At 41.5% G+C, this 288,358-nt stretch overlaps 4 protein-coding genes across 5 annotated transcripts; 2 read left to right on the top strand and 2 right to left on the bottom strand.

Moving 5' to 3' along the window:
- Positions 1-69,801: 69,801 nt before the first annotated feature.
- Positions 69,802-143,981, bottom strand: gpat3 (glycerol-3-phosphate acyltransferase 3). Its single transcript, XM_051929848.1, is given in 13 exon segments — positions 69,802-70,181; positions 73,991-74,070; positions 76,669-76,797; positions 80,228-80,313; positions 87,574-87,629; positions 91,980-92,095; positions 100,003-100,096; positions 104,916-105,006; positions 106,072-106,151; positions 112,033-112,327; positions 122,715-122,781; positions 122,881-123,077; positions 143,845-143,981. Coding segments are annotated over 12 exon segments (1,335 nt in total). The 5' UTR covers positions 123,025-123,077; positions 143,845-143,981; the 3' UTR covers positions 69,802-70,084.
- Positions 143,122-177,636, top strand: abraxas1 (abraxas 1, BRCA1 A complex subunit). Of its 2 annotated transcripts, none has more exons than XM_051929812.1 (9): positions 143,122-143,348; positions 154,149-154,239; positions 157,604-157,640; positions 163,254-163,320; positions 165,351-165,544; positions 170,062-170,181; positions 170,786-170,870; positions 171,138-171,252; positions 177,033-177,636. In XM_051929812.1, the coding sequence occupies exons 1-9, from the start codon at positions 143,307-143,309 to the stop codon at positions 177,437-177,439; spliced, it is 1,158 nt and encodes a 385-aa protein (XP_051785772.1). In that variant the 5' UTR covers positions 143,122-143,306; the 3' UTR covers positions 177,440-177,636. The 2 variants fall into 2 exon arrangements, with proteins under 2 accessions (XP_051785772.1, XP_028660867.1); XM_028805034.2 differs by lacking the exon at positions 143,122-143,348 and adding an exon at positions 148,312-148,474.
- An 8,912-nt stretch (positions 177,637-186,548) lies between these two features.
- On the bottom strand, positions 186,549-216,484 carry mrps18c (mitochondrial ribosomal protein S18C). Its single transcript, XM_028805037.2, has 6 exons — positions 216,333-216,484; positions 209,388-209,446; positions 201,134-201,217; positions 196,478-196,535; positions 195,105-195,164; positions 186,549-186,706 (listed from the first exon to the last, which is right to left on the bottom strand). The coding sequence occupies exons 1-6, from the start codon at positions 216,400-216,402 to the stop codon at positions 186,630-186,632; spliced, it is 408 nt and encodes a 135-aa protein (XP_028660870.1). The 5' UTR covers positions 216,403-216,484; the 3' UTR covers positions 186,549-186,629.
- A 3,053-nt stretch (positions 216,485-219,537) lies between these two features.
- Positions 219,538-278,277, top strand: helq (helicase, POLQ like). Its single transcript, XM_028805035.2, has 18 exons — positions 219,538-219,984; positions 222,473-223,196; positions 232,958-233,136; positions 233,459-233,659; positions 236,327-236,399; positions 237,069-237,166; positions 238,014-238,112; positions 241,937-242,082; positions 245,972-246,211; positions 250,138-250,279; positions 255,256-255,360; positions 257,418-257,628; positions 258,533-258,690; positions 265,926-266,024; positions 270,035-270,208; positions 273,830-273,943; positions 275,078-275,212; positions 278,027-278,277. The coding sequence occupies exons 1-18, from the start codon at positions 219,826-219,828 to the stop codon at positions 278,135-278,137; spliced, it is 3,168 nt and encodes a 1,055-aa protein (XP_028660868.2). The 5' UTR covers positions 219,538-219,825; the 3' UTR covers positions 278,138-278,277.
- The last annotated feature ends 10,081 nt before the right edge of the window (positions 278,278-288,358 follow it).

Below are 288,358 nucleotides of genomic sequence, written 5' to 3'. Positions count from 1 at the left end.
CCAGGACATAAAATGAGGAGAGCGCAGAGGTGCAAGGTTTACCCCTTTAGCATCACAGCTCTAGGGACCCCCGCTACAATACACGCTCTGTGAAGGTCCCGGTCGGCTCCACGCTCCCCTGAACTGCCAAATGTCATGAACCAAGGTGAGCCGGGCAAATGAGGACACACACTTGCGGCAAAGGGAAGGTGCAAAGGTGGCAAGTGCTTTTATTAAAATCCCAAAAGGTAAACAGTGTAAAGAGCGGCAACAGTGCCCGGCGCAAGTTCAATCAACGTCTCCAATGAATAAATAATTGTGGTGGTTAAAATCAACTCCATGAATACTTCGTTGAAATCAGGGCTAAATACTCATGAGCCCCGATGCTTCCTTTAAAACACGACGTCTCCTCTGCTCACCCCACATGGAATCCTGCAGCCAGAGCAGACGTCCTTTCCTCAGTGCCCATTGTGCCCATACGTTAAGACGGCCCTGGGGGTATAAGAGATGAGTGTGTGTGTGTGTGTGGCTCTCTGTAGTGCCCCACGGATGCCAACACATTGGCAATGGAGACCCGAGCCATCCCTTTAGTACCTGGCTCGGGTCCCCATTGCCAGTTCATTGGCATCTGTGGGGCGCCGCAGTGAGCCACACCCACACCTCTTATACACCCAGGGCTGTCTTAATGTACGGGCACAATAAGCACTGGACAGTGGCCCCAGGAGCACAGGGGGACCACAATATTTCTGATGATAGATAGATAGATACTTTATTAATCCCAAGGGGAAATTCACAAATTCACAATCACAAATACTATGTATTTGCTATCAAAACAGTGGCCCCAGTGTACTGCTTTGCCCCGGGGGGGCCTGTGATGCTGCTAAGATGGCCCTGACTGAGACATCACATAACGGGTCTCTCCTACTTGCCAGTCTAAATCAATAGAAGTGTCCCTTCAGTCCCTGGCTCCTCTCCTTGAGGCTCACGTCTGACCACCTGCCTCCATTTCTCTAGCATGGGCTCACTTTAATTTCCATCATCTCCCTCTTCTATTTCTCCATTCCCTTCTTTTTCTTTCTCTGTCATTTCTCGTTCCCCTCTGCCATCCAGGCTCCTGCTATTTTGGCTTAATTGGGCGCAGATGTGACCCGTCGCCCACTCAGAGGTGAGAAACCTAGCAAGAGCGAAGGGACAGGGAGCCCTACAAGAAGCCTAAGAGAGAGAATGGAGACTGGTGGCCAAACAGAAGGGGACAGAAAGTACTGTACCACAGAAGGGAAAACTAAACCCAAGGGGGAGGGAGGGAATCGAAAAAAAGTAAAACTTAACACCCAACCAGCCAGAAATACCCAGTATGAGAAACACAGCACTACTCAACAGGCAGCAGACAAAACCTCCTAAGGACTCTCGACGGGCCTACCCCTACCAAAAACCCTAAACTTAACCGAGGGGACATCCCTAGCCTAAGGCTAACCCTAACCCTAACCCTAAACCTAAGGGCCTTATCCTAAAACAAAGAGCCAGGAGCCCCCGGACAGCAAGAAACCCACTGATTGGAAGGTCATGGAAGCCTTATCCTGAAGACCAGAGCCGGTAATGTGCTAGGTGTATATATTATCACACACGTGTTTGGGGGGCGGTCAATGGGGTTCACTAAATTTGTTGATACCCCAGACCAGGGCTTAGCAGTGTCCACTAATGCTTTTTCTCCTTCCTCTACTGATCCACAGAAGGAAAATCAGCTTAAATTCACTTCTGGTTTCTCCACAGACTCCACTTCCAGGCCCCGCTCATCAGACCTCCCATCCGCTCCCAATCCTGTGCTGCCCCACAGATCCGCCTCATCCTCCCTGCCTGCTGTAAAGCTCCACTCCCTGTTTGCTACCTCAGTCCCATGTTGGACTCAGTCTGGAGAGATTACTCACTTCTGGGTGCAAAATCTGTTTACAGCTTTCGCAATTTCTTCTCCATGTATATGGGGTGGATCCCCAAACTTTTTTTTGTCTCTGTGTTTTGGGTTTCCGCATCGGAGGGAAATGTAGGAAAATGAAGTACAGTAAAACCCAGATTACAGTCGACCCTCGATATACGACCGGCCTGACATGCGAAGAACTTGATTTACTAGCAAAATTTTTGTTTTGATTTACGACCAACATCTTGCGTTAAGACCTGAATGCGGTCACGTGTATCTGCTTGCGCGATTGTAAACAAACAACCGACAGCGTTAGTAAGCATCAGTCGGAGCCCAGATACATGTGTTTGTGGACGTAATTTCGGTCAGTGCAGTGATTTATCTATATATATCATTCACTAAGACCATGGCAAGCAAGACACATAATTGCTAAGGAAGGAAGAGAAGGTAACGAAGGTAAAGAAAGTGATCACAATCGAAACGAAGAAGGAAATTGTGTGGAAATATGAGAGTGCTGTTCGTGTGAACGATCTCGCCAGTGTGTACAGCATGTCGAAATCCACCATCGCGACAATTTTACAAAGAAAAGATTTGTATAAGGAAACTCCTTCTAAACAACCACCTTCCGTTTCATTCTCCTCCTCCTCCCTTCCTGCAGCCCTAAGATGTCAAATTAAATGGTGAGTACAGTATGAAATTGTTGTTTCTGGTAGGCTAGGCACTTTTTATAACTTTTTGGTTAGTACATTAGAAAAATTATTGGTGTTTTGGTAAATTATGCACATTATACAACCCTTTTTTATTATGAAAAGGTTAAGTAAGTGTTGCAGTGGGAGGTTCGGAACGCATTATGAGTATTTCCATTATTTCTTATGGGAAAAATAGTCTTGACTTACAACCAACTTGAGAGAACCAGCCCTCGCGAACGAATTAAGTTCGTAAGTCAAGGGTCCACTGTATATTATCCATCAAGGGTCGGGACAAGGCCGTGACGGATAAGAGAAAAGACGGATAACAGAACAGTTACTTTAGAAATAATATAGCACAGATTAATTTAGCATGTAGTGGGGGCACATTGGGGGTTTTTGTTTCTGTGTAAGTGTGTCCTGTTGAGTGATTGTTAAATGTGAATGACCACACTGGGTGTACCAATTCCTGTTTTTAAATTGGGGTCAGTGTCTAAAAAATGGGTTTGCTCTGATGTGGAGGGGCTTGTGGGATTGGTAGTATATGGTTTGTATGCACTGTACTGATAAAACCAGAAAAGAAGGATGTGGCGGGGCTTTACGATTGGACTATTTTCTAATCAACATCATCTGCAGCAGCTTCTAAACCTTTCAGTTACACCTTACACTCCAAATTGTAACCAGATCTTCAAATGAGTGTCTGCTTAGAATTCCAAGAGCTAAACTTAAAAGAAGTGGTGAGGCGGCCTTCTGCTGTTAGGCACCTCAAATCTGGAATAGCTGACTGATAGAAATTCACCAGTGGAGCACTTTAAAAAAACTGATAAAAACACATTACTTTAACATGGCTTTCTCGTAACTTCATCTTAATTTAATCCTTTTTTTTTTTTTTTTTTGTATAGCCCAAAATCACACAAGAAGTGTCACAATGATCTTTACCAGGCCCTGCCTATTGACAGCCCCCAGCCTTGACTCTCTAAGAAGACAAGGAAAAACTCCCAAAAAACCCTTGTAGAGAAAAAATGGAAGAAACCTTGGGAAAGGCAGTTCAAAGAGAGACCCCTTTCCAGGTAGGTTGGGCGTGCAGTGGGTGTCAAAAAGAAAAAGGGGGTCAATACAATACAATACACAGAACAGAACAAATCCTCAATAAACTATAAAAATAAAAATATTACAAGTATGGAGCAGAATTCAACAGTAGATGATATCACATAATAGGATTTGGATTTGTTCAGAGTCCTGGAGACCTCAGCCATCAAGCTGCCTCCCCCTATTGGCCATTCAATGGCTGAGTCAGCCAATCCGATGAAAGGACCCCTCTATCCCACGATTCCTGTGGTCCTCTGTCAAAGATGAGTTTACCTTAGGCAGGCAAAACAACTTGGCAGGTGGGCCGTGGCACCAAGTGCCACATTTGAGTACCGAGAAGAGAAACAGAATAGGTGAGGGTTAGTAACAAATTCTAACAATCAGGTTACTTTTGTTTTAGTGCTAATGACTAACAACAGAGATGCAGTCTATACAGTTCATCAGCAGCTCTAGTCAGGGTGTGCTAAACTGAAGTCGTGAGTCTTCAGCCTGAGACCGAAGGGGCATCTCTTATAGTAGCAGGCAGACCATTCCACAGTTTAGGGGCCCTGTAACTAAAAGCTCGACCTCCCACTGTTATTTTATTAATCCTTGGAATCATAACCAGACAGGCATCTTGAGATCTTAATGTGCGCTCTGGTTTGTAAGTCATGATAAGTTCAGACAAGTAAAGACGGACCTTGGCCATTTAAGGCTTTATATGTTAAAAGGAGGATTTTGACATCTGCCCTAAACTTAACCGGGAGCCAGTGTAAGGATTTAAGAACTGGAGTTATGTGTTTGTATTTTCTTGTTCTTGTAATAATTCTTGCAGCAGCATTTTCGATTAACTGGAGGCTGTATAAAGAACAGTTTGAACATCCAGTGAACACCGCATTGCAGTTGTCAATCCTACTAGAAATAAATGCATGAATTAATTTCTCAGAATCCTGTTTATATAGAAAGCGCCTTAATTTCACAACATTTTTAAGATGGAAGAAACCTGATTTGGACAACATTCTAATATGTGTTTTAAATGACATGCTAGAGTCAAAGATAACTCCGAGATTGTGGGCTGACTCTGTAAAATGAATGGAGATTCCAACTGAGTTAAATGATGACAGAATATTGTTGTGATCAGCGTCATTCCCTCCAACAATTAACGTCTCTGTTTTATCGGTGTTTAAAGACTAGTAGTTCTCATCCATCCACTCCTTTAATTCATTGACACAACTAATTAAAGACAACATTGGAGAAACTTCATTTGATTTAAAAGAAAGGTATAACTGGGTGTCATCTGCGTATGAGTGACAATGAACGTGATGTTTCCTAATGAGAGATCCCAGTGGAAGCATGTAAAGTGAAAACAGTAAAGATCCCAATACTGAGCCCTGCGGGACACCATATTGAACTTCTGTGTATAATGATGGAGTCCTGTCAGCACATTTCTGTACATATTGGAATCGATTTGATAAATAAGAAATAAACCAAGCGAGCACGGGGCCTGTAAGCCCAACCTCATTTTCTAGCCTGTGCAGTAAAATAGAATGGTCAATGGTGTCAAATGCTGCACTTAAGTCTAACAACATAATTACAGATGAGTTTCCTTCATCAGAGGATATCAGAATGTCATTTACAACCCGTGTTAGTGCCGTTTCTGTACTGTGACCAGTGCGGAAACCAGACTGGAATTTCTCAAATAAATTGTAATGCATAAGGTGTGACTGAAGCTGACTAGCGACTACTTTTTCTAGTATTTTAGAGAGAAAGGGTCAATTTGAAATAGGCCTATTATTATTTAGTATGTGTGGGTTTAGGTCTGACTTTTTAAGTAATGGTTTAATGACTGACACTTTTAGTGCATCAGATACTGTGCCATGCAATAATGAACTATTGATAATGTTTAGAATAGGCGCTGCAAGAACATCCATTGCACTTTTTACTAGTTTTGTTGGGTTTCATTTTAGAAATTAAAGTTAAGACTTCCTGCTCAGTTACAGGATTAAAATTATTAAAGTGCTGAATGCAATGTGAGTCAGGGTCTGCTAAACTAGTATGCAGTTTGTACTGTGATGCAGAGATCTGGGATCTTATATTTTTAATTTTCTCATTAAAGAGAATTTGGTATTTTGCACTGTAGATCTGAATCCCCATTTGTTAATTTAGCCACTGTTCTAAACAGTACCCGAGGATTTTTATTATTGCTATCTATTATTGTAGATTTTATTTTATTGTATTGTAATCATTCCCTACAAATACATCAATTTGTACAAAAATAGGATTGAAAACAAATCAGTCATTTTCCAACCCACTATATCCTAGCTACAGGGTCACGGGGGTCTGCTGGAGTCGATCCCAGCCAGCACAGGGAACAAGGCAGGAACAAATCCCCGGGCTGGGCGCCAGCCCACCGCAAGGCACACACACCCACCAAGCATAATTTAGGATTGCCAATGCACCTAACCTGCATGTCTTTGGACTGTGGGAGGAAACCCGCGCTGACACAGGGAGAACATGCAAACTCCACGCAGGGAGGACCAGGGAAGCGAATCTGGGTCTCCTAACTGCGAGGCAGCAGCACTATCAACTGCGCCACCTTGCTGCCTGCAACAAACAGTGCCCCGTCTCGTACCCCGTTATCTGGGTTACGATGCCCACCTCCAGAACAATAAAAAAAAGCTTTCCCTACTAGAAAGTTTATCTCCTGCCACTTAAGTTCATTTTCCTTTATACCGCAAACACTCCTGCTTATTGTCTCCTGATTCTCTACTCAAAACTTCCTTCCGCCGCACCTTCCCTTTTTCTCCTGTCGCTCATCTCCTAACAAACGTGTCCACCCCTCAGAGAACAGAAGCCCTTCACTCAGTGCCATCACTTACAGCATTCATTCCACCCTTTTCGTTCCTGCACAACACCATCTCAAGCTGCTGCATGTCACAATACATTAACAGAATATAACAGCATTGAAAAAGAAAATTACAATACATTGTAAGCCACTAGAGGTCGCTGTTGCCCCCTTCAACTCAACAGACAGATACTGTACACTGAACACAGGGTCCACAGACCACCAAGAAGGTGCAGTATGTAATTATTCTTCCTGTTATAGTAGTAGTGCCCTGAAGCACCTCCACCCCCATACACAGGCAATACAATAATACTAATAAATACACAAATCTCTCCTCCACACCTCCCAGCAAGCTCTGTCCGGCTCACTTGCTGGGTCTCCAACAGTCCTTTATATAGTATCTCACCCGGAACTGCTTCGGTTCTTCTGTCCATGTGACTTATTCCACACCTCCGGGTCAGCTGGAGAAGTTGAGTCTTCTGTCAGCCCAGAAGTACTTCGGAACTTCTGTCCCCGTGACTCGATAGTACTTCTGGGCTATGGAAAAGATACGAGTCCCCACGTCCCCCTGCAGCATCTCCTGGCGGCACCCACGGTATCCAGAAGGGCTGAACTCCAAAAGTTTCATGGTGCCCTGTGCCCTCTATGCTGCAAGGAAATCGCTATGTGGCTGTTTTGGGGGAGGCAGTGTCCCACCGTAGCTGTCTTCCCCCATCCTTCTCCTCTTTGGGCCTCCCAGTTGGGTTGAGCAGCTGGCTGGACACCACAACAGAAGTAACAGTAACATTAAAGCAGAAAAACATTGCCATCAGTGGTTTCAATTTTTGGCCGTTATGCAAACGTTTAAAAATGTCAACCACATGCTTATGTTCGTCAGCCATAATAATGTATAGTAGATTAATGATAACAGAAGAGGGTACAGTGCATCCAGAAAGTATTCATAGCACATCACTTTTTCCACATTTTGTTATGTTACAGCCTTATTCCAATATGGATTAAATTCATTTTTTTCCTCAGAATTCTGCACATAACACCCCATAATGACAACGTGAAAAAAGTTTACTTGAGGTTTTTGCAAATTTATTAAAAATAAAAAAACTGAGAAATCCCATGTCCATAAGTATTCACAGCCTTTGCCCGATACTTTGTCGATGCACCTTTGGCAGCAATTCCAGCCTCAAGTCTTTTTGAATATGATGCCACAAGCTTGGCACACCTATCCTTGGCCAGTTTGGCCCATTCCTCTTTGCAGCACCTCTCAAGCTCCATCAGGTTGGATGGGAAGTGTCGGTGCACAGCCATTTTAAGATCTCTCCAGAGATGTTCAATCGGATTCAAGTCTGGGCTCTGGCTGGGCCACTCAAGGACATTCACAGAGTTGTCCTGAAGCCACTCCTTTGATATCTTGGCTGTGTGCTTAGGGTCGTTGTCCTGCTGAAAGATGAACCGTCGCCCCAGTCTGAGGTCAAGAGCGCTCTGGAGCAGGTTTTCATCCAGGGTGTCTCTGTACATTGCTGCAGTCATCTTTCCCTTTCTCCTGACTAGTCTCCCAGTCCCTGCCGCTGACAAAACATCCCCACAGCATGATGCTACCACCACCATGCTTCACTGTAGGGATGGTATTGGCCTGGTGATGAGCGGTGCCTGGCATTCACACCAAAGAGTTCAACCTTTGTCTCATCAGAACAGAGAATTTTCTTTCTCATGGTCTGAGAGTCTATCTAGTGCCTTTTGGCAAACTCCAGGCGGGCTGCCATGTGCCTTTTACTAAGGAGTGGCTTCCGTCTGGCCACTCTACCATACAGGCCTGATTGGTGGATTGCTGCAGAGACAGTTGTCCTTCTGGAAGGTTCTCCTCTCTCCACAGAGGACCTCTGGAGCTCTGACAGAGTGACCATTGGGTTCTTGGTCACCTCCATGTCTAAGGCCCTTCTCCCCCAATCGCTCAGTTTAGATGGCTGGCCAGCTCTAGAAAAAGTCCTGGTGGTTTCAAACTTCTTCCACTTACGGATGATGGAGGCCACTGTGCTCACTGGGACCTTCAAAGCAGCAGAAATTTTTCTGTAACCTTCCCCAGATTTGTGCCTTGAGACAATCCTGTCTCGGAGGTCTACAGACAATTCCTTTGACTTCATGCTTGGTTTGTGCTCTGACATGAACTGTCAACTGTGGGACCTTCTATAGACAGGTGTGTGCCTTTCCAAATCAGGTCCAACCAACTGAATTTACCACAGGTGGACTCCAATGAAGCTGCAGAAACATCTCAAGGATGATCAGGGGAAACAGGATGCACATGAGCTCAATTTGGAGCTTCATGGCAAAGGCTGTGAATACTTATGTACATGTGCTTTCTCAATGTTTTTATTTTTAATAAATTTGCAAAAATCTCAAGTAAACTTTTTTCACGTTGTCATTATGGGGTGTTGTGTGTAGAATTCTGAGGAAAAAAATGAATTTAATCCATTTTGGAATAAGGCTGTAACATAACAAAATGTGGAAAAAGTGATGCGCTAGGAATACTTTCCGGATGCACTGTATATAACTGACACTGTGATTTCAAAATGCGGCCTGACACACAGTGCTGGGGAAGAACACTACGCACTACCACAAGGGGGAGCTGTTCCAATGTGCAGAGCTCGCAGCGTACCGTGCCGCAGTATGGTGTGCGCAATTTTGGCTCTGATGGTTAACAGAGACTGACGGTGAATCGAGTGACGGTAATCAAAGTTTTACTGTACCTTGTTGTACTTAATGGAAGCTCAACATAAAGATGCACAAAAATGTTCAACTGTAGAGCTATCTGTATGTTGAAACTTAAAGTTATTTTTTGCAGACATTCTTACCACTAAAACAAAAATCACCACTGCAGTATGGACAATGGAAGTGACTGAGCTGGCCTTGATTAATGTCAGCACTACCCTGTGCATACAGACCATGGCACGTGAGTGTGCAATCAGTCAAGCGCCACAATCAACCCTGGAGCAGTAGAGCCGTCTTAACAGCTTCATAGGCCCCCTGGGCAAAGTAGTGGGCTGGGGTCCCTGTTTTGATAGCAAAATAGAAACATAACATAGGCATCAGAAACATCGTGGGTCCCCTATGCTCTTAGGTCCCCCTGGCCATTGCCTGTACATTAAGACGGCCCTGCAGAGCGGGCACAACTGCTCCCCATTCTGAGCATGTACACTCACGGGATGTGATTATTTAAAATCTTTATGACATCACGGACCACTTCTCCCACTCTCCTTATGGGTAAGGTGGGCTTCCACCATGGATCACAGACATACACTGGACTCAAAGTGTTCTGACCCCCTTCACTTTCTGCACACTGTAGATTTAATTTTAAATGGTGTGGACACTAGAGGCGCTGTTGCCCCACTAAACCCACCAGACAGACGTCCAGGACATACGTTTAGAAGCACCAAGAATAATTTCTTTCATGTTTTCTTCAAATAAAGTGCACAAAGCACCACACACTCCACAATTCACCAATAATAATACAATAATCAATACAATAAACAATCCTCCACTCCCAGCTGCTTAGTCACCCAACCTCCCAACTCCATCTCTCCTTGCTGGGTTTTGACCAGTCCCTTAAATACATCATCCATCAAGTACAGCGGGCTTCCGTCCTTGTGCCTCCGAAGTACTTCCGGGTCGTAACAGCAATAGGAGTCCCCAGGGTTCCTTGTGAGCTCCCCCTGGTGGCACCCACGGCACACAACAGGGCAGAGGAAATGAACTCTATGTTCCATGATGCCCTGAGAGAATCCGGGGAACCATTTCCGTCCAGGGGAGCTGCCACCTAGCGTCCCGGGGGATGCAGTGCCCTGAAAAGCCTCCTCTTCCTATTTTTTTCTGTTCAGGGACGTCCCGGCCAGACTGAAACGCCGGCCGTCCATCACAATGGGTACATTTGGCATTTTTGCCCATCAGTCTCCACTCAATAAACCCTTCACGACAATGTGGACGCATGCTTATCTTATGCAAAATACGATAAAGAAGAAACTTGCTGGAAGGGAACCAGTTCTAAATCAAAACTATGAAATTATAATAAAGAAACAAGAATATTCAATTTGATGGGGAATACAGCGCATGCTGGCATATTGTAGACCACCCACCTGAGATCTCGTGTCGGTTGTCAAGCATTAAGAACAAACATTGTGAAAATCAACTTAAACACTACAATGGAGTTGTAGTTGTGTTGAATTTGACCGTTTATCATACATCAGGGTCTGCATTGTTTAAATAATCCCACCCACAAGTCTGGTTACCCTCTAGACAATTCTATAATTTGCATACATAAATGTTAGAGCCAACCCTGGTTGGCATCACTATCAGTTTGACCAAACTACCCCTCTTTCCAATCTTGAAATGGGAAATTAAAGTCACTAAAGATGAACTCCGGGTCAGACCTTCTCCGTATTTTTACAGCACTTTGACCCTCAAGAGGCAATTCTCATATTTTGGTGTTGAGTAATTCACGTCCAGGGTCCTGGCACACCTGCTCAGGAGAGGTGAGTTTGGAAAATGGATGGATGGATGGGTGGATATGTTTTGATCCTGTCCTTATGTTGTTGTCCTGTATGACAATATGTTGATAGATCTTCATTTTGCGTGATGTCTTTGTAGGACATTATTGATATAACTTTTTATTATCACTGCTTTTGATAGCCTGACACATTTTCAAATGTATGATCTCTCTCACTTTATCACATAATGGATTTTTCATGGCTTGTTTATGTGATTCCAATGATGTTTTTTTCTGCCATGTCCACTGCCTGCACGTTCACTCCACATCACACGATTCACTTGGGGTGATCAGAAGCAACATCATCTGCACTCACTTTCTCCAACTACATGAGCTAACCTGACTCTTTCCAGAATCCCGGATTACATTCTCATGTTCATCACGCTTCTTATGTTCTCAGCCTTCCCAAAATCACCGGCGGCAGCGTACTGAGGCCAATCAGTTTCAGGTAGGGTCTCAAAAGTGGCGCTCTTTAAGTGACTGAGCATCCCTCTCTGTTTCATTCAAACACTCAGCCTTCTTGTGTGATTTTGGGCTATACAAAAATAAATTGTATTGTATTATATTGTACAGTATGGCTTCTCAGGACTGGCTCCGCCCCTTCTGACAGTATCTATCTGTCTGTCTCTCTCTCAGGTCTGCCAGAATTTTCATGCCAAGAACTGCTGAGTTTCGCATCATCCATGGATAACATCAACTTTGAGAATGAGGTGGCATTCCCATATTCGAATGAGCAGCTGCAGTGTCAGCCGCAGGGGAGCCTATAAAAAGGAGCAAGCAGACACAGTCACACAATCTCCATTGAAGTGGGCCTGAAGTGAATGGTCATTCTAAGGATAGCAAACTACCGAACGTGGTGATGAAGTGACCAAAAATCCATTGGGTCAGCGGTGGCACCTGTACAGGTGCTGGTCATAAAATTAGAATATCATGACAAAGTTGATTTATTTCAGTAATTCCATTCAAAAAGTGAAACTTGTATATTAGATTCATTCATTACACACAGACTGATGTATTTCAAATGTTTATTTCTTTTAATGTTGATGATTATAACTGACAACTAATGAAAGTCCCAAATTCAGTATCTCGGAAAATTAGAATATCAATTAAGACCAATGCAAAAAAAGGATTTTTAGAAATGTTGGCCAACTGAAAGGTATGAACATGAGAAGTATGAGCATGTACAGCACTCAGTATTTAGTTGGGGCTCCTTTGGCCTGGATTACTGCAGCAATGCGGCGTGGCATGGAGTCGATCAGTCTGTGGCACTGCTCAGGTGTTATGAGAGCCCATGTTGCTCTGATAGTGGCCTTCAGCTCTTCTGAATTGTTGGGTCTGGCGTATTGCATCTTCCTCTTCACAATACCCCATAGATTTTCTATGGGGTTAAGGTCAGGTGAGTTTGCTGGCCAATCAAGAACAGGGATACCATGGTCCTTAAACCAGGTACTGGTAGCTTTGGCACTGTGTGCATGTGCCAGGTCCTGTTGGAAAATGAAATCTGCATCTCCATAAAGTTCGTCAGCAGCAGGAAGCATGAAGTGCTCTAAAATTTCCCGGTAGACGGCTGCGTTGACCTTGGACCTCAGAAAACACAATGGACCAACACCAGCAGATGACATGGCACCCCAAACCATCACTGACTGTGGAAACTTTACACTGGACCTCACGCAACGTGGATTCTGTGCCTCTCCTCTCTTCCTCCAGACTCTGGGACCTTGATTTCCAAAGGAAATGCAAAATTTACTTTCATCAGAGAACATAACTTTGGACCACTCAGCAGCAGTCCAAAGGCGAGACGCTTCTGACGCTGTCTCTTGTTCAAGAGTGGCTTGACACAAGGAATGCGACAGCTGAAACCCATGTCTTACATACGTCTGTGTGTGGTGGTTCTTGAAGCACTGACTCCAGCTGCAGTCCACTCTTTGTGAATCTCCCCCACATTTTTGAATGGGTTTTGTTTCACAATCCTCTCCAGGGTGTGGTTATCCCTATTGCTTGTCCACTTTTTTCTACCACATCTTGTCCTTCCCTTCGCCTCTCTATTAATGTGCTTGGACACAGAGCTCTGTGAACAGCCAGCCTCTTTAGCAGTGACCTTTTGTGTCTTGCCCTCCTTGTGCGAGGTGTCAATGGTCGTCTTTTGGACAACTGTCAAGTCAGCAGTCTTCCCCATGATTGTGTAGCCTACAGAACTCGACTGAGAGACCATTTAAAGGCTTTTGAGTTAATTAGCTGATTAGAGTGTGGCACCAGGTGTCTTCAATATGGAACCTTTTCACAATATTCTAATTTTCCGAGATACTGAATTTGGGACTTTCATTAGTTGTCAGTTATAATCATCAACATTAAAAGAAATAAACATTTGAAATACATCAGTCTGTGTGTAATGAATGAATCTAATATACAAGTTTCACTTTTTGAATGGAATTACTGAAATAAATCAACTTTGTCATGATATTCTAATTTTATGACCAGCACCTGCATATGCATAAGGACATGTACAATATCTCTATATATTCAGATCCCTACTACTAAGTTGTGACAGCGATTCCAGCCCGAGGTCTTCTTGGGTTTGACGCGACAAGCTTCACACACCTGGATTTGGGGATTTTCTGCCATAGTCCTCTGCAGACCCTCTCAAGCTCTGTTAGGTTGGATGGAGACCATCAGTGGACAGCTACTTCCAGGTTTCTCCAGAGATGTTCAGATGGTTTCAGATCTAGGTTCTGATTGGCCAACTGAAGGAAATTCCCATATTTGTCCCTAAGCCACTCCTACTTATTTAGTTTTGGGTTTAGTTTTATTCTTCTGCTTTGAAGATGAACCTTCATCCTAGTCGGAGATCCAGAGTTCTTGGGATCAGGTTTTAATTAAGGATATCTCTGGACTTTCTGGTGTTTTGCTTTCCTTCAACCTTGTCTAGTCACCCAGTCCCTGGTGCTGAAGAGCAACCATCATGCCACCATTGTGTTTCACCATTGGAATGGTATTGTGTAGGTGACATGACATTAATCTCAATTTCATCAGGCCAGAAAATGTGTTTTGCACAAGCTGAGAGTCCTTCATGTGCCATCTTGCAAACTTCAATCAGACATTCATATGTCATCTGGCCACTCTGTTATAAAGCAAATATTTTTTGCAATTTTTTAAACATAAAAAACTGATACAAATGTTCAGATTCCTAGCTCAGTACTTAGTTGAAGCCCCTTTGGCAGCAATGACAGCCACAAGTCTTCTTGGATCAGATGCAACAAGCTTCCCACTCCTGGATTTGGGGGTTTCCTGCCATTCTTCTCAGCAGGTCCTCTCAAACTCTGTCAGGTTGGTTGGAGACCATCGGTGGACGGCTACTTTGGGGCCTCTCCAGAGATTTCTGATTGGGTTCAAGTCTGGGCAACTCCTGGACTTGACAGAGTTGTCCCAAAGCCAATCCTGTGTCGTCTTTGCATAGACCTGTTGTAAGGTAAGGATCACAGCCAGTCTGAGGTCCAGAGTGCTCTGGCGCAGGTTTTCATTAAGGATGTCTCTGGACTTTGCACCATTCAGCTTTCCCCGTACTGAGGTGTAGCTTCTGTCTGGCCAGTCTATGGAGTGTTGCAGTGGTGGTTGTCCTTCTGGAAGTTTCTCCCACCTCCATAAAGAGCTGAACCAGAGCGACAATTGGATTCCAGATCACCTCTCTTATCAAGGCCCTTCTCCCCTGATTGCATAGTTTGGCAAAGGCAAACAAGCTCTAGGAAGTGTCATGGTTGTTCCAAACTTCTTCTTCTAATTTATCAATTATGAAGGCCACTGTGCTCTTGGGACTCTTCAATGCTGTGGAAAAGTTTTTTGGTGCCTTCTCAAGGTCTGTGCCTTGACACAATCCTGTCTCGGAGCTCTGCAGGCCAATTCCTTCAACATCATGGATTGGTTTTTGCTTAACTGTGAGACCTTCTATAGACAGATGGGTGCCTTTCCTAATTATGTCGGCTCAGTTGTATTGTCCACAGGTGGACCCTAATTAAGGTGTAGAAACATCTCAATGGTGATCAATAGAATGGGATGATCCTGAGCCAAATTTCAAGTCTTTTCCTAATCAGGTCCAATTAGTTGAAATGACCACAGGTGGACCCTAATTAAGGTGTAGAAACATCTCAATGGTGATCAATAGAATGGGATGATCCTGAGCCAAATTTCAAGTCCTTTCTTAATCAGGTCCAATAAGTTGGATTGACCATAGAAGGACACCAAACAAGGTGTAGAAACATCTCAACAATGGTAAAGAGAATGGGATGCAACTGAGCCAGATTTCAAGTCCTATTCTAATCAGGTTCAATTAGTTGAACTGACCACAGATTGATACCAAGTAAGGTGTAGAAACATATCAATGATGACTAATTAAATGTGATGATCCTGAGCCAAATTTCAAGTCCTTTCTAATCAGGTCCAATTAGTTGAACTCATCACAGATTGATACCAAGTAAGGTGTAGAAACATATCAATGATGACTAATTAAAATGGGATGACCCTGAGCCAAATATCAAGTACTTTCTTAATCAAGTCCAATTAATTGAATTGATCATAAGTGGACTTCAAAAGAAGGTGCAGAAACATCTCAATGATGATTAATAGAAAGGGATGCATCTGAGCCAATGTTCAAATCCTATTCCAATCAGGCCCACTTAGTCGAACTGGTCAAAGGTGGACTCCAGCCAAGGTGTAGAAACATCTCAATGATGATCAACAAAACTGGATACATCTGAGCCAAATTTCAAGTCCTTTCTTAATCAGTTCCAATAAGTTGGATTGTCCACAGGTGGACACCAAACAAGGTGTAGAAACATCTCTGTGATGACCAATAGAATGAGATGCCCCTGAGCCAGATTTCAAGTATCAGAGCAAAGGGTACGAATATCCATGAAAATGGGATATTTCATTTTTTAATTTTTCATAAGTCACTCAGTCAGTCATTTCCCAACCCGCCATATCCAAACACAGGGTCATGGGGATATGCTGGAGCCAATCCCAGCCAGCACCGGGCGCAAGGCAGGAACAAATCCTGGGCAGGGTGCCAGCCCACCACAGAATTTTTCATAAGTTTTCACAAGTTCTTAAAATCTAAGCATGGCTTTATCATTGTTGAGTATTGAATGTTGCTGGATGAGGGGAAGAAAAGAATAATTTTAATGATTTTAGCACAAGGTGGTATCATAACAAGACTTGGAAGGTGAAGAGTCAGAATACTTTCTGAAGGCGCTCATACAGAGCCACTGATAGGTTATTTACTGATCAAATTATGGCTAATTCACCTTGTGGTAAAAAATAAACAGCAGACAGAAAAAAAGGTTTGGGGATGGCCACCCTGTATACTGAAAATTCAGCAAAAGAAAAGAAATGTGTCTTTACAGAAGTGGAGAAGTGAACTGACTAACAGGTTGAGTCTGGGCTTTAAATAAGAGGTGGACTCAGGGTGGCCAGAATAGGAAGATGGATTCTGGGTACCAGAAATGATGTCATCAGGGGTTTTCTGCAAGTGACATCAGCAGTGGGTGGACCTGTGGTGATGTCATTGGGAGGCATGGTCTTCAGCTGACGTGCAGAGGAACAAGAGGAGAGAGGATCAGGTGAGAATGCCAATCCCCGGTCTGACACTATATCAGCCTGTAAACCTGGGGTCCCAAACTCTGGTCCTGGAGGACCACAATGGCTGCAGGTTTTCATTCTAACCCTTTTCTTAATTAATGACCTATTTTTTCTGCTAATTAACGTCTTTTGAATTAATTTTAATTGACTTGCTCTTGAAGACTCAGACCCTTCAATTGTTTCTTTTTCCTTAATTAGCAGCCAAACAATAATGAGATACAAAATGAGCCAAAACAGGACCAGTAAACTGTGGCCATCATTAAATATCTGAAAATAAAGAAAGATGAAAAATGCGGCGTGGCATGGAGTCGATCAGTCTGTGGCACTGCTCAGGTGTTATGAGAGCCCATGTTGCTCTGATAGTGGCCTTCAGCTCTTCTGAATTGTTGGGTCTGGCGTATTGCATCTTCCTCTTCACAATACCCCATAGATTTTCTATGGGGTTAAGGTCAGGTGAGTTTGCTGGCCAATCAAGAACAGGGATACCATGGTCCTTAAACCAGGTACTGGTAGCTTTGGCACTGTGTGCATGTGCCAGGTCCTGTTGGAAAATGAAATCTGCATCTCCATAAAGTTCGTCAGCAGCAGGAAGCATGAAGTGCTCTAAAATTTCCCGGTAGACGGCTGCGTTGACCTTGGACCTCAGAAAACACAATGGACCAACACCAGCAGATGACATGGCACCCCAAACCATCACTGACTGTGGAAACTTTACACTGGACCTCACGCAACGTGGATTCTGTGCCTCTCCTCTCTTCCTCCAGACTCTGGGACCTTGATTTCCAAAGGAAATGCAAAATTTACTTTCATCAGAGAACATAACTTTGGACCACTCAGCAGCAGTCCAAAGGCGAGACGCTTCTGACGCTGTCTCTTGTTCAAGAGTGGCTTGACACAAGGAATGCGACAGCTGAAACCCATGTCTTGCATACGTCTGTGTGTGGTGGTTCTTGAAGCACTGACTCCAGCTGCAGTCCACTCTTTGTGAATCTCCCCCACATTTTTGAATGGGTTTTGTTTCACAATCCTCTCCAGGGTGCGGTTATCCCTATTGCTTGTCCACTTTTTTCTACCACATCTTGTCCTTCCCTTCGCCTCTCTATTAATGTGCTTGGACACAGAGCTCTGTGAACAGCCAGCCTCTTTAGCAATGACCTTTTGTGTCTTGCCCTCCTTGTGCGAGGTGTCAATGGTCGTCTTTTGGACAACTGTCAAGTCAGCAGTCTTCCCCATGATTGTGTAGCCTACAGAACTAGACTGAGAGACCATTTAAAGGCTTTTGAGTTAATTAGCTGATTAGAGTGTGGCACCAGGTGTCTTCTATATTGAACCTTTTCACAATATTCTAATTTTCCGAGATACTGAATTTGGGACTTTCATTAGTTGTCAGTTATAATCATCAAAATGAAAAGAAATAAACATTTGATTAAACTTCAGTCTGTGTGTAATGAATGAATCTAATATACAAGTTTCACTTTTTGAATGGAATTACTGAAATAAATCAACTTTGTCATGATATTCTAATTTTATGACCAGCACCTGCATATGCATAAGGACATGTACAATATCTCTATATATTCAGATCCCTACTACTAAGTTGTGACAGAGATTCCAGCCCGAGGTCTTTTTGGGTTTGACGCGACAAGCTTCACACACCTGGATTTGGGGATTTTCTGCCATAGTCCTCTGCAGACCCTCTCAAGCTCTGTTAGGTTGGATGGAGACCATCAGTGGACAGCTACTTCCAGGTTTCTCCAGAGATGTTCAGATGGTTTCAGATCTAGGTTCTGATTGGCCAACTGAAGGAAATTCCCATATTTGTCCCTAAGCCACTCCTACTTATTTAGTTTTGGGTTTAGTTTTATTCTTCTGCTTTGAAGATGAACCTTCATCCTAGTCGGAGATCCAGAGTTCTTGGGATCAGGTTTTAATTAAGGATATCTCTGGACTTTCTGGTGTTTTGCTTTCCTTCAACCTTGTCTAGTCACCCAGTCCCTGGTGCTGAAGAGCAACCATCATGCCACCATTGTGTTTCACCATTGGAATGGTATTGTGTAGGTGACATGACATTAATCTCAATTTCATCAGGCCAGAAAATGTGTTTTGCACAAGCTGAGAGTCCTTCATGTGCCATCTTGCAAACTTCAATCAGACATTCATATGTCATCTGGCCACTCTGTTATAAAGCAAATATTTTTTGCAATTTTTTAAACATAAAAAACTGATACAAATGTTCAGATTCCTAGCTCAGTACTTAGTTGAAGCCCCTTTGGCAGCAATGACAGCCACAAGTCTTCTTGGATCAGATGCAACAAGCTTCCCACTCCTGGATTTGGGGGTTTCCTGCCATTCTTCTCAGCAGGTCCTCTCAAACTCTGTCAGGTTGGTTGGAGACCATCGGTGGACGGCTACTTTGGGGCCTCTCCAGAGATTTCTGATTGGGTTCAAGTCTGGGCAACTCCTGGACTTGACAGAGTTGTCCCAAAGCCAATCCTGTGTCGTCTTTGCATAGACCTGTTGTAAGGTAAGGATCACAGCCAGTCTGAGGTCCAGAGTGCTCTGGCGCAGGTTTTCATTAAGGATGTCTCTGGACTTTGCACCATTCAGCTTTCCCCGTACTGAGGTGTAGCTTCTGTCTGGCCAGTCTATGGAGTGTTGCAGTGGTGGTTGTCCTTCTGGAAGTTTCTCCCACCTCCATAAAGAGCTGAACCAGAGCGACAATTGGATTCCAGATCACCTCTCTTATCAAGGCCCTTCTCCCCTGATTGCTTAGTTTGGCAAAGGCAAACAAGCTCTAGGAAGTGTCATGGTTGTTCCAAACTTCTTCTTCTAATTTATCAATTATGAAGGCCACTGTGCTCTTGGGACTCTTCAATGCTGTGGAAAAGTTTTTTGGTGCCTTCTCAAGGTCTGTGCCTTGACACAATCCTGTCTCGGAGCTCTGCAGGCCAATTCCTTCAACATCATGGATTGGTTTTTGCTTAACTGTGAGACCTTCTATAGACAGATGGGTGCCTTTCCTAATTATGTCGGCTCAGTTGTATTGTCCACAGGTGGACCCTAATTAAGGTGTAGAAACATCTCAATGGTGATCAATAGAATGGGATGATCCTGAGCCAAATTTCAAGTCTTTTCCTAATCAGGTCCAATTAGTTGAAATGACCACAGGTGGACCCTAATTAAGGTGTAGAAACATCTCAATGGTGATCAATAGAATGGGATGATCCTGAGCCAAATTTCAAGTCCTTTCTTAATCAGGTCCAATAAGTTGGATTGACCATAGAAGGACACCAAACAAGGTGTAGAAACATCTCAACAATGGTAAAGAGAATGGGATGCAACTGAGCCAGATTTCAAGTCCTATTCTAATCAGGTTCAATTAGTTGAACTGACCACAGATTGATACCAAGTAAGGTGTAGAAACATATCAATGATGACTAATTAAATGTGATGATCCTGAGCCAAATTTCAAGTCCTTTCTAATCAGGTCCAATTAGTTGAACTCATCACAGATTGATACCAAGTAAGGTGTAGAAACATATCAATGATGACTAATTAAAATGGGATGACCCTGAGCCAAATATCAAGTACTTTCTTAATCAAGTCCAATTAATTGAATTGATCATAAGTGGACTTCAAAAGAAGGTGCAGAAACATCTCAATGATGATTAATAGAAAGGGATGCATCTGAGCCAATGTTCAAATCCTATTCCAATCAGGCCCACTTAGTCGAACTGGTCAAAGGTGGACTCCAGCCAAGGTGTAGAAACATCTCAATGATGATCAACAAAACTGGATACATCTGAGCCAAATTTCAAGTCCTTTCTTAATCAGTTCCAATAAGTTGGATTGTCCACAGGTGGACACCAAACAAGGTGTAGAAACATCTCTGTGATGACCAATAGAATGAGATGCCCCTGAGCCAGATTTCAAGTATCAGAGCAAAGGGTACGAATATCCATGAAAATGGGATATTTCATTTTTTAATTTTTCATAAGTCACTCAGTCAGTCATTTCCCAACCCGCCATATCCAAACACAGGGTCATGGGGATATGCTGGAGCCAATCCCAGCCAGCACCGGGCGCAAGGCAGGAACAAATCCTGGGCAGGGTGCCAGCCCACCACAGAATTTTTCATAAGTTTTCACAAGTTCTTAAAATCCAAGCATGGCTTTATCATTGTTGAGTATTGAATGTTGCTGGATGAGGGGAAGAAAAGAATAATTTTAATGATTTTAGCACAAGGTGGTATCATAACAAGACTTGGAAGGTGAAGAGTCAGAATACTTTCTGAAGGCGCTCATACAGAGCCACTGATAGGTTATTTACTGATCAAATTATGGCTAATTCACCTTGTGGTAAAAAATAAACAGCAGACAGAAAAAAAGGTTTGGGGATGGCCACCCTGTATACTGAAAATTCAGCAAAAGAAAAGAAATGTGTCTTTACAGAAGTGGAGAAGTGAACTGACTAACAGGTTGAGTCTGGGCTTTAAATAAGAGGTGGACTCAGGGTGGCCAGAATAGGAAGATGGATTCTGGGTACCAGAAATGATGTCATCAGGGGTTTTCTGCAAGTGACATCAGCAGTGGGTGGACCTGTGGTGATGTCATTGGGAGGCATGGTCTTCAGCTGACGTGCAGAGGAACAAGAGGAGAGAGGATCAGGTGAGAATGCCAATCCCCGGTCTGACACTATATCAGCCTGTAAACCTGGGGTCCCAAACTCCGGTCCTGGAGGACCACAATGGCTGCAGGTTTTCATTCTAACCCTTTTCTTAATTAATGACCTATTTTTTCTGCTAATTAACATCTTTTGAATTAATTTTAATTGACTTGCTCTTGAAGACTCAGACCCTTCAATTGTTTCTTTTTCCTTAATTAGCAGCCAAACAATAATGAGATACAAAATGAGCCAAAACAGGACCAGTAAACTGTGGCCATCATTAAATATCTGAAAATAAAGAAAGATGAGGGTCTCGGGAATGCTGATCTGTTCAGGTCCCCAAGGCATTTTAGCGACACTCTTAGAAAAGAGGAAATTAACAATTTTGGAAATGTCTGCTATTGCACAATGAAAGCAGCATCAAGCCGTGGAATTAAAGAACGGGTTTAAATTGACAACAAGAATCAGAGCCTAACTGAGCAACTGGTTGGAGTGAAATTGGTTGAAGTGTGAAGCCCTGACTTACTTGGTCTTCTGTTGGCTCCCAAACTTCACATTTCATTTCTGTTTGAGTGCCATTTAAGGAAAGAAATGAAGCAATTCAGAAGAACAAATCTTAAAAAAGTCAATTAAAATGAATTCAAAAGAGTGCAGAGGAACATGAGGAGAGAGGATCAGGTTAATTAGCAGGATCAGAAGTTAATTAGAGATAGATAGATAGATCTGCGGTGGGTTCCTGCCTTGTGCCCTGTGTTGGCTGGGATTGGCTCCAGCAGACCCCCGTGACCCTGTGATCGGATTCAGCGGGTTGGAAAATAGATAGATAGATAGATGTGAAAGGCACTATGATAGATAGATAGATAGATAGATAGATAGATAGATAGATAGATAGATAGATAGATAGATAGATAGATAGATAGATAGATAGATAGATAGATGTGAAAGGCACTATGATAGATAGATAGATAGATAGATAGATAGATAGATAGATAGATAGATAGATAGATAGATAGATAGATAGATAGATAGATAGTGCCTTTCACATCTATCTATCTATCTATCTATCTATCTATCTATCTATCTATCTATCTATCTATCTATCTATCTATCATAGTGCCTTTCACATCTATCTATCTATCTATGATAGATAGATAGATAGATAGATAGATAGATAGATAGATAGATAGATAGATAGATAGATAGATAGATAGATAGATAGATGTGAAAGGCACTATCTATCTATCTATCTATCTATCTATCTATCTATCATATAGTGCCTTTCACATCTATCTATCTATCTATCTATCTATCTATCTATCTATCTATCTATCTATCTATCTATCTATCATAGTGCCTTTCACATCTATCTATCTATCTATCTATCTATCTATCTATCTATCTATCTATCTATCTATCTATCTATCATAGTGCCTTTCACATCTATCTATCTATCTATGATAGATAGATAGATAGATAGATAGATAGATAGATAGATAGATAGATAGATAGATAGATAGATAGATAGATAGATAGATAGATGTGAAAGGCACTATGATAGATAGATAGATAGATAGATAGATAGATAGATAGATAGATAGATAGATAGATAGATAGATAGATAGATAGATAGATAGATAGATAGATGTGAAAGGCACTATGATAGATAGATAGATAGATAGATAGATAGATAGATAGATAGATAGATAGATAGATAGATAGATAGATAGATAGATAGATAGATGTTAAAGGCACTATGATAGATAGATAGATAGATAGATAGATAGATAGATAGATAGATAGATAGATAGATAGATAGATAGATAGATAGATAGATAGATAGATAGATAGATAGATAGATAGATACTTTACTAATCCCCAAGGGGAAATTCACAATTAGCAACATTAACAGGTCACTAATTAAGCAGATGGTTAGAATGAAAACCTGCAGCCACTGTGGCCCTCCAGGACCAGAGCTGGGGACCCCTGCTGTAAACTGTCCCCCATACGCACGTGTGTGACAGCATTAATGGTGGCACGGGCCCTGGCGCTGCATACGTTACATTGCTGACCAAACAGAACCCGAGTCCTACAGAAATCCATTATTCGAAAACAATCAAATTGTTGAATATAGTGCCTTTCACAGAGCTATATAATAAAAATAACAAAAAAAGAAATCACAAGAAGTGAAAAGTGTTTATGAAGTTTTCTTTTCATGGGAGACATTTTGCCATCCAAATATAAATGACTTTATTAATATTAAAATTTAGAAAGACATATTTAATTATGCTCGAGGTTCCATATCAGTTATTACGCACTGGCCTGAAACTGTAAATGCATCAGAATTGGAGTTTTTTAAAAACGGGGGGCGTGTGGAGGAAATATTCATGCGAAAGCTTTCATGCTTGGCTTCACAAGAAGAGAGATTTGGTTATGCGGATTGAGAAAGTAATTGCCTATTTTAATTTCGTATAGTTTTCTCGCCGCGCTGCACAAAGCGCCTCTTAATGGCGTGCACTTAGGACCGATTCAAATTGCAATCTATTGATTCATTTTTAATTCAGGCTGTTTCTGTTTCGGTTTCCTGTACAGCGGCACTTGTGGTTAATAGATAGAACTGCTAAGCGTGAATAACACGAGGAGACAACAGACATTTACGTCATGCGGGTGACAACGTTGGGCCCGCAGATGGATCTCGAGCTGAAGGAATTCACAGCGTTGGAACAGAAACGTCCAGGTGTCACCTTGAAAGTGTCAGATACTGATTCGGGTAAGAGACTTGCTTCATGGCTGGGCTCTCCAGTTCTCATCACAATCCCAAAATTGTAGTCATTTTCTAAACCCACTTTGTTCTGAACAGGGTCTGTGGGAGCCAATCTCAGCTAGCACAGGGCAGAAGGCAGGGGACAAACCCTGGAGCAGGGCGCCAGTCCAATGAAGGGCACACACACAGCAAGTACACCTGGCCCGACCAGCAGGTATTCCCTATAGCAGGGCGCCAGTCCATCACAAGGATACACCCTAGGACCAATTTAGGATTTCCAGTTCACCTAAACCTGCATGTCTTTTCGCCACAGGGAGAACATGCAGACTCCATACCGGAAGGACCCAGGATACAATCCGTGGTTCCACTGGGCCACCATGGAAGAAAATGATCCAGTAAAATGCAGAAATGTGCTGTGATGTACAGAACAACTGAGATGTTTAGTTTTCTTGTCTCCAGTCTAATGGAAAGACAGCGTAAGATTCCTCTTGTAGCCATGAGTTCCCCGAGGATGCTGGGTAACAGCTTCCCTCTGGTGGACACCCGCAGGGTTGCATGGGAATTGTAGTTCCAGCAGGAAGTCAAGTTGAGGTCTTTGGGTGCTCAGGAGAAGGTTCAGCAGTCATAGGGAGGTCCTGTCTCACCGGGCATGCCAGAAGTACCCTGGGGTCTGGCTGTAATAGCAGCCCCCACCCCACCTCAGCCAGGTCAGTCGAAGCTGAGTGTTGATGGAGGATGACACTCACACAAGAGATTTGGTTTGGCTGTAAGAAGGATTATTAGGGATGCTTTACCCCATGGCTTTTAAAGGCTCTTGGACTAGAATGGGTATCAGGGTTTTTAGGGTGTGAGACGCCCCCTACAGCTCCCAATGTTTAAGAGGTACTGGCCTGACCAGCAGGTATCCCCTATAGCAGGGTGCCAGTCCATCACAGGGACACACCCTAGGAACAATTTAGGATTTCCAGTTCACCTAACCTGCATGTCTTTGGACTGCGTGACACGGGGAGAACATGCAGACTCCACACAGGGAGGACCCAGGATATGAACCGTGGTCTCCTTACTGGGAGGTAGCAGCACATCCACTGGGCCACCATGGAAGAAAATGATCAGGCAAAATGTAGAAACGTGCTGTGGTGTATAGATGGTCCCTCTATTGACACTGCATGTCAGGACAAAACCCAAGCCATGATGTCCAGGGAACTCTTTGTAGACCACCATGATCAAATTGTGGTGAGGCACTCATCACTGATTTTATTACTACATGTATTACAAAATACTTTTCAATTGATGGTGCACTGCAAACATTAACACTGATATCAATGTTGTTTACTTACATGTTGTTCCATCGTAGATGGGAATGAAAGAGATAGTTCATCTTAATAAAAGCATATGTATCTGTGTATTTGTGTGTTTATCCAGTTGCTCTGTCTGTCATCCCAACAGATAGTGCATCTAAAAAATTTGTAGAAATAAAACATATTGCATTTGTCATTCCAACAGATGGCGCAGCACAGAAACTAAAGCTGCTTTGATAATTCCCATACCTAGTGGAGTATAACAGAGATTTATGCTTTGCATTTGTCTTTCCAACAGATAGTGCATCTAAAAAAATTGTAGAAAAAAAACATATTGCATTTGTCATTCCAACAGATGGTGCAGCACAGAAACTAAAGCTGCTTTGATAATTCCCATACCAGTGGTGTATAACAGAGATTTATGCTTTGCACTTGTCTTTTCAACAGATGGTGCATCTAAAAAACATTTGTAGTAATAAAACGCATTGCATTTCACATTCCAACAGATGGCACATCACAAACTTCACACTGCTTTTATGAATTCTAAGTCTTCATTAATCACTTAGATTTGAAACATGTAGCACTGCTAGTAATTTATATGTTTGTATATTTCTATTCAAAGGTTTAAACAGCCATGGCCAAATTACATGTTTTGTTAACATTTTCACTGATTTTATTACTACATGTATTACAAAATACTTTTCAATTGATGGTGCACTGCAAACATTAACACTGATATCAATGTTGATTACTTACATGTTGTCCCATCGTAGATGGGAATGAAAGAGATAGTTCATCTTAATAAAAGCATATGTATCTGTGTATTTGTGTGGTCATCCAGTTGCTCTGTCTGTCATCCCAACAGATAGTGCATCTAAAAAAATTGTAGAAATAAAACATATTGCATTTGTCATTCCAACAGATGGCGCAGCACAGAAACTAAAGCTGCTTTGATAATTCCCATACCTAGTGGCGTATAATAGAGATGTATGCTTTGCATTTGTCTTTTCAACAGATGGTGCATCTAAAAACATTTGTAGTAATAAAACACATTGCATTTCTCATTCCAACAGATGGCGCATCACAAACTTCACACTGCTTTTATGAATTCTGAGTCTTCATTAATCACTTAGATTTCAAACATGTAGCACTGCTAGTAATTTATATGTTTGTATATTTCTATTCAAAGGTTTAGGCAGCCATGGCCAAATGACATGTTTTGTTAACATTTTCACTGATTTTATTACTATATGTATTACAAAATACTTTTCAATTGATGGTGCACTGCAAACATTAACACTTATATCAATGTTGATTACTTACATGTTGTCCCGTCTTAGATGGGAATGAAAGAGATAGTTCACCTTAATAAAAGCATATGTGTCTGTGTATTTATGTATTTGTGTGGTCATCCAGTTGCTCTGTCTGTCATCCCAACAGATAGTGCATCTAAAAAAATTGTAGAAATAAAACATATTGCATTTGTCATTCCAACAGATGGCGCAGCACAGAAACTAAAGCTGCTTTGATAATTCCCATACCTAGTGGCGTATAATAGAGATGTATGCTTTGCATTTGTCTTTTCAACAGATGGTGCATCTAAAAACATTTGTAGTAATAAAACACATTGCATTTCTCATTCCAACAGATGGCGCATCACAAACTTCACACTGCTTTTATGAATTCTGAGTCTTCATTAATCACTTAGATTTCAAACATGTAGCACTGCTAGTAATTTATATGTTTGTATATTTCTATTCAAAGGTTTAGACAGCCATAGCCAAATTACATGTTTTGCTAACATTTCAAGTAAAAAATGTAATTACAACGGCAATTGTATGAAAATGTTAAATGTAGTTCTGATTTATGTGATGAGCTAAAATTGTAAAAAAATAAAGGGAGTAAATGTGGCATTTGTACAAGCCGCTGTCCCTGTCTGCACTTGTTCAGCCAAATGAACTGCCCGCAGGTGGACTCCAAATATCTCAGCGATGTTCCATAAAATGGGATGCACCTGAGGGTCTGAGTGCTCCTGTCAAGGTGAGATTTCAGTTTTTAATTTGTAATAAAATTTCAAATATTTCTAAAATGCTGCTTTAACTTTGTCATTCCGGAGTACTGAACGTTGCTTAACTTATTTTTAAACGATTTTAGCGCAAGGCTGCATCGTAGCAAAATGTGAACAAAATGAAGGCGCGTACTGGATGAATACAGCCATCCCCTATTGTTCTTTTTTTCACGGCAGTTGTAGTTTTTCATAAAATAACGAAAACATGGAGAGGCAGCACCTTCTTCCCTCTCCTGTTTAAAACAAACCCATAGAAAAGGCATTAGAGGCGCGCGTTGCGGCAGGAGTTCCATCAGACTGAACTGGCCGCCTGCGCAGATTACGGTCCAGAAGCCGAGTTGTGTTTAAACCTCGACTTGTATTGTTCAACGTGACGTGCTCAATTTATCATTAGTTATGAAGTGAAAACGGATGAATACACATTCAATTTAGTTCAGCTGCTTTCTTCATTCATCACCCCCCTTCATCATCCATCATTTCCCCCTTTTGAGTTCAACCAAAACACACTTTTATAAGTTTAATCTAATTAATCATAATTGTAAGGTAATTTTATTTTAATGGAGTGTAAATGGTAGGACGCTCTGGGGGTGCAGGGGAGGGGCGCTTTATAAACTTCCCGTGCCGCTTTTAATAAAGAATTGGACTTGAAGATCGCGTCTCGGGCTTTTATCTGACAGAACCTTATTTGAAAACGGCGTTGTTTGAAGGCAGGTGCGGGTAACCGGAGCCGCCCATGCGTACTTTCCATCTTTATCTAACAACTCTGTTGATAAATTGAAAAAGTTGTACCAATAAATAGAAGACGGGGCAGAAAAACAAAAGCAATTACTGGGAAAGGTGAAATGGTCGCGCGGAGCGGGCGGAACGATTTTTAAAGAGCGCGTAATGGGAGAGGACTGGAGGGAGGCGAAGGCTGTCATCGGACTGGAAAGCATTAAAAAAAAAAAAAGTAGCGGAGCACAACATCGTCGGGCAGCTTCGATCGTCCAGTTCAGGGGCGCAGGGGTCCGGAGCTTCTTTCGGCAGCAGCTCGTTAAAGCCCTTCAGTTAATTCACAATGTATACGTTTAAGGGCTCAAAGAGACATCAAACTTTTAGACTTAATTTAGTTAGCCTTTAGTAAATATGATGTAAAGATCGAAAAGACAATCAAAACACAATTGGAAATATAAGAAACTAACACTGAGGTCTTATTCGGGACGAGCTACTGCCCTGCGATGGCCTGACATGGATCCAGCAGGCAGACCTCCGCACAGTAATATCCAGACTGCACAGCCCGAGTGCCACACATCACCGCAGGTCAACGCCAGCAATAATAGGACGGAAGTTAAGCTTACGGGTTAGTATGGTTAGCGCTTAGTTAATGTTAGGGGTTAATTTTGATAAGGTTACGGTTTGGTGTGGTCAGCGTGTCAATCAATTTGGTTTATTACGACCTATGAACGTTTACTACCAAACTGCTGGTCTAGACATGCAGTGATGTCACTTCCGCCCTGACCTGCAGTGACGTATGGTGCTGTCTCCGCCATAGACATATGTAGATAGACGCCGCATTCACTGTGTTGCCCAGTCGACACGATACGTCAGCGCCTCCGCCATTTTGCGAGTGGCAAAAGTGCCATTTAAACTAAAACAGGTAAACGTGGAAACCGGGTTTTCTGATGAAAAAACAATAACGTGTAACAATTCCTCTTGCTGTACGAACTTCCTCTTGCTGTACGAACAGCGGAGACCCTCACTGTCTTCAAACGTCGTCTGAAGACACACTTCTTTAAACAGCACTTGGGGGACTAAAGTCCCCATACTTTATTTCTACCCTTTTCTCAAAAAAAAAAAAAATTTTTACTAACAACTTACTATTTTCTTCTAGCATGGTTTTGTGTACAACTTGGTCAGCGGTAACTTGTTTAATGACAGTAGATTTAATCCTAGCCTTAAAGACTGAAGAACAGTCGTAGACTACTAAGCACTGTTGTAAGTCGCTCTGGATAAGAGCGTCTGCTAAATGTTGTAAATGTAAATGTAAATAATGTTTAAAACAGTATCACTTACATACAACAGATTTTGGCGAATCGTTTAAATGCAATTATTTATATCAATTTATACACTAATAATGGCAATAATGTAATAAATAATAATTATTATTATTAAATAATTCCTCCCACATAAGTAACATTTCTTGGACTGCCTTCTTCCATCTCCGAAACATTTCTAGATTTTGTCCTGTTCTTATGCAACGCAGTACTGAAGTATCGGTTAATGCCCTCGTCACCTCACGTATAGATTACTGTAACGCTGTTCTATCTGGCATCCCACAAAAACGTATCCATCGCTTACAACTTCTTCAAAATTCTGCTGCCAGGATAATAACCTGCTGTTCTAAATCCACTGAACATATTACACCAATTCTCTCTCAACTTCACTGGCTCCCTGTTAACTACCGATTACAATACTAAATACCGCTCTTAACATTTAAAGCTCTCCACAGCCTCACTGATCTCCTACAGACTTACACTCCTCTCATTCACTCAGATCCTCATCTGCAGCTCGACTTTCTGTACCGCACATCAAATTCTGTTCTACGGGAGCTCCAGCGTCTCTCATGGTGCTCCTCAACTCTGGAATTCACTTCCCTCTTATATATGTCAGCTCGATTTGATAACACATTTTAAAACTACCCTCAAAACTTATCTTTTCAAACTGGCATACCAATTGTGAATTTTGCACTGTTACTGCCAGTTATCTTTGTTTGTTTGCTAATTATTGCTTTTTGATTTATCATTTTAATTTTACTAATGTTGTTTAATTTTATTGTAAGGTGACCTTGAGTGCTAAGAAAGGCACCTATTAAAAAAAATGTATTATTATTATTATTATTATTACTAGCCAACCCACGGCGTAGTATACACCGCATAATTATTTATTGATGGGTGAACACTTCCTGAACGACACAGTTGTCCAGATGGGGTGGGTTTGAGGATACGACTTTGAGTGAATGAAAAGATGGAACTCTGAAGAGAGCAACATACAAATGTCTGTGACTGAACACTGGTTTTGGCAGTCATATCTTTTTGAATGTTTGGCCCTGTGCCTTCTTAATTGTCATTGCGAAGGCCAATCTAACAGGAAATTGTCTGCGTTTAAAAGTAAAAGACAAATTTGAATCTGATGGGGTCAGGGATATCCAGGGAATAAGGACAGTTTTTGAGGTAGGAGCTGCGATTGTACACTGCGGTGAATGCTGGTAACAGTCAGTCTAGTGCCATCACAGAGACTTCTTGCTGGCATGAGGTTTCTGAGAAGCATGATGACTGAACCAATTTTAATTTTGAGTTTATGCGGAGGTATGCCAGTGGGAGTAAGACTGCTAAGAAATTCTTTGGGGAATGAAGCTTGATCTGCGGGATCGTCTGTGACGATGGAGTCAACGCTGGTGAAAGTTACTTTATCGGTAGGGATAAGTTTCAGTACTTGTTCATTACGGTGTAGCGAGTCTTCGTTGGTGACGCTTAATATAGCTCACGTACTGAGTTGTTCCGGAGTCACAGTTGAGAAGTCGATGCCGCCATATAGTTGTTGAACGGGATCAGAAATAAAAGGAAAACAATGTGAAGGTAATGGACGCGGGAGGAGGGTTAGAGTTGGCGGGCGGGGCTCTGTCGTGCGTGCGTCTTGCTTGCCATGGACTTAGTGAATTATATATATATATAGATGGTCAAGTTTTCATCTGAATAATTAACAAATGTCTGAAAGTCAAAATAGTAAGACTGCAACTACCAGTCTGGTCTTTCTTTTAACAGTGAAATGATACATTCAGTGACAAAAATAAGCAATGTTATTGTATACAAATTGGCTTAATAATTTCTGAAAACATTTCACTCATTCCTCTCTCAATCCCTGTCTCTCACACACAATGTGTTTACTTAAATATATGCAGGATATGATCTAAAATCCATGACACAGAACTGTCTTATAGCTTTTTCCGTGTGTTGCCACTCTGTAATTTGAGAGTATTCAGTCTGGCAATATGGTGGAGCTTTAGTTTGTGGAAGACAGACACGACTAAAGACATGAGCATGAAATAATGGTTGTCAATTTCAGACTGTGTTTCCTTGATGTGCTCCATCATCTGAACCAATCTCAGTCCAAACAAACTGATTGATCACAGATCCACTGACAGCTTGTCCTAATGTCGACTGTCGGATAACACGCTCAGCTACTTTGTCCACCTTGACTGGACCCTCAGAAGGAATCATCAAATCTCCTTTGTTTTATAATGTGAGCGAGTGGTAGCTTTGATCATATGATGCCGGTACAGCATCTGTTACCAAACTAGCACGGCACACATCACAGGACAGCTTTCTCAAAATCCCGTCTAAAGGCTTACCTCCCACTGCTTCCTGAGGTGGATTTCTTTGGGAAATTTTCAAAGTTTGAGAAATGTTAACAGCTAACAACAATCTACATAGTAGTGACTAAATACGTTTAGCCAAAATGTTGTTTGGAGGCTCACTTGAGAACCTAAATGCATAGCTTTGCTAGCTTAGCCTGTCGTAGCTAAAATTAAGATTATAAAATGGGATTTTCTAATGACCAAATATAACCAAAACAATTGTTCAGCTTTACCTATGAAATGTAATCCCTGTGATCTGGTTTGGAGCATACAGCGGTTTGTACAATCCCAGGCAGCACATGCGTGAGGCATCTTTATCCATTACTTCACTCCACAGCGGTGCCACTCGCAATATGGCGGCGACGTTGACATACGATGCTGCTGGTCATGAGGTGTCTAGTAATTCTATGTCTATGGTCTACAAAGCTCCGCGATTCAGTAGCTCCACTGGTCAGCCAATAGAACTGCAGGTTTTTGTCACATGGTTTACTTGACCTACATTAGATAACTTCTCCTCAAATCCTAATCTTAACTTTAAAAAAAATTATAATGATTTATTTATAATTATTAAAAATAAAATAAATAATTAACTGTAAAAATAATAGTAAAGTTTAAAACATATAAGACAAATAATGCAGAATCCTGCAAAATCTGGGGTATTTAACTAATTTGCATAAACAATTTAACATAATTTAACATGTCAGTAGCTCTTTTAGATTTATTTTTATTTTTTTAAATGTTTTTTACATAAAATTCCATTTCTATTTTAAACAGGCTAATCTTTGGTGTAGATTTCATCCATTTCTTTTTATAGATGTGGTACTTCATCATTATCAATAATATTTATTTATTATAAATATGAATCTCTTGTCAACATCTGAGCATATAAAATAAAATAAAACATCAAAACCATTGAAAGATATCTGAAGATTCAAAGAAATTTGTGCAAAATATTTTAGGTCCTTCCAGAACATTTTGGATTGAATACATTGATAAAGCAAATGCATTATAATTTCTGTATCCATATTACAAAATATACAATTCTCATCTAGGTTGCTGTCTTAATCTGGAGAGTATTTGATTTAAAGGGTCAATGGTATGAATAATTTTGTATGACCCTTCCTTAATTTTATTGGTCAGAAAATACATTGTGGCGTACAGCCGGGGGCCCTTACCTGGGTGGGACGCCTCGACTGTGGAAGGACCAGGTGAGTTGACATATTCAGGGCATTACCTCCCCCAGAATGCTAGAGGGTAGCCCCCCTGAATTGCAGTGGTGCTGTGGACTCCCACTGGGCTCCTGAGGTGTTGGATTTCGGAGCAGCCCTGCTGGATTCGGTGGGCGCCGCCAGGAGGCATTGCAGGAACATCTGAGCCCTGTGTGACAGCACTTCTACCACACCCGGAAGTGCTTCTAGAAGAAGACAGAAATTTTAGTCCATCCATCCATCCATCCATCCATCCTCTTCCGCTTATCCGAGGTCGGGTCACAGGGGCAGCAGCTTGAGCAGAGATGCCCAGACTTCCCTCTCCCTGGCCACTTCTACTAGCTCTTCTGGGGGGAATCCCGAGGCGTTCCCAGGCCAGCCGGGAGACATAGTCCCTCCAGCGTGTCCTGGGTCTTCCCCGGGGCCTCCTTCCGGTTAGACGTGCCCAGAACACCTCACCAAGGAGGCGTCCAGGAGGCATCCTGATCAAATGCCTGAGCCACCTCATCTGACTCCTCTCGAGTTGTGTTGTGTTGTGTGTTGATGTGCGGTTCAGAAAACCTCCTATGATGATTAAGAAATTTGTATGCCGTTTTCCCTCGCCCGGATGCGGGTCACCAAGGCCCCCATCTGGAGCCAGGCCTGGAGGTGGGGCACGATGGCAAGCGCCTGGTGGCCGGGCCTGCACCCATGGGGCTCGGCCAGGCACAGCCCGAAGAGGCAACGTGGGTCCCACTTCCCATGGGCTCACCACCTGTTGGAGGGGCCAAGGAGGTTGGGTGCAGTGTGAGTCAGGTGGTGGACAATGGCGGGGACCTTGGTGGTCCGATCCTCGGCTACAGAAGCTGGCTCTTGGGATTGTGAGAAATCTTAGTGATTGGCAAAAATGGATATAAAAGCGGGTATTAGAAATAAACTTGATGTATTAGGATTAAAAGTCAAGATGGAGGTAAAGAATTTAGAGGTAACTATTGACTCTAACCTGAATTTTAAATCACATATTAATCAGATTACTAGGACAGCATTTTTTCACTGAAGAAATATAGCAAAAGTTAGACCTCTTATAACATTGCAAGATGCTAAGAAATGAGTTCACGCTTTTGTTTTTAGATTACTATAATGCACTCCTCTCAGGACCACCCAAAAAAAAGACATCAATCGATTACAACGAGTGCAGAATGGAGCTACTAGAATCTTAAGTAGGAAAAGAAAATCCGAGCACATCACACCAGTCTGAGCGTCGTTACACTGGTTACCTGTGCCATTTAGAACTGGCTTTAAAATACTGCTGACGGTTTACAAAGCCTTAAATAATCTGCTCCATCCTATATTTCAGAATGTCTTACACTTTACACTCCAAATCATAACCTTAGATCTTCAAATGAGGGTCTGCTTAGAATTCCAAGAGCGAAACTTAAAAGAAGTGGTGAGGCGGGCGGCCTTCTGCTGTTAGGCACCTCAAATCTGGAATAGCTGACCGATAGACATTCACTAGTGGGGGACTTTAAAAAAACTGCTAAAAACGCGTTATTGTAACATGGCTTTCTCAGAGCTCTATTTTAGTGTAACCCTGATATTCTGGATATGTATTTAATTATCATTATTATCATATCTCCACAATCCGTACAAACCCGATTTTCTCTGCTGTACATTTTCTGGTTTTCTGAGGTGGGGCGATCTGTGCCCCCCACCACCTGATCAAAGCACCGTGCATTTCCTATTGTCACGCTTGGGTCACAAAATTACACAGAAACACAGGAGATTGTAGAGACAGGAACTTTGTTCAAACACTTGAAATGAATATACGTCTCTTTTAAAAGTGAAAACATGCTCCTTGTGAAGACAGAGGTGACAGTTCTGTCTCTCAATTAAAAGAATGCAAAAACATCTTCCTCATCATACAGTCATATGAAAAAGTTTGGGACGCCCTCTCAGCCTGCATAATAATTGACTCTCCTTTCAACCAAACAGATAACAGTGGTATGTCTTTCATTTCCGAGGAACATCTGAGTACTGCGGTGTTTTTATAGTGACGCAGTATTTAGTTGTATGAAATTAAATCAAATGTGAAAAACTGGCTGTGCACAAATGTGGGTCCCCTTGTCATTGTGCTGATTTGAATGCCTGTCACTGCTCAATGCTGATTACTTGGTGTGATGAGCTCGTTAAGCCTTCATGGACAGGTGTGTCCATCATGAGATATAAAGGTATTTAAGGTGGTCAATTACAAGTTGGGCTTCCTTCACTTTGACTGACTCTCCTCTGAAGAGTGACAGCATGGGATCCTCAAAGCAACTCTCCAAAGATCTGAAAACAAAGATTGTTGAGTCTCCTGGTTTAGGGGAAGGCTACAAAAAGCCATCTCAGAGGTTTAAACTGTCAGTTTCTGTAACTGTAAGGAATGGAATCAGGAAATGGAAGGCCACAGGCACAGTTGCTGTTAAACCCAGCAGGTCTGGAAGGCCAAGAAAAATACAGGAGTGGCATATGAGCAGGATTGTGAGAATGATGACAGACAACCTACAGATCACCTCCAAAGACCTGCAAGAACATCTGGCTGCAGATGGTGTATCTGTACATCGTTCTACAATTCAGCGCAATTTGCACAAAGAACATCTGTATGGCAGGGTGATGAGAAAGAAGCCCTTTCTGCACTCACGCCACAAACAGAGTCGCTTGTTGTATGCCAATGCTCATTTAGACAAGCCAGATTCATGTTGGAACAAAGTGCTTTGGACTGATGAGACAAAAATGGAGTTATTTGGTCAGAACAAAAAGCGCTTTGCATGGCGGAAGAATAACACTGCATTTTGAGACAAACACCTGCTACCTACTGTCAAATTTGGTGGAGGTTCCATCATGCTGTGGGTCTGTGTGGCTAGTTCAGGGACTGGGGTCCTTGTTAAAGTCGAGTGTCAGATGAATTCAACCCAGTATCAACAAATTCTTCAGGATAATGTTCAAGCATCAGTCACACAGCTGAAATTACACAAGGGTTGGATATTCCAACAAGACAATGACCCAAAACACAGTTGGAAATCTACAAAGGCATTCATGCAGAGGGAGAAGTACAATGTTCTGGAATGGCCGTCACAGTCCTCTGACTTGAATATCATCGAAAATCTATGGGATGATTTGAAGCAGGCTGTCCATCAAATTGAACTGAACTGGAGAGATTTTGTAATGAAGAATGGTCAACAATACCTCCATCCAGAATCCAGACACTCATCAAAAACTATTGGAGGACAGCATCTAGAGGTGTTAGATTTACAAAAGGAGGCTCAACTAAGTATTGATGTCATATCTCTGTTGCGGTGCCCACATTTATGCACTTGTCTAATTTTGTTATGATGCATATTGCATATTTTCTGTTAATCCAGTAAACTTAATGTCACTGCTGAAATCCTACTGTTTCCATAAGGCATGTCAGATATTAAAAGGAAGTTGCTACTTTGAAAGCTCAGCCAATGAGAAACAAAAATCCAAAGAATTAAGAGGGGTCCCAAACTTTCTCATATGACTGTATGTCTCTTTCAAAAGTGAAAATGTGCTCCTTGTGAAGACAGAGGTGACAGTTCCATCTCTCAATTAAAATAATGCAAAAACCTCTTCCTCATCTTAAGGTTGCATGTCAGGAGCGGGACCCCCAACAGGAGCAGTGAATATCAGGAGGTGCTGTTCAGGCTTTTAAGTATGCGAAGCGCCGGGCGAGAAGCACATCACGCGACAGAGCAGCAACAGCACCAGTCCAGCAAGAAAGGGAGCAAAAAGGAGGTAGACTGTATTTATTCCCATTGTATCAGCGTTTTTGAGGAGCATCCGTGTCTTCTAGTGGTGCGTTCAGCCCCCCTGTTCACACTATATTGATGGATTGAAGGTCAGAGGTCCACATGACCAGCATCATGAAGTTCTTCCATGTGAATTGTGAATACCATGATGACTGATTGAGGTCATTTATGTCAAGTAGAATGCCTAGAGGTGGCTGGGTGGTCTCATGGCCTCGGAACCCCTGCAGATTTTGTTTTTTTTCTCTCCAGCCATCTGGAGTTTTTATTTGCTTTTTCTGTCCTCCCTGGCCATCGGACCTTACTTTAATTTCATGTTAATTAGTACTGCCTAATTTTATTTTTATATTTTGTCTTTATTTTCTTTCTTCATCCTGTAAAGCACTTTGAGCTCCATCATTTGTATGAAAATGTGCTCTAGAAATAAATGGAGTTGTTGTTGTTGTTGTCATCGGACACATGGAGCACTTCCAGATGCCATAAAAAAAGGAGCCAGCCGCCACTACTCCAGTAGCCAGAGTCGGGAAGAGGTGCACAAAGCTTGCTGGAGGAGGAATGGAGGTCGAAGATAGAGAAAGAGAGAGGAAGAGGAAGAAAGAAGAAGAGAAAATGTATTTTGTGATAGGTACTGTGCTGTACAGGTGGAAAACGGGGGAATGCGTTTCCCACAAAGTAAAAAATAAAAGTGTGTGCGCTGTCCGTGTCGGGTTTGGGTGGCAGGAGCGCCCTCTGCTGATCCACAACATCATCCAAAGATTTTGCCAGTTAATATTTACAAATTCAGAGTTCCAATACATTTTTGCAGGTGTAAGGAATATCAATTATTGAATGTACATTTCTTATGTAATTATTGCTACATTTCCTATCCTGAATATTAACACCCCCTAATAATATACAGTATCTCACAAAAGTGAGTACACCCCTCACATTCCTGTAAATATTTTATTATATCTTTTCATGGGACAACACTGAAGACATGACACTTTGGTACAATGTAAAGTAGTCCGTGTACAGCTTGTGTAAATTTGCTGTCCCCTCAAAATAACTCAACACACGGCCATTGATGTCTAAACCGCTGGCAACAAAAGTGAGTACACCCCTAAGTGAAACATGCCCAAATTGTGCCCAATTAGCCATTTTTTCCTCCCCGGTGTCATGTGACTCGTTCGTGTTACAAGGTCTCAGGTGTGTTAAATTTGGTGTTCTCGCTCTCACACTCTCTCATACTGGTCACTGGAAGTTCAACATGGCACCTCATGGCAAAGAACTCTCTGAGGATCTGAAAACAAGAATTGTTGCTCTACGTAAAGATGGCCTCGGCTATAAGAAGATTGCCAGTACCCTGAAACTGAGCTGCAGCATGGTGGTCAAGACCATACAGCGGTTCCACTCAGAGCAGGCCTCGCCATGGTCGACCAAACAAGTTGAGTGCCCGTGCTCAGCGTCATATCCAGAGGTTGTCTTTTGAAAACAGACATATGAGTGCTGCCAACATTGCTGCAGAGGTCAGCCTGTCAGTGCTCAGACCATATGCCCGCCTCACACTGCATCAAATTGGTCTGCATGGCCGTCGTCCCAGAAGGAAGTCTCTTCTAAAGATGATGCACAAGAAAACCAGCAAACAGTTTGCTGAAGACAAGCAGACTAAGGACATGGATTACTGGAACCGTCCTGTGGTCTGATGAGACCAAGATAAACTTCTTTGGTTCAGATGGTGTCAAGCGTGTGTGGTGGCAACCAGGTGAGGAGTACAAAGACAAGTGTGTCTTGCCTACAGTCAAGCATGGTGGTAGGAATGTCATGGTTTGGGGCTGCATGAGTGCTGCTGGCACTGGGGAGCTACAGTTCATTGAGGGAACCATGAATGTCAATATGTACTGTGAGATACTGGAAGCAGAGCAGGATCACCTCCCTTCGGAAACTGAACATGATAACGACCCCAAACACACCTCCAAGATGACCACCGCCTTGCTAAAGAAACTGAGGGTAAAGGTGCTGGACTGACCAAGCATGTCTCCAGACCTAAACCCTATTGAGCATCTGTGGGGAAGGTGGAGAAGCGCAAGATCTCTAACATCCACCAGCTCTGTGATGTCGTCATGAAGGAGTGGAAGAGGATTCCAGTGGCAACCTGTGAAGCTCGTGTGAACTCCATGCCCAAGAGAGTTAAGGCTGTGCTGGAAAATAATGGTGGCCACACAAAATATCAACACTTTGGGCACAATTTGGACATTTTTCACTTAGGGGTGTACTCACTTTTTTGAGATACTGTATCAGATGTCGAATGACCGGTTGACTGCTTGTCTATTCCTCAGCAAGGTCAGAATCCCTTTGAAGATGGAGTCACTCACAGCTGTGTCTTCTCCAGGTGTAACCCTAACCCTAATCTTATAGTAACCAGGTGTCGTCACTGACGTGCAATAAAAACGGACAATGGAGTGGAGCTCTGGGGGTCCTCAGCTCGAGTTTGTTACATGGACTGCTTTATGAGTGACCATCCCGGTGACTCTGTTTGAGCTGCTGCCCTATGGCAGACATTTCAGGACAATAAAAACCGGGACAAATGGCTTACTCGAAGGCCACGACTGCGCTCAATGCTGCTCATACTGTGAAACCCTCGATTATGCAATGAATACCAGCAGAAGGTGAAAAAATGATCTCATATGTATGTGTGGCATCGAAGTGTGTTTTACTTTTTCACCTTTGGAATCCCTTTTATAAATTGTTATTTATCTGCTTTTAGAACTTTTCATATTTATATATACTGCTCAAAAAAATTAAAGAATTACTTTTGAATCCGAGTATAGTATCAAGTTAATGGAACTTGTGGGCTATTGATCTGGTCAGTTAACTCTTTCAGGGCTGATGTTGACTTTTGTCAAATGGAGGAGTTGACGATGGTAATCAACTGTAAACTGTGACAAAACCAACCATTATGTTTTAGTTGGACTCTTGTTTCTAGAAGGAAAGTTAGCTTCATTGGTTTTGACCCGAGATTTCCGGCGCTCCCGGAAAATACGGGAATGCGATTCCTACACTTCACAACCCGACAGGGGAGTGGACGATGTTTGAAGGTTACCATAGCATTACCATATTCGGTCCTTATCCCCTCTTGCTCCTATGCCCCCTTAAATAATTGTCAAAAACTAAAACGCAACAGGAAGTGGGACTGATAAATATATTAACATTTGCTGTTTACATTTACTTGCCCGGTGCCTGAGTGCTCATTAGTGAACCCTTTCCCCAGACGCCCTCCCTAGCACCCAAATCCTAACCCCCGGTTTGACACAGACAATAAAAAAAAAAATGTAAAAAATAAAAACAAGACTCACCGGAGTACCGCGAGTAGCAAGGTACAAACAAAAGCAAAAATGGCTCTGACATCTGGCGAGAGATAAAAGCGGACGTGTAAAGCAACGACATTTTGCCTGTTCTCTCTGAATTGGACTATGACTCGTCAGACTCCGATTTTGATACAAGCAATCAGAAACGAATATGCAGTTCCAGCTTCAGCTGACTGGTCCCCAGCTAATCAAGGTGCTGAACGGGTTCAAGTAGCTGACACGCCTATGGCACTGCTCGCCTGGGAGGACTGCCACTTAACAATGATAAGAGGAAGAAACCAGACTACAATAAACTGTGAACCCTACTGCTGCCCCAGCAAACGCGAAGACAGCCTGGCAGCATGCCTGACGCACATTCTTAGCAAACTGGCAGCCACAGCATGCAGCAACAGACGTTTTATGTTGGTTTCTATGTTAAACTATTGCTTTTCAGAAAACAGGTTTTTGTAAAAAATATTTAGCCCTCAAAGAGTTAAGTAGCAGAGGAGCTTGTTCATCAGTTTCAGCTGCTTTGGTGCACTGGGGGGGGGGGGCAACACTGAGATGACCCCCAAAACAGCAATGAATGGTTTAACAGGTGGAGGCCACTGACATTTTTCCCCCCTTATCTGTTTTGTCACTCGTTTCACATTTGGCTACGGTCAGTGTCACTACTGGTAGCATGAGGCCATACCTGGACCACACAGAGCTGGCACAGGTAGTCCAACTTCTCCAGGATGGCACATCAATACGTGACATTGCCAGAAGGTTTGCTGTGTCTCCCAGCACAGTCTCAAGGGCATGGAGGAGACTGTAGGAGACAGACAGGCAGTTCCTGTAGGAGAGCTGGACAGGGCCCCTCATAGGAGGTCCTTAACCCATCAGCAGGACCCACCGGTATCTGCTCCTTTGGGTGAGGAGCAACAGGAAGAGCACTGCCAGAGCCTACAAAATGACCTCCAAACAACAGGCAATTGGTGTGATTGTCTCTGACCAAACAATCAGAAACAGACCTCATGAGGGTGGCCTAAGACCTGACGTCCTCTAGTGGGCACCATGGAGCTCAATTGGCATTTGCCATAGAATACCAGAATTGGCAGGTCCACCACTGGCGGGCACCCTGTGCTTTACACAGATGAGAGCAGGTTCACCCTGAGCACATGTGACAGACGTGAAAGGATGTGGAGAAACCGTGGAGAACGTTATGCTGCCTTTAACATTGTTCAGCAGGACCGGTTTGGTGGCGGGAATCAGTGATGGTCTGGGGAGGCATATGCATGAATGGACACACAGACCTCTACAGGCTAGACAACGGCACCTTGACTGTCATTAGGTATCGGGATGAAATCCTTGGACCCATTGTCAGACCCTATGCTGGTGCAGTGGCTCCTGGTGCCCAACAATGCCCGGCCACATGTGGCGAAAGGATAAAGGAATTGATACCATATTTTTGGTTTTGCTATCAGGGGTGAGAATGTAGTTGTGATCTCTTTGCCAAAAAAGTTGGCAAGGTATCTCTGGCCAAGTGGAAGGTTGGTACGCTCTGACATCAGACGATGGCACTGTATCTGATCGTGTTCAGCTCTGATAGGAGAGCATCCCCCACGTGGGGAGAAAAGCACATGGCAGTGATATCTCTGGCAATCAGCAGCTACCCTCTGAAACACAAGTAGCTCTGATCTCTCTCTCTCAAAAACGTCAACAGGTTACTCCTTAACAATCTCTAGATGATAATGTCTACTGAACAAACAGGTATGGCTAGCTAAGTGGAGGCGAGGTGCGCTCCAACACGTGGCGCGAGGTACAGCGACTCAGATGGAGGCTGGCGTGTGAATGAGGATGGCCCCGCCCCACTTGGCTCCCTACTCCTGAGGCCCCACCCCCCTCCACAGCCTCTCTCTCGGATTCGCACAAACAAATCGGCTATAACACTTAGCACAATGAGCGAAGTCGCAAAATCAACCGGAATGTTCAAGCAAATTATAGAAAAAAAAAACGATCTAAATCTGTGAAGTAGTTCAGACAGACAGACGTTAGGTTTTATGTATATATATATATCTATATACAGTAGATAAAAAGATTGCTCAGGACTCCTAGTACTTGGAAAGGAAGGAACATTTCTAAGAATATTGTGGGCCCGGCGCCTTTTTTTCAAGTGCTATTGATTTTTCAAGAGCATTTCTGATTAAAAGTCATAAGCCTGGGGGTCTCAGAGTGTGTATTTTAGACTTACTTGTTTCTGAGAGGAGACAAGATAGTGAGATTATAAGAATGTTTCAACTACGAGAACTCTCAGTCGATAAGATACATGACAAATGAAAGTGAGAAAAAAAAAACGGTATATATAAACAGCAGAGTGCCAAAATGACAGAAATAATCGCACATTAAGGCCACCAAAGGAGTATCAATGTGTTATTTGGGTGTCGATGTGCAGTAACATCATTTTATTATGATATACTGGCCTTACCTAAATATTCAAGTTAATGGCCGTGTTATTCTTTTCTACTTCTTCCAGTACTTTTTCTGTTAAACTTACCTCGAGCAGCGGCTCCTCGATGAAACGTTTAGATGACGGACACGTGAATCAGCGGTCTTCTTGATTTTTACCCTAAAGCCGGGTGTGGGAACAACAGGTCAGGAGGCAGCAGGGAAATTCTGGGGTGCCAGCCAGGTCTTCCTTTTTATTGTCCGAAAAGACAAAAATAACACCCATAGGCGTGTGCCCCTTCAATAAGGATTTCATAAATAAATAAGGCATACAGTCGCCCCGACTGGTGGGCTGCTCTGGTCAGTAATGACACCTCCATCCGGGATGCCCGGGATTTTATTTGTGGCTGGACCAGAAGGGATGGGGTTAAATGCCTTCACCATGGGTGGCTTCTCAGCACTGAGGCGAAACGTGAAGGAGATGGTGGTGTTAGTGGTGGCACCCCCTCTCATCTAGGTGGAATACCACATTGAAAGAGCCTGTGAGGAGGTCCTCCAACTCACATGTGTGACAACCAACCACGTGGGGGTCCCGTCTCTTGGAGATCCAACCCACAAAATACATTGAACATGACAGAACCTAATCATTTTAAAACTGTTTTGGCCTGCAGGGGGCGCTTGGCTCCCCAAACCCGACAACGGACAGACGCAGGACACAAGTTCCGTTATTTTGGCTGTGGGAAACGCTTCCCTCATTTCCCACTTTCTCAGCACAGTTACAGCACAATGTCTTTTCTTCTTCTTCTTCTTTTTCTCTCACTCTCTCTTCTGCCTCTATCAAGCTTTGTCCTCCACCTCCTGACTCTCACTCCCTGAATGAGTGCGGTGGCTCCTTTTATAGACCACATGGGAGTGCTCCAGGTGTCCTGTAGTCTCCTTCCACCAGCTCTCTTGGGTGTGGCAGAAGTGCTGCGATTAGGGGCTCTGCAATTCCCACAGCACCCCCTGGTGGCACCCACAGGACCAAACAGGGCTTTACCAAACTCTCACTCCCATGAAGCCCTGTGGGAGTTCATGGTGCTGCAGCAACCCACGGTGGGGGCTGCCCTCTACCGTAATGGCATAATGCCCTGAGCACACTCTTTCCCCCCACCCGGGTTCCTCAATTAAAGAGGCAACCCAGCTGGGTAAAGGGCCCAGGGCGCCCACCAGCCACACTAGGTATTGTGTTTGCTCAGGTTGTCTTTTGTATTTGGAGAACAGAAACAATTAAGGGGTATCAATAGAGGAAATTAGGATGGGGGGCAAATACGTTTTCACAATGCCAAGATTGTATCTGTATGTCGTTTATATTTAAGGCTGACATTAAAATGCGTCTCCAGGGTTCACACGTCGCACCGCAGCTGCTATCCAGTCGACAGAATGGAAACCAAAGGAGAAAGCACAAGAAAGCGGCCACACTCTCATAAAGGGCTTTGGGGTCTTAACATGAAGACCCCGATGTAACAGTCTTGTGAAGCAGACGGCAGTTCAGTCGTGAGAGGAGAGCCTGACTGAGATCCAGAGAACCTGTGAGTAGATGGGGAGAAACCAACAGAAGGAAGGACCACCGCAGCTCTCCACCAATCTGGGCTTCATGACAGAGGGGCCAGATGGAGACACCTTGCCTCAGAAACAAGTGACAAATGGGGTCTGCAAAAATGATTTGAATAGGAGAAGGAAAAAAGAAAGAGAACCAAGATTCATGTCTGGAGGAAACTAGGCACTGCTCATCCCCTGTGCAATACCACTTGAAGCCTGGTGATGGCAGCATCGGGACGTGGGATTGGGTTTCAGTGCCAAGGACTGCAAGACTACGTCGTGGTTAAAAGTTTTGAGAATGACACAGATATGAATTTTCACCAGGTTTGCTGCCTCAGTTTTTATGATGGCCATTTGCATCTCCTCCAGAATGTTCTGACGAGGATCAGATGAATTGCAATTTATTGAAAAGTCCCTCTCTGCCATGAAAATGAACTTCATCCCAAAAAACCACTGCATGCCAGCCCTGCCACCAAATGACCTGCTGATGTCACTTCAGTGATCACACAGGTGACAGTGAGTGACGAGGACAAGGCTGGAGGTCACTCTGTCCTGCTGATTGAGTTACAACAGAGAGGTGAAGAAGGCTTTAGGGTACCCAAAAAAGTCCAGCAAGCGCCAGGAGCATCTCCTAAAGGTGATTCAGCTGTGGGCACCACCAGGACAGAGCTTGCACAAGAATGGCAGCAGTCAGGTGTGACTTTTCGAGGATGGCCTGGTGGGTGACAAGAAGGGCAGCAAAGAAGCCAAGAAAAACATCAGGGTCAGTCTGATATTCTGGGATTGGACTGCTGGGGGGAAAGTCATCTTCTCTGATGACCAGAAAAAAGAAAAGGTAAGCAACACTACCATCAGTCCTGAGTCACGCCAACAGTAAAGCATCCTGAGACCCTTCATGTCATGTGGGGTTGCTTCTCAGCCAAGGCAGTGGGCTCACTCACAATTTGGCCTAAGAACACAGCCAGGAATAAAGAATGGGACCATAACATCCTGCGAGAGCAACTTCTTCCAACCATCCAAGAACAGTTTGGTGACCAACATGATGGAGCACCGGGCCATAAGGCAAAAGTGACAACAAAGTGGCTCTGGGAACAAAACATCGAAATTTTGGGTTCCATGGCCAGGAAACTCCCCAGACCTTTAATCTCATTGAGAACTTGTGGTCAATCCTCAAACACAAACCCACCAATTCTGACAAATTCCAAGCATTGATGATACAAGAATGGGCTGCCATCAGTCAGGATTGGGCCCAGAAGTTGATTGCCAGCCTGCCAGAGTGAATTGCAGAGGTCTTGAAAAAGAAAGAAGGGCCAACACTGCAAATATGGACTCTGAGCATAAACTTCATGTCATTGTCAATAAAAGTCTTTGAAACTTCTGAACTGTTTGTAATTCTACTTCAGTACACCACAGAAACATCTGACAGAAAGATCTAAAAACACTGAAGCAGCAGACTTTGTGAAAACCAACATTTGGGTCATTCTCCAAAATTTTGGCCACCACTGTAATAATAAAGGGTTAGGAGATAACAGAGTAAAGTCCAGAGATTTCCTTCATGAAGATCTGCGCTTTGGACCTCCAACTGGGTAGAAGGTTAACCTTCCAGTAGGACACAAAGCTAAGACAACACAGGAACAGCTTAGGGACAACTCTGGGAATGTCCTTCAGTTGGCCAACAAGAACTTCAATTTGAACCCAAACTGAACATCTCTGCCTGGAGAGACCTGAGGGTAGCCATCCATCAATGGTCTCCAACCAGCCTGATGGAGCTTGAGAGGATCTGCAAGGAAGAACGCAATCCAAGGATGGAAAGCTTGTCAGCTCAGACCCAAGAAGACTCTGGATTGTCTGTCCTGGCTGGCAAAGGGGGGGCTTCAGTGAAGGTCTGAGTAAAGGGTCAGTTTTTTTAAATTTTTAATACATTTTCAAAATTTAGAGTGGCGGATGACACGAGAAGAATGTCAATATGTCCCCAAATCTGTGTGTGTGAAAGCTTATTGAGATCAGACCCAAGAAGACTCCTGGCTGGAATGGCTGCCAAACGGGGTTTTGATGAAGTTCTGACTAACGAGCCTGAGTGTTTTTGTTGAAGGGATATTTCAGTCCTGTGGTGGGCTGGCGCCCTGCCTGTGGTTTGTTTCCTGCCTTGCGCCCTGTGTTGGCTGGGATTGGCTCCAGCAGACCCCCCCGTGACCCTGTAGTTGGGTTGGATAATGGATGGATGGATGGATGGATATTTCAGTCTTTTCTTTTTATTTATTTACTAGGGGGCTCTGCCTCCTCCTCACTTCGCTCGCCAACCCCCGTGTGGGCGCTATGTGCCAGCCACTTCACGGTTCTGCCACTCGCGTATGGGGAAGCGGATGTACAATTTAAGCAGATTGTTATTTTCATGGGAATTATTACATATGCATAATAGAACTATTTTACATTACAGCGAGTAATTAACCGTAGTAAAAAATAGTAAAACATAATAAATTGAAAGAAAATGATGTTTCATGTTGCGTTGGAGGTATATTCGTTGTGTTATACGTTTTTGTTCTGTTTGGCTTTGAAATGAACACACAAATACTTTTTAAAACTTACCCTTTTACTGTAAAACATCAGTAAAAACAATATTTGGAATGAACTTTTTGTCAATATCACACTGAATTTTGATTCCGTGTTTGGAGTTACATCGTGACAACGCAACGTATATAATTGCCCGTAAGTGAATTTCGTTTCTTTGTCTCTAATAAATAAACCAACTTTTTCAAATTTCTAGAAAGTTGATTCAGTTCTTTTCCAGGGAGATACGTTACATCACTCATCCAAGTGAGTTCCTCAGTCTCAGTTGACTGCAGGTTTCTCAGTACCTTTGCATAATGGCCGAAACTAACACCATTGACTAACAATGGGCCGTGTGATCAACGATATGCAGATTGTCCACTGATCAATGGCCATGAGTTCCATTAACAGAGAGTTGGGGCATGGCTGCAATCCCAGCATTGTAAGATGGTGACCCTTAGGCCCCTTCCTCGGTTCACGTAAATGGCCTCCTTGAATCCTCGCTCAAATCAGCGTTCCTCCCTGTCCAGGATGTGTACATCTTCATCACTGAAAGAGTGACCACAGTCCTGTAGGTGTAAATAGACTGCGGAGTCCTGGCCTGACGAAGTAGCTCTTTTGTGTTGTTGGGTTTCCCCGATGTGTAACTCACGGCAATCCTCTTGGCACTTAACTGCGTAAACTATATTACTCTGTCTGTGCCGGGGCACCCGATCCTTGGGGTGGACCGATTTTTGCCGTAGCGTGTTTTGGGGTTTGAAAGTCACTGAGACCTGGGGCCTCATGCATAGCGCCGTGCGTAGAACTCACACTATAACATGGCATAAGCACAAAAGTGGGAATGTGCGTACGCACAGAAAAATCCAGATGCAGGAATCTGTACATACGCAAACTTCCACGTTCTTCTGCTACATAAATCCCGATCAGCGTGAAAAGTAACGCACGTGCACGCGCCTTCTGTCCCGCCCCAACTCCTCCCAGAATTACGCCTCTTTGAATATGCAAATCAATATAAATAGCCTTCTGTGAAAAGACAATGGGAAAAACATGGGGGGAAAATATAAGAATTTCAGCGAATACCAAGTGGAGGCAAAGGAAAAACGTACTATTTGTTGGTTTAAACAGTAATATAATCAACAAAAGGAAGTTGATCGAGTGACAGAGTGTCGGAGAAACTTGAAAGCTCAAGTTCACAATATTATTATTATTAGGGTACAGACAAAAAAAATAGGCACACAGTGGGAAAAAAGCACGAAATGTCAACTTTAATCTCGAAATTTCCACTTTAATCACGTAGTTTATTTTGCTATTAAAGTAGAACATCATAAACTTCATCTTAAAATCGTTTATTTTACTAGTTTCTCAAGTAGCACGTTAAATGCTTTGTTCTGTGTTTGATCTTCTATGTGCTCTATGTGTGTGAATCACTACGTGCTTCTGTTCTTTCTCTTTCTCCGACAGGACACAGAATCCATTACATTCGTGATATTACAGCTCTCTGAATAATTAAAATACTGAGATGTATACGTGATATCTTTTTCATGATGATAGGACTTAAAGCATGTTATTAAACATGGGAACACGGTGGCGCAGTGCTTGTTCATATCTCACGCAAGAGGCTTGCTGCGCCATGCGCGACCTTCGATGAAATAATTTATCACAGCAGTACTGTCTCTTTCAAACGTACTAACCTCCACTTCCTGTCCTTACTTTTCTTTCTCCAAATACCCAATCGCCACACAATCAGCTCTGTAATAGACGTGACGCCATCTGTAAGCTTAGAACGCCGATTCTTCAAAACTTTTAAGGAACATTGAAATATCTTCGTAGTACATGTTTAATTATTCTATCCGTCTATCTTTCCAGTGTCGCGTCAGCACCAGCAAGAATACAGCGCAAGGCAGGAACAATCCCTGAACTAGCTAGCGCTGCGGCACAGTGTCCTCACATGTATAATTATTAACAATAAAGATTATTTAAATGAAGTTAAAGTTTTAGCTGTATAATATAATCAACATATTTTGCTGCATTTCATCTTAAAAATGATATCATCATCATATGTAAATACACGCTTTATAAAGTGGCACAGGTTGTGCAATATTATAACTGTAGTGCAAGTTTACAGTGAGGTAATTGTACTTATAAGTACAAACAGTTCTACAAGGAGCACTTGATGGATTGATTGAGTGCGTTTAGAGTTCTTGGGATGAAACTTTTTCCAAACCACGAAGTCCGTACTGGGAAGTCTGTAAAGCGTTTTGCTGTGGCTCAGGCAGCGTCTGCTTCATTCTGTGTACCAATAATTCTCTTTCCGATCAGCTGCTGCTGTGATTCCCCACTCAGTAACAGTGATATAAATACTCCGAGTGGTGCAGTGAGAGTAATGTGGAAAAAGATGATCTGCTGTGGCAACCCTTAACAGGATCAGCTGAAAGAAGAAGAAGATGCAGTGAGCGTAACAACGCTAAAGCAGTTCTGGTATTTGGAATACTATGGCTATTCCCTGGACCATAATATTGCTGCAGGTTAATTACAATCAGATGCATTACACTAATAAACAATATGCAGTTAGTTTCAGTGTATTTATAAAGCCGCGTCAGGAATGTGGAGCTAAGAAAGGAAGGGTGACCACACAGGAACAGTAGCACTGCTTTGACCTTGGGTGCCACCAGTCTGCAAAACCGAGCAGAGAAATTGCGTACGCCAAGGTATGAGTTACCGTGGAAATGTGCGTGGCTTTACGCCAAGTTTAGGTTTTATACATCGTGATTTGAGCGTTGAAATGTTCGTACGCAACATTTCTGTGCGTACGCACCGTTTATACATGAGGCCCCTGCTGGTGTTTTGAAAAAATGCATCTCAGCTGTTCCGATACTCCAGACACATAAGGGATCACCAAAGGTTTTTGTCCTTCCTTTCTCCTGCATGTCATTGATAACACGGCCCACTGTTAGTCAGTGGTGCTAGTTTCGGCCATTATGCAAAGGTGCTGTTTATAAGGTTGGAGAAACCTGCAGTCAACTGAGACTGCAGAAGTCACTTGGACGAGTGATGTAACGTATCTCTCTGGAAAAGAACTATGTCCTGATGAACTGAATCAACTTTCTAAAAACTAGAATTTCCTTACCTGGATTATTGAGCACGCATCGAGATAACTTTTTCGAATATTTGCCCCTGTGATTTGTTACTTGTCTTTGCTAAAACTATTCTAACGGGAAACTAAACGTTTGAATACGAATGGCATATCAAGATCTCCTTTGGTGTCTAATGTTATCCCCTGATGATGTACTACATTACCTTTCTTGTCTCCTCTTAATAATTCTACATGTCAGAATCGTTCAACCAATTTTCAATACAACTAATCTCGTCCAATTGCACAGCCCATCACTTAGACATAAATTACGCAATCACATTACGATACATCCTTCTTTTAACAGTAATTCATGTAGTGGAAGACTAGATGGTGTTAACGGTTGTAAAAGGGTGTCCCAAAATTCATGCAAGAAGTAATTTTGATAGAGAACACAGGTTTTTAATTAAAAATTCTAAATTTTTAATTGATTCATAAAGTATACAGTATAGGGTTATGTATGGAATAGCATATCGGGTAAATGGCCTCCACGGCTTTGCTGGCACATACGCACTCTTTTGTTGAAATTTTCCATGACCGTTTTGCATAAATGTGGCTGAATTTCATTGATGCAGCGCTCAATCTCCTCCTTCAAGGCGTGGGTGGTCGTGGGCTTGATGGCATAAACCTTAGACTTCAAAAAACCCCAAAGTAAAAAGTCCAACGGTGTTAAATCGTATGATCTGGGCGGCCAATTCTGATCACCAAAACAGGAGATTTCACGACCAGGAAATGCCTCGTGCAGTAATTGAATTGTTTCTCGGGCTGTATGGCATGTGGCACCTTCTTGTTGAAACCACATGTCGTCCACATCCATATCTTGCAATTTAGGCACAAAAAGCTGGATTATCATGTCGTGATAGCGAGCAGCATTAACTGTTAATGCCGGATCAGCCGCATTTTCGAAGAAGAATGGTCCGATGATGCCTCCAGCCCAGAATCCGCACCACAACAGTGACACGTTGTGGATGCATTTGTTTCTCAACAATGCGTTGTTCTTTCGTGTAGCGCTCCATTTTTAATAACCCTGAACTGTGAGCTGTCACGCTGTCTTTTTTTTTCGTTGGCAACACTTTACCGCACAAATGGCGCCAAATTCAAATCTTGCGTGAATTTTGGGACACCCCCTTACCTGGATTATTGAGCATGCATCGAGACAACTTTTTCGAATGTTTGCCCCTGTGATTTGTTAATTGTCTTTGCTAAAACTATTCTAACGGGAAACTGTAAACGTTTGAATACGAATGGCATATCAAGATCTCCTTTGGTGTCTAATGTTATCCCCTGATGATGGACTACATTACCTTTCTTGTCTCCTCTTAAAATTTTACGTGTCAGAATTGTTCGACCAATTTTCAATACAACTAATCTCGTCCAATTGCATAGCCCATCACTCAGACATAAATTATGCAATTACATTACGACACATCCTTCTTTTAACAGTAATTCATGTGGTGGAAGACCAGACGGTGTTAACGGTTGTAGATATTCTACGTGATATTATAAGGTGATGTTTTCATCTTGCTCACCATCACCACCAACTGTTCCAGCATAGTCTATCGATACGCATTTAACCAATTTGTAGTGTAACCGATCGACAATTTTCACGTTAATTCATTTGACTTCATCATTTCTCGGTGCTAGGATTGCCCCGTGTACTCATTTCTTCTGTTGATAACCCTTTGGGATGAAATTCCTCAATAAGATTTGGACCTAATACGTCTTCTTTAATTGGGAACTTAAAATGAGGAAAATGTATAAGAGCTGAAAGCGCAGGAACGGAGTCTGACAACAGCATTCACACCAATGGGAGGCGAGAGGAGCGCGGGCGTGGGCCGTGAACCGGAAATGGTGGAGAGGAGGGCGGGGCTTAAATAAATCTCATGGTCCAAGTCTCGTCTCAGGATTTTCTTTTATGATAGAGAGATGTATAAATATTTCAAAATTCTGTTCTCGCTTTGTTATTATGGGGTGTTGAGTGTTGCTTGGTGAGGAAAAGAAATAATGAATTGAAATGATTTTAGCATAAGGCTGTATTATAAGAACACATGAAAAGGTGAAGGGTCTGAATACTTAGGGTCAGCTTTTTTATTTTTAATAAATTTGCAAAAATCTGGGGTCTTCGTGACACAGTGGCCAGATGACACGAGAAGAATGTCACAATGTCCCCAAATCTGTATTGTGTGAAGCTTGTCATGTCAGACCTAAGAAGACTCTGGACTGTCTGTCCTGGCTGGCAAAGGGGGGGCTTCAGTGAAGTTCTGAGTAAAGGGTCTGAATACTTGGGGTCAGTTGTTTATTTTTAATAAATCTGGACATCATGATACAGTGGGCAGATGACACCAGTTGAATGTCACGATGTCCCCAAATCTGTGTGTGTGAAGCTTGTCCCAAGAAGACTCCAGACTGTCATGTCTGCCAAAGGGGGCTTCAATGAAGGTCTGACTAAAGTGAGTGTTTTGTGGGGGATATTTCAGTCTTTTATTTTTAGTAAATGTGTAAATATGTCAAAATTCTGATTTCGCTTTGTCATTATGGGGTGTTGAGTGTTGCTTGATGAGCAAAACAAATAATGAATTTCAATGATTTTAGCACACGGCTGTAATATAAGAACACACAAAAAGGTGAAGGGTCTAAATACTTTTGGAAGATACTATAATTACTTTGTATATTTTATTACTATTAATATTTGTATTAGTAAAAAAAAAATACTTAAAAGGTGTGCCATACAACAGCAGGAGAGGATTCTTTAACGGTTAGCATTAGGGTAATTTCTTTTCATCTTCCTATAATTTATTTATACCATTCTATAAAGTCACTTCATAAGATGGTGGGCTAACGAAGTCCAGACCCTCCCTTGGCAATCCCAAATATTCCAACATGTCCAAATATTTTCCGGTTGTGGGATCCAACGGAATGCTTTGAGCATCCCTGGCGTCTTGTCTTGTCGTCTTTTCATGATTCGTGATTATAAAGACTCCTATGCAAATATAATCAAGCCAATACACTTACAGGTCTGATGATAACTAAATAAGAACATAATTATTTCTAAAACTGAATAGTCCTGAATCTCGCCACAAATCAATCAGCTCTCTACCCTAAGAAGTTCTGACTCTATCTTTGCTCAATCAAAAAAAATCAATGAAGACCAATTAAAGCCCATTTCATTAGTGTATGCAAATTGGGACGCTTAGAAAATGAGCTCCCTGTCCGCTAACCAGCAAATAAGGAGAAAGAGAGAAAAAGAAAAAGGAGCGGAGGAGGATTTGAAAAGTGCGTGCAAACGCTGACCTCTAGTGGCGAACTGTGGGAGAGCACATTCAAGGAGATCTGCTAAATGCACAGGTCGACTGTCATTCCGATTTACTTCTACAAAGTAAAATGGAATTGTCGCCACTCTTAAGAGCCACGAACAGCAACAGTGCTCTTTACCTACTCTGTAGTGACCGGACAGCGGAGTCAGAGGGCCGAGCGACCGGACAGCCTCCCTCAAAACGGGCGCTACGCTACTCGGCGGTGGTCCGGTCGGACGGCTCGCTTGCTCTCCAGCCAGGACTTTAAACTTCTTAAAAAAATATGAAGGAGAACGGCGAACGAGACAAAAAAGATACGGAAAGCATCTTGTTCTTTTCTTCCTTTCGAAGTGGATGAAAGGATGGATGATATTTTTTTAATTTAATGATTAGTTTTATATGCCCCTTCATTAGTCTGTCTGCTCTTTCTGTACTCGATGCCTAAGTAGCAGGCTAAAGGCTAACTGGACCAGCACAGGACGGGGTGCCACTCTGTGGCCGGGAAAAATGACACACACGCTCTCTCAGTTTCTTTAGAGCCGTTCATATCCATTCGTCGATTTATTAAATAGCGTCTTTTATCTGTCTTTCTATAGTCAAATGTATTCATAAAAGTATATTTAAGAACAACAGAAGTTGTACCAAAGTGCTGTACAAGAGACCATATAAGACTACCGTAAAGCAAACAATTATGTAAAGTAGTTTGTTAAAGAATATTTAATTTCTATCCTCCCCATTCTGACGACTTTACTACCCACAATGAAAGACAGAAGATAAAAAGTGAGTTTTCAATGGAGTCTTAAAAATCTTAACAGAAGGAGATGATCTGATGTGGAACGGCCTATAGGAGCAACAACTGAAATTATTATCATTATATTATTAAATTGTGACCTATTTATTATATAGTGCCTTTCACATATCTATCTATCTATCTATATAGTGCCTTTCATATCTATCTATCTATCTATCTATCTATTATTTAGTGCCTTTCATATTTATCTATCTATCTATTATATAGTGCCTTTCTCATCTATCTATCTATATAGTGCCTTTCATATCTATCTGTCTATTATATAGTGCCTTTCTCATCTATCTATTATATAGTGCCTTTCACATATCTATCTATCCATCCATCCATCCATTTTCCAACCCGCTGAATCCAAACACAGGGTCACGGGGGTCTGCTGGAGCCAATCCCAGCCAACACAGGGCACAAGGCAGGAACCAATCCCGGGCAGGGTACCAACCCACCGCAGGACACACACAAACACACAGAAACACACCAAGCACACACTAGGGCCAATTTAGAATCGCCAATCCACCTAACCAGCATGTCTTTGGACTGTGGGAGGAAACCGGAGCGCCCGGAGGAAACCCACGCAGACACGGGGAGAACATGCAAACTCCACACAGGGAGGACCCGGGAAGCGAACCCAGGTCCCTAGGTCTCCCAACTACGAGGCAGCAGTGCTACCCACTGCACCACCGTGCCGCCCCATATCTATCTATCTATCTATTATATAGTGCCTTTCTCATCTATCTATCTATCTATCTATATGGTGCCTTTCACATCTATCTATCTACCTATCTATCTGTTATATAGTGCCTTTCATATCCATCTATCTATCTATTATATAGTGCCTTTCTCATCTATCTATCTATCTATCTATCTATCTATCTATCTATATAGTGCCTTTCACATCTATCTATCTGTTATATAGTGCCTTTCATATCCATCTATCTATCTATTATATAGTGCCTTTCATATCTATCTATCTATTATATAGTGCCTTTCACATATCTATCTATCTATCTATCTATATAGTGCCTTTCATATCTATCTATTATATAGTGCCTTTCACATCTATCTATCTATTATATATATTATAGATTATAGATATATATTATATATATATATATATTTTTTTTTTTTTTCAGAATTTACTGTCTTAATCTTCTTTGTTTATTTATCTGGTTTGTACAATGCTATATACTGTATATTCTGCCGTTCTTTATTTATTCTGTAAGTGCCTTGAGCATGGGAAAGGCGCTATATAAATAAAATGTATTATTATTATTATTATTATTATATAGTGCCTTTCACATATCTATCTATCTATCTATCTATCTATATAGTGCCTTTCATATCTATCTATCTATTATATAGTGCCTTTCACATATCTATCTATCTATCTATCTATCTGTCATGCAGAGTAAATATTTTCAAATGGATTTTTCATTTCATGTATATTTCATGTATATTTCGGTAGATTCAGAATGTTTTCAGAGCCCTTCACTTTCTGCACACTTTACTGTGTTGTAGATTTCATTTTAAATGGATACATTTGCCATTTTTGCTTATCAATCTGCACCAAATTAGCCATCATGACAAAGTGAAAACATATTTTTGAAATGGTTTACAAATTTATTAAAAATCAAAAACTAAAACTTCTCACTCATGGAAGTATTCAGACCCTTCATTTAGTAGTTTGTGGAAGCCCCTTTGGCGTGAATTCCAGCTGTGAGTCTTCTTGGTGAGTCTTTACAAGCTTTGCACTCCTGCATTTGGTCCGTTTTTACTTTTTTCCCTCATTCTTCCTGGCGTTATGTTCTCCAGTTCTGTTCGACTGAATGGGAAGTGTTTGTAACCTGCCATTTTCAGGTCTCTCCACGGACGTGTTATGGGATTCAGGTCTGGGTTTTCTATGAGCCACTTAAGGGAGGTGGCACTCACCCTGGTGCAAATTATCTTTAAGGACCTCTCCGTATTTAGCTGTATTTATCCTTCCCCCAATTGTGACCAGTCCCCTTGTCCCTGAACCCCCATAGCCTGATGCTGCCACCGCCATTCTTCACCGTAGTGGTGGTATTAGGCCAATGATGAGCAGGGCCTGGTCTTCACCAGAGACACAGTGCTTGGAGTTCTGCCCTCATAGAACATCATAGGGCATGTCGTGCATGCCAGTCATAGGGCAATAGGGCAAATTCTTGGTCTGTTTATCATGGGATAGAACCCCAGTATATCATTGGGCAGAAGTCTAAAGAGGATGCCACTGCATCACAGGACACTGTTTCCAATAGCTTGTCAGTTTACCACAGGAAAGAACAACTGGTAGAATGCCAGTGCATTAAAGAGCAGAGCATAGGTTAGGATGCCATTCACAGTTAGAATGTCAGTCCAATATGGGGAATCAAATGGCAAAGCCTTGGCTACTATACCAGTCCATCACAGTGCAGAACCCTACATAGAATGCCCATCCATCAAGGGGCTGAACCCTAATTTATTATGCCAGTGCAACCCTGGTGGGATGCCAGGCCATCACAGGGCAGAACCCTAATTATGATACCAGTGCATCAAATGGTTGTACCCTAATTTGGTATTCCAGTTCATCAGAGGGCACACTGAGTGTCCAACATTGGGCCAGTTCATGTCACTGGGATGAAAGGGTCAACTGAAGTCGGTGGAGATAACCAAGGCCAGCATCTGAATCTGATGTCCCGGTGACCTGAGGCAGCAGCGCCAACCACTGTGCCATCGGAGGTACAGACAGACACATCGCTGGTCCTGCGTTTCTCCCCGTGGCACCCTGTGAGTGTGGCACCAAACCGGACAATTTTCCTCATGTGTTATTTTTTTATTATTTGTCCATTTTATAACTGCCTTGAACCCAAGTGGCTTTTGTTGATCCCAAGCACCCCTTGAGACCCCCCTGAGTTATCACTGGCAGCCCGTCTGCTCATGTTTGCTAAATTCTTGACTAAACAGAAGCACTTCATCCACAGGGATTCAAAAGCTAAACGAGTTTGAGAGAATTCCTGATAAACCAGAAAGCCACAAGAGAACTTCAAACGTGCAACACAGAAAGTGCCATTTAATGTGTAGAAGAAACTCATACGAAAACAAATTATACACACAGAGACAAAAATAAGAAATATTAAATACATTTCTGGGCTTTTGATTTATTTTATACCAGGTCATGGCGGTGTAGCAGTTAGCACTGCAGCCTCACACACCCTGAGCGTAAATCTCAGGCCAAAGTGTTTTGTGCCGAAGCTCGCTGTGAATGGCGCTATATGAAGATAATTTTGATTAATGAAGTGTCCACATCTTTTATGGATGGATGAATGTGGACGGAGTGTTTAGTTCTCCTGTGCTGTGGATCCTGGGTTGGAATTTTAGATCTGTTTGGACTTCTCCCCGTGTCTGTGCGATTCTTCCTCACATATCCCAAAGAAGTGAATGTGGGCTTCCCTGGCTAAAATCTGCGTCAGTCCTGCCGGGTTGCGTGAATGAGTGGACCCTGGTAAGGTCTGGTGTCCCGTCCAGGGTGGGTTCTTGTCTTGATCTGATGCGAAACCCACACACGCACGCACGCGCACACACACGCACGCGTGCACACACAACACTCCACAGCACAGGGACGTGCGGCCACTAGTGGCGTAGGAGTTCGTGCCGCTCGGTGCTTCAATTTGCTGCCCTCCAACATATCAGAATATGTTAAAAAAATTAAAAGGATGTATAGAGAAAAATTAAGATACATTTTAAATAGATTTATTTATATAGAGAGAAACAGCAATAATTTTTCACATATCATTATTTATAAGCATCAGCTAGACAATAATATAGTACAGACGCATTGATAAGCCGTGTTCTGATTATTAGTTTAATATAATTACGCTGCGCAAACCAGAACCGGTGTGGAGTACAAGTGATAAGTGGGGATGAGCAAGAACGCATTCGGATTGATAACGAAACGAAATCAACAATTGTAAGTTAGTTGTTTATCTTCCTAGAAATTCTTATCGGTGTAATGTTTATCTTTATTTTTATTATTGCCTCATAAATGTCAACTGCTGTGTCTGCTGCCGTCACAGGACAGTCTGAAAATGATTTTTGAAGCATTTGTAGATAAATATCCGAGAATTTTACTTTTTTTCATTCATGAGTGATTATTTTTTCGAACCTGCTGCTTACACACGAATTGTGCTGAGCTTTTTGGGCGGAAAGCCCCCTCCACCCGCCCCAAGCTACGCCACTACCAAAGGGGGCACGTTTTTGAGGTCCGCGTGTCCCGTTTTAGCAGATATGCAGTGGCGTAACCTTGGGGGGCAAGGGGGGACATCTGTCCCCGGGCGCAGCATCCAGGGGGCGCCAAATTAATGTTACGAAATTTTAGAATGCACTAAAAAGTAAATAAAAAACATACCCAACAGACAATAATTTAACCCCTACACTATTTTGTTTTAAATACATTTTTAAAAAAATTTCTTTCCCTTCCCCATTGCATTTTGGCAAACAGGACGGGGCGCGAAATCTTCAGTTGTTCCCCGGGCGCTGAAAACCCTAGCTCCACCTCTGCGGATATGTCAAGTTATATTCTCCAGTTTATATATATGTGTGTGTGAAATTATTGCTGTTTATCAATATCCAGGGCCGGATTTTCCTATAGGCTAACTAGGCTTCAGCCTAGGGCCTCAAGATCAAGAGGGGCCTACATTCAAATTGTTAGCAAAATTTTATTATCTCTCATGTAATTTACAAACTTAAAAATGGAAGGTGAAAGGGCCTCATAAGTGGAATAGCCTAGGGCCTCTTTTCATATAAATCCGGCCCTGTCTATATCTATATCTATTGCTGTTTATCTATATGCAAAATGTATCTTAATTTTTCCCCATACGTCCTTTTAAGGGGCGGCACGCTGGCGCAGTGGGTAGAGCTGCTGCCTGGCAGTTGGTAGACCTGGGGACCCGGGTTCGCTTCCCGGGTCCTCCCTGCGTGGAGTTTGCATGTTGTCTGCGTGGGTTTCCTCCCACAGTCCAAAGACATGCAGGTTAGGTGGACTGGCGATTCTAAATTGGCCCTAGTGTATGTTTGTGTGTATCCTGCGGTGGGTTGGCACCCTGCCCGGGATTGGTTCCTGCCTTGTGCCCTGTGCTGGCTGGGATTGGCTCCAGCAGACCCCCGTGACCCTGTGTTCGGATTCAGTGGGTTGGAAAATGGATGGATGGAAGTCATTTTAATTCTCTATTTAAATAGGTTAACATATTCAGATATGTTGGAGGGCGGCAAATTGAAGCCCCGCCGTCTGCTCCGAGCGGCACAAACCTCGAGCCACGCCACTGCACTTCATCATGAAAAGTAAAAAAATAAATAAATAAATAAATAATGATAACATAAAATAAAGGTGTCCACAGGTCTGTGCTATAAATTTGTTTTCTGTATGATTCTAATAATCATGATAATTTTTAAAAATAAAATCGCTGAATTTTGGCGCTTCCTGTTCAAATACAAGAGAGAAACACGAGGTGCTGCAGCGACGAGCCTCACCTCACCTCGGACTGCGCTCTCCTCACACACTGACGGGGTTAATGCCTGTGATTGGCACGTGCCTGTCTCTGTCTCTCTGTATGTCGCCAATCTAATGTTTGCAGACACGTTTATTATACACTCTGACTTTCCACAATCTGGCTAACGTCTTTAATGAATATGTGTGACATATTTAGTCTTCCTGATCGGACATTAAACCGCAGCGAAAATGCAAACGGTGAGTGAGGCCGACAGTACCGTGCCGCCCTGAAGGGGGCGCATGTGAGCCCAACAGGCGCTCAATGCTGCTGCTCTTCCGAGGAGGGTCTAGTCACTCTCGCTGCAGCTTGCAATACCTATGACATAGACCAGGTAATGCCCACAACGCCAGCCACAAAACACCCTTCGACTCAGATAAACCTCTTACAACCCTAAACTTCACCATAGTGTAATGGGGCCCTAATGTTAATCATAGTCTAACGTGATGGGCGTTACTTGACTGAAGTTGAGGGCATTTAACTATGCTAAAATATCAATCTAATCCTGCCAACTATGCTAAAATTTCTATCTGATCCTGCCAACTACACTAAAATATTTGTCTATCTATCTAATCCTGCCAACTACACTAAAATATTTATCTATCTATCTAATCCTGCCAACTACACTAAAATATCTATCTATCTAATCCTGCCAACTACACTAAAATATCTATCTATCTATCTATCTATCTATCTATCTATCTATCTATCTAATTCTGCCAACTATGCTAAAATATCTATCTAATCCTGCCAACTACACTAAAATATCTATCTATCTATCTATCTATCTATCTATCTATCTATCTATCTATCTAATTCTGCCAACTATGCTAAAATATCTATCTATCTAATCCTGCCAACTACACTAAAATATCTATCTATCTAATCCTGCCAACTACACTAAAATATCTATCTATCTATCTATCTATCTATCTATCTATCTATCTATCTATCTATCTATCTATCTATCTAATTCTGCCAACTATGCTAAAATATCTATCTATCTATCTAAATCAGACAAGAAGTAGTCAGTACCTCACCAGAAATGAACTTCTCCACACGTCACTTCTTGAGGAGTTTTAGATAATCCTAAATTTCCCATAAGACCCCCCCGAGTTATCATAGGAAGCCCATCTTCACAAATCCACTTACCTGCACCTCATCATGGACAATGGAGAACCCTTGGAAACTCTCTGCCTGGGAGATCCTGCCAAGTCCTCCGAGACAACTAGGAGAGATTAAGGAGAGTGGCTGTCGCTGGGCTGGAGACATTTTTGTTGGGACAAAGTATTCTGAATGCCCCTTTGGACCACTTTTGGTAGGTGCTAACCACCACATACAGGGAACACCGCACAAGACTTGCCATCTCTGGAGACGCCCTGACCCCGTTGTCTAGCCGTCCCGATGTGGCCCTTGTGAAAGTCGCTCAGACCCTCACGCTCGTCCATGTCTCCTGCTTCCGAAACGTCACTTTCAGGAACTGACTGCTCACTTGCTGCCTAACATTTCAGGTGCCATTAGAATGAGATCATCCATGGTACTCTCTTCATCTGGCAGCGGTTTGAATGTTGTGGCTGATCGGTGGATAATTTGATATTCTTTATATGATATACGGTATAACCACCTTCACAAAAGGATAAGTGTCTCTGTGACCATCCAGTGGCTAAGTCTCTGTCATTCCAACAGACGGTGCATCACAAACAAATGTGCGCACACACACAAATATACAAAAAGCAAAATCACAACAGTGCAGCACAAGTCCTGTATCTGTCTCGGTGGTCTCTGCGCTCCTGAGAGACCAAATCAAATGAAATCAGGATCAGCATTATTATTACAATCAGCAGTCTTTAGTCATTTTTTGTAACTTTTCCTGGCTGAATTATCAAGACGTATTAGGGCTGTCAGAACAAACATTGCTGTTTGAATGGAATTTGAATCTCTACAAGAACATTCTAACTGAAGTTTGAATATAAAAGAATGGGCCTTTATTGTACCTCACACTAATGTCCAGGCACGCTAGTAATGCAACAATACTTGTGCAGTTTGTACATCACTTCCATGATCACCAGTTTTATTATTTTTAATTCTTTGTATCGACATTGTTAGTTTATGGTCATTGTTAGTATTATTAGTCTGTATTGTCATTGAAAGTTTATTGTCTTTCATTCATTTTCATTCCTAATCATTCAATACACATTCAAAGACTTGACAAACCCTAACATGGCCAGATGTAGGACAGGTGACCAAATCCACTTTGTAATTTATTCATACGTTCAACCTACTGATACCAACACAAGTGTATATAAAAAACTGCCATAACCTGCACTGGGCATCTTGTGATATGTGAGCAGTTCATTCATTCATTTTCAGATCTACTCTAGTCCACCAATACATGTTAAGAGTTGTCAAACCCTAATATGACCATTTAGGCTCTGTCATTGGATCTACTTTTTAAATTCATTCATTCATTCAGCCTACTTATTCCTACACAAATGTAAAGAGCTGTCAAAACCTAAAATGGGCATCTGTGATATCTGAGCAGTTCATTCATTCATTCATTTTTCAGACCTAGTCCTCCACTTCACATTAAGAGAGTTGTCATATACTGTACTAACAGGGCCATCTTTAGGATATGTCACCAGGTCTACTTTGTAAATTCATTCATTTATTCACAAATGTAAAGAACTGTCAAAACCTGCAATGGGCATCTGTGAAATGTGAGCAGTTTATTCATTCATTAATTTCCAGACCTAATCTGTCAATACACATTAAAAGAGTTGCCACACTCTAAAATGACTATTTAGGATATGTTATTGGATCTACTTTGTGATTTATTCATTCATTCAACCTACTTATTACAACACAAATATAAAGAGCTGTCAAAACCTGCAGTGGGCACCTTGTGATATCTGAGCAGTTCATTCATTCATTCATTCATTCATTTTTCAGACCTACTCCTCCAATACATATTAAGAGAGCTGTCATACACTAACAGGACCATCTTTAGGATATGTCACCAAGTCTACTTTGTAAATTCATTCATTCATTCACAAATATAAAGAGCTGTCAAAACCTGCAGTGGGCACCTTGTGATATGTGAGCACTTCATTCATTCATTCATTCATTATTCAGTTCTATTCACTCAATACAATTCAAAGCGTTGTCATACCCTAACATGGCCATACGTAGGGCAGGTGACCAAATCCACTTTGTAATTTCTTCATATGTTCAACCTACTGATACAAACACAAGTGTACATAAAGAACTGCCATAACCTGTACTGGGCATCTTGTGATATGTGAGTAGTTCATTCATTCATTTTTTGACCTAATCTGTCAATACACATTAAAAGAGTTGCCCCCCTCTAAAATGACTATTTAGGATATGTTATTGGATCTACTTTGTGATTTATTCATTCATTCATTCAACCTACTTATTACAACACAAATATAAAGAGCTGTCAAAACCTGCAGTGGGCACCTTGTGATATGTGAGCAGTTCATTCATTCATTCATTCATTCATTCATTCATTCATTTTTCAGACCTACTCCTCCAATACACATTAAGAGAGTTGTCATACACTAACAGGACCATCTTTAAGATATGTCACCAAGTCTACTTTGTAAATTCATTCATTCATTCATAAATGTAAAGAGCTGTCAAAACCTGCAATGAGCACCTTGTGATATGTGAGCACTTCATTCATTCATTCATTCATTATTCAGTTCTATTCACTCAATACAATTCAAAGCGTTGTCATACCCTAACATGGCCATACGTAGGGCAGGTGACCAAATCCACTTTGTATTTATTTGTTCAACCTACTGATACCAACACAAGTGTACATAAAGAACTGTCATACCCTGAAATGGGCATCTTGTGATATGTGAGCAGTTCATTCATTCATTTTCAGACCTAAACTGTCAATACACATTAAAAGAGTTGCCACACTCTAAAATGACCATTTAGGATATGTTATTGGATCTACATTGTGATTTATTCATTCATTCAACCTACTTATTACAACACAAATATAAAGAGCTGTCAAAACCTGCAATGGGCATCTTGTGATATGTGAACACTTCATTCATTCATTCATTTTTCAGACCTACTCCTCCAATACACATTAAGAGAGTTGTCATATCCTAACAGGACCATCTTTAGGATATGTCACCAAGTCTACTTTGTAAATTCATTCATTCATTCACAAATGTAAAGAGCTGCCATAACCTGCAATGGGCATCATGTGCTAGGTGAGCAGTTCATTCATTCATTCATTCATTTTTCTTTCCTACCCACTCAATACAAATTCACAGAGTTGTCATAACCTAGCATGGCCATCTTTCCCTTTTTGAAATACTTCACTTTGTAAGTCCATTCAGTACGCCATAACACCCAGCTTGGCTGGCTCACATGATGTTAGCCCTCCAAATGAAGACCGAGGGGCCTCTCCTCGCGCCTGACCTCGGCCGCCCACCCGGACAGCGGCCGTTTTCAACGTGGCCGCGCTTGGCCTTCTTCTCAGGAGTCGAGGAGCCGGCTGAGCGCCCAGATTTAATAACAATTCCACAACTTAAATTGCTTGAACAGAAATGTTTGTTCTCTGCTAACAGGATTGTGAATTATTAATCGGACGGGGAGCTGATTTTCTAACCCGATTGTTGAGGCTGGATTCTTCTGCTGTCATGCTCCAGTACACTATTTACTGTGATGTATGTGTCTGCACATCTTTATGTCCAATTTAATGCGATTCAGATAGATTTCAAAGAGACATCATAAAAAGCCATGGCTGTGACCCCTCCAAGCCTGAATACAGACTCCAGCAATTGTTCCTCGTCTCAATTTTTTTTATTAGATTTTCTGTATTTTTGTATTTACCCCATAAGATCTATACAAATGAAATCCAGGTACACTCAGTAAATATGAATAAAATGCTAAATTGAATCATTTGCCCAGAGAATCTAGTCCAAGTAAGGACATCATTTTAAATCACTGTTATCTCAAAACAGAGTGCCGGTCTATCACAGTCCTAAATGAATATCCCCGGCTCGTGGGCTTGGCATTAGCTACGGTTCAATATTTCTTTAATATATTTTTTTTAATCCACTTCTGATTCAAATGGCCCTCTAATAGAAATGTATGAGAATCCTATTGTGGCAATGCCCAAGCAGCAATGTGAAGAATGTAATTGTATCTCGATATTTCAGGCTAAAGCGCCTCTTACAAGCCACTTGAGGTCAAGTAGTTGGAGTTTTAAATAAAGTTTTAAAGAGAAATCACAAAGGACATAATAGGAACTCCTCGGGCGTCTTTATTCTCTTAATCACTGCTATTTGTACTTAAGATACAGTCAGTCAGTCATCGTCCAACCTGCTATATCCTAACACAGGGTCACGGGGGTCTGCTGGAGCCAATCCCAGCCAGCACAGGCAAGAACAAACCTCGGGCAGGGTGCCAGCCCACCACAGGGCACACACACACACCCAGCACACACTTGGGACAATGTAGGACCGCCAATGCACCTAACCTGCATGTCTTTGGACTGTGGGAGGAAACCCACGCAGACACGGTGAGAACATGCAAACTCCACGCAGGGAGGACCCAGGAAGTGAACCTTAGTGCGAGGCAGCAGAGCTACCCACTGCGCCACCCTATGATAAAGTGCAATATGAAATAAAACAAAAAATACAAAAGAATAGCTTGTACCAGTGGTGGGCAAAGAGGCTGAAACACTGGGATACATCAACCCTTCCGTTAATAAACCATCTCAATTCTGTCACAGCCCGTGGGGTCAGGGGCTATCCTGGCAGCATCGGGGGCAAGTTGGGGTCTAATTCTGGTCAGGTCAGGTTAGGTTGGGGAGCCTGTACTGGTACAGCGCCCACCATGTGACGAAACAGCTTGGGATCCTGGTTGGCAACAACCCAAACCCCCCCCCCAATTTGACTTCTGAAGGGTGACACTGGACTGCATGTCTATCATGGGTTGCCAACCAGGATCCCGAGCAGTTTCGTCACATGGTGGGTGCAGCAATGCACTGTACCACTGCAGGCTCCCCCAACCTGACCAGAATTAGACCCTCTACCTGTCACTGCCAGGTGTTATGTGGGTGTCCCCTTGGCCTGATCCAGCCACTCAGGTCCTCAACAATGAGGGTCCTGTGAGCCGGATCACCTTCGAGTAATCACGCCACATGCACGTGCAACTGATGCTCCCCCACAATGCAGGTCATGTGCCTCATTATATACAATAATAAAAATAATAATAAAATAGTAATAATAGAGGTTGGGGTGGGGAGCAGGTAAAATCTTTTAAGTGCTTAGAGCAGGGGGTCCTCAATCACAGTCCTGGAGGACTGCAGTGGCTACAGGTTTTCATTCCAGCCAGTTTCCCCAATTAGAAGAAGATAAAATAATAATAATAATAATTCATTACATTTATATAGCGCTTTTCTCAGTACTAATAAAAGCCATTTTTGATTTGAATAAAAGTTCATAAAGCAATGAGCCACGAGGACCTGAAGGACTAAAAGGCTGGGGAGGCGTCACCAAGAGAAAAATGACTCGGATCCACAGACCCCCTTCACAAAGTCATACTTTAAAAGCACTTTGACGAGTCTAATTCTACGCAGTCACCATCCTTACAATAAAAGAAAAAAGAAAAAACTTACCAGTTAGGATGCACACGTGGAGGGGATGCGTGTTGCTGGGCTTTGGGTGGAACTGGTGGTACGCGTTTTCATTCGAAGGGCCCTCATGTGGGGTGGAAACGCATGCCGGCTACCCACCATACCTCACCCCAGTGTTCCGTGGTGTCTAGTTGTTGCGAAACTGCATAGTAAGTATCTGGCATCCACGGGACTGACTAGATGGTGGGGGGGGGGGGGGGGGGGGGGGGGCCGCAGCAATGTTTGGGCGCATGCAATGCAACTGCCAGAGATGTCATGTAGAATACAATACAATATAATACAATTTATTTTTGTTTAGCCCAAAATCACGTAAGAAGTGACACAATGGGATTTAACAGGTCCTGCCTTTTGACAGCCCCCCAGCCTTGACCCTCTAAGAGGACAAGGAAAATTTACCAAAAATAAAAAAAAAAAAAAAAAACCTACTATAAGAGATGCCCCTTCACTCTCAGGCTGGAGACTCACTACTTCAGTTTAGCACACCCTGACTAGAGCTGCTGATTAACTGTACAGACTGCATCTCTGTTGTTAGTCATTAGCACTAAAACATAACATGATTTGTTACTAACCCTCACCTATTCTGTTTCTCTTCTTGGTACTCAAATGTGCCACTTGGTGCCACAGCCCACCTGCCAAGTTGTTTTGCCTGACTAAGCAAAAGTCATCTCTGATGGAGGATCGCAGGAATCGTCAGGTAGAGGGGTCCTTTCATCGGATTGGCTGGCCCAGCGCTGTTTCAGCTGTGGAATGACCAATAGGGGGAGGCAGCTTGATGGCCGAGGTCTCCAGGACGCTAAACAAATCCAAATCCTATTATGGGGTATCATCTACTGTTGAATTCTGCTCTGTACTTGTAATATTTCTATTATATTGAGGATGACTTGTGTTCTGCTCTGTGTATTGTATTGTATTGTATTGACCCCCTGACACCCACTGCACGCCCAACCTACCTGGAAAGGGGTCTCTCTCTGAACTGCCTTTCCCAGGTTTCTTCCATTTTTTTTTGTAAGTTTTTCCTTGTCTTCTTAGAGCAGCGTTTCTCAACCTAAGTATTTGCGACCCGAGTTTTCATAAAAGTTTTAATCGCGCCCCCCCCCCTAACGTTTTTTTTGAAACCCTAATAAAATTTATTCCTATATTTTTTGCTGCCGATACACTGCTACGAGTTTAAAATTTCCCTACGAATAGCGAAATTACACCACATAAGGCAACATTCGTGCCCCCTTTTTTTGTTACTTTGGGGGGCGCCCCACAGATTGAGAACCGCTGTCTTAGAGAGTCAAGGCTGGGGGGCTGTCAAGAGGCAGGGCCTGTTAAAGCCCATTGTGTCACTTCTTGTGTGATTTTGGGCTATACAAAAAATAAGTTGTATTGTATTGTATCGTATTGTAGTAGGGAAAAAAGTGGAAGAAACTTTGGGAAAGGCAGTTCAGAGAGAGACCCCTTTCCAGGTAGGTTGAGTGTTCAGTGGGTGTCAGGGGGTCAATACAATACAATACACAGAGCAGAACACAAGTCATCCTCAATACAATATAACAGTTGTACGTGGCTTTTTCTGGGGTTAGATCTTTCGACTCATTATCTGTCGTCTCCACCAAAACACCTATTCACAACTGCGTCTTTCAAGAAGTATTTATTTCTTCTTGATTTCTGAATTCCTTTCTCACAATTTTCCATTCCTATTCTTTTTTTTTTTTTTTTAATATTTTTATTTTATTAATTTTCATTGTAATCATTCCATACAAACAGATCAATTTATAACCCAACAAATTTGAAGACAAATCAAACCCCACCCCTGAGAAGGAGAGCTTAGCTAAAGGAAAATTGCTTTAAGCTTTTTAATAAGGCAACATTAGACAAAAGAAGGGGAGAAGTAAATATCTATATAAATAAGAGATGGAGAAGGGAGTTAAATGCAATAATAGTTAATTCTCTTATTCTAAAATAATATTGATTAAATCCATTCCTATTCTTACACCGCTGTATGCTACGGCAGGCGTCGACTAGTATATGCTAATATCCTCCCAGTCAAAAAAGAAGTTAAATAGATGCAAGTATAGATATAAATGACCGTTCTATTTCCAACCGTGTGACACAAATGGTGACTGCTGAACCAGCCTGTAGGTGAACTAACCCATTACACTGCCGGTCAAAATCCGTGTCACGTATTGCATGTCCAACGGGGAAAAATATAAAGTGGACTCGCGAAGTCCAATGTTTTCCTAATGCGTTCATGCACAACACTGGCAGTGACATTCATGTAGACAGAGCGGATGTGTGGCGCTCCCGATATCGTCACGAAGGGATGAAGTCTTTAGAGCAGTTGTGTCGAACTCCGGTCCTGGAGGGACTAACCATTCTAACCATTGCCTTAATCAGTGATCAGTTTTTGCTGCTAATTAACTTGTTTTGCCTTTGTTTTAATTGGCGTGACTCAGACCCCTTAGTTGTTTCTTTGTCCTTTATTAGCAGCCAAACAATAATGAGACACAAAACAAGAAGCCACACAACCAGCTAACCTGTGCCCATCACACAATATCTGAAAATAAAGAAAGGTGAAGGTCTCAGTAAAACAGAAAATCAACAGATTTGGAAATGTCTGCTGTGGCAGAACAAGAGCAGAACAAGCCATGGAATTAAATGACAGGTTCAATTAACAGCAAGAATCAGCATCTCATTAAGAAATTGGTTGGAGTTTGAATCCCCAGTTTATTTGATAATCAGTTGACTCGTTTCATGTCTAATTTCTGTTTGGCTGTCATTTAATGAAGAAAAGCATCAATTCAGGGGACTGAATCCTTAAAAACAGGGCTAAAGAAAAGAAGTTAATTAGCAGTGAGAACTGGTCACTTATTATGAAAAAGGTTAGAATGAAAACCTGCAGCCACTGCAGCCCACTAGGCCTGGAGTTTGACACCCCTGCTTTGGAGTCCTGGTGCTCCCTGTTTTGTGAGACATGGACGCTATCCAGTGACCTGAGATGAAGACTGGACTCCTTCACTGCTGTGTCTCTTTGGAGAATCCTTGGGTCCCGCTGGTGTGACTTTGTGTTGCTCATGAAGTCCGGAATGAGGCACACAACCTGCATTATGAGGAAGTGTCAGTTAAGGCACTACGGCCATGTGGCACGATTACCCAAGGGTGATGCGGCTCACTGCTCAGGACCCGAACGGCTTGGCTGGACCAGGTCAAGGGGACACCCACGTAACACCTGGCTGCGGCAGATACAGGGTCATTTCCAGGGGGTGGGCCTGGACCACATGTCTGCCTCAGGATCCTGAGCTGTTTCGTCCTTTGGTGGGTACGGTAATGCGCTGTATCAGTGCAGGCTCCCCAACCTGACCTGACCATGTGGTGAATATCATTTTTTTTTTTAACATTGCTTTTTTAATTTTTCATCTTAATTAATTATTGCAGTGTTTGTGTGCACTTTTTTTATATTGTCTCTTGTGGAGGTTTTTTGTTTTTACTTGTTAAATCGGCTGTGTCCATCGCCCACTGACTCTCGGTCTCAATATTTCTTCCCTGCTAGAGCCTAAGGTAGGGACACTGGGGTGTGACACCCCCACATAATACTGTAGACTCCCCCAGACATTTAAGCACATCACTCATACACACCCGAGTGACTACCCATGAGCACTTATAACACAGAAACTGTTTATTTCAAGGAAAAAGGAAAACAATATTTTCAAAAGGTTTTAGGATGACGTCTGATGTAATAACAAGCAAATTTATACAAAAATAATCTCAATTTTTTTTAGAGAGGGATTGACGGCGTATGATGTCAGGTTCGAGAGAAATACTTTTCTCGAGTTGATTTTGTGCACTGCATGTTTCTGGTGGGTCGCATACTCAGCTGTCCATTTGGGGTTTTGTGTCTCCAATCCACAAACAGTGCAGGCTCGGGTGTTCGCTCTTCTTTTTCAGTTTCCGTCGTCGCCGACAATCATCTTGCTGTACGTCTTTTGCTGCTCTTCTTTGAAGGTTTCTTTGACTTTTGCTCTTTTCAGGCCGCCATCCCTGTTAACAGTGGACATTAACAAAGAATTAAGCTGGTAAACGATAAAGGAACAATAGCATGAGTGTCGATAAATAATATGGAACGGTGGACAAAAAAATGAATATGTTATCAAACTGTCAGAAAAATAAAGTCTGCTTATAATAAAGTCTAATCATTAATAATCAGTATAATCAGGGATTTTATTCACATGGAGTAGCCAAAGTTCACCTCCACGTAAGGGTATAAATGAGGAGAAGACTGTCAAAACCAAGCATGTGTTCTTAGTGCAAGGCCACAAGACTCATCCTGCGGGGCGATTAGCAAATGCTTAGTAGTGCGTGCCGTGCACAGGCCTTCTCGCTTTACACTGCAGATGGCAGTATCCAGGTGCAACAGACTAAAAGTACAGTGGTGTGTAAAAGAATTCAGTCCCCTGTGTGGCAATCATTGCCTAAGCGTTCCCGTCGGCGTAAAAGAAAGCCTGATTAAGAAGCACATGGCGATTGTTATGGTGTATAAAATCTGTACATTTTGGTTTCCATTATATTTTGTTCGAGACAAGACAACAGATGAACTAAGACAGATCAAAGCAGGTTTTCTTACACCTCACTTTTAAAACAGCTGTTTCCAACATTGAAAGGAAGACATTTCTGGTGGTTCAATTAATTTATAACCTGGGAAAGGATGCTGTGCTGACACCCCAGGCTATTGATTACTTCATGGATGGACATCTGGGAGAACATTTGGGGTTTATGGCCTGGAAAGGGAAATTGAGGCAATATCAAAGAACTTTATTATCAGGGAAAGAGTTTGAGCAAAATTCATCAATCACATTGACAGCCAGCCAATCAGGTGCATGTATTGTGAAACCAAGGCATGACATTTCATAATAAATATGCCTTGGTTTGAAAGAGAAGAGGAGGAGGAAGGAGAAGAAGCAAAGAGAAGGAGGAGAAGAAGAGGAACAGACCAAGACGGCATTGGTCGTCAGAAAGGCATCGTGAACATCAACTGCTAAATCAAACGCCTCCCTGGGACATTCATCCTTGTCATCTGTAACTTTTTCATAAGCTTTTCCTAAAGACTATATATATTCAGACTTTTCTATCAGTACCTATTTTCTATTATTCTTTGTTCCAGTGGTATTATTATTATTATTCTTGTAATAAATACCATGCTGCTTTTAACTTTCTATGCTTTGTCTTAATGTCTAGAGTGATTGAATTAATAAGTTAGATTTCTTTGAGCACCTGGTGTAGCCAGATTTTTGCCATTATTTCTGTGCTGCGAGGTTTATAAGGCTGAGAGTGAGGGCGCCGCTCGAAAGAAGGGACAGTACGATAAGAAGAAGGTATTCTTGGCTGATAAATGGCCTATAGTCAAGAGTGCGGAGTCTTTGTATGTTTAAATGTATTCTTGTAGACCAAAAGTAATATTTAGGTCTGAGATATCACTAAAACATCGTATGTTGTTCATGCCGATAATAAGTAAGTCTCTTGAAGTGCTGAGTGACAGGCTGATGTGTGGTTTAAAGTGCTAAGGGTTAATCAGCGTGTGTGTGTCATTCATGGGGCACTGTTGTGGTTAGGGTCTGTGTGTGTGTGTGTGTGTGTGTGTGTGTGTGTGTGTGTGTGTGTTCATTTTAAAGTGCAACAGTAGACCAACCCGATAACGAACTTGACGAGAACTTTTACCCTTGAGAAAACAGGTAAAGGGTAAGTAGAGGGAAATATTACGATAATACAGCGATTAATGACTGGGTTGGGGAACACTTAAAATACAAAGCATACGCAGAATACGTGCTACTTTAGCTACGATGGGGTTTAAGAAATTCTAGTAACTTAAACTTTGTTTTAAGATGAAGCTAACAACATTCTATTTTGATGAAAAAATGATTAAAGTTGAAATTAATCTCGTTATAGACCCTCTTTTCCGCACTGTAGCCCTAATACCCTTCTGTATGACACTCAGATGGTGGGCTGCAATTTGCCTTTGCAAGTCGACTTTGATATGTGACCACGTTTTTTTATTTATTTTTTTATGGGCACTGTGAGGCTTTCTGAACTTGAACTTTTGAAAGCCTTCACCATGCTGTACCACTCCATCAATTTCTTTTTGCTGCATATACCACTGCTTAAGCCACCAAACCGTATGTTGTTCCTTGTCCCCACTTCACTGGACAGGACCTCCATTTCACATTCGCCGAAATTCTTCTTTTTCACACGTGCTTTTGCTATTATCTTTTAACTATTTGAGGACTGAATATTTTTTCCAAAAAAAAAAGATGGTTTCACACAGAAATCAACATAAAACATCTGCTGCTGCATGCTGTGGCTGCCAGTTTGCCAAGAATGAGTGGCAGACTTGCTGCCAGGCTGTCTTTGCGTGGCTGGGGCAGCAGCAGTGGCAGTCACAGTCGAAGTGCATTACATTCCGATTGTTAAGTGGCAGTCCTCCCTGGCGAACATTGTCAGTAGAACTACTAGAACCTCACATGCGTTTTCAGTCACTTGTATCAAAATCGGAGTCCGACAAGTCACAGTCCAGTTCAGAGATAACAGGCAAGACGTCGTCCATGGAGTATTTTGCTTTTCGCATTTGCTTTGATCTCTCGCCAGATGTCAGTGCCATTTTTGCCGTTGCGTGCGCCTTGCTACTCATGTGAGCGCAGGGAATCTCGGTCAAACCAATGAAGCTAACTTTCCTTCTAAGCAATGAGAGTCCAACGTAACGGTTGGTTTTGTCACTGTTTACAATCGATTACCATCGTCAACTCCTCCTTTAGACAAAAGTCAACATCAGCCCTGAAAGAGTTAACAAAACACTGAATGGAAGGGGCAATTTATATTGGTTTGTATATTCAAAAAGGCGAAATTCTGGGAGGAGTTGGGGTGGGGCTGTAGGCACGTGCATGTGCATTAAAATTCCCATTGATTGAGATTTGTAAAGAGAAAGTGTGTACAACATTGCTTATGCAAAGGTTTAGGCATCTGAATTTTTTTTGTGCATACGCACATTTCTAGTTTGGTCCGTACGCCATGTTTTGGTGTGAATTCTATACAAGGCACTATACACAAGCCCCTCAGGCCTGAGTTTCCGAGTAGGAAATCCAACTTAAGGGGGCGTTCCAGTTGAAAATTCCATCTAGAAAGTTAGAAATTCTTATTTCCCAGCTCAACTGGAGTCCTGAGCTGACAGGGGAAGGGGGTCGCTTGAGTGCACTCCGCTGCAGAGAAGGTGGACGAGTGAGACGCTCGAGATCGAGAACACAGTGGTAAGAGCGGCTCAGTGGTTGGCTGCACATAAAAGTACGTCAGGGCTTCCGTTTTCTTTTAGAGGAGATTTACTTTTATAGTGAAGGCTGATTGAGAGCCTAAAGTTTGATTTTATTTTTGTAAATCGTGATCAAGGCCTTCTTTCACCCTTACAGTTTTAGAGAAGGGTAGCCCTGATATTTTATATTGGATTTTTGTACCTGTTATTTTTAATTTTTTTATTTTGTGTTTCATCTTCTCCACCAATTTCTTGGAGAACAGAGTTTAGTGTTTTTAGGACTCTCTTTACATTATAATATAATTTTTTACGTTGAGCGTCAACTACAAAGAGTTGTTGTAAAAACAAACATTAACTTCTGGTTTTTGTTAATCATATTGGCATCTCTGAAATGTCTCTTTGTGGTCACCTTCGGTCCAGCTGGTCCTGACTACTTAGCAGCGTGTTGGGGCTGGCCAACTGTGTCCAGCAGGGAGAGCATGCTCCCTGGGAAAAGTTTTGTTAGGGATTTCAGCCTTTACCAAGTTGAGACTTTCAGTGGAAGGGAAAATCTTACCAGGAGAGATCCACCAAGCCGCCTTGTCTGGCAATTTCTGATTTCACTCTGTTGGCAAAACTGACTGCGTCTTCTCCTTCCTACAAAGTAAAAAAAAAAAGAAAAGAAAAAAGCACTTTAGATTCTGGGCAGCACAGTGACACAGTGGTTGCGCTGCTGCCTCGCAGTTAGGAGACCCGGGTTCACTTCCCGGGTCCTCCCTGCGTGGAGTTTGCATGTTCTCCCCGTGTCTGCATGGGTTTCCTCCCACAGTCCAAAGGCATGCAGGTTAGGTGCATTGGCAATCCTAAATTGTCCCTAGTGTGTGCTTGGTGTGTGTGTGTGCCCTGCGGTGGGTTGGTTTGTTCCAGCCTTGCGCCCTGTGTTGGCTGGGATTGGCTCCAGCGGACCCCCGTGACCCTGTTTTAGGATATAGCTGGTTGGAAAATGACTGACTGACTGACTTTAGATACAACACAAGCACTGACTCTAAGCAAACAGTTTTTATTTATAGGACATGTTAGTAAGTTAGAAATGACCCCGTATATCACAAACATACAAATCAGTGTGTGGTGAGATGGGATTAATTCTACCAAAAACGTAGCATTCTCAAATCCACTTAATAGAGTTCAGGGATGGGGGCCAAAGCCGAGTCCAGCAGATTTCAGGGCAAAACAAAAACCAACTTTGGATGCATGCATTCACACTGGGGCAAATTACAAGTTTCCAATTGACTCCACATGTGTCTTTAGAACAATCTAGAAGAGAACAGGCCATTCGGCCCACAAAGCTTTCCAGTCCTCTCCACTTAATTCTTCAAAAATAACATCAAGTCGAGTTTTCCCTAAAGTCGTCCTGTCTACCGCACTACTTGGTCACTTACTCCATGTGTCTGTGGTTCTCTCTGTAAAGAAAAACTTCCTTATATTTGTGCGACATTTACCCATCACAAGTTTCCAGCTGTGTCCCCATGTACTTGCCGACGTCATTTTAAAGTGACGGTCTCAGTCCACTCAACTAATTCCCTTTGTAATTTAAACACTCCAGTCAGGTCTCCTCTAAATCTCCTTTAAAGTCTCAGCTCTTTTAATATTTCCTCCTAACTCATCCCATGTAGCCCTGGACTCAGCCTTGTTGCTCTTTTCTGGACCTTCTCTAGTGCGGTTATGTCCTTTTTGTAGCCTGGAGACCAAAACTGCACCCAGTACTCCAGATGAGGCCTCACCAGTGTGTTATAAAGCCTGAGCAGAACCTCCTGTGACATCAAGGCGCTATATAACCTGAAATTCTGTTAGGCTTATTAATGGCTTCTGAACACTGTCTGGGAGTTACAGTATAAACACTTCTTTGGTGATGGTGGAAGAAAACTGAAGGGCAGAGAGAAAAACCACACAAGGCGGTATATCTTAAAAGGATGGGGGCAAAACAGTCAGCCTTCTAGAACACCACATCGGCCAACATCCTCCAAACACCCAATCCGTCTTCAGACACACAAAGTATTAATACTACACATACATCTATAAATATATAAAATGACAAAATGGATGTCATCTGTGCCCGTATGTAATGTCATCCAGTGCCAACGCCACTATATGAATGGAAAAAAAAATGATTAGCATTATTATTATGATTGATCCCTAAATAAACTTGATCTTTTAATAATTAGGAAAATCAGGCCCCAGTAAAATAACTTTAATTTAATAAAAAACATACAGGAAGTATTTAATATGGCCTGCTTATTTTGTATTATGCTTTAAAAAAATCCCAGACAGCATAATAGCACCAGCAGCAAATCTGCTTTTGTTAATAGAATTAAAATCCAAAAACAAGCATCTCTGTCAAGGCTGCGAATACAAGAGGGCAAAATATCACGGCCTGTATTGGGGTGATGAGATTGGTTTTGTGGTTAGGTTTTTTCATATTCTCGTACTATACTGGGTGACCTTGTTAGAAGTACTGTACATACCAGTGGTCTCAAATCTCCAGTCCTGGAGGGCCGCAGTGGAACACTTTCCTTATACGGTGACCAATTTTTGCTGACAACTTCTGTTACATTCATTTTAATTGACTTGTTTTTTTAAGATTTGTTCCCCTGAATTTCTTCATCATTCTTCTGAATTGCTTCATTTCTTTCCTTAAATGGCATCCAAACAGAAATGAAATGTGAAGTGAGGGAGCCAACAGAAGACCAACTAAGTCAGGGCCTCAAACTCCAACTAGTTGCTTAATTAGTCGCCGATTCATGTTGTTAATTAAACCCGTTCTTGAGTTCTATAGCTTATTGCTCCTCTCATTATGCAATAGCACACATTTATGAAATTGTTGATTTTCGGATTTCCAACTGCACTGTTACAGTAAAATGTTTTGAGGACCTGAGCAGATCAGTATTCCTAAGACCTTCATCTTTCTTTATTGTCAGATATTGTAGAATGGACACCAGTTGTTTTGGTTCGTTTTATATCTCATTATTGTTCGACTGCTAATTAAGGAAAAAGAAACAAGGGGTCTGAGTCTTCAAGGACAAGTCAATTAAAATTAATTCAAAAGAATGTTAATTAGCAGCAAAAACAGGTCACTAATTAAGAAGATGGTTAGAATGAAAACCTGCAGCCATTAGTGCCCTGCAGTACCGGAGTTTGAGACCACTGATATAAAGGTTGAGAACTCCTGCCCTACAACACTTCAAAATGTATCCTTACCTGTCTTGTCATGGGGGGCAAATACCAGACATTGCAGACAATGGCCCAGCTGGTCATCATTCTCAACAGATAGCTGACCATGCTGTACTTGCTGCTGTTCCAAAAGGCGTCTCCAAACTGGGGGTCATACTAAGAGAGGAAAAAGAAAAAAGGGGGTCCATTAAGAAAACTGCTGTGTCTGCATTCTACAGCATCTCGTCTTCATCTTTAATTTCAAAAACGTCAAGGGATACATATCCATCCATCCATCCATTTTCCAACCCGCTGAATTGGAACACAGGGTCACGGGGGGTGGGGTGGTGATACATATCCAAAATGTTTAAATGCTATTATGATTAACTTTTTTTTTTTTTTAAACAGCGACTGGCATCCATATTACTAACCAAGAATGGTAAATCAGATGGCATGGACACAGGTACACAGCGATGGGACCATGAGACGTACTGCGCAGGCGCGTACAGCGCACGACTCATAAACCGCAAGCGAAGTTGTATCCACCGCGCACGAAGGAGTCACGGCCCAAAAACGAAAGAGCTCAACTGACGTGAATGAGAAATGAAGCAACAACGCACCCATAGCTAACGACTAATGACACGGCCACACAAAAAAGAGGATTCTGCGCTGCAGCCCAGATTCAAACGGAAGAGGCTACGGAGGCCCCACAGGTCCACCAAGATAGTACGGAAGGTGCGGGAAAGTACGAAAGGCAAAGGCGCCTACACAGCATAGTGAAACCCGACATAGTATGGAAGGCGTGGCCTTCACCGCCATATTGTGAGTGGCACTACTGCGGAGTGAAGTTAGGAATAATGTGCTGCTTGGGATTGTACAAACCGCTGAACGCTTTACACCAAATTCAAACACAATACAGCTCAACGATACAAACACGAGCCCACCTGGATAAGATCAATGAACGCAGGCGCCTACAACGCGCGTCTGAAACTGCGGAAGCAAAGCAGGCACGGGTTCACAACGAACGAGCTCGACTGACGGATATACAAACACGAGCCCACCTGGATAAAATCAATGAACGCAGGCGCCTACAACGCGCGTCTGAAATGCCGCGGGCACGGCTCCAAAATGAACGAGCTCGACTAATGTATTTCAGGATACCCAACGCCGGCGGGGGTAGGCGAGCGAAGCGAGCAGATGGCGGAGCCCCCTTGTTTACAATAACCACCCCCAATTATTACAACTTACAACCATCCATCCATCCATTATCCAACCCGCTATATCCTAACTACAGGGTCACGGGGGTCTGCTGGAGCCAATCCCAGCCAACACAGGGCGCAAGGAAAGGAAACAAACCCCGGGCAGGGTGCCAGCCCACCACAAACTTACAACCATAACCTTCATTTTCCTTTTATTATTTAATTAGCACACAATTACATGCTATGTTTTTTTTTATTTGTAAAACCAGACCATTTGTCAATTCAGTCCTGGAACAAAATTAAACACTTTTGATCTTTCTTGTCATGCTGGACTGAGGAATGAATGCAATATAGTCATTTTTAAATGAAAATAGTAATTTTTTTTTTTAATTCAGGAGAACGCGAACAACTTTCTAAGTACTGCATACTGCTTCAGCCTATCAAAACAACACAGTCACACAAAGCCCCGCCCCCTGCTTTATTTTATTGGTCCAGTTGCCCGGTGCAACGGAGAGCCGACATGTTTACCGCATAGAGGACATTGGCTTAAATGGTCCAAACCAACTCTCCACACTTGTAGTTCATTTGCTTTGTTCTAAATCAGGGGTGGTTTTGTTACATTTGGTTGTGATTCACAACTTGTAAACTTTCAAGCAAACTAAGTATATCAACAGACATCCCATGAATGTGCTCTGGGCTTCTTTCGTTGGGCAGAAATAGTCCTTCTCCTGGGGAAAAAAAAAGTATCATGGCAGATATTTGTGCCCCACTGCATTTTCCATAAACATTAACTGGTAGACTACTTGAAAATAAGGCCCTATTAAATTTATGCACCAAAGGACGCGTTTCAAATAGCCGAGCCATTTTCAGGTATCAAGATAATAAAGTTTATAATCCATCTAACTGAAAGGACAAGTGTCTCTGTGCCTGACCAGTTTCTCTGTCATTGGTGAAGAGTCTAAGATGGGTTGAAATCTATATAATCAACACAGACCCCAGGGTATTCAACATTAATGTTAGCAGTGCACCATCTATTGGACTGTATTTTCTAATGCATGTAGTAATAAAATGCACTGTATTTTTCATCCCAACAGATCACACATCACAGACATCTGTAGTAATAAAATGCATTGCATTCATCATTCCAACAGATGGCGCATCACAGACATTTGTAGTAATAAAATGCATTGCATGTATCATTCCAACAGATGGCACAGCACATATATCTTTAGTAATAAAATGCATTGTATTTTTCATTCCAACAGATCACACATCACAGACATCTGTAGTAATAAAATGCATTGCATTCATCATTCCAACAGATGGCACATCACAGATATTTGTATTAATAAAATGCATTGCATATATCATTCCAACAGATGGCACAGCACAGATATCTTTAGTAATAAAATGCATTACATTCATCATTCCAACAGATGGTGCATCACAGACATTTGTAGTAATAAAATGCATTACATTCATCATTCCAACAGATCACACATCAGACATCTGAAGTAATATGCTTTGCATTCATCATTCCAACAGATGGCACATCACAGATATTTGTATTAATAAAATGCATTGCATATATCATTCCAACAGATGGCACAGCACAGATATCTTTAGTAATAAAATGCATTACATTCATCATTCCAACAGATCGCACATCAGACATCTGAAGTAATAAAATGCTTTGCATTCATCATTCCAACAGATGGCACGTCACAGATATTTGTATTAATAAAATGCATTGCATGTATCATTCCAACAGATGGCACAGCACAGATATCTTTAGTAATAAAATGCATTACATTCATCATTCCAACAGATGGTGCATCACAGACATTTGTAGTAATAAAATGCATTACATTCATCATTCCAACAGATCGCACATCAGACATCTGAAGTAATATGCTTTGCATTCATCATTCCAACAGATGGCACGTCACAGATATTTGTATTAATAAAATGCATTGCATGTATCATTCCAACAGATGGCACAGCACAGATCTCTTTAGTAATAAAATGCATTACATTCATCATTACAACAGATGGTGCATCACAAACATTTGTAGTAATAAAATGCTTTGCTTTCATCATTCCAACAGATCGCACATCACAGACATCTGTAGTAATAAAATGCTTTGCATGTATAATTCCAACAGATGGCGCATCAGACATTTCTAGAAATAACATGCATTGCATTTGCCATTCCAAGAGATGCCATGTCACAAACATTAACACTGCTTTTATGAATTCCATACCAAATGCCCTATAACAAAGACATATGCCATGCATTTGTCATTGCAAAAGACTGCATCACAAACATTTGTAATAATGCACTTTATTCATGTATTAGTTTATTAGCCCAACATACAAATAATGACATATTATGTTAAACTTCATACCTTAATCGCTACAGGATAAATGGTCCCTCCTATTTCAAAGCTGCCTTTCTTGAACATCATCACTGACGTGTTATTTATACAGGTGCCTGCAGAACAGTCAAGAGGAGAATGAACAAACACCATTCATTCACGTGAATCCATTTATGGCACTCCTCAAAACATTAACTTTACTGCGTTTTTAGTCAAATAATTCTCTTATGAGTAATTCTCATTTAACTGGCATATCACATTGTGCCATAATCTGGGTGTGATAAGGGCAAGCCTTGGGGAAAGAATACAAACTTTCACTCAGCAAGTCAAGATTACATTGAGTGTTACAAAATACAGGGCTGCAAAATAATCAGTTCCTCTTCAGTTCAGTTCTGGTCAGATGTTATGACATCCATCTATGATGCACTTAGTACAGCTGGAGAAAGTAAGAAACTGGCACTGTAGGGAATGGAAGAGAACCCATGACATCAGTGTGGGGAGGAAAGGGTGGCCAATCCTTTGTGTTCTCCTTTATTTTCCTTTTCCAGTATGGACTTGCTTTTTGAATCCTGAATTTGCTGATAAACAGGTTTTGCCTTATTCCACTTATACCCATCATTAGGCCTAAATGGCAAACAAAATATTAAAATGTCTAGGTTTATAAAATGATTTTAATTGTTGCTACAGCACCTTTAGAAAGTATTCGTATCATTCAGACTTTTTTTTTTTTTTTTTTTTTTACACATTTTATTATATTGTTTTCCCCCCTCATCAAGCAACATGCAATACCCCAGAATGTCAAAGCAAAAATATGATTTTCAGGAATTTCTGCAAATTTAACAATAAAAAAATATCCCATTGACATGAATATTCAAACTCTTTGCTTGGACTCAAGTGCAACCCATTCTGTTGATGTTTCTACATCTCGTTTGGAGTCCACCAGCGGTCAATTCAAATTGATCGCATGTGATTAGGAAAGGCAAACGCTGCTCAATATAAAGTCCCACAAGAAGCCAGCCATGAGGTGGAAGGAGTTGCCTGATGAGCTTACAGACAGGAATTGTCTAAACTAGGGGTCTCCAACACATTGCATCGCGAGCTATCGGTAGCTTGCAATCCCTTTCCAAGTAACTCGCCAAAGGGTTAATTTGAAAACTTGATTAGTTAAATTAGGGGTGGGCAATCTTTACAAAAAATCATATCACAATCCACAATCTGAATCTTTTAAATGTGGCATACACTTAAGAGGATATCTGGACTCAAACTCGTCAAGACCTAAGTAACACTTTAAATATCAAACAAAGTTGAATTCAATTGTTCTCTCGTTCGCTAGCTAAGCAGAATTAAGGACCACACCCCGAAGCTGGCGAGTGAGTGAGGAAGGCCACCACCCCTCGGCCCGCTGCGTGTTTCTTGGATTCGCGCAAATAAATCAAACTCTGATACATAGCGAAATGAGAGAAGTCGCAAAATCAACCGGAATGTTCAAGCAAATTATAGAAAAAAACCCGATCTAGATCCGTGAAGTAGTTCTCTAGTGAAAAGAGGACAGACATACAGACAGACAGACATTGGATTTTATGTATTATATATTAGTAAACCTTCAAAATAATGTGCAGTTAAAGTCTCAACAGCATTCTCAGCATTTCTGGAGATTAATAGAGTGAGATAACTATAAGAATCTTCACCAAGCAGCTCTGAAAATGTCTGCTCTGTTTGGGTCTCCATACCTCAGTGAGTCTGACGTGAATGTTATGAAGTCAAAGTTCAGAACAAGACTGACAGACGGACATTGAAATGACTCCAGAAGAGCGAACCTCAGTGGCTCCACTCCACCAGACACCTCAGTGCCAGTCATCTGACTAACTGAACAACACATCACACATGCGACTGGACATGTGAATAAAGTGACACAGTGACATGGAACACAATGACAAATGAATACGTCATATCGGTGGATTTGGAATTGCATTGTTTTGTTCTGACAGCATTCGTGTTTTAATTCAATAGTGTGAGATACACTAGAAAATGCATACAGACAAACAAAATGCACCTGCAGGTGAACTAAATATTTTTTGTGATGTTTTAATGCAAAATGTGAGTTATGGACACCAAGTCAAGTTAAGTCAAGTTGGGGAGCCTGCAATGGTACAGCAGGTCATGTGCCTCATTCGGGACTCCATGAGCAACACAAAGTCAAACCAGCGGTACCAAAGGATTTTCCGGAGAGACACAGTACCAAAGGAGTCCAGTCTTCATCTCAGGTCACTGGATAGCGTCCATGTCTCACAGCCATATAGTAAGACAGGAAGCACCAGGACTCTAAAGACTTGGACCTTCATCCTTTTTCAAAGATATTGGCAGCACCACACACCCCTTTCCAGCGACCTCATGACCCCCCATGCTCTCCCAATCTGTCTACTGACTTCATAGGAAGAGTCATCAGAGACATGCCGAGGTAAGTAAACCTCTTGACGCTGTGGACACTCTCTCCGCAGACAGACACACTGCTGATGGCTGTGCCCAAGAGGTCATTAAAGGCCTGGCTCTTTGGTTTTAATCAGGACCCTCGTAAGCCCAGACACTCAGACTCCTCAGTCTCTCGAGAGCCCTGATCAGAGCCTCCATTGACTCCGCGAAGATCACAGCATCATCAGCAAAGTCAAGATCTGTGAATCTCTCTTCACCAACAGATGCCCCACAGCCGCTGAACCCCACGACCTTGCCCAACACCCAGTCCATACAAGCATTGGACAGAGTAGGAGAAAGAACACACTCCTGACGAACCCCAGAATCAACTGGGAAAAACGCAGAGGTCCTGCCTCCACTCTGCACAGCACTCCCAGTACCAGTGTACAGGCCGGCCATGATATCCAGCAACCTCGAGGGGATCCCGCAAACCCTCAGGATGTCCCCTACAGGGCAACTCGATCAACTGAGTTGAACGCCTTGTGAAAATTGACAAAGGCTGCAAAGAAACCCTGCCGATATCTGCGTTTGCTCTCCATGAGAACCCTCAGTGCCAGGATGCGGTCGATGGTAGACTTCTTAGGTGTAAAACCAGACTGTTCCGGTCGCTGGTAGGTGAGCAAGTGATCACGGATCCTATTGAGGATGACCCTAGCAAGGACCTTACCCGGCACCGAGAGCAGTGTCATCCCCCTGTAGTTGCTACAATCCAGGCAATCCCCTTTCCCTTTCCAGATAGGGACGACAAGTCCTGTTTTCCAGTCAGTTGGGATGATGCCAGTCTCCCAAATGGAAGCAAAGATTGCTTGCAATGCCAGGAGGACAGCCTTACCACCAAGTCTGGAGAAGTTCACCCCGGATAGCACAGATCCCTGCAGCCTTTCCCTCCCTCAGCTGGTTCACCACCTGTGCCATCTCAGTGAGATTGCTTGGTTCACAGCTAATTGGAGGATCAGCCTCAAGAACCATGGACCCAGAGATATCCAACGTCCTAGCCGGCGGATCAGCTTTGAACAACTGCTCAAAGTAGCCAGCCCAGCGGGTCACAACTGCAGTGTCATCCGTAAGAACCGTTCCATCAGCTGCCCTGACTGCGACTCTCTGAGGAACAGATTCAGATGAGGGTAATGCTTCGATTCCTCTGTAAGCAGGACGTGGGTCGCTAGACCACAGATGGTGTGTCACTTGCTCACAGATTCCTCTAACAAACGCCTCTTTATCTGCCCTCAGAGCCCTCGCAGCTGTCCCTCTCAGTTCCCGGTACAGACCAGAGTTGCCATTGAGCCGTGTGCTGCGACTCCTCTCGACGATATCCAGGGGGCCCTGCGAGATGAAGCACCTCCTTCTAGGAACACCGGTAACACCAACATTTTGTAAATGTTCAGGCTAAACAAGCTTATTCAGTTTCAGAGAATAAACGTTAGAAAACATGAGGAGCTCTCGACCATTTTCATTTTGTAAAAGTAGCTCTCAGGGGGGGAAAAAAGGTCGGAGACCCCTGCTCTAAAGAAGGCAACAAAAAAAAGTCTGCAGCATTGAAGGTTCCCAAGAACACAGTGGCCTCTAGAATTCCTAAATGGAAGAAGTTTGGAACAATCCCAAGTCTTCCTAGTGCTGGATGTATAGAAAAGTATATTCTTAAAGTTGATGATTTGTATACTGTATATTCAGAGGGAATCATGAGCATATATGAAAATAAGTGGTGCACGTTAATATAGTGTGGATTACGGTTAGTCTTGGACCATGAAAGAGTTAATGAAGAAAGGCCACAATTGATTTTAGCATAAAAGGGTGGCCTGCCTGCTCTTTCACTAGCTTCGTTTTGAATTTCTGTGAAACAAGGACGTTGTGTTCTTTGTTCGGTTGCTTTGTTCTATACAGATTGTGAAGCCAATCTGGACACGGACAGGTTTTGCCACACTACACCCGTTTATTTACAGAATAAAGTGCTCATACCCCAGCACCAAGACCCAGTATGACACCCCACAACAGTCTCTTCTCTGCCACCAGTCCATTTTCCTCCACTCCTCCTCCTCAGGCTGGAGAATGGTGGGGACTGGCCCCTTTTAATAGGGCTCCAGGTGCCCAACGAGTTTTTTGCGGGCCACACTTCCGTATACTCTAGTATACCATAGAAACATCTGACAAAAAGATCTAAAAGCACTGAAGCAGCAGACTTTGTGAAAACCAACACTGGTGTCATTCTCAAGACTTTTGGCCACCACCGTACACCCGAGTATGCTCATCGTGAACTACACCACTTAAAAAAAAATGAAGAGGAACACATTGAATCTCCAAATATTCAAGTAGAAACTCTTTACTAAGTAAGAACCGAGTAATTCATTGAGAACAAAATGACGTCTCAACAATCAATGGAAGCCAAAAATCACCAACCCAGTGAGCGCTGAGTCAACATCACACCGAAAAGTCAAAAAGTGAAATACCGGGCTAATCCAACTTGTGTGAATTTCATCACAGCAACTCCTAATGTGACTCAGTAGTGTGTATGGCCCCCACGTGCCTGTATGGACCCCCGACAACGTCTGGACATACTCCTGATGAAACAGTGGATGGGAATCTCCTCCCAGACCAGGATCAGTGAGCTCCTGGACAGTCTGTGGTGCTACTTAGTGACGTCGGATGCACCGATACATAACATCTCAGAGGTTCTCAGCTGGATTCAGGTCTGGGGAACATGACATCTCAGAGGTTCTCAGCTGGATTCAGGTCTGGGGAATATGTGGGCCAGTCAATGCCATCAATGTCTTTGTCAACCAGGAACTGCCTAGACACATTGTCTTGTACCAGAAAGAACCCATGGCCAACTGCACTAGCATAAGGTCTGACAATAGCTCTGAGGATTTCATCTCAGTACCTAACAGCCATCATGGTACCACACCCCAGCATGTGGAGGTCTGTGTGACCCTCCAAGCATACACCTTCCCAGACCATCACTGACCCACCTCCAACCAGGTCATGCTGGATGATGTTGCAGGCTGCATAAATGTTCACCAGGGCATCTCTAGATTCTTTCACGTCTGTCACACATGCTCAGTGTGAACCTGATTTCACCTGTGAGGAGAACTGGGCACTAATGGTGGAGCTGCCAATTGTGGTATTCTCTGGCAAATGTCAATTGAGCTGCATGGTGATGGGCTGTGAGCACAGGTCCCACTAGAGAACATCTTGCCCTCATGGAGTCCATTTCTGTTAGTTTGGTCAGAAACATGCACACCAGTAGCCAGCTGGAGGTCATTTTGTAGGGGCTGGCTGTGCCACTCCTGTTCCTCCTGGCACAAAGGAGCAGATACTGGTAATGTTGTTGGGCTGATGCCCTTCTATGGTCCTGCCCAACTCTCCTTGTGTAACAGCTCATCTCCTGATAGCTCCTCCATGCTCTTGGGACCTCCTTGTGATGGCACTTATGGATGGGCCATCTTGGAGAAGTTGGACTACCTGTGCAACCGGAATCAGCTGTAGGCACCACCTTGTGCTACCAGTAGTGACAAGGACACAAGCTAAACACAAAACTAGAGAATTAGTCTGTAAGGATAAGGAGAGAGCAACTGTCTGTGGCCACCATTCCCTTTTTGGGTTTATCTTGCCATTGGCTCTCCAGGTCACCTCTTGTCACTTTCATTGGCACCAAAGCAGGTGAAGTTGATTCACAATCGCTTAGGCTTCCTAGTTGGACATATTGAAGTCCCTGAAGCTTCACTGACTTGGTGTTAAACTGGGATGATTAAGTGTTCCCTTCATTTTTTGAACAGTATATTTGGTTTAATAAAATATTTAGAACAATCTGGATGAGAACAGGCCATTCAGCCCATCAAAACTCGCCAGGCCTCTCCACTTAATTCTTCTAAAACACCATCAAATCGAATTTTGAGGGTCCCTAAAGTCCTGCAGTCTACTACACTACTTGGTCGCTTATCCTATGTATCTGTGGTTCTCTGTGTGAAGAAAAACTTCCTAACGTTTGTGAAGTACTAGGGTGTTGTATGGTGGCACGGTGGCACAGTGGGTAGTGCTGCTGCCTCACAGTTAGGAGACCCGGGTCCTCCCTGCATGGAGTTTGCATGTTCTCCCCCCATAGGTTTCCTCCCACAGTCCAAAGACATGCAGGTTAGGTGCATTGGCGATCCTAAATTGTCCTTAGTGGGTGTGTGTGTGTGTGCGCACCCTGTGGTGAGCTGGCACCCTGCCCAGGGTTTGCTTCCTGCCTTGCACCCTGTGTTAGCTGGGATTGGCTCCACCAGACCCCTGTGACCCTGTAGTTAGGATATAGCGGGTTGGATAATGGATGGATGGAGGGTGTTGTACTGTGTTAGCCATTATGGATGTAACGTGAAGTCAAGCAATAAAAAATGTCATTTTGCTTGACTTCTCATTAACATTCGAGTGAAATTTACCCTTAACAAGTTTCCAATTGTGATTTGGAAAGAAACTGAAGAGAAAAAAGTGAAGGACTGAGAATTAGTCATCCACTTCAGTCTATGAATCATTTGGATGATATCCTCGGAAAGGGAAAAAAATAAAATCTTTGTTATAGGAAGGACCTGACATGGCAGAATAAAAACAGGGCAGAGCCATAAAGTTAAATAAGATCTGCTAATAGCAAGGAGTGGTTTGTTAATTAAGTTATCAAGATTGAAAAAAAACAGCTGCCATGACGTCCCACCAGGACCAAATTTGCAGACCCCTGCTCACAAGTATAGGATGCAATGCAGAAAACCACCTTGAATACAATGGATGTGGGAAAAAGACCCAAAAACGTGGAGAAAGCCATTGGGAAAACAGAGAGAAAGTGAAAACTCCATGTAGACATTGACTGAACAGAGAATCAAATATTTGCCCCATGAACTAAAATACAAAAATCAAGACAATCTTTATTTATGGGTACTTACCTTCTGGAAAAATTAATATCGGAAGTTTAGTCTTGTCAGAAACATGATCTGTTAACCTGTAAAACATAAGCAGGCAAGTCTGAGGATCATTTTTGTTAAACTTTCATTACAGACCAATGTGCAGGTTATGTTTTTCATTTTTCCAGATATGGATGGTTTTTAAAGTCCACCCAAAAAATATATATTTTTACATTTCTTACCATTTTTAATTTTTAATCTCAAGTTTTCATGTAGAATGGAGAAAATGTGTCAGCCAATAATGACATCTAAGGAGATCGATGCAGGACAACAGCAAACTGTTATGTATGAATCTGTGTTTCTGAGAATGTCATTTTTTTTATTGTTTTTATCACTTGTTAATTATTACTTTTCCTATTTTTACATGTTTTCTGTTGTTTGTAATTAGAGCAATCTAGAGGAGAACAGCCATTTAGCCCAATAAATCTCACAAGTCCTATTCACTTAATTCCTCCAAGACAGGGGTCTCCAACACATCGCTCATGAGCTACCGGTAGCTTGCAACCCCTTTCCAAGTAGCTTGCCAAAGGGTTAATGAATCCTAGATAAATTTGAAAACTTGATTAGTCAAATTAGGGGTGGGCGATCTTTCCAAAAAATCATATCACGATCCACAATCTGAATTGCAATCTATCTGTTCAATTTGGCATACACTTGAGAATATTCGGACTCAAACTCGTCAAGACCTAAGTAACACTTTATTTTAAATATCAAACAAAGTTGAATTTGATTGTTCTCTCATTCGCTAGCTAAGCGGAGTTAAGGGACATGACGCCCCGAAGCTAGCGAGTGAGTGAAGAAGGCCCCTGCCCCTCGGCCCGCTGAGTGTCTCTTGGATTCACGCAAATAAATTGAACTCTTGATACATAGTGAAATGAGAGAAGTCGCAAAATCAACCGGAATGTTCATGCAAATTATAGAAAAAAACCCGATCTAAATCCGTTAATTAGTTCACTCATGCAAAGCGGACAGACAGACAGACAAACATTGGATTATATATATATATATATATATATATATATATATATATATATATATATACACACAGTGGTGTGAAAAACTATTTTCCCCCTTCCTGATTTCTTATTCTTTTGCATGTTTGTCACACAAAATGTTTCTGATCATCAAACACATTTAACCATTAGTCAAATATAACACAAGTAAACACAAAATGCAGTTTGTAAATGGTGGTTTTTATTATTTAGGGAGAAAAAAAATCCAAACCTACATGGCCCTGTGTGAAAAAGTAATTGCCCCCTGAACCTAATAACTGGTTGGGCCACCCTTAGCAGCAATAACTGCAATCAAGCGTTAGCAATAACTTGCAATGAGTCTTTTACAGCGCTCTGGAGGAATTTTGACCCACTCATCTTTGCAAAATTGTTGTAATTCAGCTTTATTTGAGGGTTTTCTAGCAAGAACCGCCTTTTTAAGGTCATGCCATAGCATCTCAATTGGATTCAGGTCAGGACTTTGACTAGGCCACTCCAAAGTCTTCATTTTGTTTTTCTTCAGCCATTCAGAGGTGGATTTGCTGGTGTGTTTTGGGTCATTGTCCTGTTGCAGCACCCAAGATCGCTTCAGCTTGAGTTGACGAACAGATGGCCGGACATTCTCCTTCAGGATTTTTTGGTAGACAGTAGAATTCATGGTTCCATCTATCACAGCAAGCCTTCCAGGTCCTGAAGCAGCAAAACAACCCCAGACCATCACACTATCACCACCATATTTTACTGTTGGTATGATGTTCTTTTTCTGAAATGCTGTGTTCCTTTTACGCCAGATGTAACGGGACATTTGCCTTCCAAAAAGTTCAATTTTTGTCTCATCAGTCCACAAGGTATTTTCCCAAAAGTCTTGGCAATCATTGAGATGTTTCTTAGCAAAATTGAGACGAGCCCTAATGTTCTTTTTGCTTAACAGTGGTTTGCGTCTTGGAAATCTGCCATGCAGGCCGTTTTTGCCCAGTCTCTTTCTTATGGTGGAGTCGTGAACACTGACCTTAATTGAGGCAAGTGAGGCCTGCAGTTCTTTAGACGTTGTCCTGGGGTCTTTTGTGACCTCTCGGATGAGTCGTCTCTGCGCTCTTGGGGTAATTTTGGTCGGCCGCCCACTCCTGGGAAGGTTCATCACTGTTCCATGTTTTTGCCATTTGTGGATAATGGCTCTCACTGTGGTTCACTGGAGTCCCAAAGCTTTAGAAATGGCTTTATAACCTTTACCAGACTGATAGATCTCAATTACTTCTGTTCTCATTTGTTCCTGAATTTCTTTGGATCTTGGCATGATGTCTAGCTTTTGAGGTGCTTTTGGTCTACTTCTCTGTGTCAGGCAGCTCCTATTTAAGTGATTTCTTGATTGAAACAGGTGTGGCAGTAATCAGGCCTGGGGGTGGCTACGGAAATTGAACTCAGGTGTGATACACCACAGTTAGGTTATTTTTTGACAAGGGGGCAATTACTTTTTCACACAGGGCCATGTAGGTTTGGATTTTTTTTCTCCCTAAATAATAAAAACCATCATTTAAAAACTGCATTTTGTGTTTACTTGTGTTATATTTGACTAATGGTTAAATGTGTTTGATGATCAGAAACATTTTGTGTGACAAACATGCAAAAGAATAAGAAATCAGGAAGGGGGCAAATAGTTTTTCACACCACTGTATATATATATATATATATATATATATATATATATATATATATATATATATATATATTAGTAAACCTTCAAAAATAATGTGCAGTTAAAGTCTCAACAGCATTCTCAGTATTTTCGGAGCGGCTCTGAAAATGTCTGCTTTGTTTGGGTCTCCATACCTCTGCAAGTCTGATGTGAATGTCATGAAATCAAAGTTCAGAACAAGACTAACAGACGAAACTTGATTAGTCAAATTAGGGGTGGGCGATCTTTACAAAAAGATCATATCACAATCCACAATCTGAATCTTTTCAATGTGGCGTACACTTAAGAGGATATCCGGACTCAAGCTCATCAAGACCTCAGTAACACTTTATTTTAAATATCAAACAAAGTTGAATTCAATTGTTCTCTCGTTTGCTAGCTAAGCGGAGTTAAGGATCACACCCCGAAATTGGCGAGTGAGTGAGGAAGGCCCCTCCTCTCGGCCCGCTGAGCGTCTCCTGGATTTGCGCAAATAAATTGGTACCGCAAGCAAACTATGATACATCGCAAAATGAGAGAAGTCACAAAATCAACCAAATTATGGAAAAACCCCGATCTAAATCCGCGAAGTAGTTCTCTTGTGAGAAGCAGACAGACAGACAGACAGATGTTGGATTTTATGTAGTATATATTAGTAAACCTTCAAAATAATGTGCACTTAAAGTCTCAACAGCATTCTCAGCATTTCTGGAGCGTAGTAGAGCGAGATAACTATAAGAATCTTCACCAAGCAGCTCTGAAAATGTCTGCTCTATTTGGGTCTCCATACCTCAGTGAGTCTGACGTGAATGTCATGAAGTCAAAGTTCAGAACAAGCCTGACAAACAAACATTGAAATGACTCCAGAAGAGCGAACCTCAGTGGCTCCACTCCACCAGACACCTCAGTGCCAGTCATCTGACTAACTGAACAACACGTCACACATGCAACTGGACATGCGAATAAAGTGACACAGTGACATGGAACAAAATGACAAATGAATACATCATATCTGTATATTTGAAAATGTATACAGACATACAAAATGCACTTGCAGGTGAACTAAATCTTTTTTGTAATGTTTTAATGCAAAATGTGAGTTGGACACCAACATTTTGCAAATGTTCAGGTAAAACCAGCTTATTCAGTTTGTTAGGGTTGAAATAAGCTATGAGTGGAGTTTGCATGTTCTCCCCGTGTCTGCGTGGGTTTCCTCCCACAACCCAAAGACATGCTGGTTAGGTTGATTGGCGATTCTAAATTGGCCCTAGTGTGTGCTTGGTGTGTGGGTGTGTTTGTGTGTGTCCTGCGGTGGGTTGGCACTCTGCCCGGGATTGGTTCCTGCCTTGTGCCCTGTGTTGGCTGGGATTGGCTCCAGCAGACCCCCGTGACCCTGTGTTTGGATTCAGCGGGTTGGAAAATGGATGGAATAAACGTTAGAAACCATGAGGAGCTCTCGGCCATTTTCATTTCGTAAAAGTAGCTCACAGGGGGAAAAAAAGGTTGCCGACCCCTGCTCCAAGTTAACATCAAGTCGAGTTTTGAAGGTCCCTAATGTCCTCCTGTCTACCACGCTACCTGGTCACTCATTCCAAGTTCCCTGTGTAAAGAAAAACTTCCTAATGTTTATGTGAAATTTACCCCTAACAAGTTTCCAACTGTGTCCCCGTGTTCTGGAGGAACTCATTTTAAAGTCACCATCTCGATCCTGGAATGTTTCTTACCGTTTAGTCACCAGCTGCCGGTCCTTCATCTCTGATCTCTCAAACCAGACATGTGGACAAGCTTTTACCATAGACCTCTGCATAACTCCCAAGAGGCCTCCATGGACCTGGCCCACCTAGAAAGATCAGAAATGGCAATTATTGTAGGACACCATCAAGAAATGCTCATCATATTGTGCAATGCGAGAAAGATAACACACACATGCTATTTGTGAGGAGATGATATCTCATGAAGCATCACTCAACCAATCAGAAACTCCCCCATTTTCCAAAGTCATTAAATCCAGTATGAGGTTTCCTGAAAGCAGTGCAAGTTAGGAGACAGCAACTCTGGATGGAAACACCACCCTATAACAGGTGACACTCCGTCAGGCACCGACAACTTATAATCGCCAAGTGGACTGGACAGAAAGTCCACATGAACATCATAAGAGTGTGCAAACTCCACAGACAGGACATCCAAGCCAGGAACACATAGAGAAAGTGTTGTGTGATGAAATCTGCAATGTGCACTTTGATCACATCTGAACTGTCCGATTTGTAATTTTAAACTATGGAGGAAAAGCATGTCTTAGTCCCAAACATTACTCATCCTAAAGCCAGGTTTATACTTCACGCAATGTGACGCGTGCTCCAGCGGACTCTCCTGCTACGCAGGCGTTTTACTGTTTATACTTGCGAGTGTACTTTACGTAAATCTGGAAGAGTCTACCAGGTGGCAGTGTGAGATAATCATCACGGTGAGAACAGGTTCGGCTTCGTTGTGTTATGAATTGCCTGGAACAGCCATTAAATTACGAGGACACCTTACCGCAATATCTCTGAAAAGGATGTTTAATGATTAAATTCATCAATCCAGGGATCTGTCCATTCCAGCAAGCATTGAACACGATGCAGAAACAATCCCTGGATGGGGCTTCAGCTCATCGCAAGGTGAATACAAGCAGACACACACACTGGCGTCACTTTATTGTCACCAACTCTGCATTTTTTTTTGGAAGGAAACTGAAGCCCACTGTGGAAACCCAGCAGGAAAACACGTAAACTCCAGGCAGGGAATACCAACGACATGACTCCCTGCGGGACAGCAGTGCTACCGCTCCGCCACCATGTCACCCCATGTGTGTAATTACTAACAGTATTCATTATTTAAACAAAATTACGACTTATCTGTAAAATGTGACATATATACATTAATGCATTTCATCATGAAAGTGATATCAAGTATAACTCTAAGGATTCTAAATGTGCAGAAAGTTGAAATATCAGAAATGTAATGTGCTCAGTGTAGCGATCACTGCTGTCAGGTCAGGAGAAAGCCCCAGAAAAAAAAAAAAAAAAGATAGTATGCGAGACTTTTAAAATGTATCGTGTCATTACGATCGGGAATATGTGATGCCCGAATATAAAAGCACCACGAATGCATCTGTATGTCGGCATTTTGCTCCACCACATCGAACCACTCATCAAACATCGAAGCGCGCACATCGATCTCGTAGGATCATCATAGCTGCTTTCTGTCGCATGTAGATAGTAAACAGAGACTTGGACGTCACGTTCCGACTTTTATCACACTGCGCCCCCCGACTTTTTACTGGTACTGCAACTCGGGCACGCGTCACGTTAATTTCTGGGGATCTGCTCAGAGGATGCGTCAAATGAACGCTGGGAACGTGTGGCAGCCATGATGCGTGCTGAGCATGAAGTATACACGAGCACTTAGGGTTGCCAGACGTCCCTTTATACGGTACGTGGCCCATATTTGATCATTTTGTCCCCTGTCCCATACTGATCATTCAGGGACACCCAAATGTCCCATATTTAGTTGATTTTCAAATTTCGTAATAAAAATAAAATTTTTACTACCTTCTTACGGTACTTAGTTGTAACTTTATAAGTAATTATACTTTCATTTCTCAGATTCTCTTGATGAAAATAACCCAAATGTAACGAGGAAACGAGTGTTTGCTGCCTGTCTGCAACTTGTTCCGATGCTATGGTTGGCTGAGGACTTTGACACTCTTACCGTTGTGCTCTCCAGCCGCGCTGCTGTGCAGTTCTGGATCAGCATTGTAACATACGGGGCCAACAGAGTGTGTTGTAGCGCATAACGCTAATGTTGAGCGTGTCTTCTCGATGATGGATGTTCAGTGGGCTGAAGAACGAAATAAGCTGGATGTGGCTACTTTAGAAGCTATCTTACAACGTAAAGAATTTTATAGACAGGTGTTAGAAAACAAGGACCTGTTAAGAAAAGTCAAATCATCGGTCAAATATAACTAAAGGTACAAGTTCAGTTCTCGTGCGCTCTGATAAGAAAATTTTGCAGATAAGTTTCTCAGTTCTGTTTCTTTTCAAATTCTCCATATGAAACAAAATTTTCAGTTTATTTTCTGTATTGTTTGTATCAAATCATAATTTTCAAAATTATTTTCCTTTACCTGCGGTGGGCTGGTGCCCTGCCCGGGATTTGTTCCTACCTTGAGCCCCGTGCTGACTGGGATTGGCTCCAGCAGACCCCCCCGTGACCCTGTGTTAGGATATAGAGGGTTGGACGATGACTGACTGACTGATTTTCCATAAAGTTTTTATATTGTCTCTATTGAATAAGAATTTTGTAATGATTTAATTTTTTTCAAATTTTCTATTAACTATCTGTATTGCCTGTATTAAATTAAATAATAATATTTCTGTTGTCTGTATTAAAGAAATATTTTCAAATGATTTCACTTTCTCAGAATTTCTTTTACCTATCTGTATTGCCTGTATTAAATAATATTTCTCTGTTGTCTGTATTAAAGAAGTATTTTCAAATGATTTCACTTTTACAGATTTTTTTTTAGCTTGTATTAAATAATTTTCAAATGATTTTACTTTTGTTTTCCTCATAACCCATTAAAATCCTTACTTTATGTTTTTAACTTATGTCTCTACTTTTATATAATATAGTAGTCTGGGTGTGTAGGGGCATGTATAAATTTAAATATATAGTAATATAGAAAGAGTTTTAAGAGTGTTCCATATTTCTAATTTTCTAATCTGGCAACCCTACTCATCGTAGTAGGCTTTGTACAATTAGATCAAGGATTAGGCCCTTGCTTTAGTTTCTCTCTTGTAGGTATGACAAGTTTTATCTTTGAGGAACAGCATTCTGTATAACAAAAAGAACAGCCCTTAGCTGTGTAGGTGAAAGGTCTGCCCTCAATAGAATGACTCAGACAAAATATGTGCCAAGCACAGAGAACATCAAGTGTACTGTACAATGTGGACGAATGACCTTTACACCTTAAAGGGTGGCTGGCACAAGATGAACTTTCTTCTCATTACTCAACTTTGTGCCTCTGGTGTGTAAGAGGGGGGAAGGAAGAACGCCAACCCATAAGAGCATTGGGCTGTGTCAGCATACATCTGCAAATGCTCCCAGTGGTAACCGTCTCATTGTTGAAAACCCACAGAGATGTCCAGTCCTGGATTCTACTATGAGCACCCTCATCAGACTGGCAGAACTGGTTCTTACCCAGTCTTACCCCCTTTTTTTCTTTTTTAAAAGGTAAGTAGAATGTGACTGAGCTATGCCAACATCTACATGGGTTGAATGGAAGAGCATTACTTTCCTATCTCGACTTTGTACCCAGGGGTACATTTGGCAATAGCCCCGGCTAGACGTATAACTACACAGACACAGAGACACTTGTCCTTTTTGGATAATGGATAAACATTTCCGGAAAGACAGACCAATGGATGCAGAGGAAACACATTTACAGCATCTCACAAAAATGAGTACACCCCTCACATTCTTGTAAATATTTTATTATATCTTTTCATGGGACACCACTGAAGATATGACACTTTGATACAATGTCTAGTAGTCCATGTACAGCTTGTATAACAGTGTAAATTTGCTGTCCCCTCAAAATAACTCAACACACAGCCATTAATGTCTAAACCGCTGGCAACAAAAGTGAGTACACCCCTCAGTGAAAAATGTCCAAATTGTGCCCAAAGTGTTGATATTTTGTGTGGCCACCATTATTTTCCAGCACTGCCTTAACTCTCTTGGGCATGGAGTTCACACGAGCTTCACAGGTTGCCACTGGACTCCTCTTCCACTCCTCCATGACGACATCACGGAGCTGGTGGATGTTAGAGATCTTGCACTTCTCCACCTTCCATTACAGGATGTCCCACAGATGCTCAATAGGGTTTAGGTCTGGAGACATGCTTGGCCAGTCCAGCACCTTTACCTTCAGTTTCTTTAGCAAGGCAGTGGTCGTCTTGGAGGTGTGTTTGGGGTCGTTATCATGTTCAGTTTCCGAAGGGAGGTGATCCTGCTCTGCTTCCAGTATCTCACAGTACATGTTGGCATTCATGGTTCCCTCACTGAACTGTAGCTCCCCAGTGCCGGCAGCACTCATGTAGCCCCAAACCATGACACTCCCACCACCATGCTTTACTATAGGCAAGACACACTTGTCTTTGTACTCCTCACCTGGTTGCCGCCACACACGCTTCACACCATCTGAACCAAAGAAGTTTATCTTGGTCTCATCAGACCACAGGACGGTTCCAGTAATCCATGTCCTGTGGTCTGCTTGTCTTCGGCAAACTGTTTGCTGGTTTTCTTGTGCATCATCTTTAGAAGAGGCTTCCTTCTGGGACGACGGCCATGCAGACCCAATTTGATGCAGTGTGCGGCGGGCGTATGGTCTGAGCACCGACAGGCTGACCCCCCACCCCTTCAACCTCTGCAGCAATGCTGGCAGCACTCATACGTCTGTATTCAAAACACAACCTCTGGATATGACGCTGAGCACATGCACTCAACTTCTTTGGTCGACCATGGCGAGGCCTGCTCTGAGTGGAACCTGTCCTGTTAAACCGCTGTATGGTCTTGGCCACTGTACTGCAGCTCAGTTTCAGGGTGTTGGCAATCTTCTTATAGCCGAGGCCATCTTTACGTAGAGCAACAATTCTTGTTTTCAGATCCTCAGAGAGTTCTTTGCCATGAGGTGCCATGTTGAACTTCCAGTGACCAGTATGAGAGAGTGTGAGAGCGAGAACACCAAATTTAACACACCTGAGACCTTGTAACACGAACGAGTCACATGATACCGGGAGGGAAAAATGGCTAATTGGGCACAATTTGGACATTTTTCACTTAGGGGTGTACTCACTTTTGTTGCCAGCGGTTTAGACATCAATGGCTGTGTGTTGAGGGGACAGCAAATTTACACAAGTTGTACTCTGACTACTTTACATTGGATCAAAGTGTCATATCTTCAGTGGTGTCCCATGAAAAGATATAATATTATAAAAATGTGAGGGGTGTACTCACTTTTGTGAGATACTGTATATTGGTACAAAAGATATACCAATGATTGCACTGGTGCTGCTTCGTGCTTCAGTAGCCAGCTGTAGGAATTCATTCATTATTTTACTCACTGCTAGCCATCTCTTGGGTTTACAGTCAACATTCAGACCATTTCACAGCACAGAATCGGCGCTGCTAAGAGTGACGAATGATCTGCAGATGGCAGCTGATTCAGGGGAAGTGCTCAGTGCTAATTTTATTGGATTTGAGTGCTGCGTTTGACACGGCTGATCAAGACATTCTGACTAACAAGCTAGTAACAGGTATTCAGGGAACTGCTCTTAAGTGGTTTGTGGATTTACCTCAAAACCACGACGTTGTCTGTAAATGTGGGTAATTCAACGACTCCTACTGGTTCGGTAACCTGTGGAGTACCCCAGGGGTCTGTTTTAGGTCCAGTCCTCTTCTCTTTATACATGTTACCATTCTGTTCTATACTAAACAGTTGTAACATCCCATTTCATTGTTACACTGATGATTTACTTCCCGTTGCAATCGGGTGAAACGGAGTCTGTGACAAAGCATTTTAACTGTTTAGATGATATAAAACACTGAATGGCACTTACCGTATATACTCACATTTAAGTTCTCCCATGGAAACGTTGGGACTTGATTTTACCGTATAATTTCCAGTATTTTATAATGTTGCACATATAAGTCAAATGTGGAAAACTCACGCTATTGGTCCATGAGATTATATGTTAACGCCCACCTGAGAGTGTAACCACGGCCTTTTATTTGTATGTACTGTGCCTATGTGACCATATGGTAATACCTGAACTATTCCGAAGCGATGTTTGAGCTTTTTTGTATCTCACACCCTCATACACATTTATCATAAGAGCATCCCTTATCTACGATGGAGCATTCAATCAAAAAAAAATATGAAGCTGCTTTTAAATTAAATGTCGTTGAAGTGGCAAATGAAATTGCGCTGCTGCAACAAAATTCAATGCGTCGGAGAAACTGATGGGAGATTGGAGGAGGCAAGAAGATGTAAAAACAAACAAAAAAAAAGTGTCGCATTTTTTAGTATTTGTTTTTAAGCCCTACAGTTGTCAGCTCCACTGTACTTAGCTGATCTGACTGTTCCATATTTGTCAGCCAGGCAGCTGAGGTCTTCAGATAAGCTATTGCTTACTGTCCCATGCGCACAGTTGAAGCTGAGGGGTGATCGTGCTTTTGCAGTGGCTGGTCCTCAATTTTGGAACAGTTTGCCCCTCGTAAAAAGGTCACCTCCCACATGTCATAGTTTTTGCTAAAAAAGCACTTTTATTCAATTGCTATATAGCTTATTAGTTTGAGCGGTTAAATCTTTCTATTTATATTGTTTATACTGTGCTCATCTTATGTATTTTCATTTTACATAATTTTATACAAGCTATTCATGTTTGTGTGTTGGTATATGTGTGTTCATGTACTGTATATATAAAGTTTTCTTTTTAATAATTCTTTATCTGGCTTTTATTTCATACTTTTACTTTTTATTGTAAATAAAGTACTTTGGTCAACTACTTGTTTATATATATATTAATATAATTATATTAATATATACAATTATATTAATATATATATATATATATTGTGGGATATGGCCGGCCATTCATCACGGCCAATACCCCCAGGCCGCTAGATGGAGCCCTCCTTGCAATGTGGAGATGCCCCGAATTCCAGCAGGGCATCATGGACTATGGAGTTTTAATACACAGCCCTGCTGGATAACGTCGGGGCCGCCAGGGGATGCTGCAGGGAGACACAGACACATTTATTTTCCATACAGCCCGGACGTAAATCCTAGTCACATGGTTGGAAGAAATAAAGTGCTTCCGGGCTGATGAAGAAAAGGAGTTTTCGTTTGACCCAGAAGTGCTGGGTAATCACATGGACTGAGGGCTTAGAAGCACTTCCGGGTCACGGACTATAAAAGGATTGTGGGAGATCCCAGACGGTAAGCTGAGCTGGTAGGAAGGGTGGCTAAGTGTCTGGGAGTGGAGGATTGTGTATTGATTATTGATTGTATTGTATTATTGTAGTGTCTGGGTTTAGTGCACATTATTATTATAAAATAAATAATAATTGGACTTTTATCTGGTGTCTGGAACAAGGGTTCAAGAGGGTTACAATATATATACACACACACACATACACACACACACATATATGTGTGTATATGTATATACTGTGTGTGTGTGTGTGTATATATTATATTATATATATCCATCCATCCATTTTCCAACCCGCTGAATCCGAACACAGGGTCACAGGGGTCTGCTGGAGCCAATCCCAGCCAACACAGGGCACAAGGCAGGGAACCAATCCCGAGCAGGGTGCCAGCCCACCGCAGGACACACACAAATACACCCACACACCAAGCACACACACTAGGGCCAATTTAGAATCACCAATCCACCTAACCTGCATGTCTTTGGACTGTGGGAGGAAACCCACGCAGACACGGGGAGAACATGCAAACTCCATGCAGGGAGGACCCGGGAAGCGAACCTGGGTCTCCTAACTGCGAGGCAGCAGCACTACCACTGCACCACCGTGCCGCCCCTATTATATATATATATATATATATATATATATATATATATATGGCGAGTCAAAATTATGTTAACATTTGAATTGGTATGAGAAGAAAATACGTACCATAGCGTAACAACCATCATTGGCTAAAATGACAACGTCGATGGGAGAGGTGTGGTTGGCAACACATATTCCTCCTTTCTTGGGCCGGTTTTCCCTGCGAAATATAAATAAATACACCACATTTTTCATACTGTGCAGCAAAAGCAAAATATAATATCCATGGAACTGTGTATAATAGTGGAGTCTATCATTGTTTGCTAATTATCATTACCATATATAGACAGTCGGGTGCTAGAAATTCCCAATGGATTATTAATAAAAGTCAAAGTCAAAGTGAACTTTGTTGTCATTTCAGCCATATACAAGTATACAGATAGATGAAATTGTGAAGCTCAGGGTCCACAGTGTAACAAAATGAAGTGCAAATAATAAATTAAAAATAGAATTTTTAAAATTTAAATTTAAAATTAAAACACAAACAAGACAAGACATTGTGCAAAGACAAGACAAAGAAGTAGCAGCAATATTGACGTGTAGTTAGCAATATAAACATTGATGCAATGTATGGTATTTGTAATCTAGATACATAAATATAGTCAATCGATATGTAATATAATAAATAAATAATAAATAATAGATATAGATAATAGAGAAATTATCAGTGTATGATAATAGTTAAAACACGTGTAAACAATGAGAGGTCAGAATCTTTTTAAAAAATATAAAGATTTTTTTTACAACTATATAAATATTATAACGGCCTCACAGCAAGGAGACCAGGGTTCATGTCCCAAGTCCTCCCTGCGTGGAGTTTGCATGTTCTCCCCGTGTCTGCGTGGGTTTCCTCCCACAGTCCAAAGACATGCAGGTTAGGTGCATTGGCGATCCTAAATTATCCCTAGTGTGTGCTTGGAGTGTGTGTGTGTGTGTGTGCGCGAGTGTTTATGTGTGGAAGTCCTGTGGTGGGCTGGCACCCTGCGTTTCCTGCCTTGTGCCCTGTGTTGGCTGGGATTGGCTCCAGCAGACCCCCCGTGACCCTGTAGTTAGGATATAGCGGGTTGGACATTGGATGAATGGATGAATAATTCATGGTGCATACGCACAGGTTTAAAAGGAAGCACATTATTGCGAGGCAGCAGCGCCAGCAATGTGCCACCATGCTGCCCACCATGAATTATCTGTGTTAAAAAATGTTTAGAAATAAATGAAAGGGGAATTGGAAGGAGCATTAAGTTTAAATCTGTTATGGTCCACAAAACACATGGATAATGTTCTCAGAGAAGGAAACCCTACAGTGCAATTAAAATTTCACTTCGATGAATGAAAGCACTAACAAGCCAAATCATTAAATCCCAAGTTTCATTGTCAGCAAGGACCATCTTCTAATTAGGAAATTAGTTGCAAGGAAAACCTGCAGCCACTGTGGCCCTCCAGGACTGAGGTCAGGCACTGATGTTGGATGAGAAGGCCTGACTCACAGTCTCCGTTCCTGGTCATCCCAAAGGTGATGGGGTTGAGGTGCTTACATTAATGCCAGTGGAAGTTTGGAACTCTTCAGCGATGGAATCAAAAGAATGTTGGCAATGTTTACACACCACGCAGCTTAGCAGTCGTTGACCCTGCTCGGTGACCGCTATCCAAAATTTCACACACCATCTTGTTGCAAAGGTGGCATCCTATCATAGTACCACGCTTGAAGTCACAGAGTTCTTCTGAACGACCCATTTTGTTTCACAAATGTTTGTAATTGGAGGCTAGGTGGCTAGGGCAATGGGTCCGATTGAAACACTTGAATTCAACATTTAAGAACCGTGTATATGACGTTAGAGGGTCAGCTCAAGTTGGACGATTGGGAGACAAAGTCAGAGAGGCGAGATTGTGTTGGTTTGGACCTGTGCAGAGGAGATATGCTGGGAATATTGGGAGAAGTTAGGTGGATTGGCGATTCTAAATTGGCCCTAGTGTGTGCTTGGTGTGTGGGTGTGTTTGTGTGTCCTGCGGTGGGTTGGCACCCTGCCCAGGATTGGTTCCCTGCCTTGTGCCCTGTGTTGGCTGGGATTGGCTCCAGCAGACCCCCGTGACCCTGCGTTCGGATTCAGCGGGTTGGAAAATGGATGGATGGATGGATACTAAGGATAGAGCTACCAGGTAAGAGGAAGGCCTAAGAGGAGGTTTATGGATGAGGTGAGAGAGGACATGCAGGTGATGCAGTGCTGGATTAACCATATAAGCAAAGTAAGCACATGCTTAGGGCATCAAGGATAAAGGGGGCACCACAAAAATTTTTCATGGCCGAATTTATCACATAAATTATTAAATTAAATTTATAGCCATTTTCAAAATGTAATGAAAAATGAATAATGCCTCCCTGTACCTCCCTATGCCGTCACTGTTAGTAGATGTGAACACAGTGCGTTCTGCATACTGGTGCCATCTACAATGGGGAATTCCCATTTCATGGTGATTCCCTTAAACGCCATGTTATGTCAAAATATTGTGAAAATAATTCGATTCAAAACAATATGTTTTTATATTTTTAAATAATAGTTAATAGTTGATTAAAAATAATTATCATGTAATTGTTGTGTTTCGTGAATTATCTGTTATTTAACGTAAAATAAATTTCTAGTGCGTAGAAAGTGTTATTTTCTGTTTTAAGCAAAAACAAAAAATCGTCCCAGTTTGAGGAAAAAATATTCTGGTAAGTCTATTTAATTCTCTTCTTGGATATTTTAAAATTCATTTACATTATGTAAAAGTGAAAATCGTACAGCCGATTACTATTGGATAAAATTGTTTATAACTTTTTTACTAATAAAGATTTAACAACAAAATTTTTCACAAAATAATATTCTTAGTACAAGATTTGAAGAAATGTAAATAGATTTGCTAAATTGACACTAAAGCTATAAATAAATTAAATAATCAAAATGGTAAATCTATGGTTTTCATGTCAAAATGAAAACCATACATTGCAAAAAATCCTTTAAAAATCGACCCCAAACGTTAAAATTTGTAAAATTTCGGATGCCATTTATCTCTTCAACAGTAATTTCTCAGCTGAACTTCAGCAGTTTCATTTATATGTGAGCCATAAGTTCAGTGCAACAGAAAAAGTAAAAACAAGATTCAGTAATGCAGAACTTTATAAAATAATTTTAAAAGACAATATTGAGTGTTGCTTTTCCAAATGTAGACATTGCCTTTTGTATACAGTAATCCCTCCTCCATCGCGGGGGTTTCGTTCCAGAGCCACTCGCGAAATAAGAAAATCCGCGAAGTAGAAACCATATGTTTATATGGTTATTTTTATATTGTCATGCTTGGGTCACAGATTTGCGCAGAAACACAGGAGGTTGTAGAGAGACAGGAACGTTATTCAAACACTGCAAACAAACATTTGTCTCTTTTTCAAAAGTTTAAACTGTGCTCCATGACAAGACAGAGATGACAGTTCTGTCTCACAATTAAAAGAATGCAAACATATCTTCCTCTTCAAAGGAGTGTGCGTGAGGAGCAGAGATTGTCAGAAAGAGAGAGGAGAGCAAACAAATCAATAGGGCTGTTTGGCTTTTAAGTATGCGAAGCACCGCGGCACAAAGCTGTTGAAGGCGGCAGCTCACAACCCCTCCGTCAGGAGAGAGAGAGACAGAGAAAAACAAACAAGCAAAAATCAATACGTGCCCTTCGAGCTTTTAAGTATGCGAAGCACCGTGCAGCATGTCGCTTCATGAAGCAGCTACACAGAAGGTAGCAACGTGAAGATAATCTTTCAGCATTTTTAGACGAGCATCCGTATCGTCTAGATGTGCGAACAGCCCCCCTGCTCAATCCCCCTACATCAGGATCAGAGAAAGTCAGCACAAGAGAAAGAGAGAGAAAAGTAAGTTGGGTAGCTTCTCAGCCATCTGTCAATAGCGTCCCTTGTATGAAATCAACTGGGCAAACCAACTGAGGAAGCGTGTACCATAAATTAAAAGACCCATTGTCCGCAGAAATCCGCGAACCAGCAAAAAAATCCACGATCTACATTTAAATATGCTTACATATAAAATCCGCGATAGAGTGAAGCCGCGAAAGGCGAAGCGCGATATAGCGAGGGATTACTGTATTTTTAACGTTAATGGTCACAAACTGCTCAGCTGAGCGCTCATTTTCTCGGTTGAAATATATTAAAAATCCCCTCAGAACAACTGTGCATCAAGGCAGGCTGGATGCCTTATCTCTATTATGTATAGAAGCAGATGTGTTACGTAAGATTGATTATGAAGATCTAATCAAAGAGTTTGCAAGGAAAAAAAGTAGGAGAAAATTAAATGAAGCATACAAAAATAAATATTTTCCTTTTTACTATGTTTTGTTTAATTTCTAATTTTCAATAATAAAATAAAATTTTATTTTCAATTTTGTTATTATTTTAATATTTTCAATTACTAGTGTAAGGGGGCACCAAAATTAGTGCTTAGGGCATCTAAGGGTCTTAATCTGGCCCTGAGGTGATGGGTGCGACAGAGGAAGATGACGAGGACAGAAAGTTATGGAAGAAGATGATCCCCAAACAGGAGCAGCCGAAAGAAAAAGAAGAAGTATATATTTATTGGCTCTTGTTCGGAAAGCGGACGCCACTTGGTTGTTTCACAATAATTAAGATTAGGTATATAAGTAGGCTTCACATTTCTGTTATCATTTTAGCCCTAAAATGGTGACTTAACATCAGGGACCTATTTTATTGACCTTACTTAAGGTTAGTGTTTAGGCGAGAAGAAGGCCGTCTCAAGTGGCGTCCGCTTTCTGAACATGACCCTATTTATTTATCTATCTTTTTATTTAAAGAGTTTCTTTAAAAAGCCAAATACCCCCTTGGGGAGAAATGCAATTCTATGTACGACTTGAAATTAGTGTAACGTGAGACGGCCATGAGGCACACTAAAAGCAAAAAAAGTTATGGTGACCTTTTACCTCAATGTACTTACTTGTTGTGGTACTGGATGGTAGCAGACAAACCTCTCGCGCAGATCCTGTAGCACATTAGATGGACGAGCTCACTCAGCAGGTTTTTTCACTCTTGTTGGGGGGAAAATAAAAGAGACAGAAAGAGAAGACATATTTCCATAAATACCACTAATTTAGAGCCACAGGAAACTGTAGTCTTAATATACATAGGGTGTCCCACTCGGGAGTACAACTTTAAAAATGTGAATTACTCTGCAAAGCGTGCATGTATCATCATGCAACAAGGTTCAAAATATTCCTTATTTAATGAAGAATTGATTCTGTGTCATAGAGGCGGGCACTATAGCGGGCGCCACTACGGGGCAACGTGCCATACCTCTCATGTCAGTATGGAAGAGATCCGATCGTTTTTTGGAAACAGGGTGATCTCGAAAGGTTTGTGGCCACCTCCATCGCCCGATTCAACTCCCCCAGATTTTGTTCTATGGGGATATTTAAAGGGCAAGGTTTATGCAAGCAAACCCAGGACCATCGAACAACTGAAAACAAACATCGAGCGTGAAATTGTTTCCATCAACACTGACATGTTGCAGAGGACATTCTCAAATATGGAGCGTCGCGTTTCCTTGTGCGCGGACGTTGGGGGAGGACATTTTCAGCACCTTTTGTAATGTGGACTTGTTTTCCACTAAATACAGGTATGTTCAGTTCTTACAGCTCGCCTTTACGTTCACGCATTTGCGAGTAATTCGCATTTTTCAAGTTGTACTCCCGAGTGGGACACCCTGGAGAACAGCAAGATCAAACCAGCAGTCTTTTAAGAAAATGCGACTCCATGCAATAAGCCTGCTTTGCTTCCACACCAAATCCTTTGTGTAAGTCTTCTCCCCTCAGCTCTCTACATTCTTTTGACTTTCAGTTTTCCTCTAATGAGGTCATTTTATATTTAGATCCAAATAATTATCTGCCAAAAAGAAATGTGTTATGAACCAGCCCTTGAGCCCGTGTACACTCAAATGCTTTATTTAATTCTGCACATCGATGTCCTTTCAGCATAAATCTGTGTTTTAAAAAAAAAATTGACGCTGATCTCTACAAACAACAATTTAAATCGATTAAAGAAAGGTAAATCTTTGTTGATTCTGTTCAGACCACTCAAAATACTCCGTTCAAGACGGTACCTGCTGCTCGGCAGTTGTCCTACAATGGTGGTTCCAATCGCAAGCCAACTTAAACCAATTGCTGCCAGCGTAACCCTAAAAGAAAAAAAAAATGATTACTTAACCTTTTATAAAATAAGAGGACACTCTCAATACTTCTCCTAAAAAAAAGATTTTCTTAATATGCAGCTTACCCCATGTGGTTTGTACTGGTGGCCGAGAAAAAAATTGAATCTCATGCTCTCATGGAGAACAGAGATAATGCATCAGATGGAAAGGGCAGCAGCAACCACTTTTAAAACGTCCAAGAAAAACATTACATGTTACTCATGCGTCACGTACTTCACACCGATATCATGTCATATGCTCACAATGTCCCAAACACATGCATAAAATACGGTTAAACAAACCACAAAACAAAAGTAGAATGAACTCCAAATAAGTGCTGGAATTGAAGGTCTGCCTCCCGTAGTTAAACTTATATTCATTTTTTTACAATTGGAGCACCTCGGAGACATTTACAATGTTGTTAAATAAAAACAACATCAAAGAAGTGCATCAATAGTATATGCACTCAAATGGGAAGGGGCTTTAGAATTGAAGACAGGATTCTTAACCACTGAATGAAGGGCCTGCGGTGGGTTGGCACCCTGCCCGGGATTGGTTCCGTGCCCTGTGTTGGCTGGGATTGGCTCCAGCAGACCCCCGTGACCCTGTGTTCGGATTCAGCGGGTTGGAAAATGGATGGATGGATGAGGGGCAGAGAAGGGTCTTCAAAATTCAAAGGCTTGATGCCACATACAGTATCTCACAAAAGTGAGTACACCCCTCACATTTTTATAATATTTTATTATATCATTTCATGGGACACCACTGCAGATATGACACTTTGATCCGATGTAAAGTAGTCCGTGTACAGCTTGTGCAAATTTGCTGTCCCCTCAAAATAACTCAACACACGGCCATTAATGTCTAAACCGCTGGCAACAAAAGTGAGTACACCCCTAAGTGAAAAAGGTCCAAATTGTGCCCAATTAGCCATTTTTCCCTCCCCGGTGTCATGTGACTCGTTCGTGTTACAAGGTCTCAGGTGTGTTAAATTTGGTGTTCTCACTCTCACACTCTCTCATACTGGTCACTGGAAGTTCAACATGGCACCTCATGGCAAAGAACTCTCTGAGGATCTGAAAACAAGAATTGTTGCTCTACGTAAAGATGGCCTCGGCTATAAGAAGATTGCCAACACCCTGAAACTGAGCTGCAGCACGGTGGCCATGACCATACAGCGGTTTAACAGGACAGGTTCCACTCAGAGCAGGCCTCGCCATGGTCGACCAAAGAAGTTGAGTGCCCGTGCTCAGCGTCATATCCAGAGGTTGTCTTTTGAAAACAGACGTATGAGTGCTGCCAGCATTGCTGCAGAGGTCAGCCTGTCAGTGCTCAGACCATATGCCCGCCACACACTGCATCAAATTGGGTCTGCATGGCCGTCATCCCAGAAGGAAGCCTCTTCTAAAGATGATGCACAAGAAAACCAGCAAACAGTTTGCTGAAGACAAGCAGACTAAGGACATGGATTACTGGAACCATGTCCTGTGGTCTGAGGAGACTAAGATAAACTTATTTGGTTCAGATGGTGTCAAGCGTGTGTGGTGGCAACCAGGTGAGGAGTACAAAGACAAGTGTGTCTTGCCTACAGTCAAGCATGGTAGTGGGAGTGTCATGTTTTGGGGCTGCATGAGTGCTGCTGGCACTGGGGAGCTACAGTTCAGTGAGGTAACCATTAATGTCAAAATGTACTGTGACATACTGAAGCAGAGCACGATCACCTCCCTTCGGAAACTGAACATGCTAACGACCCCAAACACACCTCCAAGACGACCACTGCCTTGCTAAAGAAACTGAGGGTAAAGGTGCTGAACTGGCCAAGCATGTCTCCAGACCTAAACCCTATTGAGCATCTGTGGGGAAGGTGGAGAAGCGCAAGGTCTCCAACATCCACCAGCTCCGTGATGTCGTCATGGAGGAGTGGAAGAGGATTCCAGTGGCAACCTGTGAAGCTCATGTGAACTCCATGCCCAAGAGAGTTAAGGCAGTGCTGGAAAATAATGGTGGCCACACAAATAATTGACACTTTGGGCACAATGTGGACCTTTTTCACTTAGGGGTGTACTCACTTTTGTTGCTAGCGGTTTAGACATTAATGGCTGTGTGTTGAGTTATTTTGAGGGGACAGCATATTTGCACTGTTATACAGGCTGTACTCTGACTACTATATATTGTATCAAAGTGTCATATCTTCAGTGGTGTCCCATGAAAAGATATAATAAAATATTTACAAAAATGTGAGGGGTGTAAATGTGTTTCCTCTGCATCCACTGGTCTGACTTTCCGGAAATGTTTATCCACCTTACAAAAAAAAAAAAAAAAAAAAGGACAAGTGTCTCTGTGTCTGTGTAGTTAAACGTCTAGCCGGGGCTATTGCCAAATGTCCCCCTGGGGACAAAGTTCTATCTATCCGTCTGTGGGATTGATATGGGATTCATAAAAGCAGTGCTAATATTTGTGATGCACCATCTGTTAGAATGAAAAAATGCAATACAATTACTACATGCATTCATAATACATTCCAATAGATAGTGCACTGCAAACATAAACTCCTGCATATTCAGAGTAAATGTTGATTATTTACATTTCAACCCATCTCAGACTCTTGACCAATAAATCAGGGGGAGAGACAGGTCTTCAATTCAAAAGCTTGATGCCACATAAACTTGTTTCCTGCGTTCACTCCTCTGATTTTCTGAAAATATTTACCCACCTTAATAAAAGTACAATTGTCTAACTGTGTGTGTGTGTGTCTGTCTGTCCGTGTAGTTGTGTGTCCATCCAAGGCTATTGTCACATTTTCCCCTGGGGACAAATAAAGTTCTATCTATGACTAATAGTCCTAATATTTGTGATGCACCATCTGTTAGAATGAAAATGCAGCACATTACTACATGCATTACAAAATACACTCCAACAGATGATGCACTGTAAACATTAATACTACTAATGCTGGGGTCTATGTTAATTATTTAGATTTCAACTCATCTTAGACTCTTGACCAATGAATGAGGGTGAAAGATAGATCTTCAGTTCAAATGCTTGATGTCACATAAATGTGTTTCCTTTGTGTTCACTGCTCTGATTTTCTGTAAATATTTATCCACCACACGGTGGCACAGTGGTAGCGCTGCTGCCTCATAGTAAGGAGACCTGAGTTTGCTTCCCGGGTCCTCCCTGCGTGGAGTTTGCATGTTCTCCCCGTGTCTGTGTGGGTTTTCTCCCACAGTCCAAAGACATGCAGGTTAGGTGCATTGGCGATCCTAAATTGTCCCTAGTGTGTGCTTGGTGTGTGGGTGTGTGTGTGCCCTGCAGTGGGCTGGTGCCCTGCCCAGGATTTGTTCCTGCCTTGTGCCCTGTGCTGGCTGGTATTGGCTCCAGCAGACTCCCGTAACCCTGTGTTAGGATATAGTGGGTTGGAAAATGACTGACTGACTATTTATCCAACTTAATAAAAGAACACTGGACAATTGCATATTTACTCCTGGAAACAAAATTCTACCTGTGACTCTGTTTTATGTCATTTAGTATGGGATTCATAAAAGCTGTGCTATAATTTGTGATGCACCATCTGTTGGAATAAAGTAAAACATTTTATTGCTACAAATGTTTGTGACGCTCCATCTGTCAAAAAACATTGTCTGTTTTTTCCTGCATTGTTATCACTCTTTAATTTAATATTGTTTTTTATCAGTATGCTGCTGCTGGAGTATGTGAATTTCCCCTTGGGATTAATAAAGTATCTATCTATCTATCTGTTGGAATGAAAAATGCAATGCATTACAGAATACATTCCAATAGATGGTACACTGAAAACCTTAACCGTGAGTACTCGGAGGTCTATGTTGATTATTAAGATTTCTCCCCTTCTTAGACTCTTGACCAATGAATGCCTGCGGCACTTAAGACTACCACAGCACAGTGGCCTCCATAACTCTTAAACGGAAGAGGTTTCGACCAACCACGTCTCACGATTATTAAAGTATCTATCTATCTATCTATCTATCTATCTATCTATCCATCCATAGACGGTCATTTAGAGTTTCCAAAATGGAACCTGAAGGACTCTTAAGACTGTGAGAACCAAGATTCTCTGGTCTGATGAAGCCAAGATTGAACGGTTTGCCTCTTCACATCTGGAGGAAACCAGGCACCACTCATCACCTGTGCAATACCAATGCAACTGTGAAGTATGGTGGTGCTGGCAGCATTAGGGAGTGGGAGACTAGGCAGGGCTAAGGGAAAGCTAAATGGTGCAAAGTACAGCGATAACCTTAATAAAAACCCGTTCCAGAGTACTCTGGTCCTCAGACTGGGCTGAAGGCTCACCTTCCAACAGATCAACGAACCTAAGCACAAAGTAAAGACAACACAGCAGTGGCTTAGGGTCAACTCTGTGAATGGTCTTGAGCTGCCAAGGCAGAGCCTGGACTTGAGCCCAATCAAACATCTCTGGAGAGACGTAAAAATAGCTGTCCACCTACAGCAGGGGTGTCGAACTCCAGGCCTGGTAGGCTGCAGAGGCTGCAAGTTTTCATTCTAACCCATTTCCTAATCAGTGACCAGTTTTCATTGCTAATTCACTTCTTTTCCCCTTCATTTTAAAAGCCCTGTTTTTAAAGATTCAGTCCTCTGAATCTATTCCTTTCTTCATTAAATGGCAGCCAAACAGAAATGAGATGTGAAACGAGCCGACAGATAACCAGCTAAAGTGGGATTTTAAAAACTCCAACCAATCTCTTAATGAGAAGCTGATTCTTACTGTTAATTAAACTCGTTATTTAATTCCACGGCTTGTTGCTGCTCTCATTCTGCCACAGCAGACATTTCCAAAATTGTTGATTTTTGTGTTTTTACTACGAACGCCGTCAAGATGTTTCATTGACCCGAGAGATCAACCTTACTGAGACCTCCACCTTTCTTTATTTTCAGATATTGTGTGATGGGCACAGGTGAGCTGGTCATGTGACGCCTTGTTTTGTATCTCATTATTGTTTGGTTGCTAATTAAGGAAAAAGAAAACAACAAAGGGGCCTGAGTCAAGATAATTAAAATTAAGGCAAAAGAAGTTAGTTAAGGAAAACCTGCAGCCACTGCGGCCCTCCAGGCCCATGACCTACAGTCTCCATCCAAGCTGACAGTGCTCGAGAAGTTCTGCAGAGAAGAATGACAGAAAATCCTCATAATCCAGGTGTGTGAAGGTTGTTGCGACTCCACTCTGGACTCACTGCCAAAGGGGCTTCAATTAAGAACTGATTAAATAATCTAAAATCGGTGTTTCCCAACCTGCGGTGGCACTACAGGTGGGCCAAGGCTAACTATGGACAAAACCTTGCCAAACCACTCAAGATGATCGCACTCAATTCACAGTGGACAGCATCACAGGAGGGGTATGGACGATCCTGCTCTGACAACAGTGCTCGATTCATCATTAGGAAAAGCATTCACGACTGCACTCGATTCATCTAATGCTCTGGTGATTGTGTGGGAACCACCAAACCCAACATGATGAAGCTCAGTTAATCGATGGGGATCATCCCATTCCCAACACTCAAGACAATTGTGCAAAGGGGGATGTGGTGTCATTTGTGGGTGCGACCCACCTTAAAAGGTTGAGAAGCACTGGTCTAAAGACTTGTGTCAATGTGATACTTCAGGTTTGGTGTTTAGAACACGGAGATGGAAGTCAAACTAGGGATGCTTGACTCATGGGAAAGCAATGCTTCACTATGAGCCGTTATGTCATCTCTTCAGTTCCCCCCACCCTGACACATAGGCTTATGTACAAAGAACTTGTTCAATACGTGCTCATGGTTTGTCTTGACCAAAAATTTTCTCTTCTGCAAAAAGTAGAATCAAAAATTCTCACCTCAGAGGGCAGAGGATGCAGTAACGAATGAAGACCCCCAGCACCCATATTAAGGAGACACGAAAACTAATATATTGGAAGTTGTTGTTGGTTCTAGTCAGGAGGTTCCAAGAGACCAGCTCTTCAGAAGTGAACCTTTGAGTCACCTCATCCTCCACAATGGACTCGATGCCCTTCTTGCTGAAGTAGAATACGTCACTGAACTCAAAATCGCCACTGATTTGGGCTTTTCTCCGAGCCTTCCTCTCTGCGATCTCTTTTTCAATGGAAAAGCCGGCATCTCTTTGGATAATTCCTTGGAAGAAAAAAAAAAAAAAATACAATTTACCATTGAACCCAAAACCAAGCGTGACATTAAAAGGAGAATTCAGATAAACACTTCATTTTTTTTTTTAAAGGAGTCATTACATTACATTTTATTAATGATCAGGTCCTTAGCAGACTTTAAGTGGTGCTGTGTGGTACAGTAGATGTTATGTGACATGAAACCACAGCCCACCGGCATAGAGGAACAGAATATGTGAGAGCTGCAGGTTCACACTGTCATACTGAGAAAAGCTTGGAGAGAGGCTTTACAATTTGAAACAAAAAGGAAAGTTCTTGCTAAAAAGCAACATCTTTACATAAAGGCGGCACAGTGAAGAAATATTCAGAAATGTATTTCTGAAAATCAAAGAGTGAGCAAGTTTAATAAATTGTACACATGTTCACAGAGTTGTCAAGATTTCTGTGCAAAACTTAGGCAACACCTGAGCCAATATATCCTGATTTTTTGAGAATAAGGCAAACTAAATACGTGTAAGGGAAATTATATCAAATATCTACAGTAACAGATAAACCCAAGTGGTATCTGAAATGAGCAAAATGGTTGGAAGCCAATAAACCTTTACTTCTAATCACATTTCTACAGTCCAGAGCTAGTCACTGATCTTAAAAACACAACACATCTTGTAAAAATACAAAGTCTCTTCCTTTTAGGTCACCAAGAATGCAATTATGTACTGTTATCACAAAAAAACAAAACCGTTACTTTAAATATTTTAAAAAACTTTTAGGAACATAATTTAAAAAACTAACTAATGTTTAGTAAAGTATTGTCCAATTTGTTAAAGAATAAATTTTACACTTTCAAAGTAAATGCAATTTAGGTTATTGCTCAAAATACTTAAAATCTCCCCTGTTCAGCAGGCTTGATAATTATTTTATTTTTTTTAATATTTTTTTTTTTATTGTAATCATTCCATACAAATAGATCAATTTATAACCAAACAAATTAAAGACAAATCAAACCCCACCCCTGAGAAGGAGAGCTTAGCTAAAGGAGAATTGCTTAGGGCTTTTTAATAAGACAACAATAAGCAAAGGAAAGGGAGAAATAAATATATATGTAAATAAGAGATGGAGAAGGGAATTAAATGCGGTAAGAGTTATTTCACTTATCTTTATATATAATCTTCATTTGGATCTTGATCTTTGTTTGTCCGCGAAATCATGTTCCCCTGACCACCAGGGGGTGTCCAAGAGCCTTGAACACCATACACAACTCAGCCAAATGCAATTTTAGGTAAAATGCAAGGTTGTTTAATCTTTATACAGTGGTGTGAAAAAATATTTGCCCCCTTCCTGATTTCTTATTCTTTTGCATGTTTGTCACACAAAATGTTTCTGATCATCAAATACATTTAACCATTAGTCAAATATAACACAAGTACACACAAAATGCAGTTTGTAAATGGTGGTTTTTATTATTTAGGGAGAAAAAAAAATCCAAACTTACATGGCCCTGTGTGAAAAAGTAATTGCCCCCTTGTTAAAAAATAACCTAACTGTGGTGTATCACACCGGAGTTCAATTTCCGTAGCCACCCCCAGGCCTGATTACTGCCACACCTGTTTCAATCAAGAAATCACTTAAATAGGAGCTGCCTGACACAGAGAAGTAGACCAAAAGCACCTCAAAAGCTAGACATCATGCCAAGATCCAAAGAAATTCAGGAACAAATGAGAACAGCAGTAATTGAGATCTATCAGTCTGGTAAAGGTTATAAAGCCATTTCTAAAGCTTTGGGACTCCAGCGAACCACAGTGAGAGCCATTATCCACAAATGGCAAAAACATGGAACAGTGGTGAACCTTCCCAGGAGTGGCCGGCCGACCAAAATTACCCCAAGAGCGCAGAGACGACTCATCCGAGAGGTCACAAAGACCCCAGGACAACGTCTAAAGAACTGCAGGCCTCACTTGCCTCAATTAAGGTCAGTGTTCACGACTCCACCATAAAAAAGAGACTGGGCAAAAACGGCCTGCATGGCAGATTTCCAAGACGCAAACCACTGTTAAGCAAAAAGAACATTAGGGCTCGTCTCAATTTTGCTAAGAAATATCTCAATGATTGCCAAGACTTTTGGGAAAATACCTTGTGGACTGATGAGACAAAAGTTGAACTTTTTGGAAGGCAAATGTCCCGTTACATCTGGCGTAAAAGGAACACAGCATTTCAGAAAAAGAACATCATACCAACAGTAAAATATGGTGGTGGTAGTGTGATGGTCTGGGGTTGTTTTGCTTCTTCAGGACCTGGAAGGCTTGCTGTGATAGATGGAACCATGAATTCTACTGTCTACCAAAAAATCCTGAAGGATAATGTCCGGCCATCTGTTCGTCAACTCAAGCTGAAGCGATCTTGGGTGCTGCAACAGGACAATGACCCAAAACACACCAGCAAATCCACCTCTGAATGGCTGAAGAAAAACAAAATGAAGACTTTGGAGTGGCCTAGTCAAAGTCCTGACCTGAATCCAATTGAGATGCTATGGCATGACCTTAAAAAGGCGGTTCATGCTAGAAAACCCTCAAATAAAGCTGAATTACATCAATTTTGCAAAGATGAGTGGGCCAAAATTCCTCCAGAGCGCTGTAAAAGACTCATTGCAAGTTATCGCAAACGCTTGATTGCAGTTATTGCTGCTAAGGGTGGCCCAACCAGTTATTAGGTTCAGGGGGCAATTCCTTTTTCACACAGGGCCATGTAGGTTTGGATTTTTTTTTCTCCCTAAATAATAAAAACCACCATTTACAAACTGCATTTTGTGTTTACTTGTGTTATATTTGACTAATGGTTAAATGTGTTTGATGATCAGAAACATTTTGTGTGACAAACATGCAAAAGAATAAGAAATCAGGAAGGGGGCAAATATTTTTTCACACCACTGTATATAATCTTCATTTGGATCTTCATCTTTGTTTGACCGCGAATTCATGTTCCCCTGACACTGCCTTGGTTGTTACTTTTCTTTACAAACACTGTTGATACCACTTTGTGTTTAGATCTGGTGTCGACACCTGCTTCATTGTCGAGATTGTGGTTTTTTGTGTTTCTATCGACCATCGTTGGCAGCACTTCGCCCAAATCGAATGTTCACCCACTTCTTGGAGTCGGAAGTCAGAGTATATAAGTCGGACACACTTCTGTGATTTTCCATCAGTCGGCGTTTGGAGTTCAAGAAAGAAGCATTGGTTCTTCCTTACTCTTTGGATTGCCACAAAGCAACCTGCGAGATTGGAGAAAGGTTGAGCAGCGATTGTGAGAGGAAACGACAGCGTCGTGAAAACGAGACGGACTGTGAACAGTGAGAAGCAGAAATGCTCCTCCACCACCACATAATTACTATTCGGACAGTGATTCCGAGTAGGCCGTTCCTATCGAATCAATGTCCAAGGGTTTTGTTTTGTAATTTTGTTTCCCTTATAAAAAATCATAATGCTGTGCGACGAAGGGCCCAGTTCACGACTGGCAGCCGCGTTTAAACAGGGAGCCCTTCACAGACAACTTTAACCAGCGCAACGTAGTTGGGCACACATGGCTATTCTAAAATAATATTGATCAGATCCTGCCAGGTTTTGAAAAAATTTTGTACAGATCCTCTAACTGAGAATTTGATTTTTTGCAATTTCAAATAATATAATAAACACTTCATTTCAACTTACCGTATATACTCGCATCTAAGTTCTCCCGCAAATAACTCGGGACTTGATTTTACAGTATAATTTCTGGTATTTTATAATGTCGGCCGTATAAGTTGAATGTGGAAAACTCATGCGATTGGTCCAAGAGATTACGATCTGCTAACGCCCACTTGAGAGAGTAACCACGGAGCACACGGCCTTTTTTATTTTCTATGTGGGTGCGACAATGTGCTGTATCAGCGTGTGCTCCTAACCTCTCTCTAATTGTGCCTACGTAACCACACGGTGATACCCGAACGATTACGAAGCAACGTTTGCACTGTTTTGTGTTTTTTTGTATCTCACATCCTCATACACCTTTATCATAAGAGCATCCCTTATCTACAATGGAGGGTTCGATCAGAAGAAAATATGAAGCTGGTTTTAAATTAAACGTCGTTGAAGCAGCGCAAGAAATTGCGCTGCTGCAACAAAATTCGATGCGTCTGAGAAACTGATGCAAGATTGGAGGAGACAAAAAGATGTAAAAAAAAAAAAAAAAAAAAAAAAAAAATTAAGTGTCGCATTTTTGAACGAGCATATAAGTCGGGGTCTGATTTTATGATCGATTTTTCAGGTTTCAAAATCAGACTTATATGTGACTATACAGTAGAACCCCGTGAAGTTGCAGTTCAGAGGTCGTGATCTCAGTCGTTCGTGGATTTTTCCTTAGAACCTAACTAATAATTATTAGCGGAAACCAGAAATATCCTTTTTTATGGGTTTTTTCGTGGCAATACTGTAGAGAGCATAAAGCAACCATAGAGGAAAATACGACTTGTGATGGTGAAAGTAGCCAATTCGAGAGCGTCATTCATTTCTCCTTGCTGCTGATTGGCTGATGCTTTGTGACGCATCTCTGGCAGATGCAGCCCAGAATTCCCGCATCATAACAGTTTACCGCGTGTAGCGATCTCGAGTGTTTCACTGAGCGTTCTTGTGTTTTTTGTTTTGTTCTTCTTAAAGCCCTGCACAGTGGCTGCAGGTTTTTGCTCCAACCCAATTGCTTAAAGGAACGGGGGGCTCCTTTATACCAACAGCAACTGGGACTGAGTAAGACAAACCAGAACTTTTCTTTCTTTCTTTTAAATTTCTTGCTTTATAGTCATTCTGGTGTGTGTATATTTATTTCTTTACTTATCTACCTATTTATGTATGTATGTACAGTATGTATGTATTTATTGAGCTTATGTTAAAAGCCAAATTTCCCCCTGGGGACAAATAAAGTTCTACCTATCAATCAATCAATCAATCAATCAAATAGACTTCAACTAGTGATGGGAGATTCATGAACGACTCTATTTTTGAATGACTCTTTCAGTGAAGTATACAAATCAATTCAGTGGACCTTAACAGGACTAGTGCTAAAGCGCGTGCGTCTGGATTCTGGATGGAGGTATTTTTGACCATTCTTCCATACAAAATTTCTCCAGTTCAGTTCAATTTGATGGACAGCCTGCTTCAAATCATCCCATAGACAGTCAGGGGACTGTGACGGCCATTCCAAAACATTGTACTCCTCCCTCTGCATGAATGCCTTTGTAGATTTCGAACTGTGTTTTAGGTCATTGTCTTGTTGGAATATCCAACCCCTGCATAACTTCAACTTTGTGACTGATGCTTGAACATTATCCTGAAGAATTTGCTGATACTGGGTTGAATTCATCCGACCCTCGACTTTAACAAGGGCCCCAGTCACTGAACTGGCCACACAGCCCCACAGCATGATGGAACCTTCACCAAATTTGACAGTAGGTAGCAGGTGTTTGTCTCGAAATGCAGTGTTATTCTTCCGCCATGCAAAGCGCTTTTTGTTCTGACCAAATAACTCCATTTTTGTCTCATCAGTCCAAAGCACTTTGTTCCAAAATGAATCTGCTTGTCTAAATGAGCGTTGGCATACAACAAGCGACTGTTTGTGGCGTGAGTGCAGAAAGGGCTTCTTTCTCATCACCCTGCCATACAGATGTTCTTTGTGCAAATTGCGCTGAATTGTAGAATGATGTACAGATACACCATCTGCAGCAAGATGTTCTTGCAGGTCTTTGGAGGTGATCTGTGGGTTGTCTGTCACCATTCTCACAATCCTGTTCATATGCCGCTCCTGTATTTTTCTTGGCCTGCCAGACCTGCTGGGTTTAACAGCAACTGTGCCTGTGGCCTTCCATTTCCTGATTCCATTCCTTACAGTTACAGAAACTGACAGTTTAAACCTCTGAGATGGCTTTTTGTAGCCTTCCCCTAAACCAGGAGACTCAACAATCTTTGTTTTCAGATCTTTGGAGAGTTGCTTTGAGGATCCCATGCTGTCCCTCTTCAGAGGAGAGTCAAAGGGAAGGAAGCACAACTTGTAATTGACCACCTTAAATACCTTTATATCTCATGATGGGACACAGCTGTCTATGAAGGCTTAGCGAGCTCATCACACCAATTTGGTGTTGCAAGTAATCAGCATTGAGCAGTGACAGGCATTCAAATCAGCGCAATGACAAGGGGACCCACATTTGTGCACAGCCAGTTTTTCACATTTGATTTAATTTCATACAACTGAATACTGCGTCACTAAAAATCTTTGTTCGGAAAACACCGCAGTACTCAGATGTACCTAGGAAATGAAAGACAAACCACTGTTATCTTGTTTGTTGAAAGGAGAGCCAATTATTATGCAGGCTGAATGGGGGTCCCAAACTTTTTCATATGACTGTAAATATGCATATACACATGGAGCCCCAAACAGCAGACCGCGCTCCATCAGACACAGTTTAGAGATAAAAAAAAACCTTCCAGTTATTTGCCAGAGTCACGTTCACAGGCTTTCTTTAACAATCCAACACAGCATTTGTCATTAATAAGGCCCCTCTTCTCCTCTTGCATCTTCTTTCACTCCCCCACATGAGCACTTTAAAACTTTTATTTAAGCAGACAAAAGAAAAAACAAAAAAAAAAAAAAAAACAGCCCCAGCAGTAGAGTATGAGCCTATCAGGTCGTTTCCAGGTTCTTCGTTTTACACGCCCTTCACCTTTTGCATTTGTATTTTGACACAAAAGCACGCTGTGGTGTAATAGCTAACTTAATGGTTATGTAATTTAGGCAGTTCTATCTAACAAACGACTGTGAATAAAGGTTAAAGGAGGACAATCCGTTAAGCATACGAGGAGTGGCATACACTGGCACACTTCAGGAGTGTCGCAATGAGGAACATGTTGCAACTGTACAGAGCTGTTCATGTAACTTGATTAGAACCAGCGAGTAAATCAACATGTACACAAGCCTCCATGAAACATAAGGCAACTTTTTAGTTACTTCATGTCCAATCCTGGAGAAGGCCCCAGTCCAGTGCACATATGATTGACTGGCAACCCCGTCCTGAGTGGCCTCCTGCCTTGTGCCCAATGTTGCCGAGACAGGCTCTGTCTTTCTCAACCCTGAACTGAAATGAGGGATTTGAGAATTCAAACACAGTGAATTCAGAAAGTATTCGGACCGCTTCGCTTTTCTGTGCACTTTGTGCTGTAAATTTCATTTGAAACGGACGGGTTTTCAATTTTTGCACATCAAACCAAGTGTCAGAACCAATAAGACTATTAGTTAAGCGGGATGAGTTTCAAAAAAAAAAAAAAAAAATTGGTGCAGGAACACATTATGTTTTCATAGATTTTATTGTTTGGAACTCATTTGGGAATTTTATTTTCCCCCCATTTATTATTTACTAGCCTTGGTAGCTGCCGAAGACAGATAACAGATAACAGGGGGCTTTGCCCCCTGCTTGCTTCGCTGGCCCACCCCCTCCCTTTCCCTTACCCCGGGTGCGCTATGCTCTAGCCACTTCACGTCTTTGCCGCCCACGTTGTTTTGGGGGGGCGGGATTTGGGATGAACGCACGCTGAGGAGATGCGGTCTGTTCAGCTGCTTTCTTTCAGCTGCTGCTGCCGAGCTGTGTGTTCTGCTTGTCGAACATTTAAAAGCCTGTACAGCAGCTGTCTTTTTGTCTCACGGGACGTCAAATTGTCTTCCGAGTGGATCACGTATCGCCTCCTTCCAAGATTTTTTTTTTATAATAGAGAGATTTGCCATCATCTCTTGCTCTATGTGTACCTTCAGCACCTTTCCTCAGTATTAGCATGTGTGTGTGAATGTGAATGTCTCTTCACCGGTGCTCCGTCTCTCAAACCCGTTCACATAATGCCTGCTTCTCACAATCTCTCATTATTTTCAAGACTCCTTTTCTTGTTTAATGCCCACTTTCATACTTCATCTTGGATGGCGACTCTCAGTGTGCCTCCTACGCCTTTACTAACGTCTCATCCCCGGCATTCCTTCTCTCACCCACGTTTCCATAAATAACGATTCTCAGATAATTCTAACGGTTTTATACTTTCTGTCTTTGAAGGAGACTCTCAGCATGCCTCCTACTCCTTTGCCAACACCTCTTTGGCGACATTCACCCTCTTGAGCGCGTTCCCTTCCATGAGAACCCTGAATACAACGAGGACTGATTGATGTTGTTTATGTTGGGTAGAATGCTTAGAGGGGACTGGGTGGTCTCATGGCCTGGAACCCCTGCAGATTTTATTTTTTTCTCCAGCCGTCTGGAGTTTTTTTGTTTTTTCTGTCCTCCCTGGCAATCGGACCTTACTTTTATTTTATGTTAATTAGTGTTGTCTTATTTTAATTCTTACTTTGTCTTTTTTCTCTTTCTTCTTCATGTAAAGCACTTTGAGCTCCATTATTTACATGAAAATGTGCTATAGAAATAAATGATGTTGTTCTTGGACATGACATTGACATTTGACATGTACTCTAATAACGTGTAAGCTGTGTCACTAAATTTTTATTTTTCATTAAATTTTATTTCTAAGCATGTTGTCAGATTTTAAGTTGTGTCTAAACAACAGTGTACAGATCAGGTTTGGCAACATTTTAGATAGAGTTCATATTATAGGCTCATAGCGAGTAGCGAGCCGCATACTCATCACAAATTGGAAGAAAATTACAATGAATAATGGGCCAAGTGGGTCGACCTCGTCACCGATGCCCGGGTTGGTTTTGGGACCCAGTCCGCTCCTGATGATCCATTGGTTTCGTGCCTAGTTTCCCCGGTTTCCCGGTTCTGGCCACCTCGGCAGGGCGACCACCTTCCTCCTTTTGCAGCCGGGCTTAGGACCGTCCTTGGCGGAGTTCGATTACCGCCAGGTCGATGTTGTTTCTCCACTGCTTTTTAACATCGTAGTCGACGCCATCATGAGAAAGGTCTTCGAAGGCAGACAAGGAATCCAGTATGGTGAGGATGGCTTCCTGACTGATCTCATGTTCACAGATGATAGTGACATCCTGGCCGGCGACGACGCGGAGGCCACGGACGTCCTCTGCAACGTCGCCCAGCCATATGGTTTGAAAATAAACATAGACAAGACGAAAGTACTGACAACAGACGGATCGCAGACAAATGTGCAACTTGATGGTGTACAGATCGAGCAGGTCCAAAAATTCAAATACCTTGGGTCGCTGGTCCAGGAGAAGAAAGTGTGGACCTCTACTGTGGACGCCAGTCGAATTGGTCAAGCAACCGCGGCATTTGCTTCCCTAAAGTGGTGCCTGTGGAAGCAAACCAACATCTCCAACAAGACCAAAATTCGACTCTTCAAAACTCTGATTTTGCCAATTCTCCTCTATGGATCCGAGACGTGGACACTGCTCAAGCAAGACCTCAACAAACTCGAGGTCTTCCAAATGCGATGCCTGCGACAAATCCTACGTATTTCACTCCGAGACCGAATACGAAATGAGGAAATCCGTCGCCGGGGTGATCAACAGCCAACAATCGAGGAGCAAATTCAACAACGACGACGACTACAGTGGTTTGGTCACGTCTGCAGAATGGAAGGCAACCGGTTACCACACAAACTCCTCTGGTGCGATCGACCCACCCAGTGGAGAATCCAAAGAACGGCACCAAAGAAAACATGGCTCAAGCAGGTCGAAGACGATATCAGAAACCGTCGACTCAGCCTCGACGAGGCTAGAACAGCCGCCATGGATCGCCTTGCATGGAAACGCCTGCAAAATGAAATCCGACAACCATCGGCACCCACAGCAGTGTACGGGCTTAGGACCAGGTCCAGACCAAACGCCAGCTAGGGACCAAAGAAGAAAGAAGTCCGCTCCTGATCAAAGTGCAGTGCAGGTTTGATTTGTTAATAAAAGCATGGAGCCCCTTGGCACCTGCTCTCGCTGCTCTCTGTCCTCATTGCCACCGGCTCATTTCGGCGCATGACTATCAGAGGTCTGGGGTTCAAGAAGGTTATAGCAGCAGCAGCCAACCCAGATCGTCATATTGACGATCATTTAATTTAGAAATGCTGTTTTTTTTTTTTTTTTTTAATGAACACACAGTAATATGGACGTAATTCAAATGAAAAATCTTACACTGCCACACTTTAATGAATAAACCATAAGAGAAGAAAAAGGGAGAGCAAATTAAATAATATGATCAGTTAGAAATAAACAAATGGCTAACTGACAGCGACAGGAAAAGCAAGTTGGAATGAAAGATTGCAGTCACAGGGGTCCCTGAAAACCGAACTTGAGGACTGCCATCCTGGCACTTGGCCTACAAACTGCCACTTGTTTTTCTTCCTGCAGCATAATATTAGAACACAATAAGTGGAAAAGCTTACCATTCGTTGCTGCCCTCTGAAGTCTCTCAATTTCCTTTACACCTTTCTGAATCCTTAACGTGGCCCACTGGCAAACAAATGAAGAACGTGTTTTTAGTTAAAGCAGGTATGTCTAATGAATTCAAAAATAAACAAAAAATCCCCTAAAGCACATCAAACAGGGTACCTCTAGAGTCTTCACTAAAATCTTCATGTACATCTCATTTATGCCCAGAGAGATGCCAAACATTGCGGGCACCATAATCAGCACGGCTACAAGTGTCAGCCATACACACAATACATTGTAGGCCACTTTTCCAAACTCATCCATGTCTTCTTCATTAAAGGTGTCCTAGGCGGGTGGTGCTGATCGTCTTATATGGCCTACAGTTGGCATTGGGGGTAGGGGGGAGATACAAAACAACACAGTTAACAAAGGGTATATAACGGGCAACAAGCAAAGTGTTAACCTAATCTTAGGGGAGCATTATTATGACAAAATGAATAACTGACAATTATTGCCTTTGATATTATAATTCTGATTACAGTTACCATCTTGTGATTCGTGGAGGGTTTGGGGTGCGGACCCCTGTGAATCTGAAACTCCATAAATACATTTTGGGATCCAACCCTCACCTTATACAGTACTGTTGACCACAAGTCGGACGAATAACATACAGTCGATTATTTAACAAATTCTGGAAAATGAAGTACAGTTATATGCAGTTATATATTATAAAGGGTTCCTCCTTTACAAAAAAAAAAGGGGGACCCCCCCCCCCCCCCCACAGCCCACCCCTAAGTGTGTCTGAAATAACTCTAAACCAATAGATGTCATTGGCGCCCATAAGTATTTATTCCGTAGTTAACAAAAATCAGAGTTTTCTTTAGAGTTTTGATTCAACAGAATATTTCAAATAATAATACAAGTGACCATTTAACGGACAAAAATGATGGGACCCTCAACCTAATAACTTTGTTGCAGAACATTTAGAGGCCATAACTGCACACAAGCAATTCCTGGAGCTCTCCATGAGACTTCTGCACCAGTCCGGCAGTGGTTTGGCCCACTCGTCCTGAGCAAACTGCTCCAGCGGGTCAGGTATGAAGGGGGTCTTCTCCAGACTGAATGTTTCATTTTGTTCCATAGATGTTTGATTAGATTCCAATCAGGGATCATAGAAGGTCACTTCACACAAGAATGGCTAAGAACAAAACATTGGACTTTTCTGTTTTGGCTCCTTATCCTGTTGGAGGGTCCATGACCTGCCACTGAGACGGAGTTTTCTGACACTAGGCACTGCGTTTGGCTTCTTGAGATTTAATTGTTCTCTGCACAGACTCAAGGCTCCCCCATGGCAGATGCAGCCAAGCTGCCCCAAAACATAAGTGAGCCTCCTTCAAGTTTCACAGTAGCTATGGTGTTCTTTTCTTTGAAAGCTTCATTTTTTCATCTGTGGACGCAGAGCTGATGTAACTCGCCTAAAAGCTCCACTCTTGTCTCATCTGTCCAAATGAAATTCTCCCAGAAGCACTGTGGCTTGTCAAATACACATTTTAGCAAATGCCAGTCTGGCTTTTTTATGCCCACATGCGCCATCCATCACAACGCTTAACAAGTGTCAGATGATCTGGGTTCAGAATAATTTATATTTCTCAATTTTTATGGAAGCTGCTGCAAACAGAAAAGAAATGTATGCCCACTACTTTAAAAGATGTTGTCTGGGAATCAGACTCCTAAATATGCTTGTAACAGCCAATCTTAGAAAGTTAAAGTTTTGAGTTAAACTCATTAATGTTTGCTTAATTTGAATAGAATATAAAATTTCTTCCATAGCACTGCACAACAATTTTTCTTGCTTCCTGAAAAGTTTTTGCGGATTGTGACAGGTACCTACTGGGTATGCACAAATATACAGTAGTTTTGGTTTTACTGCATCACATAGGAACTCTACGTTTACTGACAATAACGTATTTAGTCATGTTTATGTTTCACATAAACTATTAAATTCAACAGAATGAAAAGTGTTTTGCTCCTCATTTTCTTTTGTATTCAATGTCTGGCGCATCACGTTGCAGTGTCCAACAGTAGTCAGCAAGCATTGCCAGATTCCAGTTGCCCTGGTATCGTCTCTCCATCGTAGCAATGTCCTGGTGAAACCTTTCACTGTGTTCGTCAATGACAGCACCGAGATTTGCGGGGAAGAAGTCCGAATGTGAGTGGAGGAAATGAATCTCGAGTGACATGTGGCACTTCATTGTTTTGTATGCTTTGAGAAGTTTGTCTACCAGCTGAATGGAGTTTGGGGCTCTGTAATTTCCCAGAAAATTGTCAACAACATCTTTGAAGGCTTTCCAGGCAATTTTTTCCGGCCCAACTAACAGATCTTCAAACCGCTTGTCACTCATAACATGTCTGATCTGGGGGCCAACAAAAATGCCCTCTTTGATCTTGGCGTCAGTTATTCTCGGGAACATCTGTCATAAATAACGAAAACTTTCGCCTTCCTTGTTCAGTGCTTTCATGAAATTCTTCATGAATCACAGGTTTATGTGAAGAGGAGGCAAAAATATCTTTGCCGGATCGACAAGTAATTCATGTGCCACATTTTTCTGTCCTGGAACTAACTTTTTACGAAGTTGCAGGCTCCTATCAATTATGGAGAATCCACTGCATCCACTAAATAATGTCATCTCCAGACAGAAGAGCAGCTTCAGCGACAGACTGCTGTCATTGTCCTGCTCCACAGACAGATTGAGGAGATCGTTCCTCCCCCAAACTATGCGACTCTTTAATTCCACCAGGGGGGGTAAACGTTAATATTTAACATTATACATAGTTATTGTCTGTTTTTTTTTCACCTGTATTATTATCATTCTTTAATTTAATATTATTTATTGTATCAGTATGCTGCTGCTGAAGAATGTGAATTTCCCATTGGGATTAATAAAGTATCTATCTATCTATCTATCTATCTATCTATGACATTGACGAGACACCAAGACGTCTATAGCATCAAGCTTACTTACTGTTATATTGCTACAGATACTATACTTTACTATACGGATACTCTACATACACACTGACTATCGAGATTAACCAAATCGATGTATGCCAGCCACCTTTATAGCACACTGAGACAGCGTCAAGCTCGTTCAGATCTGTCCAGGATGTCAACTTCCACAGAACAGCTTCCAACCTGCCCTGATTCCATGGCTGGACATGCCCCGGGCTACACAAACCGTTGTTGATAAGTCACTTACGGGAGCGAAAATGTTTGGATACAAATCATGACAAAACTGAAACGGTACGTGATGGGTAAATTTTGATGTGATATATTCGTGATCAGCACCCAAAAATCTATACGAAACAACCAACAGTGCAAAAAACAGAAGCAAAAACTTTGTTGTGCAGTGTAGTCGCAGACAATGGTATAGTCTTTTCCTCCTATAAGTTAGTAAGAGGTACAACTTTCTTGCTATAACTGAGATACTGTGTGATAATTGAGTCAGTTGTGTTCAGAACAGGTCCCAGTAAACACGGACTTGTAACACCCATTTTCAACTCAGAAATGGGATAGGCACACAGTTTTCTGAATGTCGTCATTTTGAAATGGTTCAGAAATGTTTTTTGAAGTGATTTGTAATGATTTGAAATGTAACAAGATTTAAGCTTTGAACAGAACTTTTTTTTTTTTGCTATTTAACTTTTTCTTTTTTGTGTGAAGTGTTTTACTTTGGGCGGCATGGTGGCGCAGTGGGTAGTGCTGCTGCCTCGCAGTTGGGAGATCTGGGGACCTGGGTTCGCTTCCCGGGTCCTCCCTGCGTGGAGTTTGAATGTTCTCCCCGTGTCTGCGTGGGTTTTCTCCGGGTGCTCCGGTTTCCTCCCACAGTCCAAAGACATGCAGGTTAGGTGGATTGGTGATTCTAAATTGGCCTTAGAGTGTGCTTGGTGTGTGGGTGTGTTTGTGTGTGTCCTGCGGTGGGTTGGCACCCTGCCTGGGATTGGTTCCTGCCTTGTGCCCTGTGTTGGCTGGGATTGGCTCCAGCAGACCCCCGTGACCCTGTGTTCGGATTCAGCGGGTTGGAAAATGGATGGATGGATGGATGTTTTACTTTGAATTTTAAGTAAAACTTTTAAAAACTAATACATTTTGTCTGTGGAATCATTTTGTTGATTCCCATTTTTTAAGTTAGAGCTGCTGAACTTTGGTAATTTTGGAAAAACGCAGCTAGAATGCTTTTAGCTCTTATTTAATCCTAGGATGTGCGTTCCTCTGATTCTCCAGCGTGCTCGAGTAAGACATTCATTTGCTTGATCTCCGATAGAATGGGAGTACTAAACAGAGTGCAATAATCGTCACTTTCCATGATTAGTAAATCAAGGCAGTCGCAATGGCGATTAATACATGATGAATTAAGCAGCCCTACCTAATCAGGACTTTGATTAAGCAACATAAAATATTCAAATTATCAGTTGCATATATGGGTCATTCAACAAACACTATTACATACCTAGGGTCTTTAGAGACCTGGCATATATACATATATTCAATATTCATATACTGTAGCCGCTGAAGCATAAGGCGAGATCAAGCACGGGTAAAACACGTGTCAAAAGAAATCTCTGTCCAAAAGTTTGTTTTAAAAATATTTAGTGAAAGTTAAAGGCAAATAATCCACACAAGAATAAAAGAAAAAAATAGCTGCAACGTAGAATAAAAAGGCAAAAAAAGGGAAAAATGTATCTTCTCTAAACTTAGCTTTTCTTGGGAAACTTTAGTTATTTCTGTACTTAACAGTTCTTTACTTCTTTCTATAATTAAAGATTCTAAGCTTCTTCTTCTGTACACTACAAGTGTACGGTTCTGCACTTAAATAAGTGCTGTTTTACGAGTTACTTTACACACTCAAAAAGCCCGTAGGCCCATAAGCACATAGGCATGGTCACAGTTTAAAACCGTATGCCTCTACACCTTACACATGGCAAGGGTGTCACTAACTGAAGAATAATGTTTACTCAAAGCTGTTAGAAATGGCAAGAATATACCAATTCAATACTACTTATGGGGGTTTTAGGAACCTCCCATAGATTATGCATTGTCATCTAGTAAAATATTTATGAATCTTATATAACTAGGAAAATGGCTCTTACATATACCGTTTATACTTGCGTATAAGTCGGGCCTTATCGATCATAAAAATCAGACCCCGACTTATACGCCCGTTTAAAAATGCAAAACTTATTTTTTTTTTATTTTCATCTTCGTGCCTCCCCCAATCTTGCATCAGTTTCTCAGACGCATCGAATTTTGTTGCAGCAGCGCAATTACCAATTTCTTTTGCTACTTCCATGACGTTTAATTTAAAACCAGCTTCATATTTTCTTCTGATTGAACGCCCCATTGTAGATAAGGGATGCTCTAACCATAAAGGTGTAGGAGGGTGTGAGATACAAAAAACACAAATCAGTGCAAACGTCGCTTCGGAATAGTTAGGGTATCACCGTGTGGTCACGTAGGCACAATAGAGAAAGAGAGAGAGGTTAGGAGCACACGCTGATACAGCACATTGCTGCACTCACATAGAAAAAAAAGGCAGTGTGCACCGTGGTTACTCTCTCAGGTAGGTGTTAATGTATCATAATCTTTTGGACCAATAGCGTCAGTTTTCCACATTCAACTTATACGACCAACATTATAAAATATCAGAAATCCTCTTTAATAAAATCCCTGTGTGCGTCCATGTGTCCGTGTGTGTGTGTCTTCTGGCGAAGTGCGCATGCGTGGGGCACGGTGCGATGCTTCAAAGGCTGCCTGACGCGTCACACAAGACAGAGAGGTCGGGACCTATAAAATATCACGCAGCTGATCCAATTGGATTTCGGTAAATGAGGTAAGACCTAAAACATAACGCACGAAAAATCCAATCGGGTACTGAGACGCAAAGAGGTGGGATTAGTGTTTGTTGTTGTTGTGCAAGTGTTCACTCTGAGGATGTCAGATTTGCAATTAACAAACTTGGCCCGGTAAAGTGTAAAGTGTTTTCCTAAATATACGAATTTTCATGATATTACAATAGGATGACTTTTAGAAGTAGATTTATTTTCGCGCACATAAAATCCATTGCTGGGGAGACGCCACACATACAGTAATCAGCTGCACGCCAGCACAGATTAAAATACGTGCTGGAGAGACGTTTTACTGTGAGAGAAAATTAAAGGCACACAATACAGTGACGCATATTACAGCCACATACAAGCCAGTATTACTGTAACAGAAAATAGACGGTCCTTTGCCATTTAATATAGACTGTTCCTACTAATGTTTATGCACTGCTATTCTAGTGCCTGTTATTGTAATGGGCTTAATGTCTAGTTATACAATAAAATCAAGTGTCAACTTATCCGCGAGTATATATGGTATTCCTTTTTTTGATAAATAATCAATTTGCAAATCTTTCTGAAATCATGTTTTTACTTTTCCATTGTGGGTTATTGAGTGTACATTAATGGGCAAAAATGTATCCAGTTAAAAGTTAAATCTATAGCATAAATAAAGTGTGCAGAAAGTAAAGGGGGTCTGAATACTTTGATTCCACAGAAGAAGAAATTTGACAAACGAGAGGAGACCATTCAGTCCATCAAGCCTGTTTGTTTAGCTAATACCTCAGCAGTCCACAGGCAAACACCCAAAAGCAATCTTTGTGTAAGTTTAACTGAAAGCAAGATAAGGTAGAATGTTATCTTAAAAAAGGCAAGTCAAAACCGAACAGCCTATAAAACCAAATATGAACGCTTCTGAAAAATGTATAATCATGTTTTACGTGGAATTCTACTCTATAAAGCAAACTTTCCAGAAGAGCTGCAAGGGAAATTTTAGTCACTTCTTACCTTGAACTGATTTTCAAATCACAGTCTGATCTGACATCGGCCATTACAGGTTCATTTGTTTGCAGACACAGATTTTGATTTCAGCAGCTCCCTCTTAGTAAATAAATAACTCAGGTGTGCACCTGAAACAGTGTGACCTGGAGCTATTTATAGATGTCTTTAAACAGGGGGATGAGTGGCATCACACAGAATAACCCCTCTTTAGAATACATGGAGCTGTGATGTCATCGGTAAGCTTGGAGCCGATTGGCTGTTCTAAGTGCTGATCCTCCCTCAGGCTTCTCAGAGCTGCTCTGCCAGTGATAATGATACTGCAAAGTTAGCTTGCTCAAAGGTAAACAGACACAAGTCAAATTAAGCTGGGGAGCATGCATTGGTACAGTGTGTTGCTGCACCCACCACACGAAGAAACAACTCAGGATCCCGGTTGGCAACACCCCAGGCAGACACGCGGTCCAGTCCCACCCTCCAGAAATGACCATCTTTCTCCTGCATGCAGGTGTTATCTGGGCATTCCCTTGGCCTGGTCCAGCGACTCAGGTCAACAATGAGGATCCTACAAGCTGGATCACCCTCTGGGAATCGCGCCACATGGCCGTAGTGCCATAACTGATGCTCCCTCACAATGCAGGTAATGCGTCTCATTTGGGAAAGCTTCTTAGATTGTGAAATTTCCATCAGCAATGGGGGACATTTGAAAGTTGATGTGTACCGTAAACCAACGCATACGGATCAGTATTTAAGGTTTGACTCTCACCATCCACTAGAGCACAAAATAGGTGTCATCAGGACTCTACAACACAGAGCAAACACCATACCCACAGACACAGCGGCCAGGGAAGCAGAAGAACATCATATCAAAAAGGCCCTGAGAAAATGTGGCTATCCCAGCTGGACTTTTGTCAAAGCAGGGAAGGCACCTAAAGAATGCAATCCAGGAGAGAGGAAGGACAACCGCTGCCTAAGCGAAAACCTTTGGTGATCCCTTGTGTGTCAGGAGTATCGTAACAGCCGAGACGCATTTTTTCCAAAACACCAGGGGCCTCATGCATAACGCCGTGCGTAGAATTCATACTATAACATGACGAAAGCACAAAAGCGGAAATGTGCGTACGCACAAAAAAATCCAGATGCATAAACCTGTGCGAACACCAACTTCCATGTTCTCCCACTCCATAAATTTCGGTCAGTGTGAAAAGTAACGCACGTGCACGTGTCTGCTGTCCCGCCCCAACTCCTCCCAGAATTACGCCTCTTTGAATATGCAAATCAATATAAATAGCCCCTAAGATCAGCCTTCTGTGAAAAGAAGAATGGCAAAAGCATGGGGGGAAATAGAAGAATTTCAGCGAATACCAAGTTGAGGCAAAGAAAAACGTACTATTTGTTAGTTTAAACAGTGGTATAAACAACAAAAGGAAGTTGATCGAGTGACAGAGTGTCGGAGAAACTCGAAAGCTCAAGTTCACAAAGTCGCACAGTTCCCGAAATAAAAAAAAAAGTTGTCAGATATCAAAGTTGCCGTGAAAAGGCGAGTCGTAGCCCACCGTCTGAGTGTCATATGAAAGCTTATTAGGGTACAGAGAAAAAAAAAAAAAAAAAAAAAAGGCACACAGTGGGGAAAAAAAGCACGAAATGTCAACTTTAATCTCTATATTTCCACTTTAATCACGTAGTTCATTTTGTCATTAAAGTAGAACATTATAAACTTCATCTTAAAATCGTTTAATTTACTAGTTTCTCAAATCCTATCGTAACTAAAGTAGCACATTAAATGTTTTGTTTTGTATTTGATCTTCTATGTGCTCTGTGTCTGTGAATCACTACCTGCTTCTTAAACGGGCTTTCTCTTCCTCCGACAGGACACATAATCCATTACATTCGTGATATTGCAGCTCTCTGAATATTTAAAATACTGAGAAGTATACATGATATCATTTTCATGATGACATTAGTTAAAGTGTGTTATTAAACATGGGAACACAGTGGAGCAGTGATTGTTCATGTCTCGTGCAAGAGGCTTGCTGCGCCATGCACGACCTTCGATGAAACACTTTATTGCAGCAGTACTCTTTCAAACGTACTAACCCCCAATTCCTGTCCTTACTTTTCTTTCTCCAAATAGCCACACAATCGGCTCTGTGATAGACGTTAAGCCATTTGTAAGCTTAGAACGCCGATTCTTCAAAACTTTTACGGAACATTGAAATATCTTTGTAGTACGTGTTTAATTATTCTATCCATCTATCCATCCAGTGTCGCGTCAGCACAAGCAAGAATACAGCGCGAGGCAAGAACAATCCGTGAACAGAGCGCCAGCGCTGCGGCACCGTGTCCTCACATGTTTAATTATTAACAATAAAGATTATTTAAATGAAGTTAAAGTTTTACCTGTATAACATATTTTGCTGCATTTCATCTTAAAAATGATATTGTCATCGTATGTAATTACGCACTTTATAAAGTGACTCAGGTTGTGTAATATTATAACTGTACTGCAAGTTTACAGTGAGGTAATTGTACTTATAAGTACAAACAGTTCTACAAAGAGCACTTGATGGAATGATTGAGTGCGTTTAGAGTTCTTGAAACAGTTTCTGAACCGCGAGGTCTGTACAGGAAAGGCTCTGAAGCGTTTGCTGTATGAAAGCAGTTCAAATAGATTGTGTGCACGGCTGAGGCAGCATGTGCTTGATGCTGTATACCGACAATTCTCTTTCTGATCAGCTGCTGTACAGGTGTGATTCACACTCAGATACAGTGATATAAATACTCTGAATGGTGCAGTGAGAGTAATATGGAAAAAGATGATCCGCTGTGGCAACCCCTAACGGGAGCAGCTGAAAGAAGAAGAAGAAGGTGCATTGAGAGTAACAACGCTAAAGCAGCTATGGTATTTAGAATACTTTGACCATTCTGAGGACCATTATATTGTTACTGGTTAATTACAATCAGATGCATTAAACTAATAAACAATATGCAGTTAGTTTCAGTGTATTTATAAAGCCGCGTCAGGGATGTGGATCTAAAAAAGAAAGGGAAACCACACAGGAACAGTAGCACTGCTTTGACACTGGGTGCCAGCAGTCTGCAAAACCGAGCGCAGAACTTGTGTACACCAGGGTATGAGTTGCTGTGGAAATGTGCGTGGCTTTACGCCAAGTTTAGATTTTATACATCGCGATTTGAACGTGGAAACGTTCTTACGCAACATTTTAGTGCGTACGCACCGTTTATGCATGAGGTGCCAGGTCTCGTTGGCTTTCAAACCCCAAAACACACTACGGCAAAAATTGGTCCACCCCAAGGATCAGGTGCCCCGGCACAGACAGAGTAATATAGTTTATGCAGTTAAGTGCCAAGAGGATTGCCGTGAATTATACATCGGGGAAACCAAACAACCACTGGCAAAGCGGATGACACAACACAGAAGAGCTACCTCATCAGGCCAGGACTCCACAGTCTATTTACACCTACAGGACAGTGGTCACTCTTTCAGTGATGAAGATGTGCACATCCTGGACAGGGAGGAACGCTGGTTTGAGCGAGGAGTCAAGGAGGCCATTTACGTGAAAAAAGGAACGACCATCTCTGAACCGAGGAGGGGGCCTAAGGATACATCTTTCACCATCTTACAATGCTGGGATTGCAGCCATGCCCCAACTCTCTGTGAATGGTACTCATGGCCATTGAGCAATGGACAATTTGTATATCATTGATCACACGGCCAATTGTTAGTCAATGGTGCTAGTTTCGGCCATTATGCAAAGGTACTGTTTATAAGGTTGGAGAAACCTGCAATCAACAGAGACTGAGGAAGTCACTCGGATGAGTGATGTAACGTATCTCCCTGGAAAAGAACTATGTGCAGATGAACTGAATCAACTTTCTAGAATTTCCTTACCTGGATTATTGAGCATGCATCGAGACAGAAGATAAAGAAGCTTAGTCAGATTAACACCAAAATATGTGCATTTCACTTGTAATACTTGTTCAGCATGTTAGCCTTATGTCTTGTCGGTAAACATCTTATGAACATGTAATAAGTTTATATGTTAATATGTCACTGTGCTCTGTACAAGAAATATTTTATAAATCTGTTTCTTCTCACATGTACAGCTAACACAAGGCCAGATTTAGCACACAAGGGCTCATCATTTAGGACTGCTAGGCAAGCATTAGAAGACATGAAAGAAACAACTACGAAAATGGGCATTGTACTATTTCTGTGTGTTTAGAGTCAGCATGAAATTGAATCCTCTCTTTGCCTTGTTTGGAATGGCATGATTTACCTAAGTGGAGGCCTGCACATGGAGAAAGAGTATAAAGCCTTGGAACATCGCCCGGCACACATTTGAAGCCGATGGACGGATGGAAGATTACGTCGTCTGATCCTGAAAATCCTTCCAGCGCAACGACGAAAATGGCGAACTCTACACATGAGCTTGTCATTGGCTTCCTCGTCTGTTATGCCGCGTAAACCGTCATTAAAGAAAGCCAAGTTATTTTCTGAGGGCGGCACGGTGGCGCAGTGGGTAGCGCTGCTGCCTCGCAGTTGGGAGATCTGGGGACCTGGGTTCGCTTCCCGGGTCCTCCCTGCGTGGAGTTTGCATGTTCTCCCCGTGTCTGCGAGGGTTTCTTCCGGGCGCTCCGGTTTCCTCCCACAGTCCAAAGACATGCTGGTTAGGTGGATTGGCGATTCTAAATTGGCTCTAGTGTGTGTGCTTGGTGTGTGGGTGTGTTTGTGTGCGTCCTGCGGTGGGTTGGCACCCTGCCCAGGATTGGTTCCTGCCTTGTGCCCTGTGTTGGCTGGGATTGGCTCCAGCAGACCCCCGTGACCCTGTGTTCGGATTCAGCGGGTTGGAAAATGGATGGATGGATGGAAGGAAGTTATTTTCTTTTATGTGATTTCTTACCGCCGTATCACATTTTACAATATATCTATTCAGGTTCAGGTTACTTAAAACGCCGCAATTAAAAAGAACTTATTCCAACCAGGGAGCTAACACCCCCTAGTGGAAAACAGAACATCTGATGGATATTCGGATTTTTTTTTTTTTTTTTTTACTGTGTTTATTATTTGTTTGTGTGTGTGTCATATTAATGTATGTTTTGGTCAGAAACAAGTACTGCATAATTAAAAATGATAATTTACATTTAAAATTACACCACAGGAATTAGGAATCTCTAGCTGGTAAACTGTAAAGAAAAAAAAAAAAATTTGTATAAATGTATATTTTAACAGGAAAAAAAAAAAACTGTAGTACAATTAATAAGTAAAGAAAAAAAAATAAATTTGTATAAATGTAGTAAATGTATATTTTAACAGGAAAAAAAAAACTGTAGTACAATTAATAATTAAAACCTTGTCACGCATGAAGGATCATCTTCCAGGCTCACCTGAGGCATGTAGTACTACCTTGGGATGTGAAGGGGCGCTGCTGCCAACAGGCTTGTCTCCTTCATCCATCACAGCATTGAGAAACCGCCCCTTGAGGACAACAGAGCCAGAGACGTCCCGCCCCTTCTGGTACAAAAAGGAGACATTCTGGGAAGGTGGCATCTCATTTGGACCTGACAGCGTGCGACTAGCTGGGACAATGCCAGATGAAAAGGTTTTAAGAGCTTCGCCAGTGTGGCATCAAGTGCACATGTTTTGGCTTCTGAATTTTTATTATGTTTTTACCACTCTTATATTAACTTCACCCCTTTGTTGTCTGGTACAAATCTTGTAATCGATATTTAGCCCACTTCCTATTGTCCAAATGACTTGAAATTTTGCACACTTACTTCCGATGACGCTACACGAATCAATAATCAGTTTCACTAATTGATCAATTAAGAAATGAAATTTCATATGAAGAATAGTTCAAGATTTCACCAATAGATGGCACTAGCAACAGATAGAAATATTATCCAATAGATGCCATTAGTATTGGTTAGAACATTTCATTCGAGAATATTTGAAAAATTTTCAAGACTAAAAAGTTGAAAATAATTATTATATATATATTATATATACATACATACATTCATACATACATACATACACACACACACAGTACTGTGCAAAAGTTTTAGGCAGGTGTGAAAAAAATGCTGTAAACAAAGAATGCTTTCAAAAATGGAAGTGTTAATCGTTTATTTTCATCAATCAACAAAATGCAGTGAATGAACAAAAGAGAAATCTAAATCAAATCAATATTTGGTGTGACCACCCTTTGCCTTCAAAACAGCATCAATTCTTCTAGGTACACTTGCACACAGTTTTTGAAGGAACTCGGCTGGTAGGTTGTTCCAAACATCTTGGAGAACTAACCCCAGATCTTCTGTGGATGTAGGCTTCCTCACATCCTTCTGTCTCTTCATGTAATCCCAGACACACTTGATGATGTTGAGATCAGGGCTCTGTGAGGGCCATACCATCACTTCCAGGACTTCTTGTTCTTCTTTACGCTGAAGATAGTTCTTAATGACTTTGGCTGTATGTTTGGGGTTGTTGTCCTGCTGCAGAATAAATTTGGGGCCAATCATACGCCTCCCTGATGGTACTGCATGATGTATAAGTATCTGCCTGTATTTTTCAGCATTGAGAACACCATTAATCCTGACCAAATCTCCAACTCCATTTGCAGAAATGCAGCCCCAAACGTTCAAGGAACCTCCACCATGCTTCACTGTTGCCTGCAGACACTCATTATTGTACCGCTCTCCAGTCCTTCGATGAACAAACTGCCTTCTGCTACAGCCAAATATTTCAAATTTTGACTATCAGTTCAGAGCACCTGCTGCCATTTTTCTGCACCCCAGTTCCTATGTTTTCATGCATACTTGAGTCACTTGGACTTTTTTCCACGTCGGAGGTATGGCTTTTTGGCTGCAACTCTTCCATGAAGACCACTTCTGGCCAGACTTCTCTGGACAGTAGATGGGTGTACCTGGGTCCCACTGGTTTCTGCCAGTTCTGAGCTGATGCTACTGCTGGACATCTTCCAATTTCAAAGGGTAATAAGCTTGATGTGTCTTTCATCTGCTGCACTAAGCTTCCTTGGCCGACCACTGCGTCTTCGATCCTCAACGTTGCTCATTTCTTTGTGCTTCTTCAAAAGAGCTTGAACAGCACATCTTGAAACCCCAGTCTGCTTTGAAATCTTTGTCTGGGAGAGACCTTGCTGATGCAGTAGAACTACCTTGTGTCTTGTTGCTGGTGCTCAATCTTGCCATGACATGAAACTGTCTTCCACAACCTCACCTTGGTAGCAGAGTTTGGCTGTTCCTCATCCAGTTGAAGCTGTTTCTGTTTCAGTTAATTACTGTGTTTCACCCTACGTGTGACATTGATGATCATTAGCACCTGTTTGGTAGAATTGGTTGATCAGACACCTGACTAGAATCCTACAAAATCCCTGACTTTGTGCAAGTGGACCTATAAGAATTGATGCTGGTGTGAAGGCAAAAGGTAGTAACACCAAAATATTGATTTGATTTAGATTTCTCTTTTGTTCATTCACTTTGCATTTTGTAAATTGATAACAATAAACCAAGGGTGTGGGCAGATTCAGTCCTGGAGGGCCGCAGTGGTTGCAGGTTTTTGTTCCAACCCAGTTGCTTAATTAAAACACAATCCTTGTCAATTATTTTATTTCATGGCTTGTTAGTGCTTTAACTCTGCCATGTCAAGTCATTCTCATATCCTAGATTTTTTTTTCCTTTCTAAGGATATCATCCGAAAGATTTGAAGTTTAAAAACAGACGAGTTATTCTCAGTCCTTCACTTGTTTCTCTTCACTTTCCTTCCAAGTATTTAATTAAACCCAATAGAGCATGATAAATACACACAGGTATAAATGGTAACAAGCTAAATGGAGAAATGTCGGTCTCTTTTGTCATTTGCTTCTTATTGCTAATTAGGAGCAATTAAAAACCAAGAATACTGCTGTTGAAGACTAAAATAAGCAATAAGAGTTCAAAATCTTAACGAGCAAGATGACTAAAGTGAAGCAGAAGTGTTACTTGAGCAATAAGGGCTTCTTATTAAGCAATTGGGTTGGAGCAAAAACCTGCAGCCACTGCGGCCCTCCAGGACTGAATCTGCCCACCCCTGCAATAAACAATCATTATTTATATTTCTTAAAGCATTTTTTGTTTACAGCATTTTTTCACATCTGCCTAAAACTTTTGCACAGTACTGTATATACAGTAAACCCTTGTTTATCACGGTTAATCAGTTCCAGACTCTACCGCGTTAAATGAATTTCCGCGAAGTAGGATTCTTTATTTATAAATAGAATATTTTCACAGTTAGAGCATAGAAAACCTGTTTACTGCCTTCTAAATACGTTTTTTAACATTATTAGAGCCCTCTAGACATGAAATAACACCCTTTAGTCAAATGTTTAAACTGTGCTCCATGACAAGACAGAGATGACAGTTCTGTCTCACAATTAAAAGAATGCAAACATATCTTCCTCTTCAAAGGAGTGCGCGTCAGGAGCAGAGAATATCAGAGAGAGACAGAGAGAGAGAAAAGCAAACAATCAAAACTCAATAGGGCTGTTCGGGCTTTTGAGTATGCGAAGCACCGCAGGACAAAGCAGCTGCAAGGAAGGGAGCAATGTGAATGTAGTCTTTCAGCATTTTTAGATGAGCGTCCGTATCGTCTAGTGGTGCGAACAGCCCCTCTGCTCACACCCCCTCCGTCAGGAGCAGAGAATGTCAGAGAGAGACAGAGAGAGAAAAGCAAACAATCAAAAATCAATACGTGTTGTCCGGGCTTTCAAGTATGCGAAGCACCGCGTGGGAAGCATATCGTATATCATTGAAGAGTTTTATTTAATACATGCTATGATTGGGTAGCTTCTCAGCCTTCTGCCAATAGAGTCCCTTGTATGAAATCAACTGGGCAAACCAACTGAGGAAGCATGTACCATAAATTAAAAGACCCACTGTCCGCAGAAATCCGCGAACCAGCAAAAAATCCGCGATATATATTTAAATATGCTTACATTTAAAATCCGCAATGGAGTGAAGCCACGAAAGTCGAAGCACAATATAGCGAGGGATCACTGTGTATAAACACTTTTAAAAAACCACGCTTATATTAGGTTAAAAAGTGTGCTAAAAAGTAAACAATAAGTCTCTCATATATCCATCCATCCATTTTCCAACCCGCTGAATCCGAACACAGGGTCACGGGGGTCTGCTGGAGCCAATCCCAGCCAACACAGGGCACAAGGTAGGGAACCAATCCCGGGCAGGGTGCCAACCCACCGCAGGACACACACAAACACACCAAGCACACACTAGGGCCAATCTAGAATCGCCAATCCACCTAACCTGCATGTCTTTGGACTGTGGGAGGAAACCGGAGTGCCCGGAGGAAACCCATGCAGACACGGGGAGAACATGCAAACTCCACACAGGGAGGACCCGGGAAGCGAACCAAGGTCCCCAGGTCTCCCAACTGCGAGGCAGCAGCGCTACCCACTGCGCCACCGTGCCGCCCCATCACTTGTAAAATAAAAGCATGGGCGCTTTTCATCATTCAACTTTCAAAAGGTGCACACACTTTTATTTTACGAGTGATGTATGAGAGACTTATTGTTTACTTTTTAGCACACTTTTTAACCTAATATAAGCGTGGTTTTTTAAAAGTATATATATTTTTTTTTTTTTTTGTTCATACTTGCCCCTCTACAACCTGTCAATATCCATTAATTGAATCAATGTGTGAGAATAGATATATTCTGTTAGACAAATGGTGAAAATTAAGTTAAGCTTTGTTTCAAATAAGTGAACTACTGAACGTGAACAATATGATGGCCTTTAATTATCCATCCATCCATTATCCAACCCGCTATATCCTAACTACAGGGTCACGGGGGTCTGCTGGAGCCAATCCCAGCCAACACAGGGCGCAAGGCAGGAAACAAACCCCGGACAGGGCGCCAGCCCACAACAGGGCACACACACACACACCAGGGACAATTAGAGACAATTTCGGATCGCCAATGCACCTAACCTGCATGTTTTTGGACTGTGGGAGGAAACCCACACAGACACGGGGAGAACATGCAAACTCCATGCAGGGAGGACCCGGGAAGCAAACCAGAGCCCCCTTACTGTGAAGCAGCAGCGCTACCACTGCGCCACCGTGCCACCCTTGTAATTAACAGAAGCATTTTATTTTCTTTAATGCCATATTATTTTATATATAAACGTCTTAGTGTGGAAGTGTGTGTGTCTGTCTGTCCGGCCCGGAAGTGCAAGGCTACAGCATGAAGCTCAAAGAGCCGGCAAGGTGGCCCCAAGTTAACAAGTCGGAAGAAGACAGAAAGCCAAGGCTACAGCATGAAGCTGAAAGAAAGAGACTCCGTCGTCGAAGTGAAACCCTTAATGAAGGACAAACCCGCTTAGCCGCTGATAGACAAGGGGGGCGAGCACATCCGCAAAACCAAACCGCTGACTCTGCATTTCAATTTTTTTTCTGATGATTTCAATAGTTTCTAGGAGCCCAGGCTTACACAGCTAGTTTCATAGTAATAATAAATTTAATAATAATTTATGTAGCTCTTTTCTCGTTACTCAGACTGCTTTACATAGTGTGTGGTGAGCCACTTCAACCACCACTAATGTGAGGCATCCACCTGGAAGAAGTGACGGCAGCCATTTTTGTGCCAATATGCTCACCAAACATTAACTGTTAGGTGGTGAAATTTTGAGAGAGAGAATCAATTAGAGACATGGGAGGATTAGGGGGCCAGAATGACCAGGCCATGGAGGGCTATCTAGCCTGAACATTGGGGTATGCCCTGCTCTTTAGAAGGGATGCCCAGGGATCTTTTATGACCACAAAGAGTCAGGCCCTCGATTTTTTTTATCTCGTCTGAAGAACGACACCATTTTTACAGCACAGTGTCCCCATCACTGCCACATTCGGACCACAGGGTTAGCGCCCCCTGCTGGCCTCACCAACAACTCTTCCAGTAGCAACCCAAGCTTCTCCCAGGTGGTCTCCAATCTAAGTACTGGCCGGGCCTGCCCATGCTTAGCTTCAGGTGGATGACCTGCTTTGAAGTGCACGTGCTTTGATGAATAAACATTTTATTAGGTAAAAAAGTAGGTTTTTAATGGGAATATATTTTAGTACTTTTACAGTCATAGTGCTGGAGGTGGCAGAGTTAAAGATGCTAAGATTTGCATTGGGTGTGATGAGGATGGACAGGATTAGAAATGAGGACATTAGAGGGTCAGCTTAAGTGGGACGGTTTGGAGACAAAGTCAGAGAGGTGAGATGGTGTTGGTTTGGACATGTGCAGAGGAGAGATGCTGGGTATACTGGGAGAAGGGTGCTAAGGATAGAGCTGTCAGGTAAGAGGAGAAGAGGAAGGCCTAAGAGAAGGTTTAGGGATGTGGTGAGAGAGGACATGCAGGTGATGGGGGTGACAGAACAAGAGGCAGAGGACAGAAAGATATGGAAGAAGATGATCTGGTGTGGCAACCGCTAACGGTAGCAACCAAAAGAAGAAGACGACTAGTAAGTCTACAGAATTTCATTTTGTTAATATTATTAATATTATTGATTATATCCTGCCTGAAGAAGGGGCCTGAATTGCCTTGAAAGCTTGCATATTGTAATCTTTTTAGTTAGCCAATAAAAGGTGTCACTTTGCTTGACTTTTCACATTTTGTTAATATAAAATGAACAGGTAACTGCGGTTTACAGTTAAATGATAAAAATTCCAAAGTTAACACTTTAATAAAGAAGAGCTTTGTGTAAAAGCTTTATAAAGATATAAAGAATGAGGGGAAAAAGGGGAAAAAAAAAAATCAGAATCGGTATCCCAATTAGCCAATCCAGTAACTGGATATCCATGATTGATATCAGCCCTAATAAAACCTGATTGGAGCATCCCTAGTGCAGCATTAATGGACCCTTTGCCAAGCCCAGACCCTGCCATTATCCCTCCTCTTCCACCAACACTTACAGTTGGCACTATGCATTCCAGAAGGTAGCGTTCTCCTGGCATCTGCCAAAACCCAGATTCGTCCATCAGACTGCCAGTTAGTGAAGTGGGATTCTTCCGCTGCAGAGTCCAATGGCGGCATGATTTGCACCACTCTAGCTGGCGCTTGGTATGGCACATAGTGATCTTGGGCTTGTGCGTTTCCCAAACACTTCCAATAATACCCACTAGAGGGGGATATCACTATCAAACCCCAGCTAGTAATATGTTCAAGCACTGACTCTTTATAAAAGATTTATTCATCACATAAAAGCATTCCATTCACAACCAACACAAAAGGCAAAATGGATTTGCCTGTAAAAAGAAGGCAATCTGAAGGGGGTTCCATTCCAAAAGTAAAAGCAAAACACAGAGCAGGTCAGAAAAAAATTAAAAAGGGGCATAAAGAATTTACAAAAGCACAAAAATTCACCAACTTCCACAGTGCATTCTCAATGAACCATCAGGAACTGCGGAAGACCCTCTGTACTAAAACTTAAGTCCTTTTGCAGCCAGGGAAAGTAGACGGGTGGCTGCCCCAAACCTTTGTTGTGTGTCCAGCCATTTATTTCATAGCCGCTACACATTACAGGGGCTATATAACAGACAGACATGAAAGGTACTCTACAAGTAGATGGATATGAAAGGCGCCATATAAGAGACAGATAGGCATGGAGGTGCCACGTAACAGATAGACAGAAATATTAAAAACATTAAATAACAGACAAATAATTTGAAAGAGCCGTCACTTCATCACTGAACTGTACAAACACTGACAAACTCTACCTACATGTTCATCTGTCCATCTTAGTGTCACATGGGAGCTGGAGACTATCCCAGCATGCATCATAAGTTTTATAGATGCACACATACAGTGAATATACAGTATAGGGAGGTCCAGATCTAATTATTCAACTTTTAATGCAATGCAGGAAAACAATACAAGACAAAAGAATTGTTCGAAATATCTTGTAATAAACGAAAATGGACTTACATTGCATTAATTCACTGATTTTCCATGTAATGTCTCACTTGTCCTCCATTCAGTTGTGAATTCTCTATGTAATAAACTTTTATAAGTTATAGCGTAATGAAAATTGCATAATTAGATCTGGACCACCCTGTATATGTACACACAAATAGTGTGTGTGTGCATTTTATACATACATACTACTGTCAAAAGTCTGGACACACCCACAAATGTTCATGTTTTTCATATAAATGGATACCTTCTTTTTAATTAAGATACCATCCACCCATTTTCCAACCCGCTGAATCCAAACACAGGGTCACGGGGGTCTGCTGGAGCCAATCCCAGCCAACACAGGGCACAAGGCAGGATAATTGAGATACCATTTAATTGATTTAAAAATACAGCGAAGGCGTTACTGAATAAAATGTATTATTATTATTAGTGTTTCTAAGGGTAATCACTGCTTAAGTGACTGATTTGGAACATTTTATTCACATTTGAGCACCAAGCCCCATTTTCAGCAGCCAGTCCTTCAGTGTACTCGTTCAGCTCGTAGCCCCTCGCGCTCCTGGCTGTGTGAGGTCCCCACGTTCTCCCCTTGCTCAGATATTGGACAGCTTACGGATTTTGCGCCGGGTACTCCGTTTTTCCTCCTTCGCCCACCCACAACATAAGGACTGTAAAAAGTTAAAGTGATTGTCTGGCGTCCCGTCCAGAATTCCTGCGTCGCCCCTGATGCCGTCATGATGAGCTCCGGCTCATTGCTCCCGAGTTGTGTTAGGCAGGTGGGTAAACTTTATGGATTTAGTGAGCGTCTTTCGAGAAGGCGAAAAGAAAGCCGCAAATTAAGCGCGCAGCAGGTAAGCCAGCGGGATTCGATTGCGCCTGGCATTACGAAATATGGGGCCGCCACGTTTGTTACGAAAAGATTCGTTGAGTCTCCAACATGTCGGAAACTTAAAGAGAAAAAAAATCCTGTAATAGCGTGACTGGACTGTCTAAGGCACCGGTTAAAAATCGAAAATCTCAGCAGTACCCTGGAATCCGTAGCAAGAAAGAAAACAACAAGCCGCCACACCCCTTTCAGACTTACCTTAACTGCATGTCACACAAAGTTGACCCACAAAAGCTTTCCTAATCTTTGACTGTCATTTTGCTCGTTCTGACAGAGCCGCACTACGACTAAAAACACACAAATTCTCTTGCAGGCATTCAGTCCGTATGTTCATTTCCAGGAAAGGGCAATAAAAATGCACTAAATTAGCATGTCGGACAACTGACCTGGGCTCCACGGGAGCAAAGCTCCTGCCCGAATCCACACGGGTCTCCCTCGCCGCGGCTCTTGAGCACTTGTGAAGAAGCTTCACTCCTCGTCTCTGTTTGTGGTGACCTCTGCAATCAGAGCAGAGTCCAAAACACTGAAGAAGATAAAAAAAGAAGGGAAACGAAGTTAGGACTGACTCATAAGTTAGCATTGGGCGCCACCTAGCGGAGACTTACAAAAACTCAACCATCGCCTTTTCCTTTACCACGTAAAATGCAAAACGCCGTCGGATATAACGGGGATGAATTGGAAAGACGATCGTGAGCCAGTGGGTAGCACTGCTGCTTCGCAGTTGGGAGACCTGGGGACCTGGGTTCACTTCCCGGGTCCTCCCTGCGTAGAGTTTGCATGTTCTCCCCGTGTCTGCGTGGGTTTCCTCCGGGCGTTCCAGTTTCCTCCCACAGTCCAAAGACATGCAGGTTAGGTGGATTTGCGATTCTAAATTGGCCCTACTGTGTGCTTGGTGTATGTTTGCGTGTGTCCTGCGGTGGGTTGGCACCCTTCCCAGGATTGGTTCCTGCCTTGTGCCCTGTGTTGGCTGCAGGGCCGGATTTTCCTATAGGCTAACTAGGCTTCAGCCTAGGGCCTCAAGATCAAGAGGGGCCTACATTCAAATTGTTAGCAAAATTTTATTATCTCTCATGTAATTTACAAACTTAAAAATGGAAGGTGAAAGGGCCTCATAAGTGGAATAGCCTAGGGCCTCTTTTCATATAAATTCAGCCCTGGTTGGCTGGGTTTGGCTCCAGCAGACCCCCATGACCCTGTGTTCGGATTCAGTGGGTTGGAAAATGGATGGATGGATGGATCGTGAGCCACGACCTCTCGTCCATCATTATTACCTGACCTCACGAATGCCTGAAAGGGCACGATTTCCCAAAAACACACCACAGTCTTGTGGAAAGAAGAGTTGGAGGCTATCATATGATTGCACCTGGATTTGGAATGTGACATCCAACAAGGTCATTTAGGTGTGATGCTCAACTGCCCACTAACATTTTGGCCACATACTGTAAGTTTTACTGTAAAAACCCATCTAAGAGATGCTTAGCAATGCATTCAAAGCCTCGACTTGCTCTCCTGTTGCAGTGTCTGTATCTCATACGGTATGCCAGTTTGATAATTATTAATTGTTGTTGTTTTTTTTTTTTTCTTGCTATTATGGTGGATCATTGTCTGTATCAGGGGTCCCCAGTTCCAGTCCTGGAGGGCCAAAGTGGTTGGAGGTTTTCATTCTAACCCTTTTCTTAATTAGTGGCCTGTTTTTGCTGCTAATGAACTTCTTTGGAATTCATTTTAATTGATTTGGTCTTGAAGACTCAGACCCCCTTAATTGTTTCTTTTTTCTTAATTAGCTGCCAAACAATAATGAGCTACAAAATGAGCCAAAACATGAGCAGCAAACTGTGACCATCGTACAATATCTGAAAATAAAGAAAGATGAAGGTCTCAGGAATGTTGATCTGCTCAGGTCCACAAAAACATTTTAACGGTGCTCTTAGAAAAGAGAAAATCAACAATTTCGGAAATGTCTGCTATTACACATTGAGAGCTGCAACAAGCCATGGAGTTAAAGAACGGGTTTAATTAACGGCAAGACTCTGCACCTTATTAAGCAACTAGTTGGAGTATGAAGCCCTGACTTAGGTGGTCTTCTGTTGGCTCCCTCGCTTCAAATTTAATTTCTGTTTGGGTGTCATTTAAGGCTGTGGTGGGTTGGTACCCTGCCCGGGATAGGTTCCTGCCTTGTGCCCTGTGTTGGCTGGGATTGGCTCCAGCAGATGTGTTCGGATTCAACGGGTTGGAAAATGGATGGATGGATGGATGTCATTTAAGGAACGGAATGAAGTAATTCAGAGGAACAAATCTTAATAAAGCACATCAATTAAAATTAATTCAGAAGAAGTTAATTAGCAGCAGACACGGGTCACTAATTAAGAAAATGGTTAGAATTTAAACCTGCGGCCCTCCAGGACCGGAGCTGGGGACTCCTGGTCTATATCAGGGGTCCCCAACTGAAAGAAATGTAACCAATGTCATCTGAAATTTAATAAGTTGCCTTTGATAAATCCACCAACCGAATAATTCAATGCAAGTTATTGCATTTTTCATTATTTTAAATACTGCGGTAGGTTGGCACCCTGCCCAGGATTGTTTCCTGCCTTGTGCCCTGTGTTGGCTGGGATTGGCTCCAGCAGACCCCCGTGACCCTGTGTTCGGATTCAGCGGGTTGGAAAATGGATGGATGGATGGATGGATTATTTTAAATAATAATGTGTGAATGTCCCCTTGGGATTAATAAAGTATCTATCAATCTATCTATCTAATTACTTCAAGCTTAAGTGTATGTTTTATGGACCAGGGGTTCCTAACCTAGTCCTTGGGGGCTTCTAAAACTGTCCAGGGTTTGGCTTTCTCCCAGCAAAACTGTACCAGGAAATCAATAATGGTGGGCCCTATAGGATGCTTGGGTGCACAATTTGATGGGGCCTATTTCTATAATCCATCCATCCATCCATCCATTATCCAACCCGCTATATCCTAACTACAGGGTCACAGGGGTCTGCTGGAGCCAATCCCAGCCACCGCAGGGTGCAAGGCAGGAAACAAACCCTGGGCAGGGCGCCAGCCCACCTCAGGGCACACACACACCCACACACCAAGCACACACTAGGGCCAATTTAGAATCACCAATCCACCTAACCTGCATGTCTTTGGACTGTGGGAGGAAATCAGAGCACCCGGAGGAAACCCACGCAGACACGAGAAGCGAACCCAGGTCTCCTAACTGTGAGGCAGCACCGCTACCCACTGTGTCACTGTGCTGCCCCTATTTCTATAATAATAATAATAATAATAATTCTTTAAATTTATATAGCGCTTTTCTCACTACTCAAAATGCTTTAGTGAGTGGGGATCCACTTCAGCTACCACTAATGTGTAGCATCCACCTGGTTGATGTGACAGCAGCCATTTTTTGCACCAGTACACTCACCACACAATAGCTGTTTAAGTGGTGAGAGAGGCCATGGTGGGCAATTTTGCCTGGAAATCGGGATACACCCTGCTCTTTATGAAGGATGCCCAGGGATCTTTTATCACCACAGAGAGTCAGGACCTCGGTTTTATGTCTCATCCAAAGGACGGTGCCATTTTTACAGCCCAGTGTCCCCGTCACTGAATTGGAGTATTGGGATCCACATCCACAGTGGCTGTAGGTTTTCATTCTAACCATCTTCTTCATTAGTGACCAGTTTTTGCTGCTAATTAATTTATTTTGCCTTAATTTTAATTAACTTCACTTGGGCCCCTTTGTTGTTTCATGTTCCTTAATTAGCAGCCAAATAATAGTGAGACACAAAACAAGCCGCCACATAAGCAGGTCACCTGTGCCCGTCACACAATATCTGAAATTAAAGAAAGGTCTCAGTAAGGTTGATCTCTCAGGTCACCAAAACATTTTAACGGTGTTCTTAGAAAAAACAGAAAACCAACAGTTTTGGAAATGTCTGCTGTGGCAGAATGAGAGCAGCAACAAGCCATGGAATTAAATAAAGGGCTTAATTAACAGCAAGAATCAGCATCTCATTAAGAAAGTGATTGGAGTGAAATTGGTTAGAGTTTGAAGCCCCAATTTAGCTGGTCATCTGTTGGCTCGTTTCACGTCTCATTTCTGTGTGGCTATCATTTAATGAAGAAAGGAATCAATTCAGAGCACTGAATCCTTAAAAACAGGGCTATTAAAATGAAGGGGAAAAGAATTTAATTAGCAGTGAAAACTGGTTACTGATTAGGACAAGGGTGAAAATGAAAACCTGCGGCCCTCCAGGCCCAGAGTTCAACACTCCTGCCATATAGGCTTGCTACTTGTTGTTTTCAAGTAGCAAGCTCATTCTTCTGAATCCAATGTCAATTCTTGGTTCTGATATCGCACTCATAAAGAAAATAGGAATTCTGTATGCACTAACAGCTGCTAGACTCTTCACCTTGGTCAATTCCGGCTATATTCTGACATTACTATTGAATAAAATAACTGTTTTGTGTTAAAGATTATAATATTGTTAATACTAAGTTTAAACAAATTATCATTAAAATATTTTAGTGTGAAAACAACAAAAAAACTGTAACTGACAGCTGGAAGAAAACTTTTGTGAAAAAATGCTACATGTTAGAGAAAAATGGCTTTTGAATTCAGTGTCCAAAAATAAAATAATTTTTTCAATGCATACCTGCGTTATCTGAAAATGAAATTTCTTTTGCAACCCATGAAGATTTAGTAATAGAGAACCATCAGATTTTACCCTGCCTAATAGTGCGAGTGCGCACAACTTTGACTGGCGTGCAAACTAAGTGGACACTCGCAGCACCGCCCACCTACGTTGCCGCAGTGACGTAGCAGCCTGCAGCCCGTCTACAAGGAGGACGCATGCACGGAAGCGGCGTGGCATTATGGGTAATGGGAAGTGGCTGCCGTGCTGAGGCGGAAAGAAAACAACAAACATGGAGAATCTGAATGTGACAGTCCATGTCTCGGGTTACGTGCTGGGCTCACTAGCCTTTCACCACCTCAATCATGATTCGGATGTGGTGAGTATCCCCAGGAGGACCTGGCCGTGAAGTAATCTAGTGTTTGTGGCGAGTATTTTACAGGAGTTTGGGAAGCTGCGTGATCCGGGTGTGAATTTTCGTAGGATATGTGACTTATAAAACAAATAAGAAAAGGCAAGAAACATATTAATGAAAATATTTTCTGCCAGCACGTGACATTTACATTTTAAATTAAAGACTGGTTTAGTTTCCCTTCGTAGCTATCTCACGGTAAAAACTGAAACCAGTAGGCAGTCAGTCTAGTTTAGTTGCAAAGGCTCTGAACTTTAAACCACCCATAATTTCCTGATCCAACTGTAGCATCTAACTCACTATGTGACATCGAGCAAGTCACTTAACCTCGCTTTGCTTTAGTTAAAAAGTAAATATACAGATGTCGGCAATTGTGTTACACCTTTTTAGGCGTAAAATTTCTTGTGATGGTGGGTCAGAAGTTTAAAGGTATCCGATTCAGACACTGCAGGCTTTCAGGAAAAACAACTGTGTGAATACTCGTCTTTTGTCAGAAGGAGATAAAAATGGGACAAGGGTTCCAAAACAAACTTGATTGTTTTATATAGACAGATACATTGATCTTTATTTTTCAGGGGTTATATAGACAGATAAATAGATCTTTATTTGTTAGGGGGAATATGGCTTTTACAGAAGCCCAACAAATAAATACATATACGAACGTATGTTACCGTCAATGGGTCAAATTCGGCATTGTGAAGAACGCCTAGGACGTCAAAGTATGAAATGATTAAAATTTCAAAACATTTCCTAGGCATTCTATGCAATGCCAAAAGGCAAACCGGCAAGTCGTTCTGTATTGTGTGCAATGCCTAGGGAAAGTATCAAAGTAGCACGGACATTTCACGCTTTGCCCGAAAACGTCACGCATTCTATAGAATATCTGCTTTTTCACACAATAACCGCAGTACACACGCACTCTATGGTCTGAACAAGCATCAGAATGAATAAAATTTAAAAAAAGAGAGAAAACTTCTTACTTTGCATACCCAGTTTGGCATTATATAGACGGGTTCAAAAAGGAGCCCCCATAGCATTTCATGACACACTTCTTCTGAAAAATTCCCTGGCTTAAAGTCCTCGATAAGTCAAAGAGAGGATGGACAGCATTTATATAGTGCCTTCCGGTACTTGTGTACTAAACGGATGGCAGTTCCTACCCCTTCTAGTGTTGGGCTCCGTGGGGGAGGCGCCCCGGTTGCTTAATTTTTGGAGTTTAAATTATTATAATGGCCTACCCCAACCACAATTACTAACCTTAAAGTTCGTGGGGGTGGAGCATTGTTGCCTATAGGTCCCTAATGTCAATGTCCCCGATTTGCGTCACGATAATAGAAAAGGGTACTAGCCGACTGTTTAGTACACAAGCACCTGCCTTTCTTTAGTGAACTCCGTATAGGTACTTGTACTATAAAAGTTTACTTTTTTAAAAGTTGTAATAGAAAGGATTACATGACTTGCTAAGGGTCACTCAGTGAAGGATTGAACTGATAGCCTTGTTGAATAGCCATAACCATTATGCTACACAACCTTCTTTTTTGCTTTGCGCCCTCCCTCACCACAACCTATTGTCAGCTTGAAAGCTTTAGATTTGTCGGAAATTTCGATCTCCAGTTTTCAACGGATCTCATCCCCTGATATGAAAAACATCGATATCTCAATGATGGGTGGGCGTGTGTCTGTCTGTCTGTGTGTGTATGTATGTGTGTCACAGTTTCTTGAGGACGGACGGCGTAGAGCTAAAATGGCTGGATGGAAAAATAACAGACTCTAAACTTAAGCCTGTTATGAGCTGACGAGGTGCTGATTAATTTTTGAGCCAAATCGTGCAGGAGAAAGAGGCACTCGAGAGGAACCCTCAAATACTGTAATTCTGCAATGAATTATGAATTCTTCTCGTCAGTTGCTATCGTAATGGCCTATTTTATGATCAGAAAGATCAGCATCAGAGTGGTAAATAATTACTGCAATGATTGATAGACAGATACTTTATTAATCCCCAAGGGGAAATTCACATACTCCAGCAGCAGCAGCAGCATACTGATAAAAACAATATTAATTAAAGAGTGATAACAACACAGTGCAAGATGGAGAGTGCGAGTGTGGAATGTTACTGTTTACCTCCCACCCCCGGTGGAATTGAATAGTCGCATAGTGTGGGGGAGGAAAGATCTCCTCAGTCTGTCAGTGGAGCAGGATGGTGACAGCAGTCTGTCGCTGAAGCTGCTCCTCTGTCTGGAGATGATCCTGTTCAGTGGATGCAGTAGATCCTCCATGATTGACAGGAGTCTGCTCAGCGCCCGTCGCTCTGCCACAGATGTCAAACTGTTCAGCTCTGTGCCTACAATAGAGCCTGCCTTCCTCACCAGTTTGTCCAGGCGTGAGGCGTCTTTCTTCTTAATGCTGCCTCCCCAGCACACCACCGCGTAGAAGAGGGCGCTCACCACAACCGTTTGATAGAATATCTGTGGCATCTTATTGCAGATGTTGAAGGACACCAGCCTTCTAAGGAAGTATAGTCGGCTCTGTCCTCTCTTGCACAGAGCATCAGTATTGGCAGTCCAGTCCAGTTTATCATCCAGCTGCACTCCCAGGTATTTAGAAGTCTGTACCCTCTAGAGAATAATTTGGGTAACTTGACTCCGAGGGTGCAAATCCTCACGTTGAAATTTTTTATTTTTTTTTTAAAGAACACAATGAGGTCAGATTAGTGTTGTACTAGTCATCGTTTATAACAACAACTTCTTTTTCTTTTTCCAAAGTAGAAGGCACATCCCTTGATAGATAGATAGATAGATAGATACTTTATTAATCCCAAGGGGAAATTTACATTCTTCAGCAGCAGCATACTGATACAATAAATAATATTAAATTAAAGAATGATAATAATGCAGGTGAAAAACAGACAATAACTATGTAGATGGGACAAACACAGTCACAAACCCCAACTATCAAACTAGATTAGAGAAGCCGTTTAACATAACATGAATATGTTCAGAATGTTTACTTGTAAGCTGCTTCTCAATGTTTTCCGTGGTAGGAGACACATCTACAGATGGGACGAGTACACTGTACTTAGGCTATTTAACATAACTTGATAATATCTTCAGGTTGTCACAGCAAGCCCAAGACAGTGCACAAAGATATACAGAGGAGAACATATGAATTCTACATAGAGTGGCCAAATTTGCCCCCACATACCTCCTGGTGTGAATTTGCAATAAGAAGCAATATGGTGTATTCTTCCATTTAGAACTTTACTTGTTTAGCATCCACGTGTTTTTTTGTGATTATTGGCACATGTGGTACAAGATGTTTATGTTTGCTTTTTCTCCAGTCATATAATTTATTCATTAATTAATGTTCATGAATTGGACTGATATTGCAGGCAACAGTGCCTGCAAAGGTTATTCTTGGGTGTTTACACTGTTACAAGTTATCAAGGTATAAATATATAAATTTATATATTTAAATTATATAAAGTTATTAATATGCTCTATAACTTCTTTTAAAACGTACACATTTTATTTTATATGGCTAGTTTATTTTTAACTTGTACATTTTTTTTTTTTTTTTTAATTATTTTTAGCCTGAGGTGGGCTGGCGCCCTGCCCGGGGTTTGTTACCTGCCTTGCGCCCTGTGTTGGTTGGGATTGGCTCCAGCAGACCCCCGTGCCCCTGTAGTTAGGATATAGCGGGTTGGATAATGGATGGATGGATGGATTACTTTTAGCTTTATTGGATCTAGGCTGAGTGACTTGTTTTTCTCGTCATACACATTTCATTGTAATGTTGACCCTGTGTTAACCTATATATGACAAGTAAACCTAAACCTAATATGTGGTTAGATTGTTTACAATTGGATTATTATCACTGCTTCCCTTTCAATATAAATGGGCAGCAAAGTGATGGAGTGGAATTAGTGTCTGCGTCCCAGATCCTTCCTGCATGATGTTTGGATTGATCTCGGCATGTCTGTATGGGTTTCCTCCGAGTGCTTTGGTGTCTTCCCACAAACCAAAGACATGCAAATTAGTGATGTTAGATTATTAATATTTTTATTTTATTAATTTTCATTGTAATCATTCCATACAAACAGATCAATTTATAACCCAACAAATTTGAAAACAAATCAAACCCCACCCCTGAGAAGGAGAGCTTAGCTAAAGGAAAATTTCTTTAAGCTTTTTAATAAGGCAACATTAGTGATGTTAGATTATGTGTGTGTGTTCACTCTGTGGTGGACCGGCGCTCTACTCGGGAATTGTTCCTGCCTTGCGTCCTATGCTTGCTGGGATGGGCTCCAGCTTCCCAGCAACCCTGGTCAGGATAAAGCAGGTTTATAAAATGGATGGATAAAGTATGTTAACATAGATTCCCATTTTTAACACATGAAAAGTGTGACAGTTAATATTCTAATATAGTATCGGCTGTAGGAAGAGAATGGGTAATCCCAGCTGGGAAGGAGGATGGTTTCTTATCTTGATGAGAGGCCAGAATCAAACAACAGATGGAGTAGCCAATGGGACGGAAAAATAACTTTGTCCCTGGCTGGTATGATATAATGGATGGACCAGAGGAAGCCAAGAGTTGGCAGATGTTCCATCTTTCATATGCCAGATGGCAGTGGTCCTTGCGTGGCAACCCAGTTTGGACACCCACAGGGGTGCTTGGGCGCTGGAGATTGGAAGTGCAACCCTGTTGGTGTCCCTGTGTACCAATAGAGGACACTGTCGGGGGAGGACCTCCCTACTTTCTTTATGGCCCGAAAGTGCTTCCAGGAACACGCGACATGGCACCAGAAGCATTCTCTTAAAAGAGAGCCTGCTGCCTCACATCAAGGAGTTAGGGTTGGGAGGCAGTGGGCAACACTCAGCAGAGGTAGGAAGGAGGAAGAATTGTTTAGTTTTTGTGTAATTGTTGGATTTATTGTGGCTGATTCTGGAAGTGCTTGTGAGAATAAAAATCCTTTATTTTATTCTAATAATTTGGTGTATTGCTGTGTCCCGAGTTTGGGGCTCACTGGCACCCTCCTGTGGTCACACGGCTTACACTAAATGTTTGGTTCCAGTCGCGCCAGAAAGGTGGGAATTTTATGATACTAACAGGCTTAGTTAGGTCAGAAAAAATATGTGTTGATGGTTGATTTCATAATGCCACCTGCAGTTTGATATTATCATTGTTAAGCTTTGTCATCTATTTAAAAAGTAACACAAGTGGCACCAATGCATTTTTTAGGTGCAAGATAGTCAAGGCTGCTTGCAACTTCTAAGCAGAATTATATTTTAGAGTACAAACAGAAGAATTCAAGCTTGACTTTTGGAATAGCACACCCGAGGCTGGTTCTCTGCCAGGATCTTATGTACACACCAATAATCATATTTTAGGTAAGAACAGCAAAGTATCTCGTGCAACTTTAAGGACAAATTCCCAATACAACCGAGAGCAACTTTTAAAAAATAGTTTATTGTGCAGTCAGCCTGACATAAAGTCACAGCCTTGTTTTCCTTCAAACCTGCTTATTACATACCCAGGTTTCTCATATTCCTGATTCTTAACTCATGGAGTTTATTAAATGAATTGACTATGTTAGCTGTGCATTTAAGAAAACACAAATAACTATCTGCTTTCCCGTTTCTAGGAAGGATTTCTTCTTGGTGAAGTTAAAGCAGAAGAGAAAAACAGCATCACAGACTCACAGATAGATGACGTTCAAGTTGAATATACAATAGGTCAGTGCTGCCAATTAAACGGATGTAACTGACACAGATGTAACTGGTAGTTTCCTAACATTAATTCATCATGTGCTACTGTATGTTCACTTCTTAACTCTGTACTGTACTTATACACTATTGTTCTTCCCCTAAATATGTATAATCTGTTGCTTACAAAAGAAATGCATTTGTTACTCTGTTTGCTTAATGAAAGTCCTAAAGCTGATTTGCATGTGGTTAATTATGCACCACGTTTTACATTTATGCATTTTTTCACTATAGTCGGACTCACCTCGACGCACAGCTTGGACTCTAGAACCAATCTCCTTGAGAGGGGCTGGACTCTCTACCACTCTGAAGTTGCCCCCGGTGAGAGGCGCCAACAGGTGTGGGCATACTTATTGCCCCCCAACTTGGAGCCTGTACATTGGGGTTTACCCCGGTGGACAAGAGGGTAGCCTCCCTTCGCCTTCGGGTGGGGGGACGGGTCCTAACTGTTGTTTGTGCGTATGCACTGAACAGCAGTTCGGAGTACCCACCCTTTTTGGAGTCCCTGGAGGGGGTGCTAGAGGGCATACCTTCTGGGGACTCCCTCGTTCTGCTGGGAGACTTTAATGCTCACGTGGGCAATGACAGTGAGACCTGGAAGGGCGTGATTGGGAGGAATGGCCCCCCCAATCTGAACCCGAGCGGTGTTTTGTTATTGGACTTCTGTGCTCGTCACGGATTGTCCATAACGAACACCATGTTCAAGCATAGGGGTGTTCATATGTGCACTTGGCACCAGGACACCCTAGGCCTCAGTTCAATGATCGACTTTGTGGTCGTGTCGTCAGACTTGCGGTCACATGTCTTGGACACTCGGGTGAAGAGAGGGGCGGAGCTATCAACTGATCACCACCTGGTGGTGAGTTGGCTTCGATGGTGGGGGAGGATGCCGGTCAGGCCTGGTAGGCCCAAACGTGTTGTGAGGGTCTGCTGGGAACATCTGGCAGAGCCCCCTGTCAGAAGTAGCTTCAACTCCCACCTCCGGCAGAACTTCGACCACATCCCGATGGAGGTGGGGGACATTGAGTCCGAATGGGCCATGTTCCGTGCCTCTATTGTTGAGGCGGCTGACCGGAGCTGTGGCCGTAAGGTGGTCGGTGACTGTCGTGGCGGCAATCCCCGAACCCGTTGGTGGACACCGGCGGTGAAGGATGCCGTCAAGCTGAAGGAGTCCTACCGGTCCCTTTTGTCCTGTGGGACTCTAGAGGCAGCTAATAGGTACCAGCAGGCCAAGCGGAATGCGGCTTCAGTGGTTGCTGAGGCAAAAACTCGGGCATGGGAGGAGTTGGGGAGGCCATGGAGAACGACTTTCGGACGGCTTCAAGGAGATTCTGGTCCACCGTCCGGCATCTCGGGAGGGGGAAGCAGTGCAGTGTCAACACTGTATATGGTGGGGATGGTGCGCTGCTGACCTTGACTCGGGACGTTGTGGGTCGGTGGGGGGAGTACTTCGAAGACCTCCTCAATCCCACGAACATGCCTTCCAATGTGGAAGCAGAGCCTGGGGACTCAGAGGTGGGCTCCCCCATCTCTGGGACTGAGGTCACCGAGTGGTCAAAAAACTCCTTGGTGGCAGGGCCCCGGGGGTGGATGAGATACGCCCGGAGTTCCTCAAGGCTCTGGATGTTGTAGGACTGTCTTGGTTGACACGCCTCTGCAACATCGCATGGACATCAGGGACAGTGCCTCTGGATTGGCAGACCGGGGTGGTGGTCCCCCTCTTTAAGAAGGGGGATCGGAGGGTGTGTTCCAACTACAGAGGGATCACACTCCTCAGCTTCCCTGGAAAAGTCTATTCAGGGGTCCTGGAGAGGAGGGTCCGTCGGATAGTCGAGCCTCGGATTCAGGAGGAACAGTGTGGTTTTTGTCCTGGTCGCGGAACAGTGGACCAGCTCTACACTCTTAGCAGGGTCCTAGAGGGTGCATGGGAGTTTGCCCAACTAATCTACATGTGTTTTGTGGACTTGGAAAAGGCGTTCAGCTGTGTCCCTCGGGGAATCCTGTGGGGGATACTCCGAGAGTATGGGGTACCGGACCCCCTGATAAGGGCTGTTCGGTCCCTGTACAATCGGTGCCAGAGCTTGGTCCGCATTGCCGGCAGTAAGTCAAACCCGTTTCCAGTGAGAGTTGGACTCCGCCAGGGCTGCCCTTTGTCACCGATTCTGTTCATAACTTTTATGGACAGAATTTCTAGGCGCAGCCAGGGCATTGAGGGGGTCCGGTTTGGTGGACTCAGGATTGGGTCACTGCTTTTTGCAGATGATGTTGTCCTGTTTGCTTCATCAGGCTGTGATCTTCAGCTCTCTCTGGATCGGTTCACAGCTGAGTGTGAAGTGGCTGGGATGAGAATCAGCACCTCCAAATCCGAGACCATGGTCCTCAGCCGGAAAAGGGTGGAGTGCCCTCTCAGGGTTGGTAGCGAGATCCTGCCCCAAGTGGAGGAGTTCAAGTATCTCGGGGTCTTGTTCACGAGTGAGCTAAGAATGGAGCGTGAGATCGACAGGCGGATCGGTGCGGCATCCACAGTAATGCAGGCTCTGCATCGGTCTGTCGTGGTGAAAAAGGAGCTGAGCCGCAAGGCAAAGCTCTCAATTTACCAGTCGATCTATGTTCCTACCCTCACCTATGGTCATGAGCTATGGATAGTGACCGAAAGAACGAGATCGCGAATACAAGCGGCTGAAATGAGTTTCCTCCGCAGGGTGTCTGGGCTCTTCCTTAAAGATAGGGTGAGAAGCTCAGTCATCCGGGAGGGGCTCAGAGTAGAGCCGCTGCTCCTCCGCATCGAGAGGAGTCAGATGAGGTGGCTCGGGCATCTGATCAGGATGCCTCCTGGACGCCTTCCTGGTGAGGTGTTCCGGGCACGTCCAACTGGGAGGAGGCCCCGGGGAAGACCCAGGACACGCTGGAGGGACTATGTCTCTCAGCTGGCCTGGGAACGCCTTGGGATTCTCCCGGAAGAGCTAGAAGAAGTGGCCGGGGAGAGGGAAGTCTGGGCATCTCTGCTCAAGCTGCTGCCCCCGCGACCCGACCTCGGATAAGCGGAAGAGGATGGATGGATGGAATAAGTACTTATTACATTTCCGCCTAGAGAAACACAAGATCTTATTTTCCCTATAACTACATTTATCCATAGCAGTATTAGTAAGACTTTTAATGTGCTTTTAACAGTGGGACATGATTAGTGTGTGCTTTTAGTATTTTTCCCTGTAGAAATTAAAAGCACTTCTACCTTTTATGCTTGAAACATTATATAAACGTAATCCAAAATGTGCAGTGAGCATGTTCAGGGGATGAATACATCTGAGTAATATCATCATGTTCTTATTTTCAGACATTCACAAACACATTCCTTGCCACAAAACTCAAAGGTGAGTGAAGAAATTACATTTATTAAACGTTTGTGACAAACTAAAACTGTTAAGAGAATGAAAAATTGGCATTGCATGTTGCTGAACAGTTTTCTGGTTGTTATGTACATTGACCAGCTAGTTTAAAGCAGTCAATACATGACATCTGCTAAAAGCGGAATCTTTGATCTGCAGTAACGTCTAAGTGGCCGCACAATATGTGACGGTCTTCTTTTGTTCTACAGTAAGGCTTACTTTCACATATTTTACATAGTGGTAAATTATCCATTCTTCTTCTTGTTCTTTCGGCTGCTCCCGTTAGGGGTTGCCACAGCGGATCTTCTTCTTCCATATCTTTCCGTCCTTGTCATCTTGTTCTCTTACACCCATCAGGGGGCTGGGCGGTCTCATGGTCAGGTACCCCTGCAGATTTTTATTTATTTTTTTCTCCAGCCATCTGGAGTTTTTTTTTTTTGTTTTTTTCTGTCCTCCCTGGCCATCAGACCTTACTCTTATTCTATGTTAATTAGTGTTGTCTTATTTTAATTCTTACTGTCTTTTTTTTCTCTTTTTTTCATCATGTAAAGCACTTTGAGCTCCATTATTTGTATGAAAATGTGCTATAGAAATAAATGTTGTTGTATCACCTGCATGTCCTCTCTCACCACATCCAGAAATCTTCTCTTAGGCCTTCCTCTTTTCATCTTCCCTGGCAGCTCTATCCTTAGCATCCTTCTCCCAATATACCCAGCATCTCTCCAAACACATGTCCAAACCAACACAATCTCACCTCTCTGACTTTGTCTCCCAACTTGAGCTGACCCTATAATGTCCTCATTTCTAATCCTGTCCATCCTCGTCACACCCAATGCAGATCTTAGCATCTTTAACTGCCACCTCCAGCTCCGTCTCCTGCTTTCTGGTCAGCGCCACCGTCTCCAGCCCACATAACATAGCAAGTCTCACTACCGTCCTGTAGACCTTCCCTTTCACTCTTGCTGATACCCGTCTGTCACAAATCACTCCTGACACTCTTCACCACCCATTCCACCCTGCCTGCACTCTCTTCTTCACTTCTCTTCCACAATCCCCATTACTCTGTACTGTTGATCCCAAGTATTTAAACTCCTCCACCTCCCTGCATCCTCACCATTCCACTGACCTCTCTCTCATTCATACACATGTATTCTGTCTTGGTGGTCCTACTGACCGTAATTCCTGTCCTCTCCAGGGTCTTCTCAACCTGCTCCCTACTATCGCTACAGATCACAATGTCATCATCAAACATCATAGTCCACGGGGACTCCTGTCTAATCTCGTCTGTCAACGTGTCCATCACCATTATCCATTGATACTATTAATTGCCATGGTTGCTAAATAACCTAGGTATTGTACCCTAGAATACAGTCCTCCATTCTCTATAGTCTTGGGGGTAATTTGTGTCATTTAATGTCATCTACTACTACCAAAAAACAAAATGTTTTTGGCTGCCTTCTTGGCCTCAGACTTTCCTCTTTCATCACCATATACAGTACGTCTTCAGCTGCACATTCATTGTTAATCTCTGTGTCATTCATAGTTAACTGCATACCATTTGTGTAATGTATCCCCAAAGTAAGAGCTACAAATGAACCTGCCATTTAACCATTTTATATTACTGTATTTAACCAATTTATATTACTGTTTGTTTTCACATTAAATCACCCATGTGCCACATGTTTATATTCCATTATGTGTATTTTCATGACGAGAGGCTGCAGTGGCAGAGGTGTATTTGGAACCTCAGATACTTTAAATATCAAATCAGTAAATCAGCCCTTGTCTTGTGTACCATCATTCATAGTACACTACCATAGGGCATTTTACCAAGCAAACAAAAGGTACATTTCAAAATAATTTGCAAACATTAAGTGTTTTGGATTATATGTTACACATATAGGCTAAAGTGTACAAAAAGAAAGAGTAAAAGGATAGTATAGTAAAAATGATGAGCAGTCCAGGAAGGTAGAATGGTAGAATCAGAATTAGTATACAGTGGGACAAAAAAGTATTTAGTCAGCCACCAATTGTGCAAGTTCTCCCACTTAAAAAGATGAGAGAGGCCTGTAATTTTCATCATAGGTATACCTCAACTATGAGAGACAAAATGAGAAAAAAAAAATCTAGAAAATCACACTGTCTGATTTTTAAAGAATTTATTTGCAAATTATGGTGGAAAATAAGTATTTGGTCACCTACAAACAAGCAAGATTTCTGGCTCTCCCAGACCTGTAACTTCTTCTGTAAGAGGCTCCTCTGTCCTCCACTCGTTACCTGTATTAATGGCACCTGTTTGAACTCGTTATCAATATAAAGGACACCTGTCCACAACCTCAAACAGTCACACTCCAAACTCTACTATGGCCAAGACCAAAGAGCTGTCAAAGGACACCAGAAACAAAATTGTAGACCTGCACCAGGCTGGGAAGACTGAATCTGCAATAGGTAAGCAGCTTGGTGTGAAGAAATCAACTGTGGGAGCAATTATTAGAAAATGGAAGACATACAAGACCACTGATAATCTCCCTCGATCTGGGGCTCCACGCAAGATCTCACTCCGTGGGGTCAAAATGATCACAAGAACGGTGAGCAAAAATCCCAGAACCACACATTGGGACCTAGTGAATGAGCTGCAGAGAGCTGGGACCAAAGTAACAAAGGCTACCATCAGTGACACACTACGCCGCCAGGGACTCAAATCCTGCAGTGCCAGATGCGTCCCCCTGCTTAAGCCAGTACATGGTCAGGCCCATCTGAAGTTTGCTAGAGAGCATTTGGATGATCCAGAAGAGGATTGGGAGAATGTCATATGGTCAGATGAAACCAAAATAGAACTTTTTGGTAAAAACTCTACTCGTCGTGTTTGGAGGAGAAAGAACACCATACCTACTGTAAAGCATGGGGGTGGAAACATCATGCTTTCGGGCTGTTTTTCTGCAAAGGGACCAGGATGACTGATCCGTGTAAAGGAAAGAATGAATGGGGCCATGTATCGTCAGATTTTGAGTGAAAGCCTCCTTCCACCAGCAAGGGCATTGAAGATGAAACATGGCTGGGTCTTTCAGCATGACAATGATCACAAACACACCGCCCGGGTAACGAAGGAGTGGCTTTGTAAGAAGCATTTCAAGGTCCTGGAGTGGCCTAGCCAGTGTCCAGATCTCAACCCCATAGAAAATCTTTGGAGGGAGTTGAAAGTCCGTGTTGCCCAGCGACAGCCCCAAAACATCACTGCTCTAGAGGAGATCTGCATGGAGGAATGGGCCAAAATACCAGCAACAGTGTGTGAAAACCTTGTGAAGACTTACAGAAAACGTATAGGGTATATAAAAAAGTATTGAGATGAACTTTTGTTATTGACCAAATACTGTTTTTCCACCATAATTTGCAAATAAATTCTTCAAAAATCAGACAATGTGATTTTCTGGATTTTTTTTTTCTCATTTTGTCTCTCATAGTTGAGGTATACCTATGATGACAATTACAGGCCTCTCTCATCTTTTTAAGTGGGAGACCTTGCACAATTGGTGGCTGACTGAATACTTTTTTGCCCCACTGTACAGTTGGTATGGGAAAAATGGGATAAGAATACAGTTACAGACACGCCGAAAGAAATGTAATAGAGAAGAAAAAAGTGTTTAGGTGAAATAGAAATGTGTTCAGCAATGCAGCAATCACACTTCGGGAGGGAGCCTCCGAGAATTTAAATCATTAAGCTGGATAAGCACTTACAAAGAATTGTAAAATGGGTTTTTGGCATTGTGAGGAGGGCAGCATTAGAAGATCTGAGAGGTTGATAAGATGCAAATAGTGACAATATAAAGTCTGTGGTGTTGAAATGAACAGCTTTTCAATTGGATGGAATGCTCTAGATCAGTGTTTCCCAACCTCGGTCCTGGGGGCACACTGTGGCTGCAGGTTTTTGTTCCAAACAGCTTCTGTTTTTAATTGGACTCTTGAGCTAATTAAGTGGTGTTTTTTCCCCAAGTTTTGTGGGAACAATGTAGAAATTAGAAAGTTAGGTAGAAGTTTGGTAACAAAATAAAATACATATATATTAAAATGTACCAAGCAGTTTTATGGGAATAATGTATTTTTTTTCTTTTTAACAGAATTTTCATTTTGATTTTCATTCTACTTTTCTAGGTGTTCTAATTGTTTAATTAATCCATTATTTACTAATTAGAGGGTCTGATGCTAAAGTACTTGCAGCCGTTTGATTATTCCGTGTTGTGTCTGCTCTGCTCATGTTTAATTGTCATTAATAAGATACAACGAAAGGGGAAAACTGCACAGAAAAAGGGCAAAACAGAATGAAATCAACAAAAGAGACTTCAGCATTTAAATCTATAGCAAAAGCAGAAATAGTTCTAAATGTCTTATAAATGTAAAAATCACGCTGCTGTGCTTTTCTGAATGTCGAATAAAAGAAAAATAATACTAGCTAATTAAATGAGATCAGTGCTATCCGGTGTTGTCACTGATTAGGAGTCTGGTTGGAACAAAAACCTGCAGCCACAGGGGGTCCACAGGACCGAGTTTGGGAAACACTGTTCTAGATTGTGTGAGGAAAATATAGAAGACTTGGGGGAATTCTTTGTTATAAATGGTGGTATTTACACCTTTAGGCAATTTGTAGATTAGAATGTTAGAACAAATTTGATGAGAACAGGCCATTCTGCCCAACGTCAAGTCAAGTTGGGGAGCATGCACTGGTACAGTGCGTTGCCAGCACCCACTACACGTCGAAACAGCTCAGTTGGCAACCCCCCCAGGCAGACACGCAGTCCTGTCCCACCCTCCAGACATGACCCCTCTATCTGCCGCTGCCAGGTGTTACATGGGCAACCCCTTGGCCTGGTCCAGCCACTCGGGTCCTCAACAATGAGGATCTTACGAGCTGGATCACCCTCAGGGAAACGCGCCACATGGCCGTAGTGTCGTAACTGACGCTCCCTCACAATGCAGGTCATGTGCCTCATTCGACCAAAAGATGCGTGTTATTCCTATTCACTTGATGATGGCCTCTACCCATTTGAATAATCCGTAATCCTAGAAAAAAAAGACAGTTATGTTAAAAGAGGTGGCAAATTAAAACCTCAGGAGGTTTGAAGACATTAGCTGATTGATGGAGAGCAAGTGTTCATAGTCAAAAAACAAAACCTTGAGAAGTAGAGAAGGATGACAGAGACTTTTAATTTGATGTGTGATACTTGCTGTATGTTGTTGGCCGACACGGTCAGAAACTTTTGCGATGTTTAGTGTATTCTTATTCCATGCATATATTTCTCCCAGCTCTTTATCTCTGAGAGCCAAGTAGTTCTTAAATAAGAAAGATATTTTTAAAGTATGTGACACGTTTAACACAGAATTACCACACCACCTGGAGTTTATTTGTGACATGTGTAATTAATGTCTTTATTTTTCCCCTTATCATTTGGTATTTACTGCATTAGTTAAAGAAAACTAATTACGTAAAGGAGAAATGACTTAGCTATTTATTTTATAGAATATATAACTTTAATACATATTATGTAGATAGTGATTTTCTTGTTTCTCATGACATGTTGTCTTTTTTTTGGCTCTTTTTCGTAGCTTTTATAATTCTGTCGGGGAAGTGAACCAGAAAGCCTTAAAGATGATTCAGTCCTTTGACAAACAGGTATACCAGACACCAACTTTTAAAAGTATTTTTGTATGTTATACAAGACCATACAAACTGCCTTGCTGAATGGTGAAAAGTCTCATCTTTAGTTTTTGAAACACAAAGTTAATAGGAAGATGATCAGTCATGATGAAGCCCCTGTTGTAAATCCTTTCATTTTTTAAAAAGTAAGAGTGTACATTTATTTGTACTTAGAAACTGCATTTTAAGTACTGCCTTCTTCCACCATGGACAAAATAAATATTTTCTGGTCTAATTAAATTCTTGGCCTGGTTTATGCCAGTGGGCATATTAGAACAATGATACAGAATTATGTATATCCAAAGAACGGTGGCACCATGATCTGCATGCTGACCTCAGATCCCACTTCTGGTCATTGCCCGTGTGGAGTTTGCACTTTCTGTTGTTGTCTGTGAAGATTTTCCTCTCAAATCGCCACAGGTTAGGATAAATGGCAATCCTTGTCTACTTTAATGACCTGGCACCCTTTCCTGTCCAGAGCTGCTAGGTTAGGCTCTGACATCCCCAGCCGCAAGTGCAACACTGAATTGGATCAGGTAGATATATCAGTATGTTAAGTATGTGCAAAAAAAAAAAAAAAAGTTAATGTTCATTTTGAAAAGATTGAGAGGCACTAAATGTTCGCTGCAATCAAAGGAGCTCATCTACATTTTAAATGTTAAGAGGAAAGATACAGCCTATAAGTCTAAGGTACGGTTTTTCCAACAGAAGACTTGATTTTTCTCAGCTTCTTACAATCAAGCAGATCTTTCTAATTTATTTGATTCCGTCATCTTGCACCAGTAATTAGCAGTTCCTTTTCCAAGTTTCTGTATACCTGAGGTTTTCAGGAGATTTTTCACCAAATTATTAAAAGGGAGTAGCTCACATTTCCCTTACATGATGTCACAATGTGGATGCTGAGATGCTTGAGCATGTTGAATACAGTTGTGTTAACGTTGCGGAGTGTGGCTGTAATTATTTAATTATAAAACTTCATATAAAGACATTACCATGAAAATCAGGGAATTGCTGAAAAAGATCAGAGGTAAGCATAGTACTTAGTTAACAGTGCCTATAAAAACAGTATTCACCCTTGGTAACATTTTCACACTTTATTTTTATGCAGCATTAAATCACAGTGGATTTCTTTTTTTTTTTTTTTTATTATACTTGTCAACAACAGAAAAAGACTCTTTAATGTCAAAGTCTAAACCAGTTTTTTGCAATGTGATCTAATTATTTACAAATATAAAACACCAGTTAACGGCGCACTACACAGTAATGTATAGTGAATACACTTGACTTGAGTGTTCCTAGTTTTCATTCTCTTTCTCTGTACGTTTGCCATTCGTTTGCTCAGAGGTTGATGCGCTTGCTGCTCCCTGAGCAGCTCTTCTTTAATCCACCCTAGCAACCCGCTTCTTCTCTTCTTTCGTCGGCATCTTTTCACGTTAAATCTGATTAAGTCGGTGTTTGTGTTGCAATTACTTACTACGTTTTCTTTAATTTCTTAAGTTTGCCTCAAGAATGATTTGAGATATGGAGAGGTAGGGGAAGTGACGGTGAAGGTGGTAGGGAATGAGAACGGCACTCGTACGCATGTGCCGCATAGCCGCCCTGCTGCTGAGGGTTGATTCTACAATAAAATAAAATAAAAAGTAATAAAATCATCATCCCGAAAGCGGACAGTAGAGGTCACGTAGTATAGGTGTACCAAATTTCAGGTCAATAGGTCAAACGGTTTCCGAGCTACAGGTGATTTAAAATCCTGGACAGACAAACAGATAGCCATGGGTAGTGTACTTTATAAGAAAAGAAAATAATTGATGAATAACAATAAAATGTGAAAGCTTCCAGGTGGGGTGAATACTTTTTATAGGCACCAGATATTGTTTAAGCTCTATGAATCCCTTCTACTAGTTATAAATACTGTTTCTTTATGTTTGTTGCACTGTAGAATTCTTGCTCACTGAAATACTTTAGGAGTTGCCATCATTGGGTGTATTTTTGTTTTTGAAACCCAGAAAGTGATTGGATGGTACAGACAAAGACGAAACACAGAACAGGCAATGACTTTCCGGGAGCACGTTGTCCATCGGAGCCTTGAAAAACATCTCTCAAACCAAGAACTGGTATTCTTACTGCTGACCTCGAATGTGTTTTCAGGGAGCAACTCTACACATGTGCTGGGGTACGCAGTATACAAACCCCAGGGGAGGTAAGAGCTAATTATTAGACAGGCCATTTTCAGACCCTTTTTCTCAAAAGACGTAATGGGCTTGCTTGATTCAGTTGTTCATTGCAGTGATGTTTTTTTAAATTTTTTTGCTTGTTTTCCTTTCTTTCATTGTCTTTAAGTGTATGAAATTAATAAGATAGTATTTATTAGGCTGTTATCTCTAGCACTGCTAATCTGTTCTTTACTGTGTTTGACAACCTGAAGTGCTCCAATGCAAAATACATTTGAGGGACACAATTAAATGCTTATATATAATATATACAGTGCATCCAGAAAGTATTCACAGCGCATCACTTTTTCCACGTTTTGTTATGTTACAGCCTTATTCCAAAATGGATTAAATTCATTTTTTTCCTCAGAATTCTGCACACAACACCCCATAATGACAACGTAAAAAAAGTTTACTTGAGGTTTTTGCAAATTTATTAAAAAAAAAAAAAACTGAGAAATCCCATGTCCATAAGTATTCACAGCCTTTGCTCAATACTTTGTCGATGCCTCTTTGGCAGCAATTCCAGCCTCAAGTCTTTTTGAATATGATGCCACAAGCTTGGCACACCTATCCTTGGCCAGTTTGGCCCATTCCTCTTTGCAGCACCTCTCAAGCTCCATCAGGTTGGATGGGAAGCGTCGGTGCACAGCCATTTTAAGATCTCTCCAGAGATGTTCAATCAGATTCAAGTCTGGGCTCTGGCTGGGCCACTCAAGGACATTCACAGAGTTGTCCTGAAGCCACTCCTTTGATATCTTGGCTGTGTGCTTAGGGTCGTTGTCCTGCTGAAAGATGAACTATCGCCCCAGTCTGAGGTCAAGAGCGCTCTGGAGCAGGTTTTCATCCAGGAGGTCTCTGTACGTTGCTGCAGTCATCTTTCCCTTTTTCAGCAGCAGGGACTGGGAGACTAGTCAGGATAAACATCCCCACAGCATGATGCTGCCACCACCATGCTTCACTGTAGGGATGGTATTGGTCTGGTGATGAGCGGTGCCTGGTTTCCTTCAAACGTGACGCCTGGCATTCACACCAAAGAGTTCAATCTTTGTCTCATCAGACCAGAGAATTTTCTTTCTCATGGTCTGAGAGTCCTTTAGGTGCCTTTTGGCAAACTCCAGGCGGGCTGCCATGTGCCTTTTACTAAGGAGTGGCTTCCGTCTGGCCACTCTACCATACAGGCCTGATTGGTGGATTGCTGCAGAGATGGTTGTCCTTCTGGAAGGTTCTCCTCTCTCCACAGATGACCTCTGGAGCTCTGACAGAGTGACCATCAGATTCTTGGTCACCTCCGTGACTAAGGCCCTTCTCCCCTGATCGCTCAGTTTAGATGGCCGGCCAGCTCTAGGAAGAGTCCTGGTGGTTTCCAACTTCTTCCACTTACGGATGATGGAGGCCACTGTGCTCATTGGGACCTTCAAAGCAGCAGAAATGTTTCTGTAACATTCCCCAGATTTGTGCCTCGAGACAATCCTGTCTCGGAGGTCTACAGACAATTCCTTTGACTTCATGCTTGGTTTGTGCTCTGACATGAACTGTCAACTGTGGTACCTTATCTAGACAGGTGTGTGCCTTTCCAAATCAGGTCCAGTCAACTGAATTTACCACAGGTGGACTCCAATGAAGCTGCAGAAACATCTCAAGGATGATCAGGGGAAACAGGATGCACCTCAGCTCAATTTCGAGCTTCATGGCAAAGGCTGTGAATACTTATGGACATGGGATTTCTCAATTTTTTTTATTTTTAATAAATTTGCAAAAACCTCAAGTAAACTTTTTTCACGTTGTCATTATGGGGTGTTGTGTGTAGAATTCTGAGGAAAAAAATGAATTTAATCCATTTTGTAATAAGGCTGTAACATAACAAAATGTGGAAAAAGTGATGCGCTGTGAATACTTTCCAGATGCACTGTATATATTATATATATATATATATAATATCTATGTATGTGTATTTGTGTATGTACGTGTGTGTATATATATATATATATATAATATATATATATATATATATATATGTGTGTGTATTATGTCAAGTACAAGTTCAAAGGTTTTGAACCACAGAATAAACTGGAGTCTCTGTAGGAAGTATCTCTGAATTTCAACCATCATAGATTAATGTTCAACTAAAACATTAATTATTAAAGCACAGTCATTTTGACTTTTTCTCATATACTAAGTATAATCTAACTCGGTGGTCTCCAACTCCAGTCCTGGAGGGCTGCAGGTTTTCATTCTAACCCTTTTTTTAATTAGTGACCTGTTTTTGCTGCTAATTAACTTCTTTTCAATTCATGTTTATTGACTTGCCCATGAAGACTCGATCCCTTGTTTCTTTTTCCTTAATTAGCAGCCAAACAATAATCTCTCTCTCTCTCTCTCTATAAATATATATATATATATATATAAAAAGCAAGCAGACTGTAACAATCTTACGGGCTTTTATGTATGTTATCATCCAGTTCACACTTAGTAACCATAAGGGGGCGCCAGAGAGCCCCAGGCACAGCAATACAGTCCGCAATATAAGAATATAAATCCAATAGAGTTTTAATTTCACAAAGCACCTTCCAATGAACACCCCTCCAACAATTAGCCACAATCTTATATATAAAGCAGACGGTGACAATCTTGCGGTCTTGTATGTATGTTATCATCCAGTTGACGCTCAGAACGTTTTCTGGTGTGCTCTGTAAAAGCAATGTACCATTTTATCATGAAAAATCTGTAGTATTATTTGTTTGTCGTTTTTAATATTTATTTTTGTTAACTATATTTTCCTCTTGCATTATTCTTATTGTAACAATTTTGTAGTGGTAATAGAATTAAATCAACCTAATAATGATATTAATTTAATTGACGTTTCTTTCATCGTCAAAAATTCTGCATGTAAACAGTTATTACTGCACCACAAAAGAAAAATTAATCTGTCAAGTTGTGTTTCTTTTAATTATATTTTTCACAAACAATTAAAAAAATCTTAATTTTCCTCCCAGGCAATGCCAGGTATTTCAGCTAGTAAGATACTGTATAAAATGAGCCAAAACATGACCAGCAAACTGTGTTCATCATACAATATCTGAAAATAAAGAAATATGCAGGTCTCAGGAATGTTGATCTGCTCAGGTCCACAAAACATTTTAACGGCGCTCTTAGAAAAGGGAAAATCAACAATTCTGGAAATGTAAGCCATTGCAAAATGAGAGCAGCAACAAGCCATGGAATTGAAGAACGGGTTTAATTAACTATAAGCCTTGGTGCCTAATTAAGCAACTGGTTGGAGTGAAATTGGTGGGAGTTTGAGGCCCTGACTTAGTTGGTCCTCTGTTGGCCATTTGGGTGCCATTTAAGGAAAGAAATGACGCAATTCATTGAAACGATGGAGAAATTCAGAGGAACAAATCTTTAAAAACAAATGAAAAGGAGTTAATTAGCATCAAAATAGGTCACCAATTAAGAAATGGGTTAGAATGAAAACCTGCAGCCACTGGGGCCCTCCAGGAGCAGAGTTTGAGACCACTGATCTAACCTAATCAAAAATGCAAATATGAAGTTAAGAACAGATTGTAGTTTATGTGTAATATATTTTAAATGAGTCAGAGAAGCAAGATCCAAAACGCATACAGTGGAACCTTGGGTCACGAACGTCTCGGAAACACGTACAGATCGGGTTACGACCAAAAAGTTTGCCAAACTTTTGCATCTGTTCACGACCACACACTCGGGTGACGAACAAGCCAGTTTCTCTTCCGGTTCGTATGCGCCGTTGATTTCCGCACGTGCTCAGTCTCACCCTGTACAGTACACTGTTCTCGGTCAGACGTGCATCACGCAGAGGGACTCAAAACTGTAACCTCCTCTCCACCCAGTTTCCTGCCCACTTCCTTCATGCCAGAACTTGACTCATGCAATGTTAGTTTTCTTGGTTGTTTATGGTTAGTTTTTGTATAAATTAAGGATTTTTTAAATTTTCATTTTTTTCCCTGTGCTTAAAACTCATAAAACAAAGTGTTTACAGCGAGCGGTTCATAAGGCTATTATATTAGCATGAACTCTTGCAATGTTAGTTTTCTCTGTTCAAGGTTTTCTCAGTGTTATTCAATGTTTTTACATTTAGTTTACTGTTGCACTGTGCATTCTTTGGTATAATTAACCATTTATGTGCTTAATCTTTAAAAAAAAAAAAATATTTACATACAGTTTGTACAGTCCGGAATGGATTAATTGTATTTACATACAATCCTATGGGGGAAATTACTTCAGGTCATGACCAAATCGGGTTGCGACCAGAGTTTTGGAACGAATTACGGTCGTGACCCGCAGTTCCACTGTATAGTTCATGAAAACTTCATTATACTAAAGCAAGTTTTCACCTCACAAGGCAAAGAATTAATCTTAGCTTTTCTGGAAATACTATTCCACTAGATGAATAGTAAAGACTAAATTTTAAAGAAAAATACTACAATTCTTTGAGATGTATTGCTGTAACAGGATTCTTTCTAAACAGGCTTTTCCAAAAAATTCCAGTAATGGTAACCAACCTGGGAATGGCAGATCAGCATGATTACCACACGTTTTCAACGACCTACACATCTCAAGGTTATAGCTGTGCGATCAAAAAGCACAGGTAAGTGAATACGGTATTACACTGCACATTCAGAAGGAATTTGTCCAGAATTAACATTTTTATTTGCAGAACAACGATATAGCTTACTTACTAGAGTCTCTGTTCTCTGGGTTAATATTTTTTAAACAGTTACAGTGTACATTATGTTAAGTTCAGGATCCAGTGTCTTTTTCCATTAGGCTATGAAGTGATCTTAGCACACATGTACAGAGCAGGGGTGGCATGGCCTCCCAACAGGGAGACTGCGGTTCACATCCCTGGGGCTCCCAGCGTAGAGTTTGCATGTTCTCCTGGTGTTGTGTCCATGTGGGTTTCTACCAGGTGGTCAGGTTTCCTCCAACAGTTCAAAAACATACAAAGTAGGTGAATTGGCATTGCTAAATTGGCCTTAGTGTGTGTTTATGTTTGCCCTCTGATGGACTGGCACTCTGTCCACGTGGTATTCCTGCCTTGTGCCTGATGACTGCTGGGATAGGTTCCAGCTGCCCCACGACTCTGCCATATATAAGGCAATTAATAAAAGCGGATGGACGGATGGATGTACAGAGTGATGTAAATGAAGTTTGAATGTCGTATTTCTTACACAAAACTAATCTTTCTGCAGATCTAAATTTTTTAACCCTGATGGGACTTTGAAAGAAGTTTGTGAAATCAATAAAATGAGCTCATCTCTACAAGAAGAACTAAAGGTAAGAAATGTGATGTGTCTATGTTATGTATATGTGATGCATTTTAAAGCTATTTTGTACAAGGAGTTCAGAAATAAAAACTTGTACAACGTACTAACGTGTAAAACAGCATGCAGGAATGTATAATTAATATCACGGTGAAACTGCAAAACAGCGTAACAAGGGTTAGAAAAAGCAATGGTGATGAACATTCCTTGTGCTAGATGCTATATTATTGTTGTTATTGTTATTTTCATATTTAAGATGTTATTTGATATTGCCTTACAGAAGACATGTAAGAAGGTTGAGGAGAGTGAACGATCAGTGGAAAAACTCTTATCAGAAGTGAAACATCTTAGAAAAATTGTAAAGGAGAAGAAAAAACTGGCCATGCAAGAAGCAGGTAACTTACAACTTGTTTCTGGTACTTTCAGATCATACAAACTTTAATTTGCCTATTTGTGTAACCAAAAACTCTTAACACACTTAAGTTGACTCCTACACCTCTTCATTTATTTTTGAATGCGACTTAACCTGCAGGGAAAACCTAGGGGTTGGTGGCAGAATTGGCACTCCAGCCACCATAATAAACCTCCCATTGGTTCCATTCCAACTGAACTAGTGTGGTGCTGAGGTGTCATGGCTGCACTCGGGGTCCTAATCTGGGATCCTGAGTTGGTTTGTCATGTGGTGGGTGCGGCAATGTGCCGTATCGGCGCCTGCTCCTAACCTGTATTACTTAAACTTGTTTAATGTGAAATTAATCAGGAAGTTTAGTTCAAATACTCTCTTGTGTTTTTTGAGTGCAGAATACAAAAGCTGCAGAAGGAAAGTGGATGTAACTCATTCATTCGTACAAATCCTGGTCAACAAGCATTTTGCTACTGGGATTCTTTCATCTGTACTTTAACAAATTTCACTTGCTGACTCCAAATCTGAAAACCATTTTCGTCCAGCATTTTTAGTTATGATGTTCCAGGTCTTGCACAACTAGGGTGACTGGACAGTAAAGGCGATGCGTTTCAGCATTTAAGAAATAAGTTTGGTCTCGAGAAAAGTGAAGCCAAAATGAAGGAAGGTGTTTTTGTTGGCCCTGAAATCCGTGAACTGATGCTTGAGGAGGAGTTCAAAAGGAAACTGAAGCCCACTGAATCAGCACCCTCATTCGAGCAGGTTGTCCAGAATTTTCTTGGCAGTCACAGAGCAGAGAATTATACTGAGCTTATACTAAACACGTGAAAACAATTTTGGTGGGACAGAGTCCAAACTCCAGATATCGTGTTGATATATTGATATTCAAAAGTGTCAAAACATCAGTGATGTGTATTTCAAAAACCTGACGTGCTAGCTTAATTCTGATTTCATATACGAAATCAGTGTAAAAAACGTAATAGATAGATCAGGGATGTGCAAAGTCATTCCTGGAGGGCCGCAGTGGCTGCAGGCTTTTGTTCCAACCCAATTGCTTAATAAGAAGCACTAATTGCTCTAGAAACACTTCTGCTTCATTTTAGTTATCTCCCTCGTTAAGATTTTGAACCCTTATTGCTTATTTAAGTCTTAAACAGCTGCATTCTTGGTTTTTAATTGCTCCTTATTAGCAATAAGATGCAAATGACAAAAGAAACCAGCAGTTATCCATTTTGCTTGTTACCCTTTACGCCTGTGTGTATTTATCATGCACTATTTGGTTTAATTAAATACTTGGAAGGAAAGAGAAGACAAAAAAGTCAAGGATTGAGAATTACCCATCCGTTTTACACTTCAAAATATTTGGATATCTTTAGAATGGAAAAAAAAATCTAGGATTTGAGAATGACTTGACATAGCAGAGTTAAAGCACTAAAAAGCCATGAAATGTAATTATTGGCAAGGATTGTTTTCTAATTAAACAACTGGGTTGGAATAAAAACCCGCGGCCACTGCGGCCCTCCAGGAATGGCTTTGCACACCCCTGAGATAGATACTTCATTAATCCCAAGGGGAAATTCACATACTCCAGCAGCAGCGTACTGATACAAAAAACAATATTAAATTAAAGAGTAATAAAAATGCAGGTAAAAACAGACAATAACTTTGAATAATGTTAACGTATAAAAAGAGTGATAATAAAGAGATGCTCTGAAGTTCCCAGAAGCAAACAAAAAATATTTTTTGTAGACCAGTGTAATTATCAGAAACTGTGTGTACAATTATCCTCTTTAATAAAATCCCTGTGTGCGTCCAGGTGTCCGTGTGTGTGTGTCTTCTGGTGAAGTGCGCATGCGCGGGGCACGGTGCGATGCCCGATATTACTGTCAGAGAAAGTTAGAGGCGTTTTACGGAATTACAAACCAGTATTACTGTGAGAGGAAATTAAAGGTACACAATACAGTGACGCATATTACAGCCACATACAAGCCAGTATTACTGTCAGAGGAGATTAAGGGCATATTACCGACGCGCACGCCTGTATTACCGCCAGAGAAAATGAAAGGTATATTACGGATGTACAAGACGGTATTACTGTCACAGAAAATTAAAGACACACAATACACGATGGCAGCCCACGAAGAACGGTCAGCTCAGCAAGTAAACATCAACAAAAGAAAAGCTAAAAGAAAGAAAAATACGATCGACAAAAAGAATGAGGTCAAAGTCCCTTGCCATTTAATATAGTGGATGTTGCCACATTTACATAATATGTGGGTGCGCATATCATGGTGGCATAAGGTGGGAAGTAACTAGTAAGTATGGTGCCAATCCATTGCAGGGTCTGCTCATAGTTACACTAACATGAATATCAGTTAAGAATTGTCAGTTAACCAAATACGCACATCTTTGGTAGGTGAAGAAATTGAAATACAGTGATCCCTCGCTATATCGCGCTTCGCCTTTCGCGGCTTCACTCTATCGCGGATTTTATATGTAAGCATATTTAAATATATATCGCGGATTTTTTGCTGGTTCGCGGATTTCTGAGGACAATGGGTCTTTTAATTTCTGGTACATGCTTCCTCAGTTGGTTTGCCCAGTTGATTTCATACAAGGGATGCTATTGGCAGATGGCTGAGAAGCTACCCAACTTACTTTTCTCTCTCTCTCTCGCGCTGACTTTTTCTGATCCTGACGTAGGGGGATTGAGCAGGGGGGCTGTTCGCACACCTAGACGATAGGGACGCTAGTCTAAAAATGCTGAAAGATTATCTTCATGTTGCTACCTTCTGTGCAGCTGCTTCGTGAAGCGACATGCTGCACGGTGCTTCGCATACTTAAAAGCTCGAAGGGCACGTATTGATTTTTGACTTTTTGTTTTTCTCTCTCTCTCTGTCTGCTCCTGACGGAGGGGGTGTGAGCTGCCGCCTTCAACAGCTTTGTACCGCGGTGCTTCGCATACTTAAAAGCAAACAGCCCTATTGATTTGTTTGCTTTTCTCTCTCTCTCCCTGACATTCTCTGCTCCTGATGCGCACTCCTTTGAAGAGGAAGATATGTTTGCATTCTTTTAATTGTGAGACGGCACTGTCATCTCTGTCTTGTCATGGAGCACAGTTTAAACTTTTGAAAAAGAGACAAATGTTTGTTTGCAGTGTTTGAATAACGTTCCTGTCTCTCTACAACCTCCTGTGTTTCTGCGCAAATCTGTGACCCAAGCATGACAATATAAAAATAACCATATAAACATATGGTTTCTACTTCGCGGATTTTCACCTTTCGCGGGGGGGTCTGGAACGCAACCCCCGCGATGGAGGAGGGATTACTGTATTGGAAAACCTACAGGTGAATGAAGTATCTATAAAATCTGCACACAATGTTTGGTTGGGATTTTGAATTGGTCTTCCTGGAGCTGTAATGCAGCAGTAATATTACAGTACAACTGCACAAATATTGAATGTCCATAAAGTAGACGGACCAAGGAGAAAAGAGCAGAAAGTAGTAAACCCAAATAGTGAAAGGTGCAAAAGTGGTATAAAATTACAAAAAAAAAAAGTTATTTTTTTTTTCATGCTCAGTGGCAACATGAATAATTATAGAAAACGTATAGACAGGCTTATGGTGAAAACTCCAGAGAGTAGGAGCTGTAAGGTTTAACAAACATTCACCAAGACCCACACAACTCTATTATTTTATGTGTGTATACACAATGGATCCAGAAAGTATTCAGGCCCTTCACATTCTACACACTTTATTGAGTTTTAGGTTTAACTTTAAGGGGATACTTTTGCCATTTTTGCTCATTTTTCTACACTTAACAAGCCATAATAACAAAATGAAAAAAAAAAAATCAAAAAGCACAATTTTGCAAAAGTATTAAAAAAAAAAAAAAAATCAAAAACTGAAATCCCTCCTTCACATAAGTATTCAGTTTTAATTCAGTACTTTGTAAGAAGCTCCTTTGGCATCAATTGCAACTTTGAGTCTTGGCAAGTTAATCTCTACCTGGCTTTTAACAGTTGACTTGCTTTACATCTTATTACTGTCTGCTGATTAAGGAATCTAGAAACCGTTACGTGGTTAAAGGTTTGGAGATCAAATAAAGCAAGTCAGTTAAATTTAAGTCAAAAGATGTGTGTTGTGCTAATAGTTACAAATATTGTGTTCTCGTGCTATCAAGAGCTTTCTGAGCTCCTAATGGTGACCTCTCATCTTCCCACTTCAGAATATTTTGTATAAGTTTCCAGTTGGACATTTAGGAGAAATGCGAGGTCAGAGTTGATTTGTTAGTTGCCTTCTAAGGAAGTATAGTCGGCTCCGTCCTCTCTTGCACAGAGCATCAGTGTTGGCAGTCCAGTCCAGTTTATCATCGGTCTGCACCCTCTGCACACAGTCACCTCTGATGATCACAGAGTCTGAGTTGCCTTGAAAGATTTCATATTGTAATCTTTTTAGTTAGTCAATACAAGGGGTCATTTTGCTTGACTTCTCATTAAAATAAAATTAAATTAAAATAAAAAATCCAACCTCTGCTCCTTAGGGACAAGCTGACAGAGATGGGAGTAGATTCATACCTGGTGTCATGAATCATGGACTATCTTAAAGACAGACCTCAGTATGTGCGTCTTGGGAACTGCAGGTCTGACATTGTGGCCAGCAACACAGGAGCGCCGCAGGGGACTGTACTTTCTCCGGTCCTGTTCAGCCAAAATACATCGGACTTCCAATAAAACTCGGAGTCCTGCCACGTGCAAAAGTTCGCTGACGACACTGCTATCGTGGGCTGCATCAGGAGTGGGCAGGAGGAGGAGTATAGGAACCTCATCAAGGACTTTGTTAAATGGTGCGACTCAAACCACCTACACCTGAACACCAGCAAAACCAAGGAGCTGGTGGAGGATTTTAGGAGGCTCAGGCCCCTCATGGACCCCGTGATCATCAGAGGTGACTGTGTGCAGAGGGTACAGACCTATAAATACCTGGGAGTGCAGCTGGATGATAAATTGGACTGGACTGCCAATGCTGATGCTCTGTGTAAGAAAGGACAGAGCCGACTATACTTCCTTAGAAGGCTGGCGTCCTTCAACATCTGCAATAAGATGCTGCAGATGTTCTATCAGACAGTTGTGGCGAGCGCCCTCTTCTACGCGGTGGTGTGCTGGGGAGGCAGCATTAAGAGGAAAGACACCACACGCCTGAACAAACTGGTGAGGAAGGCAGGCTCTATTGTAGGCATGGAGCTGGACAGTTTGACATCTGTGGCAGAGCGATGGGCGCTCAACAGGCTCCTATCAATTATGGAGAATCCACTAAATAGTATCATCTCCAGACAGAGGAGCAGCTTCAGCGACAGACTGCTGTCACCGTCCTGCTCTACTGACAGACTGAGGAGATCGTTCCTCCCCCAAACTATGAGACTCTTCAATTCTACCTGGGGGGGTAAACGTTTACATTTAACATTATACAAAGTTATTGTCTGGTTTTCACCTGCATTATTATCATTCTTTAATATTATTTATTGTATCAGTATGCTGCTGCTGGAGAATGTGAATTTCCCATTGGGATTAATAAAGTATCTATCTATCTATCTATCTATCTATCTATCTATCTATCTATCTATCTATCTATCTATCTATCTATCTATCTATCTATCTATCTATCTATCTATCTATCTATCTATCTATCTATCTATCTATCTATCTATCTATCTAAAAATGAAATTGAAATGGATCACTAGCAGATAATCAATGACTTCTTCTTTCTGTTTCAGGAGCAAAGGATTATGAGAACAGTAAAGCGGAAGAGAATATTCTACTTTGCCAGGCTCTGCAGAAATTATTTCCAGAATCCAAGCTGCTCCAAACCCGAACTACTACCGTGGACGGTTTTGCTTTACCCGCGTACTGCTGTGGCACTGACCACGATATTGACATCCTGGAGCGCCTCACACTGGTAGCACCAGAAGGTCCCTACGCCACAAGGACACCGTTAAGCCACAAGCGCAAAGCCGTTTCTCCAGTTCACAGTCCGCCACCTCCCAAAAGTCAGTTCAAAACGGTCTGTGAGGAAAGTAACAGCGAAGAAGACGACGACGAGCACAGCAATTCAGAGACTGTGGACGATCTGCACGAGTGCCAGAATGGAGTATTGCGGTGTTCACAATCACCAACTTTTTAGGGTAACTTTAGTGAGAAAAAAAAAAACACAAAATTTATTTTCTGTCGGAGGGGGGGAAAAAAGTGATGAATTTGAGATTTTTAGGCTTTCTATTACTTTTCTATGAATTGGTTTTATACTCGATTTTGAGTTTAATATTTTTTTTATGTCAACCTCCGCTTTTGAAGATAACGTTTAAAAAAAAAAAAAAAAAAGCTTTTTTTTTTTTTTGGACACGTGAAAGTCTTAATATTTGAGTAAATTAAAAAAAAAACACATACACGAATGGATTTGTATGTGGCAAAATCTGTTGTTGGATTTCATTCCCTAGACACGGAAGATTTCTGTGGCATTTTCAGAACTTGCTGACAACAGGCTTTATGTCTCTGTATTATAAAAAAAAAAAATCTTGGAAGGTTGGAAGGAGACGAAACGTGACTTTCTCAAAGAGACATTTTCACGTCCTGGGCGTAGAGATGTTGTGCCAAGAGATTTCACCAGGCCCGGGGCAGGAAATAAAAGACTTTAAAGAACAGATGACAAAATAGAATGTCGTAGAGAATTTAAAAACGTTGGTGTAATACACATGCAGAGCAGGTTACGGATAATGAAAGTACTTAAATTCGAAAGACTCAAAAAAAAAAAAAAAATGATAGTAAAGATCGCATTAGCACAAACAAACGGAAATTGTTACTTGGTGAAATAACGGAACGGTGAAAAGAGATTGAATACAGTAATCCCTCCTCCATCGCGGGGGTTGCGTTCCAGAGCCACCCGCGAAATAAGAAAATCCGCGAAGTAGAAACCATATGTTTATATGGTTATTTTTATATTGTCATGCTTGGGTCACAGATTTGCGCAGAAACACAGGAGGTTGTAGAGAGACAGGAACGTTATTCAAACACTGCAAACAAACATTTGTCTCTTTTTCAAAAGTTTAAACTGTGCTCCATGACAAGGCAGAGATGACAGTTCAGTCTCACAATTAAAAGAATGCAAACATATCTTCCTCTTCAAAGGAGTGCGCATCAGGAGCAGAGACTGTCATAAACACAGAGGAAAGCAAACAAATCAATAGGGCTGTTTGGCTTTTAAGTATGCGAAGCACCGCCGGTACAAAGCTGTTGAAGGCGGCAGCTCACACCCCCTCCGTCAGGAGTAGAGAGAGAGAGAGAGAAAAACAAACAGTCAAAAATCAATACGTGCCCTTCGTGCTTTTAAGTATGCGAAGCACCGTGCAGCATGTTGCTTCACTAAGCAGCTGCACAGAAGGTAGCAATATGAAGATAATCTTTCAGCATTTTTAGATGAGCGTCCGTATCGTCTAGGTGTGCGAACAGCCCCCCTGCTCAATCCCCCTACGTCAGGATCAGAGAAAGTCAGCGCAAGAGAGAGAGAGAGAAAAGTAAGCTGGGTAGCTTCTCAGCCATCTGCCAATAGCGTCCCTTGTATGAAATCAACTGGGCAAACCAACTGAGGAAGCATGTACCAGAAATTAAAAGACCCATTGTCCTCAGAAATCCGCAAACCAGTAAAAAATCCGCGATATATATTTAAATATGCTTACATATAAAATCCGCGATAGAGTGAAGCCGCAAAAGACGAAGCGCAATATAGCGAGGGATCACTGTATATCGTTCGGATTTAAACTTTACTTCGGAGACTTGTAGATCGTCTAATTTCTGTTGCCATCAGGGAAAAGTAGTGTTTCTACACAATGATGAGGCGTATCCACGAGAATTAAAAGACTTGTTGTTTGTTGAAAGTGAAATCCCTCAACAGAAAATTTCAAGCCCCTTGAGACAAGAGCTTATGCAAAGAAATTTGGAGAAGTCCTGCCCACATCTAAAACATTTACAGCCACGCACACGGCTCAATCATTTCTCATTTGTGTGAATGCGATTGTCAGACACAGTTCATGTAGAGAGAGAGAAAGAAATGATATTGACTCGTGGGCAGTTATATGTTGCATTGTCACGATGTAATTCCAAACACGGAATCAAAATTCAATGAGATATTGACGAAAAGGTAAAAGCGAAAAAAGAGATTGAATATATGGACAGAGGTGATACGACAGAAGTGTGCCGAGCGAGATGCAGATCATGTGGAACAGCAGCACAGCTGTGCAGCTAACTGAGTAAAGAGGAGGTAAAAAAAAAACAACAAAAAAAACTATTTCCCACTGTATCACTGTTTAAGAGGGGGTTTCGGAGTTTGCATTCAGCCTCCCTCTTCACAAGTTTTCCAAGTAATACTCTAAACCAAGTGCCTGGTGTGCATAAAGCACGCTGATCATCGACTTATACAGTATCTCAGAAAAGTGAGTACACCCCTCACATTCTTGTAAATATTTTATTATATCTTTTCATGGGACACCACTGAAGATATGACACAGTGATACAATGTAAAGTAGTCCGTGTACAGCTTGTGTAAATTTGCTGTCCCCTCAACATAACTCAACACACAGCCATTAATGTCTAAACCGCTGGCAACAAAAATGAGTACACCACTAAGTGAAAAATGTCCACATTGTGACCAAAGTGTCAATATTTTGTGTGGCCACCATTATTTTCCAGCACCGCCTTAACTCTCTTGGGCATGGAGTTCACACGAGCATCACAGGTTGCCACTGGAATCCTCTTCCACTCCTCCATGACGACATCATGGGGCTGGTGGATGTTAAGAGACCTTAACCTTCTGTTTCAGGATGCCCCACAGATGCTCAATAGGGTTTAGGTCTGGAGAAATGCTTGGCCAGTTCAGCACCTTTACCCGCAGTTTCTTTAGCAAGGCAGTGGTCATCTTGGAGGTGTGTTTGGGGTCGTTGTCATGTTCAGTTTGCGAAGGGAGGTGATCATGCTCTGCTTCAGTATGTCACAGTACATGTTGGCATTCATGGTTCCCTCAATGAACTGTAGCTCCCCAGTGCCAGTAGCACTCATGCAGCCCCAAACCATGACACTCCCACCACCATGCTTGACTGTAGGCAAGTCACACTTGTCTTTGTACTCCTCACCTGGTTGCCACCACCTGAACCAAATACGTTTATCTTGGTCTCATCAGACCACAGGACGGTTCCAGTAGTCCATGTCCTTAGTTTGCTTGTCTTCAGCAAACTGTTTGCAGGCTTTCTTGTGCATCATCTTTAGAAGAGGCTTCCTTCTGGGACGATGGCCATGCAGACCAATTTGATGCAGTGTGCGGCGGGCGTATGGTCTGAGCACTGACAGGCTGACCTTTGCAGCAATGCTGGCAGCACTCATACGTCTGTTTTCAAAAGACAACCTCTGGATACGACGCTGAGCACAAGCACTCAACTTCTTTGGTCAACCATGGCGAGGCCTGTTCTGAGTGGAACTTGTCCTGTTAAACCGCTGTATGGTCTTGGCCACTGTGCTGCAGCTCAGTTTCAGGGTGTTGGTAATCTTCTTATTCTTGTTTTCAGACCCTCGGAGAGTTCTTTGCCATGAGGTGCCATGTTGAACTTCCAGTGACCAGTATGAGTGAGTGTGAGAGCGATAACACCAAATTTAACACACCTGAGACCTTGTAACACTAATGAGTCACATGACACCGGGGAGGGAAAAATGGCTAATTGGGCACAATTTGGACATTTTTCACTTTGGGGTGTACTCACTTTTGTTGCCAGCGGTTTAGGCCGTGTGTTGAGTTATTTTGAGAGGACAGCAAGTTTGCACAAGCTGTACACGGACTACTTTACATTGCATCAAAGTGTCATGTCTTCAGTGTTGTCCCATGAAAAGATAAAATACAGTAATCCCTCACTTATCGCGGGAGATAGGTTCCAAGGCTGAGCGCGATAACTGAATTTCCGCGAAGTAGGGACACCATATTTATTTAATTATTTAACGTGTATTTGGACGTTTTTAAACCCTGTATTGTTTACAACCCACCCTTTACTCTATTAATAACAGGGACAACTGCTAAGCAATATGAAATCGGTAGATAAGTTTACACTTACTGTATAGCGAAGTACAAGAGGCAGCTTGTAGGCGGTCATGACGTCATCGACCTTGTTGCAAAGATTCCTAAAGCAGATTCTATCCAGACTACTGCCTTATCACGTCCACTTGCAACTCGTTTTGCGCCCTGGTAAAAGGACACTGCGGCCGTAGATCTTATATGCTTTTCCTCCTTTTTAAATAAAAAGAATCATAGACTCATTGAAACTTTTACCTTTTCTGCAATCATTTGCATCTTCTGTTGGCGCTTGGACACGGCCCCTGAATCAGTAGCACGTTAATGCTGAATGAGTGAGATGAGACTTCCTGGTTAATGCAACACTCCGTTGCTGAGCCAATCAGCAGTACACAGGAACTTAACTGCGTGCTCTGATTGGGTAGCTTCTCAGCCATCCGCCAATAGCATCTCTTGTATGAAATCAACTGGGCAAACCAACTGAGGAAGCAAGTACCAGAAGTAAAAAGACCCATTGTCTGCAGAAACCCGCAAAAAATCCGCGTTATATATTTAGATATGCTTACATATAAAATCCGTGAAAAGTGAACCGCGAAGTAGCGAGGGATCACTGTATTTACAAGAATGTGAGGGGTGTACTCACTTTTGTGAGATACTGTATGTGGCATATGTTTTATGTATTGAGTCCACGCATTCTATAGAATTACCCAGGGGAGGGGAGGTGTAGTTTTTGAGGGGAAAAAAAAAACCCCACTATTCCAAAATGTTGTTGCCATGTGCTTACTATTGTCCAACACTGCCCGGTCATTATGGTCCCATAAATCATCTCCTGTCCCTTATTGTCTATCTCTTCCCCAGTACCCAACCCACCTTCACCGCCCAATAGCTAATATCTGGTGAGCACAGTAGTGCAAAAAGGCTGCCGCCACTCTATCCCAGTGGATGAAGTGGCGTCCCCCTCTCTATGTAAAGCGCTTTGAGTGTTTTGTAAGGCACTACAGAAATACAATGTCTTCTTCTACTACTACTACTACTACTGAATGTTATGAGCTGCACTCATTACCACCAGCAGCCACATTAACCAAAAGCAAATGAACTTTTCTGGGCTGGCATTCGCTCAAACAGACATTGCTCTACAGCAGGTTGTGTTGAACTCCAGGCCTGGTGGGCCGCAGTGGCTTCAGGTTTTCATTCTCACCCTTCTCCTAATCAGTGACCAGTTTTCACTGCTAATTAACTTCTTTTCCCTTCATTTTAGTAGCCCTGTTTTTAAGGATTCAGTCCTCTGAATTGATTTGTTTCTTCATTAAATGGCAGCCAAACAGAAATGAGATGTGAAACGAGCCAACAGATAACCAGCTAAACTGGGATTTCAAACTCCAACCAATCTCTTAATGAGAAGCCCATTCTTGCCGTTAATTAAACTCGTTATTTAATTCCACGGCCTGTTGCTGCTCTCATTCTACCACAGCAGACATTTCCAAAACTGTTGATTTTTGTGTTTGTACTAAGAACGCCGTCAAGATGTTTCGTCGACCTGAGAGATCAACCTTACTGAGACCTCCACCTTTCTTTATTTTCAGATATTGTGTGATGGGCACAGGTGAGCTGGTCATGTGACGCCTTGTTTTGTGTCTCATTATTGTTTGGCTGCTAATTAAGGAAAAAGAAACAAATAAGGGGCCCGAATCAAGTGAATTAAAATTAAAGCGAAAGAAGTGAATTAGTAAGTTAAATAGTTCATTAGTTAATGAAAACCTGCGGCCACTGCGGCCCTCCAGGACCCGTTTGACACCCATGACCTACAGTCTCCATCCAAGCTGACAGTGCTCGAGAAGTTCTGCAGAGAAGAATGGCAGAAAATCCTCATAATCCAGGCATGTGAAGGTTGGTGCGACTCCACTCTGGACTCGCTGCCAAAGGGGCTTCAATTAAGAACTGATTAAAAATCTAAATCGGTGTTTCCCAACCTGCGGTGGCACTGCAGGAGGGCCACAGCTAACTATGGACAAAACCTTGCCAAACCACTCAAGATGATCGCACTCAATTCACAGTGGACAGCATCACAGGAGGGGTATGGACGATCCTGGGTGGCCTTCCCAACCCCTGCTCTGACAATAGTGCTCGATTCATCATTAGGAAAAGCATTCACGACTGCACTCGATTCATCTAATGCTCTGGTGAAGGTGTGGAAACCACCAAACTCAACATGATCAGGCTCAATTAACCGATGGGGACTATCCCATTCCCAACACTCAGACAATTGTGCAAAGGGGGATGTGGTGTCATTTGAGGGTGCGACCCACCTTAAAAGGTTGAGAAGCACTGGTCTAAAGACTTGTGTCAATGTGATACTTCAGTTTTGGTGTTTAGAACACGGAGATGGAAGTCAAACTAGGGATGCTTGACTCATGGGAAAGCAATGCTTCACTATGAGCCGTTATATCATCTCTTTAGTTCCCCTCCACCCTGACACATAGGCTTACTAAGACCTTCACCTTTCTTTATTTTCAGATACTGTGTGAGATGGGCACAGGTGAGCTGGTCATGTGGCGGCTTGTTTTGTGTCTCACTATTATGACTAAGGGGCCTGAGTCAAGTTAATTAGCAAAACTGGTTACTAATGAAGAAGATGGTTAAGAGTGAAAACCTGCAGCCCTCGAGGACCGGAGTTCGACACCCCTGCTCTACATGAATACAGACGTTTGATGTCTGATGTGAGATGCAATGTGAATAACATACACCGAATAAGCTAGTAAGTACAGCGAATGTAGAATCTGACTGATATGGAGGAAATGTAAAGGATTACAAGTACGAAGTTAAAAAAGGAGATTCAAGTGCACAATGGGAGGTCTGAAAATTGACACTAAGTCTTATGAGAAGGATTTAGGAGTCGCAGTGGACCCGACACGATCAACGTCTCATGTCAACAGAATTATTAGGTTATATAGCGCCTTGATGTGTGGAGTACAAGTCCAAGGAGGCTCTGCTCAAGCTCTACAGGGGTGGGCAAAGTCGTTCCTGGAGGGCCGCAGTGGCTGCAGGTTTTTGTTCCAACCCAATGGCCTAATATGAAGTGCTTATTGCTCAAGTAACACTTCTGCTTCCTTTTAGTTGTCTCGCTTGTTAAGATTTTCATCCCTTATCACTTACAGCTGTATTCTCGGTTTTTAATTGCTCCTTATCCTCTTTAATAAAATCCCTGTGTGCGTCCAGGTGTCCGTGTGTGTGTGTGTCTTCTGGTGAAGTGTGCATGCGCAGGGCACCGTGCGATGCCCGATATTACTGTCAGAGAAAGTTACAGGCATTTTACGGAAATACAAACCAGTATTCCTGCGAGAGGAAATTAAAGGTACACAATACAGTGACGCATATTACAGCCACATACAAGCCAGTATTACTGTCAGAGGAGATTAAAGACATATTACCGACGCGCACGCCTGTATTACCACCAGAGAAAATTAAAGGTATATTATGGACGTACAAGACAGTATTACTGTCACAGAAAATTAAAGACACACAATACACGGCGGCAGCCCATGAAGAAGGGTCAGCTCAGCAAGTAAACATCAACAAGAGAAAGGCTGAAAGAAAAATACGACCAACAAAAAGAATGAGGTCACAGTCCCTTGCCATTTACATATACAGTAGACTGTTCCTACTAATGGTTATGCACTACTGTTCTAGCACCCGTTATTGTAACGGGCTAAATGACTAGTTAGCAATAAGATGCAAATGACAAAAGAAAGCGACAGTTCTCCATTTACACCTCTGTGTGTATTTATCGTGTACTATTGGGTTTAATTAAATACTTGGAAGGAAAGTGAAGAGAAAAAAGTGAAGGACTGAGAATTACTCCTCCATTTTGGATGATATCCTTAGAAAGGGGAAGAAAATCTCGGATATGAGAATGACCTGACATGGCAGAGTTAAAGCACTAACAAGCCATGAAATTAAATTATTGGCAAGGATTGTTTGCTAATTAAGCCACAGCCACTGACTCGCTAAGATGGCGGCCGCGGCGGTGGTGGAGTTTCAGCAAGCGCAGACTCTCCTTACTACGGACCGCGACACGTCAATTGACATCCTTCACTCCATAGTAAAGCGAGATGTCCAAGAGAGTGATGAGGAGGTTCTGCGGGTTAAAGAGCAAAGCATTCTGGAACTTGGCACCCTTCTTGCCAAGACTGGACAAGCAGCAGAACTCTGGGGTTTGCTCAAGTATGTGCGTCCATTCCTCAACTCAATTAGTAAAGCCAAAGCAGCAAGGTTGGTCCGGTCTTTACTTGACCTCTTTCTGGACATGGAGGCAGCCACTGGTCAAGAGGTGGATCTGTGTTTGGAGTGCACTGAGTGGGCAAAAGCAGAGAAAAGGACTTTTCTACACCAGGCTCTGGAGGCTCGTTTGGTTTCACTCAATTTTGACCTTGTTAATTAAGCAACAAAAACCTGCAGCCTCCATGGCCCTCCAGGACTGACTTTGCCCACCCCTGCTCTGTAACACACTGGTGAGGCCTCATCTGGAGTCCTGGGTGCAGTTTTGGTCTCCAAGCTACTAAAACAATATAACAGCATTAGAGAAAGTCGAGAGAAGAGCGACGAGGCTGATTATAAGACTACAGGGGATGGATTATGAGGTTAGATTAAAAGAGCTGAGCCTTTACAGTTTAAGCGAAAGGTGATGAAGAGAGGACATGACTGGAGCGTTCAACATTACAGTTCAGTGGATCGAGGCGGTGACTTTAAAATGAGATCATCAAGAACACGGGGACACAGCTGGATACTCGTTAAGAGTAAATTTCACACAAACATTAGGAAGTTTTTCTTCACACAGAGGGCCACAGACACTTGGAATGTGTGACCAAGTAGTGTTGTAGACAGGAGGATGTCGGGGGGGCTCTCAAAACTTGATGTAAGAGGACAGGACTGGCGAGGTTTGTTGGTCTGCATGGCCTGTTCTCGTCCAGATCATTCTAATTTGTGTATTCTAGTTCAATTTATATTTATAAAGTGTGTGCCTCCATACACATTCACATTTACAAACCAAACTGAACAAACGGCCTACCTGGTCTATGAACAACACATCCAACTCAAGATGGGATGCCAGTCCATTGCAGTGCCCGCACTCCAGGTAGGTCAGGTCACTCAAGTTGTACTAAATCCTCACAACACACACATGTTAAAACAAAGATGTCGACAACTGCAAAATTTTATTGGCGTCTAATGAAATGTTACAAAGCAAAACAATTACTTTACAGAGGTAATGTCTAAACTACTCGTGATGTTTGATACTGCAGATATTTGGATCTTTAAGGAAAGCAGGTTCCTTAAATACAACTGGCATGAAACCTGCAATTGAAGGGAAAAAAAAGAAAAAAGAAATAATAACCAGGAATAACAATAAGACAGATGAGTGGCTAAAACACCTCTCACTATACACTACAGGTTCTCCAACTTAAGACCTTGCAGCTGGAAATTTTATTTTAATCAATTGTGTCTTTTAAAGGACGACTCCAGCCAAATGGGATATTTTTTTAATGCTACTTTCCCCATACAGTGCATCCGGAAAGTATTCACAGCGCATCACTTTTTCCACATTTTGTTATGTTAGCCTTATTCCAAAATGGATTAAATTCATTTTTTTCCTCAGAATTGTACACACAACACCCCATAATGACAACATGAAAAAAATTTGAGGTTTTTGCAAATGTATTAAAAATAAAAAAATTGAGAAAGCATATGTACATAAGTATTCACAGCCTTTGCCGTGAAGCCCCAAATTGAGCTCAGGTGCATCCTGTTTCCCCTGATCATCCTTGAGATGTTTCTGCAGCTTCACTGGAGTCCACCTGTGGTAAATTCAGTTGACTGGACCTGATTTGGAAAGGCAAAGACTGAACTCTCTGGTGTGAATGCCAGGCGTCACGTTTGGAGGAAACCAGGCACTGCTCATCACCAGGCCAATACCATCCCTACAGTGAAGCATGGTGGTGGCAGCATCATGCTGTGGGGATGTTTTTCAGCGGCAGGGACTGGGAGACTAGTCAGGATAAAGAGAAAGATGACTGCAGCAATGTACAGAGACATCCTGGATGAAAACCTGCTCCAGAGCGCTCTTGACCTCAGACTGGGGCGACGGTTCATCTTTCAGCAGGACAACGACCCTAAGCACACAGCCAAGATATCAAAGGAGTGGCTTCAGGACAACTCTGTGAATGTCCTTGAGTGGCCCAGCCAGAGCCCAGACTTGAATCTGATTGAACATCTCTGGAGAGATCTTAAAATGTCTGTGCACCGACGCTTCCCATCCAACCTGATGGAGCTTGAGAGGTTCTGGTAAGAGGAATGGGCGAAACTGGCCAAGGATAGGTGTGCCAAGCTTGTGGCATCATATTCAACAAGACTTGAGGGTGGAATTGCTGCCAAAGGTGCGTCGACAAAGTATTGAGCAAAGGCTGTGAATACTTATGGACATGGGATTTCTCAATTTTTTTATTTTTAATGAATTTGCAAAAACCTCAAGTAAACTTTTTTCACGTTGTTATTATGGGGTGTTGTGTGCAGAATTCTGAGGAAAAAAATGAATTTCATCCATTTTGGAATAAGGCTGTAACATAACAAAATGTGGAAAAAGTGATGTGCTGTGAATACTTTCTGGATGCACTGTATGTGGGTTGTAGTGATGGCCAAGAAACATTTTTAGTGTTGTGTCTTCATGCAAAATGGAGATAAAGTTTGGGCGTCTTTAATGACCAACACTGGACAACAGCAAATATCCACGAAAAAAAAAAATCATTTTACCTAAATTGCATAATCGGGTCATCCAGTCATAGGATCACAACTTGTATTTTTACTAAAATGTTGTTTAAATAACCCACTTGTAGAAAACACTCTTGTGAAATAAAATGGAACGGGTTGAGAACGTTAACAAGCATGTGAACTGAAGACCCACCATCCCCTCATTCACTGGTCAGAAGCTTGTTCAGTCGCTAACGCTGCACTTTGAGATGCCAACAGGGCAAAATCTCACTGAGCGGCTTACACGACTGAGGATTAAGAAGGTGTAGACAAACGAGGGAAAACGTCATCAGGAAAAGAATGTGCCTCGCACAAGGAGAAGGTCAGTTCAGCCATTAGCTTCGTGCTAAATAACCCCAATGTACTCCACTCCAGTCGTGCCTCACCGCTATGAATCCCAACTCCAAGAGGACCATCATTCAGCTGTTTTATGTTATTGCAAAAACAAAATCACAGATATGTCTTTTATTTAACAGCTGAACACTCTGGCATTGCAAAACGTAATTACCGTATATATAAGTCAAAAATCGATCATAAAATCAGACCCCGACTTATTCTCCCATTCAAAAATGCAACAATTTTTTTTTTTTTTTACATTACACACCAGTTTCTCAGACACATCAAAGTTTGTTGCAGCAGCACAGTTACCAATTTGTTTTTCCACTTCAACAACGTTTAATTCATAACCAGTGTCATATTTTCTTCTGATTGAACACTCCATCGTTGATAAGGGATGCTTTTACGATAAAGGTGTATGAGGGTGTGAGATTCAAAAAACACAAATCAGTGCAAACGTTGCTTTGGAATACTTCGGGTATTACTGTGCGGTCACATAGGCACAATGCGGTGACCGGAAAGAAGCACACAGAAAAAAAGCGCACAGTCATAAATGAGCACACGGGAAAAACCACACGTGGATAAAAGCGCACATGGAAAAATGCGCATACGGCAAAGGCGTATATGCAAAGAAGAAAAAAATGTTATACATCGCAATAAATGAAATTGTACAACTGTTCACTAAACGTATTTATAAGCTTGTACAGTTAGGTCCATAAATATTTGGTCAGAGGCAACTTTTTTCTCATTTTGGTTCTGTACATTACCACAATGAATTTTAAATGAAACAACTCCGATGCAGTTGAAGTGCAGACTTTCAGCTTTAATTCAGTGGGGTGAACAAAACGATTACATAAAAATGTGAGGCAACTAAAGCATTTTTTGAACACAATCCCTTCATTTCAGGGGCTCAAAAGTAATTGGACAAATGAAATAACTGCAAATCAAATGTTCATTTCTAATACTTGGTTGAAAACCCTTTGCTGGCAATGACAGCCTGAAGTCTTGAACTCCTGGACGTCACCAGATGTTGGGTTTCCTCCTTTTTAATGCTCTGCCAGGCCTTTACTGCAGCGGCTTTCAGTTGCTGTTTGTTTGTGGGCCTTTCTGTCTGAAGTTTAGTCTTCAACAAGTGAAATGCCTGCTCAGTTGGGTTAAGATCAGGTGGCTGACTTGGCCATTCAATAATTTTCCACTTCTTTGCTTTAATAAACTCCTGGGTTGCTTTGGCTGTATGGAGTTTGCATGTTCTCCCCGTGTCTGCGTGGGTTTCCTCCCACAATCCAAAGATATGCAGGTTAGGTGGATTGGCAATTCTAAATTGGCCCTAGTGTGTGTGTGTGTGTGTGTCCTGCGGTGGGTTGGCGCCCTGCCTAGGATTGGTTCCTGCCTTGTCCCGTGTTGGCTGGGATTGGCACCAGCAGACCCCCCCGTGACCCTGTGTTCGGATTCAGCAGGTTGGAAAATGGATGGATGGATGGATTCAAAAACATTCATCCGATTTCAAAGTGCCACGTTTTACAAACGTGAGGCGCCTAGGTACCAATTGAAAGAGGGGCTCATGGAGTCACCGGAAGATGGCGACCCCTGAGCAGGAAGCATTTTGCGTTCTCCACTTCATCGCTGGACTGGCTGTAAAGGAGCCCACGATTTGGCACTCCACTTCTGGACCCTCAAGATCGCCAGACCTCATGCCGTGTGACTATTTTGTGTTAGGGATGGGGGAATGTTAAGGATTCTGTTTATGTGCCACAAATCCCAACAACACTGGATGATCTCCGAAATGAGTACAGAGACACCCGACAAGCTCAGTCGAGTACGGGATGAATTTGACTATCGCGTTGATGTTGTCCGTACAGCTGGAGGAGGTCATATTGAGCACATAATAAACTATTTACAATTTACTGCATTGTTCTGTAGTGACTTACAAGTGACATAAATCATTTTGAAATCGGTTGAATTTTTTTGCATCCCGGGACTTTGTTGCACCTCCTCTGGCTTTCATGACAGCTTGAATTCTTTCACACATGAACTTCAACTAACGAAAAACAATATTGTTCATCAATCAGGTCCCAACTTTCTTATCTAACAGTTGACAGGTCAGCTTTGCAGGATGGAGTCTTACCGTAATTTCTCAAATGGATTGAGATCTGGACTCTTAGCTGGCCATGTCACTGAGTTGATATGCCTTTCCTGAAGAAAAGTTAGCTCTGTGGCAACACCTACGAGGGGACGTTCACAATGTTTATTTTTATTAAGAACTTCAAAAACAAATGACATCACTTTTCTACATCGTCACCTTCCTTTTGCGATGTAATTTTCCCAGCGTCGTACCAACTTTTTAATGCCATCAAAAAACGCTTTAAACGAGAGAACTACTTATTGGATTTAGATCGGGTTTTTTTCTATAATTTACTTGAACATTTTGCGACTTATCATGCTAAGTATCACAGTTCGCTTGCGGCACCAATTTATTAGCACAAATCCAAAACTCATCGGGCTGCGGGGCCCTCTTCACTCACGCATCTGCCTTGGGGAGTAACCTTAACTCCACTTAGTTAGCGAATGAGAGAACTACCTACCGGATTTAGATCTTTTTTGTCTAGAATTTGCTTGAACATTCTGGTTGATTTTGCGACTTCCCTCATTTCGCTATGTATCATAGTTCGCTTACGGTACCGATTTATTTGCGCGAATCCAGGAAACACGCCGCAGGCCGAGGGGAGTGGTCTTCCTCACTCACTCATCAGCTTCAGGGGGTGTTCCTCAACTCCACTTAGCTAGAGAATGAGAGAACAATTGAATTTAACTTTCTTTGATATTTAAAAAAAGTGTTACTTAGATCTTGACGAGTCCGAGTCCGGATATTCTCTTAAGTGTATGCCACATTGAAAAGATAAGATTGCAATTCAGATTGTGGATCGTGATTTTGTTTTAAAAGGATCGTGATATGATTTTTTGGAAAGATCGCCCACCCCTAATTTGACTAATCAAGTTTTTAGATTTATGTAGGATTCATTAACCCTTTGGAGAGCTACCTGGAATGTGGTTGCAAGCTACCGGTAGCTCGCGAGCGACGTGTTGGAGACCCCTGCCTTTGAGGTAACGACTGCAGTCTCCAGTGGACCTTCACCTGATATGCAACCCCACATCAGTAAAGACTGTGGAAATGTGCTTGTTTTCTTCAGGCACTCATCTTTAGATGTTTCATTGCAACGGCACCAAACAAGAGTTCCAGCATCATCTCCTTAGCCAATGCAGATTTGTGATTCATCACTGATTACAGGAAGTCATCGACATACAGCCACGTTCAGTTCCGATGGACCAGTCGTAAGTCAATCTGGACGTAAGACAGACTGGTATAGGTGATCAAACCTGACTGTATGTACAGCACTGTATAATAAGTCCCTTAAGTCATATTCTTTATTTTATATCCTTTTTTTTATCATTAGTCTTAGCACATTGTGTACATTTTCTGTATTTTGTTTTGCAAATTATTTATTATAATTTTGTTTCACTATTACACTTACTCGCATGGGTGCCGAACAGCTTCACGAATTCTTTCTTTGTCCATGTTATGTAATGTTTTCAGAGTGAGCCTCTCCCAGTGTGTGTTTACGGTGTTAACTGTGGGAGGAGGAATTGTACCAGCAGAGTACGAGTACTCGTGAGTTTTCTTTTTTAAAATTTAAGCTTTTTAATAATAAACATTAATAGATAAAGGAGTTCAGTGTAGTTAGTGGCGGTCTGCATGAAGCGGCACATCGTAAGTCACAACGCAGAAGCGATTAAGAGCCAGAGCACAGCAGCATGACGTGTACGGTGCGGTGAACACCCGTTACAATGGCATAACGTCAAGTCACATGTGGCCGCATTTGCTTTCTTTCCTCCCTCATACTGCTTGATCACCATTTTTGTGTCGAGGTCAATTGCCTTTTTTTCCTGTAATTAAAATGTAACTGAACGTAGTCGAAACTGCTGCAGGTAATAAACTGAGATTGAGATGAATGAGTCATGGCATACGGAGCTGGTGTGGCAAAAACTTATCTGCCTGTGATACGTGGCAGCAGTCGAAAGTCAAACGGTCGTAAGATTCATAGGTCGTAAATCGACAACTATCTGTATTACTTTCATCCAATCGTTCACAGGCCATGACTGCTTCTCTTTAGTCCACTGTTTTCTTCTGTTTAGCTCTTAATGATGCGTTACGAGGTGTGATCCAAAAATACGGTGAATATTTTAAAAAAAAAAACGTTTATTGCAGTAAAAGATTTCCAACTACTAGTCACCCTCAGAACACTCTCCTCCACTTCAAATGCATGTCTCCCAACGCTCCTGCCACTTTGTGAAGCAGTTCTGGACATTTTCTTTCGAGAGGGTCTTTAGTTGGGCTGTCGTGGCTGCCTGGATGTCCTCAATGGATTGAAATTGTTTGCCTTTCATGGTCATTTTCAATTTAGGGAACAGCCAGAAGTCGCACGGTGAATAAGGAGGATGCGGACACAGCGTAAAGTTTTTATTCGACAGAAATTGTCGTACTAGAAAGGGATGTGTGACAAGGAGTGTTTTGATAAAGAATGAAACCGTTTCAACATTTTCCTGGATTATCGATCTTGAAAGACGTCCTGATCCTTTCTCGTCTTCAACCGAGTCAGATCCATTACGAAATCGATCAAACCACTTGTAAACAGCCTTTATTGTCAGTGCAGTGTCACCATCAACCGATTTTAACATCTGATGGGTTTCCTGAGCTTTTTGAAATTTTAAACATTTCCTGTTAACGTGTTGCTCGATATCCGCTATTAACGACAAATTTGAAAAACACACAACAGTGGCTCACAAACGACTGACGCTATCAACCAAGTTGAAACTTGTCACAAACTCGCCTCTAGGATGGACATGTCATTGAATTGTTTGCCACTGATCTTGTATGGTGCTCTGCAATCAACATTCACTGTACGTTTTGATCACATCTCATATGTTTGGCTTTTCTGTCTGTTGTAAAGGACAGCCACAGCCACTACCTGGTCAGGACGACAGCATTGTGGAAGGACCAGAGGAAAGGTCATTGATGAGGCAATGTCTCCCCTGGGGACACTAGAGGGCAACAGCCCTCCTGGGTGGCCGTGGCACCACAGATTCCCATGGTGCATGTTGGGAACTGGAGTTTGGTGAAGCCCTGTTGGGTTCTGTGGGGGCCACCAAGGGGAGCTGCAGAGCTCTGTAGAGGACCTCCAGCGCACCTGGGAGTGATTCTGGGTAATGCTCATGAGCCACCTGGAACACTCCCAGGGCCTGAATAAGAGGAGCCGCCTCACTCCATTGAGGGGCCAGAGTCTGGAGGAAGGAGTGGACAACACCTGAGGAAGAGTGGAGGCGGATGGACTGTATATTGGTGTGGTGTTGGTGGTTTGTGCACTTTTAATTATAAATAAACACGGGTGTTGAATTGAACCTGTGTCCTGCCGGTCTGTGTCGGGGAATAGGATGGCGGTACGCCTCCTAGTGGCTTTCACTTTAAATCCACAATCCTTCAGACGGTTTCTTACAGTTTGGTCACAGACATCGACTCCCGTTTCTGCCCGTGTGTTTTTCATTTCTTTTGTTGTGCATTTTCTATTTCCCAGGCGTACTGCTTTGAGTTTTCTGTCCTGATGCTTGGTCTTACCTGTATGTTTCCCTTTTCCAGCTTTCCCATTTTGTTTGTACTTGCTCCAAATTTTAGACACAGCTGACTGGGAAACAACCAACATCTTTTGCCACACTCGGCGGCAATTTACTTTCTTGAAGAAGATTCATAATCCTGACGGCTCTCAGCCTGGTGCAACACTCGTGAAGATCTGCAGGCACTCGCTGGCCTATTCAGACTTGTGCAGGGATTTGTTTTAGAAGTGCAAATCACCAGCTGATTCCATCATTTATATTGTAAAGCACTTTGAGCTACACCATTCGTATGAAAATGTGCTATAGAAATAAACGTTGTTCACTGTTGAGTGATTTCTTAATTTGTTACTCTGCTTGGTCTGAACAAAAAATGTCCCATGAATTACAATAATTTTTTTTTGAGGTATGTTTTACAATGCCAGTATGTTCCGCTGTTAGTTTTGAGTCATATCTGTGATTTGGTTTTTTTGCAACAAAGTAAAACCGCTGAATGAACCTCCTCCAAGAGCAGGGATCCCATCATTCTTGCCAAGAATTGCATAAAACGGAACAGCAGCAGGGCGAGTCTACATTTGAAGTGCTAATCTGCATTGGAGCAATTTCCATTTTCATTTGTGAGTGTTTATTTACCGATATTTTAGTAAACTCGTGTTTGGGATGTTATGTGATCACATGACTGCATGACTTGACATGGATTATGTGACACGAGTAACAGATTTTTTTTTATGGATGGTTTTGATAATGTTTGCCATTATTTAGCGTTGGTCACCACAGACCTTTGTTATTTCCATTCTGCATGAAAACATGAAATTAAAGATGGGTTAATAAATCAATGACAGGATCCCTTTTAATTCCCCCCCCCAAAAAAATCATATTATATATATATATATATATATATATATATATATATATATATATATATATATATATATAAAAAAAGGTTACATACCCATGTAATGTGATTTTTTGATAGCCTTTGAAATTTCTTTTTGTTTTTTTCCACAGAGACCTAGAAGAGAATACATGAATTGTATACTTTAACTTGACTGTTTCAAGATTTAGTTTAAGGATGCCTAGGGATCTTTTAAGACCACAGAGCGTCAGGACCTCAGTTTTACATCTCATCTGAACTATGGCACCATTTTTATAGCAGAAAGGGAAATTTATGTAAATTTGAATGTGGCCTGGTTGTTGGTGCCAGACAAGCTATTCTGAGTATTTCAGAAACTGCTAATCTACTGGGTTTTCACACACAACCATCTCTAATATTACAGAGAATGGTCTGACAAAGGGAAAATAGCCATTGAGCGTAAATGCCTTGTTGATGCCAGAGGTAAGAAGAGAATGGCTGAACTGGTCTGAGCTGATAGAAAGGCGACAGTAACTCAAATAAGCACTTGTTACAATCGAGGTATGCAGAAAAGCATCTCTGAATCGAATGTCGATTTCTGCTAAGGTCACAATCAAATCTTGCCTTGTATCAAAAGTTCAGGCTGGTGGTGGTGGTGTAATGGTGTGGGGGATATTTTCTTGGCACACTTTGGGCCCCTTGGTACCAACTGAGCATTGTTAAAATGCTGTAGCCAACCTGGGTATTGTTGCTGACCATGTCTGGCCTTTGATGACTGCAGTGTCCCCATCTTCTGATGGCTCCTTCCAGCAGGATAACACGCCATGTCACAAAGCTCAGATCATCTCAAACTGGTTTCTTGAACATGACAATGAGGTCACCTGACTCAAATGGCCTCCACAGTCAGCAGATCTCAATCCAGTAGAGCACCTTTGGGATGTGGTGGGATGGGAGATTCGCATCATGGACGTGTGGCTGACAAATCTGCAGTAACTGTGTGATGCTATCATGTCAATATGGACCAAAATCCCTGAGGAATGTTTCCAGCACCTTGTTGAATTAACACACAAAGAAGGCAGTTCTGAAGGCAAGAGGGGGTCCAACCCGCTACTAGCAAGGTATACCTAATAAAGTGGCTGCTGAGTGTATTTTGTGCTAAATGCTACAGAAGGCTAGTTTCTTGTGTAAATGGCATGAAGAATTACAGCAGTTCTGAAGGCAAAAGGGGGTCCAACCCAGTAGTTGCGAAGTGTGCCTAATAAAGTGGCCAGTGAATGTATATACTAAAATAGCCAGAAATAATACGTGGCATTCTGTAGTTATTGTTGGAACTGCTTGAACATACAGCAAAACAGGCATTTTTATTTAATTAATTTTTATTTAAAGAATATTAAACACATGCAAAGGTACTGAAAAAACATTCATAAAACTGTATGCTCTAAAGAAGAGAAAATAAGGTAGAATTGCCTTACCTGTTATATGTCTGCCATATATTCTTCCTGTGTGTGGTGAAATAAACTGAGAAAGAAGCTGCATGAAAAAAGAAATGCATTGATAATATACTTGCTAACAGATAGAATGCTTACTCAGTTACAAATACAATAATGCAATACACATCATTTTCTTTTAAAGTACTGCTAACATCTAATAAATATAATAATTATGTGGTCCACACTGCAGATTTTCACTCCAAACAATTTCTTAAAAAGTGCAGAGGACACTTTTCATTGGCTTGGCATTGCTTTAGATTCTGGAGTCACTGTGACTGCACATCTGGTGTACTCTTTGTCACCACCAGTCTAACAGGTGCAAGTGTCGGAGTGGATGAACAGGCATCCCAGCCGGGTAGGTTGCTGGTAATTTTCCCATTCGGGAGGCCATAATGGAAGAACTGAGTGAGGCTATGCATTCCCCACTATATACAGTTAGGTCCATAAATATTTGGACAGAGACAACTTTTTTCTAATTTTGGTTCTGTACATTACCACAATGAATTTTAAATGAAACAACTCCGATGCAGTTGAAGTGCAGACTTTCAGCTTTAATTCAGTGGGGTGAACAAAACGATTGCATAAAAATGTGAGGCAACTAAAGCATTTTTTTTTAACACAATCCCTTCATTTCAGGGGCTCAAAAGTAATTGGACAATTGACTCAAAGGCTATTTCATGGACAGGTGTGATCAAGTCCGTCGTTATGTCATCAATTAAGCAGATAAAAGGCCTGGAGTTGATTTGAGGTGTGGTGCTTGCATGTGGAAGAATTTGCTGTGAACAAACAACATGCGGTCAAAGGAGCTCTCCATGCAGGTGAAAGAAGACATCCTTAAGCTGCGAAAACAGAAAAAACCCATCTGAGAAATTGCTACAATATTACGAGTGGCAAAATCTACAGTTTGGTACATCCTGAGAAAGAAAGCAAGCACTGGTGAACTCAGCAACGTAAAAAGACCTGGACGTCCACGGAAGACAACAGTGGTGGATGATCGCAGAATCATTTCCTTGGTGAAGAGAAACCCCTTCACAACAGCCAACCAAGTGAACAACACTCTCCAGGGGGTAGGCGTATCGATATCCTAGTCTACCATAAAGAGAAGACTGCATGAAAGTAAATACGGAGGGTGCACTGCAAGGTGCAAGCAACTCATAAGCCTCAAGAATAGAAAGGCTAGATTGGACTTTGCTAAAGAACATCTATAAAAGTCAGCACAGTTCTGGAAAAACATTCTTTGGACATATGAAACCAAGATCAACCTCTACCAGAATGATGGCAAGAAAAAAGTATGGAGAAGGCGTGGAACAGCTCATTATCCAAAGCATAGCACATCATCTGTAAAACACGGTGGAGGCAGTGTGATGGCTTGGGCGTGCATGGCTGCCAGTGGCACTGGGACACTCGTGTTTATTAATGATGTGACAAAGGACAGAAGTAGCCGAATGAATTCTGAGGTGTTCAGAGACTTACTGTCTGCTCAAATCCAGCTAAATGCAGTCAAATTGATTGGGCGGCGTTTCATGATACAGATGGACAATGACCCAAAACATATAGCCAAAGCAACCCAGGAGTTTATTAAAGCAAAGAAGTGGAAAATTCTTGAATGGCCAAGTCAGTCACCTGATCTTAACCCAATTGAGCAGGCATTTCACTTGTTGAAGACTAAACTTCAGACAGAAAGGCCCACAAACAAACAGCAACTGAAAGCCGCTGCAGTAAAGGCCTGGCAGAGCATTAAAAAGGAGGAAACCCAACATCTGGTGATGTCCAGGAGTTCAAGACTTCAGGCTGTCATTGCCAGCAAAGGGTTTTCAACCAAGTATTAGAAATGAACATTTGATTTCCAGTTATTTAATTTGTCCAATTATTTTTGAGCCCCTGAAAGTAGAGAAAAGGCAAGCAAAATGACACCTTTTATTGGCTAACTAAAAAGATTACAATATGCAAGCTTTCGAGGCAACTCAGGCCCCTTCTTCAGGCAAGAAGGGATTGTGTTAAAAAAAATGCTTTAGTTGCCTCACATTTTTATGCAATCGTTTTGTTCACCCCACTGAATTAAAGCTGAAAGTCTGCACTTCAATTGCATCTGAGTTGTTTCATTTAAAATTCATTGTGGTAATGTACAGAACCAAAATTAGAAAAATGTCTGTCCAAATATTTATGGACCTAACTGTATAGGGCTGCAGCATCTCTCTGGTGGAACTCCTATTTGTAACTCGCAGGGCATACTGGGAGTTGTAGTCCTGAGAGGTAGCCCTGTTGGGGTACTTGGCTGCCGCCAGGGTGATCTGCTTGGAAGCACTGTCCATACTTTGAGGAACTTCCACCTGACCTGGAAGTGCTTCTGATGTGCAAAGCTTTGACCCTGGAAGTATTCCCAGGCATGCCATAAAAGACCCCAACTCATCAGCACCAGGGAGTCATTGTCAGGAGGCAGCAGGAAACATTAGTGGAGTAGTGATGGAAAAAGACAAAAGGAGAGAGACTCTGTGAAGCGCCTTGAGCATGGGAAAGACACTATATAAATAAAATGTATTATTACTATTATTATTAAGGTGACTGTGTGTTATTTGCTGTGCTGGACTGATAATAAACTGCCCTTTATTTTACCTGTAGTAGTAGGATGTTGTCCTGTGTTAGCCATAATGGTTGCAATGAGAAGTCCAAAATGCCACCTTTTATTGGCTAGCTTAACAGATTACAATATGCAGGCTTTCAAGGTAGCTTAGGCCCCTTCTTCAGGAATACCTGAGTTGCCTCGAAATCTTAAATATTGTAATCTGTTCAGTTAGCCAATAAAAGGTGTCATTTTTTTCTGACTTCTCATTTTATTTTACCTGAAATTGTGTCTGGTGTTTTGGGTGCCACCTGGTGATCACACAGTAAAATTGTAAGGTGAATTTCATAGCTGCGATTTAATCATAAATAGCTTGCAAGCCTCAGTATAAAGATAATAAATAACAAAACTGAACCCATAGTTGGACAAATAAGTGAAATATTTTTTATTATTCTTTCTTGTTTTGTAATATAACCACAGTGAAAAATCTAAAATAATCATATAAGATACTGGTAAGGTAAGGTAAAGAGACCTTAAAATGTGATCTCCACACATCCTGAAATACTGATTGCGTTTTTAATACACTTTTAAAGTCGCCTTACAACCTCTTCATTCTTTCGTCTGAATAGAATATTCTAATAATATTCAGAGGGACTCCAGATGATTTTTGAACCCTCTTTAGCAGAAGCCATTCTGTTACGCTGTTAGTATAACATGTTACTTCATTATATGTCTCTTTTTTAGCCTTGACAGGAATATTTACGATTGTTGATTTTCCTTTATTGAGAATGACATAAAACTTGGTGGTCCAATAATAAGTTTAACAAACTAAATTGAAAATGTGTGTTTCATTAGCTGGACTTTCTAATTTCTAATGTAAGAAATGGCTAATATGAAAACAAGCCATTATTTTATCTGTCTACTAATTATGCTCAACACCCCTGCTGTAAATACTAGCTTGCATAAAGAATGTGTTGCATGTAATTCCAAATATACTACTAGATTTGTTTTATTTAGATGAAATCTTCCTGAGTGGTCATATCTAGGTACGTAATTTACTGTTCAATGACATATTGTAATTCAGGTAAATGTCTGAAGTTCAAGCTGTGCACCAGAATGGGGAAGAAAAGGTGATTTAAGTGACTGATTTGAACATGTAATGGTTGTTGGTGCCAGACGGGCTGCTCTGAGTATTTCAGAAAGTGCTGATCTACTGAGGGTTTTCACACACAACCATCTCTAGGGTTTACAGAGAATGGTCCAAAAAAGGGAAAATATCAGTGAACGGAAATGCCTTGTGGATGCCAGAGGTCAGAGGAGAATGGCCAGACTGGTCTGAGCTGACAGAAAGGCAAAAAGAACTCAAATAAGCACTCGTTACAAGTGAGATGTGCAGAAGAGCATCTCTGGACACACAACACGTCGGACCTTGAAGCAGGTGGGGTACAGCAGCAGGAGACTACATCGGGTGACACTCCTTTCAGCTAAGAACTGGCAACTGAGGCTACAATTCACACGGGCTCACCAAAATTGGACAATAAAAGACTGGAAAACCGTTGCCTGGTCTGCTGAGTCATGATTTCTGCTGTGACATTCGGTTTGTGTGGTCAGAATTTGGCATCAACAACATGAAAGCAGGGATCCATCCTGCCTTGTGTCAACGGTTCAGGCTGAGGTGGCCATGATAGACTGAGGAAGAGGATTATTTGTGTTCTGTTTTGCATGTTGTATTTACCCCAGTCTCTATCTGAATTGCCCTTCCCAAGATTTCTTCCATTTTTTTTTTTCCCTACAAGGGTTTTTTTTTTTATTGAGGGGGAGGGTTCTTGTCTGCTTAAGGAGTGAAGACTGGGGGCTTGTCAAAAAGCAGGGCCTGTTAAAGCCAATTGAAGCATTCCTTGTGTGATTTTGGGCTATAGAAGAAATAAATTATTGTTTTACGGGGTGCACTCTTGTGGTATCTTTCTCCCCATCTATCTCCATATACTGTATTTGTGGGTTGGTTGTCAACATTGACTTCAGTTTTCTAACCACAGGCGGTTATTCCTTAGCAATGTGTTCATACTCCAAGTACTTACCTGCACATTTTTGTAATCTACTGGTATGCCACACAGTGTGCACTTCTTAGGTGGCTCTTTGTAAGGATTTTCAATCTTCATTGGCTGTGTGTTTAAATATAAGAGAGACTGTAAGTAAAAAAATCAGTTTATATATCTATATGCTTAAAAAAGAATTTGTCTTCTAAGAAAACATTAACGCTAATAGGACCATGCACTAAACGAGTCAGATTACATATTTATAATGCACACAATTACCTTTGCTATGAAATAATTTCTGCTCCTTTTCAGGAGCAATCTATCAATCTATAGACAGACAAACAGCTCTTCAATTATTTATGGAACTTCTTTAAAAAGGGAAAGTTTCCCTTTCGGACAAAAAAGTAAATATTACTAGGAGGCTTACCCCCTGCTCGCTTCGCTCACCAACACTCCCTTTTTTGCGCTACGCGACAGCCACTTCACGTCTCTGCTGCTCATGTTGTGAAGAAGGGGGCTGAATGCACCGCAAGGAGATGCAGTCGCTCCTCCGAAATCCCCTCTTAAACGGTAACACAATGGGAAACAAATTGTTTTTCTTTTACCTCCTCTTTGCTCGATTTGCTGCTGGATTGCTACGGTTGCTGCTGCGGGTACCGTGCCGTGTGATCTGCATCTCATGCGGCGCTTCAAACATTTAAAAGCCTGTAGAGCAGCTGTCCTACTCTTTGTCTTTTATTTCTGGCCCCGGGCCTGGTTAAATCTCTCGGCACAAATGATACTTTTTAGTTTATAATTTAAAAACAGAATAAGAATCTGAAAATCTAACAAAATCACATTAAAGTTCGATAAATTCTGAAAAGAAGGATATTAAACATATATATGTAGGCTTTAAAATAAGCCCGATTTAAAGTGTGACAAAAAAGTCACATAAAATCGTTGCACTTTTAGGCTTAGGATTGTATATATACAGTGGTACCTCTGGTCATGACCATAATTCGTTTTAAAACTCTGGACGCAACCCGATTTGGTCGCGACCCAAACGTAATTTCCCCATAAGATTGTATGTAAACACAATTAATCCGTTCCAGACCGTACGAACTGTATATAAATATATATATATATATATATATATATATATATATATATATATATATATATTTTATGCACAAAAATAGTTAATTATACCATAGAATGCACAGTGTAATAGTAAACTAAATGTAAAAACATTGAATAACACTGAGAAAACCTTGAACAACAGAGAAAACTAACATGGTAAGAGTTTGCACTAGACCCTTACGAACCGCTTGCTGTAAACACTTTTTTTTAATGAGTTTAAAGCACAGGGAAAAAAATTAAATGCCACTTCTCTTGTGATACTTTTCAAACCATCCTCTACTGGCTTTAAATTCCTCACCTTCGCCACTCAAAGAAGGATTTTTTTTCAGCAAATTGCCATGAATCTTCCTGGCTTTCTCGCATATGATCGCCTCGCTTACGATATCCCCTGCAAGTTGCTTCTCATTCAACCACACTAGCAACAGTTTTTCCACCTCTTCCAGCACTGCTTGGTTAACACTGTAACTCCTTTTGCAACATCAGCTGCTTTGTTAGGCCAAGTATACGCAAACAAAAGAAAATTGGAATGCGCGTAGGGAAACTGGCCGCCATTGTTTTTGTTCGCCACCAGAGCGTGTGGTTGTGAACAGATGCAAAATTTTGGCAAACTTTTTGACCATAATCTGATTTGTACGTGTTCAGAAACGTTCGTGACCAGAGGTTCTACTGTATATACAGTAGATAACAACCAGAAAGAACCCCCTTTAAATACACACCAGAATTACTACAGCCGTCCATTTTTTAACCCTGCTATAACCTGAGCAGTGACACAGGCAAGCTGGAGCCTACCCTAGCAAGCATTAGACACACGGCATGAATAATCCTGGACAGGCAGCCTGTCTATCTCAGGATGAACACAGAGACTCACACACACAGGCCAACTGAACATCACCAATCCACCTAACCTGCATGTTTTCAGACAGTGGAAGGAATCCAGAGTACCCAGAAGAAACTCATGGGGACAAAATGCAAACTCCATGCAAGGAGGTTCCGGGACATGAACCCCAGCCACCCTGTAGAAAGGCAGCAGTGCTACCAATGCACCATCATGTAATCCCAGCGTTACTACAAAGAAAGGAAATACATCTGACCTAGCTAAACATAAGAGCAGTCACAGCCACAGTGAGGCGCTATAGAGGCATATTGCCATTGGTGTTGAGCAGCCCCTGCAGCGTTTCATGACACACCTCTGCTGAAAAATTAATTGGCTCGAAGTACTTAACGATACTCTGTTATGTTTAAGCAAGTCTAAAAAAATGGTCTTCCTTTAGGAGCTTAAATATGAACAAGACAAGTTAATCCCTACCACACCTCACTGTTTTCTTATTTGCTTACTAATGAAGCAGTGTAGCAGGGTAAAAACAACATTAAAAAAAAAAAAAAAAAATCGATATTGTGCTCCCCTCGACTTTCTTGTATACTAAGATAGAGGGAAAGGTCATCAGAACTACTTCCAACTGCGCAGTATTTCTCAAATATCATATCTCTTTGTTTCTCATCATAACAAATTGATAATATTGACACACAATCATTTATCTCTTACTTATAATCAAACTTTATATTAAAATGATATTTTCGCACTTATGGAGGTCGAAAACAGTGGTGGAATTTTTTTTATGATTACATATGCAGTGTACAGGTTATGTACAATTATGTGTGAATTTCCCCTTGGGGATTAATAAAGTATCTATCCATCTATCTATCTATCTACAAAGAAAAAAGAGTTATAGTCACCTAAAAACATAGAAAGTAGAAGTGTTAGTATTATATAATATTTATTTTAATGAATTGCTATAAAACTACATTTAGCCATATTTAATTCTGACAATGATGGTGGAAATAAAAAAAAATAGATCATAAAATTAAGTGTATTACCAGGAACACGACAGGGACGTAGCAGCTTAATGTTCCCATTACATCTTTATATTTAAATGGCATGTTCAATGTTCTGCGGTGGGTTGGCACCCTGCCCAGGATTGGTTCCCTGCCTTGTGCCCTGTGTTGGCTGGGATTGGCTCCAGCAGACCACCGTGACCCTGTGTTCGGATTCAGCGGGTTGGAAAATGGATGGATGGATGGATGGATGTTCAATGTTTACACGTTATTGTTAAACTGATAATGTATACATTAAAATAAATTAGTAATACTTATTGAAAGAATATGCGTTGTATTGAATCACCATTTTTTTAATATTGTGTACATATTTATATTTTCATGATACAAAAAATGTGGATGGTTGTTTAAATAAAATACTACTTCCTGTTGAGTAATTTTTGTCAAATGTCTTTTCTGTTTGCTTTTTGTCCTTATAAATATCTATACAACATTTGAATCATCTACTGCATCTGTAATTATAGCCAGAATTCACTTGAAAATTCGCAAAAGTATTCAGTTAAAGTACCTTTTTAAGTGGCCCAAAAATTGATAGGATTCCTTACTTTTGATATAAAGCAGCTGTGCAAAATCTCAGTGACTGAGGGCAAAAGGTTTTCGAGTTATCGTGTTTACACTGTGGAAGAAAAAACACCCCGAGGAAGACAGGACAAGTTCAATCAATTCGATTTTTATTCAGTCACAGATGAGAGTATCTGGAGTCTACGTTGCAAGGCAGAAGAACAAAATTCCATTTTTTTTTCCTATTGGCTTTTTATATTTTCTTCTTCCTCCCCCTTCCCCTTATTTCTTAACAATAAACATAGTATCGTTTACTTAAGCATTTTATTTAAGTATGCTAATGGGCCATCTATTCTTATATTTTTTTTACTTGTCAGATAGACCCTAAAGAAGGAAAGGTCAGCTCTCTTGTGTCAAATAGACGCATTCCTAAGAAAGTGGAAATTGTCCTGGGTCAGCTTACTGCACCCTATCTTATGACAGACGCCTGTATGAATAACCTGCCGTTATAGCAAACTGGCTTTGTCAGCTATTAACCCTAAGTAGCTTACAAGCCGTTAATTTTTCTTTCACAACACACAGACGGACAGAATTTCAAAAATTGTATTTTCAGACCCAGGAAGGTCTAAAACATCAAGATTCATCAAAATCTCGGTCAAATTTTTTCACGATTCCTATACTACGTGTATGAGGAAAGTAACAACAAAACTTTCAATCGCTGATTTTATGCTGCACTGCTCAAGGTTCTCTTGGACACTCCAATTTAAATTTCTTTTTTCAAATATTGGGCAAATAAAGACAGTGCAATCTGCATCCTTGTATATGAAAAGTAAATTCAGGATTTAAAAGGCAGTTTACATTGACTTTAAACATTAATGCTGCCATCCTAATTCATAGGCAATTCATATATGGTAATTGATTTTTTTTTTTTTTTTTTTTCTTTTCTGCACTAAAAAGAGGCCATTGAGGTTTCTTTTCTAAGAAATATTTGTGAAACTAGGTATTACGTTTCAAGATTCAAGAGTATTTATTGTCATTTCATCCATATAGAGTAGTACAGCATACAGTGAAACGAAACGACGTTCCTCCAGGACCATGGTGCTACTAAAACACAGGACAATGAAAAATCCACGACACATAACATAAAGACCTCGGGCCCTACACTTTTGTCCACCTTATTTCTGACTTGAATGGCAAATGAATGAAGCCAGAAACAAGTAGAGTTGTCAAGTTGAGATCAGCCATTTCTGGTCAAATAGTATTGTTACAGGTAAACACAATGGTGGTTAGAAATAAGAATCAGAAAACTTTATTAATCCCAAAGGAGATTACTTATGTTACAACTTAACAACAGACAAGGGACATGTTACACTAAGAGAAAGTACAAAGTAATCATGTAAATATAAGTAAAGTATAATAAATGTAAGTATCAAACTAGAGTGCAGAGTGATAGATAGATAGATAGATAGATAGATAGATAGATAGATAGATAGATAGATAGATAGATAGATAGATAGATAGATAGATAGATAGATAGATAGATAGATAGATAGATAGATAGATACTTTATTAATCCCAAGGGGAACTTCACATTCTCCAGCAGTGTTGCACCTTGTTAATATTACACATTTTGAGAACAAATAAGGTTATTCTCTTGTGAAGAGAAGACAATTTATTGCACAAGATTTGTACGTGTTCAGAAACGTTCGTGACCAGAGGTTCTACTGTATATACAGTAGATAACAACCAGAAAGAACCCCCTTTAAATACACACCAGAATTACTACAGCCGTCCATTTTTAAACCCTGCTATAACCTGAGCAGTGACACAGGCAAGCTGGAGCCTACCCTAGCAAGCATTAGACACACGGCATGAATAATCCTGGACAGGCAGCCTGTCTATCTCAGGATGAACACAGAGACACACACACACAGGCCAACTGAACATCACCAATCCACCTAACCTGCATGTTTTCAGACAGTGGAAGGAATCCAGAGTACCCAGAAGAAACTCATGGGGACAAAATGCAAACTCCATGCAAGGAGGTTCCGGGACATGAACCCCAGCCACCCTGTAGAAAGGCAGCAGTGCTACCAATGCACCATCATGTAATCCCAGCGTTACTACAAAGAAAGGAAATACATCTGACCTAGCTAAACATAAGAGCAGTCACAGCCATAGTGAGGCGCTATAGAGGCATATTGCCATTGGTGTTGAGCAGCCCCTGCAGCGTTTCATGACACACCTCTGCTGAAAAATTAATTGGCTCGAAGTACTTAACGATACTCTGTTATGTTTAAGCAAGTCTAAAAAAATGGTCTTCCTTTAGGAGCTTAAATATGAACAAGACAAGTTAATCCCTACCACACCTCACTGTTTTCTTATTTGCTTACTAATGAAGCAGTGTAGCAGGGTAAAAACAACATTAAAAAAAAAAAAAAAAAATCGATATTGTGCTCCCCTCGACTTTCTTGTATACTAAGATAGAGGGAAAGGTTATCAGAACTACTTCCAACTGCGCAGTATTTCTCAAATATCATATCTCTTTGTTTCTCATCATAACAAATTGATAATATTGACACACAATCATTTATCTCTTACTTATAATCAAACTTTATATTAAAATGATATTTTCGCACTTATGGAGGTCGAAAACAGTGGTGGAATTTTTTTTATGATTACATATGCAGTGTACAGGTTATGTACAATTATGTGTGAATTTCCCCTTGGGGATTAATAAAGTATCTATCCATCTATCTATCTATCTACAAAGAAAAAAGAGTTATAGTCACCTAAAAACATAGAAAGTAGAAGTGTTAGTATTATATAATATTTATTTTAATGAATTGCTATAAAACTACATTTAGCCATATTTAATTCTGACAATGATGGTGGAAATAAAAAAAAATAGATCATAAAATTAAGTGTATTACCAGGAACACGACAGGGACGTAGCAGCTTAATGTTCCCATTACATCTTTATATTTAAATGGCATGTTCAATGTTCTGCGGTGAGTTGGCACCCTGCCCAGGATTGGTTCCCTGCCTTGTGCCCTGTGTTGGCTGGGATTGGCTCCAGCAGACCACCGTGACCCTGTGTTCGGATTCAGCGGGTTGGAAAATGGATGGATGGATGGATGTTCAATGTTTACACGTTATTGTTAAACTGATAATGTATACATTAAAATAAATTAGTAATACTTATTGAATAATATATAACAAGGTGCATGTGAGTCAAATATGCAAAGATGTGCAACACTGCAGAACAGAACACATATATTAGATATCAGTCCGGTCCATGAGTGTTCAGGTGTCTGTTTGGGGAAAGAAACTGTTACACATTCTGGTGGTGAGGGCCCGAATGCTTCGGTACCTTTTTCTCAATGGCAGGAGTTTGAACAGTGAATTTGAAGGGTGTGTTGGGTCATTCACAATGCTGGTGGCTTTGCGGATGCAGAGTGTGGTGTAAATGTCCATGATGGAGGGAAGAGAGACACCGATGATCTTTTCAGCTGTCTTCACTATCTGTTGTAGGGCTCTGCGATCCCTGACCGTGCAATTTCCAAACCAGACAGTGATGCAGTTGCTCAGGATGCTCTCTATGGTTCCTCTGTAGAATGTTGTTGGAATAGCTGGTGTAAGATGGGCTTTCCTCAGCCTACGCAGGAAGTAGAGCCGCTGCTGGGCTTTCTTGGCTAAAGAGTGGGTATTGTGGGACCAGGTGAGCTTCTCTGCCAGGTGAACACCAAGGAATTTGGTCCTATTGACGACCTCCACAGTTGAGCTGTCAATGTTCAGTGGCAGATGGTCACTCTTAGTCTTCCTAAAGTCAACAATCATCTCCTTTGTTTTGTCTACATTCAGAGACAAGTTATTGGTTTAAATCGCATGCTTGTATCTTGTCTCTCTTGTTTAAAATGGATTCTAGCATAGAATTGTTCAGAAAACTCTAGATGGCGAGAGTTTTAAAAAAGGTGTGACAGGTCCAAACTCACATTGCCATTACTTCTCCTAAGAAAAGTATGCTTTTTTGTTCTCTTATGTCTTTTCAACATCATCATCATCATCTGAGACAAAGATAACTGAACATGCATACTCCACACACACACACACACCAATGCTGTTTGTAAAGGAGCAGTGCTAATGACTCAACCACCAAGCCACCGAGAATCTAAGATGAACTAAGTGATGGGTATTTCTAAAATGTGGATGAGAAAATTTAGCCACGGAGGACTGTGAAAGTTGAAGATTTCTCTACATCCTAAATTTGTCAGCTAGTAATGGGGCTTCCTACCAACTCTGATTTCCTTTTCTACATTTAGGTCACCCGACAGAGTGAACTTTACTCATGTTAAGGTATTGTAAATCCAGATCTTCACTGCTGTGTGGCCTTTTAAATTATGGGTCATCTTTTTTCAACTTGCTTGAACACACTTCACTTTTCAGCACTGCTCTCTTTTTCCAGGAAGTATTTATTTTTACCAAAAAAAAATGAATGTGCTTTGGATGTTGTGAGCATACAATTGACTTAACTGTAAATAAAGTGCGTGGCTTGAGGTTTGTTTTCATGGATGTTGTAATATTGTTTGATTTCCTTCAATGCCGGCCACAAATAAAACCAACTGTATCATAAACTTTGCCATTTCCAACGTCCATGAAAGCATGAGACTAAAAATGTTTCTCAGCCATCACTACAAACAACACAGGATAAGCAACAGAAGAAGAATTGGAATCTCTGGGTGGAGTATTATGAACAAAATACCAAAACAATTTCTCCTCTTACCTTATCACTGTCAAGCATATCCTGCTGTTGCTGTGTGTTAATACTTTGCTGACTTGAACCTAAAAAAAATAATCTTAACATTAAAATCAAAAATAGACAACCAAAGTAATGTCTTGCTACAACTGATCATCTCTACTGATACACAATTTTCTAGAAAGTTGATTCAGTTCATCTCCACATAGTTCTTTTCCAGGGAGATACGTTTCATCACTCATCCAAGTGACTTCCTCAGTCTCAGTTGACTGCAGGTTTCTCCAACCTTATAAACATTACCTTCGCATAATGGCCGAAACTAGCACCATTGACTAACAATGGGCCGTGTGATCAATGATATGCAAATTGTCCATTGCTCAATGGCCATGAGTACCATTGACAGAGAGCTGGGGCATGGCTGCAATCCCAGCATTGTAAGATGGTGAAAGATGTACCCTTAGGCCCCCTCCTCGGTTCAGAGATGGTCGTTCCTTTTTCACGTAAATGGCCTCCTTGACTCCTTGCTCAAACCAGCATTCCTCCCTATCCAGGATGTGCACATCTTCATCACTGAAAGAGTGACCGCTGTCCTGTAGGTGTAAATAGACTGCGGAGTCCTGGCCTGACGAGGTAGTTCTTCTGTGTTGTGCCATCCGCTTCGCCAGTGGTTGTTTGGTTTCCCCAATGTATAATTCACGGCAATCCCCTTGGCACTTAACTGCATATTCTTTCAGAATCTTACAATACTGTGATTGTAGCCATGCCCCAACTCTCTGTGAATGGTACACCTGGCCATTGAGCAATGGACAATTTGCGTATCATTGATCACACGGCCCACTGTTAGTCAATGGTGCTAGTTTTGGTCATTATGCAAAGGTACTGGTTATAAGGTTGGAGAAACCTACAGTCAACTGAGACTGAGGAAGTCACTTGGATGAGTGATGTAACGTATCTCTCTGGAAAAGAACTATGTCCTGATGAACTGAATCAACTTTCTAGAATTTCCTTACCTGGATTATTGAGCATGCATCGAGAGATATACAATTTTGTACATTTGCCTAATTCAGAAGGCTTCCTCTGTGGTAGGAGAGAAACTGGACAGCTTGGAAACTGTGGCAGATCAGAGAATGTTGTCTAGGCTTTGGTCTATTATTGAAAATGCTAATCACCCACTTCACAGTGTTGTGGCTGGACAAAGGAGCGTTTTCAGCAGTAGACTGACTAGCACCAAGTGCTTCACTGAACGTCACAGGAAATCCTTCCTCCCCACAGCCATCAGACTCTAGAACTCCTTTTCCCATCACTCACCCACACTTTAACCTATTACCCTTCTTCTTTATTGGATATCCACATACATTTTTTCAAGTACTTGAAATGTGCAACATACTATCTGTTCTTGTGCAATAAATTGTCTTCTCTTCACAAGAGAATAACCTTATTTGTTCTCAAAATGTGTAATATTAACAAGGTGCAACACTGCTGGAGAATGTGAATTTCCCCTTGGGATTAATAAAGTATCTATCTATCTATCACTCTGCACTCTAGTTTGATACTTACATTTATTATACTTTACTTATATTTACATGATTACTTTGTACTTTCTCTTAGTGTAACATGTCCCTTGTCTGTTGTTAAGTTGTAACATAAGTAATCTCCTTTGGGATTAATAAAGTTTTCTGATTCTTATTTCTAACCACCATTGTGTTTACCTGTAACAATACTATTTGACCAGAAATGGCTGATCTCAACTTGACAACTCTACTTGTTTCTGGCTTCATTCATTTGCCATTCAAGTCAGAAATAAGGTGGACAAAAGTGTAGGGCCCAAGGTCAGCAAATCAGATCAGAGGAAGGATATCAAAAGTGAATGCACCTCATTTTTTGGCAACATAAACTGCGCTGCGTTTGTGTTAAAAGGATGACGATACAGAAGTGAGAACAGAGATGACGATACAGGAAGATCGGTTTGGATTTATGTGGTAAAGTGCATTAGGGGTCCGTAGCAGTGCAGATTTTTTAGAAAAAACAGCTTAGACCCCGTCAGTGTAGGTGTGCAGGACAAAAGCTGTGCGGCCACAGAGGTCCTGACAAGGGAATTTGCTAATTTTGCGTGCAATGTGCACAACAGCGGTTAGCACAGCTGTCCATCATCAAGTTTCCATGGGTTATCTGTGTGTGTGAAGGGTAGGGGTCTGACAACAAGAGCAAAGGGACACAGTCGAGCGAAAAAGAAGGAGCTAAAAATTAAGATGAAGTTGGAGGTCAAAACCAAGATGAAGACACAAATGAGAATGTCAGGATCAAAGTGGAACCAGTGGAGGGGAAAGGGGGGGGCAAGACAGTCAGAGAAGCCCCATGCAGAGCAATGGGAGGCCCGCTGCGGCTGAGCATCAGTAAAAGAGAAGGAGAGGCCAATAGCTCTGCTTGTGGTTCAATGGATTCCAAGAGACTGTGGTGGGACAGGGGATCAGGGCTCGGATGGTCCTCAGGTACACCAAGGAGATGGTGGTGGGGACAAGAGCCAAAGAATGTTGCCCTCACTCACCGGCGTCTCAGCCTGCCAGGCAGAGGAGACAGGACTAGTTTGAGAGAGATGCGCTGGAGGCTCAAGCGTTAGATGAAGGAAAAGAAAATAGCTAATTCTAACTTGTGTGTTTATTCTTGAATTGAACCTGCCTGTTGGCTTCATTTACAGTATGCATGGACTTTAACCTCCACAAAAGACACTGCTTTATGGATTATTTCTTTATTAAAGACTTACACTGAACTATTTTACACCAATCCTGTTGTTGTGTGCCCACACTGTACCAGTCCACAGTAGTCATGATTATCGAAGAGCTGAGTTCAAGAAGATGCCAAGGCTGCGGGGAACCCAGAGCATCACAAGAGTAAAAGGTACAATGGATGTAATATTTGCTATAAGGCAGATTATGGAAAAATGTAGAGAGAGATAGAAAACAATTACTCCTAGTACTTACAGATTTAGAGAAGGTATATCCTGGTAAGAAATGTGGCGATGTATGAGAGAGAGGTCAGGAGAAGTATGCAAGAACAGTTGAGAATATGTACGAAGGGGGCCTACACATGAGTGAGAAGCAGTGTAGGAATAGCACATGGCTTTACGTTGAAGGTTGGGTTACATCAAGGATCATCAATACTCCAGCTATGGATGTTAGAGCTAGGGGAGCAGTTGATCACTCCCCATGATGCATGCTACTTGCAAATGACAGCATGTAATGTGGCATCTAAGAATCTTGTGGAAAAGGAAACTGGAGCAGTGGAACTGAGCTATGGAGGGTGAGAGGGCTTAACTCTTTGAGGGTTGAATATTTGTTCCAGTTTTCTGAACAGCACACACAGCAATGGTTTCACATATAAATCAGCATAAAACATCTTTTGCTGCATGCCGTGGCCGCGCGGGGGGTAGCTCAGTGACCAGCAGCAATACGCACAGCTGTAGCAGTGTGACGCAATCTGGTTTGTACCTCTTGACATCATATCACACAGAGATGGTCTTCCCAGGTGAACGATGGTGTAGGTACATTAGCCAAACGGACATGTTCAGCACCACGATAAGCTTATGTTGGTCCTTCACTTTCGTTTGTGACCCCCAGATCACTTACATCAAAATCCGACAACTTAGAGTCCGACTCGGTGATATCATACGTAAAATGTCATCCACAAAGTATTTTGTTTTTGGAAATTCACCAGATGTCAATGCCATTTAAGGGGTTGTTTGCTCTAGGCTACTCATGCACATGCAGGAAATCTCGGTCAAATTAACAAAGCTAACTTTAAAGAGAGTTCTGTCACAGTTTACAGCTGATTACCGTCCTCTGCCCCTGAATTTCGACAAAAGTCGACATACACCCTGAAAGAGTTAAGATTTGTAAGAAAAAGACACAATATTAAAGATTTAAGGGAAAGAACACAATAGAGAAGTTAACCTTCAGGAAGGAAGGCTTAAAGGAGTGGAAAGTTCAAACATCTGGGATCATCCAGTCACACACGTGCGAGTAGGAGGCAGCGAAAGGGTTTATATAATCGTAACAACTTATCCGACCAGGGAGCGGAGGGGTGCACTGACTCTCTCTCTAAGTTCCCTGCAGACCTTTCCCAGGAAGTCCCGCCAAGTTCCGAAGCCCAGAAGAAGTCACTTCTGGTCCTGGCCCTGAGGGTGACATCACTTCTGGTCAACTCCCATTAAAAGCCGCTCCCTTTCCTCTGTTGAACAGTTCTGTCTTGGACTCAGTAGTGTAAACTACCCAGTGCTATTTTGTTTACCTACCTTAGATAAAAGGTACCTAAAACTACCTTTTGCAGCCTGGATTACAATATACGGGTGGCTGCCCCAAACCTTTTTGTGATGTCTGGATTCGCTTATTGTGACAACCCATAACAAAGGATGAAGAGCGAGAGCTAGATTTAACAATAGGATGCAATCTTGCTGGAAAAATTGGATACATGTATTGGGAGTATTATGTGATCAAAGAATTAGTGCGAGAGAGAAGAGTAAAGCATATAAAACAGTGGTAGGACCAGCATTGTCTTATGGATCTGAAACATGGGCGGTTAAAAAGGATGCTACAGAAATGAGGATGCTGAGATGGACGTGTGGAGTAACACACCTTGATAAGATCAGGGATGGGAGAATCAGAGGTACAGTTAAAGTTGGGGAAGTCTCAAAGAAAATACAAAAAGTAAGGTTAAAGTAGTACGAGCATGTCATGAGAAGAGAAGTATACGTAGGTATTGGGGGTATCAGGATGGAGGAGAAGTGGATGACCAAAGAGAAAGTGGATGGACTGGGCAAAAGGGGATCTAAGGGAGAGCACCCGTACAACAGACGAGGGTGGAAGAGGGTGGTCCAACATTGCGACCCCACGTGAAAGGGGGGAAAGCTTAAGAGGAAGGCAGAAAAACTGAACTTCTGCTTGTACTAAATACTGACTTGAAGGGGATGAACACTTATGTGATTCATTATTTTCTGTTTCTAAGTTGTAATTATTTAAACCACTTTACGGAGATCTATTTTTACATTAATGAGTCTTTTTCTGTTGATCTATATCAGGGGTCCTCAATCACAGTCCTGGAGGGCCGCAGTGGCTGCAGGTTTTTGTTCAAACCCGGTTGCTTAATTAGAAAGCAATTCTTGCCAATAACTTAATGGCTTGTTTGTGCGTTAACTCTGCTATGTCAAGAAATTTTCATATCCTAGATTTTCTTCCCCTCTCTAAGGATATCATCCAAATGATTTGAAGGCTAAAATGCACTACTAATTCTCAGTCCTTCACTTTTTTCTTTTCACTTTCCTTCCAAGCATTTAATTAAACCCCATAGAGAATGATAAATACACACAGGTGTAAATGGTAACAAGCTAAATGTAGAAATGCTGGTCTCTTTTGTCATTTGCATATTATTGCTAATTAGGAGCAATTAAAAACCAAGAATACAGCTGTTTAAGACTAAAATAAGCAATAAGGGTTCAAAATCATAACAAGCGAGATGACTAAAGTGAAGCAGAATTGTTACTTGAGCAATAAGTGTTTCTTATTAAGCAACTGGGTTGGAGCAAAAACCTGCAGCTACTGCGGCACCTCCAGGACCGTGATTGAGGACCCCTGATCTATATCAAAAGATGACAAATTAAATCCACTGTGCTTCAATGTTGTATAAAAATAAAACCAGAAATCTTCCAAGTGGGTTAATGCTTGTATATAAAACCAGCTGTGTGTGTGGTCTTCGGGACAAAAAAACAACCCCAAGAACCCCTAGCACTTTTACCATATTCGTGAACTTGGAGAGGCGTCAGCTAACTCTTAAGAATGACCACCCAGTGCATAGGGTGTGGACCCTCCTGTGCTTGCTGCCCTACTGCCTTTCGCAAGAAGGCACTGGCGATCCCATCTCTTCGCCGTAGTCCTATTAATCTTTGTCAAGAGAAAATCCCTCCAGACAGACAATGCTTTTAGTGAAAACTTACAAGTCTTGCACTCCGTTGCCAAGGTATTTCACTTGCACGTTGTTGATCAGCAGTGTTTGTTTCGTTTCGACGCTGTTGTGTCTCCATCTGTGTCAGTAGCACGATGTTGTTGCGCGGCTCCGTTTGTTGCACACACGCCTTTCGTAGTGAGAAGTGAGGTGTGTGCAAGCGCCATCTAGTGGCTGTAGTTGAGCGTGTGCAGAGCGGACTGCGCCACACATACACACTGGTCTTTCGTTTATACTGTCTAAAGTGCACGTGTATATACCGTATGTGTATAAAGTGAAATGGATTTGTGCTGAATCGCCCGCTTTTGTCTCGTCTAACCACACACGTACATTTTATGTATTCTTTTAAACCAAAACGCTTGCTTGCATTCAAGGAAGCTGGAATACTATGTGCTAAAATCTGTGAAAAACAAAACGCACATAAACAAGCAAGAGAAATGTGTCGGCAAAATTCCTTTCGAGGAGTTCCGCACTTTTTATTTCGCTAGAATTTCATGGAAATTAAACTGCGATCGGTTACTTAAAAAGTGTCCTGAATTAAAGAGGCGTAGCATAACGCTGACCTCCCTTATAAACCACAGACGATAACCAATACAGGATTAATAAAGTAAATCAAAATAAAAATAAAAATCTCATTCGTCCATCTGCCTTTTAATCCTCTTATCCGATTTTAAGGTCACGGCGAGTTTGTACATTCAAACGTGAACCGTAAGGTAAACTGCCATTCAAGTCGTTTGTGATGGTGTTTAAGTGAACTACGTTACTGTGTAAAATATAAACTGCATGATTAAAGTACTCTGCATGCTTATTAAATCTTGTATCATGTTTGGTAACTACAAGACAAAATAAAGTAACCTGTCAAATCTGGCACGAGTTCTCGAAAAGGTCACTCCACACCTAACGCCTTTATTCATCGTCTGTCATTAAATGAATAAACCTCTACACTTCTCACATTTTCTAATGGCACCTTAACCACCTTACCTGCATTGCTCCTAAAAGACTGTAACGTTGTGCATCTCGCAAAAATCCGACATTTTCTGACAACAAACATTTTGCACTTTACTGTTTTTTTTCCCCAAAGCAGCACAGCGTGTACTTCCGCTAGCGACACCGCTACGGATTTGTGTTCCGCCAGGAAACAACAAATATCACGCGGGCGTTCCTACATTTTTATTAACTTTTTGCTTTCTGCAGCTATGATTTAAAACTTAAAAAAATCGATTTTGGTTAGAGTCTAAATATGACGGAACGGTAGATGGACAAATAGATAGATATGGTGTAGTTGGCAGGTACAGATAGATAGATAGATAGATAGATAGATAGATAGATAGATAGATAGATAGATAGATAGATAGATAGATAGATAGATAGATAGATAGTTTTTTTTTTATTCCTAGGTTTTTCAACCCCTACTAGGAATCATTATCAGAGGAAAATGAGTTGACATACAGGAATCAAAGGTAATATATAGCAAATGAGGTGGGGGTCATTAATAAGGCTGGGTTTGGAGTGTGTTGGTCATCAAGTCTTATTTAATATGCTGTCAGAAGGAAGGGCCCACAGTCTGATATATGCACATACAAGTTCAATCTGACACATATTTAACTCGGCCATGGTGCAAGTAAAATTCAGGTCTAATACCAAAAGTGCCAGAGAGCTGGCGGAATCGTGGCTCTCAAATGAAAACGCCATTAACAGACACTTAGACATGAACCTAGCATAAGGAGGCTTAAAAAAAAGAACATCCACATATTGAATAATATATTGACCCATAAACCCACCTACCTCCCTCCTCATTTGCTATATATTGACTTTGATTCCTGTATGTCTATCATTTTCCTCTGACAATGACTCCTGGTAGGGGTTGAAAGCTTAGGAATAAAAATCAATTTTAAGGTACACGACTCATTTTCTCCTTTTGTGAACTTCTAGCTAAAATAATGAAAACCGTATCACAGACTTTTACTTTGATAGATAGATGGATGTGAAAGGCACGATAGATAGATAGATAGATAGATAGATAGATAGATAGATAGATAGATAGATAGATAGATAGATAGATAGATAGATCTGTGGTGGGCTGGCGCCCTGTCTGGGGTTTGTTTCCTGCCTTGCGCCCTGTGCTAGCTGGGATTGGCTCCAGCAGACCCCTGTGACCCTGTAGTTAGGATATAGCAGGTTGGATAATGGATGGATGGATAGATAGATGTGAAAGGCACTATATGATAGATAGATAGATAGATAGATAGATAGATAGATAGATAGATAGATAGATAGATAGATAGATAGATAGAAACTTTAACCACATTACATGGTGGAAGTGGGACAAGAGACCATAGGAGAGCTGGGATTGGTCCTTCACAATGTTAAAGGCTATGCAGAATCAATGCTTTATAAAGTGTCTTTAGTGGAGGACAGTGAGGTCCCAATAATCTTTTCTACTGTGTGCACTATCCATTGCATGACACTGCAATTCCCAGACCAGACAGTGAAGCAGCTAGTCAGAACCCTCTCAAAGGTGCCCCTGTAGAACATGCCCCATTGCATCCATAAACCCTCCAGCATTGTAGAGGACCACTCCCATCCCTTCCGTTGTCTCTTTGTCCCACTTCCATCTGGCAGAAGGTACGCAGCATTCAAGCCAGTACTGCCAGGTTCTGCAACAACTTCTATCCCTTGGCTGTTCAGATTCTGAACTCTGGGCTGCCTACCTCCCCTCATATCTATCTACATATATCTATATCATATCTATGCCTAGTAATTTATTTATATGCAGTACATTTGTTACATTTGCCACTAACATTGATTTTTATTAGTAGTTTTTGGTATTAATTATTATTATGGCAATTTATACCTAGCTATTCATTTACCTGTTATTTATTAATAGATAGATAGATAGATAGATAGATACTTTATTAATCCCAATGGGAAATTCACATTCTTCAGCAGCAGCATACTGATACAATAAATATTATTAAATTAAAGAATGATAATAATACAGGTGATCCTGGGGCACATTATTTCATATCACTGTATGCTACAATATGATGCATGGATGGTATGACAATAAAACCCCTTGACTTGACTTCTGTCAAACTCTATTTGATGGAGGCTTCAAATATGGAGTTATCAGATATAAGAATGACATTTCAGATATTAACGTTGTTACATTTAAAGGTCTAAAAGTGGAACCTCATTTGCTGAAAGAGTTGGATGCTTATCCTCAATCTGGGAATATAAACAAAGCGATTTTATAACTAAAAAATACAGGGAATTGCAGCATAAACCAGGGGTAGGCAACGTCGGTCCTGGAGTGCCACAGTATGTGCAGGTTTTTGTTCCAACCCAGTTCCTTAACGAGAACTCAATTATTGCTGATGAAGCACATATTGCTTAAGTGACATTTTAATGCTTCATTTTAGTGGTCTCGCTTGTTAAGGTTCTCCAACCTTAATTGCTTATTTCAATCTTAAACTGCTGCATTCAGTGTTTTAATTGCTCCTTATTAGCAATAAGATGTAAAACAGGGGTAAGCAATGTCGGTCCTGGTCAGCCGCAGTGGCTACAGGTTTTCATTCAACCCAATTGCTTAATTAGAAACCAATCATTGCCAATCTCAGACCTTATTTAATTTTATGGCTTGTTAGTCTGTACAATGTAAGGCTTTTATATCGTAGATTTTTTTCCTTTCCAAGGATATCATCCAAATGATTTGAAGCCTAAAACAGATCATTTTCAGTCTGTCACATTTTTCTATTAAGTGTTTTATTAAATCAAACAGTGCATGATGAACACACACAGATGTAATTGGAAAAAAGCTAGCTGGAGAACTGCTGGCTGCTTTGTCTTTTACATCTTATTGCTAACAAGGAGCAATTAAAACACTGAATGCAGCAGTTTAAGATTGAAATAAGCAATTAAGGTTGGAGAACCTTAACAAGCGAGACCACTAAAATGAAGCATTAAAATGTCACTTAAGCAATATGTGCTTCATCAGCAATAATTTGAGTTCTCGTTAAGGAACTGGGTTGGAACAAAAACCTGCACATACTGTGGCACTCCAGGACCGACGTTGCCTACCCCTGGCATAAACCTTAAAAGTAACCTTTAATCCTCTTCGCGATCAGAACCGAGCATGCGCAGCTTTCATGCAGCCTCACGTGTCATCATGTTGTGCCCGCCCCTGGATCGCTGCTATTGGTCAGCCTCGAAAGTTCAAATGTTTATTTTTTGGTGCCTTTGCCTTCTAGCAAAAATCAAAACTTCCCTGTCTGATAAAAAAAAAAAAATCATACTCTGTATTTCAGTATAAAATATTACTATAAATGTCTTTTTTTCCGGCACAGTTGGTTTCAGTGCAAGTCGGAAGCCTCCGTGTTCTCGTCTGTTCGGGCTGCGGCAGCGATTGCCTAACTGCTTGGCAAAACCCAATGGGCCATAATGTTTTTGGTTTTGTCTTTATTATTCTAGTAGTATGAATGTGGCCTTCACCAGCAAGTTGCCTCCGAAGCAACCATCTTTGCGTAAACGATCACGAAACGGTTGGAGTAGCTGTTTGAGCCCTGCCAGGAAGAAAGGCAGCGGGAAGACGGCGGTGCAGATCCCAGCCATGTCGTCCAGTCCTCGGCAGCAGGTACAGTACACGTGCTGCATGTTTCTAATGAATTATACGACACAGCTGAAACAGTTTTGTAGTCCATCACACGTAAATTACTAATATAGAATCAATCAGGACAATGACAACCTAATTTCGTCATGCTGTATTAACTCAGTGTACTCCAGTTTTGCTCAATCAACACAAAGACGCATTTTTAGGATCGTTGGACCCTGCGATGGAATAGCTGTTTGGCGTAGTTGTTTTTTCTCCATGTTTCCAGCAAAAGTCTCCTTACCAAGTCAAAAATTATTTAGGTTTTTTTTTTTTTCAAACCCACCCACAATCCAATCAGGGGTTATGATTGGACAGGAGCCTGCCTCGACATCACTAAATATACCGCGAGAAACAGTCACGGACAGAGCGCACACACCCACTGGCCAATAATATTTAATGACCAGTTAAACCTAACCAACATGTGGTTAGAAGGTGTGGGAGGAATACAGGGAGAACGTGCATACACCACACAGAAAGCAGTCAGCTGTGCGATTCAGAACCTTGACATGGGATCAATGAGGTGATATAAATGGCAAGAGAGAGAAGTTTCTTTGAAATGGTGCTTTTTACTTCTGATATACATTGTAATATAATTATTCATACATACATATCCAGGCAGAAGGGAAGCCATTGGAGCAGCACAATCATTTATATTGACTTATTTGGCTGACATCTTTTTTCAAGGCAACATACAACGTTTATGATACCATTGGTTCCATTTCTTTGGGTTTTCCAATTGGAGCACAGGCAGATCAAGTGACTTGCTCATGGGCATACAGTTTCAGTAGTGGGATTTGAACCCACAACCTCAGGGTATTGAAGTCCAAAACCCTAACCACTACACCATACTGCCTGCATTGTCCAAGTCTTCAGTGGGGAATGGTGATGATTGTATTTGTGGTTTGGTGAAGTGCAAGAGGCATTCTACTATCAGATGGCTTCTGGCTTTAGACTCTCAAATCACAATTATCAAATAGTTATTTTCCAGTTCTGGTTACAAGGGGGGATATACAGAGGCACAAGTATGTCCTGCATTTCTAAAAAAAAATAAAAGAGCACCTTCCCAGGAAGAAAGCACCCCCTGCTGGAGACGCATGTAACAGAGTACAGTAGTGCCTGGTACTTTAAATTTAATTCGTTTCAGGAGGTCGTTCATTGTTTGAAGTCCGAATAAATTTTTCCCATTAGAAATAATGGAAAGTGAATTAAACTGTTCCCAGACCCTAAACAGTACCCATTTTGATATACTTAAACAGGAAATACATATAATTTAATAATAATAATAATAATAATTCATTACATTTATATAGCGCTTTTCTCAGTACTCAAAGCGCTATCCACACAGGGAGGAACCGGGAAGCAATAGGTAAAAATAACACAATTAAATGCCCTAGATAATAAATTAAAACATGAAAAAAATTATAAAATATGTAAATACTGTATAATAAAATGAAAACTGCATTTACTGTACTTCGGCATCTTAAATATGGTCGCCAGATCCGCCACACGTGTACTGCTTTCATGCTTTGCGATCAGTTGCTTTTTCAGCTCAAATGTCGATACAACAACCTTCCTCTCAGGCTTTATTGCTTCCACACACTTCTTGGATGCCTGATTAATAGATAGGGGTTTATATATATATATATATATATATATATATATATATATATATATATATATATATATACACGTGTGGAAGTGTATGTGTCTGTCTGTCTGGCCCAGAAGTGCGAGGCTACAGCATGAAGCTCAAAGAAAGCAACTCTGTCGCCAAAGTGAAACCGCCAAGAAAAGAGTGAAACTTGCTTAACCGCTACTACACAAGCGAGAAGAGCACGTTGGCAAAACAAAACCTCCTAGGAGAGAGACCCCCAGAGTAGTTCCTTTCAATTACCTGACATCTCTACATTTCAGTTTTTTTTCTGATGATTTCTTATAGCACGGTCTTACACAGCTAGTATATATAGGGGGTTCGTCCCCTGCTCGCTTCGCTCACCAACCCCCCCAACCTGCGCTACGCGCCAGCCACTTCACGTCTCTGCCACTTGTGTTGTGAAGAGGGGAGCTGTACGCACCCCAAGGAGACACAGTCGCTCTTCCAAAAACCCCTCTTGAATGGTGATACAATGGGAAACAAATAGTTTTTTTTTTTACCTCCTCTTTGCTCGATCAGCTGCTTGCTTGTTGCTGCTGCTGCCTTGACACATGATCTGCATCTCACGTGGTGCTTCGAACATTGTACTCATGTCTATGTAAGATGTTCTGTTGGTGGTCCAGTTTTTCTCCCAACTTTTAGACACGTACGACTGTTAATTAGCAATTCTAAATTGTTCTAGATTCTAAATCATTCTTTTATGTAATTTCCTGCACTTGGCATTAGCCTATGTATTTGTGTTGCTGTAGATTTATTGAATACGTTTTTTTTCACCGGGTTTGATCATCTGGTTTTCTGCTTTCTTTTGGTTCTTAGTACTGCAGTGATGATGAAGACCTGTTTGGGGATTATGACAGCTTCGGCAATGATAGCTCCTTCTTAGCAAAGCTTGAAGACATAGAAAAGAACTTTGAACCCTCGTCCAGTACCACAAACGCCTGTGGTGAACATGGTGATACCAGTGTTTCATCTGACAGAATTTCCCCAGTGCAGTCTAATATAAATGTTCTTCATCCTTGTCTTGAAAACAAAACCTTTGCCTCATCAGCAGTTTTAAGTGGCAGAAAAAAGGTGAAAACCTGCCATTTTAATTCTACAGATGATAATAAGTATGCATCTGATACAATGGATGACTTTTGTCATGATATTCAGGCCTCCCAGAAAACTTTAATGAAAGCACAGCAGCCTAGTATTGTGAGACTGAGGGATGTGGGACAGACTGGATATGACAATTCAACGGAGGAGAAAGTGTCCTCCTCTGTTAAACATAAAGTTAGCAATGAGAAAGACGTACAAATGCCTAACAGAAGGAAGAGTCTAAAAGACAAAATAAAACGCACCATGGCAGGCAATGCCATCGCACAGTCGCCTCAGGTCTCAAAGGCGAAGCAACAGAAAGAGGAAGCAGTGACTGAAGAGATTAATGTAGCTATCAACACAATAAAGACTACCTCGGGAGTTGATCTTGGACCATTTTTTGGTTTGCCAAGCAAGGTTAAAGAATTGATTTCCCAGCTAAAGGGAATTAAAGAGTTGTATGGTAAGTATTTTCAAGTATATTCAGCTTATGTAACAGTGAATGTCACACAATACATATTAAGACTTGTTAATTGGATGCTTACCAAGGCAGTTTATGCTTCTATTAAACATAGCTAGATTATACTTTATTTGTCTCCAAGGGTACTAGGGTGCTGTACTGTGTTAGCCATTATGGATGTAAGGAGAAGTCAAGCAAAATGACACCTTGTATTGGCTAACTAAAAGATTGCAATATGCAAGCTTTTGAGGCAACTCAGGCCCCTTCTTCAGGCGAGACGTATTCACTGCCTAAAGATTACATCTTGGCTGAAGAAGGGGCATGAGCAGTGGTGTAGCTCGAGTTTGTGCTGCTTGGGGTGGGGTGGTGCGTCAATTAAAATGACGTTTGGAGAAAAATTAACATAAATTTTGCATAGATTTATTCATATAGAGAGAAACAGCAATACTTTCATCCATCCATTATCCAACCCGCTATATCCTTTTTTTTTCTTTTTAATTTTATTGATTTTATTGTAATCATTCCATACAAATAGATCAATTTTTACAAAAAAAATAGTGTTGAAAACAAATCAACCCCCACCCCTGAGAAAGAGAGCATGGCCAACGGACTAAAACTTAAAAATAGTAAAAATAAATAAATTAATGTGTTTAATAGGTGGTTACAGATAAATGGAGAAGAAAAAGAAATGGGGAGAGAATCTGCTTCCTCAGTGCTTTAAGAGTTTATTCTGAAATATTATTGATTAGATCCTGCCAGGTTTTGAAAAAGTTCTGTACAGATCCTCTAAGTGAGAATTAGATTTTTTTTCCAATTTCAAATAATGTAAAACATCAGTTACCCACTGACGTAAAAGAGAAGAAGAGTTCTTCCAGTTTAGCAAGATAAGTCTACGTGTCAATAGTGTAGTAAAGGCAATTACAGTTTGTTTGTCCTTCTCTACTTTTAAGCCCATCTGAAAGAACACCACACACAGCTGTTAGTGGATTAGGAGGGACTGTGACACCAAGGCTGTCTGAAAGGCACTTAAAAATGTTGTTCCAGAATGATGTTAATTTGGTGCAGGCCCAAAACATGTGATCCAGTGAGGCTGGAGCTCGATTGCAGTGTTCACAGGTTGGATCTCGCCCTGGAAACATTTTGGACAATTTCAAGTAAGACAGATGTGCTCGATATATAATTTTGAGTTGAATAATTGTATGCTTTGCACATATGGAGCTCGAGTGAATTCTCTGCATTGCTACCTTCCACTCCTTTTCTGATATGTTGAGGTAGAGATCCTTTTCCCACTGTCCTGTTGGATCTTTGAAAGGGAGGGACTGTAAAATATTTTTATATATTACAGAGATGCTGTCTGAGTTCTCGAGACTGAGCAATATTTTTTCCAGCATAGAGGAAGGTGGTAGATGGGGAAAATCGGCAGGTTCCGTTTAACAAAGTTTCTAATTTGAAGACAGTGAGAGAAATGTGTTGCTGGAAAATTAAATTTGGAATGTAATTGTTCATAGGATGCAAAGATGTTGTCTATATAAAGATCTCAAAGCAATTTAATCCCAAATGTTTTCCAGATATTAAAAACTGCATATGTTTGCAAGGGTTGAAAAAGGTGATTCTCATGCAGAGGTGCCACAGATAAAAGATTCTCCATCTTAAAATGCTTTCTACATTGGTTCCATATTCTGAGAGAGTGAAGCACAATTGGGTTATTAGTATATTGGTGGTAACTTGCATTTATTGGGGCACAAACCCGCTATATCCTAACACAGGGTCACGGGGGTCTGCTGGAGCCAATCCCAGCCAACACAGGGCGCAAGGCAGGAACAAATTCCAGGCAGGCTGCCAGCCCACCGCAGGACGGACACACACACACACACAAGGGACAATTTAGAATCGCCAATCCACCTAACCTGCATGTCTTTGGACTGTGGGAGGAAACCCACACAGACACGGGGAGAACATGCAAACTCCACGCAGGGACGACCCGGGAAGCGAACCCAATGCTCCTTACTGCGAGGCAGCAGCGCTACTACTGCGCCACCGTGCCGCCCAACAGCAATAATTTTTCACAAATAATTATTTATAAGCATCAACTAGACAATATAGTATACATGCACTGATAAGCCGTGTTCTAATTATTAGTTTAATGTAATTATGCTGTGAAAACCAGAACCAGTGTAGTGTACAAGTGATAGGTGGGGACGCATTCGAAGTGATAACGAAACGAAATTCTAAATTGTAAATTAGTTGTTTATCTTCCTAGAAATTATTATCGGTGTAATGTTTATTATTTTTGTTATCTACTCAATATATATCTAAAATCCTCAGCCTAAAAGTGCAACGATTTTATGTGTCGTTTTTATGTCACGTTTTTGTCACGCTTTAAATCAGGCTTGTTTTAAAACCTACATATATATATTTGGTATCATTCTTTTCAGAATTTATTGAACTTTAATATGATGGTGTTAGATTTTCAGATTCTCTTTCCATTTTTAAATTATAAACTAAAATATCAAGAAAGTCGTAGGTTTAATATGAAGAAAGTTGTGGTTTTTAATATCAAGAAAGTCATGGTTTTTAATTTCAATAAATCATTATTTCAATAATTTATTTTAATAATTTGGCACGGTGGCGCAGTGGGTAGCGCTGCTGCCTCGCAGTTGGGAGATCTGGGGACCTGGGTTCACTTCCCGGGTCCTCCCTGCGTGGAGTTTGCATGTTCTCCCCGTGTCTGCGTGGGTTTCCTCCGGGCGCTCCGGTTTCCTCCCACAGTCCAAAGACATGCAGGTTAGGTGGATTGGCGTTTCTAAATTGGCCCTAGTGTGTGGTTTGTGTGTGTCCTGCGGTGGGCTGGCACCCTGCCCAGGATTGGTTCCCTGCCTTGTGCCCTGTGTTGGCTGGGATTGGCTCCAGCAGACCCCCGTGACCCTGTGTGCGGATTCAGCGGGTTGGAAAATAGATGGATGGATGGATGGATTTTAATAATTTAATTCAACAGTCTACCAGATCCTACCAGGCCACAACTGGAGGTTGGGCACCAAAGGCGCCAGGGGGCTTGGCCTCCCTAGTTGCCTCCTAAATGTCAACTGCTATGTCTGATCCCTTCACAGAAGGACAGTCTGAAAATGATTTTTGAAGCATTTGTGGATAAAATCAGAGAATTTTACTTTTTTCATTCATGAGTGATATTTTTCTGAATCCTGCTGCTTACACATGAATTGTACTGAGCTTTTTGGCTAATAGTGCCACCCCCAAAAATGTGCCACCCGGGGTGGACCACCCCCAGCTATGCCACTGGGCCTGAGTTGCCTCGAAAGCCTGCATATTGTAATTTTTTTAGTTAGCCAATAAAAGGTGTCATTTTGCTTGACTTCTCATTGTACCCAAGGGGAATTTAAAATTTTACAAACGTTAAAAAAAAAAAAATAGACAATTAAATATGATACAACAAACAGCAACTTCTCCCCAGAACAAAATGCATAAAAAATTCTGGCTTGGATAACAAAAAGCTGATCCTGTCAACATGAAACATTCTGGATCTTCAAAATTAGGTAAGTTTTGATTCATGCAGTGCTGTGAAAAGGTATTTGTCTCCTTTCTGTTATTGCTAATTTGTGACGCTGAATGATTTCAGGTCTTTCATCAAATTCTAATATTAGATTATGTGCACATGGGTGAACAAATAACACACATCCATATTACTAACCGAGAATGGTAAACCGGATATGGACGCAGGGACCTGCCCGTGGACGCAGGAGACATAGTGCGCAGGTGCCACACAAAGCCCCCCTCCCCAGAGTGAAACGGGAGAGACTACGAACCGTCTGACATGCCGCAAGCAGGATAAAGCGAGGTCAGAAATAAAAGACAGACTAGGGAACAAAGTAAAACGTCATAAAGAAGTTCAAGAACGGGGCCAAACACATGGAGAGCAGGTTACAGATGATGAAAACTGGAATGCAACAGCTTCACAAAAACCTAGGCACGAAACACATGCATAGCGAGATACAGAATATAAAAGCAGAAAAAAACGACAGTTAAACGTCCACACCACACAGCGGAGGCAGACCCGGAAGGTGCAGGCGCCTACATCGCGCGTCGGAAGGCGCGGAAAAGTACGAAAGGCAAAGGCGCCTACACAGCATGGTAAAACCTGACATAATACGGAAGGCGCAGGCATTGCCGCCATATTGTGAGTGGCACTACTGCGTAGTGAAGGCGCAGGCGTCACCGCCATATTGTGCGTGGCATTACTGCGGAGTGAAGTTAGGAATAATGTGCTGCTTGGGATCGTACAAAACGCCGAACGCGACCCACCGTCTGAAACTGCGGAGGCAAAGCAGGCACGGGTTCAAACCGAACGAGCTCGACTGACGGATATACGCCTACAACATGCGTCTCAAACCGCAGAAGCAGGGCAAGCACGGGTTCAAAACAATACAAGCTCCTACAACGCGCGTCTGAAACTACAGCTGCCCAGCGGGCACGGGTTCAAAACGGCGGGGGTAGGCAAGTGAAGCGAGCAGGGGGCGAAGCCCCCTTGTCATTTATTAAGTGGAAAACCAAGTGGCACGGTGTAAAAAAAGTAATTATCCCCTTTCTCTTAATAATTGTGCCCGCTTCAGCTGCAATGACGAGAAGTAACCTCCTCCTATTACTTAATATCAGTGTTTCACATCATTTCAAAAGAATTTAAAGCCCTTGGGTCCTTGCAGAACTGCTTCAACTCAGGTGATCTGGTAGATTTTGGAGCACAGGTTGCTTGTTACAAGTTGTGCCACGGTATCTCTGTTGCGTTTAAGTCTGGGCTTTGAGTGGGTGATGCAAAATCCTAAATGTTGCTCCTTTTCAGCTATTGTGATGAGGATTTGCTTTTATGGTTTGGGTCATTGTCTTTATGAATGAGCCAACAGTGCTTCAGCTTCTCATCACTAACAGATTACCAGATGTTCTCCTGAAGAATTTTCTTTTTTTGCAAAGCAGAATTCATGGTCCTCTCAGTAATGGGATGTAACTTAAGCTCTGAGGTTGCAAAATCTCCCCATATTATCACTACTAATAATCACACTACTCTTGTCCTATTTCATTATTAACTATGATTTTCATAGTCTGCACACACAATGGGACCCATGTAGTCTACATCTTTGAATTTTTGTGGCATCTGCCCATAGAACATTCTACCAAATCTGTGGGGATCGTCCAGGTGCTTCTTGACAAATGAGAGACAAGCATTTATGTTATTCTTGGTGAGTAGTAGGGTTCTGCAGTAAGTCGACACTGCAAAGGTACATTTTAAAATGGTACGGTACCAGCGCTTTGGGATTTTCAGCACCGGAAGTAGACGTCAGCTTTCTTCTCAATCCTGCAAATGACGTCTCAGTTTATTAGTTGTGGAAAAATGTTTGTTTTGTAGAGTGCACAAAATAAAACTACATGCTGCGGCATAATCGTAACTTCATGGGGGATCTCATTATTGCTTTGAAGCTGTCACAACTTCACGGCTATCAATGGAATTGCCGCAATGGCGTGGCACACCAGGGATCCAAGCAATTGTTCAAAGCATCTCTTATTTTGTATTCAGGAAAGTGTAGTAGGATGAGATTTACATTTAGAAGAAATCGTTATATTTTTATTCATCTCTTTAATGATTAGTTGAGTGTTTTCATTTTCTTTTTAATTCACTTTTTTCCGATGGAGTTTGCCCTGTTAATTGTGTCTGAATACAATGCAGACAACACTGAATGCTAAAGGACAGCCATTTCTGTCTTACCCGCTTGTGTGCCTATCTTATATATAAGCGTCTATGCATGGAAGTGTGTGTGTGTCTGTCTGTCCGGCCCGGAAGTGAGAGGCGGAGTTGGGGTAAGGGCTCTGCCTCCGAGGAAACGGAAAACTCGCTTAGCCGCTAATGAAAAAATTAAACCTCCGAAGAAAGACAAAGTCGCTTAGCTGCTAACATCGGCAAAACGGTATCCCTTTTACTTTTCCTCCTGCCGCCAATGCACAAGCGAGGTGAGCACGTCGGCATAACGAATCCTCCTAGGAGAGAGATGCCCAGAGTAGTTCCTTTCAATTACCTAACATCTCTACATTTCATTTTTTTTCTGATAATTTCAATAGTTTCTAGGACCCCAGGCTTTTTACAGCATGGGTTTAGACGGCTAGTAAGCTAATAATGGTTTACATAACTAAAACATAAAAAAAAGAACTTCTTCTTCTTCTTCTTTCGGCTGCTTCCGTTAGGGGTTGCCACAGCGGATCATCTTCTTCCATATCTTTCTGTTCTCTGCATCTTGCTCTGTCACACTCATCACCTGCATGTCCTCTCTCACCACATCCATAAACCTTCGCTTAGGCCTTCCTCTTTTCCTCTTCCTTGGCAGCTCTATCCTTAGCATCCTTCTCCCAATATACCCAGCATCTCTCCTCTGCACATGTCCAAACCAATGCAATCTCGCCTCTCGCCTCTCTGACTTTGTTTCCCTACCGTCCAACTTGAGCTGACCCTCTAATGTACTAATTTCTAATCCTATCCATCCTCGTCACACCCAATGCAAATCTTAGCATCTTTAACTCTGCCACCTCCAGCTCTGTCTCCTGCTTTCAGTACCACCTTCTCCAACCCATATAACATAGCTGGTCTCACTATTGTCCTGTAGACCTTCCCTTTCACTCTTGCTGATACCCGTCTGTCACAAATTACTCCTGACATTCTTCTCCACCCATTCCACCCTCCCTGCACTCTCTTCTTCACTTCTCTTCCACAATCCCCATTACTCTGTACTGTTGATCCCAAGTATTTAAACTCATCCACCTTCGCCAACTCTACTCCCTGCATCCTCACCATTCCACTGACCTCCCTCTCATTCACACACATTTATTCTGTCTTGTTCCTACTGATCTTCATTCCTCTCCTCTCTAGAGTGTATCTCCACCTCTCCAGGGTCTCCTCAACCTGCTCCCTACCATCGCTACAGATCACAATGTCATCTGCAAACATCATAGACCACAGGGACTCCTGTCTAATCTCGTCTGTCAACCTGTCCATCACCATTGCAAATAAGAAAGTGCTCAGAGCTGATCCCTGATGTAATCCCACCTTCGCCACTCCTACTGCAGACCTCACCACTGTCACACTTCCCTTGTATATATCTTGTACAACTCTTACATACTTCTCTGCCACTCCCGACTTCCTCATACAATACCACAGCTCCTCTCGAGGCAACCTGTCATATGCTTTCTCCAGGTCCACAAAGACGCAATGCAACTCCTTCTAGCCTTCTCTAAACTTCTCCATCAACATCATCAGAGCAAACATCTCATCTGTGGTGCTCTTTCTTGGCATGAAACCATCCTGCTGCTCACTGATCATCACCTCACTTCTTAACCGAGCTTCCACTACTCTTTCCCATAACTTCATGCTGTGGCTCATCAATTTTATTCCCCTGTAGTTACTGCAGTCCTGCACATCCCCCTTATTCTTAAATATCGGCACCAGCGCACTTCTTCTCCACTCCTCAGGCATCCTCTCACTTTCCAAGATTCCATTTAGTTTCAAACTCCACTGCCATCTCTCCTAAACGCCTCCATACTTCCATAGGTATGTCATCTGGACTAACGGCCTTTCCATTTTTCATCCTCTTCATAGCTGTCCTTACTTCCTCCTTGCTAATCCGTTGCTCTTCCTGATTCACTATCTCCACATCATCCAACCTCTTCTCTCTCTCGTTCTCTTCATTCATAAGCCTCTCAAAGTACTCTTTCCATCTGCTTAACATACTCTCCTCGCTTGTGAGTACGTTTCCATCTTTATCCTTTATCACCCTAACCTGCTGCCCATCTTTCCCAGCTCGGCCCCTCTGTAGCCCACTGGTCCTTTTCTCCATCCTTAGTGTCCAACCTCTCAAACAACTCATCATACACCTTTTCTTTAGCCTTCGCCACCTCTCTCTTCATCTTGCGCCTTATCTCCTTGTTCTCTAAAACATAAAAAAGAACAAACATATTATTAAAGAACAGGAATGAATTCATACTCATCTACTCAAATTCTTGTTTCATTCAGTAAAAAATTAACATACCTGCTGTTTAATTTTGGCAAGGATTATGTGTCAGTTAACTAATGATGGTTTGTAATACAAAAAATTTGATAAATGAGAGGAGACCGTAAAGTACAATAAATCAACGATACTCTTTTGTTTCAGGTTGAGGCTCGGTGTGACCCTATACAGTGATCCCTCGCTATATCGCGCTTCGCCTTTCGCGGCTTCACTCTATCGCGGATTTTATATGTAAGCATATTTAAATATATATTGCGGATTTTTTGCTGGTTCGCGGATTTCTGCGGACAATGGGTCTTTTAATTTCTGGTACATGCTTCCTCAGTTGGTTTGCCCAGTTGATTTCATACAAGGGACGCTATTGGCAGATGGCTGAGAAGCTACCCAACTTACTTTTCTCTCTCTCTCTCTCTTGCGCTGACTTTCTCTGATCCTGACGTAGGGGGTGTGAGCAGGGGGGTTGTTCGCACACCTAGACGATATGGACGCTGGTCTAAAAATGCTGAAAGATTATCTTCACGTTGCTACCTTCTGTGCAGCTGCTTCGTGAAGCGACATGCTGCACGGTGCTTCGCATACTTAAAAGCTCGAAGGGCACGTATTGATTTTTGACTGTTTGTTTTTCTCTCTCTCTCTCTCTCTCTCTGCTCCTGACGGAGGGGGTGTGAGCTGCCGCCTTCAACAGCTTTGTACCGGCGGTGCTTCGCATACTTAAAAGCCAAACAGCACTATTGATTTGTTTGCTTTTCTCTGTCTCTCTGACAGTCTGTGCTCCTGACGCGCACTCCTTTGAAGAGGAAGATATGTTTGCATTCTTTTAATTGTGAGACAGAACTGTCATCTCTGTCTTGTCATGGAGCACAGTTTAAACTTTTGAAAAAGAGACAAATGTTTGTTTGCAGTGTTTGAATAACGTTCCTGTCTCTCTATAACCTCCTGTGTTTCTGCGCAAATCTGTGACCCAAGCATGACAATATAAAAATAACCATATAAACATATGGTTTCTACTTCGCGGATTTTCTTATTTCGCGGGTGGCTCTGGAACGCAACCCCCGCGATGGAGGAGGGATTACTGTAATGGATGATGCAAATTCACAAAAAAAAAACAAACATTTATCAAATTTAATCTGAAGGCTCTTTTCACATGTTGTTATTAACACAATTCTGCATACAATTATTTAGTTTATATTACCAAAGCTAAACGTAAATGTACATTTAGTTGATTTTACTTAATAGAGCTGTTAGCTTAATTTGTGCATTATAATAATTTAATTTTGTCACACATTTAGCATTTTTTTAGTGTGGTGCTTTATTTTTCTTAGGGTCCCCTGATACTGAAAACATTGATATCACAGTGATGGATGTGTGTCACAGTTTGTTGAGGACGGTCTAAGGCTAAAACGGCTGGATGTCAAAACACCAAACTTGAAACTTGAGCCTGTTATGAGATGTCGATGTGCCGATTAGTTTTTGAGCCAAATCGTGCAAGAGAGGAACCCTTAGATATCGTAATTCTGCAATTAATGATGAATTCTTCTTGTCAATTGCTATCGTAATGGCCTATTTTATGATCCAGAAAGATCAGCATCAGACCGGTAAATAATTCCTGAAATGTTAGAGAAGAGTTCGGGTAACTTGGTTCCTAAGGTGAAAAGCCTACTGACACTCACGTCTGAATTTTTTTCTCTTTTTTTCTTGCATGTTTAACAGAATGGCAAAAAACCTGTCTGACATTGGAGTCTGTGAAGCAGAAGAGAAACCTTATATATTCTTTGCCAACCAGCGGAGGGAAGACTTTAGTTGCGGAGATCCTTATTCTAAGGGAACTTCTTTGTTGGAAGAAAGATGCTTTGTTTATTTTGCCATATATAGCTATCGTGCAAGAAAAGGTAATTGGCGTTATATAGTACTTTTCACGAACTTAGATGTTCTGAGACTGTTATCCGTACCCAAGCCAGTGTTTCTAGGTCTGTGTTTTTCTTGCCCATCCTGAATCCTTTTGTATTTGCAAGTCAGCAGTATTAAATCTTGTGTACCTCCAACAATAAATGTGTCAGGTCTGTACAGTAATACTCGTGTACCCATGTGCACAAAGGAGTATAAATTAATATAGCCACGTATTTCTTTTAATACTATTTGAAGCAAAGGTGCGATATTAGCCTGAATGTGACAATAACAAGTAATAATAGTTTACATTTTTTCCCCCCACAGGTCAGGGGTCTTTCTGCATTTGGCTTGGAACTCGATTTCTTAGTTGAAGAATATGCTGGCAGTAAAGGCAGATTTCCTCCAATCAAGAGGAGACAGAAGAATTCGCTGTACATTGCCACCATTGAAAAAGGACACAGTCTTGTGAATTCCCTCATAGAGACGAACAGGCTTGGGAATGTAGGTCTCGTAGTAGTGGATGAGGTAAGCCATAACATTTTAAATTGTGTTTCTTAGTACAGTCATCATTATGATACATTATGAATGCCCCAGTTCATGATTGTGACATCTGACACTACCTGTATTTCTTTTTGTTTTGTATGTTATTTGTACAAGAGTAAGTAGGAAAGTAAAGGCAATTTGAAAATTATGTGGTAACTGCAACAGATAGAAGCTGATGCAATACAACATGTTGGTGATGGTTTATGGGTAGTCTGAGCACACAGAGTGCAGCACTCTGTCATTCGTCTAGTTCAGGGGTGGGCAAAGTCATTCCTGGAGGGCCGCAGTGGCCGCGGGTTTTTGTTCGAACCCAGTTGCTTAATTAGAAAACAATCCTTGCCAATAATTACATTTCATGGCTTGTTAGTGCTTTAACTCTACTATGTCAAGTCATTCTCATATCCTAGATTTTTTTTCCATTCTAAGGATATCATCCAAATACTTTGAAGTGTAAAACGGATGAATAATTCTCAATCCTTCACTTTTTTCTCTTCTCTTTTCTTCCAAGTATTTAATTAAACCAAATAGTGCACGATAAATACACACAGGTGTAAAGGGTAATAAAAAAAATGGATAACTGCTGGTTTCTTTTATCATTTGCATCTTATTGCTAATAAGGAGCAATTAAAAACTGAGAATGTAGCTGTTTAAGACTTAAATAAGCAATAAGTGTTCAAAATCTTAATGAGGGAGATAACTAAAATGAAGCAGAAGATGTTTCTAGAGCAGTAAGTGCTTTTTATTAAGCAATTGGGTTGGAACAAAAACCTGCAGCCACTGTGGCCCTCCAGGAATGACTTTGCCCACCCCTGGTCAAGTTGAAGCCAAGGCCAAATGAACATGGATGCTCCACTGCAGGATTGCACCATTGTCGAACAATGCGCCATAGTGAGATTTCTTTGGGCAGGAGTGAAACCAGCTCAAACGCAACCATTTTAAAGAGGGTTAATGGTGTGTATTTGCACTGAAGAACCTTTCTTGTTTTTCATCAGTTTGTATTGGTTACTTGTTGTCATTACTCGTGAAACTGGCCAACAGGTCAAGAATATCTCAGCCAAGCTTCACCCCGTCATGCCTACAGTGCTGGAAGCCATTAACCAACCAGCTAGGCACTACATTCCAGTCTTCATGTGGTCTGGGTATACATACATAAAAATATATTTTTATAATTTTATAATTTGGTAAATTTGCAGCAGTGTCTGGTTCTCCTAATGTAATGTAATCAGATCAATTTACTGCACTCATATTGCAATAAGGGCACCTAGCGAGAACGAAGCTGCTTTTGTTAATTCTAAAACGTGACATTCCTTTAATGCCGTCTTAATCCATTAAGTCATCTGTGATTTCAAGATGAGATGGACAAACATCATGCCTCCATGGCATGGGCCAACCCGTAATTCATTTATTTTGAGGCAAACTAAACTTGGCAGAAATAATTGCACTGTATGTGGCGGTAAGGTAACTGGCTTAACCTTCAGTTTTTCATATTAGATTAGATTAGATAAACTTTATTAATCCCATGAGGGAATTCTTTATGATATTAAGGTAAAAAAAATATATATATACTGTATGTATGTATGTATGTGTATATATATATATATATATATATATATATATATATATATATATATATATATATATATATATATAAAATTTGTCACACACGTGTGACTAGGAGGGAGCTGAGTGGACTCAGTGGAGATAATTACCCACCAAGCCAGGCCAACCTACCTCGGTTATCTCTGCAGGCCAAATATGGGAAAACCTGTCTGATTCAACATCACTTCCGGCACCCAGACTGACGTCACTTCCGGCTCAGGCGGCCAGACTGACGTCACTTCCGGCCCTGTTGGTCCAGACTGATGTCTCTTCCGGTTCCGAGGCCCAGACTGAGGTCACTTCCGGTTATGGCCAAATTACATCACTTCTGATTTTCAGCTTGTAAAGCCGCCTTTTCCTAACCTGATCAGTTCAGGTCTCAAAACAGTACACATGAATGCTAGTTCAAAACCCTTTTTGTTGACGCTGTTCATTTCACACTAATATATATATAAAAACATATGCCAGGTAACAGTGGATACCCACTCAGACGTTGGCACCTGGACCCCCAGAATGCAGAAGAGAGTCGCTTATAATGCTGCACATGATCTTGCGTGTTCAGTTGAGGAGCGCAGTCAAATGCTCTTGAATGCAGGTGGCAGGGTCTCAATGCGTCAGGAGGGCGGCTGTCTCTATCGGCAGAATTGTGATCACATATGTATGAGATTTATTAGCATCAAGGTGCATTCACAAAAACACATTGACGAGGTGATTGTCATTTATAAGGGTACATTGTGTAGATATGTGTGTATGCCATGTTTTTTTTTTCTGGTGTATGCATTTTCTTGTTCTTTTGGTGTGTGCGTATTTTCATAGTCAAATCCACTCAAAGTTTTATAAATTAGGCCCCTGGACTCATTACTTTACACAGGGCACGTGTGGCAAAAAAAAAAAAGAATTCCATTGTCTTTGCTAGCAATTTGCAAGTTGTGGATCTTAACATTAATGAAACTGAGATCTGCTACCAAGCAGCTGTAGCCACCCTGTAATCTCTTATGGTGTAATATTACAGTTTCCTCATGTAATGCTTATTTGTTTTTCTTGCTGTAGTTGCACATGCTGGGGGAAGGAAGCAGAGGTGCGATTTTGGAAATGACACTGGCCAAGTTCCTTTATGCAAGTAGTAGGTGTTTTTCTAATTTGTCTATTTTTTCTTAAAATGTATGCATTTAATGTTGTTTATACCTGCACTGGTTTGCCATGCTGCTTCACATGTCTAAGTTCCTGAGTTCAGCTCCTAGCCTGGGCACTGCTTCTGTTCATTTTGTTGGCACTCCCTTAGTATTGTATTGTTTTGTTTGAGCAGTCTGTTTTTTTTTCATGCAATCCAAAGATAACAAGTTTGTGCGACTGGCACTTGTAGATGGGCTGATTTAGTTCCTCCTTTGTGCTCCTTCCTCCTTTACAAAGCTATACCCCACTGCAACCCTGTATTGGAAGAAGTAGAAATAAATTTTAAAAATGTATACTTCTGCATCATTCTTGAATTTACCACACTTTCCAAAGTCATCTCCCAAAGTTAAGCAAATAGTGGTGAATTCTGGAGTTGTGGGCTGACTATTAGTATTGTATGTAAATGTGATTGTGAATGCAAATTGTATGATCCGATAGCAATTGTTTATTCACATATTCAGTTCAACATGTTATTCTTTGGATAGATGTGAAGGTTCATTAAATGACATAAATGTGTACAAGCTTTCAGAATTTCAATTTTGAAATTTTCATTCATTGAAGTAAAATTTCAATCATTGGTCCCTGGCACTTGTTATATTTCATTTTCCTATTTTATCAGCACCAACACAAATTATAGGTATGAGTGCAACTCTCAATAACATTGGAGATCTGCAGCAGTTCCTTAAAGCTGAGAATTACACCAGTGACTTCAGACCAGTATGTGGTAATTTGCTTCTTTTATAAATATGGGGGAATTTTATTTGAGGGCTGGTTAAGTTCCAGTATAGATAATGCTGGGATTCAGCTCTCATAGGTAGGCTTATGTGATGGCAGAAACTGTAAATACACAGTTGAGTTTTGAATTAAAATGATGATAAAAAAAAAAATATTTTAATCTGTTAGTGCACTGTGATCCTCACCAGGAAATTTTACTTAAGGGAGGGGATAGATTCATTTATCATACATTTTCAGGGTTGGTAATTTTTTTATTTTTTTTCCAATTATATATTATCTATGAGGGGCGGCACGGTGGCGCAGTGGGTAGCGCTGCTGCCTCGCAGTTGGGACACCTGGGGACCTGGGTTCGATTCCCGGGTCCTCCCTGCGTGGAGTTTGCATGTTCTCCCCGTGTCTGCGTGGGTTTCCTCCGGGCGCTCCGGTTTCCTCCCACAGTCCAAAGACATGCAGGTTAGGTGGATTGGCGATTCTAAATTGGCCCTAGTGTGTGCTTGGTGTGTGGGTGTGTTTGTGTGTGTCCTGCGGTGGGTTGGCACCCTGCCCAGGATTGGTTCCCTGCCTTGTGCCCTGTGTTGGCTGGGATTGGCTCCAGCAGACCCCCGTGACCCTGTGTTCGGATTCAGCGGGTTGGAAAATGGATGGATGGATGGATATTATCTATGTGAAAAAGTACAATTGTAACATTATTATCTAAGCATTTATTTGATTATTCATTTCTTGAAATTTCATTAAGTTTCCAAACTGCTTGTCGATAAGGTATGCGAGCTGTTGTAATGAGCAGTTATTGCGCACAAACTTCAACAGTTTGTTCAATATTTCTTTTCAGGTCCAGTTAAAAGAATATGTTAAACTGGCTGGCTCAATCTATGAGGTCGACTGTAAAGAAGAGCAGTACTTCAAATTGTCTCGTCCTTTAAATTTTAAGGTATACACTTTTTTAAACATTTATATGTGTATTTTTCCCATCTTGCTTTTTATAGTATAGGGAAAGTATTGGAATTGTCCAAATATTCGATGCTGAGATTTTGATGAATCTCTACGTTTTAGACCTCCCTGACTTTCTCGTATACAAAGTATAGGGAAAGTATTGGAATCGTCCAAAGATTTGATGTCGAGATTTTGACGAATCTCAACATTTTAGACTTCCCTGAGTCCGAAAATACTATTTTTGGAATTTTGTCTGTGCGTCTGTCTCTGTGTGTGTATGTAAACACAATAACTTGAGTACGCTTTCACTTAGATTATCCAAATTTTACATACAAGTATTGGGTACAAAACGTAGATTTCTGTCAACTTTTGGGCTGTTTCCGTTAACTGGAAGTGGTACTTTACCTTCTATGCAGCTGCAGAGTCTGATTTCAAGTTCAACTTTACTTTTAGAATAATTGTTCAATGTATTATTAATTTGATTTGATGTGTTGTTGATGGTTCTTTAATGTAGACAATTTCCATCCCCATATCTGAGTATATGAGAAAGTTTAGGGGAGACCACTCCCGATATTTTTACTAGCAAAAACACTATTCCCTAAATTAATCGCCTATTCCCAGGGTTGCTGTTTTACTGGCAAAAAAGGACATGCTTTGCATCTGTGTTTGAGATCTGGGCATCGAAGGTACTCTCATTGACGCTATACATGCTTTCATTATGTCTCCAAAAGCACATTGCGTATTATTTGCCATAGTTTCGTATAAGAGAGATGGCTATGGTGTCATACCAAATGAAAATGGTTTATACAGGTAATGCCATAACAAAAAGCCTTGTGTGTGTATACAGTGGATTCAGAACGTAAACCAGCATATTAATTCTATTAGACCTCAGTGCAGCATTTGACACTGTCAGACATGACATTCTACTGTCCAGAATGGAGAACATGCTGGGTATCTCTGGCACTGTCCTCCAGTGGTTCAAGTCCTATCTGACTGGTAGGCAAGAGTTTGTTAGTCTTGGCAACAGCAGATCCAGCTCAACGCCAGTCACACAAGGAGTTCCTCAGGGCTCTGTCCTCGGCCCTCTTCTCTTCTGTATTTATATGTTTCCCCTTGGCCATATTATTCGTAGCTATGGACTGGGTTATCATCTTTAGGCAGATGATACTCAACTCTACTTCAACGTTAAAAGTGGAACTTCATCAGTGCTTTCTCAGCTCACAACCTGCCTCAGTGAAATTAATACCTGGATGGAGCAAAACTCTTTCAAATTAAATTGCAACAAAACTGAACTCCTGCAAATTGGGACTAAAGTGCATCTTAATAAAATGAGCTCCTTCCCAGTCTGTCTTGGTGGTGATCTCATCAGACCTGCCTCTACAGCAAAGAATCTTGGTGTCATTTTTGATTCCTCCCTCTCTTATTCCACCCACATAAATCACATTAAGAAACTTTCTTACTTTCACCTACGTAACATATCCCGTGTTCGCTCCTTCCTCTCCTTTTCTAATGCTGAGAAACTTGTCCATGCTTTTATCACATCCCGCATCGATTATTGTAATTCCCTACTGGCAGGTGCCCCTTCTAATCTTATATCTCAGCTCCAGCTTATTCAAAATTCGGCTGCAAGAGTCCTTACACGGACCAGCAGCAGTGAGCACATCACACCCATCCTGCTCTGCCTTCACTGGCTCCCTGTGTCTTACAGAATCGAATATAAAATCCTACTAATAACCTACAAAGCCTTAAATGACCTGCGCCAAACTACATCATTGAACTTCTCCCTCACTATGTGCCTGTCCACCCACTAAGGTCCTCTGATTCTGGCAATCTTGTTGTGCCCCACACTAATCTACACTCCATGGGTGACAGGGCCTTCAGCTGTATAGCGCCCAGACTCTGGAATGACCTACCGAAATTAATCATGTCAGCTGACCCCATGAATTCTTTTAAAAAACAACTCAAAACTCATCTGTTCAGGAAGGCTTTTAGCTCTACTTGACTTTACTATCCTTCTCTCAGTTTACCTCCATGTCAAGATGCTTATGTAACCGCTGTGTGTGTGCGAGACCATTAATTATGTTGTCTGTTAGGTTTTTTTCTATGAATTTACTGTCTTAATCTTCTTATTTATTTATTTGGTTTGTACAATGCTATATACGGTATACCCTGCCGTTCTTTCTTAAATTATGTAATGCCTTAAGCATGGGAAAGGCGCTATATAAATAAATGTATTACTGTATTCAGACTCTCACACTTTTTCACATTTTGCTATGTTGCAACTTCAAATCATTAATGTTTACCCCCACATCAAGCAGCACTCAATACCCCATAATGACAAAAACAAAAACAGGATTTTTTTTTTTTTTGGCGGAGTGGTAACTCTGAGGCTAGGGATCTGCACTGGCAATCGGAAGGTTGCCAGTTCGAATCCCGTAAATGCCAATAGGGACTCTGCTCTGTTGGGCCATTGAGCAAGGCCCTTAACCTGCAATTGCTGAGCGCTTTGAGTAGTGAGAAAAGCACTATATAAATGCAAAGATTTATTATTATTAATACATTTGTTAAAAATGAAAAACTGAAATATCTCAAATGGTCTCTCTGGCTGAGTTCCAGCGATCCTGTGTGGAAATGGGAGAAACTTCCAGACAGACAAGCACCACTGCAACACACAGAGGGAGCAGACCAAAGTCTCTCATTAGAATCTGGATGAGAACAGGCCATTCAGCCCAATGAAGCTCACCAGTCCTATCCACTTATTTCTTCTAAAACAACATCAAGTCGAGTTTTGAAAGTCCCTAAAGTCTTACTGTCTACCACACTACTTGGTCGCTTATCCCAAGTGTCTATCGTTCTTTGTGTAAAGAAAAACTTGCTAACGTTTGTGCGAAATTTACCCTTAACAAATTTCCAACTGTGTCCCTGTGTTCTTGATGAACTCATTTTAAAGTCACCGTCTCAATCCACTGGACTAATTCCTCTCATAATTTTAAACACATCAATCAGGTCACCTCTTATATCTTTTCTTCTCATTAAAAAAAAAACACAAACATAGCTGCCTGGTTGGAGTTTGCAAAAATGGCTCCTTAAGGACTCTCAGACTGTGAGAAAAACGTTTTTCTGGCCTGATGAAATTGATTAGCATTAGCACCAGGCAGTGCTCATCACCTATACAATACCATTCCATAGTTGAAGCATGGTGGTGGCAACATCATGCTGTGGGGTTGTTTTTCAGTGGCAGGGAAAATAGACAGGGTTGAGGAAAAGCTGAACAGAGCAAAGTCCAGAGATATCCTTAATGAAAATCTGCTGAAGAGAGCTCTGGTCCTCAGAATGGGCCGAAGGTTCACCTTCCAACAGGACAATGACCCTATGACCACTGGAAAGGCTTAAGGTCAACTCTCTAAATGTTCTTGAGTGGTCCAGACAGGATTAATGTTGAAGGAATGTATTATAGTACATCCATCCATCCATCCATTTTCCATCCATCCATCCATCCATTTTCCAACCTGCTGAATCCGAACACAGGGTCACGGGGGTCTGCTGGAGCCAATCCCAGCCAACACAGGGCACAAGGCAGGAACCAATCCCTGGCAGGGTGCCAACCCACCGCAGTATTATAGTACATCTGATAGTTTTTACTTTGTGTTTAAAAAAGTAATGCAGCTAGAAGTTTTCAGGAGGCATGTCATTGATTGAAATGTGTGTGTACATAAAATACATATACTTTATATATGTTGTTTTGGTGTATCAAAAATATAAAGTTTTTTTTACATAGCTTGAAATATTTTATTTATTTAATTTATTTTTTACCTTTTTCAGTACAGCAGTAATCTGCAGAAGATAGATCCAGATCATTTAATTGCTCTTGTGACTGAGGTTATTCCAATGAATTCCTGTCTGGTGTTTTGCCCAACCAAAAAGAATTGTGAAAATGTGGCGGAAATGATCTGCAGATACCTCAAAAAGTATACTTCTTTAATTTTGTGAATTTTTTTTGATGTGGTTCTTAGAGCCTGTGTAGTATTATTCAAACTGATTGGCAAATATATTTCTCTGGGTTTGTGCTATGTTCTGTATTGTTCATAAATGATTTCAGAAGAACATAAAAAAATATGTTTGTCTAAGATCAGGTAGTTGATATTAAGTGAATGAGTTTTTCCACTTAGAAGCTGAACTTCTTGAATTGGTTACATTACATTTGTGTATAAATTTGTAGTAGTATATTTACATTTGTCTGCGAAGGTTTGGACACACCTAGTCTTACAGTTTAAAAGAATTTCCAAATACAAAGGCATTGTATGGCATACAAATATGTAAGTGCAATTCATACTGGAGTATGTGAATTTCCCCTTTTGTATTATCTATCTATCTATCTATCTATCTATCTATCTATCTATCTATCTATCTATCTATCTATCTATCTGTCTGTCTGTCTGTCTGTCTGTCTGTCTGTCTGTCTGTCTGTCTGTCTGTCTGTCTGTCTGTCTGTCTGTCTGTCTGTCTGTCTGACTTTTTGCCAACTTAAAATAATAAAGCTTGGGCTATATGATATATTTGTAAGTGACAACATTTTCAGTTGCAAGCTTTTGTATTCTTACTTTTTTTAAATGCATCTTTGGAAAACTCAAAAGTTGTCTCTGTTAGATCTTCAGGGTCTCACTGATTTTTAATGGAGTGAACTAGGGTGCCTATTGCAAAATATTAACATCCTTTACTATAAATATTAGGTTTATTTGGATCTTGCTTTTGAAACATCTTACAGGGTTCTGTTTCTTTATGACTCTGGATTGTAATAGCTTCCTGACTTTATCGTGTACAGTAATCCCCTGCTATATCACGGTTCAGCTATCGTGCCCCCGCTACATCGTGGATTTATTAATATTATTATTATTAATAGGGGGCTCTGCCCCCCGGGTTTGGTTTACTGGATAAACAATTTAAAGAGATTGTTATTTTCATGGGAATTGTTACATATGCATTATTTTCATTTTTACTTTAAAACTTTTGTAAAAACAATATTTGTCCTTTATTTCCTGCCCCGGGTGTGGTTAAATCTCTTTCTTGCGGCACTTATAACACTGCTCGCGTTATGAAGGGGGGGTTTGAATGCACGCTAAAGAGATTCGATTGGTTCAGCTGCTGTATTGCTGCTGCTGCTGGCCAGCTGTGTGTTCTGCTTGCCGTGCTTTGCGTCAATCACTTAAAAGCCTGTACAGCAGCTGTCCTTTTGCCATTTCGCGTCTCTGCCACTCGCTTTGTAAAGGAGGGGAGCTGAACGCACGCTAAGCTGAAGTGGACGGATCAGCTACTGGCTTTGTGCTGCTTCTGCGAAGATGCCTGTTCTGCTTGTTGCTCTGCACGTTCTGAAGGAGGAGGAGGAGGAGGACTGGTGGGGGGGGGGGGCGGGGTTTGAGGGCTGAACGCATGCTAAGGAGATGCGCTCGGCTCATCTGCTGGCTTTCTGCAGCTGCTGCTGGCAAGCTGCATGTTCTGCTTGTCGTTGTTTTAAGAGCTGAGAGCCAAAAGCATTCCAACAACTGCGAGGTTAGATGTCAGTGAACTTGTTTTAAATTGTTTGTAAGTAGGGTGTGACGTGCAAAAGTCACCGTCTCACGGGTTTTGCTTTCTAAGGTTGTAACGTCTAGTCTTGCGTGTCGTCAAAGTGTCTCTCCGAGATGATCTGGTCTCGATCGCTTCACTCACCCACCCCGGAGGCGCGCTACTCTCCTGCCACTTCACGTTTCTCCCACTCGCGTTGTGAAGGGGGGGAGCTGAATGCACGCTAAGCAGAAGTGGACGAATCAACTACTGGCTTTGTGCTGCTTCTGCCAAGATGCCTGTTATGCTTGTCGCTCTGCGCATCAATCATTTAAAAGCCTGTACAGCAGCTGTTCTTCTGTCTCACTGCCTTGTCTTGCGTGACGTTAAAATGTTTCATAATGGAGAGATGTTACTCATATCCTTAGCCCGACATCCACATATCATATGTGTTTACAAAGTGTGTTTTAATAAGTTTACATGTGTTTATAGCATGTGGGATGGGTATTTTAAGGCTTAAACTATAAAAAAAATGTTTATTTATATGGTCTTTCTATATCGCGGATGGGTCTGGAACGAAACTTCCACAATAGGCGGGGGATCACTGTATATATAAACATCTACACTGGAAGTGTGCATGTTTGTCTGTTCAGCCTGGAAGTGCGAGGCGGCCCAGAAGTGCAAGGCTACAGCATGAAGCTTAAAGAGCCGGCAAGGTGGCCCCAAGTTATCAAGTCAGAAGAAGAAAGACATACAAGACTACAGCACGAAGCTGAAAGAAAGCGCAAAGTGAAACCGCTAAGGAAAGACAAATGAGAGGGAAACTCGCTTGGCCGCTGATAGACATGGGGGGCAAGCTTATCTGCAAAATGAAACTGCCGACTCTGCATTTCAATTTTTTTTCTGACGATTTCAATAGTTTCTAGGAGCCCGAGCTTTTTACAGCACGGGCTTACACAGCTAGTTATAACATAATTGAATGCATTCATCTATCCTATTCCTCAGTATTTCCCAAACACCAGCTGCTCCAAAAAACTCGAAAGCATAAAAAAAATCGTCCTTTCTCCAGATCCAGCATTCAGGGAACAAATTCCAGGCTTGATTATTGTCTGTGTGGTGTTCTCACATTCTGTTTTTGCCGGAGTCTTCATCTGGTACCCTGTTTTCCTCCCACATTCCCAGTGACGTATATTTTAGGTTAATTGAGGGCTATAAATTGGCTGCAAGTAAAGTGAGTGTGGGATGTGTACATGGATGTGGATTGGCATGCTTTCTACGGTTGTTTCATGCACACTACGACCTTATTAAATTTATAGGAGCTTGACAAAATATATATACAGTATATTGCTTTGCGCCCTCCCCCACCATAACCTATCATCTGTGGGGGAGGAGCAAAAGCTTTAGATTCGTCAAAAATTTTGATCTCTGGTTTTCGACAAATTTTGACGTTTTGGGGTCCCCTGATACTGAAAACATTGATATCCCAATGAGAGGTGTGTGTGTCTGTGTGTCACAGTTTCTTGAGGATGGTGTAGAGCTAAAACAGCTTGACCGAAAAATACCAAACTCAAAACTTAAGCCTGTTATGAGACGACGATGTGCTGTTCATTTTTTGAGCCAAATCATGTAAAAGAAAGAGGCACTCGAGAGAAACCCTCAAATATTGTAATTCTGCGATTAATGATGAATCCTTCTCGTCAATTGCTATTGTAACAACCTATTTTATGATCAGAAAGATCAGCATGAGAGCAGTAGATAGATAGATAGATAGATAGATAGATAGATAGATAGATAGATAGATAGATAGATAGATAGATAGATAGATAGATAGATAGATAGATAGATAGATACTTTATTAATCCCAAGGGAAATTCACAAATTACTGAAATATTATAGAATAGTTTGGGTAACTTGGTTCCGAGGGCATAAAGCCTACTGACACTCACGTCTGAGTTTTTTTTTTCTAATATTCTCCATACCAGCCAATCAGGGTTGCAGTAGCTATTAAAACTGCAAAGTGAAACCATGTTCTCAGTATTATCGTTAGTTGCTCTCTACTCGTGCCATAGTTTGATATTGTATATTTATATCCTGTTCATTTACTAAATGTTATAGATCGATGGTCTTTTTAAAAAAATGATTAGTATCTGATCAATTGAAATGAGCTCTTTTTAACAACATAGTTTAATCAAGGCAGATGTGATGTGAAGTGTTTTTTGATAAACTTAACTAACTGGTCATAATAGTAAAAAAAAAAAAATTGTGTCCTTTATAGGAAAATAAAACTTTCTAACATTCATTTTTTTTTCTTCTTAGAGATTTTGTAATGCACAAAAAGAATGAAAAGACACGTCTCTTAGATGAAATCAAGAGTACTGGAAACGGCAGTATCTGTTCAACTCTGAAGAGGATCATTCCATATGGGTTAGCATATCACCACAGTGGTCTTACTAATGACGAAAGGAAGCTGATTGAAGAAGCATATGCAAGTGGGGTGCTTTGTCTCCTGACCTGTACGTCTACTTTAGCTGCTGGAGTAAACCTTCCTGCACGGAGGTCAGTCAATAATGCAACGTTTTTGTTATTTTTTGCCTTTTAACGTAGGTACTTTTCTGATAAACTCAAACATCCATATTATGAAATATCTCAGGTTAGCTGGATTGGCAACTCTAAACTGGGCCTACTGTGTGTGTGTGTGTGTGTGTGTGTGTGTGTGTGTGAGTGAGTGTATTCACCCTGCAATAGACTGTCGCTTTGTCCAGGGATTGTTCCTGCCTTGCTCCCAGTACTTTCTGGGATAAGCTCCAGCTTCTCTGTGTCCCTGCTCAGGATTAAGTGGGCTTCGAAAATGGTATGGTATTATGAAATATCTATCACAACTGTTTATCAACAGACATTGGTTTATGTCATTTTGTAGCTAACTATATACAGTGCTTGCAAAAAAATATTTTTTTTGTGAAGAAGCATTGTAAAAGACAATTCAGAAGTAGTAAGTCTAAAATGTTATCTGGTATACAGTGGATCCAGAAAGCATTTGGACCCTTTGACTTTCAATAATCCATAATGACAAAAGTGAAGTCATGTTTTTAGAAGGATTTATAAATTTATTAAAAATCCAAAACTGAAATTGCTCATTTATGCAAGTATGCAGACCCTTTGCTGTGACACTCTAAATCGACGGGGGCGGTACAACCCACCGGTGGGTGCTGTAGAAATCTAAGGGGGCATTTTTGGTCTAAGACATATTAAGGGGGTGTTGAGGACCAGCCGCCGCCCCGTTGGGCAATACTCGCAAGAACACGCCTAAAAGTTTAATTAATGCTAAAAATTATCGAACGCATGTTTCAACCAATCATTCTAAATGTCCATTAAGAAAGATCTGTCCGTATTAAATAGTAGGTATTGGTACATTATATTTATAAGTTTGCACAAGTAATGCATTCTCAGATCATGCAAATCCTTACAAGATTAACGCAAGTGTGGAGGACCAAATCAATGCATGTTTTGACAGGTTCATTGAACATTACTATAAATATGTGAGAAGTTTTTTATCAATACCAGATTGTTTTGGAATTCCAAAATTACAGTGTGGTACCTACAGATCACATTCAAAGGAAAACTTATGTGGACCTACTTATTAAAAACTAGGGGGCTTCGCTCGTCAACCCCCCTGCCTGCACTACACGCCAGCCACTTCGTGTCTCTGCCGCTCGCGTATGTGGATTTCACTTTCACCAAACAACAAATCTTTTAATTCTCACAGATAGGCCTCTTCATTGGGAAGAAACACTACTTTTCCCTGATGGCAACACAAATTAGATGATCTACAAGTCTCTCATCATCATATTTAGCACGGTCAACAATGCTATTAACAGAGGAAAGAAAAAGAAACAGATTGTCAATAGTGGAATGAGGCAATTTAAGATTGCTGATGATAAAAATGGCACCAAACATCGAAAAATTAGTGTCATCACACCAAGCTCAGCTCTCTCATTAATAATATTATATTCATTTTTTTAATAATATATATTATTTTAATCATACACCAATATCGTTAATATCTTCTAATAAAATAATTTTAAAAATCTGTCCTTGTTTTTTAATATATAGTATAGTTCAACCAAGGGGGGTGCTATCGAGTCACTCTTTGAAAAAGGGGGCTCTGACCCGAAAAAGGCTGGGAACCTATGCTCTAAATTGTGTTCATATCCATCCTGTTTGCTTTAATTCTCCTTGAGATGTGTCTGGCACTTGATTGGAGTCCACCTCTGGCAAATGGAATTGCTTGAACGTGATTTAGAAAGGCACACGTGTCCCTCTGTATATGAGGTCCAACAGTTCACAGCCATAAAGTCCAAGAAACTCTTTGTAGACGTCTGTGATCAGATTGTGGCGAGGCATAGATCAGGGCAAGGGGACCTTCCTAAAGTAAAACTAATCTTCTATGTGGTTTCAAGTAAACACTCATCATCAGCTTCATGGAAACAAGCAAAGGAAATGCTGTAGACCAGTGGTGAGCAACGTCGGTCCTAGACGGCGGCAGTGGCTGCAGATTTTTGTTCTAACCCAGCTGTTTCATGAGAAGTCAATTATTGCAGATAAAGCACTTATTGCTGAAGTGCCATATTTCTGCTTCATTTTAGTTGTCTCGCCTGTTATGATTTCAAACCCTTATTTGCTTATTTTAGCCATTTAACAGCTTCGGTCCCTGTTTTTAGTGGCACCTTATTAGCAAAAAGATGCAAATGACATAGGAACCAGCAGTTCTCTGTCTCTAGACTCAGTCTAGTCTGTTTCAATTTACACCTGTTTATGTTCATCTTGAACTATTTGTTTTAATAAAATACTGAAAAGGAAACTGAAGAGAAAAAAGTAAAGGACTGAAAATTATCCATCTGTTGTAGGCTTCCAATCAGTTGGATGATCTATATTACTAAACCACAGTTTAATTTATGCACGAACGCACTGAAACGCATGCGCACTGCGCCGCGGCGCCCCAGAGTCAAACGCAGCGGCTTCCCAGAGTCAGTAGGTGGCGCCCACACAACACAACCTGTAAACTCAACTTGCTCTACTCCACTGTGCCAGTGGCGCCCATTCAGTAACAGAGAAACAAAAATGAGACCGCATGGATAGCGGCACCCCAGAGGCAAACGCGAGCCCGTATGGATAAAAACAATGAACGAAGGCGCCTACAACACGCCTCTGAAACAGCAGACGCAACGGAGTCACGGCTCGAGACCGCATGGATAAACACAATACAATTTATGCACGGACGCACCGAAATGCATGCGCACTGCGCCGCGGCGCCCCAGAGTCAAGCACAACGGCTTCCCAGCCTTTACCATGGCTACGACCTGTGAACTAACCCTGAGGTAACGCGTGCACGACAGGTTGTACCAGATGAGTCACAGCTCCAAGAAGAAACTGCTTTAGTACAAATATATTTCTTTAATTAAATGAACTTTCCCAGGATGCACCCACCCTCCATGCTATTTCATTCCTCCAAGTATCGGAGGGAACAAACAGTGATTGCCATTCTTGGATTTGCGATTCTTTCGAGAATCGCAGGCTTGGTAGTATCCTTAGAAAGGAAAAAAATCAATGATATCAAAATGTCCTGACACTGCAGATTTACAACACTAAGAAGACATCCATCCATCGGTCTGCTGGAGCCAATCCCAGCCAACACAGGGCGCAAGGCAGGAAACAAACCCCCGGGCAGGGTGCTAGCCCACTGCAGGACACACAACTGCACACCCACACACCAACCACACACTAGGGACAATTTAGAATCGCCAATGCACCTAACCTGCATGTCTTTGGACTGTGGGAGGAAACCGGAGGAAACCCACGCAGACATGGGGAGAACATGCAAACTCCATGCAGGGAGGACCCAGGAAGCGAACCCAGGTCTCCTAACTGCAAGGCAGCAGCGCTACCCATTGCACCACCGTGCCGCCCCTAAGAAGACATAAAAAAATTAAATAAAGTCTGTTATTGGCAAGAATTGGTTTCTAATTAAGCAACTGGATTGGAACGAAAATTTGTAGCCACTGTGGCCCTCTGGGACCAATGTTTTCACTCCTGCTCTAGACAATAGGTTCTTAAACTATGGGTCGCGGGTTGCCACCTTTTGGGTTATGACTCACTTTTGTATCCAGAAGCAAAGTGTCGCATACGATTTGCAAACTGTTTCATGATGGGTCTCCACGGCCAGTTTAAGAAGTTGACATAGCTCTGCTATGACGGTGTGTAGCGATTCTCCAAAGGGGCTCCTCCAGTGACTGTCGCCAGCTTTTTTCCAAGTCGGGGAAAAAACTGCCAGTCGTCATTGGCTGGATCTCAAAGACACTAAGAAGGGTGAGAATGGGTTGCAAGAATAAAAATAGTTTAAGAAACATTGCTGTAAACTATAAGAAGTGAACTGCTTACATTTAATTACTTAAAGTAATATTGCGCTGATGCTTTATGTTTGTCAGGGTTATTCTGCGTTCGCCTTATGTTGCCAGAGACTTCCTGAAAAGAAGTCAGTATAAGCAGATGATAGGAAGAGCAGGTCGAGCTGGTATCGATACCTCTGGGGAGAGTATTCTTATTTTACAAGAAAAGGACAAGTTGCTGGTAAGTGATGAATTTTTTTTGTTATGTTCACCAGGCCAAATCGTCATATTGTGCTGACTGGATTCAGTTTTTCTACTGCAAGTGTTGTTTATACTTTTATTTTTCATTATATGTATTTACATGAATAAACATACATGATATACTGTATTGTGATTGGACTAGCACTATAAAAGAATTCATGACTTGTAATTATTTTTGCCTTGACCACAATTTTTGTGTATTTGTTTGACATTCCTCTATTCAGTTACGAACACAACGAACGCATCATGCTACTGTTTTGTGAAATGTGTGCTTTTATTAAGTACGCATTTATGAAAGTACTAGACAAAGAGCCTGTTTCGACAACGTAAGATGAAACAGGCACGAGTGGAATAGTAATAAGTATAAGCACCACAAACCTGATATAGGTGTATTGAATGAATGCGTAATTAGGCCTCGAGCTGTAGTCGAAATCGCCTTTCAGGCCTCTAGAGCTTTAATCGAAGTCACCTTTCTCTTTGAATTTTTGCGGCCGTAAATCCGCCGCCTGCCGCGATGTTTGGGTTGGATGTCGGTCGAAGTCGCCTTTCTCTTTGAATTTTCGCGGCCGTAAATCCGCCGCCTGCCGCGATGTTGGTTGAAGTCACCTTTCTCTGAATTTTCACGGCCGTACATCCGCCGCCTGCCACGATGTTGGTCTTGTAAGGTTTTTCGGGCAGCTGCGCAGAAGGTGACCGCGCATTCGGCTTCGGACGTGCGCAGAAGGCGACTGCACATTTGGCTTCGGACAGACGTGAGTGAGTGAGTAGACTGGCGAATTATATATAAGATAAGAGGAGACATGCGCAGAAGGTGACTGCGCATTCCGCACCACAAACCTGACATAGGTGTATTGAATGAATGCGTAATTAGGCCTCGAGCTGTAGTCGAAATCGCCCTTCATGCCTCTAGAGCTTTAATCGAAGTCGCCTTTCTCTTTGAATTTTCGCGGCTGTAAATCCGCCGCCTGCCGCGATGTCGGTCTCGTAAGGTTTTTCGGGCAGCTACGCAGAAGGTGACTGCACATTCGGCTTCGGACGTGAGTGAGTGAGTGAGTGAGTGAGTGAGTGAGTGAGTGAGTGAGTGAGTGAGTGAGTGAGTGAGTGAGTGAGTGAGTGAGTGAGTGAGTGAGTGAGTGAGTGAGTGAGTGAGTGAGTAGGCTGGCGAATTATATATAAGATAAGCTGTAAAAATACAGCCTATTAAAATTAAACATAAAATACACATGAGTATCCAAAAACAGCATAACCTAAATCTGTGCCATATTATGTAAGAGGAAACCTTTGAAAGCTCTAAAGATCCCCTTTACCTAAGCCAGCGTTTCTCAACCTTTAAGTATTTGCGACCCGAGTTTTCATAACAGTTTTAATCGTGCCCCCCCTAACGTTTTTTTGAAAGGAGCCCACTAATACCAATTTGTTCTTTTTTAATTAATGATATGTCATAGATGCATATTTTATTACACCTACTTAACTTTTATCGACATTTATCTAACTATATTTATTTTTCTAGTATCAGAATGTAGTTTAAGTTAATCTGTTTTGGTTTCAATAGATGTATTTTTCATATTTTTGATTCTTGTTTTCTTTTTTTCACATCTTCACGCCCCTCCTAGGGCCCCCCCTCACAGATTGAGAACCACTGACCTAAGATAAATAAATATGAAACACTGCCTATTCTGTTCACACTTTATTTAAGGTTTGCCACCTAGCGATCATTTTAAGTATTGACGTTGTCAAGTTGTTCAGTTCACCTTTCTTAAAAAAGCAGTTTAGTGAAGTTCTGAATGCCGTTCATGACACCTGTCCTTTCATGTTAAGCCTTGGCAAAGATATGCCTGTAAATCTCTTTTTTAAATAATTATTTTATAAATGTTTGTTAAGATGTTTATCTGCTACAGTTAATTAATTTTTATATGCATTTCTTTATTGATTGATTGTTTGGTGTGAAAATTGTACTGAAAGAATCCTTTGCATTGTGTTTTGTAGTTTTACAATCAAGAATGAAAGATTTATCAGTAAAAGTCTCACTCTGAACAAGAAACGAGTTTATTGGAGTTATTGTTCGCTATCTGTCTAGCTTTGCACGGATACGCAATTGCGAGGGCAGAATAGTGCTGTTTTCTGAATATGCAATTTTCTAGCATGGATGAATTAGATGTTAGAAGTAAAAGAATGTTTGTCGTATGTGAATATCCTTTTTTGTTGTACACTTGTTTTTCAAAAGAGAGGAACACATACATTTTATGGTTGTTGTAGTGCTGGGCGGTATGACCAAAATTCTATACCATGATATTTTTCAGAATTATCCCGGTTTCACGGTATTCGACGGTATTTTTTTTTCCCATGCATGAGTGGATGTTAACCACTTTGTTCCCCTTCAATTACTGCAGTAGACTGGCTAAGAATGACCTACTCCACTGTCATGAGAATTGTACATGGTAGCAAAAAAACATTTTAATGTGCACCCAATTATTAATACAGGTTTACATGGCCCCATAAAGTGATAGTTTTCAAGGGGGTGGCACTAATCACATTGCATGGCAGTTGCAGTCAAAATATTGAATCTTTTTATTGAACAAATTTTGCAAACAACTTAAACTAGAATTTTGACAACATATTTTCAACCATCCAAAGAGGCATTTAGACTAATATCCAGAGGTGCTTGTCAAAAGTTGTATTGCACTGAACACGTCTTAGAAAAGGAATAAAGAGTAAATATTTTTTTGAAAACCAACTACACTTTCTGTTAATGTTAACAATCTCTGTCCCGACACGTTAACTATATGGATTGTAATGGCATCGGTTCTCTCCATCCACCACTTGCTTTTTTTTGTCGGAGACGCTACCTCTAGTAAACGCGTCTACAAGTGACGTCTGACTAGAGTGTCCTCTTGCTTTTTCAGTTTTACCTGAGGACGTGGCAGGTGCCAATCTTAGTTCCATACATTCATGGCACTCCAAAGCATGTTTGCGGCTAAGGTGGTGCAGCAAATTGCTCGTGTTGACAACTTTAGCTCGACAGCATTTGCAGTAAATAGTTGCTTGGTCCACAACCGACCTTTTAAAACCAAAGTATCTCCAGACAACAACAGACACGGCTCCTTTTTTCGGCAAAAGTTCTCCTGTGTCATCATGTTCAACTTTATCGTCTGCTACAGCTTCAGTTTCAGAATGTTCTCTGTCCATTTTCACCTCTCAATACCTCCACTAACGCATGTACTCCATTGCATATGTTTAGCGGTGTAGCAGTGAAAAAGGTCCCCCCTTAAACAGTTTCCCACTGCGCCACGTTCCGAACGTTGTTTAGGCTATTTAAAACGGTGCTGCGGTATAAGAAAAATCCATATCATAAGAAAAATAAAAAACGGGTTTCAGTATGAACCGGTATACCTCCCAGCACTAGTTTGTTGGCCCAAAATCAGCATAACCTAACGAAACATAATGGAGATGTATACATTAATTGAAGACCAGACTGTCATCCATATTTTACATGACTTCTAATTCTTCAGTGACTATTCCTGCATAAGCCACAGGAATGCAATATACTGCATATTGTACATGGAAAGTATTGTAACAGGTACAAAATGTGAACTACAGATTTCTGGACATGGTTTGACCAGTTTCCTTGTTAATATCTGTTTGTTTTTATGCCTGTGTGTGTTTCCGACTGCGAGTTACCGGACAGAATACCTCAAAAATGAATCCCTCAATCTGAATGCTGCTTATAGTTATTATTAGAAGTTTACTGTACGGGTTTTGCTAAACAATTTTAGCAGGAGAGATTTTGGTCAGGGACCAGAAGAAGAAACATAAATCAGATGCCAAGCCATGTTCGTAAACCAGAAAAGGAGACTAACCTGCTGTCAAATCAGGAATGAAACCCCAAATCCGTAGTCGTTACATCAAAGTAAAGACTGGTTAATGTGACAGGATCAAAATTTTAGCTTTGAATTTTCAATAAATGCATATGTTTTAGGGAACACAAGTTGACTACTTTTAGAGTGATGTATGTCCATGGGTGGAGCTGTGACTCTGTGGACACAGTTAGTCAAACAAGGATTACTTGATCCAAATTAAATGTGCCACAGTTAACAGCAGTATGAAATGCGAGAAGTCGATTGATTTTGTGCAAAATCACTCCTGTAGATGATATAGAAAGCCTACACCTTTAATATTTGACCATTCTGATCCTGCTGTAGAACAATGCTACCTGTTCAAGCATTAGCTGAAAAGTAAGAAATGACGCAGATGTACAACCTTTTCTCCTGCCTGATTTGTCCTGTTAGAGGATAAGTTTCTTTCTTTAATTAAGATGTTGATTTCTACCTCACTACATGGTTGGTTAGCCCAGCATTGGCATCTTTGGAAAGTGGGAAGAACACCAGTGTGCCTATTATAAAAATACATCCAAGATATGAACTAATGACTCTAACTACATCAGGGTTTCTTAAACTTTTTTTTTTTTTTATTGCGACCCAATCTTTCCTTTCTTATTGTCTTTGAGGCCTATTCCTCATCGATGGTCAGAATGGAATGGGCGCAGTCCCTTTTAGAAATTCATGGACGATTGTCATGCTGTTCCCCAATAACCAATCGCTTAGAGCGGTGGGTGACCTCCCCTTTATAGTATCGCCAGCAATCATCAGAGTGGGTAGGGAGTGTTCCCCATTGGAGAATCATAACTGATTGTTAGAGCGTTAATTGGATTGAGGAAGATCACCAGAGCAATGTCGATTGCTTAATCAACCCACGCCGACCCACTTCACAAACCGTATGTGACCCATTTACATTAAGTACAGCAATGACTCAGGACCCATACTTTAAGAAATACACTGCCCTAGAGTTGTCATGTGGCAGCATTGAGCATTGTGCCAGTGTGCCACACAAGAGGTATTCAGTTATTATCAAATGTTTGTATGTATTTTAGACATTCTGTTATGTTTTAATTCCATATAGGCTAAGGAATTAGTGAGCAGACCCCTGGAAAACTGCTGCAGCAATCTCATGTCTGACAATGGAAAAGGTCTACCTAGTCTTGTCTTGTCTCTCATTGGACTAAAGGTAAATGTGTGTTTTGAAATACTTATACTTAAAATGCAATATCTTTTGGTTCCTCTTATTTATAGGCTAATACAGTCAACACTGTCCTGAGTACAAAGCACAGTGAAATTCATACTTGCATGTGCTAATCAACATTCAACAAATCCCGACTGTCTGTGCCATAATTACTTGTTGTTACTAATATTAATATACACTTGCAGGCTGCTTTAGTAGGTACATCAGTTTGACTGCTTGTTAATGCAAATATCTAATCAGCCAATCACATGGCAGCAAATTAGGCAGGCGAGTTTAGGCCTGTAGGAATTGTCAAGACAACCTGCTGAAGTTCAAACTGAGCATCAGAATGGAGAAGAAAGGGGACTGAAGTGACTTTGAACATGGCCTGGTTGTTGGTGCCAGATGAGCTGGTCTGAGTATGTCAGAAACTGCTGATCTACAGGATTTTCACGCACAACCATCTCTAGGGTTTACAGAGGATGGTCCGAAAAAAGGAAAATATCAGTGAGCGACAGTTATCTGGCCAAAAATACCTTGTTGATGCCAGAGGTCAGAGGAGAATGGCCAGTTTGGTTCAAGCTGATAGAAACTCAAATAAGCCCTTGTTACAACCGAGGTATGCAGAAGAGCATCTCCGAATGCACAACACTTTGAACCTTGAAGCAGATGGGCTACAGCAGCAGAATACCACACAGAGTGCCACTCCTGTCAGCTAAGATCAGGCAACTGAGGCTGCAATTCACATGGCTTACCAAAATTGGATGATAGAAGATTGGAAAAACTTTGCCTGGTCTGAAGTTCTGCTGTGAAATTGCAATGGTTGGGTCAGAATTTGGCAACAAGAACATGAAAGCATGGATCCATCCTTCCTTGTATCAACGGTTCAGGCTGGTGCCTGGTGCTGTAATGGTGTCTGTGATATTTTCTTGACACACTTTGGACCCCTTAGTACCAATTGAGAATTGTTTAAATGCCACAGCCTACCTGAGTATTTTTGCTGACATGTCCATCCCTTTAGGACCGCCATCTTCTCATGGCTCCTTCCAGCAGGATAACGCTCCATGTCACAAAGCTCAGATCAGGGTTCGCTTCCCGGTTCCTCCCTGTGTGGATAGCGCTTTGAGTACTGAGAAAAGCGCTATATAAATGTAATGAATTATTATTATTATTATTATTATCATCTCAAACTGGGTTTTTGAACATGACAGTGAGTTCACTGGACTCAAATGGCCTCCACAGTCAGCAGATCTCAATCCAATAGAGCACCTTTGGGATGTGGTGGAACGGGAGATTTCCATCATGGGTGTACAGTCATCAAATCTGCAGCAACTGCATGATGCTGTCATGTCAATATGGACCAAGCTCCCTAAGGAACATGTCCAGCACCTTGAATCCATGCCACAAAGAACTGTAGTTCTGAAGGCAAGAGGGTTTCCAACCTGCTACTAGCAAGGTGTACCTAATAAAGTGGCTGACAAGTGTATTTTGTTGTGAATTTTGTGCTAAATGCTACAGAAGGTCAGTTTCTTGTGTAAATGGCTACAATCAACTATCCTTGTATTTGATTATAGAGAAAGTAGACTTTCAGGAGTTTGAGTCATGGCAACAGTTCTCCAAGAGGAGGGCCTGCTTGTAATGATCCCTTTTATGTGAGGAACAATTATCATTAGTCTTCACTGCTACTGACAGCTGCTCACCAGCTGGTGAATCTAGAGGTAGACTGTGGATACTCCTTACTCACCTGCTGCAAGAAACTGCCTCTGAATGCTATAGGGATGGAGAAGTCGTGCTGTCGGCCTTGATTAACATCACCTCCCTGAAGACATGTGTGCACTTTGTCATTATGGGCTATTAAGTATAGAATGATGGAAAAAAAATGGCAAATTTATCCATTTAAAATTAAATCTACAGCACAACAAAGTGTGCAGTAGGAGTCTGAATACTTTCTGTGTCCATAGTACAATGCTTAAATATTATCTTGCATGCCAATGCTGTTTTATTCTGTGTATATTTTGGTAATCTGGGAATTATACAGTTGTAGTTTCCACTTACTGTTTCAGATAACACAAACACCAAGAGAGATTCTTGAGTTTGTAACGTGTACTTTGTTCAGCGTTCAACAAAAGCACATTTCAAGTGAGAAGAGTCTGTCGGACATCGTGAATGAATGCCTGGAATTCCTAACTAAGAAAGGCCTCATTAAATGCTCAGACGTGAATCAGGAAAATGAAGCTGTTGAAGTCACCCAGTTGGGTCGGGCAACTTTTAAAGGTACGTTTTCACCACTCTGTGGATATCAGTAGAAAATGCCTGCAGATGTGTGTGTACACTTGTAGAAAACCATTATAACCATAACCATAACCGCACCCAATCCCTAGTTATATTTGTTTATAGCGCTGGAATTCCATGCTAGAGCCTGGCACATATAAACCTTAAACATGATGTTTAATAAATAAAACCAGCTGCTTTAAATAACGTAACCATAACAACTATCACAGCAAATAGTTATTTTAAAAACTGTTTTTGTACTTATCGCCAAATAGATTCCTGTCAAAGTCTCAGACATTTTTCTTATTGTATATTTAGAGCTATCTGGACGAGAACAGACCAGTAAGCCCAACAAAGCTCGCCAGTCCTGTCCACTTAATTCTTCTAAAACAACATCAAGTCGAGGTTTGAAAGTCCCTAAAAGTCCTACTATTTACCACACTTAGTCCATGAAGAAAAATGTCCACATACTGGTGTGAAGTTTACCCTTAACAGGTTTCCAGCTGTGTCCCCGTTTTATTCATGAATTTCTTTTAAAGTCACAGTCTTGATCCACTGGACTAATTCCCTTCATAATTATTAACTTCAGTCAGGTCACCTCTTCATCTTTTGCTTAAACTGTAAAGGCTCAGCTCTTTAATAATTCATCCCCTGTAGCCCTCGAGTCATCTTAGTCGCTCTTTGCTGGACCTTGTCCAGCACTGCTATGTCCTTTTTGTAGACTGGAAACCAAAACTGTACACAGTACTCCACATGAGGCCTTATCAGTGCATTATAAAGCTTGATTTATTACATTGTATGCAATTTTCAGTTATGCTTGTTTCAGAACTATGTCTTTAATAACTTTAATATTGTTTCAGACACAGGAACATGCTTTTGATTATATTTGTTATGTATTTTTCCTTAGGTTCTATAGACCTGACATACTGTGACATTCTGTATAAAGATCTAAAAGCTGGGCTTGAAGGTCTTGTTCTTCAAAGTGTCCTTCACTTGATTTACTTGGTGACACCCTATGAGATCGTATCTCAGTGTAAGCCAGACTGGATGATCTTTTTTAAGCAGGTGAGACACATATCTACCATGACTTTCTACACTTCCCTCCATTCATTGCTGAGTTTCTAAAATCCTTTAAAGGATTGGTGAATATGTTAGTTAACATATGTTCAAATAGTTAATTTGTGAGGCTCTTAAAGCTGAGTTTTTAAAGACCATAGACAATTCCAGATGCCAGAAAGTCGGGTTATTCCAAGTGTACTTCCATTTTTTCTTGCTGGCTTCCATGGCCAATAATGGAGAAACATGGAATAGTCAGGAAAAAAATAACATTATTTAGATTAGATTAGATACATTTTATTAATCCTGAGGGGTAATTCAGATGCGTACAGCAGCAGAAACATAAAAAGTAAGGATACAGTCTCTCAGGATAGATAATACAGCCAGTCAATCAATCAATAAGTACATAAATAAAAAATCCGGAGTGGTCTCCCTTCGACTTTCTCGTATACAGTGATCCCCCGCCTATCTCTGAAGTTACGTTCCAGACCCATCAGCAATAGGTGAAAATCCGTGATATAGAAAGACCATATAAATAAACATTTTTTTTATACTTTAAGCCTTAAAATACCCCTCCCACATGCTTTATAAACATGTAAACTTATTAAAACACACTTTGTAAACACATATGATATGTGGATGTCGGGCTAAGGATATTAGTAACATCTCTCTATTATAAAACATTTTAACGTCCCACAAGACAAGGCAGTGAGACAGAAGAACAGCTGCTGTTCAGGCTTTTAAATGATCGACGCGCAGAGCGACAAGCAGAACAGGCATCTTGGCAGAAGCAGCACAAAGCCAGTAGCTGATCCGTCCACTTCTGCTTAGCGTGCGTTCAGCTCCCCCCCCCCCTTCACAATGCAAGCGGGAGAGACGCGAAGTGGCAGGAGCGTAGCACGCCTCCAGGGGGTTTAATCGAAGCGATCGAAACCAGATCATCTCGGAGAGACACTTTGACGACATGCAAGATCAGACATTATAACGTAAGGAAGCAAATCCCGTGAGGCGGTGACTTTTGCACGTCACGCCCTACTTACAAACAATTTAAAACAAGTTCACTGACATCTAACCTAACAGTTGTTGGAATGCTTTTGGCAGACAAACTTCAAGTCCTCCCAGCTCTTAAAACAACGACAAGCAGAACATGCAGCTTGCCTGCAGCAAGCCAACAGATGAGCCGAGCACTTCTCCTTAGTGTGCGTTCAGCCCTCACACCCCCCCTCCTCCTCCTCCTCCTCCTCCTCCTCCTTCTCCTTCAGAACGGTAGTGGCTGAGATGCGAAATGGCAAAAGGACAGCTGCTCAGGCTTTTAAGTGATTGACGCAAGGCGCGACAAGCAGAACACACAGCTGGCCAGCAGCAAGACAGCAGCTGAACTGATCGCATCTCTTTAGCATGCGTTTAGACCCCCCCTTCACAATGCGAGCAGCGTTATAAATGCAGTGAGAAAGAGATTTAACCACACCCAGGGCAGGAAATAAAGGACAAATATTGTTTTTACAAAAGTTTTAAAGTAAAAATGAAAATAATGCATATGTAACAATTCCCATGAAAATAACAATCTCTTTAAATTGTATATCTGGTAAACCAAACCTGGGGGTGTGCAAGCGAAGCGAGCAGGGGGCGGAGCCCCCTAGTAATAATAATAATATTAATAAATCCTTGATGTAGCGGGGGGCGCGATAGCTGAACCACGATATAGCAGGGAATCACCGTACTCAAATATGGGGATGGATATTTGAGGAGTAAACCGCAAGACAATGATTATATTTTTATATTATGTACGTTAAAGAACCATCCATAAACAGATCTAATTAATAATATATTGAACAATTATTATAAAAGTAAAGTTGAACTTGAAATCGGACTCTGCAGCTGCATGAATAAAAAGGTAAAGTACCACTTCCGGTTAATGGAAATAGCCCAAAAGTTGATAGAAATCTATGTTTTGTTCCTAATACTTGTATGCAAAATTTGGTTGACCTAAGTGAAAGCATACTCAAGTTATCGTGTTTACATACACACACACACACAAATATTTCCAAAAATGGTATTTTCATACTCAGGGAGGTCTAAAATATGAGATTCATCAAAATCTCAAAATGGAATTTTTGGAAGATTCCAATACTTTCCCTATACTTCGTATACGAGAAAGTCAGGGAGGTGTAAACGTCGAAATTCATCAAAATCTCGACATTGAATATTTGGACGATTACAATACTTTCCCTAAACTTTGTATACGAGAAAGTAATAAAAACAAATTTAACAAGTACATCAGGTGAAAGATCTGAATTGCCTGATAGCAAAGGGCAGAAAAGATCACCAGAGGCATTTCTTAGCACATTGTGGTGGAATGAGCCTCTGGCTAAAAGTGCTCAAAGAGAGCGCCTCCTGGAGGGGATGCAAGGATTTTGTCATGATTGTGCCAGCATCCTTTTTTTTTCCACAACAGCGTCCAGTGTGTCCAGGGGTTTGTCCTCTGATGGAGCAGGCCTTCCTGATAAGTTTGTTCAGGCACTGTGAATCATTTGAGCTAAAGTTGCTTCCCCGGGAGAGCACAGCGCAGAACACCACACTGGCTACTATGGTCTGGTAGAACATTTCCAGCAGCTTGCTGCACATATCCAAAGACTTGAGTCTCCTTAGCAAAATAAATAATATGAATAATCCATCCAACAATTTTTTTTTAATATGTGACTTACTCCATGTAGTTTTTAGTGGTGAAAAAAGAAAATAATTTCATGTTTTTGGGGAGAAAGTACATCATGAAGATTCGAGTAAGTGATGTGAATAACGTCAATAGAAAAAAAAATTCTCCGGAAAACTCAGTTCAAAAGACAAACAGGAAAAGCACATGCATTCCCATAATACTGTGCATCTGAATTGAAGATCCGCCTTTCCCCCTTATTCATTGGTCAAGAATCCTGTCTTCAATTCAGATGCACAGTATTATGAGAATGTATGTGCTTTTCCTGTTTGTCTTTTGCGTTGAGTTTTCCAGAAGTAAGTTTTAATAGTATTTTAGCAAAAACAAAGGAGCGTTTGGCACATTCTAAGAATGCAAATGGATAACGGATATATGGATTGTGTTGAGTTACGTGAGAATTTATTTTTTCTTTTTTCCATTGACGTTTTCTAAATTGTTTGCTGTTGTCCATTCTGTATTTAGAAAAGAGAAGAAATGTAATACTTACATTAATTAGAAATATAGATATATTCATATGTTTTTGTATAGTTTTAAGTTATTACCTCTTTTTGATATTTTCCAATTAACTTTTTTTCTGTGGAGTTTGCTCTTTTAATTGTATTCTAATAATGGCAATTAACAATGAGAATAGTAGACAGCAGGACAAAACACAATTTGCTAAATTTGATTATGATGTAACAAGCATTAATGAGTGTTATGTGGAGATTTAGAATTTGTTTTTTTGTTTGTATTATTTTTAAGATTTTTATCATTATCATTATGATTTTCATTCCATTTTTTCAACTGTTCTGGATATTTCGATAGAGAGATTGAAAGAACATACAAACTTGATTTGTCTTCAAGGAGATATGTAGACTATTTACAGAAGCTCAAGAAATTTTATACAACATCAACCCTTCTCAAATACACACAACAGTTACAAAAGAAGAAAATAAAACGTATTTGGCTAAAGATAAAAAGAGCAGTCATCGTCACATTGAGGCATTATGAAGGCATATTGCCTGTGGTATAAAAGGAGTCCCAGCAGTGTTTCTTGACAGACTTCTGCTAAATCATTTGTTGGTTAAAAATCCTCTTTATAATGGCCATCAGTTTTGTCTTCATCCTCTTCTCCACTAAATGATGCCCTGGGTGCCCAAAAGCCATGATCATTGTCTGCGTCCCAGGACATTGACAGTTATAACTGAGGATGGACTAAGGCGAATGAGGATAACACAGCATTTATTGGTGCAAAAAGTGCGTAGTGCATTTATGTTCAAATTTCAGTGCCTAAATAAAGTCATCAATAAATAATCCATAAAAACAATACAGTGCAGCAAGTTCAAATCCAATAAATTAAGGCAATAAACAATCAGTTGTAACCAAGGAGAAAATCACAGTCAGTTTCTGCTTCCTTCCTTCCACCTATAAATACCTGGGAGTGCAGCTGGATGATAAACTGGACTGGAGAGAGGACAGAGCCGACTATACTTCCTTAGAAGGCTGGCGTCCTTCAACATCTGCAATAAGATGCTGCAGATGTTCTATCAGACGGTTGTGGCGAGTGCCCTCTTCTACGCGGTGGTGTGCTGGGAAGGCAGCATAAAGAAGAGGGACGCCTCACGCCTGGACAAACTGATGAGGAAAGCAGGCTCTATTGTAGGCACGGAGCTGGACAGTTTGACATCCACGGCAGAGCGACGGGCGCTGAGCAGACTCTGTCAATCATGGAGAATCCACTGCATCCACTGAACAGGATCATCTCCAGACAGAGGAGCAGCTTCAGCGACAGACTGCTGTCACCGTCCTGCTCCACTGACAGACTGAGGAGATCGTTCCTCCCCCAAACTATGCGACTGTTCAGTTCCACCCGGTGGGGTAAACGTTAACATTATACAAAGTTATTGTCTGTAATACCTGCCTCACACTCTCTACCTTGCACTTTTTAACTTGCACTACATTTTTATCACTCTTTAATTAATATTGTTTTTATCAATATGTTGCTGCTGGAGTATGTGAAATAAATAAAATAAACATGATTAAACCAAACTACAACCCCACCCCCCAACACACATAAAAAGCTTCTGGCCTGGATGACAAAGAGCAGCACCATCCAACCTCTGCTCCTTAGGGACAAGCTGACAGAGATGGGAGTAGATTCATACCTGGTGGCATGGACCGTGGACTATCTTACAAACAGACCTCAGTATGTGCGTCTCGGAAACTGCAGGTCTGACATTGTGGTCAGCAACACAGGAGCGCCGCAGGGGACTGTACTTTCTCTGGTCCTGTTCAGCCTATATACATCGGACTTCCAATATAACTCGGAGTCCTGCCACGTGCAAAAGTTCACTGACGACACTGCTATCGTGGGCTGCATCAGGAGTGGGCAGGAGGAGGAGTATAGGAACCTCATCAAGGACTTTGTTAAATGGTGTGACTCAAACCACTTACACCTGAACACCAGCAAAACCAAGGAGTTGGTGGTGGATTTTAGGAGGACCAGGCCCCTCATGGACCCCGTGATCATCAGAGGTGACTGTGTGCAGATGGTGCAGACCTATAAATACCTGGGAGTGCAGCTGGATGATAAATTGGACTGGACTACCAATACTGATTCTCTGTGCAAGAGAGGACAGAACCGGCTATACTTCCTTAGAAGACTGGCGTCCTTCAACATCTGCAATAAGATGCTGCAGATGTTCTATCAGATGGTTGTGGTGAGCGCCCTCTTCTACGCAGTGGTGTGCTGGGGAGACAGCATTAAAAAGAAGGACGCCTCACGCCTGGACAAACTGGTGAGGAGGGCAGGCTCTATTGTAGGCATGGAGCTGGACAGTTTGACATCCGCGGCAGAGCGACGGGCGCTGAGCAGACTCCTATCAATCATGGAGAATCCACTGCATCCACTGAACAGGATCATCTCCAGACAGAGGAGCAGTTTCAGCGACAGACTGCTGTCACCGTCCTGCTCCACTGACAGACTGAGGAGATCGTTCCTCCCCCAAACTATGCAACTCTTCAATTCCACCCGGGGGGGGTAAACGTTAACATTATTCAAAGTTATTGTCTGTTTTTACCTACATTATTATTACTCTTTAATTTAATATTTTTTTTTTGTATCAGTATGCTGCTGATGGAGTATGTGAATTTCCCCTTGGGATTAATAAAGTATCTATCTATCTATCTATCTATCTACCTACCTACCTACCTACCTACCTACCTACCTACCTACCTACCTATCTATCTATCTATCTATCTATCTATCTATCTATCTATCTATCTATCTATCTATCTATCTATCTATCTATCTATCTATCTATCTATCTATCTATCTATCTATCTATCTATCTATCTATCTATCTATCTATCTATCTATCTATCTATCTATCTATCTATCTATCTATCTATCTATCTATCTATCTATCTATCTATCACATTCCCAGTTCTCTGTCTCCCCTGCTCACCCATCAGGCATACTCAACAGCACTGAGACACTGATGGATACTGATGGGCCACGATCCAACACCCATCTCAGCCACCTTCTCTCTGTGTCCGCTGGGGCGCTCGGTGTCCTCAGGACCCCTGGAGCACTTAATTGCTCTTTGTCCAAAGCTCAAAAGGAGTAATCTTCCCCTGGAGCCCCTCTGCCTTCACTTCTCTGCCGAGTGTTCCCTACTCGCCTCCTTCTACCTGCACTGGCTCCAATCTGATTCTGCACTTCCTTCACTCTATTTCTTCGATTTCTCATCCTTCTGTCTGTCCTTCTTAGACCATTTTGTAATCCTGTGAGTGTAGGTGCTCTAAATTATTGTTTCTCAACCTTGTTGGTGTTGCGTCCCACTTTTTCCTATGCCAGTGTCATTGTGACCCACCTTCAAAGTTGTATTGAGTGGGATTGTCAAAGTGAGGGAAGAATCACATGCAATCATCAGAGCAGCAACCCAATACCATTATGAACGTTAGCAACTGGTGACCGAGTGGTTGAGAAGCACTGCTGTAAATTACTGAGGGATGGATGTGCCTGTCGGTCTCATGCATGTGAATGATTAATCAGCCCATTAAGTGCTCAACAGCCGCTCATTGCTTTGGCGTCAATTCATACTCTCAAAGTTTAAGCTGCACCGTTTTCAAACAAAAATCTTGGCACTAATTTGTTAGAAATGCCAACCCACACTACTACCTTCAGTGGGACCAGAATGCATCCTCCTTACTGGGCCTGTCTTTTTAATCATCATGTTGATTTGTTGGGCTTGTCTTGATGTGATATTAGTAGCCCAGCGGCTATTCCAGAGATACAGAATATGTAAAGGGTGTCACTACCCACATTAAAGGAACTCTGTGTTCTAAAAACTAAAAAGTCTGATCTGCTGTTTCTTATAGAGTCTTTGTATTACTAGACAAGTCCAGCCATTAGTGGGTCTGACAGTGCAGTAGCTGCAACCTTTTCAATATTTAGTATTGTCAGACAGATAGATGGATAGATTAAAGTACAGTGAAAAGGTCTTAGATGAATGTGATTGGGGGCCTTACTGAATCAATGATCTGGTTTTAGTTTAATCAGTTGACGTCTGCTGAACAGAAGATTGTGGAGACCGTAGGAGTACCTGAAAGCTACATCACAAAAAAAGCCTCTGGGCAAGCCATCAGAACGGTAAGCAGAAGAAAACTTTTTCCCTGAAGCAGATTTTCTTCCCACCTTTAATGAAGAGTCACTGAGGTAGGTATTAAGGTCTCTGATGTTGAATGGCTGCACGCTTGTTAGTTTGGTTTTTTTTTGCTAAATATTCTTTTTATTTTTCGGACTATTAATGAATATTATTGAATAAGTTATTTGAAAGCAACCAGAGCAAGAATCCACCCGCTCATTTTGGTAAAAACATAAAGCTGTGAATTTTCTTCTATAAAGCAGATAATACTTCGTACAAATAACCAGTCATCCTCATACAAGGTCTAAATCAGTGCTTCCCAAACTCGGTCTTGGGGACTCACTGTGGCTGCAGGTTTTTGTTCCAACCAACTTCTGTTTTTAATTGGACTCCTAGCCCAATTAACACTAGAATTCCTGAAGTCCAAAAAGAAGAAGCCTTTGATTTCAGTCTGTAACAGCCGGTGTAAAGTTGGGCGCATGCACCGTCAGCACAGCGCTGTCAGATCTAAACACTAGCGTGGCGAATTGCTTGCATGACTTTAGCTGCAGGATGTTAGTCCCATTTTACTTTATGGTGCCAAGCAGAGTTGCGCTTCGTTACAGCAGTCTATTAGCTGTCGAAAGTGCTGTGAAGAAACTGACTGTTGTTACGTTCCTGCCTTTGTCCAGTCTGATAGTGGTCTTGGGATATCATATCTTTGATTGCCGCTACAACAAACAGTTTTGGGCAGGCATCAGCCACAGCACTGCTCTTGTGAAAAGAATGGAGATAAATGCCATCAACTCAAAGAGGGAGAGGCAAGTTCGTTATGCCACGTGAACATCACTGAGAAAATAAAAGTGAACAATAAAAAAGCAAGTGCTAACTTTTACAAGTAACCAAAATTTACACCGAGTGTTACAGACTCAAATCAAATGTATGTTTTTATTATATTGTAGAAATAATAATAATAATAGCAGCTCACTACTCAAAACACGGAGCGCCTGGTCTCAAACCCAGGACTGTCAGGTTATAAGGCAGCAGTTCTTACCTCTACACCATTCAAGAATAAGTTTAAACTCCCAGTCAATTGATATTTGAGCTTGAGTTTTTAACTCATTGATAACCACATGTAAAACAAATGTTTTTTTTTTCCCTTTGGTTATATTCTTGAATAAAAGCACATGTGTTTATTTGATACAGTCGATTCCGCTTAATCGGACCACATCGGGACGTGATCATTTTGGTCCTAATAACCGGCTGGTCCGATTACAGGAACATGCTCTATACATGTGCAACCAAGTCGGGATGTGCTATAAGTAACATAATAAAATGTCATTATGACTTTTATTGTGCTGTACATGCGTATGGCGAACGTATAAACAAGAACTACGTACCTGTACATGTACGGATGCTTACAACTTTGTTTATTGAAAAAGAAATCTACAAATTCTTCGAAACAATCTACATGACACTCAGCATACGAAGCACAATAAATAATGTTACATTACCAAATTCCAGTCAATGTTTGAAGAACTTGTCTAGTGTGATCTGACGCATTCTATTGACGCACTGCACTTGAACAAAATCACCACAAACATCTAACGCATCAATGGGACTGCCTTCATTTTCCCTCCTGCATGAAATAGTGGTGCAAAGTTTCAATGCATTTCCTGGCATCCTGTGTTGTCACTTGCACTAACTCATTAGGGTCATCATCATCACTTTCCTGGTCTTCCGATGCTGTCATGTGTTTCGCTGCAATTCGAGCAACAATTGAAGCAAAAGCTTTCTCTTGTAAACTTTAATCCTTATTGACAGGAAGGAATTCCTTGCACGGACACTCTTGTTTACGCTCGATTTCATGTCGCTGGCTACTGGGCAGTCCGTTTTAGGAAAGAAAGGGCAGGCATGTTCACCCCCACTGGTTTGCACTTGGTACAAATTTTCCGACTTCCTGACCTTTGATAAAAGCATAAATTCTCCTGGGGAACCCAGGGATCCTCCCGATGTCGCTGACCCACTTTACATCCGCGGGCGACTTTTGGCTTCTTTTTCTTATTCTGTGTCATGTTCTTTGGTCCGATTAAATGGAATTTTGGTCCAAATAAACGAACAATATTAGGCTTATGTAATATGATCTGTTTCTCTTCTTTAGGATTAGGTCCGAATAAGCGGCTGGTGCGATTAACAGGTGGTCCAATTAACTGGAATCGACTGTATTTGGATTAAAGTCTTCACACATTATACACTTCTCACCATTATTAGTATAACATGGAAAAAGCTTCAGCTTTAGGTATGTGTTCAGCATTTCCTGCATTTCTCACATTTCCTTTCACCCTGCGCTTACACAGATTGTTGTAGACACGAAACACACATGAAATGCATGTATTCCAAATAACGATATACAGGGGGTCCCTGGGTTACAACACAGTTCTGTTCCTACAACAGCGATTTAACCCGAATTTTGGTGTAAGTCGAAACACACCCTAGCCTAAGTCACTTACCTATCCTAACACATTTTCAAAATCATAATCTAGAACATTAAAACACAACTAAGCCACAGAAAAAGGAAAAGGACATAAATATACTGTACTGTACACTGTACTGTATTACCTTTATTTCTTTTGATCTCTTTACAATGTCTAATTTCACTTCCATCGTGATCGCTTTCCACTTCTTCGAAGCACTACCATCTGAAGACTGTGACTTTCGTTGAGGAGCCATGATAAGAGCCAAAAAGTCACCAAACAAAGCAACACAAATGGAACACTTCCTCCGCGTGCAACCAAACTAGTTTGCCAACTCCCTCACTCATATGCTGCGTTACTGTGTATTCTTCTGCTGCACGCAACCAAACTAGTTCGCCCACATAGTCTGTAAGTACGACGCTAACGGCGTAAGCCGAAACACTCACGTCTCAATTTTTAAAGTTTTCATGGGAGTGAGTGTTGTAAACTCGAAACATCGTATGTCGAGACGTCGTAACCCGAGGACCCCCTGTACTGTATTATTTACCCAGTGTAACTCCTGGCACCTCGCACACAAATAAGGAGCCTTGGCTTGAGCTGGGAGACCTTTTTGCTCAAGCTGAGCTCTGTCAAGGCAAGGGATGGGACAGCAGGTTGCCTGCTGCTTGTGCTGATCGACACATTTACAACACAAAAGATGCTGATGATAGAGGTGTGAAGGGATTTAAGGTGGGCCGGGCTTACAAGTTTTTTCGTAGGCTTCAGGAATTCTAGTGTTAAGTGAGCTGTTATTTCACAGTTTCTGTATTTTGGAGTCAGTGGAGAAATAACAAAGCTAAGTTTGGTAATTTTTTATTAAATTTGTGCTAAGCACATTTTTATATAAATCTTTTTAACAATTTTCAGCCTGATTTTCATTCTGCTTTTCCAGGTGTTCTGATTGTTTAATTTATTATCTACTAATTAGTAGGTGAGACGCTAAAGTTATTGCAGCCTTTCATCATTCAGTGTTGTTTACCTGGCTGTCAGTTCTGTTTGTTTTAATTATCATTATTAGGATGCAATGAATGGTGCATACTGCACAAATAAATATCAAAACAATAGAATAACAGCAAAAGAGAGGTAAGCATTTAAAGCAAAAGTAGAAATATTTCTAAATGTCTTATAAATGTAAAAAATCATACTGCTATGCTTTTCTAAAGGCAGAATAAGAGAAGGGGGAAAAAAACATCTAAATAAGTGAGATCCATTATCACTAATTGTGAATTTCGCTGGAATAAAAACCTGCAGCCACAGTGGTTCCCCAGGACCGAGTTTGGGAACCACTGGTCTAAATTATACAATCGCTATTCTTTAAGAGCTGTAGCCAGCCAACACAAAACAACAGTAAAAAAGGAGAATATTAGTTTTATATTCCAGACATTTCTCTGTGTGAAGTTTTCATAGCCACTCAGATGCGAGGATATTATTACTGTGTTAAATATAAAGTTTGCTGCAGCACCCTTTTGCTTTTCATCCTTTGTCTTTGGTCGTTTGTAGAAATGTGATGTTTTGTTTTTCAGGAAGTGGACAGTCTTATTGTGAACAGGCTGTACCTTTCCCTTGTATTGTTTGCTCTTCTAAAAGAAACCAATATCTGGATTGTGGCCGATAAATTTAATTTTGATCGGGGCTTTGTACAGAATTTACTTGGATCAGCATCAGCCTTTTGTTCATGCGTTCTGCATTTTACTGAGGTACATCATTAACGATACTATAACTAATGTTTACATTGCTGTTATTGTTTGTGGGAATTTTTATTCACATATGAACATCTTGCTAAATGAAATACTGTTTATGTTAAAGACCTTTAAATTTTGCTGAAAAAGTGACCGAGGGACTCTCAGTCTGTTTGTGCCATGATCACAATTCAGCTCATTGCCTTAGTGCACCCAAGGTAAGCAAGCATGAAAAAGATTAAGCTGAATAAGACATAAAATATTATATGGTGGGCCTTTCCACAGGCAGATCCAAAGAACATCCATCCATCCATCCATTTTCCAACCCGCTGAATCCGAACACAGGGTCACAGGGGTCTGCTGGAGCCAATCCCAGCCAACACAGGGCACAAGGCAGGAAACAATCCTGGGCAGGGTGCCAACCCACCGCAGGACACACCCAAACACACCCAAACACCAAGCACACACTAGGGCCAATTTAGAATCGCAAATCAACCTGTCTTTGGACTGTGGGAGGAAACCGGAGCGCCTGGAGGAAACCCACGCAGACACGGGGAGAACATGCAAACTCCACACAGGGAGGACCTGGGAAGTGAACCCGGGTCCCCAGGTCTCCCAACTGCGAGGCAGCAGCGCTACCCACTGCGCCACCGTGCCGCCCTCCAAAGAACATTTGCAGAAAAAAAAATACAATACAAATAAAAATTCATATATCATGCTGTGGTTCTCACTAGGAAAAATTACTGCAGAGGAGGACTGTGCTGAAGTGACTAGTGCCACTGCCTGGTTTCAAATTCTAATTTAGTCATGATCTTGTGTCTGAAAGTTACTTGTGATATTGCACTTATGAGTGAGTGTGGGTGTACTGTTTTTGTTTATGAAGTGGAGTATTCCACATGGTGAAAGGAGTGTAGGGCCTCCAAAATATCCATAAAGGGCAAGCTAGCAACTTGAATAACCTGCCCAGAAGAAGCTCACTTAAACTCAGCCAGGCCCCAAGTGCTGCCTCCTGGAATAAGATTGAACAGGTCCCAAATATGGAGAGCTGGCAAGAAAACAACTAGAAATGTTCAAAAATATAACAAAAGCCCAAAAGAGGAGGGATGATGTAAACCTTTGGCTTGTGTAAAAGGAAAAACAGAATCTTTATAACTGGAAGAATTTTTTTTTTTTGACAAAAAGAGAAAAATACAGGGAAGTGCTGAAATTATGAAATAGAAATAGATTTGCCTAAAAAAAGCTAAACCACAGCTAACAACTCCTTTGTACATAGGTCAGAAGAATGGTTCAAGAATATAAAGCAAAAATGACCAAAAAAACATAACCCAAAAAAAATACAACACTTTGGCATAGTCTGCTGTAAATGAGCAATCTCCGACTCCTGGATCTTCCCAGCAGACTTACGGAGCTAGAGGGTGGACTTAAGAGTCGATATGTTTGAGTGGCCCCGCCTCCTGGTGCTCCACCCATAAAGCACAAAAAACACAATTAAAGAGACAGTACACAATTACAGAATTACGATTGAAACAAACAGAAATAACAAACATGTAAAAAGTAATAACTCAAAATTAACAATAAAACATAAAATACAAATAAATGCACACATTTAAATAGGCTGGCACCCCACACATCTATATCTGAAATTCCATGATAATTTAATTTTTTAATGTAGTGTTGTATTTAAGAAGTTATTGTTTTGTTTTTTTTCGTTACACTCAATAATGCTGTGATGGGCACCAATCCCCCGTGACCATGAACTGAATTAAGCAGGTTTGATGGTAAATGGTTTGAAATTACTGCTTGAAAAGATAATGAGTCATTCTTTACACTTTATATTGGCATTTACACTGCTCTACAGATAGGAAAAGAACACAATTCAGAGAAGAACAAAATAACTGATACAGAGAGGGAGTTCAAACAGGAGAAAAGAATCTGAGACACAACGGATATCCTGCAGATGTCTTGGCATTAAGTCAGAATATACTGAACCATAAACAGTGAAGAATGTGAATGTTACTGATTTGATAGAGCACAACATATTATGTATTAATATTATCTTAATGGTAGGTACAAACAAGTTTTATAAAACTAAAATATACAGCGGAACTAAAATACTAGAGAGAAATGATAGGTTTAAACTCTATATCTGGCAGAGCCCCACAGACAGACCTGTGAGAAGGCCAACATCCTCAGATCTCCGGTGATTTCTGAGGGGTAAATCAATAATGATAATAATAATTCTTTGCATTTATATAGCGCTTTTTCTCACAACTCAAAGCGCTCAGCAATTGCAGGTTAAGGGCCTTGCTCAAGGGCCACTATTGGCATTTATGGGATTCGAATCAGCAACCTTCCGATTGCCAGTGCAGATCCCTAGCCTCAGAGCCACCACTCCGCCTATCAATCAAGTAGATAGCAGCAGATTTAGTCGTCATCTTGGACTCATCAGATGTAAAGCTACTCTCATCAGATTGGATAGCCAGCACAGACTATGGAAAACTCAGGTTTGGGGTAGGCAGCCTGTTGGCCGAAGTCTGCAGGACTGACTTGTTTTTGAGTTTCTTTTTGACAACTTTAATCTCCTTTGTTGTGAACATAATTCTTCAATTAATTAATGGACAGATATTGTTGGTTTCCATTTATGTTTAACTAACCACGGTACCTCATTAAGACTGGTAACAGAGTAATTTAAAAATATTTGCTATCTCTTGCCCTACGTGTACCTTTAGCCCCTTTCCTCTGTATTTGCATGTGTGTCTCTTCACCAGTGGTCCCCCCCTCAAAGGAATTCCTGTAAAGCCTGCTTCTCGTACTCTGTCATTGTTTTCAAGGCACCTTTCTCACTTATCCAGTTTTTATACTTTGTAACCAGGAGGGGGTGCCACTGAGTCAGCAGCCATAAGAAGGTTGTTGGTTTAACAAGTGCTTTTTCTGTACTGTGAAGGGGGTGAAAACCAGACTGGAACTTTTCATATAGATTATTATGAGATAAGTGGGAGTGAAGTTGGATAGCTACTATTTTTTCAAGAATTTTAGGGATAAAGGGCAAATTAGAAATAGGGTGAAAATTATTGAAGTTAGTAGGATCAGCACCAAGTTTTTTCAGTATTGGGGTCATTGCAGCAGTTTTAAAAGATGAGGGAATAAATACCAGCAGTAAGAGAAGAGTGAATTATGGCAGAAATGAGAGAGACCAAAGAGGGGAGGCAGGCTTTAACCAGAACTGTAGGGAGGGGATATAGTTCAATGATTCACATTCAGCCGACCTCCAGATGGTTTTCCAGTAAAGCTCCAAGCACAGTCCGGTTATTTTTGTGTCTCACCTCATACACCTAAACCAATTAATCCAAGAAAACACAGTGTAGACATGGAAGTGAACACGTTAACTCCACACAGACAGTGACAAAAAAGCACGACATTGAATCTGAGATGCAGCAGTGCTATCCACACTGCACTATTCTTATTCATTTGCTTGTTGAAAACATATAATGCTTATCTAGTCTGGCAACATCTCCATCTGTCCATCTTTTTCAAGATTCACAACACCCATTTAATTTTCCATTTTTACATAAACATTTTGAAAGGTGGAATCATATTTTAGGTTTACATTTTTTCTTTGTTTTTGACAATTTCTCTTAGGAACTAGAGGAATTCTGGGCGTACAGAGCTCTTTTTACTGAGGTCACCAAGAGGCTTACATATTGTGCTAAGGCAGAGCTGATTCCTCTCATGGAAGTGACAGGAGTGTTAGAGGTATGTAACCAAACTAGAAAAATGGTGGCTCGAGCACTTTATCTAAAGATTATGTGTATGAGGTAAAATGTTGCCCTCATGTTGAACAATGGCACCAAATGGTAGAAGCAAGCTGAGGTATCTGATGAAGCCATTAAAACTCACCTCAGGAATCGCAAACACCTGTGACACCAATTGTCCCAAACATTATGGTGCCCTGAAATGGTGTGTGGTGTGACTGAAACATATGGAAGTCCCCTTAAATGAAAGACGGCAGTGTGAACTTTAATTTCATCTGAATTGTTTGATTTGTAATTTGAAACTATGGAGCAGAAGGGTAAAGCAGGGAAAAATGGACAACTTCAACTAGGGCAGCAAAAATGCTACAGCCAGCTGTGTCACAGACAGTACCAGTCCTGTGGCCGCTGGTAGCTTTCCTAAATTGCTGCAATATCTAAGGAAAAAAAATGGTAAAGCGAGGAGGCAGTTTCAAGAGAGTTGTGAGGCAGAATGTACAATTATGATGACCTTAAAGGTACCTGTTTGTCTTGTTTGTAAATAAAATGTGGCAACAGTTATTTGTTTATATATTCGGGCCTGTATGGGGTATGTAAAGGGTTATTTTTCGAGTTTGACTCCTCTTGCCTAGAAATATGCCGTCTCGTGTTGCTGAGAATAGAATTAAAAATGATGCTGTTAAATCTGTGAAATGTTAATTAATAAATTAGCAAAAAAGTTCTAGTCCTCCTTCATAGTGCTCAGCAGTATGGAGTACAACAGATGGCTGACATTTTTGACAACACATGCATTCCTGGTCCAAGATCAGGAGGGACAACCTGATTGAATAAAGCAGGGACATGAAATGCAACCATGGGATACAGAGAGAAGAGTTTGGAAGAGATTACCGGGGCTGCTACAGGTAGTAAAAAGGAAAGTTCTTATTTTTGAGAGAAGCCCTGAAAAATGACAATACAGTACACTTAAGAAATGGGTCTTCAGACATAATTTAAGTGCTGACATAAAAGGGATTTTTCACTTAATCCTCTCCTTTTAGTTTCTCAGTGTTTTTCTTGATTATATTTAACTGTGTATGCTTTTGATCATCTATTGACCACTCAAAATATGAATTTGGTCTTTTTCTTTTTTTTATTTTAGGCTCGTGCAAAGCAGTTGTATAATGCAGGGTATAAAACGTTGGCCCATCTTGCTAACGCTGACCCTGTGGTTCTTGTGAAGACCATTAATAATCTTTCAAAACGACAGTCCAACCAGATAGTTATATCGGCTAAAGTAAGTTGTTCATTAAGGACCTTTACTGAATTTGTACTCTTTTTATATTATATTTACTTAAGCCTCTCTGAGTTGCATTGGATTCAGTTTCTGGCATTTTCACATTCTTCCCATGTCTGAATGTTTTTCATCCTCAGTTATTTCAATCTCACTTTGCATCCTAAAAATGTATGTGCAGGAGGAGTATCCCTAATCTGAAATTCCAAAATACTTCAAAATCCAAAAGTATTTCAGCACCAAAGTGACGCCACAAGTGGAAAATCCCACAGCTGACCTCACTTGCCCAAGTGGGGCTCTGACCAACATTCCTCCTTTTATTTATTTATTTATTTATTAATCCATCCATCCATTATCCAACCCACTGTGACAGTAGGGGGCGCTGTCGCACCTCCAAACCCACAGACAATACGTCCAAACACCAGGTAAAAGTCTAAGAAATGAATTTATTATAACAATAATGCGCACAAAGCACCTCCACTATACATAATAATAAATCAATAATAATAATTAACAATAATCAATTACAAAATACCAATCCTCCACTCCCAGCTGCTCCGTCACACTCCCACCCAACTCCGGCTCGATGTGCTGGGTTTTCCACCATCCTTTTAAAGTCCGTGACCCGGAAGTATTCCTTCTCCGGGTCAAATGCCTTTTTCAAGTGTCCCGGAAGTACTGCGGGCTTTCGTCCTCATGACTTCGATGTACTTCCGGGTTGACGTAACCAAAATAGTCCCCGGGTTCTTGGTGAGCTCCCCCCGGCGGCACCCAACAAGGCGGAAGAGACGGACTCCATGTCCCATGCTGCCCTGCGGGAATCTGAGGAACCATTTCCATCCAGGGGAGCTGCCATCTAGCATCCCGGGGGATGTATTGCCATGAAAAGGCTATTTTCTTCTGATGAGGGACGTCCCGGCCAGACTGAAACGCCGGCCGTCCATCACACCACTATATCCTAACTACAGGGTCACGGGGAGCCAATCCCAGCCAACACAGGGTGCAAGTCAGGAAACAAACCCCGGGCAGGGCGCCAGCCCACCGCAGAGCGCGCACACACACCAAGCACACACCAGGGACAATTTAGAATCGCCAATGCGCCTAACCTGCATGTCTTTGGACTGTGGGATGAAACCGGACTATCTGGAGGAAACCCATGCAGACACGGGGAGAACCCAAGTCTCCTAACTGTGAGGCAGCAGCGCTACCCACTGCGCCACCATGCCGCCTTTATTTATTTATTAGTTGATTTATTTACTTACGAATGGATGCGACTAACACATAAGCTGGTGCTTACCATTAATGATTGGCTTTCTTCATTCCCCCCGTTAACATCGAGCATCGCAAAGCACTATTATGAGAGCAACGGGTTCTCCGTGAGGTATAAAGTTCCAAGTAAAACCAACACACAAATGATGAGCAGGTTGGGGAGGGTCTGGTGGAGATTTGGGGGCATTAACAAAGGGTGAAAGGTGCAAAAACAGCCACGCGGCAGGGGACAGCAGTTCAAAAGAGAACATGGGCTCTGACGATCTGTTGCCGCCAGTTTGTCATCAAACATTGTAACCACCAGACTTAACATGCATTGCTCATTGCGTTTTTACTTATTTGTTGTAAAAGTAATCTTTTAATCAAAACACAGCCTCGTAGGTAGAGATTGAAAGCCTGCATTCTTGTTTGTTGTTGCTGTTGTGTAACACCTGATTACAGGTTTTCTGCTGATGCTTCTGTGCACAAAATCATTAAAATATTGCATAGCATTACCTTCAGCTTCTGTGTATATGAAACATAAATACATTTTGTCTTTAGACTTGGGTCCCATCCCCAAGATATGTCATTATGTATTGTGACAATGAGGGTTCGCTCCAAGCTCCCAACGCTCTTACGGGAGCCCTGAACCCGACACCGTCGCTAATGTCACCGAGGTGAGCTGACAACTGAGGACAATTCTCAAATGAAGCCAGGGGATATTTCCAAAAGTGCCAATGTGCTTTTATTTCATAACAACAAACAGTGTCCAAACAAAAAGCGTAGTGCATCATAGTTTCAATAAATATTCCATAAAAACAGTGCAAAGTGGGGATAAAAACGATAAATAAATACTTTAAAATCAGAGGTTAAAAATGCAGTCTCACTCTTCACGATCTTAGCACACCTCCTTCTCCCATTCTCCCCGGGTCACCTATAACTCACGTAGCCGGTGGAGACCCCACAGCAATGAGCTCCTTTCGACCGACCTCCATCTTGACTGCTTTCGAACATCGCAGCCAGACCGCCTCTCAAATTCAAATATTCAGCATTAGCTTAATAAATTTGCAAAAATCTCAAGTAAACTTTTTTCACGTTGTCATTACGGGGTGTTGTGTGTAGAATTCTGAGGAAAAAAATGAATTTAATCAATTTTGGAATAAGGCTGTAACATAATATAATGTGGAAAAAGTGATGCGCTGTGAATACTTTCCGGATGCTCTGTACATGCTGCATTTTGAATACCCACAACTTCTAGTGTGATCACTGACCTTTCATGTGATTCCTTTTTAAAAGCGTTCAGGAAATCGGGATACTGTAAATGATATCATATGCTCCTCTCTTATCGTAAGCTTTTATGGCTTCACCATAGAATTCCAGTATATTAGTGAAACACGACCTGCCCAGTCTGACCCCATGCTGACTATTTGCTAATGCAACTGTTCTAGACACGTGCTGCTCAAAACCTTTTCCTTAATAACTGCTTCAATTAATTTGCCTGTGATACCTGTCAAGCTACTGTTGCTGTATATTTCATGAAGTGTACACTTTCACAAATTGTTTTTACAGATGCTTTTGAAAGAGAAAGCGGAGGCATTGCAAGAGGAAGTGAATGAGCTGCTGACTTTACCGGCTGATCTGCCCTCACTGGATGGTCTGTCAACAGAGGCATCTGTATAGCCTTCACTTCAAGGTGACGCCTTGTAAATACTGTTGTATAGCATTTTAATTTATAAATAACGTATGAAAATTATTTTAAAAATGTATGAAAATTATTAAAAAAAAATACTCTGCCTTGGTTGTCTTGGATAATTTTAAATTAAAGCTCTCTATATTTGGATTGCTTCGTTTTACAGTTTAATAAGCCATAAAACACGTTTTAAGTCATCAGTGTCAAACTAAACATGACTTTTGAAATAACACACATTTCTCATATGTAGTGCTCAATGAACTCTGTAGAATTATTTCGTGTGAACATATCACTTAGAATAGCTGCTGTATTTTCAAGATGAGCATTTTCAGTTCCTCTTTCTGAAAGTCAAACAGAGTTGGCCATATGTGTCCTCAAATTCAAATATTCAGCATTAGCTTAATAAACCTAATCTAATTTATTAACCGTTCCAGCTCTATTTATGGAACAAAGAAGGTCTTTTATAAATATACAAAGAAACACTGCCAAAAATCTCTTTGCCACATAGACTACTAGAGTGTGACCTCACGAATGGGAGGTTCTGCCGAAGCTTTATAACGCACTGGTGAGGCCTCATCTGGAGTCCTGGGTGCAGTTTTGGTCTCCATTGAGAAGGACCTGGGAGTCAAAGTGGACTGGTCACTGTCAGCATCTAAGCAGATGGCAGAAGTGATCAAAAAATGCTTATAGGATGTTAGGTTATATAGCGCATGAAGTGTGGAGTACAAGTCACAGCAGGTTCTGCTGAAGCTTTATAACACACTGGTGAGGCCTCATCTGGAGTCCTGGGTGCAGTTTTGGTCTCCATTGAGAAGGACCTGGGAGTCAAAGTGGACTGGTCACTGTCTGCATCTAAGCAGAGGACAGAAGTGATCAAAAATGCTTATAGGATGTTAGGTTATATAGCGCATGAAGTGTGGAGTACAAGTCACAGGAGGTTCTGCTGAAGCTTTATAACACACTGGTGAGGCCTCATCTGGAGTCCTGGGTGCAGTTTTGGTCTCCATTGAGAAGGACCTGGGAGTCAAAGTGGACTGGTCACTGTCAGCATCTAAGCAGAGGACAGAAGTGATCAAAAATGCTTATAGGATGTTATGTTATATAGCGCCTTGATTTGTGGAGTACAAGTCACAGGAGGTTCTGCTGAAGCTTTATAACGCACTGGTGAGGCCTCATCTGGAGTCCTGGGTGCAGTTTTGGTCTCCATTGAGAAGGACCTGGGAGTCAAAGTGGACTGGTCACTGTCAGCATCTAAGTAGAGGACAGAAGTGATCAAAAATGCTTATAGGATGTTAGGTTATATAGTGCCTTGATTTGTGGAGTACAAGTCACAGGAGGTTCTGCTGAAGCTTTATAACGCACTGGTGAGGCCTCATCTGGAGTACAGGGTGCAGTTTTGGTCTCTATTAAGGATTACTGGGAGTCAAAGTGGACTGGTCACTGTCAGCATCTAAGCAGATGGCAGAAGTGATCAAAAAATGCTTATAGGATGTTAGGTTATATAGCGCATGAAGTGTGGAGTACAAGTCACAGCAGGTTCTGCTGAAGCTTTATAACACACTGGTGAGGCCTCATCTGGAGTCCTGGGTGCAGTTTTGGTCTCCATTGAGAAGGACCTGGGAGTCAAAGTGGACTGGTCACTGTCAGCATCTAAGCAGAGGACAGAAGTGATCAAAAATGCTTATAGGATGTTATGTTATATAGCGCCTTGATTTGTGGAGTACAAGTCACAGGAGGTTCTGCTGAAGCTTTATAACGCACTGGTGAGGCCTCATCTGGAGTACAGGGTGCAGTTTTGGTCTCTATTAAGGATTACTGGGAGTCAAAGTGGACTGGTCACTGTCAGCATCTAAGCAGATGGCAGAAGTGATCAAAAAAATGCTTATAGGATGTTAGGTTATATAGCGCATGAAGTGTGGAGTACAAGTCACAGGAGGTTCTGCTGAAGCTTTATAACACACTGGTGAGGCCTCATCTGGAGTCCTGGGTGCAGTTTTGGTCTCCATTGAGAAGGACCTGGGAGTCAAAGTGGACTGGTCACTGTCAGCATCTAAGCAGAGGACAGAAGTGATCAAAAATGCTTATAGGATGTTAGGTTATATAGCGCCTTGATTTGTGGAGTACAAGTCACAGGAGGTTCTGCTGAAGCTTTATAACGCACTGGTGAGGCCTCATCTGGAGTACAGGGTGCAGTTTTGGTCTCTATTAAGGATTACTGGGAGTCAAAGTGGACTGGTCACTGTCAGCATCTAAGCAGATGGCAGAAGTGATCAAAAAATGCTTATAGGATGTTAGATTATATAGCGCATGAAGTGTGGAGTACAAGTCACAGCAGGTTCTGCTGAAGCTTTATAACACACTGGTGAGGCCTCATCTGGAGTCCTGGGTGCAGTTTTGGTCTCCATTGAGAAGGACCTGGGAGTCAAAGTGGACTGGTCACTGTCTGCATCTAAGCAGAGGACAGAAGTGATCAAAAATGCTTATAGGATGTTAGGTTATGTAGCGCATGAAGTGTGGAGTACAAGTCAAGAGAGTTTGTCTTTAAGTAAATATAAAGTATTACATGTAGGAGCTAAAAATGGGAGGTTTGAATACACAATGGGAGGTCTGAAAATCGAGAGTACACCTTATGAGAAGGACTTAGGGGTCATAGTGGACTCAACGCTATCAACTGCCAGACAGTGTTCAGAAGCCATTAGGAAGGCTAACAGAATGTCAGGTTATATAGCACCTTGATGTGTGGAGTACAAGTCACAGGAGGTTCTGCTCAAGCTTTATAACACACTGGTGAGGCCTCATCTGGAGTCCTGTATGCAGTTTTGGTCTCTGTAGAAAGTCCAGAGAAGAGCAACAAGGTTGAATCCAGGGCTACAGAGAATGAGTTATGAGAAAAGATTCAAAGAGCTGAGTGTTTAAAGGATATTTAGAGGAGACATGGCTGATGTGTTTTAAATTATGAACAGAATTAGTCCAGTGGATTGAGACAGTGACTTTAAAATGAGTTCACCAAGAACACGGGGACACAGTTGGAAACTTGTGAAGGATAAATTTCGCACAAACATTAGGAAGTTTTTCTTTACACAGAGAACCACAGACACCTGGAATAAGTGACCAAGTAGCATGCTAGACAGTAGGACTTTAGGGGACCTACAAAACTCCACTTGATGTTATATTGGAAGAATTAAGTGGATAGGACTGTCAAGGTTTGTTGGGCTGAATGGCCTGTTCTTATGTAGATTGTTCTAATGAAAAAAATCAATATTAAAAAAAATACTTGTACATTGAGAATGATTATGATTAGTAAGTGTATGTAATCTAATTAAAGAAATTGTGTAACAAAATCCTGCCATAATAGCAGCTGGGACAAAGAAGGAGTCTATTAGAGAAGGAGTGTGTGTCTACCTACTTAGGGCTGCCATTTCAGATCTCCTTCACTGATTTTCTGGGTGACCCAAAGATGCAACCAGCTTGTGTGGTTCATTGTAGAAATGCAGTGGGTTCAGTAAGTGTTCAGACTCCTTTGCTTTCTTAATGCACAGAATAAAGTGTGCGGAAAGGGCTGAGCAGAGAGGCCCACCGAATCAACAAGCTAAGATTCAGTTACAGGATGCCCTCTGCACCTCCTGGAGGTCGTAATAAAGGAGAGAGTTCAAACCAAACTGGAGTGCCATTATGAGCAATGCTGCACGTCCTCTCTCTGACACACCGGCAGTGAGGACTTTCAGCCAATAAATCATTTAGCAGAAGTGTGTCAGGAAATGCTACAGGGGCTTCTTACCTACCAACAGCAATATGTCTGTATAGAGTCCCATTTTTGTGACTGCGACAGCCAAGTCAGATGTCTTCTTTCTTTATTGTCGCTCTTGTGTGTGTTTGGACCATAGTGCTTGTCTGTCTCTCTATCTGTTTATTTATTTAAAGAGCTTCAATAAAAAACAGACTTCTCCCTGGGGAACAAATAAATAAAGTTCTGTCTATGTTTATCTTTAAATGGACAAATTTGCCGTTTTTACTTGTCACCCTACAAGCAGGCAGTGTTCCATAGTGGTCAAGGCCTTGGATTTCAAACCCTGAGATAGCAGGTTCAAGTCTGTAGAAGTTGGTGAAGTTAATTTTGAAGGACAACTGCTAAGGGTTATTTTTCTAACCATGCAGCAGGCTTAACGTATATTTTATTTGATCCCATATTTGCATTAAGTCATAACTGCTTTTTGCCCATGTTTGCTTATTTCTGTTTATTGCCTTAGTTTATTCATTGACTTATGACAATGCAGCAGCAATGTTAAGACTCTTAAGTCAGTCAGTCAGTCATTATCCAACCTGCTATATCCCAACACAGGGTCACAGGGGTCTGCTGGAGCCAGTCCTCGCCAGCACAGGACGCAAGGCACGAACAAACCCCGGGCAGGGCGCCAGCCCACCGTAGTAAGACTCTTAAGTCTTTCTGTTATTTGTACTAGCAAAGCTGCCTATGAAGCTTGTTTCAAAATTACCTTCGTATTAGTTAAGATGACGCCTGTGTGAACTTATCAATGCAGTAAGCACACACACATCTTAGGAGCTGCAGCAGGGCCCCAGTAGGACTTAGGGCAATAAACCCTGGCTTCAGACCGATCAATGCTCAAAGTGTTTGATTTATTTTTCATATAGCTAATACTTGAACAAGTCACTTCACCTGCCAACTGGAAGAACAAAAGGAATGGTAACCAATTGTATCTGAATTGTTCTAAGTCACCTTGGATAAAGGCATCAGGCTAATCTTCTATATACATATACAGTGGTGTGAAAAACTATTTGCCCCCTTCCTGATTTCTTATTCTTTTGCATGTTTGTCACACAAAATGTTTCTGATCATCAAACACATTTAACCATTAGTCAAATATAACACAAGTAAACACAAAATGCAGTTTGTAAATGGTGGTTTTTATTATTTAGGGAGAAAAAAAACTCCAAACCTACATGGCCCTGTGTGAAAAAGTAATTGCCCCCTGAACCTAATAACTGGTTGGGCCACCCTTAGCAGCAATAACTGCAATCAAGCGTTTGCGATAACTTGCAATGAGTCTTTTACAGCGCTCTGGAGGAATTTTGGCCCACTCATCTTTACAAAATTGTTGTAATTCAGCTTTATTTGAGGGTTTTCTAGCATGAACCGCCTTTTTAAGGTCATGCCATAGCATCTCAATTGGATTCAGGTCAGGACTTTGACTAGGCCACTCCAAAGTCTTCATTTTGTTTTTCTTCAGCCATTCAGAGGTGGATTTGCTGGTGTGTTTTGGGTCATTGTCCTGTTGCAGCACCCAAGATCGCTTCAGCTTGAGTTGACGAACAGATGGCCGGACATTCTCCTTCAGGATTTTTTGGTAGACAGTAGAATTCATGGTTCCATCTATCACAGCAAGCCTTCCAGGTCCTGAAGCAGCAAAACAACCCCAGACCATCACACTACCACCACCATATTTTACTGTTGGTATGATGTTCTTTTTCTGAAATGCTGTGTTCCTTTTACGCCAGATGTAACGGGACATTTGCCTTCCAAAAAGTTCAACTTTTGACTCATCAGTCCACAAAGTATTTTCCCAAAAGTCTTGGCAATCATTGAGATGTTTCTTAGCAAAATTGAGACGAGCCCTAATGTACTTTTTGCTTAACAGTGGTTTGCGTCTTGGAAATCTGCCATGCAGGCCGTTTTTGCCCAGTCTCTTTCTTATGGTGGAGTCGTGAACACTGACCTTAATTGAGGCAAGTGAGGCCTGCAGTTCTTTAGACGTTGTCCTGGGGTCTTTTGTGACCTCTCGGATGAGTCGTCTCTGCGCTCTTGGGGTAATTTTGGTCGGCCGGCCACTCCTGGGAAGGTTCACCACTGTTCCATGTTTTTGCCATTTGTGGATAATGGCTCTCACTGTGGTTCGCTGGAGTCCCAAAGCTTTAGAAATGGCTTTATAACCTTTACCAGACTGATAGATCTCAATTACTTCTGTTCTCATTTGTTCCTGAATTTCTTTGGATCTTGGCATGATGTCTAGCTTTTGAGGTGCTTTTGGTCTACTTCTCTGTGTCAGGCAGCTCCTATTTAAGTGATTTCTTGATTGAAACAGGTGTGGCAGTAATCAGGCCTGGGGGTGGCTACGGAAATTGAACTCAGGTGTGATACACCACAGTTAGGTTATTTTGTAACAAGGGGGCAATTACTTTTTCACACAGGGCCATGTAGGTTTGGATTTTTTTTCTCCCTAAATAATAAAAACCATCATTTAAAAACTGCATTTTGTGTTTACTTGTGTTATATTTGACTAATGGTTAAATGTGTTTGATGATCAGAAACATTTTGTGTGACAAACATGCAAAAGAATAAGAAATCAGGAAGGGGGCAAATAGTTTTTCACACCACTGTATATATATATATATATATTCACGGCATTCGAAGTCTGTGTCACAATCTGATAGTGTGGGTGGTTACCTACCAGGTAACGCTTGTGGTTGGCCAGCAATCTGCTAACATCCGCCACGGTGCCCTCAGTTTGTGAGGAGCAGATCATAGAATGGTTGAAATAGTTGCAGTGGAGTGTGTACACCTGATGAGCCCAGAATGAGATGAAGCACATGTCGTGTACTCTTTGCATTTATTTGACAGTAAACTATTTCAACCATATATATATATATATAATATAGTGGAACCTCGGTTTGCGAGTAACTTGGTTTACGAGTGTTCTGCAAGACGAGCAAAAATTTTTAATAACTTTTCACTTGATAAACGAGCAAGGTCTTGCAGTATGAGTAGTTTGTCTGCTGAGCGTCATGTGATCACAACTGAGCTGATGGTTCTTCTCTGTCTCTCACTGCGGGATTGTGGGCAATCGTCTCCTATTCTCTGTCTGAGTCGGCGTGCCTCACTCATATAGTCAACATCCGTACGAGCATATACTGTTTACTACAGCATTAGCATTGTGACTGTGTGTGTGTATGTGTGCTCACGCGCGCGTGTGTGCTGTAACGTGCGAGTCCCCATCTTGCACCCTAAAACACGAAGCTGAGTCTCAGTACTTTAGCAACACAAACTTTATTCAGCTTGAAACAGCAACAGCGCGGTTATTTATACACAGACACAGCAGTCAGGCAGGGCCCTGCAAATTTATAATGTTCCTTGTATCACCCATTGACGGCAGGCGCTTATAGCACGTCCGCGATCTTTTCGGATTCGCTTTTATGGAGAACTGCTACAGCACTGGGAGACTGCGATTGCTTTGGGACGCTCTTCCGCGTGTCGTCCCGTTGGGTGGAATCCCACAAGAGTTTAGAAACTCACACACACCAGCCGTGATTCTTTTTAAAGGTAAAGTGCAAGTTAATTTGTTTTATGTATTTTTACTTTATATTTTGTAGTAATCATTTTTATATGAATAGTTTTGGGTTGTGGAACAAATCATCTGAGTTTCCATTATTTCTTATGGGGAAATTCACTTCGATATACGAGTGCTTTGGACTACGAGCACATTTCCGGAACGAATTATGCTTGCAAACCGAGGTTCCACTATATATATATATATATATACAGTTAGGTCCATAAATATTTGGACAGAGACAATTTTTTTCTAATTTCGGTTCTGTACATTACCACAATGAATTTTAAATGAAACAACTCAGATGCAGTTGAAGTGCAGACTTTCAGCTTTAATTCAGTGGGGTGATCAAAACGATTGCATAAAAATGTGAGGCAACTAAAGCATTTTGTGAACACAATCCCTTCATTTCAGGGGCTCAAATGTAATTGGACAATTGACTCAAAGACTATTTCATGGGCAGGTGTGTGCAAGTCCGTCATTATGTCATTATCAATTAAGCAGATAAAAGGCCTGGAGTTGATTTGAGGTGTGGTGCTTGCATGTGGAAGATTTTGCTGTGAACAGACAACATGCGGTCAAAGGAGCTCTCCATGCAGGTGAAAGAAGCCATCCTTAAGCTGCGAAAACAGAAAAAACCCATCGGAGAAATTACTACAATATTACGAGTGGTAAAATCTACAGTTTGGTACATCTACATTGTGAATTTCCCCTTGGGATTAATAAAGTATCTATCTATCTAAGAAAGAAAGCAAGTAGAAACAATATTTATTTCTATAGCACGTTTTCATGCAAATGATGGAGCTCAAAGTGCTTTACAGGATGAAGAAAAGTTTATAAAAAATAGAAATATAAAAATAAGATTAGGCAATGCTAAATAACAATTTGGGCGGTGCAGTGGGTAGCGCTGCTGCCTTGCATTTAGGAGACCTGGGTTCGCTTCCTGGATCCTCCCTGCGTGGAGTTTGCATGTTCTCCCCGTGTCTGCATGGGTTTCCTCCCACAGTCCAAAGACATGCAGGTTAGGTGCACTGGCGATTCTAAATTGTCCCTAGTGTGTGTGCTTGGTGTGTAGGTGTGTGTGCACGTGCCCCGCTGTGGGCTGGCACCCTGCCCAGAGTTTGGTTCCTGCCTGTGTTGGCTGGGATTGGCTCCAGCAGACCCCCGTGACCCTGTAGTTAGGATATAGTGGGTTGGATAATGGATGGATGGATAAATAACAAAGAATAAAGTAATAATAATAATTCATTACATTTATATAGCAATTTTCTCAGTAGTAAGGTCCGATGGCCGAATGGACAGAAAAAAACAAACAAAAAAAAAACTCCAGGGGTTGGAGAAAAACAAAATCTGCTGGGGTTTAGAGGCCATGAGACCACCCAGCCCCCCAGGGCATTCTTCCGAACATACATGATCTCAATCATTCTTCATGGTTTTCAGGCTTCATGTGAAGGAATTGGATGATGATGGTCACATGGACAGCTGGCCTTCCATCCATCAATGTAGGGATTGCATGGTGCCCTGATCAGGTGGGGATGGCGCAGATCACCACCAGAGAAAACCGGAAAAATAACAGCAACGAAGGAGGGAGTTAGTATGGATGATAGAAATGATAATTTGTCAATTTATTTATATAGCACATTTAAAACAACATAGTAATGCTGTGGCCAAAGTGCTTTACAATAATAGAATAAAAGAAAAACAAAACAAATTAACATAAAACATAAATAGAAATAAAATATATGAACATAAAATAAAATAGATAGATAGATAGATAGATAGATAGATAGATAGATAGATAGATAGATAGATAGATAGATAGATAGATACTTTATTAATCCCGATGGGAAATTCACATAATAAATAGAAGTAATGTTATATACATAAAAAATAGAAGTAATGTTATATAATCACAAAGAGGAAACCATCAGTATTACAGAATATCAGGGTTACACTAAAATGAAGCTATGAGAAAGCCATGTTACAATTATGGGGTTTTAGCAGTTTTTTTTAAACACTCGACTGGCTAAAGGACAAGCCTCCTGAGTGTCCTCGACTGTCCCTGCCAAAGAAACTTCATAGAACATGTGTGGAGAGACCAGAAGATGGCAGTTTACAGACACATCCTATCCAATCTAATAAAGCTTGAGTGGATCTGCCTTGAAGAATGGGAATCAACTGCCTAAATCCAGGAGTGCAAAGCCTGTAGAGACTTACCAAGAAGACTCAAAGCTGGAATTGGTGCCAAAGGGGCTTCTACAGAGTATTGAATTAAGGATCTGATTAATTATATGGAGGGTGGCACGGTGGCGCAGTGGGTAGCGCTGCTGCCTTGCAGTTAGGAGACCCGGGTTCACTTCCCAGGTCTTCCCTGCATGGAGTTTGCATGTTCTCCCCGTGTCTGCATGGGTCTCCTCCCACAGTCCAAACACATCCTGCATTGGCAATTATAAATTGTGCTTGGTGTGTGGGGTTGATATTCTTAATAAATTTCAGTCAGGTTTTAGAACAAATCACAGCACAGAAACTGCACTTGTTAAAGTAGTAAATGACTTGGGGGTCAATGCAGACAGAGGCCATTTATCTGTTCTCATCCTCTTAGATCTGAGTGCCGCATTTGACACCATTGATCACAACATTCTTAGAAATCGCCTTAGTCAATGGGTGGGCCTCTCTGACAGTGTCTTAAATTGGTTTGAATCCTACTTGGCAGGGAGAAAATTCTTTGTTAGTTGTGATAATTACAACTCAAAGACGCATGATATCCTATATGGTGTTCCACAAGGCTCTATCCTGGGTCCGCTGCTCTTCTCAATCTACATGCTTCCGTTAGGTCAGATTATCTCAGGGCACAACGTGAGCTACCACAGC

This window comes from Erpetoichthys calabaricus, chromosome 7 (genome assembly GCF_900747795.2).
Source record: "Erpetoichthys calabaricus chromosome 7, fErpCal1.3, whole genome shotgun sequence".
NCBI lineage: Eukaryota > Metazoa > Chordata > Cladistia > Polypteriformes > Polypteridae > Erpetoichthys > Erpetoichthys calabaricus.
This window is presented reverse-complemented; position numbering and strand designations above follow the sequence as displayed.

Coding starts and splice junctions, on each gene's coding strand:
- mrps18c (XM_028805037.2), bottom strand. CDS start 216,402: ATGTTTGTTGTCAGAAAATGTCGGATTTTTGCGAGATGCACAACGTTA. Junction 209,447..216,332: donor GTCTTTTAGGAGCAATGCAG/GTAAGGTGGTTA, acceptor TATTTTTTTTAG/GTTCAAGTCAGCAAAGTATT. Junction 186,707..195,104: donor CAAAAAATCACATTACATGG/GTATGTAACCTT, acceptor CTTCAATTGCAG/GTTTCATGCCAGTTGTATTT.
- helq (XM_028805035.2), top strand. CDS start 219,826: ATGAATGTGGCCTTCACCAGCAAGTTGCCTCCGAAGCAACCATCTTTG. Junction 255,361..257,417: donor TGTCTCTCATTGGACTAAAG/GTAAATGTGTGT, acceptor TTACTGTTTCAG/ATAACACAAACACCAAGAGA. Junction 270,209..273,829: donor GCGTTCTGCATTTTACTGAG/GTACATCATTAA, acceptor AATTTCTCTTAG/GAACTAGAGGAATTCTGGGC.
- abraxas1 (XM_028805034.2), top strand. CDS start 148,388: ATGGAGAATCTGAATGTGACAGTCCATGTCTCGGGTTACGTGCTGGGC. Junction 148,475..154,148: donor TCAATCATGATTCGGATGTG/GTGAGTATCCCC, acceptor TCCCGTTTCTAG/GAAGGATTTCTTCTTGGTGA. Junction 170,182..170,785: donor TGTGCGATCAAAAAGCACAG/GTAAGTGAATAC, acceptor ATCTTTCTGCAG/ATCTAAATTTTTTAACCCTG.